This window comes from Lissotriton helveticus, chromosome 11, assembly GCF_964261635.1.
Source record: "Lissotriton helveticus chromosome 11, aLisHel1.1, whole genome shotgun sequence".
Lineage (NCBI taxonomy): Eukaryota > Metazoa > Chordata > Amphibia > Caudata > Salamandridae > Lissotriton > Lissotriton helveticus.
In genome coordinates this window covers 237,436,736-237,725,093 of record NC_136072.1, presented here as the reverse complement: position 1 = coordinate 237,725,093, position 288,358 = coordinate 237,436,736, and the positions used below count along the sequence as shown (strand labels likewise).

The following is a 288,358-nucleotide window of genomic DNA, read 5'->3' as shown; positions in this document are numbered from 1 at the left end:
GGCCAGTTGGCCTGGTGAACGTTCTTGTCTAATGTACCTGTGATTCCTGAAGAGTTATTCTGTGTTGCACCTCTACAAGTGCTCCTGTTAGGTTATGTGCTTGTCCTTCCTTCCCTTCTAAGTATCCTAGGTCTCAGGTATATGACTTCTGGTTCGAGTGAGTTCTACTGCTAGTTCTATTGTGTTCCAGGTTGTCATGTGTTCTAAATGCTAGCTCCTGGTTGTGATGTGTTCTGGTACTAGTTCTAGGAAGCTCCCAGTTGTTATGTGTCTTAAATGCCATTTCCATCATGTGCATATTCCTGGCAGTGGTCCCCTGGCCCTGTCCTGTATATATTCCCGTGTAAACCCTGCCCGTGCCCCTGGCACCTTGTAAATTGTGTATTTACCCTTAAGTGTGTCCTAATACAAAGACTATTTTCATATATACTTGGTGTGGAGTTCCTTTTGTGGGAGGCCTGGGATGTTGCTGTTGGTGGGTGCGTGCGCAAATGCTTCACACATGTCCTCCGAGATAGGCCTGGCTGCCCGCGCCGCGTTACCTAGAGGGCGAGCAGGGGTCGACTTTATATAGGGGTGGCGGTCTCTGACTGGCTGTGGCGCAAGCCTTGGCCGGCCGGGGGTCCCATTTCCTACAGACCAGAGTGAGGATGGCGAGATAGCGACTCCATAGGGTGGCTCTGCTGTGAGGTTCCCCGTTCCCGGTGCAATACACCACTGTAATATGTAACGACGGAGATCTTGGGGGTTCGGGTCCCCCGTTGAGGTGCACTACCTACCTCCTCCCCTCGACTGGGTTGGGGAAGTGACTGTCTGTTGTTTATCAGCTATTAAGAGAGTCGAAGCTGGCGCACTGACCAGGGGGGTGGGATCCGGGGAGGGGGCGGTAACGGGATTGTTATTGTTAATGGCATCTGATCAAGAAAAGTGCAGTTCTCCTGTGTCATCGGATGTTTCTGCATATATTACTCATTGTGTTGCACTGATTTGAACTGGTATGCCAATAAAAATTGTTTTTACAAAAAAAAATAGGTTTGGATATGGAAGGGCAGACAGACAAAAGGGTGAAAAACTGAATGATGGATGAAAAACTGAATAGACAACAGAATGTAAATGTTAAATGGTGGACATCAGAAGGTAAATGATAGGGTGAAAGGATGAATGAATAGATCAATGGAAGAGATAAGAGATCTCTTTTGGGGGAGGGTTGTGATGATATGCTTCATTTGCTTGGTGCCATAAGAGCTTTGGTTCAAAGCGGGAGTATTTTCATTTTCTGACTACTCCCATGCTCAAAAATATATAATATTTTGCCAAACAACAGCAATTAACAGTATGGCATTCAGAAGATGCAACTAGTACAAAACAAGGAAATGTTACCATATCATCACGTTTGGCTTTCATTTTGTGTAATGAGTTTTGATTATATAAACACATTTCATGCATTTTGGTATGTGCTGCAACTATTACAGAAGTCATTAGGTATCATCATGTCTTGACTTTAGCCCTGCCCACTCGCCACACCTCTAGCTCATTTTAATGAGTACTTGCATTCATTTGTCCCACTTAATGCACTGCCTGCCGCCAAAGCCTTTCTTATAGGTTTGGGGGTCTGAAATAGTCCAAATTGTCACACTTGTAGGAGTGTAAGGGTTAGTAGTTGTGTTGTTACCATCATTGGCAGCATGGAAAGGGCAATGTATGGTGCAAGCTGCAGTGAGTGGCATCCTGACGAGAGCCCTGGCCTTATTTATTCTTTGACACAAATTAAGCACATTGGGGTAGATTTACAATTCCTGGCGCTTACCTGCAAATCAGCAGGGATGAGCCAGGAAACTTGCGACACGCATTACAATCCGTGCCCCATTTGCAATGCGGCATGCCATGTCGTAAGGAAATGCAGATGCGTGTTGCATCTGCCGGCGTAAGGTTGGTGCAGTGCATGAGTTATGTCGCGTGCGCTACCGAACTCCAGCACTGTTCCAAACCAGCCAATCTGCAACATGGTGCGTCATGCCTTACGGCTGCTTCAAGCAGGTGTAAGGTTTTGAACCAGCAGGTTCGGAAAAATGACTCAGTGAAATCTTGTAGATTTCACTGCGTCACTTATTTAAGGCGTTCCTGTGCCGGAACGCCCACCCTGCGACGGAACACCCTGTGGCGCAGGGATTTACAACGTGACACATCTCCCTAGATGCGTCACGTTGTAATTCTGTCGCAGCATGGTGCTAGCTTTACGCCACCGATACGTCACAGAAGTGATGCAACGGTGGCGCAAAAGTCGCGCAAGGGGCTTGTAAATCTGCCCCTCTGTGAGAAGTACAAGCAGCCAATGCGGATTGAGTGCGCAGAGGTGGCCGGATTCTCTTGCAGATCAGCAGCGACAAATCCAGAGCCCAGACAACGAAACACCCACGTTCTGAAATACCAGGAAGAAATGCTCAAGACCACGAGCAGCCTGACGATAAACTACTCCTCCCAATAGCCTCCAAACCAGAAGCGCCGCGAAGGCAACGCTGTCTTCAATGCGCCACACCTGAGACCTCTAGACATGTTTCTCCATGGCCATTCTCTACAGCCGTCGGGCGAGCGCCAGGCTGCAGCACCTGTCCTCGCTCCTCTTGGGGTGATCGCTGACTGAGAGGGCACGAAGGGTCACACCTGAGCCAGCCGCAGCTCTTCCGCGCCCGCTCTTCTAATGCTGTCAGTTCCCTTCTCCATTCCACACACAGGTACACCGGAGCTCCGACCCCCCATGCAACACTGTGCGGTTAAATTAAGACTTTTTTTTTTTACACTACTGAACTGGAGGCTTCAACAATAAGAACCTTCTTTATTTTATTTTCTCCACACGAAAATACACTTTCTTTGCTCTTCAGTGTTCATTACAAAAAAAATACATGTAAATGCAAAATGCAGAGCGTTCATCCAAAATCGCAGACATTCATTAACTTAGTATGTCTTTATTGCATTGGGCCTAAAACAAAGGGGGACATTTTCATACCTTTTGCGCAGGTTTAGCGCCACAAAAGTGAGGCAAACTAGCGAACATTTGTTTTTCTCCTATTTTCTTTGCAGCTGGAAAGTACCCTGTAAGTAGCGCAAGGCAGCGCAGAGCACTGCTTTGTGTTACTTTGCCCCGAGGGGACGTTACATGGGCGTTCCCATGCAACCACAGATGCCTTTTGAACCATATTTACAAAGATTTGTTAACATGGTTTTGCGCCAAAAGTTAACGCCCCTTCAAAGGAGGCGCTACCAGGAGAAATGCATTAATTTCTCCGTGCTTTCCCCACTTTCCATGCGTGCTGCAATGTGAAGCATGTATGCAAAGTGGGAAAACCTTTGCATCGTGAAGAGTACCCTTCCTGTACAAAACCTTATGCTACACTCATGCACACACCCTAGCGCTGCAGCGCTAAGGTGTGTGCGCGGCACTAAGGTGTGTGCATGGCGCACGGCAGCTGAAATCGGTGCCGGCGCAAGGGAAAGGGGAGGAGAGAGCCACATCTCTGAGATAGTGCGCTCTCCTCCTCCCTCCCTGTCGCGCAACGCAGCGCAGCATTGGGGGGGAGGGGGGCTGCGCTGCGTGTCTTTTTAAAAAATCTGCCCCCCAGATGTGTAACTGTTTCAGTAAAAATAGGAATTGTTTTGTCATAATGGAACTGCACTTTCCTTTCAGCGTAAAATGACGAATACAGTATTTGTAAGGAGAGAGCACCATCAAGTGGATTATGGACACACTGCAGTACATGATTCCTGTGAAATAAATGTTTGATTTTGGAAGTGGTGTATTTCGTCTTCCTACATATAGTAACGCAGTGGCGTCGTCAACACCCCGCTTTGGCAGCTACAGCGGGGACGGGGTGGGGGGTGGGGGTTTGATGGCCTTCTGCCTGCGGTGCGGGCAGACAAAGGCTCACAATTATCGCGAAGGGAAAGTTGGAAATGTGAGTGAGTGAAAGGATGATTTGTGGATGGGTGGCTGATTGAAGGGGTAGATGAATAAGAATAGATGCATGGATGAATGAGTGAAAGGGAGGAAGAATATGTAGCTGTGTGAAAGGGTGGATGGATGAGTGAGTGAATGGGTGGATGATGAGTAAAAGAGCAAATGGATGGTGGATGAGTGGATGGATCGATGGATGATGGTTGGATGGAGTGAAAGGCTGGATGAATGGACGGATTAAAAGGGTTGATGGATGGATGAATGATTGAAAGGATGGATGGATCAATGGATGAGTGAAAGGATGGATGTAAGGACGAATGAGTGAAAGGGAGGATAGATGATGGCTGGATGAAAGAGTGGATAGATGGATGACTGACTGATAAACGTGTAAAGTGCGCAATTGCCAAGACGTCTTGGTGCTGAGGTGAGTAGATACCGATGCCCAGGCTCGCCAACCTAATAGCTCAGGGGAAAAGCCAGGTCTTTACCAGTTTCCTAAAAAGAGACCTATTCGGTTGTAGCCTAGTCGTGGTCGGGAGGGAATTCCATAGTTTGGCTGCTCGGTGGAGAAGCTCTTACCACCCCATCTGGCGTTTTTTATCTTAGGGACGATTAGCAGTCCTGTGTTGGTGGACCTAAGACTGCGACGCGGCGTATACCAGGAAAATAAGTATTGAATGTCCGTGGCTCTCCCTCCATATAGAGCCTTATGTACTAGACAAAGGGCTTTGAAGTCCACTCGCTGCCGGACTGGGAGCCAATGAAGCTGTTTGATACTGGCAGACGTGATGAGAGAAAGGGTGAATGGATGGATGTGTGAGAGCATGGTGGATGGGTAGGTGAGTGAAAACATGGGTGAGTGAAAGAGTGGGTGGATAGATGCATGGATGAATGTTTGAAAGAATGAATGGAATAATGGATTACTGAAAGGGAGGAAGGATGTTTGGATGAATGAAAGGCTGAATAGAAGGATGAGTGAAAGGGTGGATGATGAGTGAAAGGATGGATGAGTGAGTGAAAGGATGGATCGATGAGTGAAAGGGTAAATGGATGGATGGATCCATGGATGGATGAATGGACTGATCTACTGAGTGAAAGGGTGGATGGATGAGTGAAAGGATGGATGTAAGGATAGATGAGGGAAAGAATGAATGGACGAGTGTAAGGGATGGTAGATGGATGGCTGGATGAAAGGTAAATTAGTTAATCTTCCCATGCCTAACAAAACAAGCATTTACAATGCAACGGTTTCGCTTTTGCCAAAGTTAGAGCTATTGGCATTGTAAATGACAACATTTTTATTTATGTGTTGGGTTTGAAAACAGATAAATACATGGCATTGTCATTTACAATGCCAATAGCTTAATCTCTTGCAAATGCGAGACCTATTGCATTTGCACCCACACACACAGACTCACACACACATAGACTCACACACAGAGAGACCCCCCCACACAGAGCCACACACACACAGCGCCCCCACACACACACACACAGCGCCCCCACACACACACAGAGCGCCCCCCCACACACAGAGCCCCCCCACACACACGCACAGAGAGCCCCCCCACACACACACACAGAGAGCCCCCCACACACACATACACACACAGAGCCCCACACACACACACTGAGACTACTCCATCACACCAATAAAATTCAATCTTGGCAGCTATGTGTACTACTACTGTTAAGAATGAAATAGTACAGTGACATCATATAGCATTTGAAAGACGTGCTCCCGAATTGTGGGAGCCATCAGCCCAGCTGTTTGCTCATGCTCAGTCATGTGCAGTCTTTTCTCCTCGACTGGATGTGATGAGATTGAACATTTTAGTTCATGCAATATTTATTACAGGCTTGTAAATTTTGCTTTAGTGCCTGCTTGGCTGCCCTTTGCTTTCCTTTAAATTGTCTGCAGCGTGCAACACAGCCTTTTTTGTGGTTTTGTACACTGTATGAAAAGGAGGTTTTTGATGTCTTGTTGGCATTCTTTGATCACACAGAGAACAGTCTCAGAACTGCACCATCCCTGTAGCTCTGAGTGTGAATGACAGGCGCAGAAACCTGAGTCTTCAGAAAACGGCAGGTTCTTGTTTTTGTAATACCGGAGTCCCAACTAGTAGGATTAATCCTGGCGCGTCTGCAGTAAGCATGCTTGTTATTACTCTAGCATTTTGAATTTGCTTTATTGCATCTCAGTGCAGCTTCCTCGCACTCACTTCAAGCAATTGTGAGTTAAGCAGAAGCTAATCAAATCTAAAACAAGGGCAAAGGGCTATTTTAGCAAAGGATAATTGGTTTAGAGGTGACATTTCATCCAAGCAGAGTGAAAAATGAGATAACAAGATGTATTAAAGGGGGAGGGGAGAGGCAGCCAGAGACTGCCACAGAGCAGCGAATCCTCAAAGCAAGAATGGAAGGAACCGGGATTTAAACGTGTTGAAATCAGCGAGCTGGCAGTTGAAGGGGTCAGACAAGAGACAAAACAGATTAACAGTGTTGAATGCAAGTGAAGGTCCAACAGCCAGGAAATGGGGTTATGTAATCACGGGGTGAATGCCCAGGCAACCTCGGAGCACAATATACGTCAACAGAAGTAATTATACGGCCGTGGGGTGCCGGTAGGAGAGGGGGGCAGGGGGGCAGAGGATCGGGTGCAAGCGAGCTCTGCACTGCTGCACTCACCACAGAAGTCCCCGGTCACCGCCGTGCTCTGCCGACGCTCTGATGCGGCAACTCCTCTCTGTTGGCGACCTCCCGCCACTCCGGCCCAGAGGCCCGCACAGCCGCCGGAGGAGCTGCATGACCCCCCTTCCCCTCCGGCGGACACCAGCCCAAATACGGCCGTGGGGTGCCGGTAGGAGAGGGGGGGTGCAGACTTACCGCGATAGCAGCAAAGGCCAGCAATGTCCCGACGGCCGATTTTGATGCTGTGGAGACTCTGGTGTTCCGCGGCTGTGTGGTTTGTGCCTCTCAGCAGGAAGAAGCGAGCCGTAAGGATGCCGCCGAAGACAGTTTCCTGGGGAGAACAGAACGGAACATCTCGAGCATCCGCTCAGCCCCAGCTCCATGAAAAAATGGCGGCCGCAAATATGAGGCAAAAAAAATAAAGTATACACCCACAATGGGTCCACCTCTTCGTGACGGCAAAAAAAGGGGCGTGTTAGACCTGACACCTTTGGCGTGGTTCTTCCCCCATCTTTTTGCCTCTGACTCATGTGTTTTGATGCTGTGCTGGATTTCGTTTTTGCTGATTTAGATGCTTTGGACACTCTGCCATAGCTGATCAGTGTCAGAGTGTAAGTGCTCCCTCTGTAAATTGCCATATTAATTGAATATACCTGATTGGCATATTTGTATCACCATGGAGTCCCTAGTAAAGTGCACTGTGTGTGCCAGGGCTGGTGATGACAGATGCTACTAGTGGGCCTGCAGCGCAGATTGCGCCACCCACATGAGTAGCCCTAAAAAGGACTCAGGCCTGCCAGCGCAGGGCCTGTGTGCAGTCAGTGGACTGCCCTGCCCCCTGGCCAGTGTCTCCACTGGCTGGGCCTAACCCTTCCCTGTCTGTGCACCTCAGTCACCCCTATGGAAGGCTCAAGGTACCCCCTGGGCAGGGTGCAGTGTATAGATAAGGTAGAGCATGTACTAGTGCAGGTCACATGTTCTGGTAGTGGGCAGCAGCCATTTTATGTGCTCACTGCTGTAAGGCTCTCTTGCTCCATAGAGTAACATGGAGGAGACTGGCCCCATGTGATGCCAGCCTATCTCCCCATAGGAACAAGATGGGACATAAGTGAAAGATATCCCTGAACTCAGAATTTAATGACACATCTTTTAGTGAAAGGTGTTTTTAAATCCTGTGTTGGATAATAGCACTTTTAGACAGTGGCTGTTCTCTTGTCTAAACCTTTCTGTGTGCCTGGGTTTGTGGAATGCCTGTCTGGTCTGGATGTGACAGGGGGGCTGCAGAGCCCCTGGAGGAGAGGGTCGGAGCCAGCCCGGGGATGAAAGGGCACACCTACTGCCCGGGAGGTGGGAGGAAGAAACGCCTGATAAGTGCTGGGCTGTGCCTGCCTGACCACCATGCTCCTGCCGGCCCACTGACACCTCTGACCCTGAAACTGACAGGAAGAAGAAAACCAGAAACACCTCAGTGCTCCGCAACCCCCAGAACTGGTTTAGACTGGACCCAGGGCCCCCTTGCACAAAGACTTCAAAGGACTTCAAAGACATTGAGGGGTATAAGGAAAGGACCCCTGACTACAGAAGTTTAGATTCTAAGATCCTACAAGCAAGAAGGAACCTCTGCTGGAAGGAGGACGGCTGGAGAACTAAAGGAAGATTGCCTTGCTGTGTGCTCTAAGGGCTGACCTGTTCTGCTGTCTAACTGAAAGCTGAGGAGGAGAAAGGGACTTTGCTGTGTGCTGTGACCCTGCCTGCTTGAAACTGCCAAGACTTTGCTGTGTGCTGTGTCTGCAACTTGAATCTCCAAGGGCCTGAGAAGAGCTGGCCCCCTGTCTGCAACCCAGGGACATAAAGGTTGCCCAAGGACTACAAGACCCTGCTGTGCCCTCTGAAGCTGCTGTGTGGCGAGGAGATCGTGAAGCCCTGTAGTTTGCCTGCTTAGCGCACGGGCTGCTCTCTAATCTACTTGAGAGCGCCGCGCTGACCCAGCCTGCTGCGTGGCCAAGATCGACGTGTTCATCGACACGTGTGTGTGGCAGACCGGAAACTTGTGGGCCTTCCCAGTGCAAGACGCCCTGAAAACAACTGTGAGCGGTGTCACCGCCGCTGCCCGGGGGCCCGGAATACCCCCCCAAGATCGCCGAGCGTTGGGGAGCTGAAGCGGCGAAGAACGAAGCCGCCGCACTCCCATTGGTTGAGGGAGCCGAGCCCCCTCACTAACGCCGCGACGGGATTGGCCCGTGCGGCGCAGCGTCATCCGTGGTGTTGGGCTGTGATTGGCCGAAGGAGCGGAGCGTCATTGTTTTCCTGACCCGGGAGCCGATCTGCCATTGGCTGACTCCCGGGTGCTGCTGGAGGCTCGCCCCATTTGCCGCGACATGATTGGTTGGTCCTAGCGAGGAGAGAAGAAGGAGAGGAGACCACCTCGCGGAGGGAATTTGAGCCGTCCTGCACCCCTGGCCAGCCGTCCCCACCAGGTGAGCCGCACCGCCTCCCCTGCCGCTCGTTGGATTGTCGAGAGCGGGCGGGAGAGGACAGGGGACCGGCCGGGGTGGGGACGCGGGCGCTCTGCACGGCCCGGGGCGCCTGAGGCTCAGGAAGGAGCAAGGCGGCACCTGGGGAAAAGAAAGAGTCCCCGAGCCTCGCGCCGAAGCGCATTGACAGCGCTTGGAGCCCCTAGGTGGAATCACAAGGGGGCATGGTGTTTACTGCTCGTTTTTAGAGCTTACCTCACAGAAATCAGTATCCCTCGTTTTTGGGTATTGAGAAAGCCAGAGACTTGAGACTGTTTTGTTTACCAGAACTTCCTATTCACAAGTACCATTCTAACAATTAAGTGCAACCATTAATATTAAGTGATACACCTTTCTAACGAAGTGCTTATCGTGTAACTGCTTGATTTACTTGCTGAAACTAGATAAAGTTATATATTTTTATAAAATATACTTACCTGTGTGGTCTCAGTTTGTGGTGGATTGGGGATTATTGTTGTGTTAAGTGCAAATGTTATCCACATTGCCTCTGTTTAGCCTAGACTGCTCGCGCCATGCTACCTAGAGGGTGAGCAGGGGTTATCTCAGAGGGTTATTCCTTCACCCTGACTAGAAGCAAGGGTCCCTACTTGGTCTAAGGTACTTCCTCTGCCAATTAGAGACCCCCGGTTCTAACATTGTTGGACAGCGGTGCGGATTTTGTACTAATAATTGCACTTGACCTGCAGTGATTTCTTGTACATCACTAGTCTAGTTTAGCAGAACAGGTAGCGCAAGATTTTTTTTCTCTCTTTTTTGGTGAAACCTTTTTAGTTGAAAAGGTTAGGAAGCATCATGTTTTGGAAAGCGCCAAGCGTGAATGGAGAAGGGGAAGTGGAATTTGAAATCCAGGAGTTGTTCACCTATAACAAGGCGCAACTGAGAAACTTCTGCAAACGACTTGAATGCCCAGTAAGGGGCGGCGCAAACAAGGAAGAGCTACGGAAAGCTCTGAGGGGCTGGTGGGAGGCCAAACATGGTGTTCCAGAAGCTGCTATTGGAGAGGTAGGCACACAGGAGAATGGGTTTTTGTCCAGTGAATTGCCAGTGGCGAAGCCAGCGTCTAGGTCCGGCAGCAACCACTCCGGTAGGGTTATTTCTCCAGAGGAAATAGAGGAGAATCAGAGAGCTAGGGCCCATGAAATTGAGCTTTTTAAGCTCAAAGCGCAAGCAGAGGCGGAGGAGAGAAGAACCGCTCTCGCTTTGGAGGAGAGGAAACTCCAATTGGCTCATGAGTTGAGCATGAAGGAGTTGGACATCAAATTTAAAGAGAGGGTGTCCAGTTCTAATGGTGGCAGCGCACAACCGGTACAGGCGGGTAAGGTATACATACCAAAGGATCTGGTACAGAATTATCAAAGGGGTGAGGATATTTATGCGTGGTTCAGAGCGTATGAACTTGCCTTAAAGATGAATGAAGTGCCTGAGAAGAATTGGGGGACAGGATTGTGGAAGCATTTTGAGGCCTCTGGGAGGGATGTTTTGGCACCCTTAGAAGCAGAGGATGCTTTATCCTACCACGCAATGAAGGAGGCTTTGTGCCTCAGGTATGGGCTCACTGCAGAACAGTACCGCCAGAAGTTTAGGAACTTCAAGAAGCTTGATTCAAGTACTTGGGTGGAGTGTGTGAGTATGTACACGCGTGCACTGGAAGGTTGGATAAAGGGCAGCAAAGTTACTGATTATGTGGGGTTGTGTCACTTGATTAGTAGGGAGCACTTAAGTAGTTTGTGTGTCCCAGAGCTGCGCCAGCATCTGTTGGATAGCAAGTTCACTGATCCCAGTGAGCTTGCTAAAGAGGCGGACCAGTGGACTAGCACCAGGGTCCACAAGGGGGTGGTAAGTACCCCAGCCAAAGGTGGACAGGGTCCCCAGCAGAAGAGTGGGGGGGACATGGGTAATCACAAGGAGTCTTCTAAAGGGCCCCAAAATGGTTCCCAGGAGAAGGTGTCTCAACCCCCCCAGCCTAAGAAGTCCTGGCCCCCTAAGGGCACGCAGGACAGAAGGGCCCCACTTACTTGCTATTCATGTAGGGAGGTGGGGCACATTGCCCCCAAATGTCCAAAGAAGAAAATAGCACCCACTGGGGCTCCAGCTCCAGCTCCGGCGTTAGCCAGTGTAGCTTTGGGAGGAGATTTGATTTCTAGTGGGGAGAAGGGGTTAGCATTGCTGACCCTTGTCTCTCTAGGAGACCAAGAGATGGCCCCGGAAACCTTGCTGCCCCAAAACACTAAGAAATACGGGCAGAAGGTGACCATCAATGGACAGGAGGTGGAGGCTCTGAGAGACACAGGGGCCAGCGTGACATCTGTCAGGTGTCGGTGGGTGACTGAAGAGCAAATTGTTCCCAAGGTACTCCGGCCTGTGGTGTCATCTGACAGTTCAGTGCGCTACTGCAAGTTGGCAAAGGTTCCATTTGAATGGGGAGGAGTCTCCGGTATTTTGGAAATTGTTATAAGTGATGCCTTGTCTGTAGATTGTCTATTAGGTAATGACCTGGAGAGCTCCCCATGGAAAGAGGTGGAGCACCGGACTCACTTGGAGATGTTGGGGTTGCCGGCGTGGATCTGTGTGTCCACCCGGGCAATGACAGCCAGAGAGGGCGGTCTAGCAGAACTGGAGCCTGGAACCATGGCCCAGGAACCTGCCAAGAGAAGACTGGGTAGAGGGCGTGGGAAACCGGCCCCCACTGTTCCCACGGTCCAGGAGGAAGCAGACCCGGAAGGGGATGCCCTGGAACCTACAGGGGAGCAGGTGGCCGAACTAGGGGAATTGCCTGAGCTGTCCCAGTGGCAGCAAGAGGGTGGTCCCTCCAGGGAGGAATTCTGCCAGGCTCAAAAGGAGTGCCCTTCTCTCATTGGTGTGCGGCAGCAGGCTGCAGACCAGGCAGCAGGCCTGGGGTCCAAGGAGCATTTGATCTACTGGGAGGATGACTTACTTTATAGTGAGCCTAAGTTCGCTGAGCCCGGTGCAGCCCGTGTGCTGGTAGTACCGGAGCGCTTCAGGAACTTCCTACTGGGTCTGGCTCATGACGTGCCTCTCGCAGGACATCTGGGGCAAGACAAGACCTATCACAGGCTTGTCACCCATTTCTACTGGCCCCAGATGAAGACGCACGTCTCTGCCTTTTGTAAATCTTGCCAGACTTGTCAGGCCAGTGGCAAGAGCGGAGGGAAGCGCGTGGCCCCCCTCCAACCCTTTCCCATGGTGAGCACCCCTTTTGAGCGGGTGGGCATTGACATCGTGGGGCCCCTGGATCCCAAGACAGCCCTAGGCAACAGGTTTATCCTGGTCTTGGTGGACCATGCCACTCGGTACCCGGAAGCCATCCCGCTCAGGACAGTCACCGCCCCAGTGGTGGGCCGTGCCCTGATGGGGATCTTTTCCCGTGTGGGATTTCCCAGGGAGGTGGTCTCAGACAGAGGGACAAACTTCATTTCTAGGTATATGAAGTCCCTGTGGAGTGAGTGTGGGGTGACATACAAATTCATCACTCCTTACCACCCTCAAGGAAATGGGTTGGTTGAGAGATTCAACCGCACATTGAAGGGCATGATTATGGGCCTGGAAGAGCCCATGAGGCGGAAATGGGACGTCTTGTTACCATGCCTGCTGTTTGCCTACAGGGAGGTGCCTCAGAAATCCTTAGGGTTCAGTCCCTTTGAGTTGCTGTATGGCCACCCTGTCAGAGGGCCTCTTACTCTGGTGAAGGAGGGGTGGGAGAAATCCCGTGGGAAAACCCCTCAGGATGTGTTCAGCTATGTGCTGGCCATTCGCAACCAGACCAAGCGTTTCAGGAAGCTCGCTCAAGAGAACCTGGAGGCTAGCCAGGAGGAAATGAAGAGGTGGTATGACCAGAACACTTCTCTGGTTGAGTTCCACCCTGGTCAGAAAGTGTGGGTGATGGCGCCAGTGGAGCCTTGTGCGCTCCGTGACAAGTGGTCTGGGCCATATGAGGTGGTGGAGCGCAAGAGCGAGGTTACCTATTTGGTTAACCTGAAGACTCCCAGGCAGCCCCTGAGAGTGCTACATGTGAACCGCCTCAAACCCCACTTTGAGAGGACTGAAGTGACTATGCTTATGGCTACAGATGCTGGAGGGGAGGAGGATAGTGATCCTCTCCCTGACCTCCTGGCAGTCAAGGAGCAAGATGGGTCAGTGGATGGTGTGGTCCTCTACCCCACCCTGACTCCAGAGCAGCAGGATGACTGTCGCCAAGTCTTGGGTCAGTTCGCCCCCCTGTTCTCCCTGACCCCAGGTGTCGCCAAGTGGTGCGTGCACGACGTGGACACTGGAGGCAGTCTGCCTGTGAAACAGAAGATTTACAGATTGGCTGACAAGGCCAGAAGAAGTTTCCAAGATGTTGGCGCTAGGGGTTATTGAGCCCTCCAGCAGCCCCTGGGCTAGCCCAGTGGTCTTAGTGCCTAAGAAAGCTGCTACCCCCGGTGGCACCCCAGAACTTCGGTTCTGCGTGGACTACCGTGTGCTCAATGCGGTCACCAAGACTGACGTGCACCCCATCCCCAGAGCTGATGAGCTGGTGGATCGGTTGGGAGCTGCCCAGTACCTGAGTACTTTTGATTTGACTTCAGGGTACTGGCAGATTGCCCTAACTGAAGGGGCAAAGGAGAGGTCAGCATTTTCAACACCAGAGGGGCACTTCCAGTTCCGTGTCATGCCCTTCGGGTTGAAAAATGCCCCCGCCACATTTCAGAGATTGGTCAACCAGGTACTGGCGGGGCTGGAGCAATTCAGTGCAGCCTACCTGGACGACATTGCTGTGTTCAGCTCCACTTGGGAGGAACACCTGCAACACCTCACTGAAGTGTTGAAGGCTCTGCAGAAGGCAGGCCTCACTATCAAGGCCAGTAAATGCCAGATAGGGCAGGGATCGGTGGTGTACTTGGGACACCAGGTGGGGAGCGGCCAGGTGGCGCCCCTACAGGCAAAGATTGATACCATTCTGGCTTGGGAGCCCCCCAAGACCCAGACTGAGGTGAGAGCCTTTCTAGGTCTCACCAGGTATTACAGACGGTTTGTCAAAGGTTATGGCACCATTGTGGCCCCTTTGACAGAGCTGACATCTAGAAATCAGCCCAGGAAAGTGAATTGGACTGAGGCCTGTCAAACTGCTTTTGACACCCTCAAAGCTGCCATGTGCACAGCACCGGTGCTTAAGGCACCTGACTTTTCCAGTGAGTTCATTGTGCAAACTGACGCTTCAGAGCAAGGCGTGGGAGCAGTACTCTCACAGATCAATGAGGAGGGAGGAGATCAACCCGTGGCTTTCATTAGCCAGAGGCTAATCCCCAGGGAACAGAAATGGAGTGCCATTGAAAGAGAAGCTTTCGCTGTGGTCTGGGCTCTGAAGAAGCTGAGGCCCTACCTGTGTGGGACTCACTTCCGTGTTCAGACCGACCACAGGCCCCTCAGATGGTTAATGCAGATGAGGGGTGAGAATCCGAAATTGTTGAGGTGGTCCATTTCCCTGCAGGGGATGGACTTTATGGTGGAGCACCGCCCTGGTCCAGAACACGCCAATGCTGACGGTCTGTCCAGATTCTTCCGCCTTAGTGATGAGGACTCCCAAGAGGTTGGGTAGTTCTCCCCACTTTCAGCTGGAGGGGACACGTGTTAGACCTGACACCTTTGGCGTGGTTCTTCCCCCATCTTTTTGCCTCTGACTCATGTGTTTTGATGCTGTGCTGGATTTCGTTTTTGCTGATTTAGATGCTTTGGACACTCTGCCACTGCTGATCAGTGTCAGAGTGTAAGTGCCCCCTCTGTAAATTGCCATATTAATTTAATATACCCGATTGGCATATTTGTATCACCATGGAGTCCCTAGTAAAGTGCACTGTGTGTGCCAGGGCTGGTGATGACAGATGCTACTAGTGGGCCTGCAGCGCAGATTGCGCCACCCACATGAGTAGCCCTAAAAAGGACTCGGGCCTGCCAGCGCAGGGCCTGTGTGCAGTCAGTGGACTGCCCTGTCCCCCTGGCCAGTGTCTCCACTGGCTGGGCCTAACCCTTCCCTGTCTGTGCACCTCAGTCACCCCTATGGAAGGCTCAAGGTACCCCCCTGGGCAGGGTGCAGTGTATAGATACGGTAGAGCATGTACTAGTGCAGGTCACATGCTCTGGTAGTGGGCAGCAGCCATTTTATGTGCTCACTGCTGTAAGGCTCTCTTGCTCCATAGAGTAACATGGAGGAGACTGGCCCCATGTGATGCCAGCCTATCTCCCCATAGGAACAAGATGGGACATAAGTGAAAGATATCCCTGAACTCAGAATTTAATGACACATCTTTTAGTGAAGGGTGTTTTTAAATCCTGTGTTGGAGAATAGCACTTTTAGAAAGTGGCTGTTCTCTTGTCTAAACCTTTCTGTGTGCCTGGGTTTGTGGAATGCCTGTCTGGTCTGGATGTGACAGGGGGGCTGCAGAGCCCCCGGAGGAGAGGGTCGGAGCCAGCCCGGGGATGAAAGGGCACATCTGCTGCCCGGGAGGTGGGAGGAAGAAACGCCTGATAAGTGCTGGGCTGTGCCTGCCTGACCACCATGCTCCTGCCGGCCCACTGACACCTCTGACCCTGAAGCTGACAGGAAGAAGAAAACCAGAAACACCTCAGTGCTCCGCAACCCCCAGAACTGGTTTAGACTGGACCCAGGGCCCCCTTGCACAAAGACTTCAAAGGACTTCAAAGACATTGAGGGGTATAAGGAAAGGACCCCTGACTACAGAAGTTTAGATTCTAAGATCCTACAAGCAAGAAGGAACCTCTGCTGGAAGGAGGACGGCTGGAGAACTAAAGGAAGATTGCCTTGCTGTGTGCTCTAAGGGCTGACTTGTTCTGCTGTCTAACTGAAAGCTGAGGAGGAGAAAGGGACTTTGCTGTGTGCTGTGACCCTGCCTGCTTGAAACTGCCAAGACTTTGCTGTGTGCTGTGTCTGCAACTTGAATCTCCAAGGGCCTGAGAAGAGCTGGCCCCCTGTCTGCAACCCAGGGACATAAAGGTTGCCCAAGGACTACAAGACCCTGCTGTGCCCTCTGAAGCTGCTGTGTGGCGAGGAGATCGTGAAACCCTGTAGTTTGCCTGCTTAGCGCACGGGCTGCTCTCTAATCTGCTTGAGAGCGCCGCGCTGACCCAGCCTGCTGCGTGGCCAAGATCAACGTGTTCATCGACACGTGTGTGTGGCAGACCGGAGACTTGTGGGCCTTCCCAGTGCAAGACGCACTGAAAACAACTGTGAGCGGTGTCACCGCCGCTGCCCGGGGGCCCGGAATACCCCCCCAAGATCGCCGAGCGTTGGGGAGCTGAAGCGGTGAAGAACGAAGCCGCCGTGCTCCCATTGGTTGAGGGAGCCGAGCCCCCTCACTAACGCCGCGACGGGATTGGCCCGTGCGGCGCAGCGTCATCCGTGGTGTCGGGCCGTGATTGGCCGAAGGAGCGGAGCGTCATTGTTTGCCTGACCCGGGAGCCGCTCTGCCATTGGCTGACTCCCGGGTGCTGCTGGAGGCTCGCCCCATTTGCCGCGACGGGATTGGTTGGTCCCAGCGAGGAGAGAAGAAGGAGAGGAGACGCCCCGTCCGCGGGAGCCGACCTCGCCGAGGGAGTTTGAGCCATCCTGCACCCCTGGCCAGCCGTCCCCCACCAGGTGAGCCGCACCGCCTCCCCCGCCGCTCGTTGGATTGTCGAGAGCGGGCGGGAGAGGACAGGGGACCGGCCGGGGTGGGGACGCGGGCGCTCTGCACGGCCCGGGGCGCCTGAGGCTCAGGAAGGAGCAAGGCGGCACCTGGGGAAAAGAAAGAGTCCCCGAGCCTTGCGCCGAAGCGCATTGACAGCGCTTGGAGCCCCTAGGTGGAATCACAAGGGGGCATGGTGTTTACTGCTCGTTTTTAGAGCTTACCTAGCAGAAATCAGTATCCCTCGTTTTTGGGTATTGAGAAAGCCAGAGACTTGAGACTGTTTTGTTTACCAGAACTTCCTATTCACAAGTACCATCCTAACAATTAAGTGCAACCATTAATATTAAGTGATACACCTTTCTAACGAAGTGCTTATCGTGTAACTGCTTGATTTACTTGCTGAAACTAGATAAAGTTATATATTTTTATAAAATATACTTACCTGTGTGGTCTCAGTTTGTGGTGGATTGGGGATTATTGTTGTGTTAAGTGCAAATGTTATCCACATTGCCTCTGTTTAGCCTAGACTGCTCGCGCCATGCTACCTAGAGGGTGAGCAGGGGTTATCTCAGAGGGTTATTCCTTCACCCTGACTAGAAGCAAGGGTCCCTACTTGGTTTAAGGTACTTACCTCTGCCAATTAGAGACCCCCGGTTCTAACAGGGCGGGATGATTAAAAATCGCCGGAACGCCCACGAATCTGCTCCGGCAATGACTGACAGATCTCTCTTCCAATGGCTAGCCGCCATTTATGGAGCTAGCCAATGGAAGAGAAGGCGGGACAAAGGTCCATACTGGTAAAAACATAAGATTTCGCCTGCGCGAACGCTGCTGCGCAGCGGATCGCCAGGCGAAACCTAAAAAAGAATGTGTTATCATGTAAGGAAACTGTTGCTCATGTAAAGCGCTCCGATACCCGATGTCTCAGGTCAAGTTTGCGCTATATAAAACTCTAAAAAAACAAAAAAAAATGTTGACGGATGGATGAGTGAAAGGGTGAATGGATGGACAAATAAGTGAAAGTGTGGATTGATGGATGGATGGATGGAAGGATGAGTGAGTGGAAGTAGTATGAAAGAGTAAATGGATGGAGGAGTGGATGGATGGGTCAAAATGTGGATAGATGACTGAAAGGATGGATGGCTTAGTGAAAGGATGGATAGATGGACGTATGAGTGAAAGGATGTATGTATGATTGAAAGGATGGATGTGTGAAAGGGTGGGTGGATGAGGGAAAGAATGGAAGCTGGATGGCTCAAAGGATAGATGGATGAAAGGGGGAAGGATAAACGAAAGGATCGATACTGAGTGAAAAAGATGGATATGTTGGATGGATAGGTTTGACAATAGATGAATAGGTTTGGATATGGATGGGCGGACGGATGGACTGAATGATGACAGACTGAATGTTGGATGACAGACTGAATGGATGACAGAATTTAAAGGTGAAATGGTGATTATCAGCAGGTGGATGAAAGGTTGAAAAGATGAATTGATAGATGCCTTGATGGAAGAGACAAGCAAACGCTTCTGGGGAGGGTTGTGATGACTTTCTTCATTTGATTGGTGTCTAAGAGATTTGATTCAAAGTTCGGGCATTTTAATTGTGTGGCTACTCCCTTGGAGTTATGTCCTGATCCAGAGTATGGTGATAAAGGAAAAGCTTCTAATTTCTGGAGAGAGTGCTAAGAGGAGGAGAACCCACTGGTTTTATTTCTTCCACAATAGGAGAACATTTCACTTCTGCTTTCTCCTGTGGATTTAGCACTCCTTTGGACAGTTTTCGATTATCACCCAACTTAAATCAGTCCATATCTCATCAAGTGTTGGAGGCTTGCATCCTCTGCTTATTCTGTGACACTGGTCTTTTAATGACAGGTCATTTATATGTCAATATCACCAGCCCTATCCTTCTGCCAAACAATACAGCCTACACAAATTTCTGCACCAGACTCACTGGTTCTTCACTATTCGCAGTGCCTGAAATATCCATTGCTACGTTTGGGACTCAGTTCACCAGCAACTTTTGTTCCTTCCAACATTCTTCACTCACCAACAGTTCAGCCTTGCAGTACCTGACCTAATCCTGCTCGTCAACCAAAACGACTTGTACCATGGACAACATTCGATTCATAAAAACAGAATCATAAAAGTATGACATAGCATATTACACAATTTAAAAGAATCATGCAGTTATCTCTAAACATTATTATATTGTCATTACATGATTTACAGATAAATATAAAAGAAATCACATATATTAAAAGAAGAAACAATTTAACAATACAAATACAATAGATATTGGTGCCAAACTCTAAACTATTCGCATATGTAGGAGACAGCAATCCATAACAATAATCAATATCGGTTTCTGATACTGAGTGCTACTCTAATAAAACTAAGCACAGCATTGCATATTGCTGGGGTTGATAGTGAGAGTAAATGTTCATATCCCTCTTTATAACAGCGAGATCCAAAAGATAACAGAATTGGTCTAATAAACCTACTTCTTGGATCTTTATACAGGGAACAAAAAAGTACAAGATGAAGAGTGTTTTGGGAGACTTTGTTGTTACAAGCACACAAGGGTAAACTCTCACACCAGCCCACTTGCTGTGGAAAAGCAAATAAAAAATGCAGTGTGTTAAGACGAATCCTGGTTAGATAAAAGCGCCATTGTGTCTGCCCTATATATGAAAGGTAAGGTTGGTGCTACAACCTTCCCCTATGGTAGACCGCACTCTCACTACTTCTCAACACACCTAGTTTGGAGCGATAAGCCTCTTTAATTAATTGCTTTGTCTCAGTACCAATAGTCTCGACATTCGTGAAAATGGACAATATATATATGTTCCAGAGGCAGCAGCTGGATTTCTCCTAAAAGACCCATGTCACTGCCTTTGATAGCACTTTCTTTAGCTCCCAGTTTGACATTACATTTTTAGAATGGCAAAATAAATGAATGCAGAAGTGCAATGTGCATTCTTTAAAATACATCATGTAGTGGAAAAAAACACATTTTATAAACTTGTTGCCATGTTTAATTATTCTGAATACATGAAAAATTATGTTTATATAGAACCTTCACCTCTGTGCTTCACACTTGTGCTGAACATATGCTCCATTTAAACTTGGACCATTTAAACTAGGACAGCTCCGATCAAGTTCTTGTGATGTCACTTCCTGGGATTCAGATTAAAAGACCACAGATGTCACTTACTGTGGCTTCATTGAGGTCATAGGGTGTGTGATGTCACTTCTGCTGCCCCTGGCATCTAGGCGAATCAACATCCATGACTTCTCTTAACAGGTATTTGACAGTGAATCAAGGTGACTTTTTAACATGCAGTGATACAGGTGATGTGAAATGGAGCTCAGCTTCCACAGGGCTTCTAGTCGATTATTAGCTGCTAATAGGCTCAGTTGTCAGAGCCTTGAGCTGTAGCCAGATCTGCTGCAGCCATCACAGTTGTGTAGGAAATCCACTGGAGAGTTACCTACCACCTACTGGGATGGTCAGAAAGGTGTCAGCTGCATAAACCTGACTGCAAACCTGAATATGCAATCATTTTCTGTTGTTTGGTCAGGGAAATATAAAAAAAAGAAGAAAAGGCAGACCCTGCTCGGACCCCACATAACAGTGCTGCAGAAGCGGAACCTTAAGGTCGCTCACAAGGTCATTCGGAGAAGTATAAACACAACCATTCCAGGGGAGACTCAATCAATCAATCAAAATTAGCTTTATTCGAGATGTACTCATAAAAGCATAAATAAACATTCCATAGTTTTTACAAATATTAGGACAATAAGAATTTGTAAATCACAAACATATGGATAAAAACACTCATAAAACAATGATATAGTAAAATTCATCTCGATTGCTATATACAAGGAGTCAATTACAACTAATTACAATAAAACGTCTTGCACGGTCAGGCTGGGCAAATTTTCCTTAAAAAGAAACACAATAGACACACCATCAATAGTCAAAGCCTAAAATTTCTGCCTTAGCACCCACGCCCATCCTAGATATTTAGCAGTTGATATTGAAATGAACGGTAAAGTGCTGGTGCGTATAAGTCTTAGTGCTTCTGCACTACTGCTCGTACCCAAAGACTTGCACATTGGGGTTAACCAAACGCGCCTTGGGATTACATATACAGGACAAACAAAGAGAAAATGAGCAATGGATTCCTTATCACCCCCACATGCAGGGCAGATATTACTGCTTGCATTAGCTCACCTATCGGTTAAAGACTTGAGGCGCAGAGATCCTGCTCTGAGCTGGAAATAAAGCTTCCTATCCCCAGGCTTAGTGATGACATCCCAATATGGCTCTAACCTGGGGATAAGCTTTGCCTCTAAAAAAACCCCAGCCATAGTTGAAGAACTAGTGCCACTCCAGATTCCGTACGCAACCTGCTCCCAATAGATCTCCTTTAAACCATTTTTTGATGGGAAAGTAACTGTCGCCGGATTTTCCCACAGCATTTGCATGCCCAAGCCCACCTGAGTGTTTCTAAGTTCCTTTAACCAACTGATCTTGTGGAAGACATCGGATTTTATAACATCCATAAATCCTTCAGCATAATGCGAGAGCTCCGGTGTAGCCCAAAGCCTACGCCAATATAAGATAGGGCGGAGCCTTGCTACATCCGCAATGGCCTTCCTACCAAGATCATACCTGAGTGGCTGTAATGGGGTGCTCTGGGGAAGTCCGGTAATGCTGCGGAAGAATTTGTTTTCTGAAAGTGTCAATGGCCTCAGTTTCTCAAACCCCCATATTTCCGCGCCATAAAGCGCAGAGCTAAGAGCTTTGGCTTCATAAACTTGGAGTACAGACTTTATCGGTTTTGTCAATAATTTTTTATGCTCCAAGTTTAAAGACCCTGCATGCTGCCTATGCCTGAGTGCAGCTATGTCTATATGTTGGTCCCATTTAACATCTTTCGCCACATGAATGCCTAAATAAGTAAAAGCCTTGACCATTTCCAACGGTTGACCATTCATAAAAAAATTTCCTCCAAAACTATGATGCGGATTAAAAACCATAAGCTTAGTTTTTGCCACATTAACTTCCAAACCATGGTCCAAACAAACTCCTCGAAAATTAATAGGGCGCGCTGTAAGCCACTCGGGGTTTTGGATAAAATCAGCGTATCATCCGCAAACATTAAAATCGGTTTCTTCACGCCAGCTAGATTGGGAGCATCTATGTTTACTGATGACATGCGGGCGACTACTCCATTAATATACAATGTAAAAAGTGTGGGGGCCATTGAGCAGCCTTGGCGCACACCACGCTCCACCGGGAATTCAGAGGTAACTCTACCCTGTCCTCCCCACTGTATCTTTGCGTAGTTTGCCTCGTGCAGCCTCATCAATAATGTTAGAATTTCCTCGGATAGATCTAGTTTTTTTTAAACTGCCCATAGTTGTGACCGGGGACTAAATCAAAGGCTGCACGTAGGTCAACAAAGGCAGCATAAAGGCTGCCTTTGCCTAGTACCACAGTCTTCCATTGTAATAGGGTAAAGCGGAATACCTGGTCAATTGTACTTGTGAGTTTGCGGAACTCCGCTTGGAAAGAGGACAATATACTATTTTCCTCAACCCAGTCAAGTACCTTATTCAAAATCATCCTCCCGATCACCTTTTGGATAGTATCTATCAGGCTAATAGGCCTATAATTTGCTGGCTGCGTTTTGTCACCTTTCTTATATACTGGTATTATCACCGTTCCCTTCCATGATACCGGGACCGGTGCACCCTGGGCCACAGCATTAGCCAATAGCATGATGTACTTGTCCCAGCGTTCTTTGTCATAAAGAAAGATGTCCGCTGGGACCCCATCTGGTCCCGGCGCTCTACCGCTGGCCACCGTATTAAGAGCCACTAAGACATCGTTACCATTAAAAAGTTCATGCTTGTAAAAAACAGGTCTAAAATCATCCATCATATTATCCAAATGGTTACGTGCATATTGTGGTCTAAAGTAATTTACCCAACCTTCCTGCGAAACATAATTTTCCAGAGGGTCAGACTGGCGCCCCCTCCCCCACTTGACAATGTTCCAAAATAATCTACAATCCTTACTATCGCTTGCCTCCTTTAATTCCTACCAGTGGAGTTCATCCCACATATTCTTGGCATTACGTATGCACCTTTTGTACTCTTGTCTAGCTAAGCGGACAGTGTCCAAATCCCGCCCCCTAATAGCAGTACCTAATACAATTCTAGCACGCCTACAGTCATTGTTATACCACTTAAGCGGTTTGGGGGTGGTTGCCTTATTATTTTTGATTGGTTTAAGAAAGTGGTCCCTGATGCCCACAAAGAGACTATTGTGAAGTTTAGTTACATCACACAGTTCTTCATCAGATTTATTTATTTGCTCAAGGTCCAGTATGGCTTTGTCAACCTCCTTGCTGATATAGACCATGACCTTTTGATTGGTCATGACATGCGACCATTTAAGCCTGCGCATGTCATTTGTAGGGACGCTTTCAGGAGTACAATACGCAGCCGTATCCAGCTCTGGTTGTTCTGACTTCCACCTTTGATGGACTACATACAGGGGGTTGTGATCACTTTCTATTCGCGGCTTGACCTCCATATCCACTATCAATTGCCAAAAATTCATACTACAGAGGACATAGTCAATCCTACTTTTATGACGCCCGCTATCAAATGTGTTAGCCCCTACCATGTCACTCCGAGTTCTCCCGTTAAACGCCCTTACTCCCTTCTCATAGCAAATCGCATTAATATGAATGATATCCTCCGTCCACCTTGCTACGGGTCTAAGATCCAATTTAGGCACCCCCCATTGACTATCTTCCTCTTCCCCAGGATACAAGTCATAAGCAACCAGGGGTTCGAAGGTTAGGTTTAGATCTCCTGCGACAACTACGCTATTCTTCGCTGAATTATATTCCAAGAGGAAGTGCAAGGTCGCTATAACATGGGACCTCCATCCCCTAGTTCCCCTAACATAGACATTATAAATATCCAAACAACCCAGAAGGCCCAAGTCTACTCTGATGAGCTGGGTGTCATTACTCTTAGTCGATAACTCCTTGATGGTAAAAGATACATTTTGGCGCACCCAAATAGCTAAACCACCCATCGGGCGCCCTTTGGGCCCTTTGATCGTTGGGACAAAATAATTCAAATAACCCTGGGCAAAATGTGGCTCGCATGACCAGGTCTCCTGGAAGACACATGCATCAAAATCATTGACGAATATGAGCCATTCCGGAGATTGTAATCTGGGTCCCAAACCTGCTATATTCCAGGAGATTAATTTACCACCGCCAGAACTTCTACCATTAGATGGAGGAGTGTTTGCACCACTTATCGACATTATACTAGATTGCCTCTTTTGCCCCAAGTTAATACCTGTGTTTGGGAGGGTTGTAGGGTAAGCCTCGCTCTCCATGTTCCTAGTGGCACTCATAATATCATGTTGATCCACGCCACTATAGATGCTTCTATACCTCTTCTCAGTGCCAGTCTTTCCCTCACTATGGTTACTACCTACATCAATGAATGGTCTTGTAATCAAGTCCAGAGGGAGTCAATCAATATTCTCTAACCCAGAACCATCAAACCTACTCCAGTTACTTTGTATGGGGACAAAAGGGGTCTGGAGTGAGGGACAGAACTTCCTTAACTGGATTGGCGAGTGTGTTGGCGGACTAGTTCTAAATTAGAGGGCGAATAGATTTTCAGCCAATAGCTCTGTATGTAGCGTCAATTCGATGGAGTCTTATTCTTCCGAGGGAAGACTTAGCCTTCTTGCCTTAGAGACGTCCTCTCTAATTACCGAGCGACATCCTCTAACATGTCGCAACCAATGGATTGCTTTATTGGTTAGAGAATCAGCACTCTCGCTTTTACCATTATGCCCCAAACCTAACTTAGGGAGGTTAGTCATGTAAATTTTGTTTGGGCTATGAGCTTCGTTCGCATACACATTCCCCCTTCTAATGTGTGTATTAATTTTTGTTGTTGCCATATTGGCCGGCACCCTGTTTGTGCTACTCCCCTTGGTGTCAGCGGCCCGGGATTCCCGATCTAGTTTTCAATTTAAGCCCTTCGGCCTATTAGTTGGTGTTATTAAAGTTAATTTATCTTGAATTTCCAGGGGTGCCAAGGATCTACTTGCCCTGACTACTTCGGCAAGTGAAGGAATTGTTTCACCCCCCCTAACCCCTGCCGGGCCCGGGACCGTCTTATTTTCTATACAGGATTTCAGGGGGAAAGAATTACCATTAGTTGTATTAATATTAGACAGGGTATGCGGCCCCCCCTCAAATGTCGATCCAACCGCAGCAGTTAGGTTTATAATTTTTCATGGACTCAATTTCATCTCTTAGGAGGGAGACTAAGTTTGTTAGGTCGCTAATTTCTTGTGGGACAATTTTTCCCCTGGTACTATCGTAATCTAGAACCTGACTTGGTAAAAAATTTAGCATGGGGGCAGGGCCTAATCCAGTAGTTTGTGATATGTGCAAAGCAGAGGCCTCTTCATGTATGTTTGCCAGAACTGAAAATCTATTAGAGCAAGGTATTAATGAGCCAGACACAGGTGAGTTGTTATCAATTGTTACAATGGACTTGTCAGCGTCCCTGAGATCACTGATCTTGCTCATTAGAGAAGCTGGGCCCATACCATCCGTTTTACTACCCTCTATCACTTTTTGTTTTGTACGGAACAAGGCAGGGATAGCAGGGATAACAGGTGACGGGTTAAACTCAGTTTCTGCCCCTGAGGCTCCCCTGTTCTGTTGGATGGAACCCTCGCCCATGTTTGTGTTTTGACTAGCAGCAAGGATCTCCTCGCATTCTTCAACAAGACAATCGATACGATCAAGAACACAATTAGAAGCAGCATGATTGGGCGTTTTTTTTACCTTCTTCCCCTTCCTATGTTTGGATGGGTTAGAAGTCTCTGCCCCCACCCCACCCCCTTCCATTGACTTGCGTTTGCCCATACCCGCGATGACCCTCACTTGCTAGTACTTTGGGGCGTCGCGGAATAACAATTATCACAATTAGTCCCCAAATAGTCAATGATCAACACCAAGGGTATTTTAAGGGGAATCCTCAACAAGCAGACAGTACCTTTTACTCCTTGACGAGCCCCTGATTCATTTAAATACTCCTGCGATGTAAATATGGAGATTTTCGGGGGGTGGCCCAGCCCAGCCTCTCTTGGCCTCGGACGGCCGCAGATGGCCCCACCCTTGTCCCGGGCTTCTCCTGGCGCCGCCCGCGCACGTCCCGCGTTGCGTGGGGGAAGGCGGCGCTTTAAGCGCGATGGCAGCGCCTCCCCCAGCAGCAGCAGCTGTGTCAGATTGGGCTCGAGCGGCAGGAAGGGCAGTGAGGTGCACCCTGGGACCACGAGTCCCACCAGGGCAGCAGGCACACAGAAGGTCAAAACAGGCATCTTCCTCCACACCTCTGCACAGCAGCAGGTCAGCTAGGAAGGTCCACAGGTCCGCGAGACACAGGGAAACAGTTTAAAAGGGCCCCGCGCTGCGTGGGGGAAGGCGGCGCTTTATGCGCGATGGCAACGCCTCCCCCAGCAGCAGCAGCTGTGTCAGATTGGACTCGAGCGGCAGGAAGGGCAGTGAGGTGCACCCTGGGACCACGAGTCCCACCAGGGCAGCAGGCACACAGAAGATCAGAACAGGCGTCTTCCTCCACACCTCGGCACAGCAGCAGGTCAGCTACGAAAGTCCACAGGTACGCGAGACACGGGAAACAGTTTAAAAGGGCCCGCGCTGCGTGGGGGAAGGCGACGCTTTAAGCGCGATGACAGCGCCTCCCCCAGCAGCAGCAGCTGTGTCAGATTGGGCTCGAGCGGCAGGAAGAGCAGTGAGGTGCACTCTGGGACTAAGAGTCCCACCAGGGCAGCAGGCACACAGAAGGTCAGAACAGGCATCTTCCTCCACACCTCGGCACAGCAGCAGGTCAGCTACAAAGGTCCGCGAGACACAGGGAAACAGTACTCTTTTAAATGTTCTTGGGTATCTTTGTGATATGTCCCCAAAACACAGAGAAAAACGTAGGTGCCCCGACTGTCCAGATTTTACGGAAGACGCTGTGGCGAACAGCAAATCTTGGTCGATGCCTAAACTTTAGGGGCAGACCATGTACTCTATAGTAGTGTGGGGTGGTTCACAATTTCAATGGAGGTAGGCAAGTTTAACACCAGCGAGTGACTTTTGGGGATGTCTTTTCTGGGAATACACTCTGAATCACTGTTTTAAATGGGTCGGTACTCGCCTGTACTGAGTACGGGCCCTTCTTATTTTTATCACTCTAAGTACCGCCATTTCTCTATTGCCGAGGAAAATACCGGTACTCATGAAAGGCAGGCTCATTGGCTGCAACTGCTGGTGACCAGCAGTGGCCTGTCTCTGACAGCCAAAGTGCTTCTGTAGCCCTGAGCTGATCCCCAGCTGAACTATTCAGGGAGAGCTCTTTTGCATAATGTACAGGTGTTTACCATCATGCAGGGTCCATTCGAGGCCCTGTGCTGTCAATCACATTGACACTATTATGTGCATTTGTGCAAACAAATGAATTGAGCTAGCTTACTAATAGCATTTTATAAGAATAAATGGGGTTGACCCTGTGTCCCTCAGAACCTGGGTAGTTAATGGTTAATTATACAATGGTTCTGTCGGGTAGCAACGCAACTGATTTGTAAATTCAAATACATGTAACAAAAGAAAACAACCAACCTCTGACAAAAACACAAAACACAAAACAGGTTCTTGCAATCAATGAAAGGGAAACCTGTAAATTATTTGTTGTGCTTTTATATTTATCAAAATTTCATTCAAAGCAATTCACAAATGACTGTCAATATATTAATAACAAGTGCGAACAGTGAAGATAGTGAATAGTGATCACATGACAAGAACAATATGTACAATAAAGACAATCTATACAAATATATACAAGTTCTAATTACAAGGAAGGCCAACAATTGCTTTAAGTTTTTACAGAATCCTAATCGTTTCATCGATATGCTAGGGTTCTGAAAATTCCAAGGCCTAAGGTGAAAATGTCGACGTTTCGACCCTTAAGGCGCCAATCTTTGTGGTCGCGACGGGTCTTTCTCAAGACAAGTATAGGGCACGACAGTCCTGGGATCCAAGTGCATGTAGGTCACCTAGAACGGATTGGTACAAAGTCCTTCAATCGGGCAATTTTTCATTAGTATCCCTCTGCGTGTACAGCGTCTCGATCATCGGCTGCTGGATGCTGAGTGCAGGGTTGTAAAATTGGGCTTTTCTCTTGAAAAAGTTTTGAGTCATATATATTGATTGTATATATTATGCACCAAGTTGGACTGCGACGTTTACGAAGTGTGGCTCAATGGTTAGAGCGGCAGACCCTGATGCAGAGGTCTAGCCCGGGACCAGGGTTCAATTCCCCGCCTCGGCGGGTCTTGGGCTCAAAATTCCACGGACCTGATAATTCTCGCCTCGGTGCCTATTCCAATCATGGAGTCCCACTCTGCAACTCTGGGCAATAGCTTGCTTAATCTCCACAACGGCTCCCACAATGCTAAGGATGCCTGGCCTCCACCTTGGGGGTGCCCAGGAGTGGACACCTCACAGGGAAAGCCAGGATGGGTTCCACAGCGGTATTCGTACAAGCCCCTTGAGACCCTTGCGGGCGAGTAGTGCGATATACAAGTATCAATTTACATTTTACATTACGAAGCGGAAGTAGCTGCGGTGGTTGATGAGAATGAAGAGGATGTATATTATTATGAAGATCCTATGGACGCTATCACTGAAAAGAAACTTGATTCCAAATTGGATAAGGTCCTCTCCTCCGCTCTGTTGCTTATCTCTCAATGCTTAGAGCAACTAGTGGGGAATCTCCTGCTCCTTCTGACTTTCAGACCCCTGCCCCCTTCCTGAACCTGAGCCACCCGGAATTCCCTGGCCTCATGTCAAAGTCTATTCCAAATTGCACACTTCCAAAGATCAAGCCTTAGGAGACCTGACCCCCCCCCCATCTCGCACTCATACCTTTTCTATTCCTCCCACTACTGCCACGGATATGGACTCTAACTCCTCCCAGGAATCACGTCCCCGTAAACGTGCCAGGAAGCGCAAACACACCTCCCCTCCCGCCCAACCTTCCCCTTTCTCGTTTGACCCCTCAGACATTGTCCACCCCCGTTCCTCAGATTGGGCTCCAGTCCCTGCAGTGGCGGAAAATATGCAATTACGCCTGCGTAAGAGTTTTGACAAAGACGTTACGGACTGCCTAAAATCCGAATGCCCCCGTCCCGATTTAGCTCACAAGGTGGTTGTTACTCCTGACATCGACTCATCCATGACAACTTTCCTGAAAAAATACAAGAAACACCCTAAGAAGGGCATTGATCATGCCCTCAGAGCGTGTCAGGATAAATTACTGGACGTCACTGGGCCCCTGGCAATAATCCTTGAATTGACTCGGCAAGCGCAAGAGACTGGGGCGGCTATTCACCCCGAGGTCCTGGCGGGATGGACCCAAAGGGTGATTTGTCTCCTGGGAAATGCTAATTGCGCCCTCTCATCCGAACGGCACAAGTCTGCCCTTTTGTGTATCGATCCGCAACTGGTGGAGTTGGCTGCTGCCGAATCAGGCCCTCTAGCGGAAGGGCAGCTTTTTGGGGAGAAGTTTGTCAAGGATATTGCCAAGTTCGTCAGTACCTTTGCATCTTTAGACAAGTCACAATCATCGCTCAAAAAAGTCTTCCACCCGGTCTCTGACAGGGCCGGTCACGGCAGGGGGTGATCGACCGGCAGATATTCCAATCCGAGTCCCCAACAAGGTTTCGCACGCAGGCGCAGAGGGTATACCTAGGATCCAGAACAGGCAGGCTTCTACCCTTCCAGGTCCAGAGGGTTCCGTGGCCGATTCAACAAAAGCGTCAACAGGGGCTACAAGAACTTTAACGCTCAATATTCAGGTATGTCCACCTCCCTTTCCATCGCTTCCACTAGGGGGCAGATTGTTATATTTTGTGATGAACTGGACACAATTGACCACGGATGCCTGGGTCATCCACACTGTTCAAGGTTATCAGACAGAGCTAATAGAATTACAGTCCCAAGTGGTCCTCCCTCGACCCCTCCTTTTTCCCCTACAAGAACAAATTTTTATAGACTCCCAACTGAAGAGTTTAGGCCAAGCAAGCCATTGCCGGCTGATCCTTCATCCCTGGAGGATTTTGCAACAACTTTTCCTGGTGCAAAAGAAGGGAGCAGGTCAGAGGTTGGTTTTAAACCTCAGAGAGTTCAATCCGTTTGTGGTGTACAGACACTTCAAGATGGAGGGCATCCATCTGTTGAGAGATCTTCTCTTAGAAAACGATTGGATGGTACGGCTAGACCAAAAGGATGCATACCTCACAGTCCCCATTTGCCCTTCCTATCAGAAATTTCTCCAGTTCTCCTGGAAAGGGCAATGGTACAGGTACCTATCCCTTCTTTTCGGGCTGCCGTCCGCCCCTTGGGTTTTTACCAAACTGCTGAAGCCGGTGGTCACTCGGCTACGGGAGATAGGGGTTCGCTTAATCATCTATCTCGATGACATGTTAATTCTGGCACAGGATCGGACCCTTCTTCTCACTCACTTGAAGTAGACGACCTCTCTCCTCCAAGACTTAGGCTTTGTGATAAATCTAAAAAAATCCATGACCGTCCCGAATCAGCAGATGGATTTTCTTGGGTTTCAGATAAATTCGGTCAGCGCGCAATTACTCATACCCATGACCAAGATCAAATCATTATAAAGAGAGATATGTGCCAACCTGTCGAAGGAACTAATATCGTTGAGAGTTTTGGCGTGGATTGTGGGCTTGCTAGCCTCCTCCATTCAAGCCATCTTTCCAGGTCCCCTTCACTATTGGGCCCTGCAACGACTCAAAATTTACTATCTTTAGAAACGTTACTCATATGATCACCTTATTCCCCTGTTGCCGGAAGCTCAGGAGGAGCTCCAATGGTGGCTAGATCACATGGAGGCATGAAATGGCAAGGCCATTTTCGGCGCCTCTCCGGACGTCATCATAGAGTCCGACGCCAGCCGATAGGGCTGGGGCGCAAGGTGTGGAGACTTTGTAATCGCTGACGAACTAAAATTACACATCAATTGTTTGGAGCTGTTAGCGGGGACCTTTGCCATTCGGTCGATTTCCTCTCCGAAGATCAATTGCTGCATCCTTCTCAGGATGGACAATGTGTCGGCAGTGCGTTATTATCAAACGCCTGGGAGGGACAAAATCCCGTCTCTTGGCGAACATTGTTAGAGATTTTTGGTATTTTGCCTGGATCAGAAGATAAGTGTTGTGGTGGAGTATCTGCCCGGCAAGTTGAATCTAGTTGCGGATTGGAACTCCAGGTTCCTCCGGAACTTCAGCAATTGGAGGCTTCATCCCTTGATTTTTACGGAGATCATGACTATGCAAGGTCCTTGCAGGATGGACCTCTTTGCCTCTCACCTCAACACTCACCTCAGACTTTTCTTCAGCTGGAGGCCGGACCCGATGGCGATGGGAACGGACACTTTCTTACACCATTGGGGGTCTCAGAGGAATTATGCATTTCCACCTTTTGCTCTGATTCCGAGGGTGGCGGCCCAGGTCTGTTGACAGAGAACTTCCTTAGTGCTAGTAACACCTTTGTGGAAAACTCAGACATGGTTTCCGACGCTATTGGAATTGTCAGTGAATCTGCCCTTCCAGCTTCCTGTGTTTCCGTTGCTTCTCCAAGACCCAGTAGGATCACCTCATCCTCGGGTTCCACAGAACCAACTATCCCTCATGGTGTGGATGATCTCGGGAGACACGACAGAATTGAGGGCCTTTCATCGGCGGCTGCTGACTTTATACACCAAGCTAGGGCTCCATCCACCTGTAAACGATATTCAGCTTCATGGAAACGATGGGTGGGTTGGTGCCTTCAACGACAGGTGGATCCCGATGGGATCAGATGTAAGGAAGTATTACATTTTCTATCTGAATGCGCAGAATTTAGTCTTGCATACAGGTCTGTTAATAATTTTAGGTCAGACCTCTCAGCTGGACATAATCACATTGATGGTAAGCCAGTGGGAATGCATCTCCTTGTGTGTAAATTGTTGAAAGGTATCAGAGTGGCTTGTCCAAGATACACTACGTTGTGGGATGTAAATAAAGTTTTGTTTTTATTGGAATTATGGCCTCAAAATAAGGATTTATCTTTGAAACAATTGTACGCTAAACTCACTATGCTACTGTGTTTAATCTCTTGTAGAAGAGTGTCTGATGTACGTGCCTTAGATTTGGCAGGTAGGATGTTTTCTCCGCAGGGCTTATCTTTCATCATCTCTAGGAGGACTAAGACCATGTCACGTTCGGTTGAGTATCCAGCCTTTCCACACAATGACAAATTATGTGTTTTGCAATGTTTAAAGGTTTATGAAGAATGCACCTTGGCTCATAGGACTGATCCTTTAGCCAATTATTGTTAGCAATTCAGAAGCCCTTTCAACTGGTTTCTGTGGCCACCTTGGCGCGCTGAGTCAGATGGGTTATGTCTGAATCAAGTATTGAGGTTTCTGTGTATAGTGCGCACTCTGCTAGAGGAGCTTTGGCTTCTAAGGCATATGTTCTGGGATCCCTCTTGGAGGATATTCCTAATGCGGCAAACTGGTCTTCGGACTCAATGTTTAAAGTGTTCTATTATAAACCTATTTCGCGTGTTTCTTCTGTGGTTGTTGGTCAGCTTTGAACCAGCATAGTCTGAAGCCTCCAGTCCTGCCATAGAATACAACATTTTCCAGCTATTGCAACAAGAATTTTGTATTCTATTAAGGACACAGAGGCGAGGATTATCCCACCCGTTGGGACAGGTAAAACGTCAACTGTCATGTTGCAAGATTATAACCATGCAATGTATTTATTCCCACCTTGAAATTTTAGAACCTCTTGGGTTCCATTTTTTCAAACTTGTTTCTGTTTCAGGAACTGATTCCAAACAACCTTGAATCTATGATGATCGTGAGATGGACCCCCTCATCGCTGGAGGATAGCTGTCGCATCCAAGATGTGGGTCGTGCTCTCCGTTGAGAGTTGGATTTTGGTTATTGCTCTCCATTGACAGCCAGGACTGTTTGCACTCTTCGGACATTTATAGACTCGTTTTGCAAAGAAAGAGGAAGCCAAGATGGTGCCTTATTATTTTATATGTTAACCTCTCACGTTATTGGTTGAATAAGGAGGCGTAGTTCAAAGCCTCATGGGAAATATAGTTTTGTGAAATGTTTACTTTTTTGTTATTGGCTGCTGTTGAGTAGTAAAGAAACTGAGAAAGCATAATCCTCGCCTCCGTGTCCTTAATAGAATCAAAAATTCTTGATGCAATAGTTGGATACTGGTGGTCACAGAGCGGCCCTGTCACTTGAGATAGTTACTCTTAACAACAGTTAGAAACTTGAGCAGGCACAAAAAGGATTATATAGATTATAAGCCCCTTCCCAGTAGTAATCAAGGGTTTTCGATATGTTTCTCATATTGGGGATATCCAAATGGTGCTTGCCACACTCATTCTTGTAAGCAAAAAACTTTTATAGTGTTTTTTTCATGTTGTACAGCCAACATGGCTTAAAGTTTTTTTTAAAGTGCAATGACGCAGCCAGCATTGACTGCGCCATAGCGATTTTTTTGTTTTAGGTCGAGCCTGGGCAGCGCATGCACTCCTGCGAGGCATGCAGTATTGGAGTATGGCTTTGAAGCCCTGCCCACTCTACCCCCATATTTTTAATTGGCCTGTGTCATTGTCCTTTCTAAACAGTGGCTTCTGAGTCATCATTAGGCTTCTTAGTCCCTTCTTGGTACCTCTTGTCTTCATTTGTTACCTCTCATAACGACTGGACTTTTTACTTGTCTTGTTATACAGCCTGCTTTGTCTTGGATGAAAGCACTATTTTGTTTAACAATTTGCCCCTATTCCAGCCTCTGCTTCGAAGCACGCTGTCTGCTTTTATTTTACTTACTAATGACGGTCCGCTTTAACTATAGCAGGCGTGTTTCTATCTTTATTTTAGCAGCACGGTTCGCTTTAAGTATAGCGGCCGCACTTACTTGTTTACTTCTTTTTTTGTTTGTTTACTAGCGCCCATGCGGCGCTTGCACATTCATGGAGGCCGCGCCCCTTTAGACAAGCCGTGTTTAAAGAAGGCTACATAGCTGCTATTAAAGTAAAAGTGGGGCATGGGCGTTTTTACAAAAGAAAATCTGTTTGTCAACTTAACCTCTGTGGTGACGGTCTAGTTGTTCTTAGACCGGAACCGGAAGGGGGCTGGCAGAAGCGGAAGGCGGCCGTTCAGTTAGGCGCCTACCGCAGCTTGTAGAGCGGTGTTTCCCGGCGCTCCGGGTTTGCAATAAAGAAGTTACCACTACAAGCGGTGAGAGAGTCTAATTTAATGCAGGCTTCTACAATGGCGACGAGGATGGGATGTTTCACGGCGGCTGTTAATGTGAAGCGCAGCCCACCGGGTCACTGAACAGCACGCGACGGACATTCCCGCTTCAGCGAGGGACGCCCAATCACCCGGAGCGCGGCAGAGGACGGCGTGCAGAGACTGCGGAGCTAGCGCTTAGTCCAGCAGTGCCTACAGACGGCAGGGACCGTCTGGAAACGGACGAAACGAAAAAAAAAGGAAGGAACAATAAAATAGAAAAAAAAAGAATACAGTAAGAACTTGACACCAGTGATCGAGACAGGGGCATGCCACTACGCACAGGCGCGTCGTGCCCCATATAAACGGATGATTGTGGGCAATAACGTGGCCAGAATTCCAGATTCGACACAAGACCTGCACAATCGGCTTCAGAGCGCCGAGAATACAGCGCCAGCCGTGGCTGCACACGTGGAGAGCCAGGTGGACAAGCTAATTGAAGGTTAGCGGGCAGGGGCACGCTACCACGTGGCACAGCACTCAGTGCAAGCTGGCGGAGCAATTGGTCCAGAGTGGACGGTTGGAGGTAGACAGTGGAGCTGGGCAACGTCCCCTGCAAAGCACAGCCGCAGCGCCTGGCAGCGCGACCACCAGTGGAGATAGAGGGGCGGACATGGACACAAGGCAAGCCCCGGGCAGCCCTCCCAACCGTGACACCCCAGCGCCGGCAAACCCAGCCTTGGTTAGGAAAATGGCGGCGCAATCCACTTCTCTCACGCAGATGGTGCCGTTTCTTCCTTCCAGAGGAGAGCCAGCGATGCCCTGGGAAGACTGGAAAAGGTATTTCCAGAACTATTTGGAGGCGCTAGAAGAGGAAAGCGGAGCGGCATATTCAAGTAAGCGGCGGTTGAAGATACTGCTACACAATTTGGGGCCGGAAGGCATCAGGGTGTTCGACACCATTGTGAAGGGGCTAAGAGACAATGATGATGATGATGTCTTCAGCCACGCTATTTCAGACCTGGATGCGCACTACAGACCCGTGGTGTGCTTGGCCATTGACAGACACAGTTTCTACCACAGGAAGCAGGCAGGAGGTGAGACTGTGGATGAATACGTGGCGGCACTTCAGAAACTGGCCCTCACATGCAAATTTGGTCCCCTCCATGATGAGCTCATCCGTGATCAAATCATTATGCACACGACGAGCACGCACGTCCAAGAGAAGTTGTGGGTGAATGGTGATGCGTCACTGAAGGAGGTTTGGGCCTTGGTGAAGAAAGCGGAGATGTCCAAAAGGTGTGCGCAAGCGGCTAGAAAAGACACGGTGGGCGCACAGACTGTTTGCAGGATCATGGCGAACTATAGAGGAGAGAACACCAAGCAGAGAGACACGACGAAGAGTCAAGACAATAAGAGAGTGTCACGGTTGTGGCTCCTCAGGATCGGAGAGATGCTCTATAGGGGTCCACCTCCAGACTTCCCTGCACTCTGATGTCTACCCGATACAGAGTGCAAGATAGTCAGGCGAGGGAAAAAGTCGGGGCTAAAGAACCCCTGGGAGTCAGGTCCTGCAACAACAAAGAAAAGAACACGTATAAGAACACGTCCTTTCTCACTGTACAATAAATGACAGGTAACATACAGGAAGGTACCTGAGATGTTTCCAGGAGATGACCCCTTCCCGTTCCAGCTCTGACAGTGCGGAGAGAAGGATCCTTCAACAAAAGTGGAAGAGCAACCTCCGCTGAAAACGGGAAATATGACTGACTCCCTAGTTCCAAGGAAAATAATAAGAAAGGAAACGAAAACCCCCCCTAAACAGTAACGGAAGGTACACGAGTTCCAAGAGGGTGCAAATCCAGCGTCTCTTGACTCAACCGAAAGGAATCCAACTGCAAGGGGTACGCACTCAGCCGAGCGCTCAAGTTCACCACCCAGAAGGAGTGAGGGTGCGGAGGGGGCAATCCTGCGTCTCCCACACCACTCCCAAAAGCAAATGAGCGACGATGCCAGCCGGCACCACCGCAAGCACTCGAACCTCCCTAGGGCGACCACGGAGGGGGCAATCCAGCGTCTCCCACGTCGCGCCCAGAGACCAAGAACAGTGCCACAATACCAGCCGATATTGTTCTCCAACCAAGTTGAATCCAAAGGTCGCGCTGAGGGGGCAATCCTGCGTCTCACGCGCAACCTCACCCAAAGCAACAGAACCAGCCGGTAACTGCTGCGGCCGCTGAACTAGGGCAAGACAGGATAACTGGTAAGAGCGCTGAGGGGGCAATCCTGCGTCTCACGCGCCTCACACAAGCCTAGTAACCAACAGACAACACCAGCCGGTGTTGTCAGAAGCTTCGCACACAGGTGAGCGAGCAGAGGGTGCAATCCGGCGTCTCCCGCCTCACTCACCGCTCTAAGGTCGGCAGCCCAGCCGGTACCTGCCGCAAACAAATGTCCGTGGTTCAGCCGAACCACGAGAAAAGGATCTTGTTCCACAACCACGGAACAAGTGCAAGAACTCCGCCAACTCCGCGGGGACAGGGCGTCCGCAAACAGCTCAACCCAAAGGACAAATCACGAGCACCGGTGTTTGGTTCCCACGATGCTTATGCTTTCTCGGGCCCTGCCCACCTCCCTAAGTCTTCTGGGAGATGTAGTCCTACTGTTTAGGCAGGCACCCAGGTCGGATCCTGACAGTACGCCCCCCGTCCCGGTGCCTCCTAGCGCCAGGCTTCCGCGGGTGACGGGCGTAGAAAAGCCGGACTAGACGCGGTGCATGCACCTCCGTGCTTGGCTCCCAGGAGTCGTCCTCCGACCCGTACCCCTTCCAGGAGACCAGGAACCACAGTTTCCCCTGCCGGAACCTGGCATCCACAATGCGACGTACCTCGTATTCGATCTGTCCGTCTCGCAGAAGAGGAGGCGTCGCCTTCCGTCTGACTGAACCAGCCGGTTTCAGTAGGCTGCTGTGGAACACCGGATGGATTCTCATGGAAGCCGGCAGTTTAAGCTTGTACGCCACAGGGTTGACTTGGCGAAGAACAGCGTACGGTCCTATGAACCTGGGGTGAAAGATGCTCCGGTAACGAAACCGGATGTTCTTCGTTGAGAGCCACACTTTATCACCCACCTTGTACTGAGGTCCTTCCTGACGGTGTACGTCCGCCCATTTTTTGTATTTAGTCTTGGCTTGAGCCAAAGTCTTCTGTATTTGTCGGTGTGTGGACAACAGTGCTTTTACATGGGAGGCCACCGAAGGATGGTTCTGGACTTCTCCGGGTATGGTCAAAGGCAAAGTGTTAGCATGAAATCCCGTGTTGGCCTTGAACGGGGTCTCTCCTATCGAACCATGCCAAGCATTATTGTATGAGAGCTCCGCCAGCCATAATAAAGAGACCCAGGACTGGTGGGCCTCTTCGGAGTAACATCTGAGATACTGCTTGAGTGTCTGATTTAGTCGCTCCGTTTGGCCGTCGGACTGCGGGTGGAAGCTGGTGGAAAGGGCGTCTTCCACTCGCAGGGCCTTACACCACATGTGCCAGAAGCGCGCTACGAATTGGGGCCCTCTGTCAGAAATGATCACTCGTGGTATGCCATGAAGACGTACTACATTGGATAACAGCAGCTGAGCGGTCTGACCGGCTGTGGGCAAGTTCTTACAGGGGATGAAGTGTCCCATCTTGGTCAAGCTATCTACCACGACCATGATCGCGTTGTAACCCTGATCCATGGGAAGACCCACTATGTAATCAACGCTAATGGTATGCCAAGGACGCGAAGGGGTTGGTAGTGGCATGAGCTTCCCTCGGCTCAGGGTGTGGTCCCCCTTAGCCCTGGCGCAGGTATCACACTGTTTGATCCACCCCTTGACGTCGGAGTGCAGGGTCTCCCACCAGAAGTGACGTTTCAGCAGGTGGATGGTTTTGGTGTTCCCTGGATGACCGGCCAACACATCATTGTGACACCAGTTAAATGCCTTTATCCGCAAAGCATGAGTAGGCAAAAAGAGTTTGCCAGCATGTAAAGGAATTCCATGTTTTAGTGTTCTCAACGTGCTTCGACCCGCCCATTCCTGCCACTGCTTCAGACTCCGATCGTTTTGTACCTGTTCTATGAAATGGTCTGCTTGAACAATGCACACCACCTTCTCAGGGGATATGATGGCTCTCGGAACCTCTGGTGCCGAGACGGCTTCCCCCCCTTGTCGGGATAGCGAATCTGCCTTTTTGTTTTCTGCCCCTGGGCGAAAAGTTACCACGAAATTATACTCCGCGAAAAACAGCATCCACCTCATTTGCCGTTGGGAGAGATGGCGTGCCGTTTTCATGAATTGCAAGTTCCTATGATCGGAGTATACTGTTATAGGATGCTGCGTTCCCCAAAGATAGTGTCTCCACTCTTGAAAGGCTCTTTTGATGGCCAGCAGTTCTTTCTCCGACACCGTGTAGTTTGTCTCGGCCGCGTTGAGTTTCTTTGACAAGAAGGCAACAGGGTGTAACTGACCGGTTTCTTTGTCTCTCTGAGACAACACAGCCCCCACTGCCTCATCCGAGGCATCCGCCTCTACAATGAACGGTAGTTCTAACTGCGGATGTTGTAGGATGGGTGCTGTGCTGAACGCCTTTTTCAGGTGATCGAATGCTTCTGTGGCTTCGGGGGTCCATCGGAAAACAACACCCTTCCTCAGCAAACGGGTTATAGGAGAGGCTAGCAAAGAAAACTGGGATATGAATCGCCGATAGTAATTGGCGAAGCCAAGGAAGCATTGCACTTCTCTTACGTTGGTGGGCACTGGCCACTTCCGCACTGCTTCCACCTTTCGCTCCGCCATCCGGAATCCTTTTGGGGTCAGAATAACTCCCAGGAACTCAACTACCTCCACATCGAACTCACACTTACTGAGCTTACAAAACAGTCCATTCTCCAACAGCCTTTGTAAGATCAGGAGAACATGACTGGCGTGTTGGGCCTGAGTTGCCGAGTATACCAGGATGTCGTCGATGTATACTACGACGAAATGGTCTATGTAGTCCCTCAGCACATCATTGAGGAAGTACTGGAATGCCGCCGGGGCGTTGCACAACCCGAACGGCATTACCAGGTACTCGAACAACCCGTATCGGGTTTTAAATGCTGTCTTCCATTCATCTCCCCTCCGTATGCGGACCAGGTGGTAAGCACCCCGAAGATCCAACCGGGTATAGATCACTGCGTTCCTCACCTGGTCCAACAATACGGGAATGAGAGGAAGCGGATAGCGATTCCGAACGGTTTGTTTATTCAACTGGCGGTAGTCAATACACGTGCGCAACTCGCCGTTGGCTTTTGAAGTGAAAAACAAAGGGGATGCCGCAGGAGATCTAGATGGTCTAATGAACCCTATTTTCAAGAAATGCTGTAGGTATTCCTGCAAGTGTTGGGTCTCGGGTTCCGACAGAGCGTACACTCGGCAGGACGGTATGATGGCTCCTTCCACCAGGTCAATCCGACAGTCGTACTCCCGATGTGGTGGGAGTACTTCAGCCTTGGCCTCACTGAACACCTCTTTGAACTTCTCGTAAGCAACGGGCAATACTGTGTCTTTTTCTGCTGCCGTGGCTACGTGCCACACCTGTGCCAACGCCACCGTGTGAGCATTTGACACCTTCATGCAGTTTGCTACACAGGTCTCTGATACGAAACTCACTGTTTTTTCCCGCCAGTCTATGGATGGGTTGTGTTGTTCCAACCAAGGAATACCAAGAATGATCTCATACTGGGGTGCCTCTATAATGTTCAACATGATCCTCTCTTCATGTTTGACGGATTCATTCTCGAGTACCAACACCACCTCTTCTGTATGTTCTTTGATGGGACCTGACTTCAACGGAGTACCGTCTATGGCCAACACTGCCTCAGGCTTGACATAGGGGACTCGTCCCAATCCTAACCGGCGAACCAATCCCTCATCTACGAAGTTCCCGGTAGCCCCGGAGTCTATCATGCTCCATACGGCATGACATCGATTATTATCCTGCAACACCGTGGATAAAGAAAGGTGAGCAGCAGGCTTTCTATTCTCGGTTGATGCCAAGGTGGTGAGTCTCCATTCCTTGACCTCGGATTCTTTTCGGGTTGCCCCACTGTCTGCAGAAGTCACTGTCTCTACTGTGGTTAGGGCCACCTTCTTTCCTTGAAAGAACGGCCGGGATTTCTTTGGTTTGTGGGGACATTCCCGGACATAATGGCCTTTTTTGCCGCAATACATGCATAATCCCAGCGCACGACGGTTTTCTTTTTCCGCCTTAGTTAACGGTGCGCGAATTGCTCCTACATCCATGGGTTCTGGGGTGATGTCCCCCGGCTTCTGAACAGGGTGTGAGACCTGTCCCATGCCACCATATGAACGGTCGTGCCTCTTGCGTTCGCCTCCCCTTTCTCCCAACCTATGGTCTAACCGCAGGGTTAGATTAATCAGATCTACACAGGTGGTCGGTTGGGGATCGATTTGGGCTATCACGTCTTTGAGATCTTCCGAAAGGCCCTGGTAGTATAAGGCCATCCGTTTTTCCTCGGGCCACCCAGTTTCGGCCACCAGCCGATTAAACGTGGTCATATAAGTGACTAAGTCGTTCTTCCCTTGGCGAAGCTGCAAGAGTTCCCGGTCTGCGCTGAGAGTGGTCGCTCTGCGGTCAAACACTCTCTCAAACTCTTTTCGAAACGCAGACCAGTCTGACAAAATAGGATCATCATTCTTCACATACGGAACCGCCCAATTGGCGGCATCACCCGATAGGTAGGAGATAGCGAAAGCCACCCTAGATAAGTTCGAGGGAAACGAGGCCGGACGGCACGAAAAATGAAGGGTGATCTGCGTTAGGAAGGCCTGTATTTTCTGGGGATCTCCCGAAAACCGTTCGGGACTGGCCAATGGGATTGGAGGAGGGACGGTTACCTGAATCGACCGTGCCCCTGATACATCAAACGGGTTTCCCTGTTGGCGGTCTAACCTTTCCTTTAAGGCGGTGGTCTCAGCCTTGGATGCTGCCAGTTCCTGCTGTACCAACAGCAGGGCCTGAAGCACGTCATCCATGTCAGCCATGATAGAAGACCTTTCCGACCAGGAGGAGTAATATGCCGTGGGCTCGTGATTCTGTCACGGTTGTGGCTCCTCAGGATCGGAGAGATGCTCTATAGGGGTCCACCTCCAGACTTCCCTGCACTCTGATGTCTACCCGATACAGAGTGCAAGATAGTCAGGCGAGGGAAAAAGTCGGGGCTAAAGAACCCCTGGGAGTCAGGTCCTGCAACAACAATGAAAAGAACACGTATAAGAACATGTCCTTTCTCACTGTACAATAAATGACAGGTAACATACAGGAAGGTACCTGAGATGTTTCCAGGAGATGACCCCTTCCCGTTCCAGCTCTGACAGTGCGGAGAGAAGGATCCTTCAACAAAAGTGGAAGAGCAACCTCCGCTGAAAACGGGAAATATGACTGACTCCCTAGTTCCAAGGAAAATAATAAGAAAGGAAACGAAAACCCCCCCTAAACAGTAACGGAAGGTACACGAGTTCCAAGAGGGTGCAAATCCAGCGTCTCTTGACTCAACCGAAAGGAATCCAACTGCAAGGGGTACGCACTCAGCCGAGCGCTCAAGTTCACCACCCAGAAGGAGTGAGGGTGCGGAGGGGGCAATCCTGCGTCTCCCACACCACTCCCAAAAGCAAATGAGCGACGATGCCAGCCGGCACCACCGCAAGCACTCGAACCTCCCTAGGGCGACCACGGAGGGGGCAATCCAGCGTCTCCCACGTCGCGCCCAGAGACCAAGAACAGTGCCACAATACCAGCCGATATTGTTCTCCAACCAAGTTGAATCCAAAGGTCGCGCTGAGGGGGCAATCCTGCGTCTCACGCGCAACCTCACCCAAAGCAACAGAACCAGCCGGTAACTGCTGCGGCCGCTGAACTAGGGCAAGACAGGATAACTGGTAAGAGCGCTGAGGGGGCAATCCTGCGTCTCACGCGCCTCACACAAGCCTAGTAACCAACAGACAACACCAGCCGGTGTTGTCAGAAGCTTCGCACACAGGTGAGCGAGCAGAGGGTGCAATCCGGCGTCTCCCGCCTCACTCACCGCTCTAAGGTCGGCAGCCCAGCCGGTACCTGCCGCAAACAAATGTCCGTGGTTCAGCCGAACCACGAGAAAAGGATCTTGTTCCACAACCACGGAACAAGTGCAAGAACTCCGCCAACTCCGCGGGGACAGGGCGTCCGCAAACAGCTCAACCCAAAGGACAAATCACGAGCACCGGTGTTTGGTTCCCACGATGCTTATGCTTTCTCGGGCCCTGCCCACCTCCCTAAGTCTTCTGGGAGATGTAGTCCTACTGTTTAGGCAGGCACCCAGGTCGGATCCTGACAGAGAGGCCCACAACCGACCGGAGGTACAGGCCAGAAAGCAGGCAGAGGGAGTAAGCCAAGTTGTTACCGTTGTGGGAGCACAGCGCACTTGGGTAACGACAAGGTATGTCCTGCGTTCAGGGCGAAATGCGCATACTGCAGTACTTTCGGACACTACGAGAAGGTGTGCCGTTGTAAGCCTAGAGGAACAACAGTCAGATATGTGGACCAGGAACAACATGAGGAAGAGGCGAGCCGAACTGAGGAGGAAGACCAGCAAGAGTTTCTATACATCGATACCCAAATATTGGACGTAGGAGGTGCTGAATCGGAAAAACCAAAGCTGGACATGCACATAGGAGGAGTGCCTATAGAAATGATAGCGTACAGCGGAGCACCCATCACAATAATACAAAGACAAGTGTGGGACAGAGAATTCGTGACGAAGGTGAAGGAGGAACTACGTCCAATGGATCTACGACCAGTCACGTACACGGGGCAGAGGATACCCATGTTGGGATACTGCCCTTTGCTGTTTGAGTTCAGGGGTTGACAAGCCATGTGCAAGCTGTACGTGGCTGAGAAAGGACCGTCTGTGCTCAGTTGGAAAGACCAGGGAGCGTTAGGGATACAACTCAATCCTGGAGGAGTGGAGAAGATTCTGTTGATGGACATGGATTAAAAAGGCGACACCGAAGCATGGCGCAGGGAGTACCCCAAGGTATTTGAGGGACAGATACGAGAACTGGCCAAATACCAACACCTCATCAAGTTGAAGGAGGGAGCAACACCCGTGGTGCACAAAGTAAGGAACATCCCGCTCAGATGTCGGGAGGCGGTCCAAGCGGAACTGGACCGACTGGAGAAAAGCGGGGTGATACAAGCCATAGAGAGCTCGGAGTGGCTCTCGCCCTTGGTGGTGGCCCAGAAGCCGAACGGGAAGGTGAGGCTATGCATCGATCTTAGGGAATTGAACAAAAACATCTTACTCGACAAATTCCCTCTGCCCCGCATCAACGAGATGTTAGCAAGAACGAAAGGCATTAAGTGGTTCTCCACGTTGGACTTATCCTCGGCCTACCACCAAGTGAAACTTCATCCCTCTTGCAGCCACCTCACATCTTTCATCACCCCCTTTGGTTGCTACAAATTCGTCAGAATGCCATTTGGGTTGGCATCGGCAGCTGCTGTGTTCCAAAACCTCATGCATAGACTCTTCAGGAAAATAGAGGGTGTCCAGTTCTTCCAGGATGACATCCTGATCCTGGGAGCGTCCAAACAGGACCACAATGAGAAGCTGCATCAGGTACTACGCACATTACAGACAAACGGATTGACGGCGGAGTGGTCAAAGTGCAAACTCGGAGTGCCGTCAGTGACTTATCTCGGACATGAGGTGAGCGAGAGAGGAATAGAGCCAAAGAGGGCCAACGTGCAAGCCATCTTGGACGCGCCACCCCCAGAGAAGAAGGAGGATGTCAGATCGTTCCTGGGGATGGCAGAGTACTATAGCAAATGTATTCCCTACTTTGCCACAAAAACACACTGCATGCGCCAACTGCTCAAGGAAAAGAACGGTTTCCAATGGAAGGAGGAGGAGCAGGAAGAATTCACCAAGCTGAAGCAGGAACTCAGCACAACGATACCGTTGACAGGGTTTGATCCCGATGCGATCTCCGTCCTCACCACCGACGCAAGTGAAAAAGGTCTGGGAGCAGTGCTGATGCAGAAGTCGGAAAGGGGTGAGATGTCTACCATCAGTTTCGCATCGAGATCCTTGGCACCGAATGAAGAAAAGTTCAGCGTCATTGAAAAAGAGATGCTGGCAGTAGTGTGGGGAATGGAGAGATTCCGGCAGTATCTGTGGGGCTCAAAATTCCTAGTGAGGACTGATCACAAACCTTTAGTAAAAGTATTGACTTCATGTGGCCATGCCCACGCCACCCCCAGAATTGCCAAAATGACGCTGAGACTTTTGGATTTTGTGTATGATGTGGAGCACATTCCAGGGCCACAAAACAAGGTGGCTGACTTCCTGAGTCGAGCAGCAGCAAAGGAAGGGGCCGATGTGCAAGTGACACCGAACTGGGATGGTTATGTGGTGGCCACCATTCAGGACATGGAATGTGTAATAAGCGCCCAAGAGTGGGAAGAAGCGTACAAATTGGACGAAGACTTGGAAGCCGTCAAAGGGTATGTTGTCCATGGATGGCCGGAGAAGAGACATCTCAAGGAAACGCTACGGAGGTATTGGGAAGGGGTGATAGACCACTTACTGGCATTATTGCATGAAGGACACCAAGGAATCACCAAGACCAAAGCCCTGGCGAGGCAGAGGTACTGGTGGCCAGCCATTGACTCTCAGGTGGAGAGATATGTAAGACAATGCGAGTCATACGCCAAGGCAGACAAATCCCAGAGTTTAATGAGACCTCGATTGGGACGATTCCCCATACCAGAAGGACCATGGGAGATGGTGTCCGTAGACATCATGGGACCCATTCTAGACACGGAAGGACTACAAAAATATGTGGTAGTATTGATTGACAAGTACTCCAAGTGGCCGGAGATTGATGTGAAGGAAACTATGGACACGGAGGCCGTGATATCCTTCTTAAGAAATGCGTTTCTCAAGGAAGGAATTCCGAAAGTGATCATCTGTGACAATGGACCGCAATTTACATCTGTGAAATGGGAAGCGTTTGTGTCAAAAATGGCATAGAAGTCAAACACACGCCCATATATCATCCCTCCGGGAATGGACAAGTTGAACGTTTCAACAGGGTGATTATGGGCTCCATTCAGGCGGCCATAAGTGATGGATTGGACTGGGAGAAAGAGTTACCCAAAATGCTATGGGCCTACAGGATCACACCAGGTAGCACCGGTTACAGCCCATTCAAGGTGCTACGGGGAAGAGAACCCTTCACAAAGGAAAATGCTGTGTGGAGGAAGATGGTTGTACAGAGCAAGTGGTCCCCAGCGGTGGTCAAGAGAAACTTGGAAAGAGCGCAGGAAACATACACTGAACATTTCAACAAACGGAATGGTGTCCAAGGAGTGACATTAGACAGAGGCGATTGGGTGAGAGTGAAAGTACCCACGCTAAAAAGAAAGGGGGAAAGCAAGTTCACCCCACCCCTACAAGTACTTGAACCGTATGCCAGATCTGCACTGCTCAGTGTTGGTAAAGTGTGGTCGCAGGACAGGATGGCTAAGTGTAGCAAGATATTGAATTGGGGAACAGACGGAGAAGGAAGGAAGGAAAATGCGGAGACGAGTGAGGATGGAAGTGATGGACAGATATATGAGCAAGTAGAAGAAGGCAGACTGCAAGTGGAAGGTGGAATGGGAAAGGAGAACGAGGAGGTCCGAGGACCTAAGGAAGAGGAAGGCGAGGACAGAGGAGATAAAGGAAATGGGGAGATCAGAGTGAAAGCAAGGACCGAGGGACAGAGGTCAGAAGGACAAGGAAGAGCACAAGGCGAAGGTGCGAGAACGACGAGAGCTGGGAGAAGTGTGAGGATGCCGGAGAAGTACAAGGACTTTGAGATGGACTAACAGTAAGATGTACATACAAGTAAATGTTGCATAAAGGGGGGAGATATGTGGTGACGGTCTAGTTGTTCTTAGACCGGAACCGGAAGGGGGCTGGCGGAAGCGGAAGGCGGCCGTTCAGTTAGGCGCCTACCGCAGCTTGTAGAGCGGTGTTTCCCGCGCTCCGGGTTTGCAATAAAGAAGTTAACACTACAAACGGTGAGAGAGTCTAATTTAATGCAGGCTTCTACAACCTCTTTGACGCGGCGCAATTTCCACCGCAATGCGGCAGAATTTGCCGCGAGCGCAGATCGGACGCACACACCCACCGTGACATCGGACGGCCAGGGGCCATCTGACGCATCTAAGAGGCTAACAGAGGCATCTTTTTTGAAATAGGCCCCATGCCACTGTTTAGCTTTAATGTCGATCACGCCCCTTACTTTAGACACGGCTTGTCCAAAGAAAGGGGCGCGGCCTCCATGAATTTGAAAGCTCTAGTAAACAAAAAATATTTCCAATGCAATAGGTCTCGCATTTGCGAGTTTAAGCTATTGCATTGCCAATAGCTCAATGCGATTCCTATTGCATTGCAAATGCTTGTTTACTTTAAAACATCTTGAACAGCAGCTCGCGCTCCTGTGCAACATGTAAAAAATAGATCCCGTATGGACGAATTCTATTGGCTTTGCCACTGCTTAGGTCTTTTTTCTTCTTCTAAATATGAGCAAAGGCTGAGGTGCTGTTATGGTCACGTGGGCAGGGCGTAAACTTGTTTTTCCCCCTTTAAGCTTTTTTGACAAAATAGCGTAATTTCGATCAACATGAAGTAAGGCTGCAAAATGTACAAATACAGCCTCAAACATTTTCAAAAGAATGCACCTAGAAAGCGTAACACACAGACACGCACAGTGAGTCTATAACAACAACATCCACGAAATTCTCACTTAAGGACACGGCAGCACCATCGGTGTTTAACGATCCCTGAAGGTTTTAGAAGCAGTTTCTGTGCCGGATTTTTTACTGGTGAGAAGGCGCTTCTGGAGAGACCAGATCCTCCCCGAGGAACTGTTAACTCTTTTATTAGCGCGGGGAAAAGGACGGCACCCTAACTGGCGCTTGAGTGACATTGAACATAATCTTTCGGCGGTTCTGTTATCAGTCGTGTAAACAAACACCTCTTTTTTTGCTTAGACGGGCGCGTGCATCGTCCGCCAGGGGGCGCCCGTGCACTCCCCTACAGGACCCAGGCTGATGGGCGGGAGACTTTCTTAATGAGACCAAATAAGGGCTGGAATAAAACCGACCCCGAAAATATTGCAGTCTCAGCCCATGTGCACTGGGGTGTGGGGGGGGGGGAGGAAAACAAAAACAAAGGTATCATGTCTCGTGCATCTCGTAGATTTCTTACTTCAGCTTGCTTTTTAATTTTTTTTTATTTGAGTGAAATCAGGTTTATCCAGTTAGTTACTGGGTGTTTTAAAAGTTCTGCTTTCATCTCTCCGCTTTTGCTCCTCGGAATCTCATGGGTGTTCCAATTTAATTGGCACTGACGCACACCAGAGAGCCTCCTTCAAATACCGAGAATTTGACCAGGCTGGCTTTTTTTTTATTTTTAATAGAAATTACTTCCTGTTTGAACAAGTCGATGCCAGTAGTGCTGCGAACAATTTTCACAGTGGGGGTGCTGCAATGCGTATCATATGACTAGGGGCGCAACGAGGCCCGAACTTCAGGGTGAGGGGGGGTGTTAAGACTCCCACCCAGGGGCTGGTCCTAGTACTGGTCCCGCACAGTGCAACAGTCTTTTTTGGTGCCCCTCCCCCATTACCTCCTCCATCAATTCCCTCACTACCACTCCAACAAGGCACCACTTCTTTCTATAGCCCCTTTCTGACAAACATTTCATTTTTAGGTCGTGCCTACTCGCTCTGCGAGGAATGCTGTATTGGGGTATGCAGTGGAAGCTCCGCCCATATTTATCATTGGTTTTTGTCATTGTTCTTCATAAATGTTGGCGTCTGTTTCGTAAGTAGGCTTGTTAGTCCCTCCTTGGTACCTCCTTGTCTGCAATTGTTACCTCCCATAACGACTGGACCTTTTACTTGGCTTCTTTCACGGTCTGCGTTATATGTGGGTGAGCACTATGTTGTTTATTGACTAATCGGGACAAACAATGGCCGCTGCTGTTTTGTATTTGCAGCGTGCCCACCGCTTTCGTATAGAGCGCTATGTCGCTCCAACTTTGAAAGCAGCTGCACCCTACCCTCACAGCACTACGGCAAAGCGATTTAATTTTTTTTATAATTACTTTGTAGAAGAACGCGGCGTCCACTTCAGAGACCCCGCAAGTTCTCTCACCTTTTTTTATTTTATTTATTTTGCATGCTGAGCGTGGCGCCCGGTTAGGGACACCACGCTCAGTTTCATTAAAAAAAAAATATATATTAAATGTTGATGTGGCACCTGCTTCAGGGACACCACCCTCTGTTTCTTTTTTTCTTTTTTTCCCCTTTAATGGTGAGCGCAGTGCCCGCTTCACAGACACCGCGCTCTACATACAATACAATAGGTCTTCCTTTTGCTAAACTTTGAGCTCTTGGTGTTGTAAATGACATTGCCTTTTCATATTATAAAAGGTATTGCCATTTACAATGTCAGTAGCTCAAAATCTCGCTATTGCGAGACCTATTGCATTGTAAATGCGTGTTTATAGGGCTACTGGTAGTTTACTCACACTCAGTTCTGTGATCTGCATGGTACACGTTCTTTGTAGCAGGTACATTAACCCTCTGCACTGTGTGGGTGACAGGAGTGCTCACGTGAGTGAACGGTGCATGATGCAACAGTGTGAGAGTAGGGTGAGAGGAGTGACTGCAGGGTGAGTGAGGTGACCATATGAATTTTGGTGCTGATGTAAGTGCAGATTTGGATGAATGAATGTATGGTTAGTGATAGGCTTGTTTGAGTGGGATTGCAGAGTGAGGGGGACAGGTGAGTAAAGTGTCACATGAGTGCAGGGCGAGTAGTGTGCTTGTGTGACTTCAGAGTGAGGTACAGGGTGAACAGCGCAAGTGCATTGTCATTGTAAGTGCAGAGTGATCACTGTGAGTGCAGAGTGAGCAGTGTGCTCAGTTGCCCGCAGGGTAAGTGGAGGGAGAACAATGTAAGTTCATGACGAGTGACATAAGTGCAGTGTGGTCACTGTGAGTGCAGGGTGAATGGTGTGAGTGCATGGTGATCAGTGTGAGTTCATTGTGATCGCTGTGAGTGCAGGGTGATTGGTGTGAGTGCATGGTGATCAGTGTGAGTGCATGGTGATCAGTGTGAGTGCACTGTGATCACTGTGAATGCAGGGTGAGTGTGAAAGTGAAGGGCGAGTGTTAGACCAGACACCTTTTGGCGTGGTTCTTCCCCCATCTTTTTGCCTCTGACTCATGTGTTTTGATGCTGTGCTGGATTTCGTTTTTGCTGATTTAGATGCTTTGGACACTCTGCCACTGCTGATCAGTGCCAGAGTGTAAGTGCTCCCTCTGTGAATTGTGATATTGATTGAATATACCTGATTGGCATATTTGTATCACCACGAAGTCCCTAGGAAAGTGCACTGTGTGTGCCAGGGCTGGTGATGACAGATGCTACTAGTGGGCCTGCAGCGCAGATTGCGCCACCCACATGAGTAGCTTTAAAATAGTGACTCAGGCCTGCCAGCGCAGGGCCTGTGTGCAGTCAGTGGACTGCCCTGTCCCCCTGGCCAGTGTCTCCACTGGCTGGGCCTAACCCTTCCCTGTCTGTGCACATCAGCCACCCCTATGGAAGGCTCAAGGTACCCCCCTGGGCAGGGTGCAGTGTATGGATAAGGTAGAGCATGTACTAGTGCAGGTCAAATGCTCTAGTAGTGGGCTGCAGCCATTTTATGTGCTCACTGCTGTAAGGCTATCTTGCTCCATAGAGTAACATGGAGGAGGCTGGGCCCATGTGATACCAGCCTATCTTCCCATAGGAACAAGATGGGACATAAGTGAAAGATATCCCTGAACTCAGAATTTAATGACACATCTTTTAGTGAAGGGTGTTTTTAAATCCTGTGTTGCAGAATGGCCCTTTTAGAAAGTGGCTGTTCTCTTGTCTAACCCTTTCTGTGTGCCTGGGTTTGTGGAATGCTTGGGTGTGACAGGGGGGCTGCAGAGCCCCCGGAGGAGAGGGTCGGAGCCAGCCCGGGGATGAAAGGGCACATCTGCCTGCCTGGGAGGTGGGAGAAAGGAATGCCTGATAAGTACTGGGCTGTGCCGGCCACCTCCCCCATGCTAGCTCCCTCCTGATGGTCAACTGACACCTCTGGCTCTGAAGCTGACAGGGAGAAGAAAACCAGAGACACCTCAGTGCTCCGCAACCCCCAGAACTGGTTTAGACTGGACCCAGGGCCTCCATGCACAAAGACTTCAAAGGACTTCAAAGACATTGAGAGGTATAAGGAAAGGACCCCTGACTACAGAAGATTAGATTCCGAAATTCTGCAAGCAAGAAGGAACCTTTGCTGGAAGGAGGACAGCTAGAGAACTAAAGGAAGACTGCCTTGCTGTGTGCTCTAAGGGTTGACCTGTTCTACTGTCCAACTGGAAGCTAAGGAGGAGAAAGGGACTTTGCTGTGTGCTGTGACCCTGCCTACTTGAAACTGCCAAGACTCTGCTGTGTGCTGTGTCTACAACTGAATCTCCAAGGGCCTGAGAAGAGCTGGCCTCCTGTTGGGAACCCAGGGCTAAAGGTTCCTAAAACTGTCCCAGAAAACAGCTGAAAGATCGCGCTGTGGTGACCTTGGACGAGTGGCACTCGACCGGGGAGCGTGAGGAGGGGATCGGTGTGCTCATCGGCACATTCCCAGCGAGGGTTGGAGGCTTGTGGTGCCTCCCCTCGTGAAATCCGCTCCCAAGGGGTTGTGAGCCGAGAGGGGGTCTCCTCGTGACCAGCGCCCTCGAAAACCCTTTGCCGCCAAATCCCCATCGCGGCCCGGGGCCAGGAATACCCCCCAGAAGGTCGCCGATCGTTGGGGAGCTGAAGCGGCGAAGAATGAAGCCACCGCGCTCCCATTGGCTGAGGGAGCCGAGCCCCCTCACTAACGCCACGATGGGATTGGCCCGTGCGGCGCAGCGTCATCAGTGGTGGAGGGCCGTGATTGGCCGAAGGAGCGGAGCGTCATCGTTGGCCTGTCCCGGGAGCCGCACTGCCATTGGCTGACTCCCGGGTGCTGCGGGAGGCTCGACCCAACGCCGCGACGGGATTGGTTGGTCCCGGCGTGGAGAGGAGGAGGAGAGGAGACGACCCCTCAGCGAGAGTCGACCTCGCCGAGGGAATCTGAAGCGTCCCGCACCCCTGGCCAGCCGTCCCCCACCAGGTGAGCAGCACCGCCTCCCCCGCCGCTCGTTGGATTGTCGAGAGCGGGCGGGAGAGGACAGGGGACCGGCCAGGGCGGGGACGCGTGCGAACTGCACGGCCTGGGGCGTGTGAGGCCCAAGAAGGCGCGAGGCTGCACCTGGGGAGGGAAAGAGTCCCCGAGCCTCGCGTAAAAGCGCATTTGCAGCGCTGGAAGCCCCCACGTAGCCTGGCATGTGGGCAGTAGCGTTAATGTTCGTTTTTAGAGCTAAGTGAACATAAATCCGTGGCATTATTTCTCACGACTGATTAAAGAGACTTGAGACATTATTTTTTTCCATAAGAACTTCCTATTTACAAGTACCATCCTAAAGATTAAGTGCAACCCGTAAGATTGAATGCAACATTTTTCTAAAGAAGTGATTATCATGCAACTGCTTTAATTACTTGCTGAAACTAGATAAAGCTATATATTTTTATAAAATATACTTACCTGTGTGGTCTCAGTTTGTGGTGGATTGGGGATTATTGTTGTGTTAAGTGCAAATGTTATCCACATTGCCTCTGTTTAGCCTAGACTGCTCGCGCCATGCTACCTAGAGGGTGAGCAGGGGTTATCTCAGAGGGTTATTCCGTCGCCCTGACTGGAAGCAAGGGTCCCTACTTGGTCTAAGATACTTACCTCTGCCAACCAGAGACCCCGGGTTCTAACATTGGTGGCTCGCGGTGCGGATTTTTGAACTAATAATTGCACTTGACCGGCAGTGATCTCTTGTACATCACTAGTCTAGTTTAGCGGCACAGGTTGCACAAGATTTTTTTTCTTTTTGGTGAAACCTTTTTAGTTGAAAAGGTTAGGAAGCATCATGTCTCGGAAAGCGCCAAGCGTGAATGGAGAAGCGGAAGTGGAATTTGAAATCCAGGAGTTGTTAAACTATAACAAGGAGCAACTGAGAAAAGTCTGCAGACAGCTTGAATGCCCAGTAAGGGGTGGCGCAAATAAGGAAGAGCTACGGACAGCTCTGAGGGCCTGGTGGGAGGCCAAACATGGTGACCCAGAGGTTACTACTGGAGAGGGAGACACACAGGAGAATGGGTTTTTGCCCAGTGAATTGCCAGTGAGGAAGCCAGGGTCTAGGACCGGCAGCGACCACTCCAGTAGGGTTATGTCTCCAGAGGAAATAGAGGAGAATCAGCGAGTTAGGGCCCATGAGATTGAGCTTTTGAAGCTCAGAGCGGAAGCCGATGAGAAGAGACTGCGCCTGGAAGTTGAGAAAGAGGCGCAGGAGAGAGCGGCACAGGAGAGAAGACATACTCTCGCTTTGGAGGAAAAGAAGCTCCAATTGGCTCATGAGAGGAGCATGAAGGAGTTGGACTTCAAATATAAAGAGAGGGTGTCCAGTTCTAATGGTGGCAGCGCACAACCAGTACAGGCGGGTAAGGTATACATACCAAAGGATCTGGTACAGAATTATCAGAGGGGTGAGGATATTTATGCGTGGTTCAGAGCGTATGAACTTGCCTTAAAGATGAATGAGGTGCCTGAGAAGAATTGGGAGCAGGATTGTGGAAGCATTTTGAGGCCTCTGGGAGGGATGTTTTGGCACCCTTAGAAGCAAAGGATGCTTTGTCCTACTCCGCCATGAAGGAGGCTTTGTGCCTCAGGTATGGGCTCACTGCTGAACAGTACCGCCAGAGGTTTAGGAACTTCAAGAAGCTTGATTCAAGTACTTGGGTGGAGTGTGTGAGTATGTACACGCGTGCACTGGAAGGTTGGATGAAGGGCAGCAAAGTTACTGATTATGTGGGGTTGTGTCACTTGATTAGTAGGGAGCACTTAAGTAGTTTATGTGTCCCAGAGCTGCGCCAGCATCTGTTGGATAGCAAGTTAACTGATCCCAGTGAGCTTGCTAAAGAGGCGGACCGGTGGACGAGCACCAGGGTCCACAAGGGGGTGGTAAGTACCCCAGCCAAAGGTGGACAGGGTCCCCAGCAGAAGAGTGGGGGGGACACGGGTAATCAAAAGGAGTCTTCTAAAGGGCCCCAAAGTAGTTCCCAGGAGAAGGTGTCTCAACCCCCCAAGCCTAAGAAGTCCTGGCCCCATAAGGGCCCGCAGGACAAAAAGACCCTTACTTGCTATTCATGCAGGGAGGTGGGGCACATTGCTCCAAACTGTCCAAAGAAGAAATCAGCACCCACTGGTGCTCCAGCTCCGGCGTTGGCCAGTGTAGCTTTGGGAGGGGATTTGATTTCTAGTGGGGAGGAGGGGTTAGCATTGATGACCCTTGTCTCTCTAGGAGACCAAGAGATGGTCCAGGAAACCTTGCTGCTCCAAAATACTAAGAAATACGGGCAGAAGGTGACCATCAATTGACAGGTGGTGGAGGCTCTGAGAGACACAGGGGCCAGCGTGACATCTGTTAGGTGTCGGTGGGTGTCTGAAGAGCAAATTGTTCCCCAGGTACTCCGGCCTGTGGTGGCAGCTGGCAGTTCAGTGCGCTACTGCAAGTTGGCGAAAGTTCCATTCGAATGGGGAGGAGTCTCCGGTATTCTGGAGATTGTTGTAAGTGATGCCTTGCCTGTATATTGTCTATTAGGTAATGACCTGGAGAGCTCCCCATGGAAAGAGGTGGAGCACAGGACTCACTTGGAGATGTTGGGTTTGCCTGCGTGGATCTGTGTGTCCACCCGTGCAATGACAGCCAGAGAGGGCGGTCTAGCAGAACTGGAGCCTGGAACAATGGCCCAGGGACCTGCCAAGAGAGGAAGGGGTAGAGGGCACGGGAAACCGGCCCCCACTGTTCCCACGGTCCAGGAGGAAGCAGACCCGGAAGGGGATGCCCTGGAACCTACAGGGGAGCAGGTGGCCGAACTTGGGGAATTGCCTGAGCTGTCCCAGTGGCAGCAAGAGGGTGGTCCCTCCAGGGAGGAATTCTGCCAGGCTCAGAAGGAGTGCCCTTCTCTCATTGGTGTACGGCAGCAGGCCGCCGACCAGGCCGCAGGCCTGGGGTCCAAGGAGCATTTGATCTACTGGGAGGATGACTTACTTTATAGTGAGCCTAAGTTCGCTGAGCCCGGTGCAGCCCGTGTGCTGGTAGTACCGGAGCACTTCAGGAACTTCCTACTGGGTCTGGCTCATGACGTGCCTCTCGCAGGACATCTGGGGCAAGACAAGACCTATCACAGGCTTGTCACCCATTTCTACTGGCCCCAGATGAAGACACACGTCTCTGCCTTTTGTAAATCTTGCCAGACTTGTCAGGCCAGTGGCAAGAGTGGAGGGAAGCGCGTGGCCCCCCTCCAACCCTTTCCCGTGGTGAGCACCCCTTTTGAGCGGGTGGGCATTGACATCGTGGGACCCCTGGATCCCAAGACAGCCCTAGGCAACAGGTTTATCCTGATCTTGGTGGACCATGCCACTCGGTACCCGGAAGCCCTCCCGCTCAGGACAGTCACTGCCCCAGTGGTGGGCCGTGCCCTGATGGGGATCTTTTCCCGGGTGGGATTTCCCAGGGAGGTCGTCTCAGACCGCGGGACAAACTTCATTTCTAAGTATATGAAGTCCCTGTGGAGTGAGTGTGGGGTGACATACAAATTCACCACTCCTTACCACCCTCAAGGAAATGGTTTGGTTGAGAGATTCAACCGCACATTGAAGGGCATGATTATGGGCCTGGAAGAGCCCATGAGGCGGAAATGGGATGTCTTGTTGCCATGCCTGTTGTTTGCCTACAGGGAGGTGCCTCAGAAATCCTTAGGGTTCAGTCCCTTTGAGTTGCTGTATGGCCACCCTGTCAGAGGGCCTCTGACTCTGGTGAAAGAGGGGTGGGAGAAATCCCGTGGGAAAACCCCTCAGGATGTGTTCAGCTATGTGCTGGCCATTCGCAACCAGACCAAGCGCTTCAGGAAGCTCGCTCAAGAGAACCTGGAGGCTAGCCAGGAGGAAATGAAGAGGTGGTATGACCAGAACACTTCTCTGGTTGAGTTCCAACCTGGTCAGAAAGTGTGGGTGATGGCGCCAGTGGAGCCTTGTGCGCTCCGTGACAAGTGGTCTGGGCCATATGAGGTGGTGGAGCGCAAGAGCGAGGTTACCTATTTGGTTAACCTGAAGACTCCCAGGCAGCCCCTGAGGGTGCTGCATGTGAACCGCCTCAAACCCCACTTTGAGAGGACTGAAGTAACTATGCTCATGGCTACAGATGCTGGAGGGGAGGAGGATAGTGATCCTCTCCCTGACCTCCTGGCAGTCAAGGAGCAAGATGGGTCAGTGGATGGTGTGGTCCTCTCCCCCACCCTGACTCCAGAGCAGCAGGAGGACTGTCGCCAAGTCTTGGGTCAGTTCGCCTCCCTGTTCTCCCTGACCCCAGGTGTCACCAAGTGGTGCGTCCACGACATGGACACTGGAGACAGTCTGCCTGTGAAACAGAAATTTTACAGAGTGGCTGACAAGGTCAGAGCCAGCATTAAGGAGGAAGTTTCCAAGATGTTGACGCTAGGGGTTATTGAACCCTCCAGCAGCCCCTGGGCTAGCCCAGTGGTCTTAGTGCCTAAGAAAGCTGCTACCCCCGGTGGTACCCCAGAACTTCGGTTCTGCGTGGACTACCGTGGGCTCAATGCGGTCACCAAGACTGACGCGCACCCCATCCCCAGAGCGGATGAACTGGTGGATCGGTTGGGAGCTGCCCAGTACCTGAGTACTTTTGATTTGACTTCAGGGTACTGGCAGATTGCCTTAACTGACGGGGCAAAGGAGAGGTCAGCATTTTCGACACCAGAGGGGCACTTCCAGTTCTGTGTCATGCCTTTTGGGTTGAAAAATGCTCCCGCCACATTTCAGAGATTGGTCAACCAGGTACTGGCAGGGCTGGAGCAATTCAGGGCAGCCTACCTGGATGACATTGCTGTGTTCAGCTCCACTTGGGAGGAACACCTGCGACACCTCACTGAAGTGTTGAAGGCTCTGCAGAAGGCAGGCCTCACTATCAAGGCCAGTAAATGCCAGATAGGGCAGGGATCGGTGGTGTACTTGGGACACCAGGTGGGGAGCGGCAAGGTGGCGCCCCTACAGGCAAAAATTGATACCATTCTGGCTTGGGAACCCCCCAAGACCCAGACTGAGGTGAGAGCCTTTTTAGGTCTCACAGGGTATTACAGACGGTTTGTCAAAGGCTATGGCACCATCGTGGCCCCGTTGACAGAGCTGACATCTAGAAATCAGCCCAGGAAAGTGAATTGGACGTAGGCCTGTCAAACTGCTTTTGACACCCTCAAAACTGCCATGTGCACAGCACCGGTGCTTAAGGCACCTGACTTTTCCAGTGAGTTCATTGTGCAAACTGACGCTTCAGAGCAAGGCGTGGGAGCAGTGCTCTCACAGATCAATGAGGAGGGAGGAGATCAACCAGTGGCTTTCATTAGCCGGAGGCTAATCCCCAGAGAACAGAAATGGAGTGCCATTGAAAGAGAAGCTTTCGCCGTGGTCTGGGCTCTGAAGAAGCTGAGGCCCTACCTGTTTGGGACTCACTTCCGTGTTCAGACCGACCACAGGCCCCTCCGATGGTTAATGCAGATGAGGGGTGAGAATCCAAAATTGTTGAGGTGGTCCATTTCCCTACAGGGGATGGACTTTACGGTGGAGCACCGCCCTGGTACAGAACACGCCAATGCCGACGGTCTGTCCAGATTCTTCCGCCTTAGTGATGAGGACTCCCAAGAGGTTGGGTAGTTCTCCCCACTTTCAGCTGGAGGGGACACGTGTTAGACCTGACACCTTTTGGCGTGGTTCTTCCCCCATCTTTTTGCCTCCGACTCATGTGTTTTGATGCTGTGCTGGATTTCGTTTTTGCTGATTTAGATGCTTTGGACACTCTGCCACTGCTGATCAGTGCCAGAGTGTAAGTGCTCCCTCTGTGAATTGTGATATTGATTGAATATACCTGATTGGCATATTTGTATCACCACGAAGTCCCAAGGAAAATGCACGGTGTGTGCCAGGGCTGGTGATGACAGATGCTACTAGTGGGCCTGCAGCGCAGATTGCGCCACCCACATGAGTAGCTTTAAAATAGTGACTCAGGCCTGCCAGCGCAGGGCCTGTGTGCAGTCAGTGGACTGCCCTGTCCCCCTGGCCAGTGTCTCCACTGGCTGGGCCTAACCCTTCCCTGTCTGTGCACATCAGCCACCCCTATGGAAGGCTCAAGGTACCCCCCTGGGCAGGGTGCAGTGTATGGATAAGGTAGAGCATGTACTAGTGCAGGTCACATGCTCTAGTAGTGGGCTGCAGCCATTTTATGTGCTCACTGCTGTAAGGCTATCTTGCTTCATAGAGTAACATGGAGGAGGCTGGGCCCATGTGATACCAGCCTATCTTCCCATAGGAACAAGATGGGACATAAGTGAAAGATATCCCTGAACTCAGAATTTAATGACACATCTTTTAGTGAAGGGTGTTTTTAAATCCTGTGTTGGAGAATGGCCCTTTTAGAAAGTGGCTGTTCTCTTGTCTAACCCTTTCTGTGTGCCTGGGTTTGTGGAATGCTTGGGTGTGACAGGGGGGCTGCAGAGCCCCCGGAGGAGAGGGTCGGAGCCAGCCCGGGGATGAAAGGGCACATCTGCCTGCCTGGGAGGTGGGAGAAAGGAATGCCTGATAAGTACTGGGCTGTGCCGGCCACCTCCCCCATGCTAGCTCCCTCCTGATGGTCAACTGACACCTCTGGCCCTGAAGCTGACAGGGAGAAGAAAACCAGAGACAGCTCAGTGCTCCGCAACCCCCAGAACTGGTTTAGACTGGACCCAGGGCCTCCATGCACAAAGACTTCAAAGGACTTCAAAGACATTGAGGGGTATAAGGAAAGGACCCCTGACTACAGAAGATTAGATTCCGAAATTCTGCAAGCAAGAAGGAACCTTTGCTGGAAGGAGGACAGCTAGAGAACTAAAGGAAGACTGCCTTTCTGTGTGCTCTAAGGGTTGACCTGTTCTACTGTCCAACTGGAAGCTAAGGAGGAGAAAGGGACTTTGCTGTGTGCTGTGACCCTGCCTACTTGAAACTGCCAAGACTCTGCTGTGTGCTGTGTCTACAACTGAATCTCCAAGGGCCTGAGAAGAGCTGGCCTCCTGTTGGGAACCCAGGGCTAAAGGTTCCTAAAACTGTCCCAGAAAACAGCTGAAAGATCGCGCTGTGGTGACCTTGGACGAGTGGCACTCGACCGGGGAGCGTGAGGAGGGGATCGGTGTGCTCATCGGCACATTCCCAGCGAGGGTTGGAGGCTTGTGGTGCCTCCCCTCGTGAAATCCGCTCCCAAGGGGTTGTGAGCCGAGAGGGGGGTCTCCTCGTGACCAGCGCCCTCGAAAACCCTTTGCCGCCAAATCCCCATCGCGGCCCGGGGCCAGGAATACCCCCCAGAAGGTCGCCGATCGTTGGGGAGCTGAAGCGGCGAAGAACGAAGCTGCCGCGCTCCCATTGGCTGAGGGAGCCGAGCCCCCTTACTAACGCCGCGACGGGATTGGCCCGTGCGGCGCAGCGTCATCAGTGGTGGAGGGCCGTGATTGGCCGAAGGAGCGGAGCGTCATCGTTGGCCTGTCCCGGGAGCCGCACTGCCATTGGCTGACTCCCGGGTGCTGCGGGAGGCTCGACCCAACGCCGCGACGGGATTGGTTGGTCCCGGCGTGGAGAGGAGGAGGAGAGGAGACGACCCCTCAGCGAGAGCCGACCTCGCCGAGGGAATCTGAAGCGTCCCGCACCCCTGGCCAGCCGTCCCCCACCAGGTGAGCAGCACCGCCTCCCCCGCCGCTCGTTGGATTGTCGAGAGCGGGCGGGAGAGGACAGGGGACCGGCCGGGGCGGGGACACGTGCGAACTGCACGGCCTGGGGCGTGTGAGGCCCAAGAAGGCGCGAGGCTGCACCTGGGGAGGGAAAGAGTCCCCGAGCCTCGCGTAAAAGCGCATTTGCAGCGCTGGAAGCCCCCACGTAGCCTGGCACGTGGGCAGTAGCGTTAATGTTCGTTTTTAGAGCTAAGTGAACATAAATCCGTGGCATTATTTCTCACGACTGATTAAAGAGACTTGAGACATTATTTTTTTCCATAAGAACTTCCTATTTACAAGTACCATCCTAAAGATTAAGTGCAACCCGTAAGATTGAATGCAACATTTTTCTAAAGAAGTGATTATCATGCAACTGCTTTAATTACTTGCTGAAACTAGATAAAGCTATATATTTTTATAAAATATACTTACCTGTGTGGTCTCAGTTTGTGGTGGATTGGGGATTATTGTTGTGTTAAGTGCAAATGTTATCCACATTGCCTCTGTTTAGCCTAGACTGCTCGCGCCATGCTACCTACAGGGTGAGCAGGGGTTATCTCAGAGGGTTATTCCGTCGCCCTGACTGGAAGCAAGGGTCCCTACTTGGTCTAAGGTACTTACCTCTGCCAACCAGAGACCCCGGGTTCTAACAGCGAGAATGAGGAGTGAGTTGTCTGAATGCAGGGTGCATTCCCAGACACTTGAAGTAACTCAGCATGTTATTGAGGGCTGGCGTAGGGTTTCAGATATAAGTTAAACTATTGCTATTATGGCATTATTCAGGGTCAGGGCCAGACTGGCCATAGCAGGCATCGGGCGTTTTCTCGGTGGGCCGGAAGGGTGGGGGCCTGTTTTGCTACAGGGGGCCAGTTTTGCAGCAGTGCTGCCATATCGGTCCCCTGTACCAAAAGCTGCTGGAGTGTTTTCCATGACACCCCCACCCCCTGAGCCCCCCTTCCGCCCCCCCACGTGGCCAGTCCGACTCAATTGCCAAGGCCGGTTTGCATTCCCAGTTCAAGCCCTGTTTAGGAATTGAGGGTGGAGGAAATAAATAAATATTGCGCTCATCCTGCAACAAACGTCCAGTCTTGTGATTAGGGTTGCCAGCTCTTTATATTGATGACCCAGGCTGTACAAGAACGGTGATGGATTAATCCCAGATCTGTTGACTGGGTGTGAGTGTTTGATTGGTTCGTATGCTCCGTCCATCACCACCCCCTTTTGTACCGGTACAAAAATAAGCAGTCACCTAAAGCCTATTTTCAGCACTTACCTGTGGATACTTGGAACTGCAAATATAAATAGAAAGCATTTTTAATTGTGTTCTAGGGCTGCCTGAATGATCCATGACTGATAATTAAAGGGACCAAAGACAGAAAATTCACTTTACAAATGAATACATACTATTTTTTTATAACCCTATCATTGTCAAGATGAGGCCTTTTCCGTCTCTTTAAACAACAAATTGATGGTATTGTTCTTTTGGCAACCCTACGTTATATTCCTTTTCATGAACTGTATTCTCACACTATGGCTTTAAAAGTTAAATAGAAATGTAACAATAGGTAGAGTGGGGGCCCAGGGGGTACTGGAACCAGAAAAACTTGGGCGTGCCGGAGATAAGACTCCAGACACTGCCCAGCCGAGCCCACAGCAGGTCAAGCTGCAGCAGCCTGGGCTGAGGCACACGACGGGGGAGGGAGGGCTGAAGCCCTTTTAGCCCTATGGGTGTTGCGCACCTGCATATGACTGAAATCCTAGGGATTGTGAAAAATCCAGGCGTCACGCCCATTCAGCAGGAGAGTGGTTAGGGTGTGGTATGTAGCCAATGGTCTTTTTTGGAGCACTGGTGTGTTAACGCACTGTCATTCATTGACAGCACATCCTCCATGGAAGCTGCCACAAAATTTGAATAAACACATAGTTTTATTGGTAAAACTGTATAGCGCACAAATGAAAATACTTGCAAATCAGGTTTCAGTGAATATTTATCATTTGCACGTCACCAAGTAAACTGTCATGATTTATTTTGATCCTATTAAAATCTTTGGGGTAGTTTTAGATTTCAGCAGATGGGTTACTCCGTCACAACGCTGACGGATATCACATCCGCCGAAATATAAATCCCATAATATCCTATGGGATTTATATTTCAGCAGATGAGATATCCATCACCATTAACGTGACGGAGTAACCCATCTGCCGAAATCTAAATCAGGCCAAAAGATTTTGATTGGATCAAAACAAATCAAGACCTAAATCAGGCCCTATGCTTCCATCACACTTCAAATCTATAAACAAATGTGCTTCATTTGTGTTTTCCTTTTCGCAGATATATTTTGAAATATGCCTGTCATTCATTTCTCGGTATTTAAATGTTGTTGCGTATTAGAAAAATAGGAGATGACTGGACCTAGGGAGTTGAAGAAGTGGTCTCAAGCAGCGGTATATTAAAGCAGGGTCTGCTGTGGACATGTGGGCTGATTAGTTCTTTGCTTTTTCCTCCTCCTGTGACCAATAGATTAGATCCTGCTGGTAGTGAGCACAGTAGAATCTAGTTGCTGTTATCTCTCTTATCTGTCAAAAGAAGATATGAAAATCAGGGGGCAGGAAGGAAATGTGTCCAGTGGAGGCTGGCACAGATCCGGGTGGGAGGGCTTGAGGGGGAGAGAGGGGGAAAAGAAGAAAAAAACGTATCCTATTGCCACTCTCTCCACATCGTCTCCGGAACAGGAACACAGAGCAGCACCCAGGCTCCCCAGAGCCAATCACAACACTGCAATGCAGTGTTGTGATTGGTCTGAGCACCGTGGATCGGCACTCAGACGCGAACTGGGGGCCTGGGACTGTTCTACATGCAGGTTGTAATGCAGACTGCATAGAGAACATGTAAAGTACGCATGGCTGTTTAGCCAGCCCTAGATGGCCGGCCAAACATTCATGCACACTATAGGAGGGCAAATCGCTCCTCTCCTCCCCTGCTCTGTCAGGAGAACAGCCCCGCACGCAAAGCTGCCGCAGCAAGGAAAAAATAAAATGATAATAACTTAGAGTTACAATCATTTTATTTTTCCTTTATCTATACTGCTTTAATAGAAGTGGGCGACACTCTTCCCCCTTAGCAGAGGAGCCGCCTTATCCTACCTCTTCCCTCCAGAAACCCCGCCTCGCTGGGTTGATGAGAAAGGAGTGAGGGCAGAGCCTAAAGCACAGGTTTCCAAACTTTTCATGTTGGTGACGCACCTTTTTGTGAATTTTTTTTAGGGACACGGTAATGCGAGCGAGCGCAGCGAGCTAGCCCGAACCACCCACAACCCCACACACAACCCACACACACACAACCCCACACACACACACACACACACAACCCACCCCACCCCCACAACACCTCACACCCCTCCACACACACACAACTCCACACACACATCCCCACACACAACCCCACACACAACCCCACATACACATAACCCCACACACCCCCACACACATCCACCCCCAGATAATGTGCGTATGTTTGTATGGATCTGAAGAAAACACACATGGTTGGTAACAGAGCATGAACAGAAGATTTGCACATTTGTGATATTACATTTTATATATTTACAATCACGTTACATTCCACACATACTTACAATTTTATGCACAGTGAGGTCAACTAATTTGCCCAGAATCACACATTTTAAAGTCAAGTGCCAGAGCTGGAATTAAAACCAAAAGTTCCAGATCACTAGGTCACCAGTTTCCGCACTAGACTAAATCTCTGTGGTCTAGAATCCCAAAATGTTGCATGTTCTTGGAGGAATTCTGTCTCGTAAAACTCTGCTCTTCATGGCCACACTTTTGATCTAGTATCCTGGCTTCAACTGGGTCTGCTTTTCCACACAACACGTAAGCCTATTCTTGCCACCCAGTGGCCTAATGAGCTGTTGCATCTCGTGTTTCTGTACTTTGCCGAAAGTGGACACCATCGGTTTTGCAACAGTTAATTTATTAGTGCTAGTGGACGGGTACAAAAGTTTGTTGTGACCCCTGAAGGTCGTTCGGTGGCTGCATTAGTTTGGTCCCCGTAACCTTTCTAGATTTGAAAGCCGGGGTTCAGGCATCACACACCCCATGGCGCTTAAATAGCAGATCTAGCGTAGTTGGAGGAAAGCGGTCTCTGGAATCGTCCAGTGTGCTTTTATGTGTTGACACTGTTTGCAGAAAACTGCAATGCACGTGCTTAGTTAGCTGCGTTAGGAGCAATCCCACATGAGAGTCAATAAATCCTGAAATATTAGCGATGCTACTTTTTAGGACTGCCCCCAAACTTTCATAAATAAGCACATTTTTTCACCGCAATTTTCTACTTCTTTTTGCCGGTGAGACACGGTCTGTGAACACACCCCGGACAGGATTCCTAAGAGACCCGACCTTCACTCATGTTTTTTTGTTTTGTTCTTTTAACCCGGCGTATTGCAATGACAACCTTCCACCACTTTCCCCACCAAAGAAATGCTTTTTACCTTTGGGGCACCGTTTACTGAGACCGCCGCTGAGACTCTGACAATGCCCCCACTGATACGGTGACCAGATTCTCAAAACAAAAAACAGGGACGGGTCATAGACATAGACGTAGGACTACAGTTTGCAGTAACAATCGACAAAGAAGTAGGACTATTTGACTGTCATAGACATAGAAGTAGGATTACGGTTTGCACTAACCATCGACATAAATGTAGGACTATTCGACAGCTGTCAGACATAGAAATCTGTGAGACAGTGGTTATAGAGACTTAAGGGGCACTGTTAAAGGGTACTAGTGAGGGAATCAGTGGCGGAGGTGGCCTTTCCCTTCATCTGTCTCCCTCCGACTGTCTCCCTCCCTCCCTCCCTCCCTCCCTCTCTGTCTCACTCCCTCTCTGTCTACCTGCCTGCCTGTCTTCCTCCCTCTGTCTCACTCCCTCTCCCTGTGACTGTCTCTCTCCCTCTGTCTCCCTCCCTCCCTCTCTGTCTCACTCCCTCTCCCTCTGACTGTCTCCCTGCGTCTCACTCTCTCTTTCTCCGTCTCCCTCCCTGTCTCACTCCCTCCCTCTCCCCTGACCAACATATTCTGTGGGTTCCATAAGGGTCTGTGACAAAGAGGAAAAAATGTTGCTTTCATTCTTAAATCATTTTAATATTTTCCCAATAATCCACCGTATTCACCCATTGAAGGGCCCTTTGCCAAATGGACTATCCACAAATGAATCCCTCCCCCCCCCCCCCGCCCCCCTCCGTCGTGTGTGTCACTTCACAGGTCTTTAAAAGACCATTTAACGTGCTAATAAGGCTTTGTTGTTATTCATATTAGAGCCCCTGCAGCGCCACTCTGCCTGCTGCTGGAAGGCCCGCGGGGGTGATCTAAACAGCATGCTAAAACCGGGACATTTGGATGTTTTACCCGGACGCTGTTGTAAAACCCGGACATTTCTCTACTTTGGAGAAAAGTGTCGGGACACTTCGCCAAAAACGGGGACCGTCCAGGCAAAACCCGGACGTCTGGTCACCCTACCCACTGAGCCTCGGTATAGCGAATGGAGCTCCTGACCACAAGGCTCCGCTGCTACTCCGCCTTGCACGACGTAAACACTGAGCAAGGCTGGAGTCGCATTCCCCTATATCTGCCGCCCCTGTGATCGCACGACACACCTACGCATGGGGCACGACACAGTAATGTGTTGCGTCACACAGTTTGGAAAGCTGTGGCCTAAAGGCACACCTTTCCCTCCAGGCCTTTTATTTCCAGTGCCATTTTTAACCATTGAACCCGGTATCCGGTGGTTGAGAGGGGCGGACTTCAAGCCCCAGAGAATCCCGCAGCAGCCGCCGCTTTCTCACAGCTGTTCCTGAACCCAGAGGCGCTTAAAGGATCTTCAGGCTCCCACTGTGAGGGACAGGTATCTGGTGGTTGAGAGGGGCGGACTTCAAGCCCCAGAGCATCCCACGGCAGCCACCGCTTTCTCACAGCTGTTCCTGCGCCTGGAGGTGTTTAACGGACCACAATAACAACACGATGGTGAAATGGGACCCAGGGGAATATTTAAAGACCAACCTCTGGGAACGTCCCCAACAGTTACATAACAACAAAAGAGTAACAGAGGGTTTAGAAGGAAAACAATGGGTTTGTGGTGTGTGAAGCCAAACAACAGTAACCCTTTCAACTGACCTATAGAGAAAGGTATTCAATGACACCCTGATAGATGGTCAGAGATACCCATCAGTCACCATTCGGAAGCGCCCTTCATCATTTGGGATTCTCCCAAAACCATCTACTCAGATGTATTGTTCTCAAAACGAAGGAGATCAAGTTGTTAATAGATCCCTTCAGTTGAGAAAACAGGTAGTATGGTGTACCACTTCTCAAGGTTAGTAAGTGGTGGAGTGTGGGATGACTGGTGGAGTGCAGTGCAATAAACTGGGTGAAAATAATAACATAAAGAGTGTGTTTAAAATTGGATGAGGGAGTACAGAACAAAATTTATTCCGGTGATACTCATTCCGCCAACATTAAAAAATTTGTTAAGACAGTTGAAGAAATAAACTGTCTAGAAATAGAACCAGGTCAACATGTTTCAGCAATTAACGGACAGGGTTGTCCTTGTTTTTTTCAGGACCTTACAACAAATTTGTGCTACTGCAAAATGTAAAAGAAATAATCAGTGACAATAAGAAATAGATTTCAAAGACAAGTACTGAGGTCACCTGCAATCTCTAGGTGAAGAGTCTTGTCTTGTTTCTTACAGGTTATGTCGTTCACTGGGAAAAGGTCAGAACAAGAAGGGTTAAATGTCAGGAAAGCTAAAATCACACACAAACACACAGTCACACACAGGATCGCTAGGTCTAATGAGTGTAGACCTTCAGCTCAGTCAGACTACCAGTGCTGACTATAGTCACTCATATACGTAGTGTAGTTAATTTAACATTTCAGGATATATAAATTATATGCCAAATGAGAGAATGACTCTTACCATAACTCGTAAGAAGTGAAGACCTCACCCCACCTGGTAGTGGCTCAGGAGTAGAGTGAAGCACCGCTCTAAAGGGACAAGTAAACAACAATTCGAGAACTTGTCTCACCTCAGTAAACAAATACCCACTTACTGAAAATCCCCACTGTGAGTAATTAAGGTAAAGAAAGAGAGACTGAGTCAGCGTTCCAATTTAAGATGCAAGCTAATCAAAATCTCATTATTTAACTCAGCGTTAGTATTGAGAGTGTCTCGATGTTTGTTTAAGCCTTGGCGTATGGAGAAACCCACAAATATATGACTGGGCAGCATGTCCGTCTAGCGAGACACAATTATATTTAACGTTTAAAAGCTGCCGAACGAACGCCACACTAAATCGCAAAGTGGCCGTGACGTGCTTACCTATCTGTCGGTACTACGAAGCCGGCGTCTGAACCGACTGGGGAGACACCAGCGGGTAGGGTCGCGTCATATTATAAAGACCATTCCGATTGGATGAAGGAATCACGTGGTTTTCTATGGCGCTCTGTAATTCGCTTCCTGCCTTGGGGAGATGCAAAGGAGCCTGCCATTGGTAGCATACACGCACCTAGGTAACCGGTGTTTGTTGACAAGCTATTTGTCGGGTAAACGCGAACTAACGTGAGTGGACTCTTTGACAAGCAGTTGTATTAATCACAACTCGATCGTTAGTTTGTGAGTGCCTCGAAACATAAAGTCATTTAGCAGAATGACACCCAGATGTTAAGAGGGGCCATATTCTAGCGGGTATTTGAGCAAATGGAACATCCAGGCCTTGGAAACAAATTAAATTCACAAATTGCAACAGTGAACGACTAGTTTACCTCATTACGTGCCCCTGTGGGTACAAATATGTGGGAATGACGACACGGAAAATACGTATTAGGATATCTGAGCACAAAAGTACTATCCGTTGCAAGAGGCAGGCCACCAAGCTCACTACACATTTCCTAGAAGCCAATCATCCTTCCACTGCATTCCATTGGACTGTGTTAGAACAACCGTTCATTCCTTCTCACACCACGGACGTGGCAAAATTTCTTCTTTTGAAAGAACAGAAATGGGTCCTGAAACTTGACACTCATCGGAGTGGGCTTAATGATGAGATTCCATGGTCCACCTTTTAAATACATTAATAGCAGCTGTCCTTTTCTTGACACTTCAATCTCTAGAAACAGCATTTTTGCTGTTAAGGTTACTGCCATGGGATGTGAGTAGAGACGGTTACAGTTATTTACATTTATATGTACACTCGCTACTAATACATGATCTGATCTAGCAGTGTTTATTCACATTTGCTCAAATACCCGCTAGAATATGGCCCCTCTTAACATCTGGTTGTACCATGTTTTACCATGCAGACTTCTCTATATGAAAATTGGAGAGGTAATGACTGATTATGCTGTTCGATGTGCTTTCTGCTAAATGACTTTATGTTTCGAGGCACTCACAAACTAACGATCGAGTTGTGATTAATACAACTGCTTGTCAAAGAGTCCACTCACGTTAGTTCGCGTTTACCCGACAAATAGCTTGTCAACAAACACCGGTTACCTAGGTGCGTGTATGCTACCAATGGCAGGCTCCTTTGCATCTCCCCAAGGCAGGGAGCGAATTACAGAGCGCCATAGAAAACCACGTGATTCCTTCATCCAATCGGAATGGTCTTTATAATATGACGCGACCCTACCCGCCGGTGCCTCCCCAGTCGGTTCAGACGCCGGCTTCGTAGTACCGACGGATAGGTAAGCACGTCACGGCCACTTTGTGATTTAGTGTGGCGTTCGCTCGGCAGCTTTTAAACGTTAAATATCATTTGTCTCGCTAGACGGACATGCTGCCCAGTCATATATTTGTGGGTGTCTCCATACGCCAAGGCTTAAACAAACATCGAGGCACTCTCAATACTACCTGAGTTAAATAATGAGATTTTGATTAGCTTGCATCTTACATTGGAATGTTGACTCAGTCTCTCTTTCTTTACCTTAATTACTCACAGTGGGGATTTTCAGTAAGTGGGTGTTTGTTTACTGAGGTGAGACAAGTTCTCGAATTGTTGTTTACTTGTCCCTTTAGAGCGGTGCTTCACTCTACTCCTGAGCCACTGCCAGGTGGGGTGAGGTCTTCACTTCTTACGAGTTATGGTAAGAGTAATTCTCTCATTTGGCATATAATTTATATATCCTGAAATGTTAAATTAACTACACTACGTATATGAGTGTCTATAGTCAGCACTGGTAGTCTGACTGAGCTGAAGGTCTACACTCATTAGACCTAGCGATCCTGTGTGTGACTGTGTGTGATTTTAGCTTTCCTGACATTTAACCCTTCTTGTTCTGACCTTTTCCCAGTGAACGACATAACCTGTAAGGAACAAGACAAGACTCTTCACCTAGAGATTGCAGGTGACCTCAGTACTTGTCTTTGAAATCTATTTCTTATTGTCAGTTATTATTTCTTTTACATTTTGCAGTAGCACAAATTTGTTGTAAGGTCCTGAAGAAAGCAAGGACAAACCTGTCCGTTAATTGCTGAAACATGTTGACCTGGTTCTATTTCTAGACAGTTTATTTCTTCAACTGTCTTAACAAAAATGTTTAATGTTGGCGGAGTGAGTATCACCCAAATAAATTTTGTTCTGTACTCCCTCATCCAATTTTAAACACACTCTTTATATTATTATTTTCACCCAGTTTATTGTACTGCACTCCACCAGTCATCCCACACTCCACCACTTACTAACCTTGAGAAGTGGTACACCATACTACCTGTTTTCTCAACTGAAGGGATCTATTAACAACTTGATCTCCTTCTTTTTGAGAACAATACATCTGAGTAGATGGTTTTGGAAGAATCCCAAATGATGAAGGGCGCTTCCGAATGGTGACTGATGGGTATCTCTGACCATCTATCAGGGTGTCATTGAATACCTTTCTCTATAGGTCAGTTGAAAGGGTTACTGTTGTTTGGCTTCACACACCACAAACCCATTGTTTTCCTTCTAGACCCTCTGGTACTCTTTTGTTGTTAGGTGTTTAAAGGACCTTCAGGCTCCCGCTGCCAGGACACGCGCATGATGCGCTTGGGCACGCCAAGACGGGCCCGGCTTTCGCCGTCATAGACTGAAAGAGGCTAGGCTGGGCTCTTTGTTCTGTTCATCCATAGTTTTGTGTCCATGTACTCTGAATATGGGGAAAGGAAAGGCGGAAACAACTAATGGGGGTGACAAGAGACAGCACAACAATCATGTCCTTCTTGAACAAGGCTGTGGAAGGATTATCTAAGGAGATTACTGATGCTGAAATAGAGCTGGCTGGGAACCACCAAGTTACATCCCCAGAGAATCAAGTGGCAGACATTTTGACTGGGGGACGGGTTGATCCAAATCACTTGATAACCAGTCCACCTCATGTCCCCCCCCCCCCCCCATTGCCCTTGACCCCTCAGCTAGCTCCTCCAAAGCACTGGATCAGCTGCCCACACCTAAGGACCCTACGTTGAAATGTCCCACCAAAATATGCAAACTGGGAACTAGACGCAAAAATTCCACCCCAGGGTTGCCTGTATCTACCAAGTCGAGCCGGAAGATTATTCCTGAGCATGTGAATGCTCCATCTACTCCCGTAGTGGACTATCCGGTAGCCACGGGGAAGGATATTCCAGCTGATAGTCTTTTAGCGTCCTTTAAAGACTTTGAAATGAAGATCACCTCAGCCCTAAATGCGTTTGATACACAGATTTCCGCACTTGAGCAAATAGTCGGATCATTGAAGGGGTCAGTGGACACTCTATATTCAAGTATAAGCAGCCAAGTCTGATTTTAAGCACATGTTTCTAAATGCAGGTCCGAGAACTATCCCCCGTGATGCCATTGCCAGCACAAGGGTGGGAGCAACACCCCAGGCTGCTCAAGCTCAGGCCTAGGTCCTACCGGCAGCCCCATTGAAACCGTCTTTGCGCACCTATACTTCCAATTTAACCGAAGTCCCTAGCATAATGGAGGCTAACTCTGGCCGGCAAGTGCCTGGTATGGCTCATCCAATACAGCAGGGAAGTCTGATTAACACAGATTTGTCCTTCCCTGCCACATCTCAAAACTCACAGTCGGCCTACTGCCCTTTCAATACCACTATTCAGCTGCCCCCAGCGGCCACACCTTACGTCATTGTGCTGGTGGATGTGCCCCCTCTGCGGATGGGGGCGGAGGAAAACTTCGTTCAACTCCAAAACAAGACTGTTCACTGGCTGAGACTGTTCACTGGCTGGCAACCAGGACAAAAGCTTCTTACCCCCACGCAGATGCTGGCAGAGAAAATTATAATGGTCCGTAGGGTGGGTTGGATAGGCCAAACCCAAAAAACGGCGCTGGGAGATTGCATAATAATGAATTTTAATAATCCCCTGGAGGGGGGTTTAATTTTTCGCGCCTTAGGTTCGATGGGCACACCTTCAGACCGTATAACAGCTCTCGCACTGGGCTTCTTCTACACCCCCAACAATCCTGATGGTAGGACACAAGACATTTGACTCTGCCACAGAGAAAGCCACAATATGGTGTAAATTTCCAAGTTTCATTTAACACCACTTCCCAGTCTTTGAGCAACCGTTTTCTCCTATTGAGTGAGCTTGATGATCCAGATTGCCTGGACTCTGCTCCCATCACAGACTCTGAGACTTATGAAATCCCAACCAAGGAGCCCGTGATTATGACTCAAGACTCTTTTAAGGTCATCTGTTGGAATATAGCTGGGGTAAAGAGCAAACTATCTGATGGCAGTTGGCTGGTTATGCTGAAGAACTTTGGTCTTATCTGTTTACAGGAAAAATGGGGTACCAAGGTTTGCTTGTATCTTGATGGTTATTTTTCTCATTCTGTTTCAGCTATCCCCTCCTCTAATGGGCGGGCTAGTGGTGGCCTCACGACTCTAATGAAATTAGAGTATAACTGTAAAGTCCAAGTGATAAATTCGAAATGTAAAACAATCTTGGGCACCGTTTTAATATTCCCAAACAAACGTAGACTGCTCCTTGTTAATTTTTATAGTGCAGTTTCATCGAAAGATGAAAAGGAAGCTATGGTTAGTCTTAAATGTTTTTTGGATGATTTCTTTCAGTCAAAACCCCCTTTTACTCTAATCATGCTGGTGGGAGATTTTAAGGGAAGGAAGTCCTGAGCTGCACGTCACCAGTTTCCGAAGCAGCCTTTAAAGAAGAAAGCAAGACTTTCGAAACGCGTCAGGCTTATGCCAAGGAGCGGCTGTCATACTGTATCTGCAGCCAACAGCGCGATCATACCCTGAATAAAGGCTGATTACCTTACACTCGTGTTGAGTGTGGCTCATTGTTTGGTTGGGATCTTGTTCGCGCTATATAAAACTTTATAAATAAATAAACCTGCACCCATGTCACTCCTGTTTTAACAATAAGGAATCAGATTTTGAGGGTCTATTTGTAATCCAGGCACATTTTAAACACACACACTAAGGGGAAGCGGCAAACAGCCTTATCTCTGAGTTTAATCTGGTGAATTTATTGGTGAGCAACCATGATCCCGTGGAGGCTTGCACGCCCACCCTTAATGGTGGGGGGCACTGTAGTGTGATTGATTATATATTTTTTTCTGGTTGCCTGTTTGCCACACTCTTAGACTTTGAGGTTCTAAAACATCATTTGAGCGACCACAACCCATTGACAGCATCAATTTATTGGGATTATAAAGCACTGAGCTGTACACCTGTTTACAAGGTGCCCAACACACTGGCTGATCAGGGTCGAAGTATAAAGTGGGATAGCATTGTTCCAACGGCCTTTGCTCAAAATGTGATTGTTCCGTGGCATGCTGATTGCCAAACTTGTCCGTCAGATGTAGAGCCACCACAGAGAATCTTGGTGTAATTTACTGATATCTGCAGGTTTATTAAGTCGTCACTCCTTAAAATCGTTGCTTCGCCGGCCTCGAGCCCACAAGGACCTCTGGAATCCCTTGCATGCTAAACCCCGTTGTCAAGAAAAAGTTAAGAAGGCCAGGACGACCTTTAAGAAAGCCTGTAAGGATTGGAAAGCCCAAATCAAAGTAGAGACTTGGGACAAGTTGGTGATGGCTAGTCAGCAGCACAATAGCGCTGCCTTCTGGAGTGTCATCAACTTGTCCCTTTTTCATGAAGATCATCTTACCAAGCAGGCATGTACCATCCCATTTCAGGCCTGAGTGGATTATTTTAGGGACATTTATAGCCTCAAAGCAGAGCCAGAGCCTGTAGAAAGCCCCCTGACAGAGTGTAAGTTAACTTTTGGCCTGTCGGAGGTCAGAGCTGCTATTTCCCAGTTGTCTTTAAGCAAGGCACCAGGGCCTTATGGGGTACCGGGTGACCTAATCAAGGATTGCATAGACTTGTGCGGCCCGATACTGACACTGCACTTAAACTCTGCTGTATCTCGTCATCTTCTCTTAACTTCCCTTAACTTGGTCCCAGTCTATAATAGTCCCCGTTTTTAAAAAGGGCAATAGATCAGACCTGGCCTGTTTTAGACCCATTTCTCTCATAGACTCGGAGGTGAAAATTATCGCAGGATCTTATTAAATCACCTCACGGATTGGGCTGAGGAGCTAGGCTTTTTGTCTGACCTTCAGTACAGATTTGGCCCTGGTCGGGGAACAATAAATCAGACCTTGAATCTCTATCTTTTAACCTGCAAGTTTACTAAGGCCAAGAAGGGGGCCATCCACCTGGCCTTCGTGGACCTCAGCTCGGCCTTTGATAGAGTTAACCACTCTAAGCTTTGGTCGATAATGGAACAGATGGATGTTGATATCGTTTTAATTAATTTTCTGTGTGATTTGTACAACAGTCTCTCCGCCAGCGTTAGGTTTGGCCCCAATGGGGAATGCACTGAGCACTTTAAACTTCAGGGAGGGGTACGGCAGGGTTGCATTTTAGCTCCTTTTTTTATATTTTATATCAACAGCATAGAGCAGGTCCTGACTGTCGCGGGTGTTGATGTCCCCAGAGTAGGATGGCGTCCCATTCCTGCCTTACTATATGCTGACGATACAGTTTTAATGGCCCGTACTGCTAAAAGCCTGAATAAGCTTCTTACTCTTTTTATTAATTTTATGAGGAGTCTTGACCTATCCATTAATTTTTCTTAATCACATCTCATGAACTTTGGCTCATCAAAAACGAAAACAATGAAATATTTAATAGATGGCCAACATATTAGAAGGGTGGATAAGTTCAAGTACCTGGGGATACAACTGGATTCTGAGCTCAATTGGCATTCGCTCATCAATCAGAATGTCTGAAGTTCTACTCCTCTCCAACAGAGACGAAACCCCCCCAAATCGAAGAATGGCTTAAAGCCGTCGATGCCCTCAATGGCACCCTCATGCCAACGGACAAAATAAAGTCCCTAGGTATCAACCTAGACCCCAAACTAGACATGAAAAAACACATCTCTAGATCCGCCAAAAGCGCGTTTCTCAATCTGAAACTTCTTTACAAAGTAAAACCCTTCCTTCCTCCGAAAGACCTTCAACAGGCCACTCAAGCACTGGTGCTCTCCAGAATTGACTATGGAATTGCAGCCCTGACCGGATCAGCCAAATCTCACCTAGGCCCCCTAAAAACCACCCTCAATGCCGCAGCTAGAATGGTCACAGGAACCAAGAAATTCGATCACATTTCTCCTGCATTCAAGGAGCTGAAATGGCTCCCAATTGAACAACTAGCCTACTTCCGAACAGCATGTCTTAGGCACAAAGCCCTTCACACAGGCAAACCAGAATACCTGGCCGCTAAACTCAAAAGGGCCGGCCAGTCCAGGAATCTCAGAAGCTCCAACACGCTCCTGCTCATTCCATTGAAATCTCGGAAACGCAAAACCACAAGTAAATCCTTTGCAGGAAACGCACCCAAGATCTGGAACTCCATCCCCCCCCACATTAGAACGACCACCTATTTCCCAAAATTCAAGACCCTACTCAAAGACCTCTTCCTAGAGCGCACCTGAACTTAACGGGAAGAACACATGACACTCTGATAAAGTTCGACAACACACCACAACCTTGTTGTGGTCGAAAGATCAGTCATCTCAGAATTATAATCACCGGGATCCTCATCCACACCTCGCCCTACTTGATAGACACCCCTCCCGCTATCAGCAAATGAGCTCCTCTGTTTCAAACCCCTCAGCCCGACCCTCCCGTTTGACCACAAGAACTGTATGGTAATTTTGTATGCAATGCTCGTAAGTTTACAAGCTGTGGATTCTGCCTATGCCGGTAAGGCGCACAATTGTACCTGCTGTGAAGCGCTCTAATACCCTCGGGTCCAACTAGCGCTATACAAAATTTATAAATAAATAAAATAAATAAATAAATGTTTCCTCTTTTAACAAGGCGATATTTGATGTTAGGGATTTTTCCTGCCAATTGGGTCGCAATCACACCCAATCGGTCCTGGAAATTTACAGGGCTAAATGCATCCCCATAGTGTTATGGTAGCTGTATCTGGTGATACGGACAGGTTGCACCACTCCAAGTCACAGAAAATACGGTTTTAAGGAGTCTCCTGGGAGTTTGCCAAAGCACCCCGTATGAAATCATCCACGAAGAATTAGGCATGGATTATTTAACTGATCGGCTTCGCCTCAATCCATTAAAACTCTGGAATTCAATCTGGACAAAGGAGGAGGTGGGTTTTAGTAGACTGATCTTGCAAGACAGCTTACAATTAGACAAGCCCCTACAGATTCCATAGCTGGTGTATGTGGCACGTGGCTTGCGGGCTGTAGGGAGGTCAGATATGTTTGTTAACACACAAGCATAACTCGTGCTGATGGGAAATGGGTTGAATCCGCTCTCATGGACAAGCTGAGATCAGAAAGCGAGGATGTTGCTCTAACTAAACACTCTATGTGACACGCCCTATCAGTGAAAACAGTTTGTAATATTTGAACTTTATCTGAATCGGGACATACCCCGCCACCAATGCCGATTGTTGACCTATTTTAGATCAAATTTATTTTACCTACTGGTCCCTTTTAATTGTAGTTGTTTTAAATACTCAGATTTGTCCCCCCTGCAACTGCGATAATACATCGATTAACGACACATTACATGTGGTTATGCTTTGCCCAAAATATAGTTCCCTGAAACACAAATTCATACGCCCAATTTTATTACAGCTCAATTTTAACCAAGTTAGGCCAGCCTTATTTTTTTGCAGCTGCTGAATTCACCTTTTTACCTGCTTTTTTCTTGTACGCTTTCTGGTGGGAGATTTAAAATATGAATGACTATGACACTGATATTCTGTATGTCGTGTTTAAATGACCTGTCTTTTGTGATTTTATCTATAAATCGAAAAAGGAACGGGGGGGGTTGACTGGTGTGGGACCCAAGAGGAATCCCTCTTTGAAGCTTGTGGTTCAACCTAATCCTCTAAAGGGGTTGCGGATGTGTAGGTTCAATGTACCTTACGGGCCTTATTTTACCCTGCAGTGTGCCTTATGCTCCCCTGTCTCCAGTTGTGTGGCTGTAAACAATCGTCACAATGTGATTGATTCTGCTACCAATGTATTGTTTTGGTGTGATTTAAACTCAATAAAACTGATTATCAAGAAAAAATCGAATAAAGAGCCAAGATTCAAGAATCAGTGCCATCTTAAGGGTTTCTGGGACCCCGGGCAAGATCTATTTTGAGAGCTCCTGTTCAGAAAAGCTGTGATTTTTTTGTCCATTTTTCAGTGAACGTATGCCCTAGTGATGTCAAACAACACTGAATTAAATGTTATCCTTTTATAAACGGGAGCCTGCGAAAACAGACCAAAGCTGAAGCTGCCCAGCATCTGCCAGCCAAATTGTACAAAAATTATGCTTAAATAAGCATTGATAAAACCATTTTTTTTGCAGTTGGATCTAAATATTTTCTCATGCAAAACCATATTTTGCGTACAAATCAGTGTTTAATCAGCCGGTTCCTCCCATTCTAGGAAAAACACAGTAAGGGTGACTTGGTAGATTCTTAGTGGACCAGTGCATAATATCAAAACATGCACATGGTGCTTCAGATTGTAGCTTTTATTGATGAATATTGGTAATCACAAATACATCTCTCTTTACCACTGTCCCTCTTGCTGCAACAGTTAAAATCAAAGCAGTACTTTGAGGATTTTCGCCTTTGTATTGAATGAATAAAAGTATACTTAATTCTCTTCCCCTGTCTTGTCCCTCCTTTCTTTCTCTGACTCGATAGTGAGCTCTATCTCAGCAGAGTAGGCAAAATTTGAAAGGATATTGAGGTGATGAGAATGCCACAGCGAGGTATAAAGCAGAGGGAGAAGCGAGGTGGAGACGGAGATGATGTAGAGAGATAGGAGAGATAATGGCACACAGGTAGAAAGAGAACTATTAGGAGGCCAGACAGAAAGATATGGGAAGGTAGGAATAGGTAGATAGAAAAATGGATGTGAGAGAGAAGATTTTGGTGTGGAGTAGAGAGGAAGATACATAGAGAGAGCTCAGGATAATGAAATGTAAATAGAGTGGTAGGGTACACCGAGGGCCAAAATAGGGGGAAAGGTGAGGTAGGGGAGAAGAGTGGAAATTGAGACAGCGGAAGAGTGAACGTATGAAGAAGAGCAAGAGAGGTGAAGTAAAGGGATGTAAAAGGAAAGAGGCAGCGCTGTGAGGCAGAAAAGGTGTGTTGAAAGAAGGGCCAGAGAGAGAAAGATGAAAGATAGAGAGAAAGGGCAATGAGAGTTTAAAAAGAGGGCTAAGAGTAGAGAAAGAACAAGCAATAAATGAGTATGGTTATGAGAAAATTCACATAGAAGGAATAGAGCCAGTAAGAAGTCGAGAGGTGAGACGCTGATCAAATGATGGGGGAAGAGAGTGGTGAGGGAGAGAGATGTGCGAGAAAGGCACAGAGAGGTGATGAATAGAGATGAAGTGGGAGGTAAAGAAAAATATGAGGTTGAGAGAGAGAGGTAAGGTAGATGGAGGAGATAGGCAGTGCAGTAAGATTAAAAGAACTGCCAGGTGCTGAGGAAGAGGAGAGCGAGGCTGTATTTGTAAATTTTGCAGCCTTACTTCATGTTGATCGAAAATACGCTATGTTGTCAAAAAAGCTTAAAGGGGGGAAAAAAGTTTACGCCCTGCCCACGTGACCATAACAGCACCTCAGCCTTTGCTCATATTTAGAAGAAGAAAAAAAAGACCCAAGCAGTGGCAAAGCCAATAGAATTCGTCCATGCGGGATCTACTTTTTTACATGCTGCACAGTAGCACGAGCTGCTGTTCAAGATGTTTTGAATTAAACAAGCATTTGCAATGCAATAGGAATCGCATCGAGCTATTGGCAATGCAATAGCTTAAACTCGCAAATGCGAGACCTATTGCATTGGAAATATTTTTTGTTTACTAGCGCTTTCAAATTCATGGAGGCCGGGCCCCTTTCTTTGGGCAAGCCGTGTCTAAAGAAAGGGGCGTGATCGACATTAAAGTGAAACCGTGGCATGGGGGCCTATGACAAACAAGCATTTGCAATGCAATAGGTCTCGCATTAGGAAAGTTTGAGCTATTGGTATTGTAATAGACAATTTTTTTATTTATGTGTTGGTTTTGAAAATAGCGAAATTAATAGCTTTGTCATTTTCAATGCCAATAGTTTTAACTTTCGCAAATGTGACATCTATAGCATTTGTAATACAATATGTGTTGTATTTACGTGACTTAGATGTATTGATATTATAACAATGGCTTTTAATTTCTTTTAATAATTAATACTTAAATAAAAGTTATTGTAATTTATAATGGCAATATCTTAAACTTTTGTAAATAACTTTTGTGAAGATTATGTTCAGTGTATTTTATTGTGACGAAAATCCAAGAACAGAAGTGGAAAAATAACATATTTTTGTGACATTTGTAATAAAGCTTGAAACATTGAGAGAACATATTTGAACCAGTTGTTGTTGAATGGTTGCACAGATTGATGCTGTGGTGGCGCTGAGTGATGTGGTGGCGACAAGTGATGGTGTGGTACCTGGAGAGGTGGAGGCAGGGTAGGGAGGAAGAGATGTGGAGGTAGACGCAGAGAGTAGGGGACAGAGAGAGGTAGAGACTGCTGGGACACAGTGAGATGTATTTGGGATAGAGAGGACAGGTAGACAGGAAAGGGCTTAAATGGAGATTAGGGGTGGGAGCAGGTTGTACGATAGAGGCACGCAAGGCTCAACCACGTGTGCCTCTACCACTCAGCCACACATGCATTTACCACGCAATGGTAAAGGCATGAATGTTAAGGGTGTGTACGTGGCTACGTTTGCCACTACTCTGACCCCCTCCCCATCCCTAAACCCTAAATTACTAAACACCCACCTGCCCCCGCCCTTAGCCCTAAATTACAAGCACCCTACCTGCGCTCCACTCTAAGCCCTAAATTACAAAGCCCTACCTAGCTCACACAAGCCCCAAACTACTACCCCAAACCCGCCCTTAAAGCTACCCCGACCCCCTCCTTCTGCCCTGAGCCCTATAAACTTGCCCTCCTTAAAAGTACCCTGACACCCTCCCCGAGCCCTAAAAACTTGCCACTGACCCCCCCGAAAGTGACCCCAGACCCAAGCCCTAAAAACTTGCCATCCAGCCCTAAATTACAAACCCCCTACCTGCCCCCCGCACTGAGCCCTAAAAATGGCCCATTCCTTAACTACTCCCCCCAAACCCAGCCCTTAAAGCTGCCCCAACCCCCCCCCCCAAAAGTGACCCCCTGACCCGGCCCCAGCCCCACTTACCTGTCCGAGTCCGCTTCCTGTTTCAAATCCTCTCCCATCCCAAACACTAGAGCACCTTTGAGTTGTTCTGGCAAGCGTGGTTACCAATTCAAAGACGTTATTTCGGTCAGAATGACCTAGAAAGTACAGCACACAGCAAACATTTACATGACAAGAAATAAAATGCATCATGCTGACAATCATGATTATCGTGATTATCGTGATTAAAAAAAATAAAAAAACAATGGTAATTATCCACATGATTTCATATTAAAGTACATTAGATTTTTGGGGTATGAGAATAGGCAAGACTTACAAAACTATTTCCGGAAAGTGCGGAGTGCAATAATTACATAAATTAGCTAAAAAAGGCAAATATAAAAAAGCAGAAGCTAATGGATTAAAAACTATACAAGATATGCAAGTTAACTAGAGAGTTGTTTCTACTGTCATTAGTACTTCAAAGCAGGGCTGTCGGTGCAACATTTCTGGTGCTCAAATAAACCCTTCTAGTGCACCACATTGAGAACAGGAAACCTGCAACCGAATATACTATTGGAATATTCGAATCGGTTTTCAGTATCCTAAATACTTCGAGGCAGCGCCTATTGCCCAGATTCCTGCACATCTGGACCAACCAACGTTTCCTTGCTCTCTTATAGCCTGGGTAGCTAAAGAAAACATGGAGCTCAGTTTCTTCAGGGTGGTCACATGCCGGGCACTGGATCATTTGCTGTTCTCTCCACTTAGATGTAAAACAGTGGAGTGGAAGCACCCCATATCTGTATTGCAAGTAGAGCTTCCTAGCAGCTGGTGGATTTATGAGATTAATTGCCGGCTCGAAGCAAGGACTGTCTTTTATTTCCAGAAACCCACTAGAAAGTTTCTCAGTTCTGGTAAGGGTGTGAAGTTGAGACAGTCTATACACTTTGTAGCGTGCCTTCACATAGTCCTTAGATATTAGCAAACAGGCTGACTCAGGATCGGACCAGCAATCCCCTGAACTCAATACTGACTAGTAAGGATTTAATATGTGCGAACCACAGAATCTTTACAGCGCCTCGTGTCCTCATTACCTCTAATAGTTCCTCCCTGTACGATGTAAGTTCAGGGGTTGTCCACAGGCGACGCCAGTACAATATGGTTTTGAAACTCGCTACTTCAGCTATTGGGGATATGCCCATGTCGAGGCATAGCGGGATCAGCGGGGTGCTACGTGGCAGTCTAAATAGCTGTCTTAGATATTGGTTTTCCACCTGTGTTAGCTTCTTCAAATTTAGGTGGCCCCAAAGCTCTGCGCCATATAAAGCCCCACCTCTCGCCTGCGCCCTATAGATTTCAATTGCTGGGCTAATGGTTCTTTTACTAGACGTGTTAAAAACCCTCATGATGCCACCTGAAGATTGTGCTAGTTCTAACGTAGATTTTGTGATGTGCTGCCCCCATTCCATAGATTCGGAGATTGTAATGCCTAAGTACACAAAAGATGACACTCTCTCAAGGGGTTTGCCATTAAGGGACCGGTTAGGGCATGTGCTTTTTGGGCAATTGAATGCCATAAATTTTGTTTTCTGTAGGTTTATTTCTAAGCCTCTATCTCTACAGAACTTCTCAAATGTATCCAAAACCCTTTGTATTCCCATAGGCGATTTAGCAACCAGTAGGGTGTCATCGGCAAACATCATTGCTGAGATTCTACGGGAGGCTAACTTGGGGGCTTCAAGATCTTTTTCTGCTAGCAGGGCATCAATCCAGCCATTAATTTAGAGGCTGAATAAAGTTGGCGCGAGCACGCACCCCTGGCGTACGCCGCGGTTGATGGGTATAGGTGCTGTGAGATTGCCGTCCTTGCCATACCTAACTTGCGCATAGTTGCATTCATGTAAACGTTTAAAAAGTCGGATTAAATATTCGGGGACCCCATCTCACCCAATACTAGCCATAATTTCTCCCTGGGGACTAGATCGAATGCAGATCTCAAATCTACAAAAATCAAGAAGAGGCTGCCGCCCTGCATGCTTACGATCTTCCAGTACAGCAGTTGTAATCTCAGTACTTGGTCCAGGGTCGACAGTTTTTCCCTGAACCCAGCCTGAAGGGCCGACAGAACCTTCTTCTCTTCCATCCAAGACTGCATTCTATAGAGTAGGACCAGTGAAAAAACTTTCTGAGAAATATCTATTAAACTTATGGGTCTATAGTTAGTTGGGAGGAGTGGAGAGCCCTTTTTAAAAATCTGAATTATTTCCGCACCAAGCCAGCTTGGAGGGATCTTCATACCCTGCATAATTGCACTAAAAAGCATCCACAAATATGGGTCCCAGATGGCAGGTTCTGACCTAAAGAGATCTCCAGGGATCTTGTCCAGACCTGGAGCTTTGCCTGGGGCTATTCTTGCTATTGCGGCCTCTTCTTCTTTAAAGCTTAAACTCTGGGCCGCATCTCCGACAGTCTGGGGAAATGAGTCCCGAATAACTACAGGACTGACGTCTAGTGAGTCACAGCCATAGACGGGTCCATCTCCAGATTCCTTAGCATAGAGTGTCTCGAAGTGCTTTCGCCAGACCTGTTCATCTAGGTTTGGTTCGACAGCGCTTCGAGGAGATGTTTTACCGGAATTAGCAAGTCCCCAAAACGTCCTCATGTCTCTGTCCCCTAGTGAAGTTTTCAGTGTGACCCAATTTTCGTCTTCCCACCTTCCCTTGGCTTCTTTCATGGTAACTTTATAATTTGCTCTTGCCGGCTGTAGTAAATGCTTCTGAGACTCTAGTGCAGTGCAATAAGTTTATTGCGAAGTTCAACAGCAAGACATCTTCATAAGGAGCTGGCCAGGCACACACTTGACTCTACCTAGAATCCCAGGAAGAGTTCAGAGCCACACGTTCTGGAACACAATGAGGTAAAGGAATAATGGAAACAGAGATAGGAATAATGTACAACACATCTTCTCTCATAAAATAGGGAACGCACCTCGGTTCTTCAACAAAACACATCAATCACAACAGTAATCATTTAGATACAAGGGCGGTCTACGAGAATTTGGACACCTTGAGGGTGGTTGAGAGAATTCATGAGTTGGAGAAAGAACAGACTGGTTTGAAACTCCACTACTGGATTGAACATCAGGAGCATCAGGAGCATCACCACCACCATCCCTCCTATTTAAACCTCCCACAGAACTGGAGGAAGAGGGGACATGAGAAGGTATGAACATGTAACCAGAGGAATCACTACTACAATGTTGAACCTGAGGAGGAATAGAATTAGAAATCTGAGAACTGGCAGCAGAAGAAGTTTTCTGATATAGAGCCACCCTTCTCAAATTCCATTTCTCTCCATTGGAAAGTACCACATAGTGAGGGAAAACCATCTTCACAGAAAAGGGACCTCTAAATTTAGATAAACCACCTGAAACCCTACCAGACTTTATTTTTACAAGATCACCCTTAGAAATCTTATTGGAAACTGGCTTCGTCAACTTACTAGCAGAAATAGACCCGGACGCAAGAGCACTCTTTGTTAAGTCTGACTGAGAAACTAAATCTTTAAGCCAAGAGGGAGTCAATTTTGTGCTGGGAACCCTGCCCCTCATAATCTCAAAGGGAGACTTGTTCTGAGAACCATGAAGAGTAGTGCAATAGGCATAAACCATTTCACGAACCATACTAGAAACCGAGGAACCTTTAGAAACTGCCATCTGGATAGTTCCCTTGACTAATCTGTTTAAGCGCTCACAAAGGCCATTCCCTTGGGGATTGTAGAGTGACGTTCTGTGGTGAGAGATACCAGAAACTGCTAGAAATGAGCGCATCTCATGAGAAACTAACTGTGTCCCGTTGTCAGTAATGATGACATTTGGAAAACCTTCCATGAAAAACAAAGACCTCAAATATCTTATGGTCGTATCAGTAGTGATGTCCTTCAAAAATTCTACCGACAACCACTTTGAAAAACAATCCACTACAACAATGGCAAACCTCTGAGACATAGGTAACTCATTCATTGGACCTATAAAGTCCAGACAAATAGTATGCCACGGTTCTTCAGGAAATTTTAACTCCCCAACTTGAGACCCCACAGAAATTTTCAATCTTTTCTCACCTACTTTACAGGTAGGACAATCTTCAACCCAGGAAGATATAGATGAGTCCATACCGGGCCACCAAAAGTTCAACTTGAGTCTTTGCTGTGTCAACGTCTGACCTAAATGCCCCTCATGTGCTATAGCAATTAGCTTGGATCTTAAATCAGCAGGAGGAACAAATTTGTCTCCACGCATTATGACATTATCCTCACATACAGATAATTCATCAATAATCTTTAAGAAAGGACGAACAGAAACATAAACACAGCTTTCTCTCCGTGAACCCAATTTGATTAGTTGAATAACTTCTTGCATAACACAATCCTTAGACATAGCTTCCAACCAATCCATACGCGAAAAAGAACTCGCACCAAGAGAAACAACGTCATTAATCCATGCAATATTCTCCTCAGTACTCTCAAGACTGAACATCTCACTAGACTGAGACTTAGTTGGTATCGCCAACCTAGACAAACAATCAGCTTGAAAGTTTTTCCAACCCTGTATGTGAGATATATCGAAGTGATATTCTTGGAGCTTGGAAGCTAATCTCGCTAACCTTGGGGAACTACAAGCTGCACCACCAGGGGAGAGTATTCTAATAAGTGGCTTATGGTCGGTTTTAAGGTTGAAACGTGTGCCCCACAAATAGGTGCGAAAATGGTGTGCACCCCATGCGGCAGCCAAAGCTTCTTTCTCGATGACCGAGTAATTCTGTTCACATTGAGAAAGAGTGCGGGAAGCAAAAGCAACGGGCCTCTCACCATCTTTATGTGACTGCACCAGAACAGCGCCAAGACCACAAGCACTCGCATCAACCAACAAAGTAGAGACTTTTTTAGTATCAAAAGGCGCCAGGACCTTTGCACTGCAAATGGCGTCCTTGATGTTGTTAAAGCATATCTCCAGTTCATGTCCCCATACAAACTTGCAGCCCTTTTTGAGCAAGGCTCTCAATGGTAGTGTTTTCTCTGAAAAATTTTCTATAAATTTAGAATAGTATTCAATCAATCCCATGAAGGAACGTAACTGGTCCTTATCAGCAGGACGAGGAGCAGAACGTATAGCCTCTAAGAGATCTTTTTTTTGCTTCACCCCACTAGCGGATATCTCATGGCCCAGATATTCAATGTCTTGAATGAGAATGGAACACTTCTTCTTCCGTAAGGTAAGTCCAGTGTCCCAAATTCTATGCAGAACATTCTTCAGGACATGATTGTGTTCAGCAACAGATTCACCAAATATCAAGATGTCGTCCTGGAAGAATACTACATTTTTCAACCCCTTGAAAATCTCAGTGACTAATCTTTGGAACACACTCGCCGCCGATATCAAACCAAAGGGAAGACGGGTGAATTGGAAAATACCATCCGGAGTGATAAAGGCAGTGAGATGTTTCGAAGACTTGTGAAGCTTAACCTGATGGTAGGCACTCTTCAGGTCTAGCTTTGAGAAGTATTTTGCACCCTGAAGAGTAGACACCATCTCTGAAATATTAGGTAAGGGGAAGGTGTCTGCAACAACACATTTATTCAAAGCCCTGAGGTCCACACAGAACCTAAGTTTGCCATCAGCTTTTTTAGAGATAACCACTGGGGAAACCCAGGCTGATGCTTCTGTTGGTTCTATGACTCCAGACTGAAGCATTTCCTCTATCAACGCACTCACATCCTCACGGATAGAAATGGGAATCCTTCTGACCCGGTGTTGTATGGGTAAGCTATTCTTCTTCAGCTTGATGAGGTGAGAGTAACCTCTCAACTCACCAAGTTCAGCTTTGAACACCAAACTAAATTCATCAAGAATGGATTCGATAGAGTCATCATCCACTACCATGATCTGATTCTTGGCACGTGGATTGATTACAATGTACAAATCGTACTGATGAATCCAACCAAGGATGGGAGGACCATCAATAGAAACGTACACTTTCCCCCAGGTAGATCTCTTCTCAAAGCAGATGTCAGATTCAAAGAAACCAAGAATTTCTATCTTCTGGCCATTGAAACCTTTAGGTGATATGTCACGCTCATTCAAGTTCACCCCTTCCCAGAAGGTGTCAAAGATAACTCTGGGAATGATGGTATGACGTGACCCTGTGTCTACCATCAATAACACTTCATGAGAGTCAATCTTGAAAATAGCTTTTGGTCTGTTCTGTCTAGGATCCTCTCCAACGACATCAATTTCATCTATCACTAAAAGTCTCTCAGCTTCACTCTCACATAGGTAATCCTCAACAGTAGCAACTCTTTGCTTAGGTTTTGCTTTGCACATCTTTGAGAAGTGTCCCATTCTGCCACACTTGAGACATTCTTTGTTTGCTGCAAAGCAAAATTTTGCGTCTGAAGAATGACTACTGCTTCCGCATCTATTGCATGGTTTGTTGGTAGCGAAGCTTTTCTTTTGTGGAAACTTCGGTTTATACTTTACTACAGCAACGCTGTCACTTCCACAATGTTCACATTCAGTAAGACTTTTCTTATCGGAAACTACTGATACTTCTTGTTGAGGGCTCACTTTGTGGGAATCGAGAACTTTCATACACTTGCTAGATTCCTCAATGACCTTTGCTAAGTCAATGGCATCCTTCAGTGAGGGATTCTTTGCTGCCCATAGTCTCTCCTGAATCTTCTTATTAGAACATTGTACAATAAGTTGATCTCTAATGAGTTCGTCGGTCATGACACCAAATTTACATTTAATAGACAACTCTCTGAGTCGAGCCACAAAATCATCTATGGATTCAGATTCTTTTTGTCTCTGAGTGTAAAATTTGTAACGGTTCATGACCAGATTCTCCTCCTTCGAGAATCTAACTTCCAACCTTGCTACAGCTTCTTTGAACTCATCATCCATATCTTGCCCATTAGCTCTTAAAGCTATAGGTAAAAATCTGAAGACTCTCTGCCCTTCTTTGCCAAGCGTGCTCAAAAGGATGGCCTTTTTCCTTTTTGCTGAGAATTCTTGACCATCTAGCGCTTCAAGATAGTTGTCGAACATAATATACCAATCTTCCCATGGTATCTCTGGTGTGCCTGGTTCAGGCAAAAATTGCGGTGGTAAGGTAACTAGGATTTGTTGTGTCATGTTTATTAATTCTAATTAATTATAGTCAGAGATAACAATTAAAAAAAAATTTTTTTGAAGAGGTATATAAGTAGGTATTTGTTCACAAGTATAAATTTCCTTTATGACATACCTTCATTTGTATTTTGCGCATGGGGAGATACTGTTTTGATTAACTGTTTATAACTTGTGGAGAAAATTTCAGACTTCACGATCGATTCACGATGAAAAACAGCAAACGCGGTTTCAAATGAAGTAAACACACATTAAAATGGCCGCCGCTTTAGTTTGAGGCTTGGAGCGCATAGAAATGAGGCTTGGAACGCATGGATGTTTAGCGCGAAGCTGTCCTTGTTTGCGCGCATGCGTGTAATGTCTGAGTCGCTTTTCCGTAGGCTTCAACTAACGCGGTGACGTCAATCACTGTGCGCCTAGCAACAGCATCGGTTGCAGACGCGCTCGCGCAAGGATCGAAGATTTACTTACAGTTCCTGAATGATCGTCCTAAAATTATCACATGCTGACGGAGGGCAAAAATCGAAGCTGCACGCGTCGGGTTCTTTCCTTTTGAAGATTTTCGTTTGCTATTCAGTTAGCACCATTCCAATAACGATCCAAATCTTTATGGACCGCCGAAGATCACCAGAGGCATTCCTGACCAGCTACAAATCGTCGGCAAAATTGTAGTAAATGCTTCTGAGACTCTAGTGCAGTGCAATAAGTTTATTGCGCAGTTCAACAGCAAGACATCTTCATAAGGAGCTGGCCAGGCACAAACTGACTCTAACTAGAATCCCAGGAAGAGTTCAGAGCCACACGTTCTGGAACACAATGAGGTAAGGGAATAATGGAAACAGAGATAGGAATAATGTACAACACTGGCCTAATGGAAAGGCAATCTTTGGTTCTGGTGGCTAATACCAGTGCCTTTGTTGCCGCACGGCAAGAGATATTGTACCAGGGGTGGTAGGGCAACTTGTCCTTTTTCGAAGTTTTTTTATTTGGATAAAAAAAACTCGAATGTGACTTCTCCTAGTTTGACATGGGTCAATTGAGCTTGTTGTAGGTCTATGCCCTCCTGACTCGGGCTACATAGATTGGACGCGTCTGTAAGAACCGGCAACAAGGCATCATACAGACTACCCAATCTATCATCCGATCGGCGAAATTTGACCATTTCACTTTCCTCCTGCAGTTCGAGACCACCACCCTAGAATCAATAGGGTAATCTGTAAAAGGCAGACTACCCGTACTCAGAGCTTTGAGTTCTACTACTAGTGCAGAGTGGTCACTGTCTAGGCGGGGGATTATTTTAAAGTCCATCATCCTATCCCAGGAGTGTGAGTTGATGAAGATGTAATCTAATATGAACCCACGGTTTTTGCTGTGGAATGTAGAGCCATGTGATGATTCGGATGAGGACCTCCCATTGCGTGGTTAGCCTTGTGAACTTCCGGAACTTGTGGCTCTGGTCGCGTAGTTCCGAATGTTCACGTGGGAGCATAAAGGTAAAAAAAAGGGATGAGGTAGAAGAGCTGGGGACAAGCAAGGGGAGATATCCGAGACAGAACGATAGGTGAGGCAGAGAAGGCCAGGTAGAGATTAATAATAAAGATGACAAAGGTAGGCAGAGAGAGGGTAGATAGATATGGGCAGTGATTTAGTGATCGGTGAGGTTGAAAGAAAAGGGGCAAAAAAAATAGAAAAAAGAGGTAATCGCAATGGGTGAAGTACAAAGAGAAGGAAGAGGCAGAGAGAGGTGAGGTGACTAGAGAGCGGTGGGGAGAGGTCATATGTAGGACACTGCTGGACTCCTACAGAGATGTGAGGGGTGATAATAGCTCTTCACATCTGGGTTCCAGCGAGGCAGCTCTTCCTACATAGCCATCCCTCACCACGATCAATCTGCACTTATTATGCGGCTGCTGCCGGCCCAGGCATGTCCCACACACTACTCAGCAAGGGAAGGGTAGGGACTCTGCCATCTCCCCTCTGGGAATGAGGAGGTGGCCGCCTGTCCCTGTTGCAGGCGTTCAGAGGGCACCTAGACCCCCCTGACCACTGGCGATGCTGGACAACTTAGCTCAATCCCAAACCATTGAAAACGGGCATAATTGAATAATAAACCGATTTTGGCCAACACATGAACCTCTTTCACTGGCCCACCATCCACTGACTAGTTGTAGAAAAGTGCTATTTTTTGACAAAGTCACCCCCAGCTTTCCTCTCTGCTACTGATATTGTTGATTGGTAGTGGACTGGGTCCCTGATAACCTGGCCCCAGTGCCAGTGTTCTTGCCCCTAAAACCAGACAAACGCTCAATTGTAATCCAATTGGCAAATACTTTAGCATCCCTGCAAGTCCCTAGTAACTGGTACCTCTGGTACCCAGGGAATGGTTACTAAATAGGCTCCCTAAGGGCTGCAGCATGTATTATGCCACCTTAAGGAACCCACTGTGGAAGGGCTGGATGGTAAAATAGGTGAGGAAGCTGAATATACTTCTTAATGGTGAAATATCTTAATGGGATGGAAATTATAACAAGGCATTTCTCTATTAATTAAGTGTGTCTTTCTGAAACTACTTCTTTACTACCTTCTTTTCCAGCACATCCACTTCTACCAAGAGGGGGCCACCCAGAGGCTCAATAGGGGAAAGAGCACATAGGAGTTCTTTCTTCAATATATCAAAAATTAGAAGCTGTCACCACACCCAATAATTTGTGGTTCTGTGGTCGGAACAATAACTCTTAGTGAAGGAGTACATGCATTCTAGTCTGCCCTTAGTGTTTTGTTTTCCATGGGTCATTTGCTAGATCCACCTCTATCCACCTATGGAGGGGAACACTGTCTCTTGATGGCTATTTCCCTCTCCTACCCTTCCCTCTTCCTAGTGACCTCAAGAAGAAGTATGAGGGATTCTGAACTTAGGATACACTCTGTTTTGCTAGAGCGGAGACTCTTTGAACTCGAAGAGTCCTTTAATAAATAAAAAAATAACAGTAACAAAAGTTGGGGGGGGGGGGGGGGGGTGATTCGAACAGGATATTGGCTAAGGAACAAAGGCAAGGAAAAGAAACCACAACACCAACACCCAGCTGTGCGTACCCACCTGTATACCCGTACCATCCCAACCACCCCTAAAACTGTCCAGCCCTTACTCGCTTTCATGTACCTATGTCTGCCGCAACTCTCTTGAGTATCGGCCCCTTGTCAGCTCCCACCGTGGGGGCCCACCATTCTTCACTCAACGAGTCTGGGGCCTTGTTGGAGTCGGCATTGTCCGACACCCGTTCGGCAATGTCCACTGGCGTTACGCTCCCAGGTCCGTCCTCTCTCTCTGTACGCTCGTCTTCTTCCTGATGACCCCACCCCCTTCCTGCAATGACTGCCTTTTCTCCGTCCTTCCAGCTCCGGGATAGGTTTGTCTGGCTTTGGTCTCCTCCCGTCTGTTAGAGACAATGGTAGTCCCATTTTAGTATCAGTGTTCTTCTATTTCTCATAGTCTTTCTTTATTTTCACAGATCAAGCATGGGAGATGGGAAGATGGCGAGGAAGGCATCGGAGGAACATAGGATAAGTAAGGGGGGTTAAGCGGGGTCAGGAAGCATCTCCTGACACCCACGCACAAACTGCATGCAGGATGTGTGTAATGGTGCAAGGCATTCCTTAACACAACATGGCCCACGGATGTACACTACATTTACTATATGTAGGTCACCCCTACAGCAGGTCTCAGAGCCCTACGGAAGGATGTATTATGTTTAGGGCTCCCATTTTTCAGTTTTTACTGATTTTTACAGATAAATACAGACAGAAAACAATTGCTTCCTGTCCATATTTATTTCTAAAAGCGATAAAATACAGAAAATTGTGATTCTTGTGACTCTCCATGCTGTCTTTCATGAACTCCAGACAAAGCAGATAGACAGCATAGCGAGTTAAAAAACAGATTGGGATGTCCTTAAATACAGATATATGTTATCATATATTTGGAATATAATGCTAATATGTACCTGTGGGTTTAGTTTTATGTTAAATGTGGCTTCTTTATTTGCAAAAACGTGACAGGCATCTACGTAAGAGGGCATGTGTAAGAGTTAAGTAAATGTGGAAATATACAATTTTGTGACTTCATTTATCCTCAAAACACAAAATAAATATGGATAAATACCAATAAGAGGGCCAGAAAATAAATATGGAGAAATACAGACGGAACTGTCAAAAAAATAAATACCATAAAATCGGGAGCCCTAATTATGTTACATGTGAAGACATATCTGTATGAGCAGATTTGTCCCTGTAATGCCTAGCTCCATTGCTAGACATTGCAAGTGATCAGAAATCCATCTTAAGGACATGTACTGGGCACTGGTCATTATGAGTTACCCAGCTACACGATGGCTTCACTGAAAGTGATGGTATTTGGTAGCAAACACCTTGACTTAATACATTTATACTTACGCCAGTATCGGATTTATTATGACATGCACCCAGAGGGCCCTTAGAGGTGCATTCTGAAAACCTACTAGTCACATATTGTGCTGCCTGACTGGTATCTTCCATCCAGCCACCACAGATGAGTTTCTGACCCCCTTCAAGATGAAACCTGGCTTCACCTCAGAACTGGGGAATGCCACCCCTGCCCTGAGGGCCATTTGGCACCAGAGCAGGTGGGAAATTAGATAGTCAGAAAAAGTGTCACACTTACAGGCTAGGCACACCCCTGAGAAGGGCCACCTGAAGCGGATAGTCGAAGAAGGGTTTAACCATCTTAGTTTTGGTGAAACTATGAACTCTAGGTCATGATTATTCCCACTCCTCACAGGAAGTTGAGAAAAACACATATAGGGGGTTTAGATACCTCAGGGGTAGGTAGACCTTTGGCTGCTGCCCTACACTCCCTGAAAGGCCTCCAAATTCAGTATTAGTGGTCCACGACAGCAGAGAGACAGATTTGTCTCACTGGAATCAGAAGAAGGACAAAGAAGAGCCATCATTGCAAGAACGGAGGACCTACACTGAACTTGGCAACAATCCCTGCCTGGCTCCTGGTACCTCGACAATTGCAAACACCCAACATTTCCAAAAGCTGTGCATCCTCCTCAACACTGGGAGGACTATCCAGCACTAACGCCAACCATCTAGCATCTCCCTTTGGGTGGAGGAGTCACCTCCCTGCTTCCGTAGAGACGGACTGCACTTGTCAGGTAAACCGTTTTGCTGGCCATCAAGCCCACTAAGGAAGTATCACACCAGAATGTCATCCCGTCTCTCTACTGAGTTTTGTGATGCTAGACCCTCCAGGAGCCCCCTACACCAATACCCTAGGTACCAGAGCAAGTACAGCAGGATAGGCTTCATAAGTGTCAAGTCCAGACAGTACAGTGCAGGCGTCAAAGCCGACCTGCATGATGAGGGACTTCAGGACTGACAAGGTTCATATTAAGAGTGGGCCTGCTGCCTTTTTATCCTTCCTCTGTACAGGTCAAACCAAGAACTGTGAGATCCTCCAATGCAAGTGGCCAGCCAACCAAACCCCTCTGCCCAGCTTGGGTTCACGACAACTACCTGCACCCCCTTGTTCTAAAGACCCATAGGAGCTGAGCCCCCCTTGGGTTCTGCCAGACTTGTCCCCCATTCCCCCTCGCAGCCTTTGTTTTCAGGTGCCCATTGACTTCAACGATTTAGCGCTTGAGGCTACCAACACGTCCAGCACCTCTGCACTCGGACATGCCAGGCAGGTAAACTAAAACTCCTGGTGGTTCTTTGGACCTTGACCCGCTAACACCTTAAGTTCCAAAAGGCATCCCCGAACATCGACTACAACTATATGTTTGCACTATATGTCTCTCCTCCCATAGGATAACATTACCGTATTCTAGGCTCATACTACAAAAACAGTTATTTGTGTATTTTACTGTTTTCTTGTAAAATCCATAACTCCAAAAGTACTTTGGTGTCTAATATTACATAAAAATCTGTGTTCTTTATATAACTTGGTCTCGGATTTCTTCTTGAGTGTGTCTATCATTTATTGACTCTGTGTGTGCAACAAATGCTTAACCTCTCATCTGATAAGCCTAAACTGCTCAACCATAATAACACAAATACAGCACTTTGGATTAAGTACCCCATGTAAACCGATAAGGGTCATCTGGACGTTTTGCATGGTGCGCCTTACATTGGTCCACTGTATAAAAAGACAGCTTCCTACACTGGTTTGCCATTCCGACTCTGGTGCAAGGTGTCTGTTTGCAAAAAGATCTATTGCCAGCTTAAAGATTTCTTAGAGCCGACCAACTACTTAGCATTGGTTGACTTTATTGTTACTCTTATTTGCTTACTTCTTCTTTGTCAGCTTGTGTGGGCCTCCTTCCCTCTTCTTGTATTTGTCACTTCCCTGGAGCAACTCCTCATTAGATGTGTCCTTCCACTGCTTGATTTTCAGTCACTACTTTTTGGTTAGTTCATGTGTTTCCTAGCTGTCTCTATTTTTGCTTCTCTTCCCCACTCTGCTGCACTCTGTGTTGCTCTCTTTTGCATGTGCATTTCTTCCCTGTGCCCTCTGTGTTGCCCTCACCCTCCTATGCTGCTTCTACCCCGCATTGCTTTTTAGCCTATGTGCTTCTCCACGCCCAGCTCCACATTGCTCTCTTGCCAGAGGGCTCTTCCACCCCACACTGCATGTTCCTCACCCCTTCCCTTCCCCCTATTTCCAACAGTGTTGCTTTCCCCACCCGCTGTCTGTATTGCTTTCTTCAACTTATTTTTTTTTAAAGAATTGTGTACTACTTAAAAAAAACTATCTAAGTTGGATCCTTAACTAAAATGAATAACATGCATTTACAATGCAATGGTCTCGTCATTATTAAAGGTAGAGCTATTGGCATTGCTCATGACATTTTTTTTCATATATATTTTTTTTAAACATAAATAAATGGTATTGTCATTTACAATGGCAATAGGTGAGCATTAGAGAGTAGTAGAGAGTATTCGCGGACACAGAGCCACACACACACAGAGAGCCATACACACACACAGAGCCCCACACACACACACATAGAGCCCCACTAAAACCCTGGCATTTTGGATTAGAGTCCGGGTTCACACTCCCGAGCCTCCCGGCCACCTCCTGTCTCATAACCTGACAATACTGCTGTGTCCCTTCTATACACCGAGACCCCAACACTTTACTCCTGCTCCCCTGCCTGTGTCACGTACAGAACACAGGCATCTCCCTCCAGCACGTGCATGGACAAGTTACTCACGACCCCTTCCACAGCGCTCATTAGCTGATCTTACTGATGTGTGCCCCTATACACCGAGACCCCATCACCTTGCTCCTGCACCACTGTCTGTGACGTACAACACCGAGACAGCTCTCTGCAGCACGTGCATGGACCCAGGGAGTCGACTGGCAGCTTGTTATTAAAAAGAACATTTGCAACCATTAATGACAAATGCAGTGTGTTTTTCAGTCACTTTATTTGCGTTCCTTTCAGTGCTACATTTTGGGTCATTTCTGCCTCCCACGAGGAAAAGACTTAAAAAAGCACACTCGAAAGGAGGCGGGGCAGTTTGGGGCCGGGGGAGGTGAATTCATCAGAGAGGCGCTATGTGGGCCAGAGGAACTACAGGCACGTGTGTACACTGTGTTTGGTGGTTGTTCATCCGATGCGGAGGGGGGGCGGGTACCCGTTTCCGAGACATGACCTCACCCCACCATGACGCTGCCCAGATACGAGGAGGCCACGGGATTTTTGAGGGCTTGAAAGGCGCCAGAGTACTCCAACCCACCCCGTGTAAACCTGAATACTTGGTCCTGGCGGGCAAGCTGTACGGAGTCAGCACTGCAGCTGAACTCAGACACAAAAGGAAGAGAAGGGAAGGCTCCAAGAAGAAGGTCCGTCATGGTACCAAAATACTGTGGGCCGCACGGGCATGCCCTGCACTCGTGCAGTACACACAGGGCCCTAACGAACTGTTAATGCCCTCGGCTACCTTGACATTTGTCCCAGACACACCTAATTACGCACCGGGAGGAGGCATTGTTGCTGTGCGCAGACTACAAGCCCTACAAGGCCTTACTTACCATGGGCAGAATAAGCGCTGTATAAATTACTACAACATAACAAACTTACAGTATTTTATTCAATGATCTGTGCACATATGACTTGATCACTGCAAACAGGAACGGGATAAGGACCTGGGGACGGTGCAGGGCCACCTGAGGCTTTCAGCACTGACTACTTACTCCAGCCCAAGCTGCACTTAAATCTTTTATCCACTAAAGCAATTTTTAATCAGAATTAATATAATAAAAACTATATTTAAACATCGGAGCTTATCACCCAAGGCAAGGGTCATCGTGATGTGGCCGCCGCACTGATGAAAGGCGGAGTGGGCCTCAGACACGTGACACACAGATCTCCGCGGCAGGGGGTGCACCCTCCTTATGCACCTTCCGTGTTCCCACCTCACAGTCTTCTATCAACAAGATGGCGCCTGGCAGAAGGCTCGAATTAGTAAGGGTGACCTAATTAATGGCTGCTAGGTGAAAGGAGCTTTTCATAGCGCCTACTAGAAATCGAGTTGCGTGTGTAGGCGCGTTGAAGGATTTACACTGTGGAACTGGCTAAGGTTAGGGTGGCAGGCCTCGAGCGTTCCACATGGGAATGCGTTCTCCCGCCGCCTTCGGTGTGCCTCGAATCCACAGAGGCGCTAAACTACGATCCCATTGGCTCTATCTTCTCCCCAAGGTAACATTGTGAGCCTGGACCAGAAAAGCCAAGGGTCACCAGCAGGGCCTTCAGATGTGTCAGCTTGAGTCAGGCCTCACTCGTGGTAGCAGCTGACTGCCTTCGGCTGTGTGAGGCCCAAGATCCCCCCACCCCACCCACCCCTTTCCGCACACACACACACACAATCCAGAGCCTTTTTTTCACACAAAACAACAACAACAAAAAAGAACCAAGATGAGGCAGAGGCACCGTTTTAGTGTTGCACGGCGCGCTGAAAGTTTAAAGACAAACACTCAGCTGGGGCGGAGGACTCAGTGACTTCTTCTGGCGGCAGTCTGAGGGGAAATGGCAGAACAAAAGCGCTGCCATTTTCGCGATTCGGGGCGTGTATTTAGCAGTTGAGTGACAGATGACGTCACGGCTTAAAAACTGCAAAAAAACACGCCCCGAATTGCAAAAAGACGGGGCTTGAACCGAGTGACGCCCCTCTCCTCCAATGGCTGGCCAGCATTTACGAGGCCAGCCAATGGAGAAGAGGGGCAGGTTCAAGCCCCACTGTAGCCAAAACATAAAATCTCGGACTTCGCCCACTGCTTACGCAGTGCGACGAGGCCTCGACCTAAAAAGCACCTACGTCATTTTATAGGCATGAGCACACATGGTGTGCACACCTACAAAATGACGTGGCAGGTCTTGTCATAGGCAGTTTTTTTACATAGTCTTTCGCCGTGCTACACAGCATCGCTAAGCACCATTGGCAAAGTCAATAGGTCTCAAAGGAAAGACGTACTGGCTTTGCCAGTGCTTGTTTTTTATTCAAACACCCCTCCCCAGCAACTCTGCTGCTCTTCAACTCCCTGCTGTTCCTTGTCCCAACTGCTCAGTAATATTTGCTTTTATCCTCTCCCCTTGACCGCTTTAGGCTTTGCTCCCCACCTCCCCAGTATTCTTTTGTTTATTCATTTTAATCCAAATGACGCACTTTTGCACACTTTTTATATGTTTTTTAATTTACTGCTACAAGATTAGCAACAGACAGCTTCGAATAGTAAAAGCAAAAAGAAAAAGATGGCGGAGTTGTGCCATGATACACAAGTGCATGCACACATATGCACCATTACTCCAGGCCGATGTGGTGTCATCATGGATATGGGGTGGTGTCTTGATACATAGGTGCATGCACGCATATTCATCATCACGGTGGGACTACCTTCTTTTTGCCAATACAATTCAGAATTGGCATGAATCTTTTTTTTCCATTGTTGTACAGCGTTGGCAGAAATATTGGCAAAACCAAAAAGAGAGACCTTTTCGCTTTGTCAGATCTTGTTACTAAGGTGGAGGACAGAAATGACTGTCAGCCCCTAAAATTAGGGTATTTTAGGGTTACAATAGTCTGCTTTTGAAACAGGGTGAGAAACTGTGTTTATGTGAGGGATACCTACGCTATCTATTTTTTTCTGTTTCTGTGTTTAATTTAACAACAAATAAATAAAAGAAGCATAATGGCCCAAAGTTTTTCTTAGGAGTCTACCACCAGTGAAGGTGAATGTTTTTATTGCTGAATACAAGGGCTGCCTGGTTCTGATTCCATACCGTGCTTTTCTTCCTCCACCATACACTATGTGGGACAAATCATACATCAAAACACAGGCAACACATTATTGTGTTGGGAAGAACTGCTGCAAGGTAATTGATCTCAGCAATTCACATCTAGGATTGACTTACAGGTGATCCGGGTGTTCAGGGCTGTCTTGAGGAAATAGAGTTACTAAGTAACAACAAGAGAGAGAGGAAGACAAGACGCTCCTATACCCCCGGGATAATATTAAAGAACAACAAAGGAGCGTCAAACACTAGTTCAAGGGATGACTACCAATGTAAGCAACAAGAAGCCATTACACTCTGTTGTTTGAAAAGAAAAAAACAGTAGTTTTTTTTAGAAGGCCCTCACTCACCGACCTAGTCGGTGACATGCTTCATCATTGGACCCCACCAGGAATGGCCTTATGCCATCCCGGTGTGCTTCAACGCCAGTGTTACTGCGGAGCTGGTTTTGTGATTGTGCAGTGAAGAATTTAAAATGGCCAATTTGATCGAAAAAAACTTTATTAGTTTCGCCAAATGGACAGATAAAAAATCTGAAGGATAACGGACACAAATTAAAGGTCCAATGTTACCCCAAGTGAAAAAACGGTCAACATGTTTCAGCCTATGTGATAGGGTCTATCAGGCATTCGTCAGGACCAGGTGAGTGTGAATATATTTACAGTGCTGTGTGTAAAGCCTCGATGGTATGGACGCGCTAAGGCCCACCCAACCAAAGGACTGTTATGTTAAAAATACAAAAATTATATATTGGATTCCATGGGGATTGGAACCGAGTTTATTCTGTTTGTGGTGCAAAACATACAAAACATATGAAAACAGAACAAGAAGACAAACAAACAGAAAAAGAGAATGACAAAAATTAGGATGGCATCCTCAGTACGTAGCAATTCGTCAATATACTATGTGAAAAAGTGCTTCTATAAAAGTTGCTCGTGGTAGAACCGTGTAGCACCCTCCGTACACATTACCATTCACATTAATTATCTTCGAGAAATAGGTGCTTTCATACAAAGACTTCATGCTACCGGTGAATTAAGATTAATGGTCGTGCGGAGGCCTCTAAATGAGGGACTCAATATTATATGGATCTGAACAGGGGAGTGATAGACGTAAGCCTGCATCTACGAGCTAAACACCCACACACAACTATGGTGTCTGGATACACATGAACCAACGGTGGTAGCTCGTAGGCGAGTCACTCTCATGCGTCTGAGAATTCGGGGCAAAGAAAACGCCGTAATCCTTACAAAAGTGCACAGTTACGGCACTTCATGGGTCACGGGAGGGGGGTGATAGCTATTCGTCACACCCTATGCAAAAAAACGTAAAAGAGAAAGTAATTAGGAAATGGTCCGCTTTTTCTACCGGTATGTGAGAGGCGGCATTGTTGGATCGCAAGGCGCGATGTACTCACGCCCTGGAAGCTAGGCACCCACTTGGTACCTATAGTTTCCTCGTTAGACCGGACCCCGAAGATCTATGCTGGAGGGGTAAGTCCGAAATAAATAGGAACAGTAAAGTTAATCGCCATTGTTGGCAAAGCGGGCTGTGGTTGGTCCATTGAAAAACCAACGGTGGTGATGGACGGAGCGTTGACAATACAAACACTCACCCCCAGTCAACTGATCTGGGTTTAATCCATCACCGTTCTTTAGCTCACTCCGCCACCCCAGTTCAGACATGGCCATATGCAAATCAGTCTGACCCTGTGCCTCATGGGAACAGTCCAGCCCGAACTGCCAAGCCATGTCTTCCCTGGACCGGAATCAAGCTTCCCAGGACCGGTTTCTGGCATTACAGCCGTCTTCAGCCGGGCTTGCTTGACTCCAGTGGCAAAGTGAGCAAGGGACTCACGCTGAGCATACCCTGCCAACTTAGGGCGAACAAAGAAAAAACAAAGGTGGTGATGGACGGAGCGTTGACAATACAAACACTCACCCCCAGTCAACTGATCTGGGTTTAATCCATCACCGTTCTTGGTTGGTCCATTGCCATCCACGTGAGCGCTCCCTGCCCAATCCTGTAAGTTCTTTCTGGTGAGCCGGTTGCTGACGGCCCCGAATTCTCACACGCATGAGAGTGACTCGCCTACGAGCTACCACCATTGGTTCATGTGTATCCAGACACCATAGTTGTGTGTGGGTGTTTAGCTCGTAGATGCAGGCTTACGTCTATCACTCCCCTGTTCTGACCATATAATATTGAGTCCCTCATTTAGAGGCCTCCGCACGACCATTAATCTTAATTCACCGGTAGCATGAAGTCTTTGTATGAAAGCACCTATTTCTCGAAGATAATTAATGTGAATGGTAATGTGTACAGAGGGTGCTACACGGTTCTACCACGAGCAACTTTTATAGAAGCACTTTTTCACATAGTATATCGACGAATTGCTATGTACTGACGATGCCATCCTAATTTTTGTCGTTCTCTTTTTCTGTTTGTTTGTCTTCTTGTTCTGTTTTCATAAGTTTTGTATGTTTTGCACCACAAACAGAATAAACTCGGTTCCAATCCCCATGGAATCCAATACATAATTTTTGCATTTTTAACATAACAGTCCTTTGGTTGGGTGGGCCTTAGCGCGTCCATACCACGAGGCTTTACACACAGCACTGTAAATATATTCACACTCACCTGGTCCTGACGAATGCCTGATAGACCCTATCACATAGGCTGAAACATGTTGACCGTTTTTTCACTTGGGGTAACATTGGACCTTTAATTTGTGTCCGTTATCCTTCAGATTTTTTATCTGTCCATTTGGCGAAACTAATAAAGTTTTTTTCGATCAAATTGGCCATTTTAAATTCTTCACTGCACAATCACAAAACCAGCTCCACAGTAACACTGGCGTTGAAGCACACCGGGATGGCATTAGGCCATTCCTGGTGGGGCCAAATGATGAAGCATGTCACCGACTAGGTCGGTGAGTGAGGACCTTCTAAAAAAACTACTGTTTTTTTCTTTTCAAACAACAGAGTGTAATGGCTTCTTGTTGCTTACATCGGTAGTCATCCCTTGAACTAGTGTTTGACGCTCCTTTGTTGTTCTTTAAAATTGGGGAAATAGAGGACACCCATCCAGAAAACCAATCCAGAGCCACCAGGAATCACTGTAACTTGTAGTATTTCAACAGCCGGTGTTGGTCATTTGACATGGTAGTGTATCCCCATGCAATTCTTAGGGTACTGCATCTGTGTCAATGCAGAGCGAATTAAAGCCAACCCCCAGTTGTCAGGATACCAACTGTCCTTTTTGTGCTAAAGGGGTCACTGCTTCGTTCCTCTGATGGATCCTTAAGGCCTGAGGAGATCAAGTTTGTGATCCCATACCCGATTCCTGGCGCAAGTGTGTACTTTGTGAGTTAGGGGCACCCTGTAACCCCACCTAGCTTCAAGTGGCATCTTGCGACTCTGAGCCCCCCCCCACTTGTACAGCTTTAGGGCAAGTTTAGCTACATCCTAATGACCTTTAGCCCAAATAATATTTTGTATGAATACTTCATTGCCCTGGACCGCCAAATGGACCGCATATTGTGCGAAGAAGCCTGTGTCCTGGCACTAATCAGGCCATTTATGAAGCAAACGCCCAAGTTCTTTGTGAACTATTTCACTGCATATTTCACCCATCTTGATGCTTTGATGACAGAGTGGGCCCTGGCAACCCGCCTTTCGCCCAAGGGAGTTATTGTAAACGTCCAAGTTGGCACTCAACCTGACAATCGAGGTTCTCATCTCATGGACCAGATGACCTCTGCTAGGTGCCGTTACATAATTCCCCCCTGGTGTATCACCAGTATGTTGGGCGTTTTCTCGCCTGCCCTCAATAGGTGGTTTCTCTTTAGCTTCCAACATTGGCCATGTCATGTCTGCATGGCGATCCAGGTCATTTATGCGCTCTGGCTTTTGCTTCTATTTGTCGATCTTGCTGCGAAAGAGTGCCTGGTAACCCAGGCTCTTGTATCTGTGTAGAAGGAGAAAATACACACTTTTGAATGCTTTGTGGCACCTACTCTCTTGTCATGAACAACACCATGCTTGTAAAGAGTTTATTCTGTAATATCACACAATGATAGAGCTACAATCAAACCACCACACTTAGGCTGTGCTGCAAATATATGCCCGGCTTCATACACACTGAAGTATAGCATTTTTTACATGCAGCAGTAATTCTCTTAAAAAGGTTATTGTTTGTCACACCAACCAGCCCGCCTACACCTAGGGATGCGATAGCACACCAGCAGTCAGGCTAATGAGCCACAGTAATGTGCAGTGTTTGATTCCATCCAGTGAAGCAAGTGTGAAAGTGGCCCCTATACACTATTGATCCGTTTCAGAAGTTCTTAATGAAATGGCCATGCAAATTTCTCCCATTTGAATATGCTGAATGGCGAAGCTTTCGAGCTACTACCCTCTTTAGAGCAGACCACCAAGTCACTACATCTGAAGGCACAAAAGGCGGCCAATGATAGTGCTGTCTTAAATAATGATTCCTCATCTTATGAAGAACAAATCTTGCACAAAACACCTAAAATGCGTATAAGTCCACTGAATTTGATTAGCAATCTACAATTAGATGCCTTATGTTTGTCTTGCATCCCACCCTTTAAGGCAGTAGATAGCGGGATGTTGTGGGTTGAATCAGCCTGGCCAGACAGCTTTGTGAACTTGAACAGGACATTTCCTCTTGCAGCTGGCCGATAGCACAAACTACAGTCCCCCCCAGAGCATGAAATGGAAATATAGAAGTGCAGATACTCACTACTTCAGAGTACCTGTTTACCGCTGAGAAGTGCAGGTAAACTCATTAGATGTATTGCACAAATCCTGGGAAGTGCTTGTACTCTTCCTTTCTAATTAAAGAAGTGCAGGTACTCAGTACCTGAGAGTACCTGCCCATTTAAAGCACTGGTTTGGTTCCCTACTTTTTGTGAAAAGACAACAGCCCCAGGAATGTTCACTCTGAGAGTTGAAATGCTTCAGTGGCAGTTTAAGGCATGGAGTCTCCTTTGTTGTGAAAACTAAGAGAGGGGCAGACAGTCAAACAAACCTTCTTGCTAGGGTGCCTGCATGCCTATCTGAAATGTAAATTTAGCCAACTGTCTAATCTGCATATGTAAAGGGTGCTTGGAAGCCGATATTGGCTTTAATTGATGGAATTATTTGAAGTTTCCTGATGACAATTGTTTTTGTTTTTTTTTGTATTGAAAGGGAGTTGCCAGCTGAGATGTGAAGAGGGTGCTTTTAAAGGACAGTTATAAAAAATTGCACTAAGTACAGTCTGGGTATTACTAAAATCTATATTTAGAAGCACTTTTTTATCTTAAAACTTTCTGGGCATTGTGTAGCTGTTAAGACCTGGCTTTTCCAGCAGGTTTATCCCCTGATTTTTGGTCTCCTGTTTTTTACCATATTTTACTTGTTTTTATGACTCTGGGCACTTTAACAGTGCTGATCAGTGCATATGTTCTCTGTGTAAATTGTTATGATGGATTAGAGCTTCCAAGATTGGTTTATTTGGTTTACTGTTAAGTCCCTAGTACTGTGCACTGTCAGTGCGAAGGCCTGTAAACCAAATGCTACTACTGCGCTTATAGCACTGATTGTGCCACCCACACAAGCAGCCTTGCAAAGAGGTCTCAGGCCTGCCATTACAGTGCCTGTGTGTAGTCTAGTACTGCCATGTCGACCTCGCAAGTGCACCCATTTGCCAGGCCCTAAACTTCAATTTTCTTACATGTAAGACACCCCTAAGGCAGGCCCAAGGTAGCCCCATGGGCAGGGTGCAGAGTATGTGAACGGTAAGACACGTGCCTGAGAGGTGCTCAGTGCTTGCATATGGAGTGGGGGAGCAGGCCCATTTTGGCCCAGTGATTTCTGGAAGAGCGGAAAGTGAAGAGGGACGCCTAGAGCACCTAGGGACACCTCGGGAGATCTTGTGTCCTTTCAAGAACTAATGGGAGTCTGACCCTTCCCTCCCTACAAAGCTCTATTGTATTCGGCACACTCGCGGTTTGGAAAAGGGTCCCAGGATGCCTGACCTAAACATGGCCGACAATGGTAACTTCTTCCCCCTTGCTGAACTTTTACTTACTCAACCCTTCCAGGACAGTGCCCTTTCTCCCTGTCTCGCCCACCCTCCCCCTCATCGTATTTCTGTCATTCTGCTTTTGTTTTGTCTCCTTTCTATCCACCTGTTTGAGTGATACCCGTTGGAGCTTCCTTGAGAGCTATAGTGGACACTGGCCTTGGACTACCTCCCTGGCCGTCACCTACCCATTCGGTCTTTGGGCTGACTTTACCTCTGTCTCTTATTCTGTCTTCCCCCTCGTCCTCTCCCTTCTCACTTCCCTCTTCCCTCTCTACTGGTCTCTCCTTATCTCCCGTTAATGTGTCATTTTTTTGATGTAACGTGTAATTGTTATTATTGTTGTAACTTTGCTGATCATATGTAAAGTGCTCTGATTCCTATGGGTCTAGCCAGCGCTATATAAAACTCTTTAAATAAATAAACATGTACTGAGGTGTGCGACATGTCCTGATAGTGAAATACTGTGTATTTCGTTTTTCACTATTGAAAGGCTATCTGTCCCATAAGATAGAGTCAGAGTTTATTTATAACATCTTATATAAATATCTTCCCATTGGGACAAGCTAAAAAGATGGAGTATCTCAACATCCGTTGCTCGTCATTTCACATTGGACTGTGCAATTCTTAGGGTGCTGCATCTGTGTCAATGCAGAGCTATTTAAAGCCAACCCCCGTTGTCAGGATACCAACTGTCCTTTTTGTGATAAAGGGGTCACTGCTTCGTTCCTCTGATGGCTCCTTAAGGCCTGAGGAGATCAAGTTTGTGAATATAAAAATCATCTTTTATAAAAGATGATTTTTATATTGTGTGTTTGAAAATACCACTTTTAGAAAGTGGGTATTTTCTTGCTTAGTCATCCTTTGTGCCTCTGCTGGTTTGTGGATTGATTGTCTGGCTTTGAAGTGGCTGGGGATGTGCATTCTTTCAGACAGCCACCAGGAGGGGGGTGGTTGATGTGCGTCTTGCCTTTCATGAATGAGTCAGGGCTGGGTTGAATAGACCTGGACTGCATTCAGAATAAGGGAGGAGATTTATTGCACACCTGAATGGGCCTGGTCTGCCTGGGACAATGCTGTCTCCACCTCCTGCCGGGCAGCTGCACCAGCGAAGACAGAACTGGTTTTGGCTGGGCAAAGAGCTTCTCTGCCACCAGAGAACCAATGAATTTGTGCTATAAAAAAAGGGACCCAGCCCCCTAAACGTTAGATCACTTTTGGACTTCAAGAAGAACCTCTGCCAAGGAGAAGAGCTGGAAGAAACTGGAGGAGTACTGCCCCATTGCTGTGTGCTGTCTGGGGTTGGCCTGCAGTAGTTGTTTCTACCAAGGAGAGGAACTGTGTGTGTATGCAGCTTGAGAGAGTATTTCCAAGGGCTTGGAAGTAGAGCTTGCCCCCTGTTCAAGAAGTCTCAGAAACAGCAAAGGCTTCACCATCCTTTTGACAACCGTCTCTGGACCCGCTGGGTTCAGTCGCCGCAGAAGCAAAGAGCAGCTGACTCTGTCACTGAGTCCATCGCTGGTTCCGTGTCCTGAAGGCACCGCTGTAGGCACTGCCGCAATTCGCACCAAATCCTTGGTCTCACTGACACCACTGGGCGACCGCCACCAAGCTGTTGCTTGCACCGCGTCCTGTGGGTACCGCACTCTGAACTGCCTTGCTTCACTCTGCCCGAATGTCACCAACACAGTCACTGCCCGACCCGAACACCAACCGGCTCCGTCGCCTGCTTCGTGACCTGCCAGCACCGCATCGAGCAAAGCCTCACTCCACATCGCAAGCCTTGGCCTCACCTACACCGTTGGATGACCAACACCGAGCCGCTGCCTGCACGGCACCATGAGGGCACCGCTCCACTTCCCCGCAACGCAACAGTTGCCCTGACCGACCCATACCACCATGTCAGCCACAACCAGAAAGGTACTGTCTATGAGTCTGTCGACGCTTTAGCTGGCCCGTACCGACACGGTAAGCTGGAAATGTTAGGCTCTGTTATTTCAGCATCGCAGTAGCCCCGGACTGAGCTGCTGACTCAGACCTGTGTTTTGCAGCTATTTTTGCATTTTAAAGGTTATCTTGCAAAGTAACTAGTTTTACAGTATTGTATGCTAGATTTTTGTCGTATTTAGTCTTGTTGGTTTAGATAAAGTTTTGCTTATTTTTCTAAACTGGTGTGGTGTCAATTTGTAGTGTTTTCACTGTGTTACTGTATGCATGCACAAATGCTTTACACACTGCCTCTGAGATAAGCCTGTCTGCTTGTGCCAAGCTACCAAGGGGGTGAGCATGGGTTATTGTAGAAGTGTACCCCCCCCCCCTACCCTGACTAGGAAGAAGGGTCCCTACTTGGACAAAGGTGCAAACCATTGCCAACTAGAAACCCCCATTTCTAACCTAACAGTAGCAGTCTTTCTAATATTGTGTGCAATGCACGTTTAAAATAATGATTCATATATTCACACTGCTTTCTGTCACAGACTATGACCTAGGAACACTAGGGGGGAGGGGTAAGGGGGGGAGGGGGGCCACGCGCGGTGCCGCTGTGCTGGTGACGAGCTCGGCTCGTCATGAGGCACAGTGGAGCTGCCCTCATGACGAGTTGAGCTCATCACAGCCACACCCGTTTTGGAACGTACAGCACAGCGGGGAAATTATCCCCGCGTGCGAATGTTCCAATTGCTGTGACGAGCTCAGCTCGTCATGAGGGCAGCTCAACCGTCCCTCATGACGAGCTGAGCTTGTCACTAGCACACAAGGGGTTAAAATGAGCCACTAATCAAGGTACTACACAATTCATTTAAAGACTTCAATAATCTGACAGTTCTATCAAAACAAAAATTCTAATACACATTTAAAAACATTTCCTGTTGTACATATTATATCTGAACTAGATGAGAAGTCTACTCAATACTAGTGTTGTATCACATATGCATTCAAAAATGAAAAAAATCAATTAAAATCAAACATTTGCAAAATAGTTCAACAGTAAAAAAATTATTTTAATAACGAAATTATAAAAATTTGATAGGGAGGCCCTATTGTACTGTAGAGAAAGATACTATTACAGAGTCTGATCCAACAGATTACGTAGAAATCATAACTTTGTTGCTGTCCATCATTATTTTTGCAGCATCTTTTCTCATGGTTGGATTCAGTAATAAAAACACAGTGTCAACTTGTTTCGGTGGTCTTGGCACTATAAGCCCCACCTTCCTCAGGACCAAAACGTTTCTAGTTTACCAGATGGAGAGATATTATCACATAGTCTTATTTATTTTTTGTGTTCAATAAGTTTATTAGTTTTTAAGAAGCATATAAATAGTTAAATACAATAAAAAGTGATACAAGTGATGGAAAGTCAAGAAGAATAATATATCATTTGGTCTAGTCACAAATAAGTCTTCTTAAATATTATATAAGTATAATATGAAAGAAATAAGCGTAATGCAAAGGAACTATAATAACCATCAAAAGCATCATCATGATATAAGAAAAAATATATGTAGAGAGAGAAAAGAAACAGGAAAAGAGAAAGAGCGCGAAAAACAAGACAGTGAGAGAAAGAACATGAGAAGATAGAAAAGAATACAAGGGGGATGGAGAAAAAAGAGGGAAGGGAAAGAAGGATCTTCTGCAGTGCTACATGTACACAACAATTACAACAATCAACTAGACGATACAAAGGGATACTGATCAACCAACCCTTTCGAAGCCAAATCCATATATGTATCCAAAGCTCTCCAAAACACCACTAGAGATAGTAGGGGAAAGATGCGCCTCATCCACCGAAGTGTGTGCTCTTCTTAAAAAAGAGACCCATGCCCACCAAGTATGGTATGATATGGAACAAAAAGACTTCAATTCCATAAGAATCACTTTAACAGCTACAGTCAATAAAAGATCCAGTAATTGTAACTCTAAGGAGTCCAAGGGCAGAGGTACTCGGGAAGCCAATTGGCCCAACATAATCATGGGAAAGGAAATCTGGAATTGAGATTGAAAAATTAACATAAGATGTTTATGTATTTGATCCCAAAAGGGTTGTAAAAGTGAACACTCAAAAAACATATGTGGCTAATCACCAGTAGTCAGACCACAACTCCAACAAAGATCATCGTCCTTCAGATTCAGAGAGTGTAGGCGCACTGGAGTCCAATGAAGAAGATTGATAGAGAAGAATTTAGATTGAATTAAAGAAGGGGCAATTTTATTACGAAGAGAAAGCTTCCCAATCAACTGCCAAGACTCTGGAGATATATGATCAGTGAGTTCCTGATCAAAATGATGTAACCATTTTTGTTGGGTAACAGTAATCAAGGCAGAGGAAGTGGAAGACAGAAATTTATAAATTTTTGAAGCCACGTGCCCAGATCTAAGCCACAACTGGAACAACGCAATAGTAGGAGAATTTGGATCCAGACGCAGTTTAGCAAGAGCAGCTTTTTTTTTCAGAAAGGTGTAAAAGTCTAAGTGAGTGAGAGAGAATTGTTGAGCTAAGGAGGAAAAGGGTAACTGATCATTATTGGAATCATAGAGATGACGAACCGGCGTAATCCCCTTAGAAGCCCAAAAGGTTATCAATGTGGGATCAATAATAAGTTTAATTCTAGGATTACGCCATAATGAAGACCACCTCGATTTATGAATCGGGGTAGCAACTTTCTTATCAATTGACCTAACTGCTGCAATGGTGTCTAAGATGATCGTACGGGAGAACGGAATAGATAAGGTGGATGTGGTTAGAAACTCCCCTCTCCTTATCTCTGGTTGAGTGGCCACTCTACCACCCGGAGGGTTCTTGGTGCCTCGATGGCGGGCTCGCTGGGGCCGTGGCCGCGGCTGGTCCGGGACCACGTGTCTGTGACGTGATGGGCCCAAGATGGCGTCGGGCCTGGAATGAGGGTCCGGGGTGGGCACCGGACCGGTAATGCTGGGGCGGCCCGAGTGTGCCGAGTCAGTGGTTGTGGGCCGCCGGGTGGCGGATCTGGTGGTTTGGAGGGCGTGCAGAGGTGTGCCCGAGGCCGACCCGGGCTGGATGGAGGGCCGATGTCGTCCGGGGCCCGCCATGCGGGATGGGTAGGACCACGCCACGAGGCCGGGTCCAACACACGTCCCCTCCAGCTGAAGGCAGGGGAGAGTCACCCATCTTCTTGGGGATTCTCCTTGCCAAGGCGGAAGAATCTGGAGAGGCCGTCAGCGTTGGCGTGGTCGTTGCCAGGGCGATGCTCCACGGTGAAGTTCATCCCTTGGAGGGAGATGGACCAACGTAGCAACTTCGGGTTCTCGCCCCGCATCTGCATCAACCACCGCAGGGGCCGGTGGTCGGTCTGTACTCGGAAGTGGGTGCCGAAGAGGTAGGGCCGGAGCTTCTTTAGGGCCCATACGACGGCGAATGCTTCCCTCTCGATGGTGCTCCATCGTTGTTCTCGGGCCAGCAGGCGCCGGCTGATGAAGGCCACAGGAAAGTCAACTCCGTCAGAGTTCATTTGGGACAGTACGGCCCCAATGCCGTGTTCCGAGGTGTCAGTTTGGACGATGAACTCTCGGCTGTAGTCGGGGGCCTGGAGCACCGGGGCGGTGCACATGGCAGTCTTTAGTGTCTCAAAGGCTACTTGGCACTCGGGGGCCCAGTGCACCTTCGGGGGTAGTCTCTTGGAGGTTAGTTCTGTGAGGGGCCCCACAATGCTCCCATAGTCCTTTATGAACCGCCGATAGTATCCAGTGAGCCCCAGGAAGGCTCGGACGGCGGTCTGGGTGACGGGGGGCTCCCAGGCCTGGATGGCGTCGATCTTGGGTTGAAGGGGAGCCACTTGGCCGCTCCCCACTTGGTGTCCCAGATAGGTCACGGACCCTTGACCGATCTGGCACTTGCTGGCTTTTATTGTTAGTCCGGCCTGTTGGAGGGCCGTCAGGACCTTCCAGAGGTGGGTCAGGTGCTCGTCCCAACAGAGGCTGTACACCGCAATATCGTCCAGATAGGCGGCACTGAACTCTTCCAGCCCTGCCAGCACCCGATTCACTAGTCTCTGGAAGGTGGCCGAAGCATTCTTCATGCCGAAGGGCATCACGTTGTAGTGGAAGTGGCCATCGGGGGTCGAGAAAGCGGATCGTTCTTGGGCCCCTGGCTTGAGGCCGATTTGCCAGTATCCGGCCGTGAGGTCGAAGGTGCTGAGGTACCTGGCGGCTCCCAGGCGATCAATCAGTTCATCCGCTCGGGGAATGGGATGGGCGTTGGTCCTGGTGATGGCATTCAGTCCCCGGTAGTCGACACAGGACCGCAGCTCCGGGGGCACCCCGGGGGCGGCGGCCTTAGGGACCAGGACGACGGTTCTGGCCCATGGACTGTCTGAGGGCTCGACTACCCCTAGGGCTAGCATCTTGGAAACTTCGGCTTGGATGCAGGCCGGGACTCGGTCGGGGACTCGGTAGGCTCGGTGCCGCACGGGCGGCCTGTCCCCGGTGTCGAAGTCGTGAACACACCACTGGGTGACTCCGGAGGTGAGGGAAAATAAGTTCGCAAATTGACCCAGCAGTTTCTGGCAGTCCTGGCGCTGTTTGGGTGTCAGCGCGGGAGAGAGGGAGACTCCCTCGACAGAGCCATCTTTCTCGGAGGTGCTCAGGAGGTCTGCTAGAGGCTCGGAGTCGTCCTCTGCTCCGTCATCGGTAGCCAACAACAGGCTCAGTTCGGTGCGGACAAAGTGGGGCTTGAGCCGATTGGCGTGTAGGACCCGGAGGGGGTTCCGGGGGGACTCCATGTCCACTAGGTAGGTGACGGGGCTCTTGCGCTCCACCACGTTGAAGGGCCCCGTCCATTTGTCCTGGAGGGCGCCGGGGACATGACCCAGACCTGCTGGCCCGGCTTGAATTTAATGGACGAGGCATTTTCATCATACCAGCGCTTCATCTCCTCTTGACTGGCCTTCAGGTTGGTTTCGGCCAGTTCCCGGAACTTCCGAGTCTGGTTGCGGAGAGTCAAGAGGTATCGGAAAACATCGGGCGGAGTATCGGAGGCGGCCAGCTCCCAGCCTTCCTTGACCAGGCTGAGGGGGCCTCGCACCGGGTGTCCATATAATAGTTCAAAGGGGCTGAACCCCAGGGACTTCTGGGGTACCTCCCGGTAGGCGAACAGGAGGCATGGCAGCAGAATGTCCCATTTGCGCCGGAGGGGCTCTTCTAGGCCCTTGATCATTCCTTTCAGGGTCCTATTAAATCGCTGCACTAGTCCATTCCCTTGAGGGTGATACGGGGTGGTGAACTTATACGCGACCCCGCACTGTTGCCACAGGGACTGCATATATTTCGATATAAAGTTTGTGCCCCGATCACTGACGACCTCTCGGGGGAAGCCGACTCTGGAGAAGATCCCCATTAGCGCCCGACCCACTACGGGGGCTGTGATAGTCCGGAGGGGGATAGCTTCTGGGTAGCGGGTGGCATGGTCCACCAGGACGAGGATGAAGCGGTGCCCCTGAGAGGTTGGAGGATCCAGGGGCCCCACGATGTCGATCCCTACTCGCTCGAAGGGAGTGGTCACCACAGGAAACGGTTGGAGTGGGGCCTTGATTTTCCCCCCACTCTTTCCGCTGGCTTGGCAGGTCAGACAGGTTCGGCAGTGGTTGTACACATCGCGGCGCATCTTCGGCCAATAAAAGTGGGTCACCAGGCGGCTGTAGGTTTTGTCCTGCCCCAGGTGCCCGGCGAGGGGCACATCATGTGCCAGGTTTAAGAGAAAGTCTCTGAAGTGGAGGGGGACGACTAGCACTCGGCCGGCCCCCAGCTCGGCGATCTTTTGTTCACTGTACAGGAGGTCCTGGTCCCAATAGATCCAGTGGGACCCAGAGGAGTCTCCTGTGGCTTGCATGGCGGCTTGTTGTCGGAATCCCTCAAGGGAAGGACATGTCTTTTGTTCCCGACGGAACTGCTCGCGGGTGGGGCCCCCTTCTTGGCGCCACTGGGCTAGTTCGGGAAGGGGCCCGAGCTCGGGAAGTTCTTCATGGCTGGGGCCCTGCGGCCCCAGTTCGGGTTCGGCCGTGGCAGTGGCGGAGGTACCGGCCATTCAGGTTCTTCGGGCAGATTGTCTTCGGTTGGGACGGCGTCCCGGGTGGACATGGATCGGGTCGTTACGCAAACCCATTCAGGAAGGCCTAGCATCCCCAGATGATCTCTTCGCTCGATCTGTGCCCAGGGGGAACTTTCAAGGTCGTTCCCTAGGAGGCAGTCCACCGGGGCATCGTCTCGGACGGTGACTTTCAGCATGCCGGACACTCCTCCCCACTCGAAGGGGATGCGAGCCATCTGGCACAGGCTTTCGGAATTGTCCGCTGACCGGACAGGGCACAGAACGTGGGGCAAGATTTGTTCTGGGATCACCAGATGGCAGCGGACGGCGGTTATGCTGGCCCCCGTGTCACGGAGAGCCTTGGCCCGGCGTCCGTTGATGGTGACCCACTGGCGGTACTTCTGGGTGTTGATCGGAATCTGGTCTCGGGGGATCATGTCTTTGTCGCCCAGGGAGGCGAGGCACATGGCCGCGGACTCCCATTCTTCTGGTTCCATAGGGACCTCTTCTTCTTCATCCTTTTCTTCGCTCAGAGCAGCTGCAGTGATTCGTCGACCGGGGGGCCCGGTGGTGCCGGGCCGCTGGTTCATGGGGCAGAGAGGATCATTGGCATAGTGACCCAGCCGCTGGCATCTGTGGCACGTAACGTTGGGGCGTGGCCCCAGTCGGGCTGGATGGGCCCCCCTCGGGCTGGAGGCTGGTGTAGAGGAGGCGGGCGAAGACCCCGGCGGGAGGTCTCGGCCTCGGCTGATGCCAGACCCGCCGCCTCGCGGCCGGTGGTTCCCCGGGGACCCTCGTCCGTATTCTCCTGTGGTGTTCCGGTGGACGCGGTTGCTCGCCCACCGATCTGCTTCGACCGCTAGCTTTCGCGGCTCGGTCAACTTGCTGTCGAGGAGGTGCTGTCGTAGTTCAATGAAGCAGTTGTTGGAGAGGTGCTCCCATAACATCAGGTCGACCAACTGCTGGTAGGTAGTGACCTGACTGCCTTTGACCCACCCCTCGAAGGCTCTGCTAAAAAAGTTCACATATTCTACCCAAGTGGTACCGGGGATTTTTTTACAGTCTCGGAACCTCTGCCGGTACATTTCGGGGGTGAGTCCGTAGCGCGTGAGTAGGGCCGTTTTCATGTGTTCATAGGAGGTCATTTCGGTGTCAGGGAGTTCCAGCAGGGCGTCCCTCCCTTCGTTGATGAACTTTCCCCACAGGCCGGCGCCCCAATCCTTCAGGGGCACCCGATGGGCGGTCATGGCCACCTCGTAGGCTTTGAACCATTGTTGGATATCATCGTTCTTGTAGTATTCTTTGACTACATCTTTCGGTAGGTGAACCTTGGTGTCCACGGGAGGGGCCGAGGTCTTGGCCCCGGCCGCGCTATCTTCGTTGATCTTGGCCTTGATTTCTAGTTCTCTCAGGCCTCGTTCGTGTTCATATGCTAGTCGTTTTTCTTCGAGGTCACGTTGTCTCCGTTTCTCTTCTAGATCCCCCTCCAGCCGTAGTTGCTCGAGGGCTATCTTTTTCTCCGCTAGCTGGAGTTCTCCGTCTAGCCGGAGTCGTGCAAGCTCCACTTCGTGTAGCCGGTTGCGCTCTCGTTCTCGAGCGTCTTCATAGATGAGGTCCGCGTTTAGTGTTGCGGTTCTTTCCCCCGTCGGGGGTGCGCTGGTTTCCTGTTGCCCGTTCGGGCCATTCTCCTCTTGGGGTGGTCTGTCTCGGGTTTCCACCCAGGCTTGTAGGGCCGATTTGAAGTCCTCTTTTGTGCTCAGGCCAGTGGTAGCGATACCCATGTCTTTACAGAATTGTTTTAGTTCTTTGTGGCTGTATTCTTCTATCTTCTCTTTCTGGAATTCGGCAGGTAGGTTGGTTCCTTGGGTCGTCATGGTCTCTGTGTGTTTTTCCGTCGTAGCGGGTAGATCACTCTCTGTACGATTTTGCGTTGGCTCGGATCGCAGCGCTTGCCACCAATGTTAGAAAGGCGAACACGGGGGAGGCAGAAGGTGTCTGACTGACCACCCCTAGGTCTACCCCTCCTTCAGAGAAGGGACCGAGCGATGTCGAGAGGCCTCCGACGGGAGGGCCCTCTCCTAGAATCGTACAGCAGAGTAACCACACCACTACAAATATACACCACTCGTAGATAGAGTTTTCAATCTTTATCGGGCAATAAGTATCGTTTCAATATATACAGCAGATCCAGAGATCTGGAAAGTCTCGTGGCAAGGGGCAAGGTAGCGGGACAGTCTTATAGATGGTCGGTTGCAAGGAGACCCTACGCACAGCTCTCAATCCTCGAGCTGGGGGGTTCAGGAAGGTTGGGCCGCGGCAGCGCCAGCAGGCTCCAAGATGGTTCAGCGAGTGTGGACCGCGGCAGCGCCAGCAGGTTCCAAGATGATTCAGCGAGTGTGGACCGCGGCAGCGCCAGCAGGTTCCAAGAGGATTCAGCGAGTGTGGACCGCGGCAGCGCCAGCAGGTTCCAAGATGGTTCAGCGAGTGTGGACCGCGGCAGCGCCAGCAGGCTCCAAGATGGTTACAGCAAAGATGGACCGCGGCAGCGCCAGCAGGCTCCAAGGTGGTTACAGCGAAGATGGACCGCGGCAGCGCCAGCAGGCTCCAAGGTGGTTACAGCAAAGATAGACCGCGGCAGCGCCAGCAGGCTCCAAGGTGGTTACAGCGAAGATGGACCGCGGCAGCGCCAGCAGGCTCCAAGGTGGTTACAGCGAAGAGGGACCGCGGCAGCGCCAGCAGGTTCTAGGTAGAGCAGCAAGGGGAGTTCGTCTCAGGGTCAGCCGCGACAGCGTCAGCAGGGCTTCTCGACTCCGGGATACAACTGCCTTCCTACTCCGGGGCTGGCCCAGATATAGGTCTGGAGTCCTTTGATGTCCGGACCCTCTCGCCTGGGGGTCAGAGGGGCCGGGATGATGGTGTCCAGACACCCAGCAGGGGGTGGGGCCAGCGCTCAGGGAGGCCGGAGGTCGATCGAAACCAGGCATCCGGGGACGGTTGGAGAGCCATCGAAACTCCCCTCTCCTTGTCTCTGGTTGAGTGGCCACTCTACCACCCGGAGGGTTCTTGGTGCCTCGATGGCGGGCTCGCTGGGGCCGTGGCCGCGGCTGGTCCGGGACCACGTGTCTGTGACGTGATGGGCCCAAGATGGCGTCAGGCCTGGAATGAGGGTCCGGGGTGGGCACCGGACCGGTAATGCTGGGGCGGCCCGAGTGTGCCGTGTCAGTGGTTGTGGGCCGCCGGGTGGCAGATCTGGTGGTTTGGAGGGCGTGCAGAGGTGTGCCCGAGGCCGACCCGGGCTGGATGGAGGGCCGATGTCATCCGGGGCCCGCCATGCGGGAGGGGTAGGACCACGCCACGAGGCCGGGTCCAACAGGAGACAACATTCAAACCAGGTATAATCCTACAAAAATATTAAATCCAAAAAACATTGATCATAAAGGAAACAATACAAAAACCAAGGCAGCCATCCAAAGACCCACAATAAACACCACAAAAGGGAAGCACCAACAGGAGATCCAGGAAAAGAAAGAAAAAGAGAGAAAAGAAAGAGTAGAAAGAAGAAAGAGGAAAGAGAAAAGCAAAAAGAGGAATAGAGAGACAAAAAGAAAAAGACCCACCAGGGGAGCTCTATAAGGGACCAAATTCATACCAGGGGGGGACATGGAGGGACAAGCAAGGGGACCGCCAGGAAGGACAGAGTAATAGATCCAAAAACCCCAGATTAGATGATAATATAAATAAAAAGGCATAAAGGGTAATAAAAGATATGTGCCAATATACATTTTAATGCATAGGAGAGAGAAAGACTAGAAGAAAAAGCATAAGCTAACCAAACAGGGCTTATATCATAATAAAGAAGTTCTCTATACATATTAGCTAGCTAGAAAGAGGGTAAAATTGCAATATATAGTATAATAAAAAACATCGTGAATAAATACGAACAAGAAACATCAATAAATACAATTGTATCACAAAGAATAAAATACTCAACAAGATATATATTATATAAGTATGAACCGTATATCTAACACTCATAATAATTAAAAAGAATTAATTAGACAAGCAGGATAAATATATAAATACGAAAACAAAATACATCAGTCTCAAATATCTTTCATCATATTATTCATTCCTATATCCAGAAGAAAAGATCTGACTAGTGAACAACAAACAGAAAGAAGCGTGTAATCCATAACAAATAAGCTAGACATAGATTGAAATGAAATAATATAATCATATCGATATGTAAGAGAACAAAACTAAGGAAGTGAACACATATAATAAAACATAAATATATATAAATAAGTGTAATCAATAACACCAAACATAAACAATCAATAAGAACAGACTAAAGAATATAAAACAGAACAGCTAAATACGAAAGAAAGGAAAAATACAAGCGTAAGAAAAATCGCAACACAAAAAGAAGAGGAACAATCATTGTACACCTAAAAAGAACAACCAAAAACAGCCACCAAGAACATGAATGGTATAAGAGGAATAAACAGAGAAACACGAAAATAAAGAAAGAAGAAAAAACAATACATAAAAAGGAAAACACGAAGAGAGGGAACAAATATGAAACCTGAAATAAAAATGAAAACAGGTTAAATAGAATAGAAGAGGTAAGAAAATCAAGAGGAAAGACAAAAACAAAAGAAAAACAATTACCTCAACAACAGCTTACAGCATGTTAACTGGAAATCTAATGAAAACCTTCTCTATAACTAGAAGAGAAAAATCTTAGCATGCATAACTGAAACATATTGCACATCTAGACATAATGAAGTAAAACTCCATAGAAACAAAAAGAAATCAAGATCCAGAAGGACCAGGGGCAGGAGAAGAGTCCATCTGAGATTCAGTCTGATTATCCAGAAAGGAGGAAAGATCAGAAGGTTCATCAAAAATTTGTGAACGGCCCTTAAAGGTGATACGAAATTTCGAAGGACCAGCAAAGGAAAAGGGGATGTTCATGTCTAGGAGACGTTTCCCCAAGTTAAGAAAACCTTTCCGGCGAATGACATGGTCTCTGGCAAAGTCTTGCGATATAGCAATCCGATGACCTTCCCAATTCACCACCTTGATCTTCCTCATGTGAGCCAAAATTTGCTCCGAATGTTGATGACGGAGCGGTTTAAAAATTACCGCCCTAGGATGTGATGAGGACTTGGGTCTAAAAGTCGGCACACAAGGAGCCCATTCAATTTCAAAATCCTTCTGAAATGAAATTTGAAAGGTAGATGGAAGCCATTGGTACAGGAAGTCCATCATCGAGGAGGCTGATTTTTCCACATCTTCAGGTAGACCAAAAATCCGCAGATTGCTCCTAGGATTGCGATCTTCCTGTTCCGTGAGGTCTCTACTCAACGCCGCCATTGAGCGTTCCATCTGTTGTAGAGACTACTGTTGCGCAGTGTCCTCCACACCATTAATACGTGTCTCCACATTCGTAACACGAATAGATAGTGCTTTGAAATCATTCCTGATAGCCGCCACCTCAACTTGTAATAAGTCAGTATTGGTCTTAGTAGATTGCGCAATATCACGTACATCATTTAAACGTGACAAAATTGTATCCAATGTGGAACTAGTATCTTTTTGAGAGGACTCCGGAGTAGGGGAGGTTTGTTTGGACCTCTTCAGAGCACCTTTTGAGTCTTTAGTATTGGGAGAAGGACCCATGGTGTCAGCCATAAGGTATAAACACAAGAAAAACCCAATAATCACACCAGAAAATCTGTGCGAAAACAATCAGTACTAAGAGGGCCAAAAAAAAATGACAAAGAATAAATAGTAGCGCACAAAGTCTCAGTAAATCCTTTAGATAATCTGTAAATGGAGAGCAATGTCAATAGATTGTAGCATTAGGACACAAAATGGCGGTCGTTTACAAGTAGGGAAAAGAAAACCATAGTAAATGCTGAAGAAGCGTTGAAAAAATAACTGATCAAGCCCACAATGGTAGATATATCAGGCTAATCAGCTCATTATACAGTCTTGGGCAAGATTCTTTGAAGTGACGTCGAGGTGAGGCCAAAGATATCAGCCATGCAGACAAAGAATCTAAAAGGTCCCATAATATTGCCTTAGAGCATGGGTACTCACAAACTTTCTCTAAGGGGGCCAAATTTACAGTGTGATTTGCGGCCGAGGGCCGCACCGGTGGGGGCGGGGTCAGAGGGGGAGGGGGCGGGGCAAAAGCAAAAAAAAATGTGTGACCATGAGGTTAAACACAGGTCCCTGCAGCAGACACCTTCGTCCACTGAGCCACCAGACCCAGCATACACACATATTTCTCTCTCTCCCTCCTTCTCTCCCTCTCTCTCTCCGTCTCTCTCTCTCCCTCCTTCTCTCTCTCCCTCTCTCTCCCTCCCTCTCTCTCCCTCTGTGTCTCCCTCCCTCTCTCTCCCTGTGTCTCCTTCCCTCTCTCTCCCTCCCTCTGCATCTCCCTCCCTCTGCGTCTCCCTTCCTCTGTCTCTCTCCATCCTTCCCTCTGTGCCTCCCTCTGTGTCTCCCTCCCTCTCTGTCTCCCACCCTCCCTGTGTGTCTCCCTACCTTTCTCCCACTCTTCCTCTGTGTCTCCCTCACTGTCTCCCACTCTCCCTCTGTCTCCCACCCTCTCTCCCACTCTCCCTCTGTCTCCCGCCCTCTCTCCCACTCTCCCTCTGTCTCCCTCCCTGTCTCCCACTCTCCCTCTGTCTCCCTCCCTGTCTCCCACTCTCCCTCTGTCTCTCCCTCCCTGTCTCCCTCCCTGTCTCCCACTCTCCCTCTGTCTCCCTCCCTGTCTCCCACTCTCCCTCTGTCTCTCCCTCCCTGTCTCCCTCCCTGTCCCCCACTCTCCCCCTGTGTCTCCCTCCCTCCCTCTGTCTACCTCCTTCCCTCTGTGTCTCCCTCCCTGTCTCCCACTCTCTTTTTCCCTCCCTTCCTCTGTCTCCCTCCCTCCCTCTGTCTCCCTCCCTGTCTCCCACTCTCTGTTTCCCTCCCTCCCTGTCTCCCTCCCTCCCTGTCTCCCTCCCTCTATGTCTCCCTCCCTGTCTCCCACTCTCTCTCTGTATCTCCCTCCCTGTCTCCCTCTGTGTCTCTCCCTCCCTCTGTGTCGCCCTCCCTGTCTCCCACTCCCTGTTTCCCTCCCTCCCTCTGTGTCTCCCTTCCTCCCTCTGTCTCCCTCCCTCCCTCTGTGTCTCCGTCCCTCTGTCTCCCTCCCTCTGTGTCTCCCTCCCTCTGTGTCTCCCTTCCTCCCTCTGTGTCTCCCTCCCTCCCTCTGTGTCTCCGTCCCTGTGTCTCCCTCCCTCTATGTCTCCCTCCCTCTGTCTCCCTCCCTGTCTCCCACTCTCTCTCTGTATCTCCCTCCCTGTCTCCCTCTGTGTCTCTCCCTCCCTCTGTCGCCCTCCCTGTCTCCCACTCTGTTTCCCTCCCTCTGTGTCTCCCTTCCTCCCTCTGTGTCTCCCTCCCTCCCTCTGTGTCTCCCTCCCTCCCTCTGTGTCTCCCTCCCTGTCTCCCACTCTCTGTTTCCCACTCTCCCTCTGTGTCTCCCTCCCTCTGTGTCTCCCTCCCTCCCTCCCTCTGTGTCTCCCTCTCTCTGTCTGCGTCTCCCTCCCTCCCTATGTGTCGCCCTCCCTGTCTCCCACTCTCCCTCTGTGTCTCCCTCCCTCTGTGTCTCCCTCCCTCTGTGCTCCCTCGCTCTGTCTGCGTCTCCCTCCCTCCCTATGTGTCGCCCTCCCTGTCTCCCTCCCTCCCTCTGTGTCTCCCTCCCTCCCTCTGTGTCTCCTTCTGTGTCTCCCTCGCTCTGTCTGTCTCCCTCCCTCCCTCTGTGTCGCCCTCCCTGTCTCCCAGTCTCTCTCTGTGTCTCCCTCCCTGTCTCTCCCTGTCTCCCAGTCTCTCTCTGTGTCTCCCTCCCTGTCTCCCACTCTCCCTCTGTGTCTCCCTCCCTCCCTCTGTGTCTCCCTCGCTGTCTGTGTCTCCCTCCCTCCGTCTCCCTCCCTGTCTCCCAGTCTCTCTGTGTCTCCCTCCCTGTCTCCCACTCTCTGTTTCCCTCCCTCCCTCTGTGTCTCTCTCCCACTCTCTCCGTTTCCCTCCCTCCCTCTCACCTGTGTGCCCTCAGCCCACTCTCCCTCTGTGTCTCCCTCCCTCCCTCTGTGCTCCCTCGCTCTGTCTGCGTCTCCCTCCCTCCCTATGTGTCGCCCTCCCTGTCTCCCACTCTCCCTCTGTGTCTCCCTCCCTCCCTCTGTGTCTCCCTCTGTGTCTCCCTCGCTCTGTCTGTGTCTCCCTCCCTCCCTCTGTGTCGCCCTCCCTGTCTCCCACTCTCCCTCTGTGTCTCCCTCCCTGTCTCCCAGTCTCTCTCTGTGTCTTCCTCCCTGTCTCTCCCTGTCTCCCAGTCTCTCTCTGTGTCTCCCTCCCTGTCTCCCACTCTCCCTCTGTGTCTCCCTCCCTCCCTCTGTGTCTCCCTCGCTGTCTGTGTCTCCCTCCCTCCGTCTCCCTCCCTGTCTCCCAGTCTCCCAGTCTCTCTGTGTCTCCCTCCCTGTCTCCCACTCTCTGTTTCCCTCCCTCCCTCTGTGTCTCTCTCCCACTCTCTCCGTTTCCCTCCCTCCCTCTCACCTGTGTGCCCTCAGCCCGGGTAGCGGCAGGTTCCACAGCTCCTGCACACACAGCCGCACCAAGTACTTCACGGGTCTTTCACGGGTCTTTAAAAGACCATTTAGATGTTAATAAGGCTTTGTTGAATTTCACCTCTTAGGCCCCTGCAGCTCCCCTCTGACAATACTGGAATCCCCCGGCCCCCACAGAGCAGACTCTGAGTCCGCGCTGCTGCGGCTGTATTTGCAAACACTTTTGTTTTTTTTTTAAAACACATGTGTCTGCAAGGTCCGCGGGCCGCCCAGGAAGGCTTGCCGGGCCGCCACCGGCCCGCGGGCCGTACTATGAGTACCCCTGCCTTAGAGCAAGCTAATGCATCTTTGAAGCATAGAAATAGACAAATATGGTAAATAACACCTTATTCCCAACGTGAAACGCAGGTTCCGGTGAGCTGTCGTAATTTCTGAGGAGAAACGCGAGCGACGCCACCAAAAAACAAAATGGCGGCCGCTCGCGAAATCCAATGAGCAGAGCTTCAAAACGCTGAAAAGACAGGTTCCTGCCGTCGCTGAGGAAAAATAAGACCGTCAAGATGCTCACGGCATAATCAAACGCCGAAAATGCCGGTTCCAGGAAGAAAACGCCATCTATGGGGATCCGAAAATCGTCCCGACAGCCTCTGTTGCCCCGGAGCTCAAGCGCGATCCGCCATCTCACAGCGGCGCGCAAGCCACACCCCATTATCACATACTCTTATTATCACCTCCTATGACTAGCTAAGTTCTGCACATAGAAATTCAATGTTGACTAAGTGGTGCCGCCTTCACCAGTCAGCAGGCAACTGCTGGAGAATGGAACACCACAGCAACCTTCCATAATGGAACACTGAGCACATAGGATGCTTTTGAGCGATAACAATGCTGCAAAGGCATGTAAATACATGATAACGCTTTGCAAGAGCAAAAAGAGTAAGGAAGTGTCAGGATGTAAAAGGAAATGTGTCCCAATGCCTCTGTGGTAGCTCAGTGAGCAGATTTATGGGCTTCCAGGAAAAGTGTCATGGTCATGCTAAGTACACCTTCTGCCTCAGACTTCAGATGGGTGAATGCAGCAGATAGCCCTTTCCCCAGTGGCATAAAAGTCTTTGTGTGCCGACGCTTGAGCTTTTATGCAAAATATGGACTACATGAGATGAAACAAAAACAATCATTAAAGCCTGCCTCTTGAGCCATACCCTAACAAAACTGTCACTGGTACTGTGCTTTTATAGACATGCCAGGAGCGGTGTGGAGAACCACAGCATGGGAGAAGGGTGTTTGGAGAGGGGGAAGCAGCACACAAGGGAGAGAGCTAGAAAACACATGCACTCTCATAGACTGCTGAATGACAAAGAATAAAGTAGTCCCTTAAATGTGAGCATGAGTGTACACGACAGCTAATGAAAAGGAAGTGATTAGGCTATGCTCCAGAGGAAGGAAAAACACAGGAAGACGAAGGGTAGACATTGAAAAAGAAGAAAGCAAATGAGATTGACAATAAAGCCATAGATAAGCAATGGGCGGGCTGTAAGCCCACTGAAAGTTCACAATTGGTCTTTCAAACCCAGACAGCTTGAGCTGCCTTGGTAGGCGAGACTTAAAAAGAGATGGTGAGCAGGACTATGATTGCTCATAGCTGGATGGCAACTAAAAACAAGCATTTGCAATGCAATCGGTCTCGCCTTTAGGACCTTATATGTATTTAGCTATGCAGCACATAAGCCTGGGTTCTGAAACATCTACTGTTCTTTAACATGGAGGGAAAGTAAGCACCAAACTGCGTGACATGGCAGGTATGGGAGCATATTTAGAGAAATATTGCCTTTCAGCTGGAAATGGTATAGTCCAAAGCTCTGTTTTTAATATAAAATCAGGGCCTTCGGTGGTCATATCACTGAAAATACAAGATTTGAAAAAAATATTATTGTCTACGGATGCTCGTGGAAGACAATTTCTATGGACTGAAATCTAGAGAATGCTAAAGTGATTCTGGTATTTTACTGACCTCTGCTGGTCGTTTTCTATCAAGAAAGTTAATTAGGGGCAGTTGCCAGATAATAAAAAAAGAAAGTCCCTCAGCAGACAGCAATTCTGGTATTTTACTGACCTCTACTGGTCATTTTCTATCAAGACAGTTAAATTGAGGCAACTGAACAGAAAAAAAAGTCCCTAAGCGGAAGCAGACAAGTCCTAGGGCTGATCTCCAGAGCCCATAAAGTACATACACATACAAGTATGTACTAAAGTATATACAAGAGGTCTCAAATGCTCTACCTAAAAATACTAGATTTTCCATGCCAGAGCACACACTCAAGTCTGAGTGCTCCGGATAAAATCCAGAGCGGTGGCCCCTCCGTGTACATTGCAGGTGGCCCCTTAAACTTTTGTTACACCACTGAGAGGATGTCCATACAAAGTCACCCCGAGGGTGACATGTGTTGTGTCCTGCTGGACACAGTCTAGTGGTTCTGCCAGCCACTCCCCCGAGGGCTGGCCCACGCACACACACCCTCACCCATCTAACACGGGCGTCACCAGTCAGGTGACCCCGCAAATAAAAGAGCCCGAGTGCACATGCTCTGGGCTAGTTCACAGTCTCATATCCTGTGTCCGTGTCGTCCTTTCTACACCATGTGGGCCTAGGGCCCACAACTTAACCCTGGCGACGAAGGGCGGGATTTACCCACTTGTGCAGCAGCCGCTTGTGAAGGTGGCGTGAAGGGAATGTGCTGCCTGTGTCTAGGGCACCCTAACTTAACACCATGGACACAGGGTTGCTTCTTCTCAATCTCCGAGGTTCTTTTTCATCACTTCTTTCTCCCTTTGTCAATGTTTTGCTATCTTTTCTTATCCCTTCTGTCACCCTTTTCTGCCTTTCTCACTTTTGCTCAGGTTCAGAGCCTGATGAGGACAAATAAGTTCCGGTCTACAAAAATGAGTGCCGTGCCAGCAACAGCAACCACCGCCACAAATTAAGGGCCGATAGCAAGTTGCTCATGGCATGCCTTGCGAGATGACTTTTAGTGGTAGATCTAACACAGGGGTCGCTTTCTGGTCGTAAAATCTAAAGGGGGGCTTGCGTGGGTGAATTCTTACAGGGTAATGGAACCAAAGTATCAGTTTTAAGTACACGTGCAGAAAGGTGGCCGCCAGGCCTTGAAATGAGGGCACTTGAGGCCTGCGAGTCCACACCTGCGGCACGCAGCCAAGGCCTGGGAGTGTCAGTGATACTCGCGCCCCCCCCATCTCGCTCTTGTGTGTGTGCGACAGCCCGGGCAGAGCTTGTTTCTAGTGCACAGAAATCGGACACTGCGGGCCTAGGGGCACGGGGGCGCCCTCCGCCTCCTCAGCTTTCAGTGCCGACGTCACTGAGCCGCAGTTTCTGATTAAGACCCTTTCCCCCCCACCTCCCGTGTAAATCAGAGCTGGGCCCACAGCCTGGGGCGGGCGGGGGGAGGAGGAACGCGCTCTTCAAAACACTCGCAAAGTTGTGCACAAGTGCTCCCGCCCCCGGGCCCTCAGGTTCCAGGTCTGCCCCTGTGAGGGGCGGGATCGGACAAGGGGCAGGCAGACAGTAAGTCTGGTTCTCCCCTCACCCCTCCTGTCCCAGGCGCAGCTCATGAATATACAAGAGAGGCCAACTTTCTGCCAAAGAGCGGCGCCCTAGCGCTCTGCCCTCCCCTTCCTGTGGACTGGCTGCCTGCTTCCCGAAGTTTGCTCGGGGCAGAGCTGGGATGCGGTAGGAGCCCGTCCGGGACAGTGGGAGCGGCAGAACCTTCCCCGGTGACGTCACGCGACAGAACCCTGGCCGTGCGGGATCCGGACCTTGTACCGTGCGGGACAGAAGCGTCCCGGGTGCGCGGTCACCGTTCAGAACCACCACAGGTCTGGTCCGAAAAACGACCACTGCGCGGCGGGTCATAACTGTTCCTGTCTTCTGAAGTATTTTTAGTTTACATTTGTTTTTGTACTTTATCGAACTTTTGCGGACTTTTGTTCTCTTTTTTGGAACTTCTGCCAGTGTTCTCCTAAGTGGATCTGAACTTCCCTTGCCGCGGAGAGTTTCACTGTGTGTGCATCACAACTTTTCCTGACATTGCACAGTGCGGATCTGAACTGTGTTGTGTGTCCGCAACACTGCAGTGTGGCTTGGTCTGGGCATTTATTGGCCGTCTGAGGTTTCTCGCGTGGATCTGAACTTCCAGCAGTGTTTGTTTGGAAACAGTGTTCATTTTTTTGTGGGGGTCCGACTCCAGTTAGGCCCCGCAGGACAATCCCTTCTGGTTGTGCACGGCCTCCCTCGGACTGAAGATGAACCAGGGTCCTGGTGTGCCCCCTCCGGGGCAGCAGGTGATTCACGTCACGCAGGACCTGGACACGGACCTCGAGGCGCTCTTCAACTCCGTGATGAACCCCAAGCCCAGCTCGTGGAGGAAGAAGATCCTGCCCGAGTCCTTCTTCATGGAGCCGGACTCGGGCTCCCACTCGAGGCAGTCCAGCACGGACTCCGGGGGCCTTCCCCAGGTGCCCCGAGGCCTGCCCCCGGGCCTGGTGCAGCACGTCCGCTCGCACTCCTCCCCGGCCTCGCTGCAGCTGGGGGGCGCCGGGGGCCCGGCCTCGGCCGCCCCGCCGCAGCAGCAGCACGCGCACCTCCGCCAGCAGAGCTACGACGTGACGGACGAGCTGCCCCTGCCCCCCGGCTGGGAGATGGCCATCACCCACACCGGCCAGCGCTACTTCCTCAAGTAAGTGGACCGTGACAGCTGGGGTCAGAGCGGGGGCTGGGGGGCAGAGGAAAGGAAGGTGCAGCCGAACATTGACCTTCGACCTTTCGGTGCGGAGTCTGCGTCGGAAGCACCTTGAGGCGTAAAGTGCACGCACAGGTCAAAGATGCGCCATGACGTCAGGGGAGAAGTGTAGCCCCCGGCAGAGGTCAGAGTGGGGTCAGGGAGCAAGGCCGGGGCAGGTGATCGCCCCTGTAGAGTCTAGAAGTGATTTCTCTGATAAGTGTGGAATGGTTGCTTGTAGTAGAGGTACACTTTGAAAACACCCACCCCTCCGAAAATACATTTTCTCAAGAGACCAGGCTCTACCCACTCATGGGTGGGAAATATATGATCATTCCCAACCCCTCACTGGAACAGAGTTCTGACAGTGAGGCCCAGTGGTAGCTCTGGTGACACAGCCACGCACTCTTCTTGCCTTTTGCCACTGATACTTCTTCCCGTAAATACTGCCCCTCATCCTCGTGGTTAAGCTGCAGTATCTTTTTTGACGATGGGGGCGCTGGTATCCGAAGCTGGGACTGCTAACCCACTCTACCAGTGGCCAGAGATGTGTGTTGTGGAGTTTTGTTGTCCCCAAGAAAGCTTGTTGTCCATGTCACGCACTGCCCCAAGAGATGCCTCTGAGTTATTTGAACATTAACAGTCTGGGACAGAGGTACTGACAGTAGCGGGCAGGAGTACAATTCTAGGCCTGGTGACAGTTGCACTTAGTGCGCAGAAGGATACTTTTAGTGCGCAGAGGTATATCCCTCCGCGCGTGAGTGCCAGCTGACAGCCTCCAGGCAGACAATTTCGACAGCTCTGGGGTCCGAGGCCGAAGTCATTTACGATAGTTAAGGAGGGGACTTATTCATGAGAGGCGTTGGGACTGAAAACATGTATTGGGGAGGGGCTGCCGCACATCCCAGAGAGAACTCTCCTGAGTGTTTAGGGAGGTATTTCGAGTCCCCTGGACGTGTCATTAGCCCATCATATAAAGTGGCAAATCTGTACTTGCTAACCAGGCCTCCGTGCGGATGGTACACAGCCCATGTCTGCAGGAGGGTCAGATTGTCGCAAACAGTGACTGGAGGGACACAAGCAGGAAGAGATGGCCCCCAACCACACTGGAAACCTCTGTCCTCCACACTCGGTAGACAACGCACCACATGCTGACCAGAGATGTGTCATGGGCAGGGAGCCTTAAGGTTCTTGACATATGATCGAAGTCGCCGGTACAGCAGTATGACCTTTGCCCACACCAGTCGAGTATAATTCCTCAAATAGATGCCCGGTGACGACATCGGGACACAGCATCGGAAGCAATTTGGTCTCTTTAAGAATGGGAGAATATTGTTGCCTGCTCCAACCTGAGAAGTGATTGTGTATGGCCTGGCATGTTGGGCACAGGCATGTTGAGAACAGCATAAACCTCATTGCCCTGTGATACCAAGTTAATTATTTTACACTCTCTCACCCTCATACGCACACAGAGGGCTATTCACGAAACAAAGTTACACTTGTCAGGAAATACTTGAAGCTTTCACTTTCGATTGATTTGACTTCTTTTGGTCTATTCACAAAATCCAAGGGTAAGGTTACTCAAAGTGTGGATTTACACACCACCCCCCCCCCCTGAAAAAGTTGGTGAAGCCAAATGTACAAGTGTGAGTTACTTCCATAAAGAAACTATAGTAAGTCCAGCACCTCACATGTCCAGCCAATGGTACAGAAAGCCCTCCCAAAGAAAAGTATGCAGGTAGGGACTTAAAATAAAACCCTATAGAGAATAATGTTACATTAAATGATTTAAAATAGCTAAAAAGATAGAAAAATATAATTCAATGATACATAAACCCTAAAAATAAAGCATTTATATAATTATAAACTATTGTACCCTGTTTTGAATATAAACATTGATGTAAAAGTTTTTTTTATTGAAATATAACTAAATTACTTTAAATATTCTATATATCTCTTCAAATAGTAATGCATTTATATCTATATCTTGTTTTTTACTTTGAGTGAGAATTTCGTTTCTCTAGGAGGGTGTTGCATCAGCAGTGTTTGGTTATGTGTGGCGTTGGACTTAGCTCTGAGCTGTAGTAATCTACTACTGTTTTTGGGGACCTCTGACTGTAGTAACTTAGAAAGAGCAGTTTGTGAATAGGAATGGGCTTACTCTTTTGTGGGTGGGTGGGTGGTTGGGTGGACGTCCGTCTGTAAACCCCCTCCCTAATACTCTCTTTACTCCTTCCTTATCCACTCCCTTTAGTCGGAAGCATCCCCCATTTTACAGCGACTTCCATATTCACTACTAAAACCTAACCATACAGTTATGGAGGCACCGCAGTCGGGGCGGAGATCTCTGCACAGAAAAGGATGAGAGGTTCAGGTGTGACCTCGCACATACGTTTGGTGAATAGTATTTTGTGGTATGTTAGTAATACTACTAACGTACAACAGAATGCCGTTTGTGAATACGCCCACTCTCTTTATGTTCTTCTTATCCCTTTAATAGCCTTCAATTGCCACTTTTTTGAGTGGCAGACATAGTTTTAAGTGATCATACCCCCCACACCCTCGAAGCATTGCTTGGGGGCTGTCAGAGGCCAATTCTTTGAGGAGAGAGTTGGGGAAAAGTGTGTGGCTTGACCAAGAAGTGAGGTCAGATTTTTGAGAGTGCATCACAAGCACCTGGACTGGAGATGGGGTTCACAGACATGAGCCCCCGCTAGACAGGTAAGAGCCCAGTGCAGGGGTGGGGGCGAGCTATGGGACAGGACTTGGGGTCTTGGACATTGGGCAGTAACCCCAGTTTATACTGGCCCAGAGACGCTTCCTCCAGGGCCCAGTGCTTGAGGTGCAAGGCTGTGCCGAAGGGTCTGAGGTCCCTGGCGTGGGATGGCGACCATCACTCATGCATGCCGTGATATTTCATTAGATGGCCGCAGGACATTTGACCTCCTCTGGTTAAATGTTCCAAGGAGGGTCAAGCAAGTTAAAATGGGCCTTGTCCATGCTCCTCACAGCCTCAGTGGTCAGGGCAGAGAGGGCTGGTAGCCCCAAAGGTGTCTTCTGGAACATAAAGGCAGTTGTATGAAGCAGATGAACACACGGACAGGTTTTCCGGATGTTAACGGGTCACCTCTGTCATAAAGAGCAATGTCCATTGTTTGCGAGTTAAAACCGTCCACCTGTTTGATTTTCCACACTTTTCCCTCTTTTTATTGTGTTTTTTTAAGCAAGGCGCATCCTTAAGTCAGTAGTTCACGCTTGAAACACAGATGAAAGACGTGTAAGACTACTTCCAGGAATTCTCTTTAAGTATCAGGAAAGAATATGTTCCTTTAAAAGGGACACCAACCTTTAGAAAACATTGCTAACACGTTCCAACTTCCCGTTGAAGCCCATGGGATGTACCAGGGATTGCAGTGAGTAGAAAATTTAATTCTCGTGTGGGAAGTCTGCATTTAAGAGTTTGCGTTTTTGGCAAATAATTAAACTGAAAATAGGAGTAAAAGTGATTTGCACAGAATCACCCGTTTGGTCAAGTGTGGAAGGAAAACTCAGTTATTGGTGATTGTTAGAGATGCCAGACTGATTAAAGAGGGCTGGTTGTTTTCTTTCTTTCCACTGTGCGGCCCCTTTAAGACCCCTTTCTGCAAGGATACCCTCCTCCCGGGTAGACCAGCGGCTTGAGCGCCTCTAGTAGAGTGTAACCAGCAGTACGATTTGACGTCACTGCTAGTAAATGAATTGTCTTAGAATTCTTGGACCCTGAAAGGACATTAAGCGCTGGTGGCGTCATCGTTTGTCTCTTTGCTTTGGGTTCCTGCCTAAAAGTAATGTCAGCAACCAGGCAGCATGTTTTGGTAAGTAAATGCCTTTTGAATGGTACATTTTAGTTCCATTGGCCGTGCCCTCCAATAGCCAATGGGCTTTATTTGAAGTGTGGAAGTATTAAAGGTCTTAAAGATCTTTTTGGGGACATCTTCTGTGACTAACAATTGACAGATGATATTGGAGGGCCCCAGAAAAAGTGTAAACGCAGACAGCTACATTTTGCAGTACATTTGCTGTTTTTCACGCTCAGAGACCGAATATCTAAAGTTCCCAATTACAGATCTCACCTGGAACAGTGCTATTTCTTATTCAAGCCATTCCAACTGTCCGGTGAATCCTAGCAGAAAATTGGCTCCATCATACCCTCCACAAGGTTGACTGGGCGCATCACAGAGCAGGTGCTAGAACATACCCGCCCTAGAACCTGGTTTCCTTGGTAGTGCGATGCTCAGACATCTGTACAGGTTGAGGGCAGTATGGACTGGTATGCTTCCTAAACCGATCTACCCAGTTGGATAAAACATGTTATTGGAATTATTGAGATTAAGATATCTCAAGCTACCCACGACTTCCCAGCCTCTTCCAAGCATGCTGTAGGGGACCCCCTCACAAACCTGTTTGTTTATATTAAGCATCAGAGTATTGCTCCAGCCCGTTTGCCCTGCAGGGAAAAAAGTTTTTTTGAGTGTCCGGAATACTGTTAATGGCTCGAGCAGGATGCTATACTGTTTTTCACAGTCATTGCATATAGGTCACTCTGCAGGGAAGTATATTTTTTTGTTAGCCCAACTTGATGCACGTGTGATGTTTCATAGGGTGGAGTGACAGGCTGATTGGATGGCATTTTCCATGTTGAGCTATGTCCAGTGTACTCACAAGGGCTGTGTGGTGCTAGCAGTATCTTTTTGCCTTCTAGGACTATTAGAAAAGCAGACCTGGCATCACCCGTAGCTCAGCTTTTGATGATATTCCAGTGCAGATGGAGGCCCAGTGACTTAACTACCTTCTGAATGCACCACCATGTTTTTAAATTTATTTAAGTCTTCCACAGTGTTCCTGCATCATGAAATGAAATGAAATGAAAAATTATATTTATATAGCGCGCACATACCCTAAGGCCTCGCAGCGCTTGAACTGAATAGTGTGGTGAGCAGATAGCAAGGTTAACACATTTTGGCGAACAGGTACGTTTTTAATGTCTTCCTAAAGACCATCAGATTGCTGATTTCCCGCATATTTGGCGGGAGCGAATTCCACATCTTAGCTGCTAAGTGTGAAAACGCCCGGCCTCCCCAGCGAGCCTTATTGACTTTAGTTGTCATGGCAAGATGAAGGGCGCTGGAACGAAGGGTTCTCGATGGAACGTAAGGTACGACCAGAGGGCGCAGAATGGCTGGGCCTGTTCGGTGAAAAGCTTTGTGCACAATGCACATAGCTTTAAAATGCATTCTGGCAGCTATTGGGAGCCAGTGGAGTTCTTTTAAAGCCTTCCTTGCTGATTGGCCACGGGGGATGCCAAACAAGAGTCGAGCAGCACAGTTCTGTGTAACTTGAAGTCTGTTGATCACTGCTACCGGGGCACCCAAATATAATGCATTTCCATAATCCAGGCGGGAGAGTATCAAGGCCTGAACCATGATTCTCCTCGCCTGGAAAGGAAGCAATGGGAGAATCTTCCGGAGCATTCTCAACAGACTAATCATGGGGATTAGGGTGCATTCCACTACTCATTTTCTCCACTGGCACATTAAAACTTACCAAACATAACTCCAAGGGTAAATTACAAAACGGTTAGCATTCTGGAAGAAACATGGAAAGAACAATTTATAAGCAAAACATCATTTTGTACATCAATACTAAACTTACCAGGATAATTCAGGACAAAGCTGCAAAGGAGACAATTTAGGGCAAATGTGAATTTATACCGTCTAAATATATTTGTGTAATTCCCTATGCATTGACTGAAGTGCTCCCATGAGGGCGCCGCTCAAGGCAAATACTAAGATTATCATTGGGCAAGCTGCAGTATAGAGAAGACGCAATCTTGGTTTGTGTAAAGGAAGACCCCACTTCCTGAAGAACAGGAGTTCTTGGTGGAAGCCCAGAAGAAATCTTGGTGTCAGCACAGCTTATCAGCAAAACCCCAGCCCAAGTCAGCAAGTAAAACCTAATGGTGACCGCATCTTTAGAGCCTGTCCTATCACTCACAGGAGTACACCTGCAAACCAGAGGCACCACCTTCGACTGAACCCCACGAAACAGCAGTGAGAGACCTAGCGATCACCTCAGCAACAGCCATTCTTTAGGATGTGGACCATGAGAACATGTCCACTTGGAGAGCCAAATGTCAGCACCTTCAACACAAGGAGATGATGGACAGAGCGCTGAAACTTTTCAGACACTCACCCCCAGTCACATATCTGGGTTGAATCCATCATCGTTCTTTAGCTCACTGCACCACCCCAGTTCAGACACAGGTATATGCAAATCAGTCTTGACCCTGTGCCTCATGGGAACAGTCCCACCCGAATTGCCAAGCCAGGTCTTCCCTGGACCGCAAACAGGCATCCTGGGACCGGTTTCGGGTTAACAGCCCTCATCAGCCAGGCTAGCTTGAATCCAGTGGCAAAGTGAGCAAGCGACCCACGTCTGGGCATACCCTGCCAACTTTGGCCGTGTGAGGACTACACCCACGTGTGCATGTCTCCACCGTGAAACTAGGAAATGGGCAAGCACCCAAGTTCGCCTTTTATGTACGGTTAAACCACTGTACCCATCTTTTCTTGGTTATGTTCTGGAGGGTGAGGCTGAGAAGTGAGTGACGCTTCAAGGGATCACCCACTCAGCACCTCAGCAGAAAAGAAACTGGAAATGCCAGTGTGCTCACGTGTCACGTTTACCATCAGACGTTTTGCACATGCTGGTTTTTCCTGCTCCAACACACAGGTTTTGTCCAGCCCAGGTGTTCTCGGTGTAGAAAGCTCAGAGTGAAATGAGGACAGGGTGGCGCCTGGTGACTGCTGCTACGGGCAGGGCAGGCCGTGAAAACTAGGTTAGGAGTTTCACCCTGAGGGCGGGCTCAGTGCTGCCCAACTATTAAAAGTCTGGCTTCCAAAAAACATGTTCATGCCCAGTTTCTATTTCACTGGTGCCCTCGTGTGACTCGAATGCATTTCATTGAAATACATTTAGGAATGTTCTAATGAGAAAATATCCTATCCTAAAAGTACGAGGTCAAATTCAGCATCCCCCCTCCACCACCAGGCTCTACGCTGCACAGCCCACCACAGCTATATGTTCTGCTTAGTAGATGCTCTAAAGTCCTTGTGGATAATGTTATTGTAAATGCAAGGTAAGTTCTAGTGAAGTTAAAGTTTAGACACGTTGAATCATTTTGTGATCTTGGGCGACTGCATCTCTCCCGCACTAAGTACATTCCACACTTGTCTTGAAGTGTAAAAGGCAATTTATTAGGACAGGCTGTCAACATAACTTTAACCAAACATCAATTAACTTAAACAATCCTCCAATACCAACCTTTCATTCACCTCGTCCATTCTGCCCTCACCGTTTCCGTTCACTACTCATTCCACTCTGTCCCTCTTCCCAGTCACCATTCACCTCCTTCCTTATCTTTCAACCTCCTCTCCTGTATCTCCCGTCAACGCACTCTTGCATCCTGCACCCCCATCATTCACCTGTTTCTCCCCCACACCCCTGAAAGGGTGGGTGTGCCCGTCCAAGACTCCCCACCCCTCCAAAATACTGCTAAACGCTAGGCCTAAACAACCCGTCCTAAACTGGCACGCCATACCTACCCAGCCCCATTGCCCTCAAAATTGTAGGGTGGGTGGGTGGTCCACAAATTCCTTCCCTCCCCAGTGGTGTTGGGGGCTGGAAGAGAAAGCATTATCCTCTCCTGGCCCTTATAATCTTTCCTAACCCCACCCCTTGACCCTGACCTAATGTGTCCTTCCTTGCATGCTTGAAAACCCCAGGGAAAGACTGGTCTGCGACCTGACTCCCCCGGGGGACGTATTTTCAGTCCAATTGCCAGCATACGCGCAGCATGATTTTCACCAGACTGGGCATCTTTGGGCTCAGCCCAATTAGAAGTGGCTTCAGGCTGACGAGGTCCTTGACGCCCGCCTCGGTGAGCTACAACCCCGCTGACTCCGAGTAAGACACTGGCATTCCCACACGTTGGCGTCAGGTCACATGTTCCCTTCTTCCCTGGCCAGGGTCGTGCGCGTGGTTCACGCAGAGCTCCGACCTCGTGCCCGTGTGTTTATATTCACACCATAAACACTGCGTCACAGAAAGGGACTCCTTTGTCACCGGGCCTCGGGTGTCCTCGGCCTGTGGAAGTGCAAATATTCGCAGCTGTAGCTGTGTTTGTGTCAGGCTGACAGTCGGTGAGAGTGCCCGCACACCTCCAGTGGGAACCCTACATCTATTGGGGCGCCCCCTGACTCTTAAATCAGGGTACTATTAACCACCAGTGGCTCTTGGGAAGTTTACACACACGAATCCCTTTCAGCCCTTATTCATTATTTGTTACATCCGACAGAAGTTTGTTCTATCTGTTGTATACTCTCACAACGAAGAGCAGTTTATAAGAAATATCTTCTACATGTGGAACGCTTGCTCTATTTACTCTGAATGAGGTTTCTAGGCACTATTTTGGCTGTCATTCACCTAAGTATAAGGAATAAATGCCTCTGCTGCATGCCAGCCACACCTCTGCGTCACTGCTAAAATGCAAGCTACTTGTGAGTCATGTGGCACTAGAGCAGGGGCAGCCGTAGGCATGTGCAAGCTGTGCACTTTCACAGGGCCACCAAACCCCAGGGGCCGCCACGCCAATATATATCCTTTATATAATAATCCTCTGAGGATGGATACATATTTGCGTGGTGGCCCCTGCGAGGGCTCTGTTCCACTTCCAAACACCCTGAACCACCCCGCCCCGCCCGGACCCCCTCTTCCGGGGCCCCCTACCTTCCCTTCCTGCCCAGGGCCGCCATGAGCCTAGAGCCGCCCCTGACTAGGGGGTCCGTGTAGATGTGTCTGTAGAATGGCACCCTGCACTGCTCATTGCATAGTGCCTCGTGGAGCCTGTGGGATACCATGCCCGCTTCGTTTGACATCGGTTCTTCACCTTTTGACTGCTGTGGAACACCACTGAATCCTAACTGGAATCCGTGGACCTCCACTAAGTTATTATGAGAAACCGGAGATCCCCAGCCTAAGCAATTTCTATGATTTGAATCTCAGAACAATACACAAAAATGCAGAAACAATTATACACCAAATAAAAGCTAAAATAGTGAAATATTTTATTTAATTCACAATCAAATGCAGAAAAGGTTTTTACATTTTTAATTGATGTAGCAGGGGACTCGGAGCATCTCGGGAGAACTGCTCTTGGGTTGTTGTGAGGCATCACCTGATGAAACTGCGGAGTACAGGCTCTTGAGGCCTAAAGTGCACCTCCCAGAACAAGCTGTGTTCCTGTGGTAGCTATTGTGTTTTTTTTAATGCTTATTTTTTAAAGTGCGAAGAAGGCCCCAAGGTGGTCACAAATTATGTACGAAAAGAATACATATAATACAGTACCGTATATTGTTTCAGAAGTGAGCATGTGGTAAATAGTTCAGGGAGCAGTGTGAGCTGCTTTCTGATTACAAGAAGTAGGATCATGATCACAAAAGACAGATAAACTGTCAGCTAGCTAGGTTTGAATCATTTGAAGAGAAAATATTTGCTAAGTTTTGAATTTACATTTTTCAGAGGTATTTATTTATTTATTCAAAGTTTTATATAGCGCGAACATGATCCTTACAGATATCAGAGCGCTTCACAAAGACAGGGAAGGGGCAGTAGGAGTAAACAGAGATAATGGGAACAGTATAATAGTCAATAACATGGTAATAACATGGATAATAAAAACATACATAAAACCAATCCATATACAATCAGGTAGGGAAGTAATATAGAACAGCACAAGTCATTGATCCCACTACAACGGTGTACAGGTGGATCAGTAAACCAACGTGTATCATATCTTGGTCGGTAGTAAGAGAGTATCATAGTAGTGCCCCCAACAAGTCGAGTATAGTGCCAGGGGATAGGCTGAGCAGTGGTACAAAGCAATGCAGAGTCTCTGAACCAACATCTGTAGCGATCAGGAGATCTTGGCCAGAAGGATTGTTTTCACCTCTTTCTTGAAGAGTGCAGTGGAGGAGATTAGCCTTGTTTCAGGAGGGAGCGCATTCCAGATCCTGGGTGCCATTCCTGAGAAGGAGCGTTTGTAAGTTTTCACTTTCCGGAATCTACGAGGTTTCAGGAGTAGATTTTTTGTACTCCTATTGGATCTCGAACCTCCTGATATAGACAGCTTTTGAGCGAGGTAGTTGGGTGCCTTGTGGTGCACGGCCGCGTGTGTCATAGTTGCAATTTTTAGCTGTATTCTGGCTTCAAAAGGCAGCCATTTTAGAGACTTTAAGTCTGGGGATATGTGCGAATGCTTTCTAGAGCCAGTAATGAGTCTCGCGGCAGCGTTCAGGGAGGCTCTTAAGGGTGCTGTTGTGGATAGTGGGAGACCGCTGAGGGTCGCAATTCCGTAGTCTATTCGAGGGATGACTAAAGCTTGTACAGCAGTTTGGAAGTCTTTGGCCGGGAGGAAGGGTTTAATTTTCCTCAGCGTGTTAATTTGGAAATTAGCTGCTTTTGTGGCTTTGCTGACGTGCTGCTGCATGTCGAGCTTGGCGTCGAGTGTGATGCCTAGGGATTTCGCCGAGTCCACGATGGTAGGTTGGACATTGAGTGCTGTTAGGTTGTTGAGCCAGGTTTGGGTGGTGGAGATTTTCGCCGGGGGTGAGATGAGTAGGAACTCAGTTTTCAGAGCATTTAGTTTGAGGTGATTATCGGCCAGCCAAGATTGGGTGTTAATAAGCGTGGAATTCAGATGTTTGATATCTTCCGGGGATTGTAACTTTAGGTAGAGTTGTGTGTCATCAGCGTACATATGGAATTGGACATTGGATGCTTGAAGCAAGGTGGCGAGGGGTTCCATAACGAGGTTGAACAGTGTAGGGGAGAGGGTGGATCCTTGTGGAACCCCTAGATCTGCAGGCACCGGTGTAGATAGTACATTGTCGATCTTGAACCTCTGAGACCGGTTGTGAAGGAAAGACGAAAACCATTTGAGAACAGTTCCCGATAGCCCCATTCTAGTACTTAGCAGCTCCAGCAAGTTCTCATGTTTGACCGTGTCAAATGCTGACGAGAGATCAAGAAGGATGAGGAGGCAGGACTCATTGCGATCCAGAATTTGGAGGGCGTCATCAATTATGTGTGTCATAGCTGTTTCCGTGCTATGTTTCGCTCTGAAGCCTGATTGATGAGGGTTGAGGAGGTCAAATTGATCAATGTGTTTTGTTAGTTGGAGTTGGACACATTTCTCCAGCAATTTGGCCAGGGTGGGGATATTGGTGATGGGCCGATAGTTGTTTAGGTCAGACGGATCAGCTGTAGGTTTCTTGAGTATAGGCGTGACTTGCCCCACCTTAAGGGAGTCTGGAATGTGTCCTTGTTGCAAAGAGCTGTTGATGATCTTGGTCCAGAGAGGGAGGAGCAAGGGGATAAAGTCTTTTGCAGCATTAGCAGGTAGAGGGTCTGTGAGGTGATTAGAGGGCTTCAAGGTGCAGAGCAGTTTGTGTATAGCTTCTTCCGAATAGGTATCGAAGTGCTGCCAGGATGCCTTGTTTTTAGGTTGAGTGTCTGCCATTCTGGTGTAGTTGGAGTATCGGTTTACATCCATGATGAGGTCACTTCTTATGTTGTCAGTCTTATGTTTAAAGAAAGCAGAGAAGGCTTCACAGTGTGGGGTGTCATTTGTTGTGCTATTTGATTGTGTGGGTTGTGCCTTTGTTTGGGTCTTGATTAGCTCGAACAGCTTTCTTGGCCTATTCTTCGCTTGGTCCAACTGGCGGCTGAAGAAGTCTGACTTTGTGCGCTTTATTTTCCTAAAGTAGGCATTTCTCTTGTTCTTAAGCTTTTTGAGATGCAGTGCTGAAGGGTCCGATCTCCAGGTGCGCTCTGCCATTCGCATATTACGCCTTTCGTCATTGAGTCTGTCATCATACCAGGGGTTAGAAATTTTGGTGGAGACTCTCTTCAGTTGCAGAGGGGCGACTTCATTGACTATTGTATTCATAGAGTCAAGGTAGTGGTTAGACAGTGATTGAACATCTGAGGCACCTGAAGGGGGAAGGAGGAGGTTGCAGATGTGGGGAGGTAGGGTGGAGGGGTATGCTAGAGGGACTGCAGTTGCATCAATAGTCAAGAAGTAAGAATAGGTTCAATTTCAAGGAGTGCTTCCAAAAAGAGTTTTGTAATAGTTGAGCTGTCTTGAGTCATACTCTCTGGGAGTTCCTCATCTTTGATGCATGCCCAGAGAAGGGCCAGGCAGTGGACGACTTTCTCTTAAAGGGGATGCTCTGTAGGTCATTGAAAGTTATGCTTCTCTCTGAGCGAGAGCCCCCTGCCCCATCTGAAATGAGGTTCTGGAGCACCTGGTAGTTTTATCGATTAGTTTGAGAAGTGCTTCTTTCTCAGTTGGGAGCCACTTTGTAAGGAGGCAGGGTGATTTGAACATATTTGCTGGAGTTTAACACAAGTCTGCCGGCAGCATGCAGAAACAGCCTTTAATGGACTTGTACTGTTATTTTGGCATTTCTGTTAGAAGCGCATTGCCATAGTCCAGGCCAGAGATAACAAAGGCTCTCAACAGCATGTATCTGGTCATTTAGTGGTAGGAAGGTTTAGCAACTGTTAAGAAGTCTGGGTGGGGAAAAAATGCTCCTATGGCTAGATTCCTGATGTGAATTTCAAGTTAAGGTTCCTGTCCAGTGTGAGTCCTGAGTATTTTGCAGAAATAACAATTTTGTTCTCTAAAACCCCCAGATTGAATTGCATTTCTCCAGCTTTTAATAGAGGGGGAAGTTTGGTCTGGGTGAGAGGAGAAGGAATTGTTTTTATAGCTCACCTAGGGCCCGTATTTAGATATCAGCAGACTGGTTACTCCGTCAGAATGGGGACGAATATCCTGGCCGCTGAAATAAAAGTCCCATAATATCCTATAGGATTTATATTTCATTGGGCGGGATATCCGTCACCGCTGTGACTGAGTAACACGTCTGCTGATATCTAAATCGGGCCCTTAGTTTTCAGTGTCAACCTGTTAGCCATTTTGGATGTTTTGTTAAGTTGGAGGATAGTACTTAATCGGAATTTGCAGTGACTCAATGGTATAAATGGGTATCATCAGGCTAGTAACTTTGCAAAATAAATAGGTAAATTGGTAATTTCAAACCAATTTGCGGTTAAAATGTAAATAATTTTTTGGGGTGGTTGGTGGGGTTGGATTGGCTGTCTTGCATGAGGTTTTTGGTTTGATTTATTTTTATTTTTCCTTCTGGAGTTTATTTTTGCTAGGCAGTTGTTGTTTCACTTGTAAGCTGTTACATTTTATTAATTAATAACACTTACTCAGTAGGAAATATAGCCAACCCCCTTACCCGTACGGTACAACCTACTTTCCCTAGTCCATGAGTCAGTTTATTGTTTCTTTTTTCAAGGAACTGGATACTCTTTGAAAGGTGCTTTTAACCTCTTTAAAGCCTAGCATAAGCGGTAGATTAAAGTCTCTTCTATAGAAATAAAGAGTCTTGATAATAGTAAGTATTCCGCTATTTTGATGGGGAGTTTAGTTTTTAGTGTTTTGTTCGTGCAGGTGGTTGTCGGTAGTGGGATCGGGCTCTTATTTTTGAGGACCATTTCAAAATTTTCTTCTTTGGATTTTGACCCAGAACAAGAGAGAGAAAGGAAGAATGATAGAAAGAAGAAGAAGAAAAAGAAAGGAAAACAATAATGTTAAAATACATCCTCCCTACTTTTTCCAAAGAATTTCGTTCCATACCAAAAAAAAAAAGTAATTCTCTATGGTTATCAGCAAAACATAGAGCCAGCTGCCACCCTTTTCTCCTTTCGGGGATTTCAAACCGAAATCGAGGCACCAGCCGAAGTTTGGGGTACACACTTCTCCTTTTCAGTGATTTCCACTTTAAAATTACAATGACAGGCACAAAGACAAATTCTTGAAAGAAGTTCAGCAGTCGTAGATACATTTGCGATTTTGGTTGCTCGTCGGTATGATGTAGTTAACACACCTGAAGTATTAATTTGTCTTTTTTTGGCAGGTTTTCCTGCTCCTTCGAAACGTGCTCTGCCATTGTGCACCGCCTCTGCTGTGTACGCTTGCCATTTCTCACCTTTCCTGCTGGTCTTGTGTTTTGAGTCATTGCACTCTGGCGCCTACCAGCATCGCCTGCATGGCTTGTGCTGTACTTCAATGTATCCGCTTCCGGTTCCCGGGCTGACCATCCTGTCTTGTTAATCGCTGCTGCCTCTTATCTCTGCCTCTTTCTGTTTTCCCTGTCTCGCGCTCCCTTTCCTCTGTCTCGAGCTCCCCTGCTGCATTGCCTTCTCAACATCTTCAGTAATGCTTGAGTGAGCATGAAACTGACTAATTTCCACTTGACTTGGAGGTGTTTTAGGGCAAGTAAATCTTCTCAGAAGCAATGAATCTAATTGGAAAGAAATGTGCTTTTGTTATATCCTCTTTTGCATGGATAGATATGTTTCTTTCACCGCAACATGCCCTGTGTGGTCTTGGTCCCCGGTTGCACTGCATGCGTTTCTGCTTCCAAATAATGTTGATATAGCACACGTATAACATGTGCACCGGATTCAAATTTCCAAAGTAAACATTATTTTAATGGTGTATATAATACAGTTTCCTTTAAGCAGTTGTGCTGTGGCACCGACTGATGTTGGTTAACGCTGCTGCCCATATTGTTTTAGGGTGAAGGGTGGCATTGTCCGCGACTGTTTTTTTTTTTAATGATCCCATCACAGCACTGAGGATCTACTCTTGCATGACTCTCTGATCAAGAAACTTCATGGTCTTACCCAATACGTCTCAAATAGTACCCCAAGCAATTGGCACTCACAATGGCAGAAATATGGTGCATCCATTTCCTTATTGGAGAGTTAGAGATTTAATGTGGTTGGTTGGACCCAGGTCCCCTTAATCCACCCATCCTACAAGATTTCTCACACAACTTACCCCATAATATTTTTGCTTTTACCTCTGGAAACACCATCTCAGTGGAACCATTAGGTCAATGGCTGTCGTTGCCCAGTCTTGACTCCTTTTCCCCTTTCCTTTCCTTAACCTAATTTTATTATTATTTTATTTGTTGCTTACCTTCTCGCTCCGCTCTTTGCCCCCCCTGACTTTCTTACATGATTATCCTTGGTGGCCAGTCTGCCCCAACATGCCCACATTCTCCTAGCGCTCCTGTTGAGGACTGAGTTCCTGCGTAAGGTGGAATATAATACATGCCTGAAAAGGTTTACACCTTGTGTTATAATTATACCTTTCTTCATCTCTCTATCTCTCTCACTCTCTCTCTCTCGCCCACTCCCCCCCCCCCCAAGACACGAGGCTTTGTTTGTGCTTAAAAAAAAGGCAAAAATAAAAGAAACTAAATGGTTTTCTTTGGCATGTCGAATAGACCCCTGAAATCAGACACTTTATTATTTTTTTACTTCTGATTTGTTATCTATTTGTTTTGATGTATTTATAAATACCACAATGTATTTAACCGCTTCCGTGCGGCGCGTTAGCCGCGCCCTGTGCTGGACATTCCAGAACAGGGCGGGGTCGTGACGGAACCGTTCCGTCATCAGCACAGCTCAGCCGTAACTGATGACGGAACGGTTCCGTCACCAGCATCGAAGGGGTTAAAAATACCAAGTCTCAACATGGTAAATCCATGCTGCCTTCGGTAAACCCGCCAATTTTCTCACCTTTATCACAGGAGGTATTGATAATTATTTTAATTAAAGCTTTCCTCATTTAAGTAGCAACTTCCGTCTGCGCAATTACCCTTTTTGTATCGACAATTTTAAGATCATCCAACACAAAAGGGAAGGCTTGTTCAATTGAGTTGTTTTTGTGGCCACTAAGAGCCTCATGTTGTGGGTTTGCCCCTTCCTCCATCTCATTATTAGGCCATTAAAGCTGAGGCTGACTACGCTTACCTGTAAAGCCAAACAAGACCGTGTGTACTAGCCGTAGGGTAAGCGGTGACCACTGTCTGTCACTGTTGATATGAGTCCCCAATCCAAGGCATACCCAACACTCCGGTCTTTCTATGCAACTCTTGCAGACCGTGTGAGGGATTATGTCCCAGAGTATTGTGTTCTTTTTTTCCATTAATGTGTCCTCCATCTTCTTTAGAAACTCTTCAATGTTGTGACATTGCTGCCTCCACTTGTAATATTGCAAATTGTTTTTGACTTATAGTGCCCACAACTCTCAACACATACCAGTTCACAAGTGTCGAATGGTTTCGGAACCACTGTACTGACCATAATATGTCTGCAAAAGCTGTTTAGAGATTCGAGGGGATGAATTGTAGGTGAAATAATTGGGGTGTAGTAAGTGAAAGAAAGAGGCCTTGATGAGCAGTCAAGAAAAGTATGTGAGGGCTATTCACAGATGTTCTCTTAGAGGAATTGCTGTCATGTGATGTATATCCTTACTCTGAAATGAATAGAACCATTTTCAATCCCTTTTGATGTGCAACTGAAACCTAAGACCAGCTCTTCAGGTTGCACGGGTCTAGGTTGATTTTTCACTGCTGAATTGAAAATGCTGGTAATTTACTGAGCTATTCAGATGATTGTTTGATTCGAAGCGCGTTGTGATATAAGTAGAAGAAAATAACTGGGCAACACATTGAATGAGGAGCTTAGGTCCGTCAACAAAATGATTCATAAAAAGTGATTCAAAATACTTTTGGACTCTGTAGAAAGTAGTTGGACTCTGGCTATTGTTGAAGCTTACATGCCAGATGAGGTAAATATCTTTCACAGTTACCCCTTAAATGGTGTAAGATCCAGCTTGCATAGTCCAGTATTCTTCTGTGTTCTACTAACAACAATAAGAACGTCTCTGCTCTGAAATTTGTGATGGCGGGCTTCTGGTATATAGAATATTTCCACTGCCTCTCAGCAACTTTACCACAGTTTTAAAGTGTAGGTCTACCTACACAGTGATTCTTTTTCTTATGTGTTCCTCCACAGGATGCGGCCTACATTTCTACGCGGAACTTGAATAAAGCTCTCATCTTGTGTACAAGATTTAGTACACACGTTATGATCTCCCTCGCCTGTAGAAATAGTAGAATAGCTTGTAGAATATCATCTATTGTAAGATTTCCTTTGCTGGCTGACACAAGAGAAGAGTTTTTATCCATTGTGACATAAGAGGGTACACAATATATATGTAATATGTTGTAGCTATTAATGTTGAAAAGTGTGCCAACTTTACCAATCAAAAATCCATTCTGTTTCTCTTATTGTTAGTCTTTTGTAATCCTTTTTCTTACTTAGGGTGTCCTCCACTATATAAGCTGCTTTCACTGGATGAAATAGGAAATGGATCAGAGAGGAGTACAGGAAGTGCACTATAAGTAACTATTGCAGCATAACTGTACAAAAAGATGTATTTTTACGTTCCATCCACAAAACATGCAACCTTTGTCTTGCATTTTTGAGGCTGCATTTCTCACCTTCATCTGAGATCATTGCCTGTTTGCAGGTAGTGATATCAGGGAATGATTGCAAACTACAGCTTGATGGAGAAGAACATGCTTTCAACTGGAGTTAAGAAATAAGATACTTGGGGATGTAGTTGTCTACTCTAGCAGAAATAAATGAATCCATAGTAAGGACCACATATTTCATTTTTGCAAAAAGACACGTGCCACTGGGTTTTGTCAAATTTTGCAAACAACACAGTGGGTTAATGTTGACAACCATGGTGTGTATCACTCGTCTTAATAGACCAATTGTTCTTTCTTTGCTAACCACATAGTACAGTATTTGATACAAACCGAATTTCTTCAGGGTTTTGTCAGTCTAGCTGCAAACAGTCCTATTGCTAACAGTATTTATTGAGTGGACTTTAGGTCCACCCCTTCCAATCATTGGCTTTCTTCGATCAGCTTCTTTAAGCCATTGGCTTGAGACATTGTCAATCGCTTCTTGGGTCAGGTCAAAGGAGTATTCATCTTTATACCCAGAGCTGTTGGCTGTGCCCTTCCATTCTCCTCAAGTGATTGCATTGAACTGCTCGAGCGACTTCTTAGAACTGTGGCCCACTCTGTTCGCTCCCGCGTCTTCCTTCTGTGTGTCTCGCTCTGATGTGCTTTATGGAAGAATTGTGTACGTATGGGAAAGTAACAACTGTGTAGCAATTTATTTTGTAATTCAAGACACGATCTTTATCTCAGAAAATATACTATATATTGTTCATTTTTTGACATGGTGTTGACAGTTTGGCCCAATGCCATTGTACCTTAAAATCTAAAGCAACAGCGAATTGATCCATATGCAGAGCGTGAGATTGATAGTTTTTGGAATTATGTGTCTTGGTGAAGTTGGCACTTTTCTTGTAGCTAGAGTCTAGGGATCTAGATTTACACCCTCGAAGGAGACTAAGGATGAAATAAAAGAGTTCACCACACGTTCAGTCTCTGTCTCTTCCCTGTTGTTCTAGGTAGGAAGGCAGTGCCTTGCAGTTCTCCCAACACAGATGCTTAGTTGCAGAAAACTGGGTCAAGGTAACCAACCCTATAATGATGTTTAACTTTTAAGTTGGAGAATCCTGTTTTAGGGTTAAGAGATTGATTGTTATGTTTTTACCTGTCTCTTCCATAAAAGCATTGAGTCATCACTAAACTTAGCCCAGGACATTTTTAATTTTGTGTTGTATGTCATTATAATTAATAGCTGCCCCGAATCCACCCTTCCTATGTGAATTGTAAAGTTTATAATGTGACCTTGTAGGGTATTTGGGATATCTGACTCAGTTCATCAAATGTAAGTGAGACGTTTGTGCATGTGCGACCTTGGCTCTGGAGTTCAGTGTGGTGAGGTGCTGCTGCTGCTATGATAATATGTCTTGGAGGCAACCATCCGTGCTTTTAGAAATGTGAAACATAAGCCTACCAATTTGATGCAGAGAGAGGGAGTGAGGGCAGTCTGTTGGTATGGGGCAGACAGTGTTGGTCTGGTGCAGAGAGAGGTTGAAAAAAGTCAGTCTCTTAGTACAGTGCAGAGATTGAGCACATTCATCTTTTGGAGATTGTGAGTGAGTGAGGTCAGATTAGTGTTATTGAGTGAGAGTAAAATCAGTCAGTGTGGTGCACAGAGTGGACACGGTCAGTCTCTTGGTCTGGTGCAGAGACTGAGTGAGGTCAGTCTTCTACCATGGTGAAGATGGAGTTAACAAGCTCAGAAGGAGGACAGTCCCTTGGTACGGTTCAGAGAGAATACATGAGGTAAGTCCATTGGCATAGGGCAGAGAGGGTGATAGATCTCAGCCTATTATTACAGTGCAGAGTGAGTGAGCGAGGGCAGAAGGGTCAGGTATCTCAGCCTATTACAGTGCAGCAAGAGTGAGCGAGGTAGAGAGGGATCTCAGCCTATTATTCCGATGCAGCGAGAGTGAGCGAGGTAGAGAGGGATAGCAGCCTATTACAGTGCAGAGAGTGAACGAGGTAGAGAGGTTGGTGGATCTCAGCCTATCATTGCAGTGCAGCGAGAGTGAGCGAGGTAGAGAAGGTGAGGGATGTGAGCCTATCATTGCAGTGTAGAGCGAGTGAGCAAGGTAGGGAGGGTGAGGGATCTCAGCCTATTACTTTGCAGAGAGAGTGAGCGAGGTAGAGAGGGTGAGGGTTCTCAGCCTATCATTACAGTGCAGAGAGAGTGAGCGAGGTAGAGTGTGTGAGAGGTCTCGGCCTATTGTTACACCGCAGAGAGAGTAAGCAATGTAGAGAGGGTGAGGGATCTCAGTCTATCATTGCAATGAGAGTGAGCGAGGTAAAGAGGGTGGTGGATCTCAGCCTATCATTGTGCAGAGAGAGTGAGTGAGGTAGGAAGAGTGAGGGATCTCAGCCTATCATTACAGTGCAGAGAGAGTGAGTGATGTAAAGCGGGTGAGGGATGTGAGCCTATCATTACAGTGTAGAGAGAGAGTGAGCGAGGTAGAGAGGGTGAGGGATATCAGCCTATTATTATAGTGCAGAGAGTGAGCGAGGTGGAGAGGGTGAGGGGTCTCAGCCTATTATTACAGCGCAGAGAGAGTGAGCGAGATAAAGAGTATGAGGGATCTCAGCCTATCATTGTGCAGAGAGTGAGCGAGGTCAGTCTGTTGGCATAGTGCAGAGGGTGAGCTGGCTGAGTCTATTGGTACAATAGAGAGTGTAATAAATGTGTGTCTTCTGTTTGTTTGTATGGTGCAGGAAGCGTGCTTATGGTCAACCTGTTGGTATGGTTCATAGAGAGTGGGCGAGGTAGGCCAGAGAGATTGCGCACGGTCTGTCTTAGTATTGTTCGAAGATAGTGAACGAGATCAGTGAGTGAACCGGGTTAATCTATATGGGGCGGTGAGAGTGGGCGAGGTCAGTCTAGCCAATTCTCTAGAAGAGTTCAGTTCACTACTTTCACCAGTGAAGTCACTAACCCATGGTATCAAATTTGCAGCCAGTGTAAGCCAGCTCTTGCTTGTGGTCTCTGCTCAGCCAGGATGTTCCAAGCATGCTCTGAAGTTCACTCTATAGGCCCTCCAACACAGCCCACCTAAGAGCTTCCTTGGGATTCATTCTAATGTGGAAAGGCAGGCTGGCTGATTGCATGTTTTGTCAGCATCCCTGTGGGGATTGTGTCTGTGGTCAAAACATAATTTCAGAGTGAACGTTTTGCGTTGTGATCCACAGTGCCTATCCTTCTACAAGGATCTCTGCGTCTTTGGATCTGGTATTGATCTCAGAGTGGCTCCTATCAACAAAGAAAACCCTTGCTTCCCTTCACTACAGAACTGCAGGAAGAAAGAGCCAGGCTCTGTGGATAAGGTGGCACTGTTCAAGATGTCCACATACCTCTCTGGTTTACCTTGGGGCATATTCACTCTAGATTCAGGTTTGGGGTCTGAGGGTGACAAAGAGACACTCTCACGGACTGGACGAACAGAGAATTTGTGAGGTGGATGTTTTGCTAGGCTGCCAGTGGAGTCCAGAGGGGTCAAGTCAACTCTTTGTGTAAATGTGTTAAACATTACCAGAGTGGCTTAGAGGTGAGAAATCCAAACATAAAACAGCCAGATCTTTGCGGGAACTGACCACACAAGACCTTTGAGACAACATGGACATGAAGTTTCTGTAAACATCATGTTTCATATTTCTGTTGCTTTCAATAAATTAATAACTAATTCATGGTGTATTTGAAGGTGAGCCTTCCATGCATTTTAGCCGAGATAAATATGTCATCAGCAAGTTTTCAATCTCGTCCCTGTTCGGTGTGTTCCTATTAGAAGCTGGATATGATTTGAAGTAGTCTTTCTGTAGGCCTCGTCAGTCCCGCGCAGAAGAGCAACTTTTCCAAAGTAATGAAATAGGGGTTTAACATTCTGTTGGTCGTGTGTCTGCTACAGCATGGCTATAGCAAGTGTATGGAACATTGTGCTGGAACAAAGCCTCTGTCACTACTGCAGCCCCTGAACTGGTTACAGTTTTAATGACATGGCCGGTAAGATTATCTCTCATGGTATTGGAGGTACTTCTGTTCAAGGAAAGTCAACATGATATTTTTATCATGAAATGCCAAATGTGGAGATCTAAAGAGCCATCATCTAGTCATTGTGGAACATGCTTGACATATCACAGTGAGGAACAACCCCCTTTTCACCAAATGCACTCTCTCCATACCCAGCGTGTAGTTTATCTATATCCCCCTTCAGCTTGGCACTCCATTCAAGAGAGTGGATCTCTGAGGAACATGGGAGAATTGCCTAACCCAGCAAAGGTGGGTCTGCCCCTCATCCAGAGTGTTTTCGGACATACTGCCCCTGTGGACTTCCAGCCGTATTGATCCAAGTTTTTTTTCTGAGTGTAAGTACTTACCTTAGAGCTGTAGCTGCAGCCTGTGATGATTTTAATGCCATGCTAGGTTGGGTATGGGTGAGTATTCGCTATATCGCTTTTTCAAAGTGTGTAAGCTCTCTGCTAATGAAGGCAATTGCAGGGTCTATAGAAGACATATAGTATGGAGAGAAGTCACTACCTGGCTTTTCGTCGCTCTTTTGGGGGGGGGGAAATGCATTTGGAAATTGGAATGTTTCAAGTTTCTTATGCGAGGGCATGCTTCTCTGTTCACTTTTTTAGGTTTGGCCTACATCTACATTGAGCTGCCCACTCTGGAGGACCTATTGTGGAAAAATACCAATACTTACAGTAGGCTTTGCTCTAGCCCATCGTTCACCATTGGTTGGCATTTGTGTGACTCTCTTTGGCTTGCGTCTTATTCAATGGCTTTCCTTCTTCTTGAGTTTGTCCCCCCTGAAACATAGCTTCTTTATTGTCATAGTGATGGGATGAATTGTATCCCTCCATTGCTGACATTTATTCTGCCTTTAGTACCCCATGGTAGTGCATGTTTTATCTTACCCTGTCCTCCCGTGTGCAGCTTTCCACTCCTGATCCATTCCTCCCACATGTAGGCATCAGCAAAAGGCATTGGCTAAGCCATTGGTTCTGCAAAGACAGTCAAAAGTGTTGACCTAAGCCTCTGCTTATATAATATATAATATATATATAATACAGTCGAAACGCGTCTGGGCTGTTGCATTGGAATTAAAGAAATCTTACTTTGAGATTATTCAAGGAGTCAGCGCCTTCTTTGTATGGAAAGTTTGGACTGGTTTTGATATATATATATATATATATATATATATATATATATATATATATATATGTGTGTGTATATATATATATGTTTTATGTGGGGATTGGGCACTCTTAAATTGACTTATGCCATTTTTAATATCTGATTCTTGTATTTATACAATTATCGTGGCTGTTGTTATGGACCATTTGGTTTGAAGTGCTAAACATTTATGTTATCTATTTGCGCTTCTATAATCATCTATATCTATGATTGGGCGGCTCCATTGTAGTAACCAATCATGTAACAATTTTATTAGAGCACGGGCACTTTACAAACCGTATGCTTGTTCAGTTGCATTGTGTGATCAAGGCCTCTGGGAAGTCCGAAACGTTATGCTGCTGGCGGATGAAATAAATAATTACATTTCTCACCTGCAACCTGGGTCAGCTCTCGTCTCTTGCTCCAGTGGATTCCCGAGGACTGTGGGATCGATGGAGTGTTGGTTCGAGTTTCTCCGGGGAAAAAAATAATAAAATATATATATATATATATATATATATATATATATATATTTCTCTCTCCTCCGAATTCACGAAAGTAATGGGCGCACACGCGCTGCCTTTCCACAATTAAATCAACGCGTTTCAGTGCTCCTGGCACCTTGCTCACGTGCCAGGAGCACTGAAACGCGTTGATCGTTTTGTTTGTTTCCATGCTGGAATAATTTAATAATAAATTTAATTGTGGAAAGGCAGCGCGTGTGCGCCCATTACTTTCGTGAATTCGGAGGAGAGAGAAATATTGAACGGCGAGGTTCCGCTGGGAAACGCACCCACATTGAGCGCTCGCAGGGCTGGGAAACCAGGAACCGGCGTGTGAAGATATATATATATATATATATATATATATATATATATATATATATATATATATATATATATTATTTACCAAACCAATCTTCTGATTAAAGAAGGCGCTGACTCCGTGAGTTTCAATTCAAACGTATTTATTCCTTTTCAGTTTCTGCTTAGACGCGTTTCGACGGGCTCCTGCCGCCTTGATCACTAACTAATATATATATATAAACATAAATTTGAGACCACTTCGGATTTTGTGGGACATTTAGGCACCTCTTGTAATCAGAGTTCTCTCTCTGTAGCCATAGTGTACAGAAAGGACAGTGACAGATGGCGGCATGGAAATATGATTACCACTAACACAACCAACGCACTCCTGCTCCTGAGGGAGGCACACATGGCTGGCACAGTTGCCATCATTTCACGACCTCAGGTCTACTGTGCGGTATCACTGTGAGCGGAATGCACTGGACTGACCTTTGACACAGCAGATGTCTGCCCCATAAGTGGCAGCAAATGTTATTGCAAATGATCTCCCAGGAGTAGTTCTTGTCTCATGGAGGAAACTGCCAAAGGTTGCTGTTATTGTATTGGCTTCATAATTCCTTATAAATGTTATAGGGGATTCGTTTTTTTCACACTGTTGATGTGGTGCTGGAAGGGAGTACATCGGCAGCAAGTGAATTACCCTCCTGTGCTTTCTCACTGTGATAAGAACTTGTGTCCTGCAGGTCACTCAAAGGAGAGCATAAACGCTCTGTGGTATAACATGATAGACCAAACAAATTATGCTCACTATTGCCTGAGCCGCCCTAAGTAAATTGTGGTTACTTGGAACTGCACCATGATTGAAAAGTGTCCACTATGACATTGCACCTTGCAGTCACTGCTGACATGACTGTACAGTGTAGTTTACCAGATTATGCTCTAGTTGCCCTGATTGCTTTTAACGAAAACCGCAATTCCGTGGGTGTTTTATGCCTCTGGAAAAGGGTATCATTTTGTGTAGAAAATCATGATTTTTTACACACAAAGAAAAATGTATTACAATTATTATTTATAATTATATATATATATATATATATATATGTTAATTTTTTTACATTGTGTACATTTTTCCTATTTTTGTGTGTGTTTATGTTTATATATATATATATATATATATAATGCAAAATAGGAATCAGAGAACTTTGGATAGTTCCCAAATTTAGGTGGAGAGCAGCTCCTATATAGAACACCCTGCAACACCACCAACACTCTGAATCTGCTCACCTCAAATGTCTGCTTTTCTAGCAAAGCTTTTAAGCATAGGATTAGCACAGTGCCATCCATGCCGAGCTAGAAAGGGACAAAGTATTTTGCCATTTATACAGCAAAATCTTTAAGCAATGGATTAGCACAGTGCCATCCACACCTAGCTGGAAAGGGACAAAGCCTTTTGCCATTTATAACGCAAAAACTTTAAGCACTCCAGGGATTCAACACGTTAAGGCATTTATTTCATGAACAAACAGCCTTGTCTCATGAAATTTTATGAAATAAATGTATTGATGTGCTGAATCCCTGGAGGCTAATGATCAGAAATATATATATATATATATTTCTTTCCAACAATGATACGCAGCACTCTAGGGATTTAACACTCAAGGCATTTATTCCACAAAATTTAATGAGAAGCAGCTATTTGTTCGTGAAATAAATATATAAAATATGGATCCCACATTATGCAGAGCCAAAGGATGTACTCAGTGGAGGTAGGCTGCCTGGGGAGGGTTCAGCACAGCAACGGAGGATGGCCGCTTAAAGCGGGTTGGGTACAGCGCCTTGCTTCAGGCCAGGCTCTGCGGCCGTCCCCGCTGCACATGACCAAAGCCAACCGCAGCAGGACTTGGGAGGCTGCAGCTAGTTGGGTGCAAGGCTTGGCTGCAGGCTCTGCAGCCAGTTCTGTTGTGCATGGCTAAATGCAGTGTGTTGCAGTGTAGCTGTTCAGGAGAGGGCAAACCGCCGCTGTGCATGGCCAGAGTCAATGCGCAAGCTGTGTGACCAGTGCCTAGTCTGCAAGGCTAAAGTCCTGCACAGTGGGTGTTGGGGAAAAAAAAGTGTATTATAAAAACCCAAGGAAAGTCGCAGTTAATAACTGAGTATTAGTTCTGGTTCAAAATATGCAGTCACTCTAATGCATGAACTCACCTGCCATCGGCTGCACGATACTATGAACTCACGGCGCCAGTCTTTGACTCCGCGTTCGCGCTACACTCCTGTGACGCATTCTACTTCGTGTAAACGAGATAGCATTCCAAATGAGAATTCAAGTCCCCTGAAGAAGGGCCCAGCCCGAAATGCATTGGGCATAAAAATGTGAATTGTCAAAGATTAAGAGAAATACTATGAACGCAATAGTATGAAATGTAATCAAAATAAATGAACCAATGATTAAACCAAAGACAAGGCTCTTATAAATATTATTGAACGTTTGTAAAAGGTGTGCCATATTGGGGACGTTACTCCTTCAGGAGTCAATGCTTGTTCCAGTTTGTGCTTCACATACCATAACTGGTAAATTTCAGTGGGTTTGCATGTTTGAGTCATCATAACTGCGTTTTAAATGTAGCTTTTTCAATAAAAAAAAAGTGAGTGTGTGTGTGCATATGTATGTGTGTGTATATAGATAGGGAGAAAAACTGGATTGTGTAATGTACTAGCACATTTCTCTCTTTTTGTTCCATATTGGTGTGCAAGAAAGAGCTTTTTAATATTTTTAAATTTTGTTCATGCATTAAGAAAGTAGTAGTTTGCCATGTTGTTCATGCATTAAGAAAGTAGTAAGTTTGCCGTGTTGTTCATGCATTAAGAAAGTAGTAGTTTGCCAAAATAAACATTAACGGTGAGTGTTTAGGTTTGCTTGTGGTCGTTTCACACACTTTTGTCTGTCTGCTTCACCTGCCTTTGGAAGAGCACGTGCCCCCCGTCTGTCTCACCCCCCCACGTGCTGTCAGGGGTGCATTCTAGCCACCCACAGCAGTGGCAACTGTTGCCTGACAGAATCCTCAGGGGGTGCCGAGGCGTCGCTGGCCGCTGCAGAGGGCATGCCAGGCCTGGCTGTCACTGCACTGTCTGTGGCAACTCCAGGGCACTGAGTTCATGGAATAATTGAATCAAGGGCCGCAGTGGACACCGTGCCATCACAGCAGGCAGCAAAGCTCATATTACGTCACCAGGCCTAATTCTCTGAAGCACTGTTAAACGGTTTGTGGGCTGTTAACGCGTTGTGACGTAGTGTGCTTTAAAGGGGCACATATGTTCTAAGCATTGCTGCCAGGCCACATGTTCTAAGCATTGCTGCCAGGCGTCCGCGCTCCGGTGACTAATGTTAAGCCAGAGGCACGAGCCATAACTTTTCAGGATAGCACTCGACATAAAGTTACCGAGCTGTTTACTTCGGTAACACAAGTATGTTTATTGAGGCACAACCCTGAAAGGCTGTCCAAAACCTGACATCAAATGTTCAGCTAATATGGAATTGTTTAGTTCGTTTTGCTTTGTATTTTGTTACTTGCAGTTTTAATTTTCCCAGAAGTGGCAGAACTGTACTAAGTGAGCTAAAAGTGACAATTAGCAGAACATCTCAACCCTGATCTGGGACATTCCTACATCTCTGTGGATTAGCCTGTGAAAAAGGTGCAAATCAAAATAACATGAAATTATATGTTCTAATTTTTTTGTCTAGTTCACTGCCCGATTTTTTTCCCTATAACTGGATCGCATTATCTAGTTGATTTTGTGCTGATCTGTGCCTTAAAAACAGCATGGTGTGTGGTACATTTAGGCCTAGAGTTTTTATTTATTTATGGCATTAATGCACTCGGCCCTGACAGGAAGCCAATGATTTGCTCACAGAAACTGGTTTAAGAGAATAATTGACGTTTCAGGAACATGTTCGTGCAGGGTAAGTCTTGCAGCGGCGTGCACGGGCCGCTATTGTTCTTTGTCTGTTTCTTACACTTTAACGATAATTGAACGGCTGGCGATGATTAACCGAGATTATGTTTAACGTTCAGAGCAGAAGTAAAGGGACAGGGTCATTGGGGCGGTGTCATGTGCTGCCCATTGGTGCCAGGAAGAGGCACCATTTCAATTTTGTTTTGCAAATTTCAAAATTATAACCAACATAGAATCTTTCTTTAGGGAGTATGCAGCACCAGAAACTGGCATACATCTAGAATCCTTCCTATCCAGTGCAGATACTATTAGTCTATTACTGCCTTTATACACTATCAAAGCCTTAATGAATATCAGGGCTCTGAAGCGTCCACATGCATGCTTAAATTGCACATCCAGTTCCAGTTTTCGATTTGCATTCTGGGACTTGTAGTCGTGATCTTAGAAAGGCAGAGAAATTAAAGCGAAACCTGGACTGTGTGAGCAATTCACGTTGGAGCTGGGAAAGTTGGAAGCTCTATGAACATATGTGTCAGGAGCAAAGTTTTGAATGCTGCAGTAGCTTCCTAGTTCTGCCCTTCCAAGTGTTCCAGGTCCCTGTGTGATATGCTGCCATTGTCCAATTTTTTTTTTTAATTCTGGGACTTGTAGTCTTGTTTATTCCATTATAAAACAGGACTACAAGCCCTAGAATGCAAATGAAAAAATCTAGACTGGAACCTGAAAGCTGACTTGGGGAACTTGGCAGCCATGCTATGCTAGTTGCCATGTCATAATACACACTCGCCCTTGGAACGTTGTTCTCTTTTTTATCCTTAACCTTTTTTGTTATTTACAGGCATTACAAGCTACCCATTCAGCTAAACTTGAAACTTTGTTACTAAGATGTAGTTAAGAGAAACTGTTTATAGCTTATTCCCTCTTGGTTCTCTTTTAGTTCTATTGGTCTATCAGACAGGTCTCTTTTAGTTTTAACAACCGATTTAGATTTTAAATGTATCCCATTGTGATAAACCTCAATTTCTTTGAAAAGCAAGTTAACTACTCTGTATGTATGATACTTGTTGTAACAAAAAAATAAGTACCTTAACTGTAATATTGCATTTCTCCTTTTCTAAGCAATTAGGGTGTTAAGTCCCCTATCAGTATGACATACACATCGTTTAAATCTCAGAATCCGGTCCACATCCAATCATTTGTGCCCACCAACCTCCCATTGTGCGGTTGGCCCATCTCTTAATCTTTGGTGCCATTTCTCTTCACTTGAGTGTTTTTTGTGTTCACTTGTTTTCTCCTGTGGGAAGGAGATTTAAAAATATTGTTATCAAAGCTTTCCAGTTTCTCTATTTTTTCTTTGTCTCATCAAAACCACTTCAACCTTCTATTTAGCTGTTCTTGAACCACAAGAAACTCTGGGGCATGTTCTCAATGGCTTATTGCAGATTTATCGGCACTTTAGCGCGGCAAAAGTGGAGATAGATTCATCGCCCTATTCTCAAGCTGGTGACAACTGCCAATATTGCCTGTTTTCCTGCAATAGCTGCCGCAAAAAACATCGCCACGGATGAGAGCGACAACTAACGCTAATGATATGCAGAGTAGGCGTTCTCGTGCAAAAGCACACGTAAACAACACTACGTGATATTCTCAACGATCAGCCAGATCGGCGATGCGGTCCAAAAACAGGCGATAAGGCGTGTTAGCAGCAGGGATTTAACACCTGCCTTCTGGTGTTAAGCAGGACGACAACCTGCATTATAAAAGGGAGCCCAGCCGAGAGCCACATCTGAAAACCAACTCATGTCATGGAGCTTCTGATCATGCAGCTCGGAGACCCAAGAGGGCCACAACACCTAAGTTATCAGGATCCTGTTTTCCTACGGACTGAACCGAGTCTTCCTCTTCTTCTTGCCCTTCCCTGACCTGAGGTCCCAGGCTGGTCCTCCGTGGGGTTCTGGCTGTCCTCTGTACTTGCTCCGGCTAAGTCCATTGTGCTCCGCAGTTGTTTTGGTTTTGTTTGTGGTTTTGTTTTCTGCTTTTATAGTGATTTTTCCCGCCTGACGTGTGTGAATTGCAGGCCTGGCTCAGCTTATAACTGATTTTTTTTATCGCGATTGGGCCCATCGCAACTTTTTTCACATTCGGCTTTGGATTTTTATCGCCGTCACAGTGATTTAACGCGGACATTTGATGCATTATCGGGAGAATATCGCATGTTACCGCCGTGTTGTGAATACGACGTTAACATAGAGTTCTTTTCCTGCGATATGAAAATTTGCGTTCACCAATTTTGGCGATGATTATTGCACGTTTTTGAGAATATCCCCCTCTGATTTTTAGCAGGCGGGAGAAGGCATGTACTTGCTTCCTTTGGAAATTATGATCTGAACCCAAACTTCTGCCACCATACTCATTTCATCTATTCTGCTGAACAAATGCACCCCCACTACTGTGCCGACCCACAAACACTTGTCTCACTGTAGGTTTCTGACCCCACCTTAATCCAGGCTTTGCTTTTATTTCAGTAGCGCGTTGCATGCTGGGAGTCAAGGGTAGACACTTGTAGTGGAAAAGCAAACCTGCAGGCTCCAGCATACAGTGAACATTTGGCTGAAACGCAAGGACCGTATAGCTGGTTATTATGATGTGACTATTGGCAACTTTAGATTGTTGGTCAGACTTAAAGACTGCTTTAGCTATTTCACCAGTCCTACATTTGCCATTTATGGGTTCTGGTAACATTATGAACTATGAGGCCAAAAGCAGTGGCTAAAAAAAAATATTTGTTTGATAACAAAAAGGGCACGTTGGTATAAAACTTCCTGGCACTGAAGGGAACTACTTTGTGAGCGGATCTGCTCTCTGGCTAAATTTACTGTGAGTGAATGAATGTATTCTTTTCTTGCACAATCACTAAAGTTGAATGACCATTGCCCGATCCTCAAAGATTTAGTGGGCACAAGAAAAATGTGAATGTCACAGTCGCAAGTCAGTAGATGAAGAGGGCTAGCCGAAAGCCTCCATAAGCATTTTCTACATATTCTTTTAGTAAAATCAAAGTGCATTGGCTAACACCAGACCTAAAACAAAACAATCCATCATCCAGACTTGATCCTGCTAAACCTACTGGGTTTACTGATGCTTGTTTTTATTAAATATAATATTTAATTTTAAATGGTGCCAAGTATTAACTTTTACCCAAGGGCTCTATTTCTGATTTCTCTCTACAGCCTGCACGTTTCTTCCCTCATTTATAAAGTGATAATATCAACCTGTCTTTAAGGGGAGCACAGATCATACACCACCAACTGAGGTGCTTTTCAGTTATGTGGGGAGGCATTCTGGGTAATGTCTCAAACTCTTTTTAGGTCTTGATTTTACTAAAATGATATATAACATACTTTCAGTGAGACCCCTCTTCATCCATTGTTCTGATGTTTCATTCACATTTTCCTTCAGCTCACTACAGCATACAGCCTGGGGTAGTGGGTCTGTCAATGCTGCCCTTGGCTAACAGAACTCTGAGTGATGGCGTTTTGTTCTTTTAGAATGTACACATCTACATACAAAGTAGTAGTAGGGATTTCTATGGCAACCTATTTTTTAGACCAGAAACTATCCTTTCTTTTAGCCAATATTATTTTGTGTGTAATATATATTGATCCGGAAGTATGGCCAGCAATAAACTTTTACAAAAACGAGGAAACAAAAAAATAATTTATTGACAGCCAAAAAGGATGACAGCCAACGCCTGATCTATTCATTGGCTTCGCAGAGCTGTTATCTCTTCGGTTTGTACACTTTCTCCTTCCTTTTCTGAGGCCGAAGTGCTGGAGGGAGTTTTTCAGGCCTTTCAAGTGGCCTGTCATGACGTGGGCTTAGCTGAGGTTTCAGGCCAGTGTCTCCCTGCGGGATATGCATGTGAGATATATTATATGGAAAATGGCTGAATAAAGAAGATAAAATCCGCGTTGTTCTGCGGTGCCTTTGATTTCCTGAGCTCTCGCATCCCGAGCCAGTGGCGGGGATTGACTCATTTCCTTGGATAGAGCGAGCGGGGCCCTGTTTCTGTCTGGCTGGGCCTCCCCTTCCCCGCGCTCTGCGCCTACCGAGGTTATTATAGGACAAGCGGCGCTTTGTAACCGAGCATGCAATACCCCAGGCCCAAGCGTGACTACAAGACATGAAATGTATGTGATCGGATAAAGTACAACAAAATATTACGTGGCTTCTTGCAGGCGCGTGGCATTGATTACTTTCCTTTACGATTTTTTTCCCCCGATCTAGTTGTTTTGGCCATGTGGTTATGTCGATGTATGTCGTGTGCCAGATGTACCGACTGCTGAGTGATTTATTGCATTAATTCGCCTAGAATTGGCCTTACGGGTGTTAAATCTTATTTAAACGCTGACTTTTTTCAAGGTAAAGTGTAGGTCGGGCAGCAGTGGGGAAACCTTTTTCCTCCTCTATTCTTCTGCTATCATTCCAAATCCAAATAACTGACTAACCTATCCACCACTTAAAATGTACTTGCATGTTTCACTATACTAATTCAACACTAATCCTCTATGGGTCCCGGAGTAGCGTGTTACTCGCCGAAAAAGCGCGTTGACGCCTCGTCAGGGGTAATAAGCGCTATATATTATTATTATTTAAATTTATAGGGCGCGCAGCTACCCAGAGGTTTCCCGGCACCAAGGACACAACCATCAGGAGTCAGAATTACTGGTTAAATAGCCAGGTTTTAAGGCTTTTACGGAAACTGGAGTGGTTCAATTCATGATATAAATGCAATTACAATACAATACAATATAGAAAGCTGCAGAAACGCAGGCGGCGCGAGCTGCGTCACTTGGTTTTCTTTCGCCGCCTGAGCACATATCGCGTTCTTTCAGCCGGTAATTGGGTGCCGGGTCCCAAGCCAATGAGCGAGGCGGGATTTTGTGTGGGTGGGCCTCACAAAGCGAGATTGTTTCTGTGGGAATTAGAGGTCCGTTTTGTTGTAATTATTCTTGACATTTCATCCATAATGCATCGAGCTACTTCAGAAGGGCGCGCTGCTGCCAGCTTACCTCAAAACAAGGAAGCATGCATAGGAATGAAATGCTTTTTTGTTCGGGGCTTGGACGATAATTAAACTTTTTTTGGCTGAGTATGGAAATAAAAGTGGCGAGACCAAGCAACAGGCTGAACCGAGTCGGACAGAGAAGTGTTGAAATGGGCAACATACGTGGGAACACTTTTTAAAAACTCTGTCTGCCATATTTAGTCGCCAAGTTTGACTCTGTTTACATTTTATGTAATCTTAATTTTTTTACCATGAAATATAGAACTAGAACACTCAAATTCAGAGCAAATGTTATTTTTGATATATGTATCAAAGAGATTGAACTGGAATGGCGTGGAACACACAACACACCCTGCATAACTTCTACATCAGGGGTTGTAATCAGTTGCGATGTGGTAGTATCTTTCTGTGATTTTTGGATGTTAGATACTTAAGATTGTGCTTGGTTAATAAAATTGGTTGTGTTTGATTACATTTCTTATTTCTATATGTTGGGTGACCATATAACTCCATGTCATCGGCACAGTGCATTTTACCTTATGGTCTTTCCTTTTATAAATCGAAATTGCCAGGTAGGACAGTGACACACCACAAAAGGTTACAAGAAGCATTCAGGGGGAAAAATAGGCATTGAGAAAGGGAAAAAAAATACATGTTTTGAGAATTCTATCACAATCCAAAGATTTTTCCAGCTGGTCTCCCCACACATTGTGGTCCTTATGTAATTGAATGGAACGGTATTGCTTTTACAATGTGGATTGTAAGTCTTCTGTAAAACCTCACATTGCCTAAACGCTTTAGTGAGTTCAAAGGCATCATCGTAATCATTAAAATACGGGTTAGTGCTCCGTCCCCATAAGACTTTCCAATCCAGAGTAGAAAGTAAACTAATTTGAAATACGTTCTTTCAACAAATATATTTCACAAGAGAAACTTAATTGTGCCAATAACAGTGAAATTGGAGCGTTTAAAAATGTTTATACTTACAGATGTACATTGTGCCGCACAAAAAATGACGTCCCTTTCAGAACTAACAACCCTCAGAACAATGAGATTTCTTTTTATATGATGATGTGGTTACTAAAGATTTTTAAACTGCTTTGTAATATCATAGTCCATATCTATCATTTTCTGTTTTGTACAATAATTGTAGAGGCATCTCTCTAATTTACTTTTTAATGACCTCTCGGCTGATAGATTTAATTTCAATTTTTTGGGGCAGCTTGATAAATTTGCTTGCTTCCCATCGACATTGGCTTCCTGTCAGTGATATATAACTTCATTCTGGGCCTTCGTTTGTGTCATATGCTGTCTACTCCAAAACACCATATCCCAATTGGTGTCGAGGCTTGAAATGCCTGTACTGTTTTTTTCCATCACCATCTTTACAAATACGTAGGACCTGTTGAAACTGACAAAAATGCGTATAAAATAGAACAGCTGTGGCAAAGGCAAGCAAATAGCCATTTTAATGCCCACCCTCAAGAAATGTTGCATCTTCATGTGTAGTTACCTGGATAAACAAGGCCTTGTTATTCTAGTACTGATAATCAGCATAAAGTATGCACAACTAACCAATATACTGTCAATCAATCACCCCTCATGATGCTTCTACTATTTCTGTAGTGCTGTCAATCAACTCCTCATGAAGCACCCAGGCCCATTACTCACGCTGTCAAACCATTTTAAGAATCACCCACCACTTTAGTTAGTTCTTTCATCAAAACAGTCATTAAGGTTTGTGTGGAGTCCATTTGGGCAGAATCGCTGGCACCTTCGTGCAAAGGATTGTGTTTGAGGGGAAATAAAGCTTTTGCAGCCTCTGGCTACATCTGCCTATCAATGCAAGTTAATTTGCTGTTTAAATTAGGGAGTGGTGGGGAAGGGTTAACTCCAGAACCCGAATATATTATTATGTGGACCATTTGTCACCGGTTGCTTCATGTTCTCTACACCGCAAATATGAATGGGTTTCACTCATTCCTATAGTGACAAGCATTGGCAAAGCCAAAAGGTGGCACTTTGAAAAAGTTGACCTATTGCCTCGACCAATCGTTTTTGGCACTGACATGAGGAGATGTATGAGTCAAGGCACATGCACTCGCATGGCTGCCAATCTTGGAAAAAGGAGGCGAGAGCAAAGAAACACATGCAGTACTATGGAGTCCTCACTAACAAATGGTAAAAGGTACCCTCAAGTATGCGGTGGGAGGATACAACTGACCCAGTCAGAACACTGTAAGACCAAAATCCGCCTAGGTGGGACAAAAAAAAGATTAGGGTGGAAAATCATCAGCAAACAACTGAGATAGCCAAAAGGTCATCCAATTATGAGCAAGGCACTAACCCAAAACTCACTCAAAATGTATGTTATGTATTGGAAACAATCAGTGCCTACAGGCTACCTGTAACCGAGATCTAAAGTGGGTGCAATATGATGGATTTGCCAGGTTGTATTAACCCTGTTTTATTTATTTAGAATTTCTAAATGGAGTGAACAAGACCAAAGGTACAGAGTGCTGTTTTAAGGGCTTTTTAACAAAATGTGAAATAAATGGTGCATAATCCACGATACATCATGTTGTATGAGAGTTGAACATAAAGATACATTAACAAAGTAGAAAGCTGGTGGAACAAGAAAATGTTCAATAATTGGCATTCCAAATACAAGTGAATAAGCAAAAGCTTTCAGTCAGCCCCAAAGAGATCATTCTAATATCTGGCAGTAGAGTATTCTAGAGAGCAGTGACGGCGCCTGTGGACAATTAAGGGGCTATTGTTAAAAAATACATTGCACCTCATAACGTAAATGGCTGTACAGATGGCAAAGATAGGTTGTTGTTGTTGGTCACTGGGGTAATCACTGCGTCACCAGACTACAGTTGCATCAAGCCTCTTTGGTCCCGTAAACACATCCAGCAGAGCAAGGCTCAGCAAAAACCTAACTGAGACCCCAAAGACTATTCGGGTTTGGTACAAGCGCTGCGAGGCCTCAGGGCAGTTATGCGCTATACAAATGCAATTTTTCATTTCATTTCATTTCATTTCACTTCTAGAAGACCGCAGTTCTCGAGAAACTTAGTGGTTTGGGCGTCCGACACCACAGGCATCAAGTGCCTATATACTTGCAGGAGCTTGCCACTAGACTCACTCGTAGAGTGGCTTGATTTACCGATCAGCTCCCGAGCATCCGGCGTTGTACACTACAGCAATCGTAAAGCAGGCTGTAGGTCCAATGTTAGTATTGGACCCAAAGATGAGGGATTCCTTTCAGTCGTCCCTCTATTGCACTGTATTTTCTGTATCAAGGTCTCTTGAGTCTCCTGTTGCTGGATGGCAAGGTTCTGGGTAGAAATGTAACCATCTAGCTACTAAATATGGAGGGTTGCATAAGATGTAAAGCCTTGTGAGAGAGAGAAGATAATTATTTTGAATTTTCTGTTGCGCATGTTTGGCACGTGACCTAAATTAACTTGGTGTTGGACAGGGTGTCATCAAAGTTCTTATTCAATGACACCCTTGTGCGTACATAGAAACTCCAGTCACATTTTCAGAGATAAGATCTCAAATAGGTTTTGCGTAGAGTTGCATAAAATAAAACAAAATGGAGACTTCCACCTATCGTTTGCATTGGGTTGTGGTACACAGTATGCAGGCTAGGCAATTTTTTTATAAAAAATTGGGTACGGTCCTAGAAAGCCCTCTGCCTTGCTGTGTTTGGATAATTGTTACTTATTATCTATTAACGTACAGGCAAGTCAGTAGATACAATTTAGCTAGGAGTGGCACAGAAATGTAACCCAACACTCTTAGAGTCTCGTAGAGATTTCCGAGTCAGCATAGTGGGTTCATTTACAGTAGTGATTTCATCCAGAACCTTTATGGTTTCTTTGTTTGACTGGTATTTCTGGACACTTGTTAGGGTTTTTGTTGTGCCCACCGCTGCATTACTTGTATCGCTGTTCCCCGCTTGTGGCAGTCGGCTGGACAAAAAACTGCAGGATCTTAAAACACATCAGCTGTGGTTGGAAAAGTCTTTCACCAAAGGCTCCTCATTGATTAGGGATCCAGTGTGACCTTGCGTTCCCTTAAGTGCCATATAGAGGTCAAGGTTGCCTTCTGCTAGATGTTGATGCCTTGGTCGGCGAGGGGGAGAAAGGCACCGAAGTGCAGGCCTGTGAACACAAACGATGCCACAGTGTGCCACACGATATCTACTCTCTTCCCATGATCACCTGTTGACGAGAGGATGTCATGTGGTCCAACACAAGGTGAGCTGGAAGCCCCTGCAAAGAGTAGGTTTCCAGCTTTGGTGTGGTGGTGCTGCACAGCCTTTGTTGAGCAGCTGCAACCTCATAAGCATTTCTTTGTGTTTTGCGGAATGGTAGGCGTAGGTCTCAGTAAGTGCGCAATGTGAAAACGCGCCCCCTTCCCTTAATTCTCACACACTGAAAAATATTTTGAAGCTATCCGGCCTGAAAATTTCTTTATGTCTTCAGACAGTCTAACAGGAAAAGGAGGTCAGAGCTGGCAAGAACTTAATTAGACAGCAAATAAAAGTGATGGATGCAAAGACTTGTACTAATCTGTGTTTTCTGTGGTCACTGCTTGAGCGGATCAATGTTAGGGAAATTAGCCCTGGCCCTTTTCCAATAAGAACTGCCAAGCCCAAACTGCTAGGCCGCGTCCTGCTGAATGGGAGTCCAAGTAACTACAGAAGTTTTCAACCTTGTTTGGCCTCATCAGTATGGTGCATTACGAGTCCCTAAGTCACAACCAGCATGGGACCCATGTCAGGGCCTACCCACACAATTTAGGCAGCAAAAAAGGTCTGATGGAAGAAGGCTTGAATAAGTACTGTAGGTGTATTCCTGATTTTCATTTTTAGCTACTCATCAAGACAAGGATGTGTGCAGTGGGACAGGAGTGACTGGGCTCCAAGACTGTCAATCAGTCAACGATTTGTAGAGCGTTGCTTATCACCTTTGAGGGTATCCAGACACTGTAGGAACAATAAATGAACATGTTGGAGCTGTTGAAGCCTCCCATGAGGTTACAGATGTGGGAAGAGTTTCCAGGTGTTTGGGTTTATTTGGCTCAGATTTGGGGCCTTCTGTTTTGCTCGACTGGCAGGATATTGACTCATTCACATTTCCTTTTTTGTCAGCTTGGCCTGCAGAAGACCGCTATTGTCCTACAGTTTGTCTTTATCTCCCATAAACACAGAATCCCGCTTCGTTTAGCTTCAAAAACAGGATACCATAAAGTATCTCTAGTGCGAGTTACGGGAATTAAAATATTTCAGGAGCGTCTGCACTATTACATGTGTATTTTACAGAAAAATAGCATCCTTTTCCACCTAGTGCTGTATTTTTGTACTCAGTAAAAACATACACACAGTGCTGGAACACAGTCACATAGTTCTTTAGCATAACACATTTGTTAATTATGACAATGCTTTGTGTGTTAGTATGTCATTTGTTCCTCTTGTTTGGCGACCAATTATTTATTAAGTAAATTATAATGCTAAAGCAAACACCAGAAAAGAGTAGCTAGCAGATCTTTTGGGGAGTCTGATCATAGTGGTGGGACTGAGTGGCCGGTGTTGTGTATGCGGTAATGTCCTTCAAGGTCACTGTAGTTGTGTCCCATGATTTATTGGCGGTGATCTCGGGCATACATTTATTGGCCTTAATGATGGTGAGTGTAAAGTAAAGTAAAGTCCACATTTGTAAAGCGCACAATCACCCATAAGGGTCTCTAGGCGCTGGGGGCCGTCGGGAAGATTAAGCGAGCTATTGCCCAGAGTCACATGGTGCTGGGCTAATCTGCCGCCGGAGCCGGGGATCGAACCATGATCCCCAGATTCCAGCGTCAGTCGCCCTGGCCGCGGCGCCACACCTCTCCCCTATATATTTATTGACCTTTCACCTTTTATGGAGGGTAGCTTGTCAATGAATCTGTTGAACTTACTGGCGGTGAACCTGGGCATACAGTTATTAACCTTAATGCTGGTGACCTCGGCCATAATGCTGTTCGAAGTGAGCTTGATCCTAATTCTGTTGAGCTTAAATCTGCTGAATTTAGCAGTAGTGATCTCAGCACTACATTTATTGATGTTAGTGGTGGTAAGCTTGGCAATAAAGCTGTTGACTTTACTGGCTGTAAGCTTTGGACATACATTTTTTTTACCTTGGTGGTGGTACGTACAGCCTAATTTTTGAAAACTTGTTGGTGATTACCGCTGCCCAAATTGTGTTCACCTTAATTGTGGTGAGGTCACCCCTAATCCTGTTGACCTTAGTGGTGTTGAGCTTGCCATACATTTGAGCTGAGCAATTAATCTATTCTTCTTAGTGGTGGGGAGCTCAGCAATAAATCTCTTGACCTTCATGGTGAAGAGCTGGGACCTACATATACTTAAGTGGTGGTAAGTTCAGCATATTTATTTACTGTAATGGTGGTGAGCGATGCCCTACATTTATTGGGTGTAATGTTCATGACTTCTGACATAATTTTATTGAGCTTAATGGACAGAGCTCAGCCATAATTCTGTGACCTTAATGTTGGTGACCTCTGAGAGCCGTAGCTTTTCCATTGTTTGTGATTGCGGTCCACTCTTCATTTATGTGCAGTTTTTGTAAAATGCTCACTGACATTTTTTGCCACTTCTGAGTATTTTAAAGGTTTCATGGATGTAGCCTCTGAAGAGAGGCAGCCAGTCTAGATCAGGATTAGACTGGCTCTTTTTGTTGTTTTTGACTCATTGTGCAGCCTCGAAATTTAACGTTGCATGGGGACGCTCTAATTTGGACCTGTATGCAGCAAAGGAGGAGGGAACGGGCATTTCTTATATGCTGAGTCTTAGGAAGTCTTTCAACTCTTAAGTGTCGTTAGAAAGCAATGTGTAGTCTCCCAGCATGTAATGACCGCCTTCCAAAGCATTTGTACCTGGTTCTGTGGATGGAAAGGATGGAGAAGGCAAAATACTATAGGCGATTGAGCCATTTATAATTAGGGCTCCCGGTTTTATGGTGTTAATATTTTGGCTATTTCTGCTTGTATTTATCCATATTTATTTTTTGCACATTTTACTTGTTTTTATCCTTATTTATTTTACGTTTTGTGAAAAAATGAAGCTGAAGTGTGTATATTTCTGCATTTATTTAACCAGTCACTGTGCACCCGTGCCTCAACGCCTGACAGGTTTCAATGATATATATACAGTCAGATGGTAAAATATGCGTCGGCAATTAGAGGTCTTAAGTGTGGGTCGAAGTAGTTTCGGAGACTAACATATGAGAAGGGGCGGCATGATATTAGGTACTCTGGAGCTTGTATAAAGTCTTAAGCATAAACCGTTGACCTCACCACTTAAAGCATCACCTGCTTGGTGGTGTGTTGCTTGGGCAGAAGATTAAAGGAACACATTTTGTGCTGACTCTCTTCACTTGAAGTGTGTAGGAGAGGTACCCATCGACTAGCACCCACATGTCTGTAGCGCGATTATCCTACATGTGTCGGTCCCTTGATAGAGATTAATCATTGACTGATCTAGCAATAGGATTTTCATCCATATTTCACACTGAGGATGAGTAAGGACTATGGTGAAAAAGTCAGACACGACTTTTTACTAGTATGTTGTCTAAAAGTTACTTCATCAATGGAAGATAGATCTATGTGGAACTACAAATGTGTCCTTTCTCCCAAAAGGGAATTTATATTTAGATTTTTTTGCTAGCTTCCCTTGGCTAAGGCCACATTTGTCTAATTAACAATAACTCCAATTTGTTGTTTTAAGTCCAATACCAATATTAGGCTCTTTCCGTCCCTGTAACGCCATCTGTAAAATTAACATGGGATCTCGCACTGTTTGTCTTCGGATCAAGGCTCTATGCTTTATACTCCGCTGTGGCATGTGAAGCCCGATTGTGATGGAGTCCCCTCTGATTGTCAGGTCTCACCTTAGTTATAGTGCCCACCTCATCCTTTATTTATCAGTCAGTCTTGTAAATCACTGCCTTCCATCCTGACCCTCATTATAGAAGAGCAAAGGGACTCTTGCTTTCCCCTATAGAAGCTTGCGTGGACATTGGCAGTTCCCTTTCCACTATCAGATCTAATTTACATTGGGGTATCGGTAGTGCCATATAAATCAGTTTTATTCCCCCCATCTTGTGCCATTGATATTTTCTGAGTTATTTGAACTGTCCCCCTCCCCCCCACACACACACACCCTAAAAGAAAGATTAGCCATTTGCTTGTCCCTTGAGTGGATTCTACAGAATGCATTGAAAGGTCTCTTCACCCTCCCAATTCTCCCACCCTCAAATTTGCCTCTACCAGACAACCTCCCCGGAGGCACCACACTGCCTCCTTTCCACCTGACAGTGAGAGTTCCTCTTGCCTGCATGGAGAGCAATTTATTGTGCAGTTTTCTTTACTAGTGGGAAAAGAGATCTCGCCCATTCGGGCCTCTTTAAAAAAAAAAAAAAAAAAAAATGTTATGTGGAGCAGTGCATCCAGTACAGTTTTGAGAAAGGTATTTTTTTATTAAGAAAAGTAAACTCGACCAAACATTTCTGTTGATTGTATCTCTCCCCTTTCAAACAGCATTGGCTGGGATTCTCCTGTGTGATATGTTATGTTCATAGATCTGCAGAGATTTGAGTAAACAACGAGAAGCCTTCTTGTTTCAGTTCAGGATGCTCTGTCTCAAAATTTGTTTCAGGTCTCCCACAGGCGATTCTATCGATATTTTGCCTGCATCTCATCCGTTGCTTGTTGGCTTATCACTAGGTAGATTTCAGGGTGAGGCCTGGGTATAGGGGAAGGCTTCCAGGTCCACAGCTAGAACGGCTGGGAGGGTAGAGGTCACCATCTCACATCCCTGTGGCCAGAGTAAATCAGTTCAGAGCCCAGCAAGTAATTAGCTGGAGTGCTTTCTCGCACTCATCTAAAAATGTAGTTGTGGGTCTAATGCTTTCTTTGCTTTTGGCTTGGTTCTCATTTGCGTCCTGCCGTGAAGTGATTTTGCTTGGTGATACGACGTAGCGCAGAAGCAAGGGTTCTAGTGGTCAAAGTTTCACATCGGCCTGTTGGCTATGGTGTCGCTGCCACAATATCCATTTACTGCACTTTAGTTTGTGAGACCCTTTGCAGTTATATAGGGATCATTACCTCACGAAATCCTTGTTGGCCTTTAGACATTCGCTAAATATGGGAAATGCATTTTCAAGTTGCATTACTGCCATTTTTTGGGGGAGTTTTAAATAGCGCAAACTTGACCTGAACGTGTGGGAGCCCCTTTACATGACCACCTGTTGCGTTAGAGAGACACACATTCATTTAGGTAGGCACAGGGAGGTTAAGTGATTTGCCCAGAATCACAGGATTTTGAGTGTTCCTTCCGAGACTTGAACCTGGTTTCTCAGCTTCGAGGTTGACCGCTCTAGCTGTTAGGCCACATCCTCTCCCCAATAAATCAATATTGGCCATATTTATAGAGCCCAGCACCGCTTCACAAGATGGAGCAAGCATTGGCAGAACCTAAACGTTTGGCTTCATTTTGAGTCAAAAGTGCCCGCCGCAGTGAATGGAAACAAAAATGGATTGCTTTCTTGGTAGACGTGATATGCTTCTATGAGATAAAGAATGTAATGTATGATTACTAAGAGCACTTTAGAGATGTAAAATAGTCACTCATGAATTGCAATGCAAGCACCCAATAGGAGGCAGAATGACACACGTACGCCAATAGCCTGAGGCGAGAGAGAAATACTCCTCTGGGTGGAGCCAAAGTCCAGTCTATGTTTATTTCAAAGAATTGGTAACCATAGCTGTGAAGTCAAGTCAGACCCATAAAATATTAGAAGCACTGGTTACTTTCAGTGAGGCTCTTTTGATTGACCCGCGACCTTTTAAGCTAATAGCACCTTGAATGTTGGGACGCGTGGGATGATAGTCACTCATGAATTGCAATGCAAGCACCCAATAGGAGGCAGAATGACACACGTACGCCAATAGCCTGAGGCGAGAGAGAAATACTCCTCTGGGTGGAGCCAAAGTCCAGTCTATGTTTATTTCAAAGAATTGGTAACCATAGCTGTGAAGTCAAGTCAGACCCATAAAATATTAGAAGCACTGGTTACTTTCAGTGAGGCTCTTTTGATTGACCCGCGACCTTTTAAGCTAATAGCACCTTGAATGTTGGGACGCGTGGGATGATCCTATACTGGTGGGAAAAGCAAAACTGCATGCACCAGAAGCTAACAAACTAAGGCTGGAGAGGGTTCCACAAATAATTAACCACCACTTGGCAGCAGCACTCTAGCCCTCTCACCTGACTGTCTGTCTTGCACTGTATAGGGAGTGGATGTATTTAAGAAATCTCAATGAAATTGGGGTAGTGGTTTCAACAGAGATTTCGTAACCCTCTAAGATGTCTGGCTGAGTATGGGCAGGGCAGAGGGCGCTGGAGCTGGATTGTAAAGTGTGTGTGTGGGGGTGGGTGGGGGTAATAAGCAAATCAGGTTGACTTATGCCAGTCAGAACTTTAACCAAGGTTGTCTCTCTGAAGCTCATTCTTCGCCCATGTGTTTATCCTTTCTTCCTGCAGTCTGCATTTGATTTGTGAAGCAAGTCTGTGATCTAGTCTCGCCTGTGACTTTCTGTCCCCCCTTAGTTTGTTTTTCCTTCAATGTGTGCTCTTAGACAGAGGGGTCTCAGGCCCCTTAAGTGCCATGCCACTAAGTAAATATTGTCAGAGCATTGTTTACTCTGAAAATATTGTAAAAATATAGCCCCACACACCCATTCAATTCTTGTTGTTCATGAGGGTTGGGGTGGAGCTCTCTGCCTAAAGCCTGCTTATGGGCAGTTCTACATTACTATCTACGACGGCTAAGGTCGCCAAAAGGCAGCTGCTGTCCAAATATAAGTGTTCGTGAATGGAAAGTGATTCTTCATATTGGCACTTGAAGTAGGGGTGTTGGCGGAGGAACCCCCAAAATAATCATGCTAGAGTTCAAAATGTGAATGAGCAAAACATCTTGTCACATTTGCAGTGCGTTAGAAGACGGAGGTCAGTTGTCAGGCAATGACTTCTTACAAATGATGTTTATTCTTTTAACATGAACATTGGTGTTTCCTTTCTCTGACTGCAAGCTGAGAGGATTTTGTGCTGTGAAGTGTGACAGTGTTGCTGTGGTACAGGGAATATGAATGGATTTGTTGTAGGGTGTAATTTTTTTCTAACATAGAACATTTGCATACTTGTAAATGAAGTGCTCAAATATAAAAAAAATATCGACAGCTAGGTAAGTGCAAACGAGACGCATTGTTTTTTTGTAATTCTGATGTGTGATGGAAACAAAGATTTTAACAGGATCAAACAAATCAAGACACTTTACTTGTGTAGTATACAAATGGTAAATATTTGCTAAAAATCGAATGCAACACATTATCGTTTGAGCACCATATAGGTTAATCAGTAAAACCTGACGTCCAAGAAAACTTATGGGCCATATCATTGGAAAACGTACATCTGTAAATGACTTTGCACTACCACACCGTGTTTTAAGTCATATATTTGTGACCGTGTGCCCTAGAACACACCACTGGCCTCATAATGCACCCTTTCCACCCTGCTGTTAAATAAGTGTGGCTCATTAGCTTCCCTTGTTCTTTGTGACACTTGGATCTTTTCATAATCCTTTTGACCAGTTATGTGACATTGATGGCAGCACCCGACTCTGAAACTTGTCCCAGCTCGACTGTTTGGTGCTCGTTCCAAATTTCAGTGCCTTCAAAAGCAAAGAAGATTCTGCTTGGTGTGTGTTCAAGGGACATTCCCCTTGAAAGATGTATGGTTGGATAGTGATGTCTTTGTATTCTGATGGACTGAACGAGGAGACAAATGTTTCACATATGTGCTTTGTCGGATAAACCAGGACTTGTACCCTATTTCACCTGGCGTGCTGGCGCCCAATAAGGTATAGCGAAGCAAACACTGCACGGTATCTGGGACATGAAATTCACACAACCCACATTACCTTAAAGCAGAAAATTTGATAAATGTGCCTCTTTTGTTATGGTTGAAAACGAAAGGAATGCAACAAAACATATTGTTTTTTAGAATCTTAGGAATGTCTCTGTCACTTTAAGACAATTCATGCTACCCTTTGCCTATTTCAAGGTTCATGTGCCTTGAAGGCGGCATTCAGGGGACACACAAAGCTGTGGAATGGCCACATTCAGCAGTTATAGTTTTAATGCCTAGAGAGGAAAGATTTCTGAAGTGTTGCCCCAGAGACATCAGAAATCCCATTTCTTTGTAATGACATCTTTATACCATGTGTTGTGAAGTCACAAACGTTAATGCCTAGAACCAAATAATAAAATAGTTAATGTTTAAGTTTTGAACTGAGACAAAGGCTTAGTGTTGAGTAACTCATCAAGAAAGAATCTATTTTTAAGTTAAGTTTTTACTAATGTTATTTTGCTCACGTTCTACCAGTTACGGTCTTTAAATATAGCTTCTTTTTTTTAGTCTGAACATACTAATCCACTTGTGAAGTACGCTTAAATACATTCCTTTGAACAATTAAGTGTGAAATGTTTTTATTTACTGTCACTATTTCCTCGCAAGGGCTAACTACGGCTGCAAAAGTTTTGTGCTTTTTTTCTCATGGGTTAAATTGTAAACCGTTCTCCCAGCGACTTGGGAACTAATTGACTGTTGGCATTTTTTTTTACCTCGAAACAACTTAGAAATAACTTGTGGGAAAATGTCCAAATTTCAGCCTGAAAACCCACCTGTAGAAAACTTCTGAACTACAGCTATTAATCCTATTTTGTGGAATAATGACAGTTTGTGGAAGGAAGTCTTTGTATCCTCTAAAAACGTGTGCAGCACAGACTGCAGTTCCAGAGTGATTTCCAGTTGTGCTGTTATTTCAGATCGGTCTGTTGGTGTTGAAACAGCTAGCTGTCCAGTTTGGAGTTTACCTTCTTTGCTAAGACTTATTCATTACAGCTTCAAGTGGACCCATCCTGCAAGATTTTACATAAATATCAGACCTCCAGAACAGCGAAAATGCGCACATTTATGAGGGCAGGTTTCGTGCATTATAACGATTAATAAATAATTTTAAACAACTCTCACATATACAATGTGAGAACTTACCTCCCTCCCACCCTTAAGTACTCCCAACTCATACATTTCACAGCGATTCCTTGCGACAGCCAAATCCCAAGGGAATCACCAACCTCCCAAAACTATTCCCACCCATACCTGCTCCAACTCTCCAAACTTCTACCCCAGCCCATCACCTGTGCCCCTCCCCGAGGAGTGGATTTGCCCACTCGGGAATCACCAGCCCAACAACTACTGTCTTTAGATGCTAAAAAATCAACACCTGTCCAAGTGGAGTTGGTCAAAGAGACAGAAACCTGACCCCGCTACTAATAAACCTACATAGATCCCTTCCTTCCTAGGTGGTCTAACCTATTCAAGAACCTAAGGTCAGTTGGCAGTGCCACTCACCCGAGCAAACCCGGGCCTTTCTCCTTCTGGCACACATTTGTCCCAAACCTCTGCTTCGAATGGGTAGAACGGGCGATATGGAAGGCACGGCGGGGATGCAACCTGGAGGGTTAGCGGGTGGCAGCCCCCTTTGGTCTGGCCGCGCCACCTTGCATCCAGTGCCTGTGTCACGTTATCGGGGCTGGGCACCCACAAGGGGAAGAAGGGACAGAAGGCTAGGCACAGTCTCTTTGTGCTTGCCTCTCACCTCACAGTGCCCCCCCCGCCTTCAGCCCTGCGATCCTCAACCCCTCCAGCAGCTAATCGGAGAGATTTTCTGCTTTTGGCTTTTTTTTTCCTCTGCAGGTCATATTGACTGGGTAGCAGTGAGAGTGGGAGGTGGTATCCAGTGTGGGAACAGCATTTATAACGCAGGCTTAACCACGCATGCTGTTTCAACGCAAGTGGAACGATTGCCTCAACCACGCAGGGTGGGGGGGGGGGTTGGGGTAGTTTTTAGGTCTGGGGGCTGATTTTAGGGTCATCACACAAAAGGTATCCAGGGGTCGAGACAAAAAGTGACAATCAGCTGAACAAAATCAGGACCACAATATGACAAACATGAATGAAATTAATAAATCATTATTAGATGTGGCGGAAGAACCCAAAGCGTTGTAGTTTATACAGCTCTACCCAATTTTAAATTCACTTACACTTTTTTTGCACTGCTTATTCAGTAGCCACTACTATTAAGGTTCTGCACCATTCACCAAAATAATTACACTATGGTGATACCACAGTCTAGAAAACATGCATAGGCTGTGAACTTTGTCTCCTGGGAAAGGAGAACCCATATGATGTCAAGGGCGGTACAGAACAGCTACTGATGGGAAATTTTCACCCACGCTTTCGAGCCTGAGTTCACTCAATACTTGTCACATACAGGTGCTCGCTTTGGGTTCTTCTGCCACATCTAATTATGATTTATTCATTTCATTCATGTTTGTCATATCGTGGTCCTGATTTTGTTCAGCTGATTGTCACTTTTTGTCTCCACCCCTGGATACCTTTTGTGTGATGAGTTCAATACATGGGGGTATGTATCTAGAGGGTCGTTAAACTTACCCTCGGGTCCTCCTTTGTTGTTTTGGGTGATTTTAGGGCACAAGGCGGGTGGGCCGGGGTCGGGATAGTGTTTGGGGCTGGTGCTGGGGCTGAGTTTTAAAGCAGAGGGCGAAGGGAGGAAAGGGGCAGTTTTCAGGGCTGGGGGCAGTTTTAGGACTCTGGGCGGAATGGCTGGGTCGTAGTCGTTTTTTGGGCTGGGGGCAGGGTCTTAGGGCTCAGGGCAGGGAGGCTGGGGTGTGATCTTTACCACACATATACCTTTACCAATCATGCCTTTACAACAAACTAAGTTGTAAAGGCACGCGTGATGAAGACGCAGTCGCTATTAAGACCGCATTGTTAAGGCATCTGTGGTTTAGGGAGTTGTTGTTCCGTCATACAACCATCCAGTGCAGGTGGCATGCAGTTTACCTGGCGGCATGATGATTGGTGGGCCTGTTCTCCAACTACAAACTGCCACCCGCGACCGGGTGGCAGTGGTGAATTGGGCCTTCTGCCTGGGAGGCAAGCAGGAATTCTCAAGCACAATGGATCTGCCCATGAGAGCCCTATTTTGGCCTGTCCGATGGGTCCCTGGGGGCCACGCTGCCCATGTTATACATGCTTTATCTACAAACCCGGAGGAGAATGGCCCTCAGCCCTTGCTCCCTGGACACCTCACTCTAAAATGCAAGAACCCTGTGCTGAGCACAGCAGTCTGGCCGCCCCCTCTGCTCGTTCGAGGTTCACTTACAGTTAGCACTAGCAGACACTGTTTCTTTATTTTGGAAAGGTTTAACTTGGGGAAAAGACACGCTGTTAAGTAGATCCTGGTTTTCGCCTTGTTTTTGATGGCAAGCGACCATACTTTCCAGCCATTGGCAAACAGAACCCGTCTGGCAGGATTTCCTGGACACAGCAGAGCTCGAGATTTCTGAAGACTGGCTTTCTGAGAGTTTAACCGGCAGCCCTTCCTCGCAGGGCAAGCTAAGGAGTTTGTCACTTCAAGTTCAGCAAAAGTTCAAGAAAAAAGCGTTTAAGAATGGCTAAAGTTATGACGATTAAGGCCAGCACCTTTAAAATTATGGGACATATTTAGACTACAATACCTGACTGTGTGTTTTACAGACAGTATTACTCTAGCAGTGTGAAGTCTTTTCTTTAAAGTTTTTTTTAGATACTTCCTTACTATGCTGTGATATTGTCCCTGTTGCAGAAAAATGTCACAAATAATGAACAATGTTACCAAGTGCAACATCCGTTTGTTGATAGGAAAGTGTTACTCTAAACAATGATTGGGCTATGTTATTCCTCCACCATATTGCATGTCCGTATTATCACATCCACTACATCGCCTACCTCGGTATCGTCAGAGTAAATAGATATGTATACAATAAGAATAGTACAGTTCTTGATGGTGTAGTGCTAGGAGATAGAGTGGATGTTCCATTGTAGTCAGCAGATACTTTCGACCTCAAAATAGACATACAACCTCATCCTCACAAGGCCTTTAATAAATATGCCATCTGTTTTATTGAACAATTTATCAGCCAATAGCTAGATCATTTCTGCAGTAAGCAACATACAAAAGCCATGACAGTTTTGATTATGGCATCACAGAGAAAGATCCTCCAATGAAGTGCAGTGCAGGCCTGGTTTTGCTTCTGCTATGATTTCAAATAATATTATGTAGTGCCCTCCATTTTCACCACATTAGCTGCCAAACTAGTTTTCAATCCGTTTCCTTGTCACTGTTGATTTTCTGGTTGTGTTGAACATTCCTGATCGACTCTGGCTGTCCATAAACCCTCAGCGCACACATTTTCAGGTAGAAGACGGTACATCTAACTCGAACACACTGTGGGTAGTAAAAAAATAATAATAATATAAATAAATATATATATATATATGAAATATGCATTAACATGAATTACGTAAACAAAGAATTTCTTCTGCTTTTATAACACATGCGTATAACTTGTTTAAACCTTTATGTCTCTGATTTTAAAAATCACACGTATGTAAATATCCCAGAAATGGCGTTTCTTTGTTGTGTCTAAGGCCGGACGGAGTATGTGGTGCCCAAAGCTCTACTCTGAAACCAGCGGATGGGGCAATTAAATGTCGTCACACCGCATAGCAATGCAGTGTAGTCTTAAATCCACCTCATGCCTCTTAACCCACCACTAGGCACTCATTGCCCCTTTATGACATTTCTTTTTCGTCTTTCTCTTCCTCAGTCTGATGCATAAAAATAAATGCCGTGGCCCTCACCTGCTCAAATTAAGCATGTTGTTTCAGTTGTGGAAAGCGCAGTCTCTAATGTCACATTGATAGTGATGGTGGTTTTTTGTGATTTCTTCCATAGACAACACTATGGTGTTCTTTGCATTAAAAGTGACCGGCATGCCTCCTGGCGACTTGGATGCTCTACACCCCTTAAATGGCCCTGTCCAAAGAGAAATATACTGCTCATGGTACTTTACTTCCTTTCAGTTAAAGGCTCAGGTTCAAGATACGATTCCCTGGTATTGCAAGATATTCTCCATTATGTGCCCAGAGAGTTGACTGCCTTACTCAATCAATCAGTCAATCAAGTGACTTGTAAAGCGCGACTACTCACCCGTAAGGGTCTCAAGGCACTTAATCAGAGTGGACTTGTTCTACAATCTGCAGCACAGAATTTGTCTGCATTCTGTATCCCTCTTCTGCAAGTAGCACTTATCGGGATCAGGCACTCTGTAAACCTGTTACAGATAAAATATGTTTAATACTGAATATTGTCTGAGTTCATGCTCGCCTTGTTTCGACTTTTTTCTTAACATAGTGATGTTTCGTTTTGTTTGGTGGTTGACAAGGGTTTCACACTAGAAGGTGTGTGCTTCTAATTAGGGGCCAGAATCGCAATCCCTTCATCAAACACTAAAAAGCCAAGGAACTGTGTGGACAACCCATTACTGATCCTTTGACCTGGTAGTTGACAGTTTTCACCCAAGTGGAAACCTACCAGAATTTTAAAGATTCCATATACGACCACAGAGTACAGGGAAGTGGAAGCCACCCCCACTCCTCGGCGTTGCCTCAAAACCCTCCTCCCGAATGGCCGAGGCTCAGAATTTGTTGGTGGTGGAGGTACAGCAGTGCGCTTTACTAGAGGGAAGGCACATGCTGGTTCTAGCAACCAATGTCTAAGGTTACTCTCTCAGCAGGCCTGCAGCACCTGCTAATGGTCAGTCAGTGCCCTCGCCTGATATCCTCACCTCAGACAACAGTCCCTGCAGAGCAGCTGCACCATCAACAAAGGGAGAATGAGCTGGTGCTGCTTAAGTGGAATGGAAGTTCTTCCACACAGACTGCAAAAGGACTCCATTCAAGGTAACTTGTTACAGAACAGATAAATGAAATAAACTTCTGTATCTGGTGATTTGAGAGCAGCGGACACGCATAGCAAAGTTCAAGATGGCCTCCCTGAGCAAGAGTTTTGTGTTTTTAAAAAAACAGTGTGTTTTTGTGAACCAAGACCAATTCAGATAACTAAGGAAGGGCATCAGATTTTCGTTGCTTGGTCAGCTATGACCTTTCCATCAATAAGCCAATGGTTGTTCCCTACCATGGACTGCAGATCATTGTATCTTGAACACATAGGGGTCAAAGGCCTACTCACAGTTTTCTTTTTTTAAGTTCAATACATTAAAGTAGAATTTCAAACATGCATCCCCAGGTTGCATTACTTTTGTTGCTCTTCATTCCAGGACATTTAATTGAATTGCTACTGTGGGAAGTACCGGCTCTTGGCCACCTCCTTCCACAATTATAGGTCTGCGCCACAAGTGAACACCCACAAAGAGGAGGCAAATAACTAAAGACCATTATTGCCTACAGCAAATGGCGGTATGGCCATTCACATCTGCCATACCTCACCTGTCTCACCACCAAACTGCCCTCCCACCAGCCCTTTTCTGCACCTGTCTTAGCTGTGCCAGGACACATGGCCCATACACAGCCCTACTTGCCCTTCCACATCACCTGCAGCTGTGTACTTTGGGAGAAACTTACTGGGCAGAAAAAAAATTAAGCCAAATTCCCCTCACAAATATCAATAGTGGAGCTCAGAAGGCTTAGAAAGCTGTATCAACGATGGTAAAATGAAAAAAAGACTGCCCGGCTCTCACGAATATGGAAAGTTGCGAGGCACAATGGCACACCGCAGGAACTGTGGCTAGCAGGGATAAAATAGTCCATGGGCGGGCCTGTACCAGTAGTTAAAACGTTAGCAACGAGCATCATCCATTCGGTTACTATGTGTTCTTTTGTGTTTCCAATTGGCAGAGAAACCTGCCCATGCAGGAACCTGGGCGTATTGTGTTTGCAGCAAGACTCCGGTTCATAGGTATATACATTTATATATGTTTGTCAAGTTGCTCTATAGAATTGCGAATGGTATGGTTGGTCTCCGTGCATACTGCGAAGCCTGCGGTTTCTGGTGGTGAAGTAAAGGTAGCCAATGTTCAACCCTCTGCTCAGGAAAGGCCTGAACCACCTAGTGCCCAGAATCAGGAGTATGGCACACACAGAATGTAGGGTTGCCCCCAAGCCGGTTTTATTATTTGACTAGTCTACATTGTAATATCCTTTCCAGTAAAAAAAAAATGGAAAAAGCATTGAAATCCGTTGTTGAAATCAAACTTTAAAAAAAGGAAAACGTGAAGAAGTCACTTCAAAAGTGTTTGAGAGCAGCAGGTTAAATGATATCTAAACACTTATTAAACACAGAGGGATAATTGCCTTGGTAAACAAGGATACTAAGAATTTTGCATATTTTTTTTCACCCACCAGCACTTAAATCTTTAATTATAGCAAAATGTAAACAAATGGCTGGTATTTTTGTGAGAGAACGGGCAACCTCAACACTATGCACGCGAATACGGGCACCATTTTGGAAAGCTCTTCAAAACGGTTTTGCATCCTCCTCCCATTGTGTGCTATTCTTTTTCTGTATGTTCTTGAAAAAAAGATGCACGGAACTACTAGTTTACCAAAATATAGTTCGGTTATGTCATATATGTTGTTTGTGAAGCGCTTAAACTAGCTTGAGGCCAATTTGGAGCGCTTGGAGGAGAGGAAACGAGCTCAGGAGAGCAAAAGATGGGTGCGCCTTCGGACTAGAATTTTGTTCCCTAAAATACTCGTCCTCCTCGGCTGGTGGCGCTGTAGGGTATTCTGGGTAGCCAACCATAGGCGTCCGGTCGACTAGCCAGGAAGGAACAATTTGTCCTTTAATCTTCAGGCCAACAGGACATTATCATCCTGTTTTGGGTGATTAAGACTCTTCGGGAGGTGTTTCAGGTTCTTTCTTTCCCCGTGCACAAACAAGCATCTGTGGCACTGACTATGTCCCGGATGGATCATTGGAACGTGCTTTACCTTGACATTAATAAAACTGTCATCGACAAGGTGCAGTTTGTCCAGAATGCTGCAGCAAGACTCGTTTTGGACCTTCCTAAATATCATTCAGTCTCTGCTGCGGTTCGGAAATTGCATTGGCTCCCTGCCGCTAAACGGATTGCCTACAAGGCCTTATTCATTGGTCATAAGGCTCTTCACTATTTAGGCCCTTAGGGAGTTAGGCATCACTTTCAACGGTATATCCCTTATAAATTGTAAATTGATACTTGTATAGCGCATTACTCACCCGCAAGGGTCTCAAGGCGCTTGTACGAATACCGCTGTGGAACCCATCCTGGCTTTCCCTGTGAGGTGTCCACTCCTGGGCACCCCCAAGGTGGAGGCCAGGCATCCTTAGCGTTGTGGGGGCCGTTGTGGCGATTAAGCAAGCTATTCCACAGAGTTGCAGAGTGGGACTCCATGATTGGAATAGGCACCGAGGCGAGAATTATCAGGTCCGTGGAATTTTGAGCCCAAGACCGGCCGAGGCGGGGAATTGAACGCTGGTCCCGGGCTAGACCTCTGCATCAGGGTCTGCCGCTCTAACCATTGAGCCACACTTCTCCATAGACAGTTGTGTTCTACTGGAAAAAAATCTGAAGACATGGCTTTTCGACTCTTAACCTTTTCCATGCTCATGACAGCTCCACGCCGTCATGAGCCACGGGCGGCGTGTGCTCATGACGGTGTGCAGCCGTCATCAACTGCCCCTCCGCCCACCCGGCACTAATTCCCCGCCTGTGCGGGTGAATTAGTGAGTGGGCGGGGTCAGCTCCACGTCGTCATGAGCACACGCCGCCCTTGACTCAAGACGGCGTGGACCTGTCATGAGGGAGGGAGCGCCAATCCCATCCCCTAGCCCTGCCTGCGCTGCGGCCGAATTTGCGCCGCGTCAAAGGGGTTAATGCTACTTTAGTTTAGGGATGATGCTCTTGACAACCATCAGACTAATAACATCAGCGCCTTGACACGTTTGGGCATTTGTTTGCGCTTTATAAATTGCCAAATCATTCAAAAGGCAAGATGGAGGTGCTGAATGCAAGAAGGGGGCCAAAGAGCCAAGAAGTTGAGTCGAAGATGGAAACTGAGGCAAGATGGGGCGGTGCCAGATTGTGGAATCGGCGGTGGGGCAAGAGGCAAGTCAGGCCCTGGTTAAGCGAGAGAATTGCAGGTGGAGTGACAGGTGTAAGGGGCCAGTATGTGGTGTGGGCATGGGTGGGTGGTTGGTTGGTTGGTGATGAGCCATAAGAAACACTGTGCCCGCCTTGTATTTAATATTATCTGGAAAATGCATTGGGGTGCTCGGTTACTTAATAGATGCGATTTGGGTAGTACCTGGAATTGTGTAGTGTTTTCCTAAAAGGGTAAAAACAACGCTTCACAGCTGGGAAATCTTGGCACACTGCCTGCCAGATGTTGGAGTGAAAAAGACTATAGCAGGGCTAGCCAAGAAAACAGTGTAATAAATGCCAGAGTAAGTGAATTCCGATTTCTGATGCTTTCGCAGATGCAAGCTATCAGGGCTCCTTCGTTTTTTCCGACCCATCTGCGTTCCATAAAGGCTGAGAAAAGCGGCTTGAACCAATTACTTTGATCCCAAGACCGAGCTGTTCTTTCATTAAATGCAGTTAAATCCAGTTAATGGCGACATCGCTCTCAGAAATCACAGAAATCCTCTCAAATCATCGGGTTGATGGCTATGAGTTTTCACTGTTATAAAAATCAGACTTTGTCAGCCCCCAGAGTATGGTCTCTGACATCACATTGTTGTGACCTAATAGCCAGGCCTCTGGAGTTGTACCAATTTGCGGCAGCAGCGTTTTCCACATAATTTACCATCAACCGTATAATTTATACATGTCAACCAAAAAAATGATTCTAGCTCAAACTCATCAAAAGTTACTAAAAATCAAAAGTTGCACATGTTGCACCTCACTGTGACAGACTATCGCCAAGGTTATCCCTCAGCTTTAAGTTGGCGATAGCTGTAATCAAGATTTAAACTGAAACTGAGGTGAAACCTTTGCCCAGAAACTATTATTTTGTTCTAAAATGTCAAAATAGTGAAATTGTATTTCCACAGAACTTAATACATTATGCAGCATAAAGTTCCCCATAGCAGGAGGAATCCGTGCTTTGAGCCATACAGTCCACAATCTGTGGCGGTATTTGCTGGTGTGTGTATGTATGGAACAAGTTTGACATAAAATTCCAAAATGAACTGAGATGTAAAGGAAATACCCCAATCCAAACACCGACTGTCTTGCTCCTGCATGTTCTTCATCCCCAAATGTTCAGAATATTCCCTTGGGTGATTGATTGCTTGGCTGCTGGATTTCTGTGTGTCCCAAAGGCGGTCCATTAATATGAAGATGAACCTGAACCTACCCCCGGCTCTACTAGGAGCAGATCTCAGGACTTTGCTAGGTGGATCATAGTTATGCGTTGAAGTTGTTAAAGGACCTTCAAGCAGTAAGGGTCATTCATGGAAGACGTGCAAAGATGATTGGGTGCCCTGCTCTTTTCGACTAGAGGCTGCTGCAGAGTCTTCTGGTGGGTTTTGATGGCATCTTTCAGAAATCCTCATTTCTCAAATGTGCAAAGCTGCAGGATCTCCCTATCCTTTTAGCACCAGTGTAGGATAAACTCTCCTACTTCCCATGGAGATGTCTCGGTGTGAAATGCCACAGTCCCAAACCTTGATGCATCCTTTGCTTTGTTTAAGTATACTCAGTAGACAAGCAGTAGGTTCTGACCTTCGTATCACTCCCCCCATTTTCTGTAACGTCTCAACCACCTGGCCCCAGTAAATGTTTACTGCAGGACATTCCCAAGCTAGGTGTAGAAATGTTGCTGGAGCTGTTTGGCATCGTGGGCATGCATTCGATTTCGTGGGGTCTATACGGTGTAGCAGCACCGGAGTGACATACGTACAGTGTAGAAAATTGAAGTGGGCTTGTTTAAATTGCACATTACGTGAGCCCTAAATTGCACATTACGTGAGCCCTATTTTACTAGTTTGAAGGCTTCTTTCCACCCTGTGTCCATCTTTACTGTTCCCAGGTCTTCGTTCCCAGGCCACTCTCGCTCTTGTTCGCAGTCTGGGTGTGTCCATAATCATGGCATTGTACAAGTGGGATAGCAAGTGTCTTCCTCCTCCAAACTTCAGTAGCGTCCTGAACAGGGATGAGGATTCTGGGGCAGCCGGGCACGTAGGCCAGATGTCCCGGACTATATTACCAATGCTTGTATAGAGAAGGAATCGACCCTGTCCCACCCCAAAAGTTTCCTGTGCTGCCTCGAAGGAGATCAGTGTGTCATCTGGGAAAAGGGGAAAAGGTCTGCTAAAATCAGGCATCCCCCCTCTTTCCAGCCAGTTACATCCACCTCCAACGCCAGGTGAAGAAACGCTGGGAGGTCCCAAAACATGAACTCTCTAGCAAAGTAGGCGCGTCTCAGAACCACCCGCACAGCTCTTTCCCAGCGTACCGCTGTATGTTTAATCAAGTAAGGGCCCTCTCCCTGACTCCTCCCTCCCCCATGTAATAGCTGGGGCAAGGTTTTTCCCTTGTGTCATCCATCAGGAGTTCCTTCTCCCAATTGTTCTCCTCAGTCAGCCAGTGTGCTGCATATTGGAACTGGGATGCTATGTAATAGTGTTCCATATTAGGAAGCGCCAACCTTCCCTCTTCCTGTTGCAATTGCAGCACCTCTCTGCGTACTTTGTTTCTGCCGTCCGCCAACACCAACTTTATTAGCAAATAATGAAGCCTTTTAAACACTGACCGTGGGAGCGGGTCCAGTGAATGCTGAAGGGTGTAAAGGCATGGGGGCAGAAAAACCATTTTGGCCACTGCTACAACTCAGGTTTGTCTTTGATTACAGGTATGGCTTTAGTTTGCAACTCCACTTTCGGCAAAGATGATTTTTTTATTTTTTTTTACAGTTCTATTGCACTCTGGCAGTTCAGCATCTTCTCTTTAGCACAATAATTTGAATGTGTTTGCATAAATGTTGGGTGCGAGGGGAGTTTTTATGCCAACCAAGCTGATGGTCTGGGCCACTGTACCCTTGTGTTGCTGTCTGCAGAACCAATCTGTATCAGCATTCACATGCTCTTTCTCAGATCAGAGTTTTTAAGATCACTTTAAGTATATTTTTTGTAAACTTATCAGTTGAGTGTCTTGCAAACTGAAAGGGGCCCTAATATGGCCTTACCAAAGTGGCATGGTTTTCTGCACACAGATGTACGTGACACTAACTTTCCAGAGCGTGTGGTCTGCCAAGGATAGGTTTTAATGCCTGAAAGTCTTTCATGATATCTACCAGAAACTTTGACTAGAACAGAGAGACTAAACTCTCTTTGGAGGAATCATAAGGCAACTGTTACTACACTGACATTTAAAACCCACATAATGATTGGACCTTGATTGCATGATAAGGTTGAGCATGAATCGTGCATTCAATTATTTAAGTCAAATCGACCAGACAATCCAACCTGTCTAGATGCAAAGGACCTATTGTGAGGTTATCAAGAATTTACAGGGAGTTTACAGCCTGACCATTTCTTACCACTGGTTGGGTTTATTGACACTCTTGTTTGCTTTCTTCATATTCAATGGTGTTCCTTGTCCCAACTTGTCCATCTGGTGTTTGTCCCGCCCCTGGAGCACAACCTCTTTACCATTTCTCTGGCTTCTGACCTTCTACATCTCACTTTTCGGGAACTTTTCATTTCTTTTTGGTTAAGCACTTCGTGTGACTCTGTATCTCTCTCTCTGTATGTCTCTCTCTGTATCTCTCTCTCTCTCTCTCTCTCTCTCTCGTCACTCATTTCAAGACAAGGTGCCCTTTTTATTCGATCTGGCATAGAGACTTGTTTAGTTGTGGCATCATCGTAATTTTTTCCCAAAGAAATTCATAACAAAAATAAATGCATATAAACACATATAAAGGGCTTTTCAGTCAGTGAACTTTACCAGTTACTCTCTTAACCCCTTGCATGCTCGTGACGGAACCATTCCGTCACGAGCCACGGTGGTGCTGTGCTGGTGACCTGGCCGCCGCGCCTGCGCTGAGCATTCTATTAGGCGGGCGGGGCCGTGACGGAACCATTCCGTCACAAGCACAGCGCCACCGCGGCTCGTGACGGAGTGGTTCCGTCACAAGCATGGCGGCGCCGCGCGGCCCCCCCTCCCCCCTCCCCCCTAGCGCCGCGGCAGAATTACCGGAGCGGCCAAGGGGTTAAAGTATACTTCACGTTTGGTTTGCCCTCCACACACAGGGAATGGGGTATGCACACTTTATACATTTATGCCTTGTAAGTGATGCAGAGCTGGTGTCTGGACCAATAAGCTACACCTTTATTTCTTGTTTTTTCGTTGCGGGAAAATGTTTTGCTTATGGTTAGAAATAAATTATTGCACGTTTGCCAATGCCAGACCTACGTATTTACATAAAGTAACCTGCGCTGTGTGCAGTCCAAGACACTGAGGCCCTCAGTACTAGTTGAGACTGCACATTTACCACATGGTTTGCAGCGGTAAAGCCACTCCGCACAATTACAAATGTTACCATGGTGGGATTACCACATTTGATGGCAATGTCATACACGTTATTCCCACTTGCTTTTTCATTCTAGACCAGAAAGAGTTTGGAATGCCGGAAAACATTCCGTAGAATACCCAGTAATACCCAGTCTCCTCGTTATTCCCCCATTTCAGGCCTCTTACTTGTAATGGCCAGAAAATGGGGTGGTAATTCATCTGCTACATGTAGTACTAGGCCTGGTATTGCATCCCGTTTACCTGCATACTGCCTCTGCAGTGGGTGTAGGACTGCACAAGGCACATGCCGCTTTCCTGGAAGGCAGGCTGAGTGGGGAGCTGGGTGGGGTCCATATTTAGAGCTTGGTTCCTTGTGGGGCCTCTGTGAGTAAGTACAGGCAGTGCAAAGGCCACCTTCCTTGGAAGTACATAATGTCGTACTGGAGTGTGTGTGGGGCTGCTCAGGGCGGAGCATAGTTTCATCGGAGGCACGGGGTGTTGCTCTCCTGTGTGTCAACCAGCAGAGTGCAAAGGCCGTGCAGGGGTGTGTGTGGGAACTCTCAGAGGGTGCGGCTTCCCTGGAACCTATAAAACCAGTTACTGTTCGTAAATGGCAAAAACGGTACAGAAAAGGCCGAAGCCCTACTACCTCTTTAAACTGAAACCCATCATGTCTACCTTTTGTAGCCGAGCACCACCCCCTCCATCTTGAGTTATTTGGTACAGTCTAGCTTGGTGTTGTAGGCGTCGATGTCTGAGTATAGTGTGGGAGACGTCACCTATGACTGGGAATGAGATGCAGGGGGTGAGTGCTTGCAATGTTCAACACTCCGTCCATCATCCCCTTTGGTTTTGCTTTGTTCGCCCTAAGTTGGCAGGGTATGCCCAGACGTGGGTCCCTTTCTCACTTTGCCACTGGATTCAAGCTAGCCTGGCTGATGACGGCTGATTATCCAGAAACCGGTCCCAGGGTGCTTGTTTCCGGTCCAGGGAAGACCTGGCTTGGCAGTTCGGGCTGCATTGTTCTCATGAGGCACAGGGTCAGACTGATTTGCAGATGGCCATGTCTTAACTGGGGTGGCGGAGTGAGCTAAAGAATGATGATGGATGAAACCAAGATCAGTTGACTGATGGTGAGTGCTTGCAATGTTCAACACTCCGTCCATCATCCCCTTTGATTTAGCTTTGAACTCTCAGTCATAGCAGACTAAATGTTACACCTGCTGGGAAGGTCTATAACGTGAGGCCTGAATGCACCTCTATTCAGAGCGCTCTCTGCTTTGTGCAGACGGCTTCTGGGAGCTGCAGAACCTTCAGGCAGCAACACCGCCCCTAGGGGCGGCCTCGGACGCACTCGAGTACTGCTTCACAGCTTTTGACAGCCATTCATCTACCGTAGTGAGGTTTCGTGTTTGAATTCATTTTACCCTCATTTTAATTATTGTTGAATTTATTTGTCCGCTTCTCTATGTCGAAGCTGTCGAGACTTCACGTTTATGATATCATCAGATATGCTAATAAATTCTCGCGCCTACATTTTTTTTAAACTTGAGCTTTCTGTGGTATGGTAAATGTACGTTTTGCCCTGAGGCGCCGTGGGCGTCCGCGCGCTGCTGCCCCGCTCGGTCAGAGGGATCCATTTAGCGGCCTCAGTGACTTGCTAAAGTTAGACTCTGGGATCCGACAGCTGCGTTTGGCGCCTGGTGCCGGGTCACAGCAGTTGTTTCAAGGGTTCTGAGTGGAGCCACCCATAGTGCTTTGCAGCAGCTGTACATCTGAGCAGCAGAAGAACGAGTTTGCTGGGAGTGCCAGCAAAGTATTTTAAGAGCGCGCTAAGAATAGACGCAAACGTGCTTTAAAAGGAGGGCACGAGTGTTGCATGTGGGCAGCGATCCCTGCTTTTCTGTTCCCAGTGAAAACAAACACAAGGAAGTGTTTTAACTTTTTATTTTTACCCTCTTAAACATATTTTAGTTTTGCTCAAAACAGATTGTTGCAACATCTTTTTCACTATACAGTGTTGGCAGTGGCTTGGTTACACCAGTGGGCATTATGTATTCAGCTTCCATTTCCCCGAAGCGGAATACAAAAATTGAGCTTTTTAGTATGTTAAAGATGCATACCACCGTCTCTACCTGTGTCAGTATGTCTGTCCCTCGAATCCTCTACCTGATTCTCTCCTTAATTGTTTACCTTCTTGCCCTGCTGCTGTCGCCTCCGTTTTGCTTCATTCTGGCTGTATCCCTGTTTGTGTGTATGCTGTTATTCCTGGTACATGACCCACATATAGGATGGCCTGATTTAAAAAAAAACCAAAAAAAAAAAAACCATACCGGAACATGGACAAAAAGCAGGACTCCAAAATTGTAGTGACTTCCAGGCATGGACTCACTTAGCTGATATCTTTGTCCAAAAAAGAAATCCGACAAAACATGTAAAATTAAATGCAATTTTAACAAACAGTCATTTCAACTGTTTTCTAATGAGTTGCTTTACCAACCCTGCACATGTACTCGTGATGACCCTTCTCAATCTGTGTTCAGACCAGCCTCCTTGATTAAACGGGCATGTAGCGTGTTGAAATACATTTTCTAGCACAGACCATGGAAACAAGAATTCCCATCAAATTTGGGACGTCTGGTCACTCTCCGCCATGTATGAAATGAAACTTCTTGATATTGTACAATAAAATTAAGAATTTTTTTCTCTCCATCTGTTACATAGATTTGAACTTTTGAGGGACCCTAAAACCTTTCACATCTGCTCCCCTCTGCGCACACCTTACTTTTACTTTAGGCCATTCACTGAAATCCTTTGCGTTGTTTTACAGGGTGGTACTGTTTTGAATTGATGCTGTCCTATGATTATAGCCCAGTTTTAGACCCCGTCCTTCCTTTGTGTTGGCTGGCATCCAACAGGAACAAGATCGTGTTATTACCTGTAGAGTTTTCGACCTGAGAAGGCACATTTTGTACCCTCCCTCTATCATTTTGGAGGGAGGCCATATCTTTGTGTACAGAACGGTTTATTGTTATGCTTGTTACAGGTGGCTTGAAGACTGCGCACCTGAACTAATAGTTTCCTGTTTTTGGATTCGTTTCTGGGAATGTTAATAATATGTAGTGGTTCTATGCCATTTAATTTGTGTAACACTGTTGTTTTTGAAAATGACCAGACTTGGTTGGAAAGTTGAAACCCAATGTCTTGATTTGCCTTCAGATGGGATTGTGCACAGAAGCATAGGTTTGCGTACAGATATCTTTGTGCTACGAGCTATATTTTTGCATAGGGGACTGGCTTCACCTTACCGTATATCAGTTTTTTTTAATTTCAGTTTCCGACAGGACTGCAATATAAAGTTTGGACTTGAGCAAATTTGGTCTTCTGTTCCATTTGAGGGGAGTTTTGATCCATTTTGCGTCTCCATTTTTCCATTACTCAATTACAATGAATTTGTTTAGTGTTGGATTACACCGCGACAGGTTGAGGCACTTTGCTTTTTGCTAACAAGGCATGTTGAATATTTATTCGAATTCTTAATTTTTATTAGTGGTACGTGTGCACAGGAGGGGAGTATCTAATCTGTAGCAATTCGTAATCAAATATTGTCTAGGCTCTTGCCTTGGGATGCTTACGTTCATGAGTGTGCAACGTTTATGATGGTCGAAGTCTTTCTGGGCTCAGTTGGGAGAGTTTGAGGCTGTGCTCTTGGATGGTCACTTGTTTTGTCCTCACCACCTGTGCCTTTTAGCATCCGCTTGGAGGTACAACAAATCAATTTTCAGGGTCATAACATGCAAAGGATTCCCACTCGCCATCTAATTTCCTGATAGATCAGAACTGATTCCAAATACTCCCTTTTCCAGGTTTTTAGAAGAAAAGGTTGGAATAGGGCGTGTTGGCTGGTAAGTGGGTAAATCATGTTGATACCAGCAGCTTGTGAATGGTGGCAGCTGCATCTTCTTGACGAGCGGTAACCTGCAGCAATGGCCTCTTGTTACAAGAAGTACACCTGTAAATGTGAACTATCAAAATGTATATGTAAATTGTGAAAGTGCTGAATATTTACATTTCACATTTGTTTAGAGGTCGTTTTGAGATTTACTTCTCTCTTTATTTGGTAGTCAGTCTAATGATGTGATCCATTCCGGCAGTGTCCTGTACCCTAACCCTGTATGTAACACACATGTGCCCTTCCACTGTATAAAAGAATAAATTGTAGCATGACATATTTTTGAAACTGTTATTTCATCGCAGAGATTATAATAATTGTGACTTAAGTGGAACACTTGGAAGATTACCCTCCCCTTTCCATGATAAGGTGAGAAAACGTAGTCTGACCATACCACTTTTTCCTATCCGCAGGGTAACTGGTGGAATGCTGTTCTCAGAGCTCACTCTGTGATACTCAAGATTAGACCAACACTGGACTTGAAACTGGTGGGATTGAGCTTGTAATGTTCCCTACCATTAAGCAGTGCAGTTTGGTATGTTCTGGAGCGGTCTCACAGTTTTTATGACGCCAGAATCTGCAATCTAAATAAAGAAATCAGAATGGTGGGGGAAAAAAAACACCCAGACTACTGTAGAGTACTGGTACTCTTTTTGCCCTTCTTTGAGATGCAAGTTATAACTAACTGTACGTAATTCTGTAGTGGCATACACTCTGGAGTGAACAATGTCCAGGTGCTTTATGCAGGGCTCGGCGACACAGACCTCAATTGTCAAATGCAGAAAAGTGGATCTTTCTAGCAGATATTTTGGTTGCAGGTGTTTAAACTGCAGCAAATAGTTTTGTATCTTTGTCAGAGAATCTGGTGTGTTTGAGGCCTTTGGGACTTGAAAACCTGGCAAGCTGGTTTAGGGACAGGTTTGTACAGCCAGATTGTTAGGTGAATGGTCAGTTTGTGGACTGGATAAGTTGTTTAAAAAGAGGACCTGCATTGTATGCGTAACAACCCAAGTTGTTGACTAGATGTGTGTCCTGCCCAGTAATTAAGTTGTGCTTGGAATTTGGGACATTGAATCTTGATGTTATTCCACTAAACAGCACGGGGGTGTGGACCAGGGCACTTTAGCTATTGGCTACCATGCACTCAGTGACGGAATTCTGTTTAATCCCATGTAGCCACCTAAAAATGTGTGCATTCACGTGGGCTGCTGGGCTACTCCTTTATATATGTTTGCCTTTTTTGTACACGAATACATAAAAATGGCAGGCTTGCCAGGGCCAGAATGTTTGGTTTTGCCAAGGCTTGTATTTTTTGGGTGACCCTGATGTTGATCCATTAAAATAAGCCTTATTCAGCTGTTGTTTATTGAACGTTCAGTGAGTTGGAAGCATGAAAAGAGACTGCCCTACAGCGATGCCTGTAATTCTCATGTCGACGTGTATTTTGAGGGAGCGCCTGAATGCTTAGTTCTCAATGTTTAGTAAGTAGTCGAGAGTTGAAAATTGTCCAATTCATAACATGCTCCAGCAGGTTTAGATCCTGCTTTGCAGTAGGAGAATGCTGTTGCAGACCTGATGCTTATTCTTTCCTTAGACTTACCACAAATATTGGCACTAATTGGGGCCAATCATTGATTTGCTTTCATTGCGTGCTTCCATCATTGATCTAGATTGGGTCCAATCCTTGAATCTAGAACGAAGCACACTACATAGCCTTTTGTCAATCTAGTTTTGTTGATCTGTTCACCTTCCAATACTTCTTCTAGGTGCCAAGTTAGAAGTCTGTGTATGCTTCCTCTTATGCCGATGCTTGGACCACTGAATGAAATTTTGTTGCGTATCTGTTGTAATATGGGGTTTACGGGTCTTTTTATTTAGTTTTTTGTTCTGCCTTGAAATAACAACATCAAAAAGCACAACAACTTTTGTAAAAGCTGCTTTTTTGAATTGCGCACAAAAAATAGCCACAAATGTCCACGATAAGCACTTCAATTGAATGCTTTGAGGTGCCCTCCTGTGATCTCACGCAGTGTAACGAAAGCGGTGTCTAGGTTTGCCTTACAGTAGCAACACATCGTCAGAACAAGAGTTGCAAAGCCGCGTGACCTGCGTTTCTTTGAATTATCTTGTGGAAGTAGATAAAGCCACTTCAGGACTCAATTGTTTGTGCTCCTTGTCACCTGTATGGTCATGCCAGAACAGGATGGACTGGGCCCATGTCAGAAGACATGTGCATCCACCTTAGCCCATCAGAAACTGGAAAATCCCTGGCAGGAAGTTGGGCGTATTCATGCTGGCTCAAACAGCCACGACCTGTCGGAGTTGCTTAGGTTGAACCAGAAGCAAGCTTATCAATTCATAATCTTTTAGGTAAAGTAGCAGCATAATCAATGGAGCAAAACTGCATCACTTGTAATCTCATCTACTAGTTTGCTGTGTGCAGTCAGGAAGTTTGTCCTCCGCTCATGGTTCTGCTTTTTGATTTCACATCAGAGTTTTTGTTGGATGTGTCTAGCTTTTCAAGATGAAAAGGTAGTAATACAATTTACTATGTGACAGCGGCCACGTGCAGGCATTGTGAAGGCTGATACATATGGACTGTGGCAATTAAAACCATGGTTGAGTGAGTTTTTTTCCAGTTGGCCCTGTGCAAATACAAACTGCCATATTAGACACAGTATGGAACACAGACAAACACATATTACAGCTTAGTACAAGGTAATGAGTTGGCAGTCAGCATTATTGTGAAAAAGGTCCAGTTAATCAGTAGTTATTTATTTGTTATGCTGTCAGATGATTGTCTAGCTATGAATTACAAGACAATTTTTGTGATATTACGCATCATGACCACAACTAAAGACTATTTACCATCAATGTTTATGTCTGGCTTATCCTCCATTGAATAGCCTGAAATTATATTATTTGATGACTGGTAGATCTGTAAAAGTAGGCTATTGTTCACAAACGACCTACGTGATCAATACTGGCTTTGGCTAAGATTTGATTTTAAAAATACAGCAGATTGTTTTCCTTTTGCCTGCTTTCACGTGCTTGTAGATTTTGGGCATTTTGGGGTACATTCATCGGCCATGAATGAATTTGTCTGGGTAAGGTCAGAACTGTTTATCATGTAGAGAACATTTCAGTGGTGAAAAAGAAAACTCAAAATGTAAGTGTAGTTTTTTTTCCTACAATATAATCTTTCCTTTTTTATTAAGGTGCAACTTTGATGCTACTTAACTCTAATACCAATTAAAAACTAGTGTTGCGATAGGAAAATATCACCTATGTTATCTTGGATACATTTCTTTGAAGAAACAGTTGCATGAAAATGACAAAAACGGGGTTTTGTAGATAAAATGTCCTGTGAAACCTAGCTAAATTTCTCCCGTAAAAACATTATTGTGGGAAAACTATGCACCAGCAGAAATCTGGGAAACGTACAATAACTTTACACGGTTCTGTACTTTGAAGAGGAAATTATAACTTCACACACTGTTATTAAAACACAATGCAAAATCCATGTACTATTTCTATATCTGGAAATCCCCTTTTGCTATAGTTAACTTTTGGCTCCCTTGTAGGGCTGACTCATTTGCCGAACGTTTGCAAAGGACCAACTTTAGGTCTAATCGGACCCAGTCACTGAACCATTACATATGCAAATCATCAATCACACACGCCCATCACTTAATGAGAGTGACTGAAAAGCAGTCTCTCCCATTCATCCCAGGATCCATGCACTTCTTATGCTGCCTAGCAACAAGAGACAACATTTAGTGTAATTGAAGACTAGGGCTGTGTTTGTACTGTAGGACAGGTATAAGTTATGGGAAGTAGGTCACTGGACAGCCTTTGCAAGGGTGGAGCTCTATCCAGTGATGTTTGTGTTGTGAAAGCATGAGAATGCAGCTTGGTGCAGTTTCCTTAAACTTGTCTACTGCTGTTGAACTCTTTGGTCGAAGTGCAACTGGAGTGTTGTTGAGTCCTGGATGAAGAGAGTACCCGACAAAAGTCACAAGTGAGGAAGCTTGGGCAGATATTGATGTTTTCAGAGGAAATGGGAAATAATTTTTATATTAATTTTTCATTACCAGATTTGTTTAATAGAAGTTGTTTCCTTACTGGCAATGCAAGTGCTGCAATCCCCTACTCTGGTTCCCAGGTTAATGTTTCCAGTTTCTTAGAGCCAGATCGGTGGATTTAAAAAAAAAAAAATCCTAATGGTACTGCATGCATCTGGATTGATATGTTTTTTTTTTATCCCGCATTTGGTCTTCAGTTTAACTTAAGACCAAAATTTAAGTTTAACTGAGACAAAATCCTAACATTACGACTTTTGGTATTCACAAAGGGCATTTAGGAGAAGTAAAGTTAGGATTCTTAACTTTACTACTCCTAAATGCCCTTTGTGAATACTGAAAGTCGTAAAGTTCGGATTTTGTCTCAAAATACTTTTGTGAATCGGGCCCAGTGTCTATTTGTTCCTGTCCCCTCTCCCCTGTTTGGATGTTCTTCTGCCCATCAGTATTATGAGTTCATCAATATGACTTTTTATGTAGCTAATACACATTGTGAGAAACGCACATAGGCAACATGTTTCATCCATCTGACAGACAAATAGTCAACAAGGCATGTTTTAAGGCTCGTTAGGGTGTAATGTATATAACATGAAAAATAATAGTCTGTGTTTGCAGAGCCTTCCTCCAAACCTTATTTTTCATATATATGAAGGGGCCTGAGTAAAACCTTTAAAACAATTTACGCTTGAACCACTTGCACAGTGTCTCATGAAAAGTATGTTCAATCAGTCTGACTCGTACCCATGACAGAAGTATCTCATGGGCACTATGCAGGCAGCAGCCTAAGTCTCTTTTGGCAATATAGTTCTAGTTTTCTAACTTAATTACACACTCACTTGTGTTTTGAGTAGGCGGGGTCTAATTTGCTGTATTAAAAAACTACCTCTCAAATATAAGCATGTCAATATTCACATGTTCTACCACCAGGTAGTCTAAAAAACATCATATTTTTAGGTCATTTTCAGTGTGTCGTAAGTCTCATATTACCTACGTTTTTTTCCCCAGGTGGTGACATTTTTTACCGAGTATAATTTTTTTCAATTTTGGACTGATTGGAAGTATTTGGATTCAAACGTGGATCCACCCCCTCCCCCCCCCCCCCCCCTCCCCCCACACCTTTTCTTTCTTTAAGGAAATATCAATATTCTTTCAAAGCCATTCTTTGACGTGTCTACGGCCTGTACATAAGAGGAAAGCACACTTATAAAACTGAAGTCTTTCCTGAATGAACTGTGTGACTTGACTAGGGCCAACTTGAGGAAGTTAGGACAAAGTAGAGGAAGTTAGTTATACCTCATTATCACAAAACGATGACCAGCTGGTGCAAACACCAATCATTATTTGTAAGGTTGGTTTGTTAAAAATATCTTCTTATGATCTATGAAAACGTTTTGCACTTGTTGAGACGTTTAAAAAAAACTAGTGCTAAAATTTGGTAACTTTACAAAACGTAGCCCACAGTCAATTTTTTCATACGAAGGTTAAAGCCCAAAATATTTTTGGGGATTACATCCCTCTCCCACTAAAACTGGGTGTTTGTTTTCTTTCTGCAAAATTCTACATTTGCATATTTTTTTCTCGGCCACTATATTATTTGATGTCTTTATAAAGTTTTCACGGGAAAGGCTTTACATTTACGTATGTGCCTAATTACAGGAGCCAGGTAATTACTGGGTTTGACTGTCCATATGTGAAGGAAAAAACATCTGGATCTTCTGCTCCTTTCCTTCATTAAAGGATAAACCGGTTTCAAAACCTAAAACTGGCCTTCCCGATTTCTTTTCTTTTTTTTTTTTCTTTCTAAATGCGATCATAGCTTTGATATCACGTTGAAGGAGAAAAAGAATTGAAGACCCAGAGTAAAACGGCTTGCTCACTAGATTATTACATATCAATTAGCTCATTTCTCCTTTGTGTGAGTCAGAAAATTAATAAATAACAGACGTACTCCTGTAGTGTGACTTCAGAGTGTGGGACACCTCTTCACAATATCGACCATTAGGCTCGGGCTCAGGAGTAGTTCACCCCCAATAACTCAGTCTATACGTAATTCCCTATCATACTCACTTGGTATATCCCTCTATTTTCCGTTCTTTTACAGTCCATCATGCATGCGTCTCCCTCCAACATCAGAGGGTCATTATATCTAGCATCAGTTATCTTCCTCAATTTACACAAGTACTCCCAATGCTCCATTACAGCTCTTAGAAAGGACGGTTTCATCAGTTTGTTTTCTTCTTTTTTATGGTGGAAGAAAGTTTAATCATAGTCGATTTACTCTTCGTGGTTGATTATGATCTTGGTGCTGGTGTGATTTCTATCCTTCCATGACCGCTTGCACCCAGCAATTACTATGTGTTAGGTGCCACAAAGAGCTTTATTACTATATTTTGACCATTCAGTCTGATGCAAAGGTACTGACCAGAAATATCAGCAGGGTCTGTCACACATATCTGTCCCTGCCTATCAGTGAACCTCTGGTCAGATTTTTCTGGCAAAGGTAGACGCTGCTGGGCTTCTCACATCTTACTCTGTGTCCGACAAGGTCCAATTGTGGACTGAGAAGTTCAGCAAAGTAGTACTGTCAACTCTTGTGGACCTATTGTAAGTTGATGAAAACTTGGGCTTTTCAGCTACAGGCAGTGATGGCTCTGTGAAAGTGAAAGGACTTTGGCATCTGGATTTGCAGACATCATTAAGGTGATGTTACTGGTGGTTGCGTGTCATCTTCAGTGTTCTTTGAACGTTAGCAATTTGTGCCTTGATTTTCTGTCTCTAAAAGTGTTAAACATGTTGAAATTGATAATTGTAAATAACCTTCAAAATTGTTTCCACATTCATTTTAAATTGCAATATCGTTTTTAGGTCTCGGCTAAAGACGCGCGGAAGCGCGTCTCCGCCGAGATCTTATGTCACCGAGCGTGCTTCCCAGGAGACACTCCTGGCCGCGCGCAGGCGAATCTAAACTGGCACGCGCATTAGTACGAGCGCTGCGCGAGGCTCCCACACAACACACGCATACATAGAAACAGAAGCGCTCACGTACGCACATACATACAGAACCCCCCCACTCATATACACACACACACACACACACACACACACACACGCGCGCGCACCGGCCCCCCCTCTCCCCTTTAACTTACTGCGGTAATCTGGGGGACTCCGCTCTCCGCACCGGCAGGGAGAGTTGACGCTGCGGCTCCTATCCCGGGACTCCCTCTTGGTCAAGGGAGCCCCGCAACACGCGTGCAACGTCCTGTTGTCGGCCCCGGGGCTCTCCACGCTCGCAGGAGCCCCGGGCCGCTCCACGCATTTCCTCCGCCTGCCTCCTCTTCCGGTCCGGACGCGGCTCCGCCCCCGTCACAGGCGACCTTGCCTGACTTCCGGTGCGGCCGCGGCGGAATTCCGGGGGCAGTAAGAGTTATTGTATATTTGGCTGCTAAATGAAAGCGTGTCCATCTGCCACTGACATTTCTTTCAAAGTCCAAGTGTCTTAGCTTTTGATGCTCTGAGAGTGTTCTTAATTTCTCTGAAACAGATCTCCAGCATTTGTTTTCGGTAATGAAATATGTTTGATAATTCGATACATTATTGTAAAAAGGCATATGGAGTCTATGGTTGTCATCCCCATTACAGTTTCTGCGCAACCTACATTATTTACGTTCCCTGGACTTTAAACTGTATTATGCTGTAGAAAGATTTCTAAGGCAATGCATTGCTTAAAAGTAGAGCTCTCTGCCCCAAAATCAGTACAGGGAGAGGAACTGCGTGCCCACCTCATTGGTTGACTGCCTTTTGGGGTTTGGCTGTGCGCAGTGTGGGGTTCACTGCATGTGTGAGGTTGGCTGTATGCGGGGAGCTAGCTGCAGGCCTTTGCCTACGGCCCGGCTTGTGGCCAACCTCCTGCTGCTCTGCGTAGAGGTTGGCTGCTTGTGCTGGGTTGGCCACATGACCAGGCCGGCGGCCAGGACATACACCTACCACCCCCCCTGCGCATGGCCTGTGGAGTGCATGGAGGCAGTTGGATTAACGTATTGTAATTAAATATTACTTTACGTTAAAAAAAAACTAGAAATTCACTGAAAAAAATAAAGGTTATCGGAACGTTATAGTTGGGAAATAGCATTAAAAAACAAAGAAATTCCCTGAGAAATCAAAGGCACATTATAGTTGGTAAATAGAATTAAAAAACCTTAGAAATACGCTAAAAAAGCAAAGGTTACAGTGACATTAAGTTAGGTTCAGATTTTACACACACAAAACCATAGAAATTCAGCAGTTACTATAAGTCGTGCCCTAAGGTAACAGTAACTCGCCCCCTCACCTTGCACTGCTAATTACCCCACATATTACATCACTCATGGTATCTAGTATAACATCTTTAATATCACTGCAACATTTTTTGTAAAATCTGTGCTAGGTGGGGCGCGAGTTCTAGTTACTTAAGATAACTATAACTGTTGAATTTTTCTAGTTTTCTGCGTGTAAAATCCGAATTTACCTATAATGTATTTGTAACCTTTGCTTTTTTATTGAAAATATATTTTTGTATATGTGTGTTACAATCCCTGCAGTCCTGCCAATCTTTCGACTGCATCCACTAAACGAGGTCGGTGCTGGGTAAGTGGGCGCATGACCCACTCCAGATGTGAAACACACTTGCGCCGCTACGCAAGTAAAGGTCAGCACTCCACGGAGAATAATCCACAGAAAGTTTATTGCAACGGCTGATGCGTTTCGACCAGTCTATGTCAAAGCTACAAAACAGCCCTAATTCCTTAGGAAATTAAGGAATTCCCAACAAATTAACATAGTGAAAAGACTCCCAAGAACCTGTCCTCAATTTGTGTATAGGTATAATATATATATTATTTTGTTATTAAAATACTGAGGTCATGGGTTACACCTGACCTCAAAATGTTCTTGTACAAGGAGAGTCTCGCCCTCTCTAGCTCCGACGTTTCTGCCCATGATGCTTCGCGATTCCTCAGACTAACATAAATTTCAGTTGACGTCATTGGGAGTGTATTTTGAGCAATTGTCTAAACATTTACCAGACTATTGTGTCGGATTCACTATACTGCTGTACAGAGGAGCTGCATTCAGTAGTTGCAATAACGTGTGACCTACATGGTGGACGAGTCTTACTCCAGAAAGTTAAATGCTTCATGTTTGTCCCAGCACAGCATGAACAATTGAGGAATAATTACTATTTATGGATGTAATATGGTAACTCGCGCGTCTCTACCACTGTATACCCTCCTCAAGAAAAGCCACATTTCTTGTTACATCATCAAGTACTTTCCAAACATCTCCGCTATATCTGTCATATCTGAGTCACGACTCCTTTGGAGCCTGTTTCATGGTTTTCCAAGAATCTTTATTTTCATTTGAGGAGTTCTCTCTCTTCCATTGGGGGCTATAGTGTTCTGTGTTGGCTCATCTTCCTTCAGTGAGCCAAATCTTTCTAACCAGGGACTCTCTTTGCTCATCCTCTAGATTTCTCCTTCTGCAGAGGGTTACTTCACTATCAAAAATACCAAAGAACACTTGAAGCGGCAAGAAAACGTAATGACATTGTAGCGAATGATGGGAGATTTTGCTACTGCTTTTATTTATTGAAGTCCCTGTCAAACGTCCGATTTGATAATGTAATTTCACCTGCATTTCCGAGACTCATGGCACCATATCCTGTGTAGGTGCTGTGCTTTTACATGGAAACATGAACACATATGTGTTCAATGGGACTAATTCCAGTTGTGTAAACCAGCGGCCATTGTTGTTCAGGCTTGAATTCTTACGGTCTGATTATATGAGATTATTACAAATGGTAATATAGCTTTTGGGGCAGGCACATAGAATAACCACTGCCCTTTTTGGAATGAAAAACTATAATGCATTTATTGTGTTATAGTGGAATATTCTTTTTTTTATTTTTTTTACTTTTATTGAGCAATCAAATAAAGGTTACAAGGATGGGCCTACAACCACACGGGCTGGCCGCTAAAATCAAGGCACAATGTAAGATCATACGATCGCTTCCGTGGTCAGGCACAAATCAGATACCAAATGTTACTCGAAGTATAGAACAGGACACAACAATTTTCTGTTATATACATACAAAAAAACAACAAACCACAAAAAGGCGAATGCATACTAATCAAAGTCAGCCCAGAAGGAGGAGGGGAAACTCACTAATCAGGAAGACGGAATCACAATCGATAGGACTCGGCAAGGCGGGGGGGGGGGAACAGCGGGGAGGAAAGGCAAATCATAAAACAGCATAAGAAATCTCGGGAACACCAGCCTAGGGAGATAGGGTAACATCGGGTGTGTCGACCAAGGGAGGAGTACAAATATTCCCACGATATTCGTTCCACTGACCCCAAATCTTCGTCCACGCCCTGGGTCTGCCCCGTGCTATATAGACGGTCCTCTCGCGGAACATGGACCAGTCCATGTTGTCCTCCCACACCGAGACGTCGGGAGGTCTAGATGTGCCCCAGAGTTGCGCAATGTCTCGCTTTGCAACCATGTATCCCAAGGTCGCCCATCTGGTCTGGGCCACAGAATAGTCGGTGGGTTCCCACACATTCAACAGGCATCGTCGGGCCTCAGGCCGTAAGGCAATCCCAGTCACAACTTCCATCACCGCAAGTACTTCAGTCCAGTAGGCCGCCACCCCCGGGCACTCCCAAATAATATGTAGAAACGTCGCACTCATTCCACATCCACGTTTGCATAGACCATCCGGGGAAAAACCCATCACAACCAGACGCGGACCAGTAACATACACCCGGTGGAGGATCTTAAGCTGAACCAAACGGAGACGGGCAGGGATGGCGACCTCTTTCGGAGAAGAGAGTGCCGATTGCCAATCTTAGTCATCTAATTCCAGCCCGTCGCCGACCCAAACCTCCCTAAGTCGGACAAGTAAGTCATTGCGATTATTGATCAGCTTCTTGTAAATCAGGGAGATAGTGCTATCGGGAAGGTGGCCATCCAGAATGCGATCCTCGAGGGGAGAGGACTCTGGGAGGGCCACATCAGGAGTCAAAACAGAGGCCAGGGCATGTCGGACCTGCAGATAACGAAAAAATTCCCTATCACTCAAGTCATATTCGGCCCGAAGGGCCTCAAAGGACTTCATTCTACCATTCACACAGACATCACCCACTCTACATATTCCAATCATATCCCAGCGGTCAAAGCCCTTAGTAGACCAGAGACATCCCAAACGCTCGGAAGCATAAAGCGGCGTCGCCAGTGTCAGACGATTCTCCCATCCCAGACTCACATTCGCGGCTCGCCACACACTGACTGCAATCTTGGACGGGCCCATAAGATGGCGCCCAGCCGACCTGGAACAAAGCGCTCTATTAAAATCCCCTCCCGGCAGCTGGAGTCTGTCCATCTCAAAGGCCGGATCCCGACCTGGGGAATACATTGCATGGTTAATGGCCGACAGCTGGGTAGCCCAGTAATATCTCTTGATATCAGGGAGCGCTATGCCCCCGTCAAACCAAGGGATGGTAAGTTTCGCAAGGGCGATACGTGGACGCCCGTCCCAAATCAGCTGCCTTTGGAGACTCTCAATCTCTCGGAAATAGGTAGCGGGAACGTCATCATAGGAATTCTGAAGTGCGTATAGGAAGCGTGGCAAAGACATCATTTTGAAAAGGGCAGCTCTGCCCAGAGGGGACAAGGGCAACTTACGCCAGCGAGCCACATCCAGTCGCAGTCTAAGAAGCGGGGGGAGGAGATTACGTTCAAACCGGAGTGAGGAGTCTAGTGTAATAAAGATCCCCAGATATTTGAAGCCAGACTGGACAACCTGGATAGGGAATCTATCCGGCAACGGAGGCAGAGCACCCGAAAGAACATATACACAGGACTTAGCCCAATTAATAACCAAACCAGAGTTAGCGCCAAACGAAGTAAGAACGTCAAATAGAACATTTAAAGATTTGCGCGGGGAAGTAAGGTAAAGAAGAATGTCATCCGCGTAAAGCGAGACGCGGTCTTCAAAATCCGGTGACCAACGGATCCCTTTGAGTGAAGGTTCCCATCGAAGCCACGCAGCTAATGGCTCCAAGGCAAGAGCAAAAAGTAGCGGAGACAAGGGGCACCCCTGTCTGGTCCCCCTACCAAGGCAAAAGGGAACAGAAACTCGACCGTTGACCACAACCTGCGCCAGGGGTTCGGCGTATAGTAACTTCACCCAACCAATAAATCCAGGGCCGAAACCAAATTTCTCAAGAGCTGCCCAAAGATAGGGCCACTCTATCGTATCAAAGGCCATCGAGGCATCAAGCGAAGCCAAAATGGCCGGCTCCGTCAGAAGCCCCGCCCTCGCAATGACTCCATGGAGACGACGCAGATTAAGAGCCGTGTTACGATGCGGGATAAAACCGGACTGGTCCGGATGAATCAAGCCGCTAATAACCGTCAGGAGGCGGGTAGCCAGGAGCTTAGCCAGAACCTTGGGCTCAACATTCAACAGGGAAATGGGCCTGTAAGACGAACAAAGGTCCCGGGGTTTACCTTCTTTAGGAATAACAACGATCGTAGCCAGCCGCTGATCGTATGGGAGAATACCCCGTTCCCGGGACTCCAAAAACATGGTACGAAGATAGGGCGCCACCCTATCAGGACGTAGCTTGTACAACTCAATTGGCAATCCATTCGGGCCCAAAGCCTTGCCCGAACGGAGTGAGCGAATGGCAGTCGCTATCTCGTCCGTGGAGAAAGGAGACTCCAAAGAGACTCGGTCTAAATCGGAGACACAGGGCAGAGCTATATCACGCAACAAGTGGTGAGAGTCATCCACATCCCGTTCAGACACAGGGGAATAAACCACAAGAAAATAGTCTGCAAAACATTCCACTATTTCAACCGGGTCAGTCACTCTCACACCATTCAAAGTCTGAATCACCGGTACCACACGATTCGCCCTCTCCTTCTTGTCCAACCACGCCAGCAATTTACCCGCTTTGTCCCCCACATCATACAAACGACCCTGTTGTTCCCGAAACATCATTTTAGCCGCGTCCGTAACCAGAGACCTATAAGCAAATTGTTTCAGACCCAGGGCGTGAAGTTTATCAGGAGTAACAGTCAATTCCAAGTCAGCCTCTATCCCAACAATCTCCCCCTCGAGTTCCACCACCTCCCGATTCCTCGCCTTTTTGGATTCAGCAATAAGGGAAAGGGCCTGCCCGCGGATCACTGTCTTAAAGGCCTCCCATAGGGACACCGCAGAGGAGACGGACCCCTCGTTGTCTAGAAAATAATTGTCCAACGACTTAATCAAGAGACCACGGGTCTCGGGGGCGGTTAGATACCATGGATTGATAGGAGCCACCCGGCCCGCCGCCTCCACCCCCATCTCAAAACAAAGCCAAAGCGGAGAATGGTCAGAGATGCCCCGGGGGAGGTGTCTAATCTCCCGAACAGCCGACGACTGCGCCGCAGGCATCAGGAAATAATCCAGTCTAGACAGACTCCCATGGGCCCCGGAATGGAAAGTGTATTGAAGCTGAGTAGGGTGCATGAGTCTCCAACAATCCACCAACCCAAAAGAATCCAGAAACCCACCCAGCCATTGTTGGACCGAAGGAGTGTCCCTAGGGGGGTGACGATCATGTAGACCGGAGAACACAGAGTTAAAGTCACCCGCCATGAAAAGAGTACTATCTGGGAGGCTCAACAACACTCGGCCCAAATCGGAAAAGGTAGAGGTCTGTAGACCGGGGGGCACATAAACGGCAAACAGGGAAAGGGTCTGACCCTCATAGCGCCCCACGAGGACGGCGTAACGCCCCCGATCATCAAGGATCACATCATCAATCGCCAGGGGGAGGGAAGCCCGGACGAGGATGCCCACCCCCCTGGAACCCGTGGTAAACCCCGAATGTGCGACGAGGCGATAGCCCCACCTGTTCATTGCGCGACAAGTATTGCCCACTAGATGAGTCTCCTGCAGAAAGACAATATCAGGAGACAAACGTCGTAGACATTGCAACACCACACCCCGCTTTATACGATCCCCCAGACCATTGACATTCCACGAAATAAACCTCAACCCGCTACCACCCATCCCACATAGTGATGCCGGACCCCTCCCCCAATGAGCATGACATCGAAAATACCATTAGCAAAATAGAATCGCCTTGAAAAAACAAAACACAAACATCAAACTTCCCAACAACCCACCCCCCAACGACCAAGAAAACACCCCCCACCCTGCACCCCTGCAAGAAGCTAAAAAGCCACCCCAGACGGAGAGAGGTAGTTCTGTATCAGGTCCTCGACCAGGAGATCAACAGAATGCGGGTCCGGATTTTCCGGAACGCCAACCACACGCACGTTACAACGACGTGCTCTGTTTTCAAAGTCCTCCAAGCGCCGGGTCATGAAATCGTTCACCCTTCGGAGGTTGCCAATCTCCGTCTGTATCTCCGAGACGTCGGCCGTGAGGCTGGATGACTTGAGATCCAATGACTTCACCTTCTCGTTGGTTTTAGATAGGTCGGCCCGGATCAAGTTCACGTCAATGGCCACGGTGTCAATTTTGTGGGCCAAAGCTTCATACTGTTGGCCTAATGTTTCCTTCATGCCAGAAATGGCGCCCATGATGTCCTGCAAGGAAGGCTCCGTCGACTCTTCCACAGTGTGGCCAACTGCACTCGGGCCAGGCAAGGCGGCTCCAGGGGACCCCTTCGAATGGGTGTACCGGTCCATGACATTAGACTGGACCGGGCCCCCGCGAAGGGGCGTTTTGGTCTTCCGTGTCTCTCGGTCCCCTCTGCCCGCCATGTTGGAGACCGCGTCCCAGAGGACTCACTCGACCCGGTGAAAATGGCCACAGGAGAGCAGGGCGTTGTAGCCGAAAGGCAGCGGCGAGGGTATCTCTAGGTGTGAGCCAGCCCGGAAGGACAATAAGCTAGCCAAAGGCACAACAGCAGTCTCGTGCCGCCGGACCCAGCAAGGGCCAGACTCCTTTGCCAGATGCACAGTCTGAGGCAGAATCGAAACCGAAACTTAAGAGGGGGACCCACCAGTCGAATCCCCCTGCCGTTGTTGTTCAACTCAGACACGGCCACTGTGCCTCACCCAGACCCGGGCGCACCTCCAGGGCGGACCCCGAAAGTTCGAGACGTCGTATCTTCGGTGTCCCTGGTCCAAATCAAAATTCAAAAACCACAGGAAGATCAGCCCAGTGTCCTCTACACAAATCCTCGGGAAGAATCAGGATATGTTCAGGATATTATGCCGGGAGTGGCGGGGGTCCGGAGAGCTCTGTGCTCACGCGGCCATCACGGATGCCCGCCAAGCTCCTCCTCTCATAGTGGAATATTCTTGAGAAAAAACGTTTAAGAAGACAGTGGAGGACTATAGAGGGTTTCACATGTCCCAGGCATACTGGAAAAAGAATTTCGATACAAAAACTTCAGCAGAGACTAGGTAAATTGTGGGTGTTTGCCCCGGATCCTCATCCGAAAGTACAGGAGGAGAGGGACTTACATTAGTGCATATATGGGTGGTGCTTGTGTACAGTTCTTAAGTCTTTTGGGGGGTTGGCTGAAGCAGGCACAGAATCACACAGTGCCACCTGGAGGCATGCTACAGCAATACTGAGAAAATCTCTGGATCCAGTCTGGCACCAAGGGGTTTATCCAGCAGAAATAGCATTACAGAAGGTAAGTAACTTGTTTATTTTTTTATGTGGCTATGACTCCCAGCAATTTGGCTTTGCCAGTGCTTGTTTTGTTTCATCACTGCTTTTGCCAGACTTCATTGTTGGAGGAGCTGCTGAACCCTCACAATATTTAAAAAAAAAGGTCTAAAAGGAAAACAAATGTGATGTCTGCATTTGTTTCCATAGTAGCCTAGCAGTAACAGAACTGCTTTGGGGCTGATTCTGATGCAGGTTGGAAATGCTTCCTGACCGAATCGGGTTGGAAATGGTTGCCGACCCACTTGGATCGGGAGAGTCCGACCAACGGAGTACGATGTATCCGGATGCTTCCTGAGGCGATTTGGTTGGACTCCCATTGACTTCAATGGGAGCATATGTTCCTAACCACATCATAATTGGGCCCTGGGTCGCTCCAGATCCTATTTGGAAGGAGCAAATGCCATTAGGAGGCCTTTCTAACCGCATCAGAATCAGGCCCTGGGTGGGAATGCTTTCCTTACCGTATCAGAATCAGGCCCTGAGTGTGCAGATGTGCTCCTTGTGAAGGGAGAATGTCGTCCCCCACAGTGAAGTTTGCCAGTGGCTGAAGTGGGCCGACCAATTGTTCCATGTTGTAGTATGCAGAAGAAAATTGTTCCAGGCCTAAATAATCCCACTTATTGATAAATACCTATAATTCTGTCTTCAGTAGGCCAACTAGAATGGATTTGCAGAGGCCTACCCATTGGACATAGGATGCTATTGTGTGGAACCTCCCTGAATATTTCCCAAGTAAAGTAGAAAATATTTTAGGCCTCTTTGGTACCAAGGTGTGTAAATGGGAATGTGCTTTCCAGCTGAATCGAGCAAAGTGGTGGGCCCTGATTCCTGAACATTTATCGTAAATTATTTGGTCAGTTTAGGATTCCGTTCTTTTATATTTGGCAATTTTTTTTGTATATCTTCGTATTGCTGTTCTACAAATATTTTTTGGTCGTAGGGATTTTCTCTACATTGTGTTGGGCCTTGAGGAAAGTCCAAAAAGACTAGCCGCAGCTTTGCCTCTTATCGCTTTATTTATACTGTAGAACAACAGAATCCTGTGAAGGATCAATTTTTTTGATTAAGGGAATAATACGCACAGCAGGCACTAGCATTCTTGATATTTCTTAATCCGAACTGAAGACCATGTACTGAAAATCTCTGACGTAAAATCGATAAATATTTGAAGAAATGTAAGAACTGCAATACGAAGACATTATTTTACAAAAAACATAATATTAATGGATGGAATATAGTACTGACTATATCGATTATGTTAATTGTTAATGCATCCTGCCCTTTGCATGCCTATAGGTTGCCTTGTTACGCTATGTCCCTCTCAGTGGAAAATTAAAGGCTACTGTCAGCATACAGGATATAACGAGCATTGGCAAAGCTGATATGTCTCGCCGTTTTAATCTATTGGCTTTGCATATGCAACATCTGCGAAAAGCACTTTTTTGTTGATGTGCACCTTTCGACAATAATAAAAAAAAAAAGGTACAATGGCGTCTGCGGGCCGTGTCATTTTGTAGGCGTGCGCATGTGCGACATGCTTCTTCATACATGCAAGTGCCTGTGAAATGAGGCGTGCACAATTTTCCTGAATTTTTTGATCCGAGATGGATCGGTAAATTAATAAAAATGAAATGTATTTGGTGCAAATTATTATTGCATTTGTTTTAAACAAGCGGACGAAGGAGCCTACTAAGGTCATTGGTTACAACCCAAGACTACAGCCCCCAGAATGCATTTGATTATAAAAATGAAATGTATTTGGTGCAAATTATTATTGCATTTGTTTTAAACAAGCGGACGAAGGAGCCTACTAAGGTCATTGGTTACAACCCAAGACTACAGCCCCCAGAATGCATTTGATTATAAAATCCCATGGGTGAGGTGACCACCGAGTTTATTTGTGGGTCTGCAAGTTCCAGGGTATATATGCTTGTAGGGTAAAAAAAAAAGAATCGTCACCTACGGAATGGCCCGAAAGTGACTGATAACACAGCCAGTACTGTATAATTAACTCAGGAAGTGCGGGCCAGTTTTTGTTTCTTAAACGGCTCATCACTCATGTCCTGTCACCTCTCCGCCCCCGCGGAGAATCTGCCCACACATCTTAACATAAAGCGACGCTGCCAGTTTCTCTGCGTGAAGGAGACAGGCAGGCTGGCCGAGGGAGCCGCCCTCCCCACCGAGAGGAATTGTAGGTCGCCCTCCTGCTGATCGGAGTTGTTCATAATTGAATTAACGTGTTTGTGGTCGCACGGCAAAACGTGAATACTCCTGCCTGATAATATGGGGGGGCTCGTAAATGAGGCCAGTTCAGGGTATTCACACGACGTGATAATTATCTGTAAACACATACATTGTTATACAAACTAATGACCGCGTGATTGGTCTCTGGACGGGATTCTGATGTTTATCTCTAGCCGGGCAGTGTGAAGAGCAGTTTGGCCAAGATAGGAATCTGGTGGGCCTGTACACTCACAACCCTTGAATTTCCCCTACCTAAAATACAATTCATTGCAATATGTTCTGTGAGTTCCTCAGGTTTGTGATTAAATAGTTTTAAGGTGCAAGCGGACTTTTGTCCATTGTTGCAGTTTATTAATTGCCCAAACACCCACCCACTTCATTTTTGGGTACATTAGAAGCCACTTCTGGGATTTTCTCCGTTGGAATACCATACCGGTACCTTTACTGAGCTGCGTCACCATTCCCATAATACACAACTTGGGCACAATTTAACATTTGCTATCCAGTGGCCTGGTTCTGCCACTCAGCGCGAACACTTCCCGCTTGCAGCCCGCCTTCCTGCTGGTGAGTTCAATCTGGGCGGCATGTGGCGCGTTGGGTCTCACGGGATTAACTCCCCATCACTGGCAGAGACAAGACAACATGAATGAATGGCTGCCTTTCCCATGCAAATCGGCTGTCAGGTAAGATAAAGCGAGCCGCCGGGCCAGCAGAGCTGCTACCGCTTCGACGCCATTATCGCGGCTTTGTCGCTTTACGAGAATAGTGGGTTTAGCGGCGGCAGCCTCTTCAAAGGGAGCCCGCCTCGGGGCCACACACTGGCCGCTGGTGACTCACTCCCTGCTCTCCTCACCCCGACAGCTCACACACACTGCGCGGGAAAACACAGCCTCTCGCTTCCGACTGCACCTCGGGCGCGAGGCCGCGGGAGAGCACCAGAGCGCGCGCGCAACTCGAGCCGCGCGGTGACGCACACACACAAACACTGAGCGGGAAAGGCCCACGTGCACCAGGGGAGGTGGACTTGTATTTTGAACATGAATAAACTGCGGCCTGTGAAACTCCAGCACATGTATACGGCTGTACAATGTGTACATCCCTAAAGGAAAGCATTAGTAGTCTTGGCAGAGTTGCCCGCGTGCCGTTATTACAGTGTATTTATGGTGAGCCAAAGTTAGAGACCTACATCAGGGCTTTAGTCAGTGAGATAAAGAAACTAGGGGCTGTAAAAGGGGCGTGGCGTGCCACCCGACTGGTATTTTGTTTTTTTCTGTCATTGCATTCAGATATGTGATACAACAAAACATTACACTTACAACAAGCCCGGACTATTGGCTTTGTCAGTGGTTGTTAGCTGCTTAAGATAAATAAGCAAAAACTATGGTTTTGTTGTATATAATATTAAAAATGCTCCAGTTCTGAAATGATGAGACTGTGAAAGAATTAAAACGAGTCTCTTTGAAGTTACATCAAAGGTTTTGAGCACAGGTACTGCTGCAGAGTAGATTTTTTCACTTTGAGGGCAAAAATGGAGAGCACGATAGGGACCCTTCTCAGCACCTGCTTTTAAGCTGAGCACCGGCAGGATCCGGCCCCCTTAAAGCCCTGACCTACATCATAGTTTGGGTTCAAGTGACCACAGGTTTATAGGTCAGAAAGGCTGATTCAGCCTTTCCTATTCACAAGATGGTAAAAGGAGTATTGTGAGAAGTAATAGCACCTGTTTGTGGATTTAGGGATGGGCAAGCCTCACACATACTGGCTAATTGCACACAAGAAAGTGGTAGGTAACAGTAACAATACTGACCACTTTATTAGCAAGCAAGATAACTCAGTGAGTTGGAATTCTCACTGCTGACATTCTCTATAATATGCAGGTCCCACATTTTAATACCCGCAAGTCCAGCTCCGTCTTCCACCCTTCCAAGATCAGTAAAAAAGTACCATTAAAATAGTCAGTAGCTTTTTTGATTTAGTACACTTAAATGGCTTGTATAGTGAGCTAGGCCGAACAGATTGAGAAAAAATCTCCCCAAATGCTTTAACCTTCCACTCAGATTCAACAACACTGCACATAATCTGGGAGTTGTAGGGTTGTATGAGAGTCCTACTTGACCTTTGTCACCCATATAGTTGTTGAGGCAATTGTAGCTTATTTCTATTGTACATAGTTTAAAGACATCCTGAATGCATAGTTGGTTCGACGATAAATTGAAAACTTTACTATACCAGTGCTATACATAGAGGCCACAGTAAATGCCAAATTGAACAACTACTGAACTTACAGAGTATGGCAGCCTGTCTGTTCCTGAAAAAAGATGTAATATTTTGGGAATTGCCATGCCTCTCTTCACTGCCTCTCGTTGTGTAAACAAATTGCATTCAGAGTGGTTGGTGTGGTTTCAGATGCAGCAAAGGGACAGGACAGATCCTACATATTTATGGGGAAAACCCCTTGCACTAGCTCCCAACAACTAGATCAGACAATCACATTTTGTTGCCCACCCAAGGTACAGACTCATTAGGAAAAAGGCTTTGCAGATTTTCAGTGCTGGGGCCAAAAATCTGGGCTCACTGCACGAAGACACTAAAATCGCCCACCTTTCTGAGGTTTATGAGGATGATTAAAATTAAAGTCTTTCTATGTAAGCTTTAAGTTGCCACAGGATGGGCTAAATTGGTGATCGGCGCAGCAACCATGTACACTGTCTGCAGATTCATTTTTTTAGTCTGTTTAGTCTGGAAATAATTCATTTTCTGGATCTTTCTTCATAAGCACAATACAAAGATAAAACCTAGTCAATGCATCAACAGCTCCAACCATAGCCAGAGGAGAAAAGTGAGTAGAAAAAAGTTCCTTTGTAAGTTGATGTGTTCGTTTTAGCTATGACAAAAGATGATGCTAAACAGATATTCTCTTTTCAACTATTACTCCTTCAGAGCTCTGTTTTTTTCCATACAACACTAAATTGTGTCCAGGCCCACTTGTCAGAAATAAACAATATGGTCTACAAGGTGATTGATAGTTTTCTTTCTGGTTTGTTTGGCCTAATGTAATGGATGTGAAATGCAGGTGGTGCTCGATTTGTGTCAGTGTTTTCAGGTGATGGGAATCTTCACTCATTTTTGGGGACTTCATACCTCTCCACTTTGGAAAAACAAGCTTTGGCTAGGTTTGCCAATATAAACTAAAAGAACCTTGCTGAAACCCAGACCTTTTGGCTTTGTCAATGCTTGTTTTGTCCTTGCTGTGACGCAAAGTCGGACTTTGCAGCATTTCCTTTAGAATAAAGTTGAGAAATGTAGGTGCCTATGTTGTGACTGTGTAGTCACTAATTGTAGAGGGTCATTGTGCTATGTAACCTTGCTGCTTAATAGAATGGGACACTTCATTGCCCAAGCTGTGGGCCTACTAACAGAGAGCAGGTAATTACGAGTGGTTATTGCCTTGCAGTTTGGGGAAATACATATATTACCATGATCTGCTCCCTTCCTGCGCAGGGCCCCCGTCCCAAAAGATGGACACTCTGCTGGGCAGCAGGATCAAAGAAATGCCTGCCTGATAGAATAAGTGCTGGAAGTCAGGGTGCCTTGATGCAGCACCATCAAAACAACAATGCTGGAGTTCTGAAGGCGAATTAGCATTATTGATGACTTTAAATTTTGTTTTTATCTTCTAAATAACGTGTATTTGTAAAGCGCACGTTCACCCGAAGAGTATCTTGACGCTGAATAACAGATGATTGATACCCAACTCAGTGGTACTTATTTCTTCGACCTCAAAAGGATGACAGTCTGAGTGGACCTTGTCATATTTGCTGTGTGATTTTGGACAGAGGACAAATGTCAGTCTAGTCTGTTGACAGATTGCCGCTTATTCTTTGAACCTGGAAACTGGTGTTTACTTTTCTTTATTTTACTACAAAGGGTGAGAATTTTGTAAAGACAAAAATATGACAATTGTGCTGTGTGAATGGAAAGGCTGTAGGGTGTTTTCTTCTGACACATACAAATATTCAAATATCTACAATTGAAATGTACAAATATTTCAAAATAAATAAACCATTAGAAGCCCAAATAAAACAATTTTTTCCAAATTCTGAAGTGTGATTAGATCCAAGATTTTAATTGGATGAAAACAAACCAAGACACTTTACTTAGTGATGCAGAAATGGCAAATATTGCTGAATACCGATCTCCACACATTATCATTTGTGCTCAATATAGTTTTATCAGTAAAACGGAATGTCTGTGTAAATTTAGAGGCCATTTCAATGGAATGTACAGTCTGTAAATGACCGTGCACTAGCACACAATGCTTTAGTAATATATTTGGGACAGTGTGCTCCTAAATGCAATACCAGCCTAGTACTATACCCTTACACACCCCTCCATTGCTGAATGGGTGTGGCTCATCTGTGGCACTTGGGTTCTTTTGTGATGCTTGACATTTCTCAATCCCTATGAATTCAGTGATATAACATTGATGGCATCGCCTCCAGTCTGAAAGTATTCCAACACCACTACCTGCCAGCCTGCTTGCTCTTGCCACCTCTCTCTCTTTGATTTAAGACACATAGCCTATTCACAGCCTTCACACTCCCTCCCAGTGACCACTTCCTTCGTGAAAAACTCATTATGTTCCCCTATAAAGCTGAGATTGGTTGAAGCATGTTCTCTCTGCAGCCACTGTGCTCTGCTCCTCTGCTCAGTCCTTTAAGGTTCTGTGATGAAGCACGGAGATGAGAACTTGAAAAAAGCGTTGTCTGTTTTTGATGCAAGCTTTGGCAAAGCCAATAGGTCTCGGTTTAATCGGCTAGCACATGCTGCATCAGCACATTATAGATACACTGGAGGGAGCCAGCAGGAGTGGACAGATAGGGCTATAGTTGTAAAGTAGTCCCTCGTGCTGTTCAGAGCAAGCACTCCCCTATAGAGCAAGGTTATGTTCAAACAGCCAAAAGCATTAGGTGAGAGGTGAATAGTCACGTGGGCTGAGTCAAGACATGATTGACAAAGCCTCAAGCCAATGGCTTAAGAAGGCTGACCGAAGAAAGCTGACTTTGATATGGGCAGATCCCAAGTCAGCACTCTTTATATTGTTAGCAGTAGGTCAGTTTCACAGCTGTTCTGGCAAATCTCAGGTTTACAAAAACCTGGGAAGATGTTGAAAGAGGGACTGTAGACGTGGGGCAGGATAAGGAACAAAAAGACACACCAGCCAACACAGAAATTGACTGAACAGACTGATGATAGTTGTAAGCATTCTGAGAGGCTGGCCAGATCCTAGCATTCTATAGTAGGTGCTAATAGCATGCAAGTTGCTGGGGCGGTGGAATTTGGCAGAATGGCTGCAGGTATCAGTGCATGGACATCCACACCATTTTATTACAATGCATTAACGTTATTATAATGAATCCCATCCCCTTTATAATACGACCCTGGAATCTTTCCATGTGCAGAACATTTGGAGAGTGCTGCGCTTTGGATGTAAGGGAGGCCACAGTCAACGAAAAATTGTCCATGCATTGTCAATCGTGTGAACTTCGGACTAAGCATATCAAGCTGTCTGCAAATTTGTCAAAGGTTTCCAAATTTTTCTGATGACACACCAATCCTTATGTCAATGTACAGCAAGGATGGTAAGTGTAAGCCTTGTCAATTCTATAGCAATCCACACTTGACATGCCACACTCGTTACCTATATTAGTGAACCTTAAAGCACCAACTTCCTACTACAGTTTTGGCCACACCTTGCAATTGTTAACAACATTTTCTGAATTGAGTCTTTGTCCTGAATAATAGGGTAAAACTAGTCTGACTTGCCAAGCTGGAAGATTCGGTTACTCAACCTGCCGCTGGTTTGACACCATTCGCACTGGTGCCAAAAATAGAAGCAGTTTCATTTCTAGAAAACATGTCGCCGTTGTAATCCCACCGCTGGAAAGATTGTGAAGGTGAACGCAGCAGAGAGTGGATGCCTTGTATGTCCACTCAGAGCTCTGACTACATGGACCTCAAGAGTTTGTATTAGTTCAAATAATGCAGTGGCACAGCAAGGAGACCACAAATTGTGTTGCTGTTCATTCAAACAACTGACTGTCAGATTTCCCAGGACTTCTCGCACTTCAAGGAAACGTGCTTCTTTATGTTAGTACAGTGGTGTCCGACATAAGTCAAGGCGGGTCCAAACCATACCAGATTTTCTAGATAACCATTGACAAAAAGGTAAGCTCCATTTAGATTAATTCAATATGCATTTTACATTTGTGGATAACCTGAAATCTGGCCTGGACCTAGGCCCCCGCTTCCACATTAAACACAACTGTAGTTGTCCTCTTTTTGGGTCAATTTAACCGTAAGCCATTAACCCTACTGCGGTTTTGAGTGAGCTATTCAGATAAGTTAAGATGGACTTTAATGTAACTCGCAGATATCGGATATGACTGTTCCCTCTTCATTTATCTCCCAAACTCAAGGCTCCCCAAGAACGGCTTATCGGGAATTTGTTTTATAGTGTGCATTTAATCAGTATATAATTTTACACACCACTGCTTGGTGAGCAGAATCTATTTTATTTTAGAAAATTGATGTCTCAGTTTGCCTGGGATGTCACTTTCACAAGAGGTACAAGGAAGTTCGAAATTTGTCTATCATGCATGTGACCGTGACTTGCATAGACTCTACATAAGGTAATACAGCTACGCGGCCATGCCAGTGCCATCTGTGCTATAAAATGAACGGTGATCGTCCTGTATGCAGAAAACGCACGTGCCGCGGGCTTTGGAACTCCACCAACATTAGTGTCGATTAGAGATGGGCTCACTGAGCCAATGAACATTAAAATGTGGTTATAGATTCCGAATGACCATTGAATTTGGAAATTCTTCCGCAGACATTTATTACATGTACATTTTTCTCTTACATATTTACTGTGGATATCCATAAATTATGACTGGATTTTGCACCTTGATGGACAGATGATCCCGGCCATACTCTGTCTGATTCATAATGATTTTGCTGTGTCTTACTCTTGTAGTACCCCGGAACTCCAGTCACACCTACTCTTCAAAATGTTTGTTTTAATGTAGATTGAAGATACCAGGAGAAGCAAGTTCGTGTTGCGCTTACTGCGCTGTATTGTGTTCAATAATGCCCTTTTCTACTGGAGGATGAAAAAATTCTACAGAAAAATAGTTACATAAAAATGTGCTTGTTCTGTTGAACATTTTTATTTACTGATAGAAACAACACAGATATATTAGTATGAGTTTGTTGCATGTTCATGGTAGTTGACAAGCATCCAATATACATGCAACAGTCATGGTTGATGAACGGACATATGATTATGGCAGCAGGTGCTGAGAGAAGTTGATGGTAGCTCCTTCTGCAAAGAACTAAAAGTTTGGGTGTATACACTCATTTTTGCAAAATTTTATGAAAACGATTGGGTTATATTTCCCAAAGTGTTCTTTCTCGTATGCCTCAGGAAAATTGACGGTAATGGCACACTTTATGTTCAAAAGTTACATGACCTACTAAGCGAGACTGGTAAAACAAGAAAAGGTCTTCTGCAAGACATTTAGCAAACTTTGCTCCTGCAAAAAACGCAAGATTTTGCAGGTGGAAAAAAGTTTTGTCCAAGACCAAACATAAACTGGTAATAAATGTCTCAATGCAACTAGATATCTTACCCGGTGGGAGCCACAACCTCTCTTACATTGGCTAGTTATCCAGTGATAACACAATGAAGCAAAACCGTTTGCTGAACTATTGCTTGTAATTATTCCGCTTTGCTCCATTTAAACACCTAAAACCTCCTTTTTAATTGACTAGTGCTTAAAAAGTGGGTGCACAACAATGTCAAAGCCATTCCTTTGCACTTAAATCAAAAGCCCCGGTGCTTTCCATAAGTTACCCACCATTTGCTCAGAATGTGCTCCTTGCACAAGGAGCCTGGTCAATGAAGAAACCCATGGAGCGAACTTGTGATGCCAAGTCTGTGGGTGTGCTGTAAAGTGAGCTTGAGATATGATGCCTGTAATCTGGGCTGGTGACAATTGAGGTGCCTATATTTAGAGTTTATTCTAGAGAAAACGACAGGATCTACAGGTCTTTAGAGACAAAGGCCCGCGCTGAAGTGGGTGGACACCAGCATCAGTTAATCCCTAGAACATAGATGCTCACAAGCGTAAACCCTGTCCCCAGTAACAGAATAAAAACGTGTATGGTCATGTCTTGTTTCTCAACCTTTCTAAACAGCTTGCCGGATATGTGCTTTGTTCTTGCAAGTCTGGACATGCCATAGTTGAGATTGCAGGCTCCTTGGGCAGACTGTGGGAATTCAGCCAGAGTGCTCGTTCCGGCGAGCGGTCTACTGGGAGGCAGTGGATCGATGATGATGTCATGGCACCATTGTGCTGTGATTGTATATTCCCTCCCTCTTTGATGTGGCTGGCCAGTGCATGAGACCTGCATCCAGAACAGAGAATGGACGCGGTCGTTTGTAGTCCGTGCGGATCTTCTTTGCGGGTCGGTGATGGATGACAACGTGGAATAGTTTCTAGCCATTCCATATGTCAACTCACCCTCATTGGCCGGTGTCTGCCTCTTCTTAACAATATTCACCATCCTAAATAGCAACATGGATTCACTGACGTGTGTATATATATATATATATATATATATATATATATATATATATATATATATATATATATATATATATATTCAATCAATCATACTCCAGTCCATTCAATCCTTGGACAGTATGAGGCACGAACGCAAAATAGCGTGTTTAAAGACGCTATTTTGCGTTCGTGCTTCATACTGTCCAAGGATTGAATGGACTGGAGTATGATTGATTGAATTGTTGGGCTCGCTGCCCGGCACGAACCACTGTTGCTGCGGGAGGGTCCAAGCGAAGTACGGCTTTCAGCTGTGCAGTTTCTTGATATATATATATATGTATATATATACCCCCTCTCTGCAAATGTGCCTCCCCTCTAAATTGGTTTTATTCCATTGACTTTAATGGGATCGCCCTGGTACACATCTGGCTTTTGAGTTCCAGCTGGTCGACAGGTATGCGTTTGGATTTATTACTGGTCGCCAGTTAAGTTTGGGGTACGGGTATATGTTTAAAGCTTAGTGATCTTTTAGCATCATATTTTGTGTATCAGATTTTAATGCAGATGTATGGAATCTGTTTGGTGGATATTTTATTTTAGCATAAATTTACGAAAGATTTCCTGTATGCAACTGCCTTTAAGAAAGATGTGTTTGTGTTTTCAACTTAATCAAGTTTTGCAGAGGGCTCTAGCTACCCATATTGCTTCCATATTTTATTTCATTCTGGGCATAAATAATCCATTAGTACTTTTTTCTTTTTTCAAAATTATTTTATTGAAGAAAAAAAAAGAAGATTTTACAAGTATAATACAATACAGTACAGTAGTGTTGCGGGGGCATAGACATATGATCTCAAGGCAATTGTTGTATGTAGTTACATTTGGTACTGATTGTTGATCTGTGTGGCAGGTGTTACGTTTGCCCCTAAGTTCTCTTGGCTGAGAGAGAAAGAAGAAAGAAGAGAGATGGGGGGGCGCGGTTGAGCCCTGGCCTTTGTTGGCCTGAGGGGGTTTATAGGTCTAAGGGGGTTTGTATGCTCTAAGGTATGAGTCTAGGGCTTCCCACATTTCCCCTCTGGCTATATCCACTAATCCTCTGTGGGTCCCGGAGTAGCGTGCTACCCGCCGAAAAAGCGCTTTGACGCCTCGTCAGGGGTAGTAAGCGCTATATAAATGCAATTACAATACAATACAATACAATATGGTTCGCTGAGTGTTTCGCGGTGATGTTGTCGGCGCCTCTCAGGAAGGTTACCCAGTTAAACCACCTCTTAAATGTTGCTTTGCTAGTGTTTTTCCAGTTCGCTAATATTGTCTTAATGGCCGCTGTGAGTAGAAGGTCCACAGGTTCCCTGTCTCCCCTAGATACTAGGTCTGGGGCCAAAAACGCTGTGGTAATTCCTTCTAGGCCTTGTTGAATGTTCCCCCCTACTATTGTGTTGATGAGGATATACACTTTGCTCCAAAAGTTGTTGACTTTAGGGCATTCGTAGATAATGTGGGTCAGATCTCCTTTCTCTTTATGGCAGTTCCAACATATGTCGGTTTCTGTGGCGCCTACTGCCGCTAATCGGGCTGGCGTCCAGAACATTCTGTGCAGTAGCCAGAACTTTGTTTGCGCTAGTTGTGGGGATACTTTGTTCTTGGAGGCTGAGACCCAGAGCTTGGATTTCTCATCTTCGCTGAATGTTCTGTTGTGTTTTGTTTCCCAGACCGACATGGTTTTGGTGCTTAACGTCGACGTGCATGGGCATATGAGTTTGTATAGATGGGCGGTTTGGTGACCTAACCTGTTGAGGTTTTGCGCGTATTCTATGATGGAGGGATTCCCTTTGGATAGGTTTGCCTTAGCAATGGCAGCTTTGATCTTAAGAAATTCGTAGAATTCAATGTTGGGTAGGTTGAGGGACTTTTTCAGCGTCTCAAATGTGAGCGGAGTGCCCTCTTTCTCTAATTGGGCAGGAGTTGTGATCCCTCTCTCATACCACTCTTTGTTTGCCAGTGTTTTGCCCCTGTAGGTTATTCTCGAGTTGTGCCAGATCGACTCCCATTTTGACCTTTTGATGCTGCGTTCCATTTCTTTGTCTACTCTCAAGAGTGCTATCCTAGTATTTTTGAGCACGGAATTGTTAGCCTCTGGGTGCCTTGTTCCTACTCCAGAATACACAACAGTCTGGCTCGATCTAGAGAGAGACATCCTGGGGGGGGCAACCCAGTAGCACTACTCACAGCATTAGCATATTTTGACACCTCTTTACACCTGAGACGCTCAAGTTGATTCACCGGGACAAAAAATATGCTTTGAGGGTGGGGGGAGGAGCAAAGAGGACCGGGTGGGGGAAGTGGAAAAGCAGTACATGAGGGTGTGGGAGAGAGAAATGTTGGAGAGCTTGTGGGAAGAACCTGGAGGCCGGGGGAGGGAAAGGAACACTCAAGAGACAGTGGCACACAAGAATGACAGCAATACAGAGTGGGAGAGTAGTGTGTGAGGGAGAAAACAACACACGATGGGGAGTGGTACATGAAAGAAAAAAACTTGAGTGTAGTACATGAGAGTAAGAACTGGAAAACACATGCAATGTCATGGAGTGCTTAATCAAAAAGAAAACAAATGAGTTGCCTAAAATTGAACAGTGGAAGGATACATATCAGATAATTCAAGATGATGGTAAAGAGGCTGTGCTCTATGGGAGGGACACACAAAATAGATAAGGCAAACTATCAAATAGGAAGCAAGGAAATGAAAGTCAATTAAGTCAGCCAATTGTAAGCAAGTCAGCCAATTGTAAGCAATTGGTGGGCTTGAAGCCCATTGTGTGTTCTTGGCAACCCCACGGCAGATCTTTTTTTGCCAGACAGCTAAATTCGATCTAAAAATGCTATTTTGGAAAATTTGAGGCAATGGGGGATTTAGCTGTCCCAGAAAAAAAGAACTAGAATCTATAAGGGTCATGAAGAGGATGATACTTTAAAGTGTCCTGAAAAAAAAGGCGATCATAGCCAATTTTTTTTATAAAGAAACGCTGAGGCAGTAAATATACAAAACAAAAAAATATTGCTTTCGTAAAACAGTGCATCTATGAGATAAAGACATTTATGCGACATGATTTAGCGTACTATTGAAATATAAAACAGTCCCTCATGCACAGCAATGCAAGAACTCCATAGAAGGCAGAAAGATAACCGAACAGCCAGTAGCATGAAATATGAGAACAATACCCATTCTTGGCGGAGCCAAATCCTACTCTGTTTATTTTAAAGAGCTAATAACAATTGATCTTGTAGCCAGCTGCTAAAAGTGGCAGTTTAGTTCTACATAAAGAGTATGTGCGATTCTCCACGGAGTGCACAGCTGGTGCTGTGTTTTAGCTTTGCCTCACTCGGTGCTGTCAATTCAATGCAATAAAATAATGTTATGTTTAGTATCATTGCCTTTAAGGGCGAAATAACGGGGTTGTGGGGCGGATTGGGGGTGTGATGTTGACTGCTAGTGGGTCGTGCATAATACATTCTTTTATGTTCTGCAGGACTAGCCATGTTTTTCTGGCATGGTCTGAAGAGACAGATAAACAATTTCCGTGCTTTTCTCGGTGCCAAGGGGCAGAGATGTGCTGAATGTATCCTGTACTCGCACAGAGGCCGGCTCACATTCACGCTGTGCTTTCCCTAAAATGGCCGTCACTGGCGCACACAGCGGGCCTGTTCACGGCGCTCCCCTGCGTAGGCCTTCAATGCATCCCTGTGTTGGCTGCTTTAAGCATCTGTTCCCATAGGTCTAAATTAAACCTCATTTTAGTAGCATTTGAACACACAGGACTGCACAGAAATGCGGCAGTTGGACTGGATTCAATGTACTCCATGGTTTATTGTATGTGAGTTTTTCTGGGTGAAGGTTTGCAGGGCAGTATTCCTCAGCAGTGGTGCAGGCATGGCGGTGCAGCCATTCAGCAGCAGCCCTGCATTTATCTGCCAAGGATTTAGGCATTGTACGATAAATGCATTTATTGTCTGCTCATTTATATAGCTTCGAAATCCAAATCTTGCAGATTGTTTTTGTGTATTTTAGAGCGCCTCATTTAGTCTTTTAGTTTTACACCCACGTGATTGACTATTAAGTAAAACTAGGCAGACGAAGGGGCAGATTTACAATAACTGGCGCATCCCTGCATATCAGCAGGGATGCGCCAGTTATTGTGCGCCATGCCTCCGCCACCATGGATGCGCTGCATTTACAATGCGGCGCACCATGGGGCAAAAACGGCACAGATGCGTGACTCATCTGTGCCGTAAAAGCGGCGGATTGCTGGAGTTGCATCGCAAGAGCGACGCAACTTCAGCAATGCTCGGGGAGGCCCTATTCTTACAATGCTGCATCAATCCTTACGCCTACTTCAAGCAGGCGCAGGGTTTTGTTGCAGCATGGGCCCAAAAGTGACTGAGTGAAATCTTGTAGATTTCACTCAGCCACTTTTAGGAGGCATTCCTGCGCCGGAAAGCGCCCCCTCCCCCGTGCAGGAACGCCTCCTTCTGGCGCAGGGCTTTAAAACGGGACGCATCTCCCAGATGCGTCAAGTTGTAAGTACCCCGCACCATGGCATATCTTTTGCGCTGCCGCTGCGTCACAAAAGTGACGCAACAGCGGCATAAAAGGGGTGCAAGCGGCTTGTAAATCTGCCCCGAAATTTCTTCCGCTTTTTAATTCTATTTACCACTTAAAAGTCCAGTGCGGCTACTGTGACTTTCCAAGCTAGAAACCCTGCTTGAAACCTTTCACTGTTCTACGGAGTGGTGGCCTCACTGGTGCCTGGATGTCTTTTGTCATATGACGGTGACTGTCCCAACTCTTTAAACAATGGTCAGTTATAACTAGCAGTGATTGTTTGCAAGAAGCAGTAAGCCTGGCATCTGGTGCCACTGAAGAGATATTCTTTACCTGGACACCAAATGAGTGCTTGCGACCGATCTCGGTGTTGAGCAGATGTGTGCCTTTTCTTACCTACATGACTACCTGCTCGGAGACCATCTTAGTGCAGGAGAATCACTCCCTTCGGCTGCTTTTGAGGACATTGACTGTCCCTTTAACGGTTACTTGTGATCTGTCTCCTAGGATGTAGTGAAACAGTGCCGGTCCAGTGTTTACTTGTCTCAAGAGATTGTTGGCCAACAATCACTGTAGTAGATGGAACATCTGTGCATTGGTCCTCCGAAAGGGACTTATGATTCTGAAGTGTAGTAGGGCATAAAGAACTGTGCATGGTAAAGTGTGGAAAACTGAGAGTTTTTACCCAGGGCATCAGGACAAGGATTGGGAAGCTCAAGTTGTCTGTAATTTGGGAAACCAATGGGAGTGAAGCATCTTTCTGCTGATTCATATGCACAAACAGTTTTATGTTGTTTGCCCCTTGTGCTCCTCACCACCCACATCTTCTCTTGCCCTTTCTTCCCCACCACCTGTAGTCCACAGAGAGGTGAGTAGAGTTGCTGCTAGCAGCCACACATATCATAAAATGCCTGGTCACTCCAATCTGGTGTTAGCTTAAAGCACAGGATCTAATTCCTGTCCTGTGTGTACTCTACAATATTGCCATAAACTCATTCCAGTTCAGGGGCTGCAACTCATGCTACGGTTTGAAGAACCACACACCAAACACTTGGCAATATTGAGTGTCTGTGGCACACAGCGCAATAGCCAGGCGCCCATAACTTCATCAGACCGGAATTGAAAACATTAAAGCCATCTCCAGGTTGCACCCTCCGAGCAACACGGAGGAGAGCTAATAAGACATTCTTTATCCCACCCACACTGGACTTTACCGTTACCTTTCGATCATGATTACTGTACACAGTCTCTTATTGTATGACGGGGCTCTGTTACTTGCTAGCAAAGCTTCTCCATTCCATGCACACATACAAGAGTGTTAGACCCAAGGGTGTGGATCCTCAATATAGACTGCAGAATAACGCGGGACCCTAACATCATGGACCGAACATCAAGTGGCAAAATATCGAAAGGAAAGTATGTGTAGCTTTTCCATAGCTAACTCCATATCTAGATCCAAATCTTCATGGTACATAGATGTGAGGTTAGAAAGAGTAAATCTAAACCTCCCTGTATTGCCTAATTGGCATGATATCAAGCGAAAAAAATATGCAATACGATATACCTCCCTGTATGCACTTACCTTTCCATAGTTTGCCTCTCAATATGTGCCATGATGTTCTTGTACTCCGTATTCCAGAGTACAATCAACCTATGCAGCTTTCTCGTAGCCCTTAGCCCAGACACAGTGAATGCATCGATCATTCCATCAATTCCCCAACCGTTGAGCCGCATTTCGCCGTGTTCGCCTGTACGCACTGTCTTTGACACGTTATTCTGTTAAACGGGGTTGTGGTTGGGGTTGGGAGAAGAGTGTGCAGTGTTGCCAGAAGAAAGTGGCATTGAGGCGCTAAATTTTTCAGAAGTGGTTTCGCGTATATGGTGTATGTTCAAACGTTTGATGAGCAGGGTGCCCTCAAAGAGCAACAGGTTGGATCAAGTGTAGAAATACCTCCCTTGTGGTCAGAGCGCACCAGAAAGTGTTTCCTTTAAAGGAAAGGAAAATCATCCCTAGAAAAAAAACTATAACTTTGGCACAGCTTAAGCTGCACCTAGTAGCAGATTTCTGTCTATTGCAAGGAATCTCTGCTCGGATCCTATAAAGGTATTTTACATTTTCTGTACTTTAAGAATACAACCGTTTTGGTTCACTAATGTAAATAACGAACTTTAGCACTTGTATGCAACAATAATTCATACTTTAATTACCAGACCCATATTGAAAGCAGCAGCTTGCAGAGAGAACCCTTTATTCCGTGAAGAAATGAGATCCTCCTGTAGAATTTGTACAGGCGAACCTTCAATTTTACGTTGGCGTGAAACCTCAGGGATACACGCAGGCTTTGGCGTGAGATGGAGCCCCAGGAGGCGGGAGTCTCCCCTGCATCACACAGGTGTGCAGTTACACACCTGATTTCATAGATAGGGTCTCCATGCTGGAACCAATGGTTCTGAGGTCGCTCCACACACTGAGTGACTGTGCCCGAAGAAGAAGAAAGTCTGTCTGTGCGTCTGTCCTTGGGTGAACCCGGGCATTGGTTTGTGTCCAGTATGAGTGTTGGGTATTCTCATTTCTGTAAAATGTTATGAATAGCTAGAAGCAGTGATTGATCTTGTGCGAGTGAAATCCACCTTCAGTAGGTACATAATGAATTTGTTCCATGTGCTCCTTCGTCACTGTGGCAGTTTTCCACCGTCCATTGATACTTATGTAGCTTTATTGAATTCAGCGTGTGCCGGTCCAGTGGGGTTTGGACAACCTTGTGTCTTTAAGACTAAGTTCTTAAAATAACAGATGTGGTTAGGCGCTACGCCAGACCCTCTTTCAGCAGTTTTCTGTTCTTTTCTTGGTTTTTCATCTCTCCTTACTCTGTCCGTTTTCGAGTACCATTCTCTTTCCTGTGTCTGTACTGGCTGCATTTCTTGCCGAATTGCATGTGGTGTTCTGGGTGCACATTGCTTCGTCTGTTCGTGGCTATGGCTAATGCCCAGTTTGGAACCCTACTTCTTCTTCCTCCCTCGACTGAATTCTTTGCCTATTCATATGAAGAGATCTATTTCCTAAAAGCAGATCTAACCCTGGTCACCCTTTTAATTATACTGGCTTAATTTGTGAATGGGCCTTTTATTTTAGCCCTCATGTTCTTGCACCCCGCTCCCTTTCTCTTCTTCCTTCTTGCACTGGTCCTCTCTTTCTTCTTGTGTTCTGCTTTTACCTCTCATCGCCTTCCCTCTCCACTATTCTCTATCCGGTCTCAACCCTTCCATGATGACTCTCTTCTATTTCCTTTCTGCCTTTCCCTGTTTTCTGCTTCCGTCTTCTGATTCCTCGTTCCCCATACCCTCTTTCCTCAAAGTTCCATTGTTCTGATCTTCCTGTTCTCCCGCCACTTCTATTGTTCCATCTGTTATTTCCTCCACCTCTTATGCCTATTCTTCTCCCTCCCTGCCTTGTTACCATCATCACTCACTTCTGTTCACTTCTCTCCCCTGTCACCTACTAAACTTTCAACCTTTCTCTCATACTCTCGTCCGTTCCCTCATATTTACTCTTGTTTGCTCTTATGCCCTCCCGTTTCATCATCCCATCTCCTATGTGCTTATCCCACTTCCTTTCGCTTCCTCTCGGTTTCCAGTTTTTCTCCATATCCACTTTTTGTTCCCTCACTTTTTCTCCTTTCCCTTATATGTTCTCTTACACCGTCATTTCCATTCCGTTACCTTTCATTCATCGCTTTTTCTGTATTCATTTCCAGATTTTTTTCCCATTCTTTTAGTGTTGTCTTTTTCTGTCTCCTCTTACTACCTTTCCTCTCTCCTGGTCCTTTCTTTACTCCCTTCTGGCCTCCAACCCCAATCAGTTCCCCAATGTCCTCAGTCCTGTTGGCCCTGTCAGTTAGAGACTTCCTTAGGATACCATGAGTGACTGTATAAAACACAGTTTCCACTCACCACAGAGCCTCTGCCTTTCGGATGTCTCTCCTCTTCAAGGTCACTCTTCTACCTCCATACACCAAGGATCCAGAGATGAACAATTTGCTGAGAGGCTTGCTCGACCCGCTTTCTGGCCCAATCTTTACTGGTGGGGCTTCTGTCTTCTCCATCGTATTATATTGTCCTGGGGCAATTGCATAGCGCTTCATGTCCCTAACGAGGCCACAAAGTGCTCTCTTTTTCATCAGTTCCATAGTGATCCTTTTGGAGGGGTTTTGGCGGCCGTATGTCCTATGTAGGAGATACTGGTTGAGACATGTAAGGTTCAAAGACGGTGCAGTGTACATCGCAGTGCACCTGGATGGAGTGTTTCAGTGTGTGTGCAAGTGGAGTTGTGGACGTACACATCAACATACCTGTGTGTTAGAATCAAAGTAATTAATTTGTCACCACTTCTTATTTGCACAGGCTTGAGTTTCAGACATGGTCTGTTTAGACATAGGAGCTTCTCTGAATGTTATAACCGAATCTTTACTGAAACTTTGATAGCTTATTTACGCTTTTCCTCCTGAACTTTTTGTTCAATCCATTCTTGCCATACACAAAAGCAAATCTGTAAACAAAGAAATACCCTTGTTTTTGTGCGATTGGCATTCTCATATGTGCTAGTGGGGATATATTGGAGGTGGGCGATATACTCCACTCGCCGTTGGCAGAGTTTTGGCCACTCCATGTTACGCTAGGAACGCGGAGTTCTGGCCGAATTCTGCCAACCGACGTGTGGTAGAGTTATTTCTCGCGCTTGGCTAACCCACTGTAAGTTGGAAGTTGAGATTTGGTGTCCCCTATTGTGTTTTTCGGTAGCTAAGAGGACAACAGGCGAGATTTCTCCTACATGGGCAGTCGCTGGAGGTTACGACCGTTCGCAGTCAGAAAGCTGCTACTTGAGTAGAACATCAACTCTAGAAGCTGCGCCTTCTGGCGCGCCACGTGGTGCTGTTCGCGCTGAATTTTCAGTACCGAACCAGCTCCCGTCGCTAACTTACAGCACAAGCAGCGTGATGTGCCTTCTTCCGTCCATTCGTGGAATTCTGTGGAAGCTCGTGCCGGTTCTTTGTAACTCCATGGAGTTTCGTGGAGTTAAACTATGCGATTTCCACCCAGGCCTATAAGATATATTAAACAATGCGCTTGCCCCAGCTATCATTTAAGTGCATTGCAATGTTCTTTAGCAGCTGTTCAGTGCTTTAGGGACCAATAAACAGAAAGATGTCAACACCACCGGTGCTTCTTATTAATAGTTCTACTATTTTTTTTCCTTAGCCCTTTTCACCACAATTGTGCAGATTCATAGCAATGTAAATAGCTTGTTACTCTTACACAGCTCTCTGGTACTCCGTTTCCTTGTAAGTATGCAAGGCTTGGTCTGGGCAATCGGATGCAAGCTTGTGATCTGACCTCTGATACAGTTGCTTTAACTCCTTCGATGCTCATGACGAGCTCAGCTCGTCATGAGGTACACCTCTCGTACGCTCATGACGAGCTGAGCTCGTCATGAACCGCGTTTTTTTTAAAAATGCAGCGCACAGCGGGAAAATGCGCCGCACGGATGGTGTTAACCTACATAGCTGTCTTACCAGTGTGGCAAACATTCACGCTATGCCAGACTGACAGTTATGCTGAGACAATGGAAGGAGCTTTAAAAACAATTTCATATTTCTTTGTTTTTGTGTAAATTGTAAAAAAACAAAATCTTTTTTTTTTTATTAGATGTAGCTTTTTCTGTAAAATATGGAACTTCAGGACATCCCTTTGTGGTAGCATTGCAGGCTGTACTTTGCTCCTCTTTATGTGTATAACTGATCGCTGAACACATTTCTTTGTGATTTCGACCTTAATGTAGTCTTGCGATTGGTGCGCAGCCGTGAAGTGACCTAACCTCCTCCTGCTTCTTTTTTTGCAGCCATATTGAAAAGATCACGACATGGCAGGACCCACGGAAGACAATGACCCAGCAACCCATGACCCTGATGACGCACCACCCTCCTGCCCCTTCAACGACTATGTCACAGAGATCGCTGGCTATGTCGCAGCCCAATCTTGGTAAGCCATTTCGATTTATGATGTAATATCATTCTTTTCCAGATAGGTGGCACTAAGCGTCTGCTTTCAAATACATTTAGCTTTACTGACTTGGTTAAATGTAGAGATGGCTTTTGCTGTTGAAGCTACTACACCACTACACTGCTATAGGTTTATAGTTTTGAGATTTGACCATTCTCTTTATCTCTTTTGGTCTGTCTGTTCTCGCGAGTGTATGAAGTGACAATAAAGTCACTTTTGATAGGAACAGCCCTCCTATGAAACTTTATGGGCTGGATCAGAGAGGCAAAAGCAGAATTTGGAAACTGTAGAGTTATAATTCTGCGATTTTGAATGCTGTCCCAGGACATGAATCTGCCATGTTGGTCGACTTACCTCACAGGCACTTTGTAAAAAGTCTAAATGCTATTTCAATCTATTGAGCCTATAATCCAACTCCAAAACCATTACAAAAGGCTTAATAGTTTAAACCATTGTATATCCATAGTTGGATGCTGGGTATGTACTTCCGTCACCGATCACAGAATTATAATAGTAGAAAATGAAAGTAAATCTGAGTTTGATGGCCCAATATATTTCTTCTGAGTGTAAGAGGAAGAATATGTTGTTTTTAATTAATATATTTGATTGAACAGCTGAAGGTTTGCTACCGTGGGATTCATGTATTGCAGAGGGTGGGGACATGCCATGTAAGGGCTAGTGCATACATCTGGCTGTAACTGACCAGAGTTGGCATGAGGAAGAGCTGGTCAACTTTTGTGTCCAACACTCTTTGAATGCACTTTCCAAATTCTGCTTGCTCAATTCTCTGAAAATGCCAGGCGTGTGTTATCTACAGTGGCGTGAAGATTGGATTGCTTGATCCATGGGTTCTTGTTCTAGGTTATGGAACCCTTGCTGCACTGACAGATAGCATCCCCAAAATGAACATTCTTTGTTTGTATTGCGAGAAGGAAGGCTCTGAAAGAACATTTCTCCTGCCTCCCTCCCAGTCTTCGGCCTTGTTAAGCCCACTCTTGCATATACGGGTGAACCGTTTGGGGAGCTTCGATAGCTGCATAATGTAACCCTGCCTGGTGAGTTGCCTTAAGCCTTGCACAACACCCTTTTAGGATCTGTACCCCATATTCTACTCCCTCAACAGAACACTATGCCCTGTTGACAATTGTCACACCAACCTCCACAGTATTCCCTTCTTACACTTTCAACTTTGTCAGGATTAGATACTGTAGCAAAGATGTTTGACTGAATTTTGCCCATTTGGTATTTCTGTGATACTCGGTTTCTTGAGACTGGTGGCATTTAAAGCCCTTTGAAAATAATCTTTTAATGGGGTGGCACCCCTATTGTGAAGTGCTGTGAGGATACATTTGTGGGTTAAAAGCACACAAAGAATAGATGCCTCCTAGGTAGGACTTTGGAAACTGATCTATTACCCTTCTCTGATATTTAAAATGGCGACCCATCCAAGCACAGATTAATATCTTCATTAGTGAGAGCTGCACCACAAAGAGGTCTGGATTGAAGGGCAGTAGGCAGTCCCATTGGATCAGACCGGAAGCTTACCACAATAGATTAGTGTTCTGCCCTCTGGCGCTTAGTTTAGATATGCTTGAGTGCAGCGGAAGAGTGATTATGCTCTTGTGTCATAAACTTCTAGGGCGCCTTGGTTAGTGTGAGTAGGCCGACACTCTAAAAAGCCTTCAGGGAAGGGCCGGTCTCCTGACCGGTTGGGTATCACATGAGTTTTGCACACTGTGAATGGGACTCAAGCACAGATTTGTAGAAATGTTCAGTGCATATCAAACATGGATCGAGAGTGTTTTGAAGGACGTGTGTATCCTGCGTACTGACTTTTCAGCTTGTTCACAGCAAGTCTTCCGAAAGTGTTAGACGTCCGCTTGTTCTCTCCTCAGTCATCAACGGGTTCTTGTATGCAGATGGTCTGAACATTTTAGATTGGACACCACTGGATCTGGAGGGGCAGCTGAACTCTTCTACTCACTACTGTCGGGGAAACAAATTGATGGCTACGAGTTGATTGTGGTGGATCTTACAGGATCTTAGATATGTAATTTAATCTACTTAGTCGCAGAGATGTACTGGTGTTTGATAGCTTGATATGGTTCAATAGAGCTTCAGGAAATACCCTTGTTTCCACTGAAGTAGAAATATGAGGACACCCTCATTCTTTGATGGCTCTCCAGTGTAAACCCTTGACTGGACCTTTAAATATTTTGTAGAGAGAAATGTTGGAGAACTTAGAACTACATTATTGCTTCCACAGTAGTTTGTGCCCCATGCACGGAATGGGTTCTCTGCTTGTTAGCTGCATTTGCTGAGCTGACTAATATGAATTATTGTAAAGTGAACAAAACTGGTGTATAAGTTTCAGGAAGTAAAATTGAAGTAATTTGGAAAGATGGCTGTAGTTTGAACGCTTATACAGTGCCTAACTTAATCTTGAACAGAGCGACGAAGAGTATGGGACTATCGCTCTTTAAAGAAGTGGATACGGCATATTCATGCATATCTGTTCTATCTCTGATTTTGTAAAATGATTTTGTATCCTATTGAGACTGAGGGTATTAATCATATCCTTACGGAATCTGCCTGATGCGTGGGGCAATCTGCATGATGATGAAAAGCCACATCAACGTGACATAGATGAGATAGAAAAATTGACGTGTGTTTATTGATGTTCTCATTGCTCACTGCTGCAAGGAGGGTGTATTTGTGTCTGTTCTTCCTGAAGCAGCATTTCCATGCTGTGGATAATGGTTTGTAGTTTGTACAAAACATTGAAACTATTGAAGTATCAATTGCTTTAGTTAGAGTCATGAAGATACTGATGGAGTGAAAAGCTAGGAAGCATTAAATCTTCAACTGCTTTATTTTACATGGAAGTGGATAAACCTCTCTAGAGAAGTATCCAGTGTCAATTTGTAATTGATGCCTGTTATCCAGGTATAAGGAAGAAGAATGCATGGACTGTAAGTATTGTGTAACAGTGAGTGTCTGACAGTGTTCGGGGGGGGGGGGGGCATTTGGCAGACTGGGTAATTGAACCCCGACGACTGAGGTGATTTGCTGCTGATGTCCTGTGGCCTGTCCAATTATGGCTTAGCAAAGAGGGCCAAGTCCAGCCCTTTGCGCACTTGAGCCTCAGGCTAGCGTGAAGGCAAAGGTTCCTCGGGTGGGAGTGTGGGAGACAAACAGTCACCCTACAGACATAATAACATAATGCCCAAACCAGTGATTATTTTTTATGTAAAAAGAAAGTTCATTAATCACACATCAGAACTAGTGCTGCACAGTTCAGATGAAATAGCAATTACATACAGGGTTGTAAATCTGATGCCAATCTCCAGTAAGCGTTACACCCCACTTTACCATACTCCCTTGTGCTGTCTATTCAAATGGTCATAGTCCCTAGTATACCGCCGGTAGAGACATGAATTGGGCATAGGTTACTTTATTTTTACCCCCACTGGTTGAATACACAACTCAATTTTGTAGTTCTCAGCCTAAGTTTTAGCTGGGGCAAAGAGTCTCAACTCCTCACACCAGTTTCCTCGGTGCACTCACTCATTCTGTTTCCAGACTAAGCCCAGATTTCACCTGCCCTCTGGTGTTGCAGATCGTGTTGTGGGGTATGCGCCTCCCATCTCCCTGCCCTTCAAAGCAGCAGCACTTCGCTACAGGGACCTCAGCAGCTTCTTCCTTTTGGAACACGTATGCGAACAGCATGGCAAATCGGATGCCATAGCATGACATCTTCAGAAGTTGTTGCTCTCCATGGCCGAATAAAGATGGGTACCCAGGAGAGTTATTTCCAGCCTTCGGGCCAATTAGCCAGCTGTAGTATGTTTTTGGCTGTTGTAGTCTCCCAAGGCTATCTGGCTCCCAATTCAGCAGTGACGTGACTGCTCATATCCCATGTGGGCACTCGCAGCACCAGCTTGCAGTCCAAACATGCCTGCCAACTGACTCTATAGTACTTTGTGCTTTAAATTCTTCTGGAGACCCCTTTCAGCACTGAATGCACCTGGCTTGGCTCTGCCTGGGTGTTCTGGATGCCAGGAACACGAGGAGCATGCTCACTTCTGAGAGACTGGCTGTCGGGCAGACACCACGCCAGGTGACATATCAGACCTCTTTGGAGCACCCCGTTCCTTGCCCAGGAACAATTTGGAACTTGAACAAGTGGGGTAGTTTGGATCTCACTTTTCAATCAATCAATCAGGCGTTTATAAAGCGCAGCTACTCACCAGAAGGGTCTCATGGCGCTAGGGGGTGCGCAGCTTCTGGATGTTCACTGGGATTCATCGAAAAAACTGGTTTTGAGGTACTTTTATATACATTTCTATACATTGTCCACACAGAGAATGTGGAGCCACTAGCTAAAGTTTCAGGGCCGGTTTGCGGTGTTTTCCTTTCAGATGTCATTTTCGATCTGTTCTCTACAGACACAGCCTTTGCGCAAAGTGATATTTCTCACAACAGGTATCAATGGGGCTATCTCCAAGCAGGAGTGTTAAAACATGGGCACAGTGAAGTGAGAGTTCTCAGCACCTGGCTGCCATCACCTTCTTAAAGCAGTAATCTGACACAGGCAAAAGGGCAGGCACTGCCTTGAAACCTCCTCACCTTGTACAACAGAAAAAAAGTCTCCCCCCTTACCATGACCATCTACCAAATAGCAGAGCCCAGGGATAACTAATTAGCCTTTTGCTAAAAAAAGGACTCCTGGACTTTTTAAGGGACCCTCCTCACTTCAGTGCCTTTGTCTCAACACTCCTGCCACAGAAATGCGGACAGTACACTTCAACTTTCTTGGGGGAATCTGCTCTCATCATCCATCTTATGCTAAGCTTAACCAGGGGCATCCAAAATGGATCACACTTGTCCCAGTGTAGAGAGAGAGAGAGACACCCCACACACCACACACCCTCCCAAATTGTGTGTCACGAACAGATTCTTGGGGGGGCGTGAAAGTCTAAGCATTAAATAAAGCTGCCAAAGACCGAGGTCAAATGGGGATGGGTGTTCACACGACAATTTTCTTGCGGTACGTAGAGTGTGGACGGAAAGACTGTCGGATGTCAGCAACAAACAGCAAACTGTAAATTAACTGTAGACATTGAGCTGTTGGAAAAGCAAAAATGAAGCACAATTTTTGTAATTATGAAGTGTGATAGAAGCAACAATTTTAAAAAGATCAAAACAAATCAAGACACGTTGCTTGGTGATGCGCAAATTATAAATATTCACTAAAACCCGATTTCCACACACAATCATTTGTGTTCAGTACAGTTTTATCAGTGGAACTGTACGTCTGAACAACTTTTATGGCCTTTTCAATGGAAAATGTGCTGCCTGTAAATGAGTGTGCTGCTGCGCAATGCTTTACTTACTTTAAAACACTGCCCACCTCAACGCCATTAAAGCTAGATGGGTCGTGAAAATGTGGTGTTCTGAAAAATAGTTTGCGGTTCTAAAAAGTCTGAGGACTGACTGTCCTCAAGCCCGGACTGGCAGGCCCGGACTGGCCGTTGCGGGCACCGGGCAATTCCCCGGTCGGCCGCTTGGGTGGGGGCCGTTTTTGGCCCCCTGGGGGCCGTTTTTGTGACGGGCCGTTTTTGCAGCAAAGCTGCAAAATCGGCCCTGTAACAAATTCGGCGGAAAAGCGGCCCTGGTAAAGAGCTTGGTGGCATCCCCCCTCTCCCCCAGGGGGAGGAGGGGGGCCGGCCGAGCACTTTGCCAGGGCTGGTTTTGGTTCCCAGTCCGGCCCTGCGGACTGGCCGTTGCGGGCACCGGGCAATCCCCCGATCGGCCGCATGGGTGGGGGCCGGTTTTAGGCCCCAGTGGGCCGGTTTTGTTACAGGGCCGTTTTACAGCCCTGTTACAAAATCGGCCAAAAACCGGCCCTAGCAAAGAGTGCGGTCGCACCCCCAACCCCCCGGGGGGAGGTGGGGCCGGCCGAGCACTTTGCCAGGGCCGGTTTCGGTTCCTAGTCCGGCCCTGACTGTCCTACACACATACTGCACATACACACACAGTAGACATGTAAACTGGATGTCTGAGACAAGGATTGAGTTTCACATTACAGCTGAACTTGAGATGAGTGGGATCAGTAGACCACCCTCACACTGGCATAGGAAAAAGGTATGGTCTCAGCATAGATTGAAATTTTACCACCACCACCCATTGTGATACATCCAGTGCATGCGCTTTTCTTGGATGTTCTTGTTTGAATGTGAATGTGTGTACTGGCATGGGTATGAGTTTGGTCTGATTGGAAGAGTGAGTGAATTGTGTGCCAATTTTTTATGCCTTTTTTTTGTCCTAAGGCTGTTGTCACAATACTTTTTGTACATGTTTTCTATGAATACTTTAAACAAAATTATGATAAAGAAATGTATTGTGTATTAATTAATCTTCTTGAACTGATATATTTTTCTACGTCAATAAAAAGAAATATTTGATATTATTCGGCTGGTGCTTTTTCGGCTTTTCCTGTAGAGTTGGGAATCTTCCCCTTTACCTTTGGGAACTCCCCTTCCATGTTTTTTTCACATACATCCAGTGCATGGACAATAGCCCACTACTGACTATGAAGACCAGCTTGATGGGCTACTCCGGATCACAGGGCAGGTACCTGGCCTTGCACCGTCGTGCGTTCTAGTTTAGCGTGTCACCAGGGCCAAAATAAATATCAGGATACGGGTTTCACGTGCAGTTGGCACGCAGGGCAAAGGTACACGCCCCTCTACCATGCAATGGACTTTCCTTTCACAACACTGAGCATGTGAAAATATCATGTTACATATCATGTAAATGGATATTTCTGGACCCAAATAAACGTAGTAGTATTAGTGTGAAAGCAATTGTTATGAATAATGGTAAATGAAACGCAACTAAAAGAAAGAAAATAATTATATGCGGACTATGTCCTCCTAAATGTGGCAGACCCAAATCAGACAGTTTCCAGAATGCTTCAAATATGTATTTGCTCAGAGCCTTATACATGGATGCTGCTCAAAAGTGCGATTGTAGGGAAAATAAGCGCTTAAATAAATATCAGGTGGTGGGAGATGCAATTTTGTATAGATACCTGACGCCGGCATTCAGACTCAGACTATTGTAATAGGTGAGGGTTGTTTTCAAAGGGAACGAAGGAATAGTTCTGATGTTGGATTAGAATGTATTAGATCAGTTAGTGGAAGCCATCAACCAATTGATGACATTTGGTGAATTTGGAAGCCTTGCTAGTATCACATTCTACTGACCACTACCAGCTTGAGAAAACTGAGGAGGAGGAGCTGATCCTATGACCCCCCACATTCAGGTCCCTGCATCCATGTAGGTGAATCGGTGTCCAGGTGTTGACGTATTAAGATATAGACATTGGCCAAGGAGAGACAGGAGCACCCCTACTGCACAGCCTCAAGTGTAGGACCAATCCTTAAGGTTCTGCGTGATGTTAAAGAAGCCCAGCCGAGACTGGAGCTGGTCCAATAACTCCCCAATATCTCGTTTTGTTTTTCCGTGCAGGGTAATCCATGCCTGAAGCTAGACGTATCAGTATGTATGACATTACAACGCATGCCTTTACGACGCAAGTTTTACAACGCAAGTCGTTACAATGACTTGCGTTGGGGGGGCGCTGGATAGTGAATAGTTTAATTTACTATTCCAACTCCAGTCCCCGTAGATAGTAGGGAAGGTGTTGGAAACTATGCCCTATCCTAGAGCGCCCCCCAGTGCAATTTGTTGTAAAAGTTGCGTTGTAATAGTTGCGTCGTAAAGGTACTTCGTTGTAACAGTTGCGTTGTAAAGGATGTTCCCCAGTATGTACATTGGCCAAGGCAAGGGGAGATATGATTGACCTGGCTGCAGCGCCTCGTGAGGCATTAGGTGGCTAGCTGAAACCAATGCCTGAGATTCTGTGTGATGTTGAAGAAGCCCGGGCTGGATTCCAGTACTTTAGGCTAGCACAGGACGAACAACTGCGGTTCCACCAGTCCCCTTGCGTCCACATCTGCATTAAGTTGTGACGTGTAAATGTAAGGGTTAATGCTAATATCTGGAAGTAGCCCTACGGCACAGGATAGCGTGAACAGTGATTTCTGGAAATGAGGAGATTTAACTTTTTGACCTGTGTTTGTGTGTGATGCTTCACATTTCTATATATTACAAATTACATGTATGCTTCTCTGGCGAAGGCTTGCTGGAGAGCTATTGTGTAATCCCTCGTTGTTCTTGCCTGTGCTGTTGGCTGACAGCCTTTTGGCAGCAGTCTGGAGATGTGAAGAACAATGCATCCTTTTAACAGTAACCGAGAGTGTAAACAGGCAAACCACTAGAAATCTGTGCATTCATGACCTTGGAGTCACAAAAATGGATGCCAAGTGCCTGGCCTTCACACTGGGAGGTTAGACACCACTCAGTATGTAGCAGCGCTGTTGCTGTTAATGCTGGAGTGGTTTAAACTGTTATGCTGGCTTGTTTTGTTATGTTTTTGTTCCACAGCCACATTTGCATTGGTTGCCTTGCTGAACATTCTTGCCGTTCCCATTCGGCAACAATATTCAGACATGTAACATTTTTTTTGAAGTTTGTTTAGAACAAGTTTTATGACGTAGCTGAAATTTTCAAACAAACAAAAACATCAATATGTCTGAAACGTTTTAAAATAAAGAAAATGCGTAGACAGCCTGATGGGTGGAGAAATGTACATGGAACTTGGAGTCACTTATCATTCTACCTTTTTGGAGTATGGCTGTATGGTTTAATTTTGAAAACCACGCAACATGCCAATTAAGGACTGCCTTGGGACATAGGGGTTTACCAGTAAGAGTCAGTCAACGAATTAGTTCATAAGGAAACAGTGTCACAGATAAAACGTGAATTGCTGTAGACATTTGTGGAAAAGAAAAAGAAATAATAAAAAACATTAGAAAAATAGGAAAATAAAAATGTTAAACAATGATCGCTCAGGTAGGATTGGCTTCATATGAGAACCCACACCATCTGGGTTGTCATTGGATGAAAGTGATGTGTAGGTGGATTCAAGTCTCTTTTTTCTTTACACAGTTTTTTATTGACTTTCAGTTGACAGATGCATATACATATTCAGTAAGATATTTAGCACATGACATAGCAGCGTCCCAATGCAGTAGTACATAAGGGTATATCTGGCACTGTGCACACAGAGCCATCGGAGCAATAAGTGAAACTCAGGTTTTCTCTTTAATTGAACCACATATTCTAAAAAAACTTAACAAAAAGCAAAACGAATTAAAAAGAGGAAAAAATCCACGCAACAAGCCCCCCCCCCTTCCCTGGTCCATAGGTCCACACAATACAGTAGGGTTTAGGAAAAAAGTTGTGTTCACGTCTCAATTGTAAACAAAGGAAGCAGACTCCAGCTGGTGGAGTAAGCAATAACATACATCCCTGGGCATCAACAATAAATTATAACAGATTTTTACTCAGTTCCAAGCGAATCAGCCATAGGGGAAGGGGGGGGTTGCGGGTGATGTGGGCACAGTTGGCGACACGGGGGTCTGAGTGAATCAAGGGCTTTAAGTGTCTCTAACATTTCATCCCAATGCATAGAAATGGGGGTTTTGCGGTGGCCTGGGTAGGTGGATTAAAGTCTCTTAATCACCAATCCGGTCCTGGACTCTAGAATGTATCACCTGTCCGCTTAGCGTTAATGGTTGAGGAAACATGTCATACAGCATAGACAATAGGGAAATAAAAGTGAGGGAACAAAGAAGAGGTTGACAACCCAGACATAGTTAGCCCCTTCGCTGCGGGGGTCATTTTCCCGCTGTGTTGGGGGGAGGGGGCGCGCACAGCGCCCGCATGCTCATGACGAGCTGAGCTCGTCATGAGGCACGGCGCTCCTGTGCTCATGACGAGTTCAGCTCGTCACAGGTGCATTACCTGCCGTGGAACGCTCAGCACAGCAGAGGAATTATCCCTGCATGCGAGCGTTCCACGGCTCATGACGAGCTGAGCTCGTCATGAGCACCGGAGTGCCGTGGCTCATGACGAGCTCAGCTCGTCATGAGCATGGAAGAGGTTAAAGAGCTGCAACAAGTGGGATGCAGGTGTCCAGCACCACTCCATATTTTTCGTGCAACTCCTTGGTTCATTTTAATGTAAACTTTCGAGCCCTCATTATTATGAATAAATAACACCCAAAGGTTAAGCAAAATTCAGATTCTGGGCACAACAGCAAGGTCCGGTTGCTTCCCTTCAATGCACTTGATGATGTTTGGATCTCAACAACAGATTTGAAAGTTATGGCAGAGTTGGAAAATTTAGCAAGCAAAAAACAGCTCCACAGCAGAGAAAATAATTGTGCTCTAAGGGGCACTATCATCAATTTTCTCCAGACTTGGCACTCTATTTAGGAGATCAAATATCTCAAGATTTGTTGCCACAATACCACCATACATGCATTGTTCTCTTTGTGCTTACATCAACCACCGGCCATCACACGCTTTTCAAAACCTGGCAATCACCCATTCTGGCTCCATGTTCAATCAGGAGGTCTCTGGTCACAGGGAGCTATTTAAAAAACCCATGACTTTAACACACGATCATGGTTAAAACTGATCAACCCCGATACGAGCTGCATGCACACACAAAACCCACCTGCAACTCAAGGGTACATGTATGTATCTAAACTCATGCACACATAATACCCTACTCCAACTCAAGGGTACGTGTATGCACCTAAACTCATGCTCGCACAATACCCACCTCCAACTCAAGAGTAGGTGTATGTATCTAAACTCATGCACGCACAATACCCACCTCTAACTCAAGGGTACGTGTATGCATCTAAACCCATGAACGCACAATACCCACCTCCAACTCAAGGGTACGTGTATGCATCTAAACCCATGCACGCACAATACCCACCTCCAACTCAAGGGTACGTGCATACATCTAAACCCATGCACGCGCAATACCCATCTCCAACTCAAGGGTACGTGTATGCATCTAAACTCATGCACACACAATACCCACCTCCAACTCAAGGGTACGTGTATGCATCTAAACTCATGCACACACAATACCCACCTCAAACTCAAGGGTACGTGTATACATCTAAACTCATGCACACACAATACCCACCTCCAACTCAAGGGTACGTGTATGCATCTAAACCCATGCACGCACAATGCCCACCTCCAACTCAAGGGTACGTGTATACATCTAAACTCATGCACACACAATACCCACCTCCAACTCAAGGGTACGTGTATGCATCTAAACCCATGCACGCACAATGCCCACCTCCAACTCAAGGGTACGTGTATGCATCTAAACCCATGCACGCACAATGCCCACCTCCAACTCAAGAGTAGGTGTATGTATCTAAACTCATGCACGCACAATACCCACCTCCAACTCAAGGGTATGTGTATGCATCTAAACTCATGCACGCACAATACCCACCTCCAACTCAAGGGTATGTGTATGCATCTAAACTCATGCACACACAATACCCACCTCCAACTCAAGGGTACGTGTATGCATCTAAACCCATGCACGCACAATGCCCACCTCCAACTCAAGAGTAGGTGTATGTATCTAAACTCATGCACGCACAATACCCACCTCCAACTCAAGGGTATGTGTATGCATCTAAACTCATGCACGCACAATACCCACCTCCAACTCAAGGGTACGTGTATACATCTAAACTCATGCACACACAATACCCACCTCCAACTCAAGGGTACGTGTATGCATCTAAACCCATGCACACACAATGCCCACCTCCAACTCAAGGGTACGTGTATGCATCTAAACCCATGCTCGCACAATACCCACCTCCAACTCAAGAGTAGGTGTATGTATCTAAACTCATGCACGCACAATACCCACCTCCAACTCAAGGGTACGTGTATACATCTAAACTCATGCACACACAATACCCACCTCCAACTCAAGGGTACGTGTATACATCTAAACTCATGCACACACAATACCCACCTCCAACTCAAGGGTACGTGTATGCATCTAAACCCATGCACGCACAATACCCACCTCCAACTCAAGGGTACGTGTATGCATCTAAACCCATGCACGCACAATGCCCACCTCCAACTCAAGAGTAGGTGTATGTATCTAAACTCATGCACGCACAATACCCACCTCCAACTCAAGGGTATGTGTATGCATCTAAACTCATGCACGCACAATACCCACCTCCAACTCAAGGGTACGTGTATACATCTAAACTCATGCACACACAATACCCACCTCCAACTCAAGGGTACGTGTATGCATCTAAACCCATGCACACACAATGCCCACCTCCAACTCAAGGGTACGTGTATGCATCTAAACCCATGCTCGCACAATACCCACCTCCAACTCAAGAGTAGGTGTATGTATCTAAACTCATGCACGCACAATACCCACCTCCAACTCAAGGGTACGTGTATACATCTAAACTCATGCACACACAATACCCACCTCCAACTCAAGGGTACGTGTATGCATCTAAACCCATGCACGCACAATGCCCACCTCCAACTCAAGGGTACGTGTATGCATCTAAACCCATGCACGCACAATGCCCACCTCCAACTCAAGAGTAGGTGTATGTATCTAAACTCATGCACGCACAATACCCACCTCCAACTCAAGGGTATGTGTATGCATCTAAACTCATGCACGCACAATACCCACCTCCAACTCAAGGGTACGTGTATACATCTAAACTCATGCACACACAATACCCACCTCCAACTCAAGGGTACGTGTATGCATCTAAACCCATGCACGCACAATGCCCACCTCCAACTCAAGGGTACGTGTATGCATCTAAACCCATGCACGCACAATGCCCACCTCCAACTCAAGGGTACGTGTATGCATCTAAACTCATGCTCGCACAATACCCACCTCCAACTCAAGAGTAGGTGTATGCATCTAAACCCATGCACGCACAATACCCACCTCCAACTCAAGGGTATGTGTATGCATCTAAACTCATGCACGCACAATACCCACCTCCAACTCAAGGGTATGTGTATGCATCTAAACCCATGCACGCACAATGCCCACCTCCAACTCAAGGGTACGTGTATGCATCTAAACCCATGCACGCACAATACCCACCTCCAACTCAAGGGTACGTGTATACATCTAAACTCATGCACACACAATACCCACCTCCAACTCAAGGGTACGTGTATGCATCTAAACCCATGCACGCACAATGCCCACCTCCAACTCAAGGGTACGTGTATGCATCTAAACCCATGCACGCACAATGCCCACCTCCAACTCAAGGGTACGTGTATGCATCTAAACTCATGCTCGCACAATACCCACCTCCAACTCAAGAGTAGGTGTATCTATCTAAACCCATGCACGCTCAATGCCCACCTCCAACTCAAGGGTACGTGTATGCATCTAAACCCATGCACACACAATACCCGCCTCCAACTTAAGGGTACGTGTATGCATCTAAACTCATGCACACACAATACCCACCTCAAACTCAAGGGTATGTATAAGCATCTAAACTCATGCACACACAATACCCACCTCCAACTCAAGGGTACGTGTATGTTTCTAAACTCCAGAAAGAACTAAGTAGATTGTAGGAAGATACAGCAATTAAGATTTACAGTTAAAGGCTCTTGGGATCCTGCTGTGGGTAAGTGTACCTTTCTCTCCTCGAGTTCTGCCCAAGATCAGAATGAATGAATGAATCACTAGGGGGGAAAAGCCTCAAACTACAAACTGAGAAGGCAAAATCCATGTTCAGACCTCAGCTCGTCCGGTGGAAACGTTTCCCCTTGGTCAGGCAGTATACTTCCTTCACCAACATAAACCAGAATGTCTTTTGAATCTAATGCTAAACTGAGAGGAACCTCACGGAGCCATGAACCGGAAGATGAATTCCTGTAATTCCGAGAAAAGGGGCCTGTGAAGTGAATTGTCAATAAATGAAGGGCTCTGTGTGTTTTATCACAACAGAAGAATCAAAACAGTTTCATACAGTAAGTGAAACCAGGCATCAAGGGAAATGGGGATACAAATAAACAAGCACACATTTACAAAAACCGAATACAAGACAAGTATGGAAAGAAAATGAAGAAAAAAATAAGAAAGTGCACGAACAAGACCAGGATGAATAAAAGAAAAGTTGTGAATAAAGAAAGAACAAGTGAGAATTACGGAAAAAGTTGAAAATAATAAAGTAGATCTAACAGAGACATGATAAACTATTTTGAGAGATGAGAATCCGGAGTTGATGATGAAAATAAGAAATGAAATAAATAAAGGAAGTGATCGCTCAGACACATTATACACGATACAGAGATTAACTTCCGGTCCATAAAAAATGTGTAAGCTGCAGATGCCGAATCCTACAGGTGTACATTTTGACGGAACGAGCTCGCTTGGTGGTGCCAGCGTGGTTGCAGTGACTTCCATAGCTTCAGTGCCAGGAGCGTCTGGGCACATCTGTGGATCGTTTTTCCGGCAGTCTGCGCTTGAATTCACGTGAACTGGCCAACTTTAGAAGTCACGCAACCCCGTCTGATACAAAACACATGCCGCCGAGGCGGAGGGGAAGGCCGGCCTTCGAGGGCTGCACTCCGAGCCTAGCTCAGACAACACGACGACGTGAAAAAACACAGCCTCTCCCCCCTCACAGGCGCTGCCAACAAAGGGCTGTCTGTTTTCCGCATTTCCGAGAAACCTTCCCCTAGGCTAGCAAAAATGATGCCTTTCAGTTGTAGTGAAATTTCCTCCGCAAAAACTGTGAAGAACTTTTTTTCCCCAGCTCGGTCAAACTCCCATGCACTATGGATGGCAAGGTGGACCGTTCCCTTTGCAGCACCACCACTTGGAAACCGTCACAGTGAGGAGGGGGATGGTGAGAGGGAAGAGAACCGAAATGATGACGAGGCACGAAACACAATTTAAAATAAAAAGGATGTGGGCAAAGAAAAAAGAAGTGGCAAGCAGAATGATTTCTTGAAAAAGGCAAACATCCCAGTATAAAAATCTGGTGCTGGGATGTAAAAAGACACATTCAAAAGCTCTAACATTTCCTAAACAAGTAGATGTGGTGAGTCATTTAAGTTTCTAGTCCACATAATTTTTTTTTGCATTTCTTAAATAATTTTCAATAAGTTTAAAAAGAGCCAGTCTTTTTTCTCTGTCTACTGCAATGCAGACAGGAAGTATAATATATTGGAGCAGAGAGGAAGAAAAGGAGAGACAGGATATATAACTAGCATTTGCAATGCAATACGTATTGTATTGCAAATGGTAGGCATCTCGGACAACAGGGAGGGCGGGCAGGCGGGGGTGAAGACACGGAAAACGGGAGGGAGGGCGGGGGGGAGAAGGCATGGACAACATAGGGCGAGACGGCACAGACAACATAGGGCGAGACGGCACAGACAACGGGCGGGCGGGGGTTAGAAGGCACAGATAACAGGAGGACAGGCATGGGGGGGTAAGGCACGGGCAGCGGGGGAGGGTGGGGGGATGGAAGGCACCAAAGCATGTCGTGCCTGCAGTAGGAGAACCTTTTTAACCACTTCCAAGCTCATGACGAGCTGGCTCATGACGAGCTCAGCTCGTCATGCAGTACACTGCTTGTGTGCTCATGACGAGCTGAGCTCGTCATGAACAATGGGAATCTAGGATCTGCAGCACAGAGGGGGAATTGCTGTAGCATTCATGTGGTTAAAGAAAATAGTGCTCACCGTCTAAATAGCACGTACCGTGTAACAACCGAAGTAAAGGGGCCAGTCGCCATAAGAGGTGACAAATGAAGAGGAGGCGGTGCTAAGAGAGACTAACAAGCTTATTGGCGAATCAGAAACCAGCATTAAGGACGGACAATGACACAGGCCAATGGCAAATATGGGGGGGGGGGGGAGAGTGGGCGAGGCTTCTATTCCTTACTCCTGTACAATAAGTCTTGCAGAGCAGCGCATGCGGGCTGGCTCTAGATTCGACCTAAAAAGTGCAAGTTTAGACAGAAACTTTTGAAACGGCTCAGCATGTGAATTTGGGGTGTAATAGGAGCATTTTGCAAACAACATTAATAAAGTGAGAGAGGACAAGGGGCTACACAGCAGACTTGGAAGGGGAGTGAGAAAGAGTGCCCACCCCACCTACAGGCCAACAAGCTAACTATTGGGAGAGAAGGAAGACAACTGGAGATGCAGAGAGAAGAGATGTTGAAAAGGACCGCTGGAATATGGGGAGGGGAAATGGGGGGGGAAGTATGGCGTGGGTTGACCTTGTTTCAATATTTTAAAAAAAAGTGTGGAGTAGAGATATTAAAAAAAGAGCATAAGGGAATTAAAAAATGCACTCGAAAAACATTTACTCAGAACATAATTCACTGTTTAGGAATAATCTGCCTGGAGGATGCCATGCATATTGAAAATGTTCAGTATTCCGTTTCAGGCAAAAATTCCACAAGCAACGTTTCCTCTAAACTTTTTTTTGTCCGCAACACACAATCATTATAATTAGGATTCTTCTGATACTGGAACATAATTAGGTAGTTTGTCAGAATACAGCTTTTCTCCAACCAACAAGACCCCATGCCAGTGGTAAAAATTAAATTGTTATCGCACTTCCACACCAAGTGAAAACAATTACAGAATTTCTCATATTAAATGTTTATGATAGGAGTTGTGTTACCCCACATAGCACTATGATACAAAGAGGGTTAGTTACGTGTTTATCCAACAGAAATATTACATTCCACAGAAGCACTCTCAGAAGTTAACGTTTAAACAATTAGCAAAATATTGATCAGTTGGATTTTGCATTTATTTCTTGGCATAAGTAGCTGTTAATTTACGTTATTGGTATCGCTAACAGCCCACAAAATGTTTACAACAGCATGATAATCTAGTGCATGGTTATAGCCAGAATGTGAGGTGCAGGCACTTGAAATGGGTCGCAATCATGACCGTGGTTATGGGTCACTTTTTTAATGAGATCATTTAGCGTTCCAGAAGTGGCCTGCATCATTTGGTCCATGAACCTGTCCGTCTGTCCTCTTACCGGTCTCCCGAGTGACTTTTGAATGTTTGGTACGCCCTTGAATTCAATTATCATTGGAGATGCAACAACATTTTGATTTGGGTTCTGCATAATTTTTTCAGAAAATTCCGGAAAAAAAGGAAATTTAGCACATGCCTACCTATACATGACCCCTCCCCACCATGAGAAATTATATTTAGTAAGTAAATATGTGGGATGTTTTCAGGGCCGGCTTTAGCGCTGGTGGCGCCCAGTGTGACCATCACTTTTGGCGACCCAACGTCTCCCTACCACCTGCAAAAGTGCCCCTTATCTCTCCTATCATAAGATATTACTAAACACAGCACCCCTATGAGGTCACAGTGCCCCTCCACAGGTCAGCGCCAAGTGCGGCCGCACCAGTCGCACCGCCCTAAAGCCGGCCCTGGCCATATTTCATTTCCATAAGCAAAGTATGTAGGCAACAGAGGTCACACCACACCAGTGCTCATTCCCTGCATCCGGAGGGTCCGATATTATTAAAGTGAGCGCATGAACTTCCCACCCTGACTGTCCGGTCCAACTGCGGGGTTTACACAGCAGCAGCTTTTCCTGTAGCCTTCTGTGCTCATGGAACCAAAACTCATTCCATTCACCGCAGACAAAGGAAAGGCTCAGGCCGCTGCATTGCAGGATGTGGAAAGTATGGCTTATTATGTGTTTGTGACTCCTGGGCGCGAATGCTGCGCCTATTGTTAGGGGTTTCCTGCTTGATTGAAACAAACGATAGCGCGTGCAGGACAGCAGAGCGCGTGCCAGTCGCTGTACCGTCTCCACAACAAACTGGAGCTGCGTGGAAATCAGGGCTCTGTACCTCCACTGCCCATTTAAATGCTGGTCTCAAACTGTGCATCAAGAGTTCATGCTTCGTATAGACTTTTAGTACTATAAAGGACCTCCCTTCCATGGGTGTTATCTGTTTAACCTTCTAAAGTAAGAGTGTGGGTGTTTATGGGGCCAGGACATAGATGTTTGTTATGAAGGAAGACACCCTCAAGGCGCCAATAGGGAGGTTTTTCCAAATAACCTTTATTGCAGGCACAACCTGGTGTCAGTCCAATCCAAGGTGTCAGTAGCAACTGACTTTTATGGAATGCCCTCCGCCTTACAATCTAAGGCAGAACCAGGCAATAGAACTTATGCAAATATAAGAATGTACAATATCATAACAATATTTTCCCATAAAAATGTAAATATAAAGAAAGACAACCTATTTCCATTTGCTACCTGAAAGACACCGTCTGGTGGAAAGAGAATGGTTTCCAGGCCACACACGTTATTAGTCCAACTTTGGCAAAAATGTAAATAACGAAGATATTTTCCATCTTAGACAAGTCAAGCTTCGCTCTTAACGATAATTCTATATATTGTAAATATGGCACAGTATAACGCAAAATGATGCACTCACTCATCATGGTATCCTTGAAAACAAACCGTGGGTAAAGATGGCATCATGGGACAATAGAAGAAAAGTTTGAAATAGACACCTTCAGCATAGCATGGGTAGGCATTGGGAGATCCTTTATCGCCATTGTCTCCACTGCAGATGAAAGTACAGGTCAGGAAGCAAGGGGAGAAAACAATAGTAAACACAAGGAGATAATAGACGTAACGCTGAAACTTTTCAGACCCCCCCCCCCCCCCAGTCACAGATCTGGGTTGAATCCATTATCGTTTTTTAGCTCACTTCGCCACCCCAGTTCAGACACATCTATATGCAAGTCAGTCTTGACCCTGTGCCTCATGGGAACAGTCCAGCCCGAACTGCCAAGCCATGTCTTCCCTGGACCGGAAACAAGCATCCTGGGACCGGTTTCAGGCTAGCAGCCCTCATCTGCCAGGCTAGCTTGAATCCAGTGCCATACTCTTCATTCTGACCTCTTCTAATCTAGGTACATGTCAGAGAAAGCATGTTGACTACAGGAGCATGTCTTGGATTTCTGTCTGACTTCTACTCTTACAGGGACAGTCAAGAAGCAAGGCAATGGGTGTGGACTTACATCTGATCTTACTGCTAGAACCGGGAGTCAGGAAGCATGGTAGTGACTTGAAAATCATTCTTACCCATACTCATTTAAGTGGACAGAGAAGTTCAGTCTCTCGTCCATTGAATTAAGTCTAGGCCTGGAAGCATGGGTGGTGCAGGGATTGGCTTAGACGTCAAACTGACCAATATTTGTGTAGGCGGAGGTTAGGGGAGCCATAAAACAGTGTTAACGTCCCACGTTTATGTGTAAGCTGGGAAGTGGATATGGGTTCGGAGTGGCTCTGATGTCATTGTCGCCTCTATTGAGTTAAATGCACACTAAAGCCTCAATAGGGAGCATGAGGAGTTCCTCACACTGCAGTCTCTCTTTCCTGATTTAAGTCTAAGGGAGGAAGCATGGCAAAGCAGGGGAATGGCTTAGGCTTATTTTGATGCAACATAGATGCAAGGCAAGAAGCAAGGACGATGCAGGTGAATATCTGAAAGTCACCTGCACGTCTGCTGGTGCTAAGTGCAGACCAGATCACGTGGCTTTTAGTGATGAGATCGAAGACTGAAACTATAGAGCTTAAGAGGGCGGAAAGAGCCTGTGACGTGAGCAGACCACAGATGGTTGTAAAATAAACCATATTCTCCGGATTACAGTCAAACACGCGTTTCTGTTCATTGAGCATCGCTGCTTCATAGAACTCCACAAGGTTGTTTGTGTTGCATACCCTGCTAAGTAGTAGGATGTGGTAAGTCTCTTAGGTACATTTGTTTTTTTTTCATAATATTTTACAGCCCTTTATTACTTTCACTGAAACAAATCCCGCAATCTATATGTTCATATTTATTTTATGGAACACCATTGCACCTAGAATGGTGCACAGCCTCAGGCACGGCTTGCCTCTATAAGGGAGAAAAGATTCCTCCTTGTTTTGCATTTTTTATTTGGAAGATTAAAAAAACTGGTGGTTGCAGACAAAGATGTAGGTTTGGTTTGTAAAAAGAGGTTTAACATTCTAGCCAGTGATTTTCTGCCAGCACCTGCGTCTTCAAAATGGCTGCCACTCAGTGTAGCTGCAGCCCAACGCCCTGACTATCAACATGACATAAGCACCAAGCACAAGACTTTGGAATAATAAAGGGCGATGGGGGGTGATGAACAAGAAGATGATCCAGCCCCTTCCTTCACTCAGAAGTTGCAATATTGGAATATTGACAGATCACTGAAAACAATCCATTGGCTTCTGGACTGAATGTCTCTGCACATTGGATACATATTGTTCTTTTTGCAGAGAGCTGCAAGCAGTTGTTCTAGGTTGTGCTGTAATTATACTAAGGACAGAGTGTCAACACAGGGCCACTGCTTTTCAGTTCTTATAAAGTAGGCATTAACTTGCAAAACCATCCTATACTCATCAACTTGCCTAACTTGACAAAGAGTGCTTCTCCCTCCTATGACTAAAATCCATCCCTGGTGACTAAACCATACACTTTCCGCGACCCAAGTGCTTTCCTGTGGAACTAATGGTCTTCCTTTTCAGAACCCACTCTTCTGATGCAAAGGTTTCACGACTCGCTCCCTAAAAAAATCCTTCTCTCTTGACCTCACAGTCCTATCTCTGGGCCTAAGGGACCAATTATTCTGGGCTTCAGGGTAACATGCCCGCTCGAAGGAATGGCTGCGGAATTCCACCCACTGTACCACAAATTGTACCACCTAATGAACCAAATGTTATCTCTGCTAAAATACTGCCAGTATTCCTAGATAATCAGCCACAGACATGACAAGCAAGACTTTTTTCACAATAAAATACAATTTAGTATTTAAATCCATGGTTTGTTACATCACAATTATGTTTAAACTGTCTTATCCAGCAAACAAACGTATTACTCACTCCTTCACCAGTTTCCAGAACCCAGTCGGGCACCCGCAAGCCAACTGATAAGAAATCGCATGAAATTGCAACATGCATCATCCTTGTCTCAAGCCTTCCAAGCCAGAAAGTCTAAAACGCCAACTAATAGAATGATTTAACCCACCGACCCTCAAAAACAACTCAATCATGGACTAACTCCAAGGAAAAAGATGCCCCAAATTGTAGAAGGGGGAGAAAATTCATACTTGAGGATTACAAACTTAACAGAACACAAGAATCAACCTATAATGGCATCATCTTTTCAGCAAGCAAGTCCTGAACAGCCCATGTATCCAAAGCTGCTCCAATGAAGGACACATTGTCAAAGATATCCTGTATGCTTGGAACAAAATTGGAGCAAAGATGGCCTCCTACCTCTACAAGATGTATAGTGCCAACCCACTAGACAGAGCAGAGCAAGGCAGACTTTAGCAAGAGATAGTTTAACCTGCAATGCTTCTTTAAGAACAAGCTCTCCCTAGAAGCCTCCTTTAAACAAGCATTTGCAATGCAATAGGTCTCGCATGTATACGAGTTTAAGCTATTGGCATTGTAAATGACAATGCCTTCTATTTATGCTTTAAATACCAAAACATAAATAAAAGACATTCTCGTTTACAATGCCAATAGCTCAAAGTAGCGTAAATGCGAGACCTATTGTATTACAAATGCTTCTTTTCACTTCTTAGGAATGGCCCATAGCCCCACAGCCTCATGCGAGGGAGGGAGGGTGCCAATAGAGGAGGCGAGCGCAAACTTGCTGAGGGGAGGGAGTGTGCAGCGAAGAAGCCGAAACATGTTGATAGCAGCAGCTGTTCCTGGTTCAGCGGGGTGTCCCTGAAGCGGGTACTGCGCTTATTATCAAAGTTTCAAAACAAAAAAAAGAGCGCTACGCCCGGTTTAGGGACACCACGCTCAGTATTAAAGTTAAAAAAAAAGATGAAACTGAGCACGGTGTCCCTGAAGCGGGCCCCACGCTCAGTATAAAGTACAAAAATAAAAAATGCGCGCTCTATCTCTAAAGCGGGCGCCACGCTCTGAATGCAAATGCAAAAAAAAAGCAGCCAGCATTGTCTCCAGTGTCAATAAACAAAATAGTGCTCACCCACTTATAACGCAGACCGTGAAACAAGCCAAGTAAAAGGTCCAGTCATTATGGGCGGTAACAAATGCAGACAAGGAGGAACCATGGAGGGACTGACAAGCCTTTTTACGAATCAAAAGCCAGCATTTAAGAAGTACAATGACACAAGCCAATGACAAAAATGGGCGGAGAGTGGGCAGGGCTTCCACTGTATACTTAATTACAGCATGCCTCGCAGAGCGCGCAGTACATGCACGCTGCCCCTAGGCTCGACCTAAAAAGAGTGTGGCCTTACTTCTGTAATGTGGCATGCAACGGTAAGCAACATTGAACATGAAGTTTCACGGTGGGAAAGGCACCCAGGTGACCCATCCTCAGGTGCTGAACATTTCAAAGAAAACCATGAATGTGGATTGATAAAGGATACTAGAGACATGACTGAATTTATAGGACGTTCACCCACCACCATGCAAAGCTGTTTCTACATTCAGCACTTAGAGTAGTGACAAGCATATTTTACCTGGACGTTTTGTTACAGTTAGCATCTTAAGTTGTTATTCTCATCCTTAATGGAGTCTGGTATCTTTCTGTCCTGTTCGCAGGGATTCTGTCCTAAACTGGTGTTTCGGTTTATGAGTTGTAATTTGTACTTGTGTTGTATTTGTGTCTTGTCAGTGTGTGGTTGAGGCTTTTGTTGTTAAAGTGTTACAGGTCTGCTCTGTGTTCCTGTAAGACTTTGGAAAATGGCTTACCCATTGCCCATAAATTGATTTTTGAGTACCCTAACTAAAAGTGTTAGGTGATATTGGTGGTCTAGATCAGTCGCAGCCAGTGCGGGGAGGGGGGGGGGGGGGGGGGGGGGGGGGGGAATTTCGATGGAAGATGGCGAGGGGAAAATTAAATAAATAATTTTCCCTTGTCATCGTCCGTCGAAATACCCCCCACACGGCCCCACCACGCTTACCTGCACGGGCCGCGGCTGGTCTAGATATCAATTCAGAAGCCTATGAAGATATTGTCTCCAATTTTACTTGCTAGAAATGTCAAAGGACGGCTGTGAATCAAAAATACAAAAAGACAGATGTGGTTGACACCATTCTAACATTCTAGTAACTTTTTTTAGAAGTTTAAGTGAAAATGAGTTTCTCTGTGACCGCGCTCAGCTTCTGCACAGTGTTCGCTCTACTGGCCAAGAATTTGTCTGTGCTCCAGCCAGGGAGTGGTTTTAAAAAACATTTCTGCTTAAAATCTGAACACTCCCAAAGATAAGGTTTCAGACAGAAATATAAACTGTTGAACAGGATCTAGTTACTCTCTGGCTGTGGATTAACCCTCGAAGACGCGCCCCACGTGGAATCCAGGTGGCCTGAAACATCAACAGTCCTCTTGCACAACGCTTTCTTCAAGAAGTGTGTCTTTGTCATCCTAAGCCCCACTGTAAGTTCAGGATCTAGACAGCTTTGTGTTTGCAAAATCATTTTACCACACAGAGACTCATTTCCTCCGTATTACGAATGCTGGAGGCTTTTTCTCGGTGTACAAGCTGGTGCTTTGAACAGCACATCAATGTTGGTATAGTTTGTGATGGGTTTCATTTTAATTTTTTTCCTCACCAATGCTTGTATTTTATTTATAATTCACGGCCCAGAATGTTGTTCCCAGAATTAGCCAACATGCATCTTGCTGGTCTCTGCAGACAACAGTGGAAGTAAAAGAATTGACCGTGACGTAGAATGCATTTCTTCCCTATAGTTTGATGAAATCCCCAAAGTTCTGCGAAACGTGTTTCAAACATATTCGCTCTAGCTGCAATCTGGTTACAGTTCTGCCCCTTGTTAGAATTTTTCGAGGGCATTATTCTGAACCTCGATACACACAAAAAGGCCTGCGGAGATTTAGAGACCGGCAGCGGGCGACTCTCCTCGTATCAATATGGCACCACACACAAGCCACTCTGGTTCAAAATTGCAACAACGGAGTGCAGGGGAGTCCCTTTTTAAAGGACGAATTACCTCACCCACCCGAAAGTGGCATGCTTCATCATCGGGTGCCTCCTCGCTTGCGAACCTAGTCGCAGTGTAGGCTACAACGCCCTCCTTGTAAGGGAGGAGGTCAGGGATGTTTTAATGAAGTAGTTGTGAGGTATACTAAAACCTTCAGATGAGCCAGGCTTGGAGGGAGTAAGTGAGGAAGGTGTAGGTGAAGTTAAAACGAACTACCTGGTATGCTAAAGATACATTTTAATGGGACATCCTGGGGTCAGGATTAAAAAGGTGTGTGGGCCACAGCAGGAAGATTCAACTTGTCAGGGTGGCATGTGTGCGGTGCCATTAATCTGAACCACCCATTATTCTAGGGAATGTTTTTAATTTAATTTTGGGGGGCGGCAGGATGAGGGGGAGGTGTTGTAAAACCTAGACATGGTTTCTGAGGGCAGTTGTGCGCCCTGCACTGTAAATGGGGTGAGTCAGACTCTATATTGTTCAAAGCTAGTTGAGTCTTTGTGACATAGAATAGAACTATTACTGAGAATTGTTGACTTACTATCGTGCACCAGAGACCATGTGAGTCCCATTGTGGTGGCATCTATCAATCTTACGCCATAATTACCCTTTTGCCTGAGGAAAACTTAGGAACAGGCAGCTCCCATATCTAAATCGATTGCAGACACCAAGCCAGATTAGATTATTGGAAATTCCTAAGATTTGGCCCGCATTAAGTGCTCATCAACAATAATGACTGGTAGGTGCAACAGAAAATATGCTTTGCATGCTCCAATCAAAACAATGAGAAGTTGCTTGACACCCTCCTTGAGAAGAGGACATAGTTTTTTTTTCTTTCTAAGGCTGGCGTCTCCGAGAAAGTGACATAGTTGCAGGTTTAATATCTTTACTGTGCCATGTAAAGCTCTATCCAGTGAATCACCATTGAGGCTGAGACTCCATGTTCCTGGCTGAATTCTCTGCTCCAGCAGTAGTTGGCGTTAAGAAGGGCTAGAAAGATGATACAGACCAGGAGACCAGTGCCAATGTTTTATTTCATTGCAACTGAAGCCTGGAATGTTGTCCATAAGACATGAAGAACACACCCGTTCTTGATAACTTTTTAGGACTAAAATGTTATTTAGCCTCAAGAGGGATATGAATGCAAACCACATTTAGTTAAGCTCGGGGTCATTTAAAGGTGGGTGTGAGTGGGACAAACCCTAAAAACTGCAGCTGTGCCATTTGCCCACGTTGGGGTCTCCGCCACTTATAAGTGTGTGTGGAAGGTGGTGTTCCTGATGACAGAGCCACAGGTTCCTCAACCATCAGGGTCTGCCGCTTGGTGGCTCTGACACCACTTGAAATGGAGGGGCCACCGCTTAGAAGTGGGATCTGCTATGTTATTTCCTTTAACAGACCTTCCTTCTGGGACTTCATGAAACCATGGTGGTCATGGACTGAAAAACGTGTGAATGTCCTGCGTGTTCTGGAAAATAACCATCTGGACATATGGACAGTAGCCCCTGTTGAACCATTCTGTGTAGCAGTCTTAAAAGCTTTAAGCCTTAAAAATAACTTATACGCTAGCCCTCTTTTTCTTCAAATCTAACTTCAAACTGGAACAAATTGCCTTCTCTCCCACCCTATCCAGACCCATATACCGCTTTGTCCAAGCCAATCTGCGAGCAACAACTCTCATTACGTTCTTCTGGCCATCTTTGAGGTTGGGATAGATGATTCTGGTACATGCTATTTTACATTGAGGATGTTTCAGTTCTGCTGTTTCTAAGGTAATTGGGTTATGGCACCCAAACTTCAATTCCTCCTTCAATGTTCCTCAGCTCTCAGAATGTCTTCGTTTTATAAGAGAGATTTTCTGTGCATGGTTTTGAAACTATATTCGTAAGGGCTTTGCCGAGCAGAGATGGACTTACGCTACTTATGCTTTGAAGTTATTGTACTTGGGACCTCAAGTTGGTCCATTCTCCTAAGATGGAAGATTCGGTGTAGTAAGTTAAAAGGTGTGAATATCTAGAAGGTTCCAAGATAAGGAGTGATGGATTGGAATATTCCCACCAAGCGTCGGTAGCCATTTTCACAGCACCAGGATGAGCAAGATTGAACAAATACTTATATTCCATTTAACTTTAACCGTGTAACTTCAGGTAGGGAATTGGCGTGGCCTGAGGGAATCAACTGGAGTGATGCCATTCTTGTGTCTGTGTGTTGCACCTCCTCATGTGGTCCCAGTAGGGCTAGGCGAGTCTTGAAAAAACTTCGGTTGGACCGGGGAAAATTATGAATAACATTAGACATATTTTCAGAACCGAAAGCCAACTACTGATTGAGGTCATTTTGTGATGTCACAGATAGTTTGTTGACTTACTCCTTCATCTATGTATGAATGGTGCAACTTTGCTAACCCTTTTCCTTCTTTCGATGTCCTTCACTTCTCCTTGGCATTAAATGCTGCTCTTCGCCAGTCACTATTTTACTTCTGACAGAGAGCAAAGACTGGGGAGATAATATTATTCAAAATGAAACACTGAGATGGAACCGCATGCACCGGTCCTTACAAGAGACATCAACAAGTAGAGCATAATATCAGCGCAGCAATGGAGACTACTCCTGGACAGGAGAGCGGCAGATTGAATAAGAAGGAGAGGATGAAGAATAGGGAAGGTTGATGAGGTGAGAGCTGGTTTTGGCTTTGGCGGGAATAGAGAGCTACAGGCGTTTTATTTGTTATCGCTAATGGTGGAATTAGTGTGATAAACTCGTATATAGCAAGGTTAAGAATTCCAAATTGAAGTAGCAAACTCATAGAAGCACTTGCTGAATGCTTCCCATTTACTATGTATGTCCAAAAAAAAATGTTTGGTCTACTTGGGCCTGAGGGGCCAGAAGAGATTTTAAGCTTTTGTGCTACGTATGTACAGGTTTTCGTGTAGACTCCTTGAAATCAAGGCATGCTGTTCTTAATTAAATGATTGCTCGCACTAGAAGCTCAATGCATGGATTGAAGAAGTTGTAGTGATTGAATCAGCTGGATTCCATCAGTAGCCAGTCTGGCACTTACACCAACTAGGGATTTTGCAGCCCGGCTGATGGCTAGTTGGCCAAGTAGTACACAGTGCCGACTTTAGTGTCTAATGATACCATTAGATATAATAGTTCCTATTGAGGAAGGGTCAAGACTGATTTGCATATAGCTGGGTCCAAACTGAGGTGGCATGGTGTGCAAAATAACTATTGATTGGGATGCAGCCCGAGTTATGACCAGTGGCTGAGATTAATTCAAGCATCCATCACTGTTTTGTATACATATTGTTGGGCTCAGCTCCATCTCTCCTGTTGTAATTTCAGTTGGTCCTTTACTCTCAAGTATTTTCTTCTGCCTAATGAGCTCTAAACACCAGAAACAGGTTAAACATAGCAGAAAATTAACAGCGGCAATTACAAGGAAGAGCTCTGCATTGGGTCAGGAAGCTTTTACCATTTTGTCCTGCATATTATTCTTTTTTTTTTAGCTTAGTTAAGAGCAGTACAATACATCTAAATAACTCAAATGGAAGTTGGCCAACTAATAAGTGCAATTTATTTGTGTACGTTAACATACACATCATCAAAAGTAATTCCTCATTGCAATTTTTCTATCCTATAGTGATGAACCACCAGCATCAGCCTCAAATGTCCTCCAGTCCCGCTATGTCGCAACAGAACCACCCCACCCAGAATGCACAAGCAGGTCTGATGTCCCTGTCCAACGCCTTGACCAGCCAGCAACAGCAACAGCAGCAACAGAAGCTGAGGCTGCAGAGGATCCAGATGGAGCGGGAAAGAATCCGGATGCGCCAAGAAGAGCTCTAAGACAGGTACAAATCTGCAAACAATGTGGCAACACAATGGAAACTTTGACTGACGAAATGTTGCACCTAACCTTACAGCACAAACACCCCATTTGTAATGCAGAACTTCTAGAGCGCAGTTTGAAAGGGGCGTCACCTGCCTCTTTTCCAGGATATTTGTGGCTATTGGGGCCTAGAGGAGATGATAGAAGGTTCTTCCCTTCCACTCTTTTTCTGTCTGCAAAGAAGACCTATGCCCATTGTAGAGTTACTGGCTTTGGGACATAGTATGTTTTATTTAACTCCAGATACCACCTCTTCATTCTCAAAAGGAAAGTGCGAAAGTACTGCCTAGAAATCACTAATTTGTTAGTTGAGTTAACCATCTCCAGATTGGCTCTGGACATCATCACTAAGGGTGCACTTGAACCACTCAATTGCCTGAGTTGGTTACACTTTTGAAAATTATTATTTTGGGAATTACTTCAAACAGGAGAACTAGTGAAGTGAAAATGCTGTGCACTGCCCAGCAGGAAGACGGCCACACACTATTTTAAGTCCTCTACCTTTTCGCTTTATTTCTCTAGACCACATACTCTACAGTCATGAACCATCCTGTTGGTAGGCTGAGTGACGTCACGGAGTCCAGCAGGTCACAACTATTGATGTTCCAGAGACTTTCTCTTGGTTTATTTGGCTCATTGAGTGGTGGGTGCTGCCGGGGTTCACGCACAATGGGATAGGACCCAATTTGTAATATGCACATGCCTAACTGGTGGCTTCACCCAAGAACCACCGAATTGAGGAAAATTGATCGGAACATACAATAGGTTTGTGCCTTTTAAATGTCTGTAAAATCCTGGGGTAATAAATCCTGAAATCCGATGTATGTTTTCAATAAGATATTCTGTATTTATTGCCAGAAATAAACCAAAGAAAAAAGGAGAACAACCGACACGTGTTTCGACCATGTGGCCAGTAAGCCAAGGCCTTTTTCAAGGCTGGTTTAGGGAAGGATGGTATAGTGATGTTTATTGGCTTGTAGCTGGCAGTCATTTATCATAATTCGTTTGGTAAGTCCAGCCGGAACACACTGCAATCTACTTGAATTTGAGTACCACCACTATGGTGGCATAGCAGAGTTATCTGTCTCGGATGGCAGTGTGGAGAGGTGTTTTCTCGCCACACTTCTCCAAGTATGATACCAAGTTTGAGGGGGTTGCTTTTAAGTTGTTCCTCTTCAACTCTTCTCTCTGGTTTTACTGACTTATTGGAATTAGACTGATGTCTCTTGATTGTGTGTGCAGCCAGGGGGATCTCAAAAGAGACAACAAACTCCATATCAATTAACCCTACTTATTGCCTTGAATAGTGTTTACCATAGGCCCTGCCACACCAACACCTGATTCTTGAGAGAAGACAAAACAGCAGGGCTGTGTTGGTTTTCTTCAAATAAACCCTGTTCTACTGAAACAGTTGCTCTGATTTTTTTTATTTGTTTTGCTTCGCAAACGTAATCTCCTTAGATTGTAAAGATTTAAAAGAAACTTCAGTTAGCTGTAGAGGAAAAAGCTTTTTGTAGCTTCGATTATGATGTGAACTAGAAAATCAATATTTGTTTTTGGGAGAGGCAGGATTAACAAGGATTTTGGCATGAGCACCCAGGACTGGAAATATCTTACTGCTGTATTTTAGAAGTTAGTCAAGAGCACTACAAGAGGTACGTCACAGCAAAGTCTTTGTGAAACCGGTCCAAGGAGTTTTTGAAGGCACGTGCCTCCCTGTAATAGACAATCTATTTTAATCAAATGTTGAAGTGTGCCAAGACAAAGTATTTATCTGGCTTGACCTGTGCCTACTTGCCTACATTATGACTTTACAATGTATATTTTATATTGAGTCGAGGGGGCTGGGTGACGGGGAGTTTGCTGGGTGCCTTCACAGTGTTGTGACTAAAATCCAGCAGCTAGCCCAGCAGTGTCAAGATCCCAAAATAGTTGTGTATCAAAACTAGATTGGGCATGAACTGCTTTGTCCGCTCCACCTTGGATGGCTCCTTTCATTTAACAAGGGCCCCTGGCACTTTAGCTGAATAATAAGGTAATTGCAGTGGCTGGTCGCCCGGGAACTCGCCTCATAATTAGGTGTATGTATGATGGAAACTGGGTCAGGATGTAAATAAGAGCTAATTGTAAGGGCTGGAATGGAGGCTACACCCGCAACCACTCCTAGGAGTTTCCTACTAATCTGAGGAAGAACCTCAGTGAGGTACAGTGAAAATGGGCATTGGGGAAGAGCATGAAAAGCGACATCGAGTGGAAAACCCAAGTATGCATTGAACCGGGCAGCAGGTGACTCTTTCATAACATAAATAAAAAATGACGACATTCTTTCACGTGGTACAACTCACGGTTGGCTGTTAGTGGTGTTCAGCTAAGGGTGAGAAAGGGACTCTCACGCTCTCTCTCTCTCCCTCCCTCCCTCTCTTCCTTCAACAATCTTGTGAAGTATTGTTATTGAACAGCAGACCACTTCCGGGTGCTACCAGAGCCAAGATGGCGGCATCCATGTGTAGTTAGTAAAGGCATACTGGATCTTTTGGAGGGGGGTCTAAATAGTTTTTTATGAAGTTTAGCTGATATGCTAAAGCTATGGCTTGGAGTTACAACATTTTTGGTGCGTTGAACTACAAAGCACCTCACTCAGGTTTTTAGCTGTTGGGCAGGGGGGCGTGCTCTGAGTGAGGACTGGAGGACGATGCCAGTAACCAACTAATAAGATAGGCAATTAATTAGTAATGGTTTGTTAAAAAACTGGGGGTCTCCCAAAGTGGCGTGGCCGATGTAATTAAGGGCGTGGCTTAAAAACAGGCAAGCTGAAAAACTGTGCTTAGCTTAGTGGGCCGACGACTGGCATTTTGCCACTTCTGTCATTGCATCCAGATATATAATACAAATGGTAACATTACGCCTACAACAAGCCAGTACTATTGACTTTGTCAATGCTTGTTCGTTGCATAAGATAAATAAGCAACAATTATGGCTACGTAGTATAGCATATTGAAAATGCTTCCATTCTACAATGGTGAGACTGTGAAAGAACTTTAGCGAGTCCCTGTAAAGGTACATCAAAGGCAATGAAGGGTGGTACTGCTGCAGTTAAGATATATCTTTTTTTCCACCCTGAGGACAAAAATGGAGAGCTCGATAGGGACCCGTCTCAGCACCTGCTTTTTAGACCTGCTGGTGCGCCGACAGGACCCGGCCTACTTAAAGCCCTGGGATAGCCCAATGGTCGTCAAATCAGGAGCAGTGTCAGATAGCGGGCACGATATGAGCAAGTTGTTGTAATTCATTTGTAGAGTTATATAGCGCGGCTTATCACCCGTGAGGGTATCCATGCGCTGATCATCGGCACGGGACGATTAGGTGATTTGCCCAGAATCACTGGAGGTTGAGCTGACGCCGAGACACAAACCTGGATCTCCAGCTCCTGAGGCGGCAGCTGTGGCCACTGCGCCATATCCTCACCCCTTGTTGGTGTGAAAAGTCTCTCCCTCTGTTCAGACGTGAGACCAATCAACAGTGTTGCATTGATTGTTTAATTCTGAATTAATCTAAATTGTCCTGCCTGGAGCTAATTAGATACTTTAACTGTTGTAAGTTAAGCGAGAAGTTTGCAGTTTTTGCCTCCTCGGTGTGCTCAAGCAGTATATGTCAGGCATGCAGTCGTCCGTGATCAGAAACCTCCATTTAACTAGGCCATGGTTTTCCGTTGCTAGACTTGGCTTTTACAGATCATTTTCAGTTGTGTTGGTCCACCTGGTTCAATTAAAACCGAATAAGACTACAACTCCCAGAATGCACTTTCCTGCTATAGCCAAACCCGCAACAGAATTTTTTTTTGTCCCGGTAACATGGAGTCAACAAGTCACCTTAGCAGTGTGCCTATTTCGTTTCCCTAGCAAGCAACGTAACCAGAGCCAGCTTTGGCCAACCCTTGTCAGACTTGTCTCTTGTAACAGCCACCGTCACTTCCTGTGGGTGGGAGTGTGCTGCTGGAGGAATCCATATTGGTTTTTCACATTTCCAGCTGTTCATCTTTGCTTCTTTCTCTTGCTTTATTGATACAAACTCCCTCTTGAAAATCACTGACTAAATTCTGGTTGCTAGGCAACATGAATGAGGTGAAAAGTGCTTCGGGTGAAGGGGAGTGGCGCTATTTTGTCAAGCTTCTTGTTACCTTTTCAACCTCACCTGCAGCTGCTGGTTTTGCAGTCAGCTCTGCTAGCTACAGGCACTCCTTCCAGGGCAAGAACGCCGGTCCTGGAGTGTGTCTGCTTGGGATTACGTTTTGCAAGTTTATTTGAACGCTGTTTTTGCTGTGTGGCGGAGGGTGAGGAGAACTGCACTTTACTTGGTAGATTCACCAAAAGATTTACACATAGAAGTGAATGTGGTAGGGTTAGGGGATTTCCCTGTTCAGTTCGCGAGGAGATTATCAATTTCAGATATTGTTTTGTTTTACATTATGGGATTTGTAGTTCTCTGTGTCTCGTTCTAAAACCACAACTACAAGTCCCAGAAGGGAAAGTAAAAACCTGGACTGTGTAGATTACTCATGTAACTGAGAACCTTGAAATCTCTGAAGTGGCAGTCCACGAGAAGGCACGCGTAGCTTGCTTGACTTGAAACTTGTAATTTGGGTAGTTATGTTTTATATTACTTAATATTAAAATGTTGCCTTTTCATGAAGTTTTTATAGCCAATAACCAGTATGTCCACTCAGGAAATCATAGCATTTTTTTGAAATTTTTGTTAGCACACAATTGCCAGTTTTTGTTATTCTCAGAAAGCACAACATTGCAGCATTCCTATTTATTGCAACACAGGGGTATGTAATTTAATAAAATATCTACTTGTCTATAGCAGCAATCTCATAATATAAGAGCTTGGATATATACTCCTGATTATGCCAGGGCTTATACCTTAGTAGTGTATGAATACTTGCAATCCCCTTACGTTGCCACGTTTCCGCAGATCTACATACTGGGGCTGAAGGTAGTGGTAAGCAATAATTCCAGGGTTAGAATGCCCTTTTTAAGAAAAAAATCTTTTTATTGTTATATAAAAAAAAAACACAAAACAATAAGAGCGTATCAAGTGCAATGCAGTCCAACACATACAAGGAATCGAACAATTGAAAGGTCGCAATATCGGCAGTCGTTAAAGCAGGACACTGAGATTCTAACACACGTTTGACGAATCAGGATTATAAAACTAGCGGAGTTAGCCGTTATCAATGCGTGCCGTCCGCAGGCCCCTCCACCCACAAAATTAGGATATCAAGGATCATTGCGCCCCTCGATACTAAGATCGTAAACAGGATAAAGTACGGCCATTTGTATGCAAAAACGGACAAATCAAAATAATAGAGCTCGCATCAGCACCTTAATACTAAGAACAGAGTCAAGATATCCAATAAATAAAGAAAGAAAATAAAATAAAAAACGCAACATGCGCAACACCCCACCCTGCACCCCTGCATGTAGCTTACGCCAATCCCCAACTAGCAGTGTGCCTGTCGCACCATCTAATCTACAAATACTAAAAAAAGTATGTGGAGGAGGGCCTTCGTACAGGCTCCCGGCCTCTCCCCCGCCGCCAGTTCTAAGCCTCCCCTATTACGGATATATTATCATTTCACTATCAAGCGAAAATCGGGGGATACATTACTCGCCTACACTGCCTCCCGGTACCAACATTAGAAAGTGAATCCTGCACTACCACCATTTAAATAAAAGTCTTGAAACGATAGGCCGTTCTCAGCCCTGACCCGTTTGATCAGATACACAAATGTTCTTAAACCGTACATCCGCCATCTTGAAAAATTCGAAAAAACAGTAGCAAGCCGGAAACAGCTGGGCTTGCTCAGTCTCATTGTCACTGGGTCCCATCAGTGTCGATAAGAACCACGGATGTTGTTTAAAGTCCAGGTGCACTGAGTTCGGAAAGGGAGGAAGGGCCACCCTGTCGAGCCACTCCTGAGTCGTCGCATGAGTCATCCTATACATTGCCTGGTGCGATTTGCCCTCAGTCGATAACAATATTGTGAGCACTGACATAACCGGGACCTCCAATACACGGGGCGTAGCTGATTTGCAATCCAGGGTCTCCCGCATCGCTCGTTTTATGGGATTTTTGGCCGCCATTAGTCCGGGTAGTTTGAATGTCGTTAATTCCGCAGTGGCATTGAATTGAACAAAAGCTATGTCACTATGTCCCAGTCCAAAAGCCACTGCATCAAATTTGTGCTCCAAGGCTTGGGCTTTCCAGTTCAGAGAGAGATGAAGACCCTCGATCGCCGCCTTTATAGCCCCAAGCGTAGGTTCAACCCTGGTCGGCACTAGTTGGCCCCCCTCGATAGGGAAATTCTGGTCCGGCCTCGGAAATCCCTTAGATAGGATATGTTGTCCCAGGTCATCCGTTCGAATTTTCCCAGACCTCTTGGAGGATCGGGTCCGATTCGCACGAAGGTCGATATTGAGCGCCATTTCGCGCGTTTCGTTCACGGTCCACCCCTGGGCCCTCGGTATAGACCAGTGGAATTAGAAGCAAAGACACACGTTCCAACCCCTCTGCATGCAAGGATATTGCGGAGCTGTCTTCAGGATATGCCCGGAACCATCGGGTCGCAGTTTAGACGGCACCAAGCCGATTATATTCCAGGCTTCGACAACCAATTATTAAGCTCTGATCCGCAGTGTCATTGAGTTGCCCCATTTCGGCGCTAATCCATACAGATCTTTGATGTTAAGATTGGACAAAATATGCTTCCATTCCGGTGGACCGGCTCCTCCCGAACTCTTATGGCCGATGTTGTTCAACTAGAAGCCGGCTGCACTCCTACTCGAGGCCCCGGCTTCAATGCTGATGTAGGCCGCAAACTTCAAGGTGACGTTTCTCCGTTTACGAAGCAGGTGGAACTTTCGGGGTCACTCGGTGTAGCATTATTTCGTTTCATCTACCCGGGAGAGTTGCTTAGGCACAGGATAACTGGCAGGATCTTGTAGCAGGAGGAGGAGGTCTGCGGAGCCGGGAGCCTAAGCGGCCATCTTGGTCGCCAGCTTGGCTCCTCCCTAGAATGCCCTTTTGAGTCTGTGCAAACCTACTAACTTGCATGTTTTAAGGGTTTTTAACAATTCTTATCTAATCTTTTCCCATGCTGAGAAATTTTGGAAATTTATTCCTGACAATGGCAAATGTAAACCTTCTTCCAGAGTTGTGAAAACAGTGGTTGGAGGGAAAGTGAACTTGCAAATCTACACATGCGCTTTTGCTAAAATGCAGTTCAGAAATATTTTCTAGGAGTACTATTTCTTGTCCTATTTCTGTAAATTCTTGCAAATTCATGAAAGCCGTGTAGCTGCACTTACTGCAAGAAGATATATACCATGGGTACACTTTTGAAACTTTCTTTAATAATTGGGCCCCTAATTAGGTCTGGCGTTGACCATGACCTTTTGCGTTTATTACATTTCTGTCTCTCTCTCTCTCTATATCGGCTGGCTTAACTGTGAGTGAGAGCATGCTGCTCTTTCACAAGGAGTATATCGACACACAAAGTAGTTTTGTTCAGTGCCATTAACTACTGTGGCAGTGTATGCTTTTTGAGAACAAAAACAATTTTTGCTTTTGCTAATGTTTGTTATAATGAGGAGGACCTGGCAGCGCCCACACCAATAAGGTTTTACAAAAACCATGCCAAAAGACAAAACTAAAAAGCTGACCATCAATTTCAGACCAACTGGCTTTGCCAATGCTTGTTTATATTTGTTTCCCATAATCTCTTTGAAACTGGTTACAATGATTTTCCATTATGAATATTTTTGGGAAATACTAGCATGCATCAACACATGTTACTGAATGATGCTGCAAAGAAATAGTACCTGACATTTTACAGTAGTTTAGCTAAATGTTTTTTTCCTGCTTTCATTTTTTTATGAACGTTTATTTTGAAAGCAAAGAATCATCAATCTTGCTTTCAAGCTTCTGCAAATATTTGCATCAAACCAGAGAGCATTCTGGGAGCATTATACGTAGCCTCATATTGCCAAACTTTAAAAACGTGGGTTCACATTTTTATACTGGATCCACTGTCAGCGGTGCAGTCAGAGCTTACAATAGTTACTTAGAGCACTCACCCTAATAATAAAGGCGTTCAATTAATGAACCATCAATACAAGTTTGAACAGCATTAACATAGGGACAAAAATATTACCTTAACTGCAGACAGTGCTCTTTCCTGATCCATAATGTGGGACTGCAAACTGGCAGTGAAAGGGTTTGTGTTGCAGGGGGTTGAACCTACTTGTCACATGGACAAAATACACACGAAAACTTGTTGCCGGTGGCCCCAAACAAGATGTCTTGGGCGTCAGGCTATAGGAATTTCACATCCCTGCATCATATCTAGTTACCAGTAGTTCTCAATGGCTAGTTTCCATTAGCCTCATTCAACATTACGTAACCGGTTCCCATTATACCTAGTTGACAAATTCTGACCACTTTGCATAGTGTCATGTTACCGCATCATGATCACTTGCCACTTTGCGCTGTTAGCATACTATGGCTAGCTTCCATTATAGGCAGTGAGAAGAACTTCCACAGGGCCGAGCTAGCACTTCCTACTATAGGTCCAATGGGCACACCATGATCTGTTTCCATTAGGCCAACTTAACATATATCAGTCAATCAATAATAAACTTTATTCATTTTATGAATAAAACCATAAAAGTCATACAAACATCAATAAAACAACTTCCATGTTACAGATTGACAAATAAGATATGTCCCAGATAATCTAAACACAAGTTAACAAGTACATAAGTTGCAATACAAAGATTAATCACAGCTTGCCCCAAGTTTGATGGCAACCCATGTAAAAAGTATCGTAAGAGAGGAGTTGTAAAAAAATAAAAGCTGGTCTCACCCTCCTAAAACCCACTTTTTTAAGAATGGGAATAATGAATAACTTTCTAGGAACAGCATAAAAAGTACAAAACATTAAAAAACGCATCATGTCCTGAGAAGACTCTCCGTCGCAGCCACAGGGCATGAGGCACTGACGTCTGTGTGAGCCACAGGGGTGTGGTAAAAGATAGTGAAAAAGATCGAGCCGAAGCATATATCAGTCATTACCCCACGGGCTCTACTTTTATTCTCCCTGGGCTGTGGTGACCACTGTCTTCACCATTTCTTCCTTGTGCAGCCCGTAGTTTCATGTTTTCCATCCTGTACCTGCTGTCCTACCTCACTGGGTGCCATTGTACTTCCTCCCTGACTTCTCCTGGTCCCTGTCTCCTCTCCCACCTTTTCCTCTGAGAGGTGTTGTGTGTCCCCCAGGCCCTGCTCTGCATCACATTACCCTGCTGTCCTCTCCCCTGTGAGATCACCTTCTGAGCCAGCTTTCCTTCCACAGAGCCTGCTGTTCATCTCCTGGGGCTAGTCACGGCTGGCAGCACTAGAGAGTGGTGGGGCGGGCAAATGGGTGGGGGGGGGGCACATTAAATAAAGAAAAAAAACTCACTCACCTGCACAAACGTCCTGCTCGCTCCTGTCTGGTTTCCATCTTCTCGTCTTCTCTTCCAGCGCCAGACCCATAACAACTCTCCTAACCAATCCTGTCATTGCTCTCATGCAGCCCCAGGATTGGATGGAGCTACCTCTCTCACCGCTCCCGAGGACACTGGAGCCATACACTTGCTCTAACCCAGCTGTCTTAAGATAGCTGGGTTAGAGCTTTCAAAGTGTGCATGTCTGGATGGCAGTCTCAAGACGGCCTGCTACACGGACATGCACTCTTTGAAAAGTGCACACGCAGCCAGCCCGCCCCCTCCCTGATGCTACCACGCAACAAGCCCCACCATGTCCTGACACTCGGTTCGGGGTGGGGAAGATGAAAAATGGTATGAAATCAACTTTATTACCATTTTATTTTTCATCTCTGGTGCTTTTTTGGGGCATTTTGGACTTGGTTAGTGGGCCGACGCTCTTCGGCTCAAAAGGAGGAGCCGCCATTGCCTGGGGGCCGCGACTTTCCTTTCGGCTTTGCTGAAAAACTCAACACATACTACTCCAGAGTCCTCTATCCTGGGGCCACTGTCATTCCCTTGTCTCCCCCACTGTACCACACTGTCCTTCCAGCCCTCCTTGATCCTCCTTCTGTCATTATGTTCTAGGTCTGTCATCCTTTTGTGCCTGTTGCCCTTAAAAAGCCCCTGTGCCTCCTGGTCCTGCCTCCAACGTTGGCTCAGCCGTGCTGAGTAAAGAGCCAAGACCCTTGTGTGTTTTTTGGTTCCAACTCCTTTAAAGCTGTACTACACTGAATGATGCTCCTGACGCGCAGGACTCTCACCTGGGCCCCGTTGTTTTATCTCCTGGGTCCTGCTCTCACCTCTCCAAGCCTTGCTATCATACAGTGGATCATCTCCCCTCACTCCTGGATCCCCTGCCCCGCGATACCCCACCTTCCCCTTCAACCACGTAGAAACTCTTGATCTAGACCAAGGTTACTCGCCAACAGTTACTAGGGGCCCCCAAAGTACTGTTTGTGGCATGCCCAAGGGCCGCACCGATGCCAACAATGGGAGGAAAGGGTGATGAAAGGTGAGCGTAGGGGGACCCGAAGCAGATGCATGGTGTGGACAACAAACCGAGCCGTCATGTGACTTCTGTCTGCCACCTATGCTCTATTCTCATTCATAAAGAATTTAAGTTAAAGCATTAACTTACAATGTACAACATGAGAGGGAAAAAATACTCATCTGGTGGCTAAATTGCAAAATGTATCACTCCTTGTTTCCCTCACTTGATGAAATTGTGTGATCCTAGGCAATTTGTTAATTTCACTTTGCCTATTATTTCCTCATTAACACATATGAGAGCCCCTTAAAATACACGAGTTCGGGAATAAAAAATGTATGGTACAAAACCTTCTCTTGTTTTATTTAATAAACTATAATGGTGTTCCAATTATATACCAAGACTACACACAAGGTGCACCTGACAAATGACTTCCCTCTTGGTTCACTAATAGCATTCTTCCCAGAATGGGGGAGCCATGAACGTTTCCAAGATCACGTTTGAAAACTGGCACCTGCTAATAAATGCCTCTCAGTGCAGTGACAATCTGATTTACTAAGATAATACTCTCATGCATGTTAATAAAATACACTTGTTTGCAGAGAGTTTAAAACTAAACGTGTTCCTAAACATAAGTTGTCTAGGGAACTTTCTTTTCTTCCTTATGGTTACTTTAGCTAATGTGTAAATGATGTAAATAAAATATGCCAGTTTGTTTTGCAGCTTTCTTCATTTTTCTGCTCTGTTAAGTAAACAGCAGCACAGTGCTTCTGTTCACCAGGGGCCGCAAGTAAAGGCCAGGAGGGCCACATGCGCCCCCCGGGCCGTATTTTGAGTATCCCTGATCTAGACCCCGCTGTCTGCTCCCTGGGGTCCTGCTGTCTTCTCTGTCTCTGCAACATTGTCCACACTTCCTGTGCCCCTGTCCACCCACCCACCTCCTCATCCGGGCCTGCTTGCTGGTGTCTTCCCTCCCGCCCTCTTCTCTCCGAAGCGCAATTTAACAAAAAAATCTGACTTTTGATAGATGCCACAGACTGAACAATCAGTAACTAGTAAAACCGGAGTAGAGGCGAAAAATCTGTGCTCTGGGTTAAAGTGGCTTTGCAGATGTGTTACAGGAGGCCAGTAAATTAGGTCCTTATCTTAGGCACACAGCTTTCAGGAAAATTGGAAGTTTGGGTGCTACATTAAGGGCATTTCTAATCTTTTTCAACAAATTATTTTTTTTATTTTTTTATTTCTTAATTTTTTAATTTCTAATCTTTTTAAAGAAATGTGATCGATATTCATTTCAAAGAGACTTTGGGTTCATTTGTTATCACAAAAATTATTTGTTATGACAATAACATTTATAATGCACTCTATGACCCAAAAAGTTGACTCTCTGATCTATGGAGAAGACTGGGGCAGCAGAAAAAGGCTAATCAGTTAAAAAAAAATTGGTGTAGCGGGTATTATCAGATGTTCGGCGGGACCCTCTAACCTTCACGGCATGGTGTGCAGGTGACTGGCAAGGATTGCCAAATGACTACATATGAGGCAGGGCACCATGTTTCTAGTCCTGAGATTTCATTTAACAAATCAAAGCTTTGTTTGCAGTCTAGTCGTAGTTTGCTTTAATTGACCAATTGGACTAATGCACCTCCTGTGCACGGAAAGCACATGACTGTAGCGATGTGGCAACCGTGACAGCTCACCCGCCTTCTCTACGTAGTCTGGCAGAGGCTAGTCCCGCCATGGTTGAAAGCCAGGTACAGAAAGAACTTGCTTGCATAAGAACACACTTAGTTTCTTGTTTGACTTCAAATGTTTGCTCCTGCAGAAATCAAAAGATGAATCGTATCCTCGCTCCCATACATCTATATTTGGTCCCCAACGTTTTTACTTCACGGGCCAAGCTTCAGTGGCATGCCTTGATTGGCCCTATGAACAGAGCGTGTGTTAGTTTTATGAATGCAGTCTTAGCTGGAACCCTGTGCACAGACATGACCTCAGATCTTTGTTCTTAAAGTAGGAGTGCCCGGAAAAAGTTCTTTAGGCCGGGATCCATGTCAGATTTTTAGGATAAGTACGGACTATGTTAATGAGTGCTCTTTATGTTCCTTAAATATGCTATACGGCTGTTATATCCCTTGAAGAGGTCCTAAGGGGCTTTCTAGTTAGTCAAGTAAGTAGTTACTCCAGTTGAAGTGCATGGTTGGAGAAGGTTGATGGTTGAAGTGTCATCAAGAAGTGGTGTGTTTTGGTGTCGTGATGAAGACTCGCAGATTGTTATCCAGGTTTGGCGTGGTGGTAGATGAGGGAGTAGCATATGATGAGTGTGAGGAATAGATTTGCATGCTGCCCATGCTGTTTTTTGTAAATTGAATATACCTATCCTGAAGTTTCCACTTTTGCTCTAAAGCTTGATTTGATTTTTTTTATTCGATTTGTTCCGTCACATGGACTAATTTGGGTGTATGTATGCACAGGGTTTTGATGGATATTTCTCTTGCGACTGATAACCAGTGTAGGTCTTGCAGGCCCGGGGTAATGTCATTTCGCGCACTCAGGTTTAGGACTTGTGTCTGTGCAGCATCCTCACTGGGTTGTAGATTGGCGATTATGTGTCAAGGGTGTCTGACTTGGAGCCCATTGGCGTTATCTAGATATGACCACACAAGAGCTACTGTTGGCCTGCATCTTGTGTTACAGCCATAAGAATGGCAGATAAGTTGTGATGTTATCATTGTGAAATTTTGACACAGATCCTTCCGTCCTGGACCTGCGATTGGCACCCTACCATCAAGTAAGTGCAACAGGGGATGGATTACCTGTCTGCTTTATTCACTTTAATTATCCTTTGATCTAGAAGGAAAGTATTACTGGAGGCGGTGTGCTGTATTAGTTTGGATAGGACACAACCACAGTGAGCCCTACCTCCCTTATCAATGTTCCTGACGAAATGTGTCCTAAGACTATGAGGAATACTTTCAAAGAGCAATCTGTAAGCAGGATAGTCAGCATCAGGCAAGCTTCACAGGCTTACAGGAACCTTTCTTGTTCAGATGGTTCCCAGGAGGCTTGTTTCCGGTCCATTGAGAACCTGGACTGGCAGTTCGGGCTGGACTGTTCCCTTGGGGAACAGTGTCAAGACTAATTTGCAAATGACTGGGTTTAAACTGGAATGGCATGGGGAGCAAGAAAACAATGGATTTAGACCCAGATCGCTGTACTGGGGTGAATGTTTGACATTGTTCTGCATTCTGTCCATCAATTGTTATTTTTACATTTGTCACCCCGAGTGGAACAGGTATACCCAGACGTGGGTCCTGTGCTCTCCATACCACTGGAGTCAAGCTAGCCTGGTTGATGAGGGGTGATGCCCTGAAACTAGTCCCATGATACTTGTTTACAGTCCAGGGAGTACCTGGCCTGGCAGTTCAGACTGGACTGTTCCCATGAGGAACAGGGTCAAGACAAATTGAATATGGCTGGGTTTAAACTGGAATGGCTTTGAAACCAAAAAACGATGGGTTTGGGCCCAGATCGCTGTACTGGGGTGAATGTTTGACATGATCAGCATTCTTTCCATCAATTGTTCTTTTTGCATTTGTTCAGATGGTAGGCCGTGACTTCATCACGCTCTGGATCACTCTTCTACAGTAAGTGTGTGGTGCACTGATCCGCGCCAGCTCTGGTAGAACCAGGACTATCCTGGTGTGTGCTATTTTTCAGGGTATTGGGACCAGGATGGGCCCGCGGTAACGAGAAGGATGCAGCTAGGCACCTCTGCAGCATTTACACTCCCACACAGCCTAGTATGGTTCTTGCTCACACTGACATTGAGATAGATATGACTCTGAGGAAGTACCATGCACCCAGAGCCTTTGTCATGGATCACCAATGACGCTCTCTAATCACATCTAACTTACGTACAGAAACAGTGCACTCTGACCTGCCCTGAGTCTGCATTACAGGGGATAGAACCTTGTACTGCCACTGGGGCACTTAATGACATTAATCAATATTTTTTCCAACCTGATTTAATATATGCGTGTGCAGTGAATACTAAATAGGAGGCATGGGGAGGGTTTTCAAGTTGCCTTATTTTAATGTTTTATAGAAACAGTAATAATTGCAACGCTGTTTTCTACTTTACGTGTTTTCTGCAGCCATAATTTGAATAGTGGTATGCAGGATATGGATGTGTGCATTGTTTTTGCATGGTTACCCATTCAAAGTGCGATAAATGGGAGATCAGTGCAATTATTTATAAATATCTGTTTCCTACAGAGAAATGCTGAGCCTGTCCCATTTAAGAGATCAAATTCCTGTAACGCTTCGGGTAATGCCCAAGTATTAGTACTTTACTCTTGCTGAGAGGTGTTGGAAGTGTTGTTTGCAAGTACGGCAGGATTGCTTCGAAGCACCAATTCAGATCATTTAGTTTGGCAGACCTGCTGAGAAGTACTCGTGCTTCCCATGACTAGTGTGGCAGCCCTGTTGAGAAGTACTCGTACTGCCCATTGCTAGTGTGGCAGCCCTGCTGAGAAGTACTCGTGCTTCCCATGACTAGTGTCTCAGCTCTGCTGAGAATTACTCATTCTTCCCGTTAGTAGTGTGGCAGCCCTGCTGAGAAGTACTTATTCTTCTGCTTACTAGTGTGGCAGCTCTGCTGAGAAGTACTCATTCTTCCCATTACTAGTGTGGCAGCTCTGCTGAGAAGTACTCATTCTTCTCATTACTAGTGTGGCAGACCTGCTGAGAAGTACTCATTCTTCCCATTACTAGTGTGGCAGCCCTGCTGAGAAGTACTAATTCTTCCCATTACTAGTGTGGCAGCTCTGCTGAGAAGTACTAATTCTTCCCATTACTAGTGTGGCAGCCCTGCTGAGAAGTACTAATTCTTCCCATTACTAGTGTGGCAGCTCTGCTGAGAAGTACTCATTCTTCCCATTACTAGTGTGGCAGCTCTGCTGAGAAGTACTCATTCTTCCCATTAATAGTGTGGCAGCCCTGCTGAAAAGTACCCATTCTTCCCATTAATAGTGTGGCAGCTATGATGAGTAGCACTCATTCGTCCTATTAGTAGTGTGACACCCTCCTGAGAAGTACTCATTCGTCCCATTACTAGTGTGGCCGCCCTCCTGAGTACTTGTGCTTCCCATTACTAGTGTGGCAGCCCAGCTGAGAAGTACCGGTACAGCCCCTTACTAGTGTGGCATCCCTGCTGAGAAGTACTTGTGCTTCCCATTACTAGTGTGGCAGCCTTGCTGAGAAGTACTCTTACTGCCCATTACTAGTGTGGCAGCCCTGCTGAGAAGTACTCGTGCTTCCCATTACTAGTGTGGCAGCCCAGCTGAGAAGTACCGGTACAGCCCCTTACTAGTGTGGCCGCCCTGCTGAGAAGTACTTGTGCTTCCCATTACTAGTGTGGCAGCTCTGCTGAGAAGTACTCATGGCAGCTCTGCTGAGAAGTACTCATGGCAGCCCTGCTGAGAAGTATCGGTACAGCCCCTTACTAGTGTGGCAGCCCTGCTGAGAAGTACTCCTGCTTCCTATTACTAGTGTGGCAGCCCTGCTGAGAAGTACTCATGCTTCCCATTACTAGTGTGGCCGCCCTGCTGAGAAGTACTCATGTTTCCCAATACTAGTGTGGCAGCCCTGCTGAGAAGTACTCGTGCTTCCCATTACTAGTGTGGCAGCCCTGCTGAGAAGTACTTGTGCTTCCCATTACTAGTGTGGCAGCCCTGCTGAGAAGTACCGGTACAGCCCCTTACTAGTGTGGCAGCCCTGCTGAGAAGTACTCGTGCTTCCCATTACTAGTGTGGCAGCTCTGCTGAGAAGTACTCATGGCAGCCCTGCTGAGAAGTACTTGTGCTTCCCATTACTAGTGTGGCAGCTCTGCTGAGAAGTACTCATGGCAGCTCTGCTGAGAAGTACTCATGGCAGCCCTGCTGAGAAGTATCGGTACAGCCCCTTACTAGTGTGGCAGCCCTGCTGAGAAGTACTCCAGCTTCCTATTACTAGTGTGGCCGCCCTGCTGAGAAGTACTCATGCTTCCCATTACTAGTGTGGCCGCCCTGCTGAGAAGTACTCATGCTTCCCAATACTAGTGTGGCAGCCCTGCTGAGAAGTACTCGTGCTTCCCATTACTAGTGTGGCAGCCCTGCTGAGAAGTACTTGTGCTTCCCTTTACTAGTGTGGCAGCCCTGCTGAGAAGTACCGGTACAGCCCCTTACTAGTGTGGCAGCCCTGCTGAGAAGTACTCGTGCTTCCCATTACTAGTGTGGCAGCCCTGCTGAGAAGTAATCGTACTGCCCATTACCATTGTGGCAGCTCTGATGAGTAGCACTCATTCGTCCTATTGTGTGGAAGTCCTCCTGAGAACTACTTATTCTTCTCATTGCTAGTGTGACAGCCCTGCTCTGAAGTACTAATTCTTCCCATTACTAGTGTGGCAGCTCTGCTGAGAAGTACTCATTCTTCCTGTTACTAGTGTGGCAGCTCTGCTGAGAAGTACTCATTCTTCCCATTACTAGTGTGGCCGCCCTGCTGAGAAGTACTCATGCTTCCCAATACTAGTGTGGCAGCCCTGCTGAGAAGTACTCGTGCATCCCATTACTAGTGTGGCAGCCCTGCTGAGAAGTACTTGTGCTTCCCATTACTAGTGTGGCAGCCCTGCTGAGAAGTACCGGTACAGCCCCTTACTAGTGTGGCAGCCCTGCTGAGAAGTAATCGTACTGCCCATTACCATTGTGGCAGCTCTGATGAGTAGCACTCATTCGTCCTATTGTGTGGAAGTCCTCCTGAGAACTACTTATTCTTCTCATTACTAGTGTGACAGCCCTGCTCTGAAGTACTAATTCTTCCCATTACTAGTGTGGCAGCTCTGCTGAGAAGTACTCTTGCTTCTCATTACTAGTGTGGCAGCTCTGCTGAGAAGTACTCATTCTTCCCATTACTAGTGTGGCAGCTCTGCTGAGAAGTACTCATTTTTCCTGTTACTAGTGTGGCAGCTCTGCTGAGAAGTACTCATTCTTCCCATTACTAGTGTGGCAGCTCTGCTGAGAAGTACTCATTCTTCTCATTACTAGTGTGACAGCCCTGCTGAGAAGTACTCATTCTTCCCATTACTAGTATGGCAGCCCTGCTGAGAAGTACTAATTATTCCCATTACTAGTGTGGCAGCTCTGCTGAGAAGTACTCATTCTTCCCATTACTAGTGTGGCAGCCCTGCTGAGAAGTACTCATTCTTCCCATTACTAGTGTGGCAGCTCTGCTGATAAGTACTCATTCTTCCCATTAATAGTGTGGCAGCCCTGCTGAGAAGTACTCATTCTTCCCATTAATAGTGTGGCAGCCCTGCTGAGAAGTACTCATTCTTCCCATTAATAGTGTGGCAGCTATGATGAGTAGCACTCATTCGTCCTATTAGTAGTGTGACACCCTCCTGAGAAGTACTCATTCGTCCCATTACTAGTGTGGCCGCCCTCCTGAGTACTTGTGCTTCCCATTACTAGTGTGGCAGCCCAGCTGAGAAGTACCGGTACAGCCCCTTACTAGTGTGGCAGCCCTGCTGAGAAGTACTCGTGCTTCCCATTACTAGTGTGGCAGCCCTGCTGAGAAGTACTCGTACTGCCCATTACTAGTGTGGCAGCCCTGCTGAGAAGTACTCGTGCTTCCCATTACTAGTGTGGCAGCCCTGCTGAGAAGTACCGGTACAGCCCCTTACTAGTGTGGCCGCCCTGCTGAGAAGTACTCGTGCTTCCCATTACTAGTGTGGCAGCTCTGCTGAGAAGTACTCATGGCAGCCCTGCTGAGAAGTACTTGTGCTTCCCATTACTAGTATGGCCGCCCTGCTGAGAAGTACTGGTACAGCCCCTTACTAGTGTGGCAGCCCTGCTGAGAAGTACTCGTGCTTCCCATTACTAGTGTGGCAGCTCTGCTGAGAAGTACTCATGGCAGCCCTGCTGAGAAGTACTTGTGCTTCCCATTACTAGTGTGGCAGCTCTGCTGAGAAGTACTGGTACAGCCCCTTACTAGTGTGGCAGCCCTGCTGAGAAGTACTCGTGCTTTCCATTACTAGTATGGCCGCCCTGCTGAGAAGTACTTGTGCTTCCCATTACTAGTGTGGCAGCCCAGCTGAGAAGTACTCATTCTTCCTATTACTTGTGTGACATCCTCCTGAGAAGTGCTGGTTCTGTAATTTAAAAGCATACCAGGAAGAGGTGTGGCGCAGTGGCCATGGTGCCAGTCTCCGGACCACAGGGTTCATGGTTCGATCCCCGGCTCCGGGACAGGTAAGCCCAGCACCATGTGACTCTGGGCAATAGCTTGCTTACTCTTCCCGACGGCCCCCAGCGCCGGGACACCTCCATTGGAGGTAGCTGTGCACTTTATACATGCTGGCATTTACATTTACATTTGTACAACCTAATATTTCTATCATATAAAAGTAAAGCAGCCCTGGTGAGAAGTGCCAGCACTGCCCATTACAAGCACAGCACCATGCTGAGTAGGGCTGGTACTGGTCCACACATAGTACAGTAGTAGCTCTGCTAAGGTGTGGTGGGTGGTACAGTTCATTCAGAGTACAGCAGCCCGTATGAGTAGTGCTTGTAATTTAACATCAGAAGTATGGTGGACCTGCAACAGCACTAATCTGTTGATGGCATGATGGGTACTTCCCACCTCTGCACACTAGTTGTGGCCTGTCAGTCACAGGTGGCCTATCAGCTGTCTGTCACCCGCATGTAGTAACCTCTCTCGCGACTCGTGTCGCCAGCGCCACTTATGACCGCCTCCCCCTGGAAGGAGTTTTGCCAGAGTAAGTGCTTCCATTTCCAGCACTTCTTGTTCTCCCCACTACAAATTCTTAAACAAAACAACGTTCTTGGCGCTATGAAAAGAAAGCCCTGCATTTATCTTTTACTGACTGGACGTGCAAGGACCGTGAAATAAAAAATCCGCGTAAATCCGCAGAGGCCCCGTGACCTGTGACTCTAACAATAAAAAAATAGTCCTGGTCAGGGCTCTTCCGGCGGAAGCAGACTACAGCGGCACCGCGGCGGGTGCGAGTGTAAACACTCTCCATCAGATGGCGCAGTTTGACAGCACGGATCCGCACCAGGGCATGGCGAGGGAGGTGTTTGTGCCAGCTGGGTTCCAGGAACCGGCCCAGCGAGTAACTAGCAACATTTAGTCCTTGGGAGCAGGAAGGGGCTCTGGAGAGGATGAATTATCCAGCTCGCAAAGCCAAAGTTGTCGCGTTGAGGCTAAACGAGCAGCGAAGGGCTCCCTGTCGTTTACATTTATAGAGTTTCTGGCTGGGCGGACACACGGGTTAGGCTTATACATTACTCCGAGGGGCTCCACATTTTCTCTTAAAAATGCCTATTTTTAGCTCTAGATTTTTTGCAAAGCAAATACGCAGAATGTTGTCATTCTCGAAATGCAGTTTTGCTTTAATTGGGACTTTGTCCCTTTTGGTTTTTTTAATATATTTTTTTAAATCATAGGTGCCTCATCGTTACCTTGGGCCTGTCATTGTAAGGTAGGTAACGTGCTTTGAGTTCAGGACCCAACTTCAAAGGTTTCTGCTCCTTTATAATTTAAGTGCACTGGGTCAGGATGGCATTCTGAGGTCCTGTCCAGTGGTTATTGGTGGCACTGTGCCACAGGGGAGGAGGTGGCATACTGGGAGAGGTCATCGGAGTTGTGCTAAGGGTTTAGGCTGCTAGTGTGAACCCTGCTGTCTTCTTTCCTCCTCTCTCCCACTCTAAACGATTCCCAGAGCTGCGAGGGCCCGTGCTACCTTGGCAAAAGCCCACCATGTCCTGCTCAACAGGCAGGCGGCAGGCCTTGGGAGGGGCACCCATTTGCCCTGTGTGGAGTTGAAGGGCCCTGTGTGGAGTTGAAAGTGGACGCTTCATGCTTAACCCATGCACAGTCAAAACTTCCTTGTTCAGAATACTGACACCGCATTGATTCAAATGTGAAATATACCCTGATAAGGTTTCAGCATGTTACTGATGTGAAACCCACAGCTTTAAGTGGGCCGGGGCATGCCGGTGCTCAGGTTAAAAGTAGGTGTTGAGACTGCTCTCCATTTTGTCATCACCCTCAGGGTGAAAAAAAAATATTAACTGCAGCAGTACCACAGCTCAAAGCCTTTGATATAACTTCAAAGAGACTCGTTTTAGTTCTTTCACAGTCTCATTATTTCAGCACTGAAGCATTTTCAATATTGTACTCAACAAAGCCATAGTTGGTGCTTATTTATCTTATGCAACTAACAACCATTGACTAAGCCAATAGCCCTGGCTTGTTGTAGGTATAATGTTACTTGTTGTATCATATATCCGAATGAGGTGACAGAACCAGAAAAATACCAGTCGGGCGGCACACTAGGCTAAGCACAGATTTTTATGTTAAGTGTTGTTAAGCGTTGTCCTTAAGTGCATCGGCCACACCCCTTTGAGCGAACCCCAGTTTTTTTTTATCCCACTTAAAGCCCTGGTGAAACCACCACTGATGAGCTGCACAGACCAGCAAATTTCCAATAAGCTGGTCTAGCATAGCGGCTCGAGTGCTGTTTATCAGCAGGAGCCTAATCAAGGGCTTTACCTTAATAAGCCTTAAAAATCAGGTGTTCGGCTTGTGAAACACGTGTCGGCGGTGTCACTTTTGTGGTAACATTTGGGCAGAATTGAACTGGATTTATTTGCCAAAGGAACTACTCAGTTTTTATCTGAATGAACTATGCATAAATATAGCTTGTTGGACCTATAAGGTGTCCAAATATAAGGACTCATTAGACTTGAAATTTTAAGTTTGAGTTAATCTTACTTCAAGATATTTGAATGCTGAACAAATTGGATGCTCCTGATATAGGTTTTTTTAATAGCCCCGTCAAAACATTCATCTGAAACATGCATTTCAAGTATACTAGTTCTTACCATACAGTATCCACAACATGATGATATACAGCCGGCGCAATCTTGCAAAGCCATGAAGAGCTGTCTGAGGGTGCAGCAAGGTCAAGGGTTTATTTCAGAGGACATCAGCTGCCCCTTGTGGGCTAGCATCAAAGCCAGACCAGGGCCTCGATAGAGCATATGTGCGGACAGTTGGTGCTGCAGCTGGGAATGAACACAGGGCCAAGGAGCTGAATGAAGACCGCAAAAACTGACAGTCGCTGACAAAAAAAAAAAAGTCCAGCCCTCTTTCTTATTCCAGATCATGCTGAAATAATAGTTTAGAAACACCCCTAAATGTACCACAGGGCAACTAGTTGCTTACAGCAGTTCAGGGACAACAGCTAGATGACGATTACCTTCACCAACAGCCTTAGTGCTTGGTGATAGGGGTGGGCAGAATTTGCGTAATCGCGCTACGCAAATCTTTGCAAAACGGTAAAAAATCTCTATGAACCCGCAGAAATTCCACGAAAACGCGGAATTGCTTGTTCGCGATGCTTTTTTACTGTTCGCAATCGCTGTTTGCATGCTCGGGGGGAAATATATCGCGAACACGCATTTGAGAACGCGAACAAGCAAAAAATTTCGCGAAGTCGCGGAATGCAGAATTGTGGGCAATTTCGCGTTCTCCGCGGAACGCGAAATTACCCAAATTCCGCGAACGGAATTGAGTTTACTGCCCAGGCCTACTTGGTGACACTATTTCCGACTTCTTTTGTGTATAAATTATTTTTCTTCCAAGACAAGTTGAAAACGATCAAAACCAGGTTGGAAAGATGAATTAGGTAGCATATTTCAAGTGTGCATGTATGAACTGTTCTCAGGGTAGGGCAGTGCTTATTCCACATAATATTAATAATTAATATTAGTGCACAGGTCAGAGCTTTTCTTCGGAGTTCTTAGCTGCTGAATACAAGGTTTGCCAAATGCCACAGCTGACCCTTTTGATTCCACCTCGTGCATTCATCTACCAGGACCCTACACTTTCTGTCTCTTCATTACATTCTTGCAGATTCCTTTTCATCCCTGCTTTCATCCTTTGTCGCTGATTTTCTAACCGTTTCACTCTTCTTCAGCTGGTGTTTAGGTGGTGTTCGTACTAGGGCTAACACTCCAGACTTGTACTCCAAATGCTGAAATTGCTAGCCTCGATATGAACATGTCAGTCAAGCTCCTAAAAACATACACTCCCACATAAACATACACCAAATTTGGGCTACATTAAAATCACGCTCTTCCTTATCTGTTGGTCTTCAGGCGGTCGTGGGTTGCTTGAAATATATGCACAAAGCATTCTGGTTTATCTCAAGTCTTTGATCCTACTGAATTCCAAATATGATTACTAAGTAACGTGTTTTTGTTAATTTAACTCTCGCATCGGTAGCAAGGGAGAGCAGTCAAAGTTTACTCTAGAAGGTTGTATGAAGTTTGGAGCTCTAATACAGTATGACAAAGTAATATCTTGAAAAAACTTAGTATCTTGTGAGATCTGTATCCTATTTAAAATACATATCTCTTTATTTACACATATGAAAACTGTTAAATTGATCAAATGTAGAGGTTCTTGTTCCTTCTGTGGCAGTAATATTACTCCAAACAGTTTAATATCACTTGCAGGATAGGGCCATACGCTTCAAATAACAATAATGTCCGACAGTAGTGTAAAGTCTGTGGGCGAAGATTGGTGGTTCTGGGCTTTCTTCTCAAGCTTATGGGTCTCCTCGGTTCATTTACCAATGCTATGTTTCTTAAGGGGCGATGGTTGAGGCAGGATGCTACAAAGGTACCAAGTGTGGTCTTCTGGTTTGTTGATGATCTTCATGCAAGTAGTACAACTTGGTGGTTCTGGGCTTTCTTCTCAAGCTGTGGGGTCTCCTCGGTTCATTTACCAATGCTGTGTTTCTTAAGGGGCGATGGTCGAGGCAGGATGCTACAAAGGTACCAAGTAGGTACAACTTGGTGGTTGTGAGCTAGGCAGCTCAGAATCTGCACAATATTTTCCTAAGCCCCCTAAAATGTATAAACAACCAAAAATCCACACACAAATTATACTGAATGAATGATGCACAAAATGTCTACTACACCTAATTAGTTAGGAGGGTGTTTAGGGCAGTTCTACACTAGCGCATCTTAACAAAATTTCTAAATACATCTTACTGCACTGGGAAAGGAAATCTTAGATATGATCAAATCTTTCTGCATTGGTAAACTCTTTACTTATGCAATTAATGTTAAGTAATCACAAAACTTGGAGCTTTGCTTTGAGACTTTCTTAGTAGAGGTTTGCCTTTGTTGATTGTATGCAGTTTCTTTCATTTTTAATAGTTATGTGGCGCCTACTGCTAATTGTGTCGCCCCTGGTGCCGCACGACTACAGAGTGAAAGAGTACAAATGTAAACTGAGTGGCAATGATGAGGTCTGAATGGTTTCCAAGAGCTAGAAACTGAATGTGCAATCGGAGTTGTGAAATCCATGTTTTGTGATGGTATAAACATTACTGTGAGTCTACATCAATATTTAGGAATCATGGCTCCTTCGTTCTACTAAGGAAGAGCTCACCACATGCTTCTCTCTGTAGTCTCAAGCCTTCTGTTCACTTTACTTTAGAAACAGCATTTGTCCAGTGTAGTCTGTCTGAACAAGGCCAACTTGGATATATTCAGATTCAAGCTGAATGTGTTTTGTGTAAATTTGAGGATCGGTACAGTTACTATCAGGCCAGGGTGAAGACACCAACGAAGAAACTGAAGAATTTCCTGGTGGTTGGGGAGCGGCCTTCAGTGCTGCAGGGGCTGTCTGTCCAGCCTGCTCTAAGGCTGCACATCAGATTACCCCGTATATCCCCAGATTTAGACCTAGAACAGCTTAAATGTTTTTACATGTGAGTTTGAGATTAAATATCTCTTAACTTTCCCATTTGCATGACCTTCTGTTGTACTTCTTCCAAAATTGTTGTTATATTTCTCTACTCTTTACTGTTGTCACTTGCATCCAATTTGATTATTATTTAATTTGAAGTTGACATTACAACAAAATGGCTACAGGCCTTGGTTTCCCTATCGGCCCAAAGATAATCTAGTGATAGAAAAGGCGAGTGCAAATTGGATTAAGGGAAGTTAGAAAAGTAACGCTTGACTCCTTACTGAATGGGGAATTTAACATTTGGACTTTTGTACAGAGCTATTAGTCAAATTAAAAGCAATCTTGATATTGGCCAGATAGCTGCAATAAATTTTACTATTGGAGTTGTGAAGAGACCAAAGATTTTTTGCACCTTCTGGCAGATGTAACTCACAAGGGTGTACTAGTTTGGAAACTCCCTCAAATCTTTAAGTCCATCCATCCATCCATCTTTTGAGATGTCAAAGACCGCTTTTATCCTAAACCATACAAGATGCATGGCTCTTATAGTAAAACTTTATTATAAGCAGCCATTAGAAATTTTAACAGATGGTAAATACTGCACATTTAGTCACAGGCTAAAAAGAGCCTTCATTTGAGTTTCTTTAATTCTGCTAGAAATATAAAATGTCCAATCCCCTCATACCATTCCTTATCTCAACAGCGATTAACCATGACCCCTTCCCTAATACTGGTACAGTTTCCCCTGGAATGGCCAAAAATGCCCTCTAAAGGACTGGAACCCAGGGTTTTGTATATACTGTTTCCTACTAGTAAAGAAAATTGTCCTTCTCACTTTCATCAGAGGACATCAGGCCACTGCATGAGAAGGTATGCTTGCCTGAGGCAACAAGAAAAATGGTGCAGGGACTGTATATGTTGCAAAGCAAAGTTGCAGACTTTCACAAAATGATGGTGAATACAGACTGTGGCAGATGGTAATGAAATTAACTTACATTCATAAAAGCAATTCAAAGGCATCATGAATCAACAAAAACGTTCACAGTACAATTCAATACAAAACCATTTCATGTTACCCACCAGGTGAGCAGGGGTCGCAGTTAATGAATGGTAATTGATGACAAAGGAAGCCAGAACCCCCCAAAATATTACTTTACAAAGCTGAAAAGAATGATGAAGGTGGAAAGACCTAGATGAGGTTTAGCACATGGGTGGTGTAGGGAAAGGCTGACCTAGTACATATTGCCGTTGTCATTTTGTACAACTTTCTCATATAGCTTTTCAATACAGCAAGTTCCTCTTGGATAACCACCATATTCAAAAATATTTCAGTTCTGTCACATGGAATCCTTAACACCCTATCATTTAAAAAAAAAAAAAAACTTTTAAAAACATGATGGCCCCTAACGACGGGCCTTCATTTTGAGAGGCATTAAAGAGAGTTATGAGAACACCTAACACTTGTGTACACCACAGTGCTTAATATCAGGAATGCAGACCAAACAACTTTGAAAAGTTTTTCACCACGCGAGCGGAGGAAAAGGGCCCTTGGAGGGGGTGTGGTCTGAAGAGAATCCCATTATTGTCTAAACTCTCCTGGAGGGCTTCTGATGGTTGCGGGGTCATGGAGAGGAGGCGGTCATGCGTGCAGAACACTGCCCAAGAGCCACTTATACACTCTTTCCTTTCCAAAAGCAAAGGTTTTAAGGTTCCGCCTATTTCTGCCTGAGGTGGCAAAACCTGAGATGGACTTCAGCTGTGCAGGACCTCTACACGCGAGCTGGACATCCTCTCTAGCATAACTTTTCCAGCTAGCCTTTTTTCCCATTGTGTGATATTGGCTTTTCACCGGGTGTCCCTATGAAGGTATCTGATATAGTGTGACACCTGTGATAGCGTGGTAGTTGGCCGATCTGGATGTGCTATCATTAAGTGCAGCCAAAATTGTCCTTTGCAGGCCTAGGTGAAAATATTGGAGCCTGAAATTGCAGGAAGCTGCAATTTCAGTGTTTAAATGTTGTCTGTTCACTTTGTAAAAATGTAAATTTTTGTGGTCTACGGTTTTACTCCCTCTAATCACACCTTGAGCGGAATTTAAAGAAAACCACCTTCTGATATTACATCTTTGTTAGAATTTAAAGTGTACAGCAGGTTACTACCCTGACTAGATAGATCGATAGAAATCTTTATTGTTATATTATTTTTAACCTTTCAATACTCTGCCAATTATTTAATACATAAAAATTGATTGATACCGCTGGGTTTAAAATCACCGTGAAAATTTCAATTTCCTCAAAAGTGCATTGTCTAAAATTAAAAGTAGCAAGCAAGTGCAAACAGCATACATTGCCTTGTAACCATTCAGAGTCCATCACAGCAATAGTGTCCTTAATATTGAGTGGGACCATTTTTATCTACCGAGTTAGTTCCTAACTTTGGATTTAAGTGGAGATGCTCTTGTGCAGTTCCAGGTTTTTTCCGCCAGTTTAAAAAACTTTTTATAACTGCTGTTCAGCAGGGTATCCGATGACTTAAAGCATGCTATTACTGCTTGCCGGCACTTATGCACTCCCTGCTGCTTAAAGAGTGGTTGTGCAGTCTCTTCCTTTCTTCTAATAGTTCTGGGCAGATACAAGTCAGATGAATAATGTTTTCTTCCCCTATTTTACATAATCTACAGTGAGTACTTTTTATGTCTTGGATCCAAGGTTGTGCATGGGAGAGGCCAGGAAGGACGTCCAATCGCAACCTCGTGAAATCGAGTTTTAGGTGTCTGGCCCATCGTGTCTCTTAATAGGGCAGCGGATTAAGAATTTTATATTCATTGAGTATCGCCCAAGCATAAGATCTTTATGCAGGGACCTCTTTATCTTGCAACAGTGAAATTTTTGTTCGTCCAGCCTTTGATCGCTTTTTTAACGGCCCCCAGAGGCAAGGACATTTCCCCTAATGGCGAACCGCCAGATCGTCACTCTCCGCTAATAAATGCTACCGTAATGGGGCATTTGTGTTTATTTGTAAATCTTTCCAGAGAGCTTGGCATAATTGATTTGATTCTGGGGAGGCATGCGGTAAGGTGGGTATAGTGGAAGTGAAGCATATACATCTAGTGGCTGAATTGCACTATGTGGAACCATAAAACCTGCGATTAATCCCAGCTATCCCACTTTACCAAATTGTGTGATCCTATGCAATTGTTTTGTTTCACTTTCCTTCCTTTATCTTTTATTATCACACATAAGAGGACCACAAATGACTTCAGGATGTGCGCTGCACAAAACCTTCTCCTCTGTTTTTAATAAACTAGAATGTTGTTCATGTATAATAGAAGGCCACCCTAAGAGTGCACATAACTGACTTACCTCTTACTTCACTATTGGCATTGTTGTTATTGTGGGGAAGTATGTCTGTTTCTAAATTCATATTTGTAAACTATCTCTTCAAAAAAAGACTTCTCGATGCTCTGATCTAATCTGATATATTAAAGGGAAATGGTTCTACATGTTAATGAAATACACTTTTTGAACTTTTTGAAGAAACCTTATATTTTTACACTTTTGCTGCAAGATTACTTTGAAAATAAGTGTTAAAGTTAACTGGTGAATGACACCTATTTACTTCCTTTATTTAACTTCAATCAACTTTTAAATAAAGGCTTGCCTGTATATTTAACATCGTTTTAATGTTAGTACTGAGTTGAGTGAACAGCACCACAATGCTATCGTTGATGGAGGGGGGGAGCAGGGAGGGGTGCGCATGTAAAGGTCAGTAGGGTCGCATACGATCTCTGGGCCCTACTTTGAGTATCACTGTCTTAGCTGTTCAGCACTAACCTTGGGCGTAGTTTGCGCAGTAGCGCTACGCATAGCTACGTGAAGTTTACTACGCGTAGCTACGCGGAGTGCACTGTGCAAAATGCTGTTCGCACTGATTGCACAGAGCCGGATGCTTGTCCGCACTGTGCAATCAGTGCAAACCGCATCTTGCACAGTGCAAGCGGTCATTTTCTGCCGCTCGAGTAGATTTCTACTTGAGCTGCAGCTTTCTCAACGCGAACTGGTAGTTCCTCATCGCGAGTGGTCGCGATACGCGACCACTCGCAATGAGAAACCTGACCTCCCCGTGTTGAGAATCTCACCGGGAGGTTTATTTTCCATGCTCGCGATCGGCAACTTGATGTTGCTGATCGCGAACGAGGAAAAAGTCTTGCCGGGAAGTCATTTTGCTCATCTTGACGTTGAGGACCACGAGCAAGCAAAAAATGACTGCTACGCTACGCGTGTTTGCGCTGTGCTACGTGCAATTCGCGTAGTGCGAAGTACCGCAAACTTCGCAACCTACGCGAGCGTAGCACTTCGCCCAGGGTTATTCAGCACAGGTCCAAAATATTTGTAACCAAAATATTTGATGATGTAACTGCACCCAGTAGAAACCATTAGCAACTGGTCAACTGGAATTTTCTGCAGAGAACGAATGTCTAACATTTAGTCTTGAGATAAAAGGAAGGTTTAGATTAGAATATGTTTCGTTTTTGAAGGGAAAGTTGTTCAGTAACAGGTCGTTCGGGTTGCTTTGTAAATGTCCCCAGGATGTGACCCTTCCCTATTGCAAAACATAGGGAGCAGTTCATGCCAATTATGTCTTGCATCACAACGTCTGACACAAATGCGTCATCGACAATCTTGATGAGAAGTCCTGAATTCAACATCCTTGCTACAGCCATCAATCAGCAGGTGTTCTGTTCTGATTTTCTTTGTTATGCACAGTCGGCCACAATTTTCGGTCTGTTCATGTGTCTTCAAGCAGACTGCTTTGAAACAAATGTCATAAGATTTTGAACCGTTTCGGTACCGCCTGCATTTTTCAAATCGATTATTTGTTGGTATGGCAAACCACGCTCATGCCAGCGTTAGTGGCATTGTGAACACTGGATAAATGCTGCATTTTTCAGCTTTAGTTAGATTGTTTTCCCAGTGACTTACTTTCGGTTCCCCCCACCGATAGTTTATCTCAGATAGTTTATCACTTCATTATTGGACTGCAGTGACATCTGGTGGTATAAATGGGTAACTACAGAATCCAACAAACACTTCACTAGAACAGATTTGCTCAAATATATCTAGGGAAACTGCTTGACCGGAAGTGTTATGAACCAAATCAAGAGTGTAAGCAATACACAATTTCTGGGACGTGGGGTTACGCACATCCCTGGTGGCAGCCGAACTAGGGGTTTGGCTTTCCTCTAAGTGCCAAAGTAAGAGCTGAGTCATTAAAAGAAGTAATTCAGGCAACACATTCATTGAAAAAAATATGATAACTTTAAAATCAAACATGTGTTTTTCAAGTTTTCAGTTTCTCAAGTTTATATAAGATTATATCAAGGAATTGAGTGACGTTTATTGAAATAATATTTTGTTGAACATGAAACGTTCTTGAATAGCCCCATGCCTTGGTGACGTTGCCACAAGTTACCCAAAATGTGTAATTTCTCTGTTTGTCATGTACTCTGTTTACAGAGTCTGGGGTCCCCTGCTCCTGTGATTACAGTATTAGCTAACACGATGAAATGGCTGCCGTAATCAAGCCTCGGCTTCAGTAAATACTCATTTCCGAACAGCTTAGCTTGCATTCCATTTAGCACTCAAAGAGCAACTGCCTAAAAAACGGATTTTCTACTGCGTGCACATACTTTATTGAGAAACAGGAGAGCAACAGGTTGGGTTAAAGCACTTTGTGTGGCAAACTAATAATCACTCCCGCCCGCCTATTCTTTCGCTCAGGAGTAACACTTTCTCTATTATTGTAATTCAAACTTCTCAAGAATGTCGGTATGCATTTGCAAAGTTCGGAAAATATGCAGTAGTAGTCCCATTAAAATGTTTTTAGAAAGCTCATTTTGAATGTGATCAGCGTGTGTTGAAGATTTGTGTTCATTCTCTTTGTAGCTAGTCCTTCTGACTACGATAATACGTGTGATTCTGCCCATATCTTGTGTGATTAGCTCATCCTGATTTCCCATTTTTCCCTTGGTATTCTGGGAGTTGTAGTGCATCATTTACAAACATAGAAACACACTTACAGGTCCTAGAATGGACAGAATAAAACCAGGACTGGATAAGGTACTGTACTAACGCCTGCTATCGAACTCCTTACTAATACTGCCAGTCAGACATGCTTATAGCCAATAGGTCTCGCATTTGGGACCTTATAAGTATTAAGTTATGCAGCACAATATCCTTGGTGCAACAACATCAACCGTTCCATGGCTACACACTTATAAGTTCCCAAAAGCGAGACCTATTTGGCTATGCCAATGCTTGTTTATTTGGGTGCGTTTGGGAGACTGGTCCTGCTCTAGGCCCATTCTCAAACATGTGCCACCTCAGAGTGTGACTTTTGATGCTGGCTGCACAGGAAGTGGTTGAATAACCTTGCCTTTTCCTTTGCTATATTTGCTCCATATAGGAAGCAGCCTTATGTCGACAACTTCCCATGGAGTCTGAGAACATGGCACCTGTGCAGACCGCTGTGAACACACCTGCCCTGCCACAGGACTTGAGGACAATATCAAACAACGGATCAGACCCTTTCCTGAACAGGTAATATTAACATTTCAAACCTTGTTATATGTTGTGCTGTGGAAAGGAAATAACAACAATATGATTTCCTTTTATTCTACAAACAGGAAAACGCACTGAATGATAACATTTTTTAACTCCATTTGTTTCGGAGGAGCCGTCCCTGCACACACACATTTTTCCATCTTACGTAACGCCCTCCAGTGGACTGTGCTCACTGGTATTCATTGGCTCGCATTAATCAGTCACTTCCATTATACTCTAATCCCTGTTGTCCATAGGTTCTTCATCGTGCGTACAGACTGTTTACGGTGAATTGTGTAGCTTCACTGAAATACGAATTCACAATTGTCCTTATGCAGTGATCTATTGCCCCAGTCGATTAGTCGGCTTTGCCAGGCATGACTTTTGTCACGTCATGTCTCTAACTCCCAAGTTTCAAGAAAGATTAGTGGGGTTTTGCGTTTTGAGAGGGAATCCTCTAACTTTTGCTACCAGGTGGCATGGATTGGTGAGGATTCCTCTCACCCCCACTCACAAATGAATTGAATGGGATAATGTCTGTCTTCCTCCTCTTCTGGAGATTCTGCCTCTTCATCCTGATTAAGTTGCTGTAAATGCTTCCACCCTCACCTTTAGATCTTTGTATGTCACGACACAAGTATTGAAGTACAGCAGTGTTGGTCGTCTGATGCAGCAACTGCCAATTACAATCCTGGTTTGCATGCGTGTTCTCTTTGTATTGAGGATTGACTGATAAATATGAAATATTCTGTAGGTCCTATAAACTTTCTCTTATGCCTCTAGATTTGTGAGGATAATTATGATTGATAAAACTGGTGGTCATGTTGTCTAAAATGCTGGATGTTTTGCTGGAAAAGCCACTGTCCGAAGCAGCAGTGTGACAAAATTCCCAGCCTAATCTATTTTGCTCTTTTTTTGATGCTTGGGTGATCTGACTTCAGAATCCATTTTGTTTGCAGTGGGCCATACCATTCGCGGGAGCAGAGCACAGACAGCGGCCTGGGCCTCGGATGCTACAGCATACCGACCACTCCAGAAGATTTCCTCAGCAACGTGGATGAAATGGACACAGGTAGGGTGTGACTGATACTATAGCTTCATGTTTTTATCCCTGTTGCACATTGCTGGTGCTGTTGGCATTACTCTGGGTAGGGTTGGTTTGTCTCAGTTGCAGTCATTTAGGTCTGGTGTGAGAGCAGAGCTGGATACTGGTAACAGTTCTTTAAAAGGTGTATAGAGTGGGCTTTCGCCCTACCCAGAGTTTCTCTGTCGCCACATACCATTTGCAGTTTGGTGGATCAATCAGTGTCCAGTGGATTGCTTGCATTGCAATCCATGAAGGACTATTTTACGTTTTAAAAGTACATCTTTACATCATACGTTACTTTCCTTATTTCATACAGTCATCGTGTACAAAAAATAGTCAAATTTTGTATTTTCACTGCAGCACGATTTGTAGAATGTTTTAATCAGGACTCATTTTGCTTTCTGGAGCGCTTCGTGTATTCTGATTAACTCTGATGAAGCTTATAGATCTAGCCTTAATATGCCACAAAGGCATGCAAACATGCTCTTTGTTTACTTTTGTAGATAGCCAAACCTATTGACTGTGCTAATTCTTGACTCCAAGTTGGAAGTCAAACCCCTTTAGACACTTGAGCGTGCTAATCATAAGTAGGTCCTGGCTTCAAATGGGATTCCATATGCACCATCCTTCAGCCAATCTCAACCATAGATGTCTGGGCGGCATAAACCTATTTTTCTGGAATCTGGTTTACCCATGTGCAAGTAATCTTACACAGAATCCCAGCTGTAGATCTCATGAGGAGGTGAATCCAGGCACAAATATAACTGTCATTGAGCCATGGATGTCACAAGTAAGTCAACGCACCATAGACGGAGAGCAGAAGTAAGTCCCCAAGATATAGGCAGAGAGAGAGAATGTATCCGGGGCACACAGGACGAGCGGAAGTGAGTCAGCGAGGAGGAAGTGAATCAGCAAGCTATAGGTGGCATGGGAAAGTGTGGTACATATGGAGAGGAAGTGAGTTAGTGGGGCATAGATAGGCAGAGGAAGTATGTCGGAGGCAAGGATGTTGACCGGAAGTGAGTCAGCCAGCTATAGATGGGGTGAGGAAGTTAGTCCGCGATATATATATATATGGCTGTAGAGAGGAAGTGAGTAAGCAAGTCATCGGTAGAGAGACGTAATATGTCACTAAGATTTGCTGGTGAGATTGTTTTAAAAAGGCTTTTAATGTAGATGCCATATGGTCTCTGAATATTGCGTGTCAACGGAAGATACTGCGCAGAGTGAACCCTATGCTTGATGTAAGGAAGACTGTCATCCATTTTAAAGTGGACTTCATGGCTTTTTACTTGTATACAAGTGGGCGCATACTCCCCCTGCACAGCATGTGGATAGATGTTTGCTTCCGCGATCCGAGTAGGGATGCCTTCTCACTTCCGCCGAAGTTTGTGTTGATCCCATGATTTGCTACTTGCCCATATGTCCATTCAGACAGACCTTGCTATGCTCCCAGTCATCCCTCTTTTTTTAGGCTTTGGTTCTAAGATAGGCACTGTATGAACAAGTATAAAGAGTCTCCTGCTGAACTTCATCCACCTCATATGATCCATTCTCCCTGAGAGCGTATCGGTGGTATTGGCTTACCAAGACACATAATCGACCCTGTGGCCTGCAGAATCACTAACATTGATATTTTTTGTTTTCTAGGTGAAAACCTTGGCCCACCAGCCCTGAACCTAAATCCCCAGAGCCGCTTCCCTGATTTCCTTGATTCTCTCCCAGGAACGAATGTCGATCTGGGGACACTGGAGTCGGAAGACCTGATACCAATTCTGACAGACGTGGAGTCGGTGCTGAACAAGACCGAGCCATTCCTCACCTGGCTGTAACAAGTCAATATGCATCAATCCCCAGAATACAACATTTCCTTCTTCAGCGTGGAACCGAGTATGGTCATGAAAAAGAAACCTACAACAACCAACTTGCTTGCTTAGCGACTCATAACATAATATAACTTAATTGCAATTTTGCGGTTTAGGATTGAATCTGGCGCAAGAGTAAAGCATACTATAACACCGCCTATCAGATTTGTTATGGGGATAGTTGGAGAACAGCACCCACAGGCTTGAAACTAGTTTCCCTTGCAGTTCACGTAGATTTAGCACCACTCTTTCCGTTTCTTTTAGATGCCTAAAGTTGTGGGTTTTCATGAGGTTTCGAAACTCCTGATGAACAGCATGGGCAGTTTTAGCCCATGTAAGGCAGGAGGCTTATAATGGGTGAAAAAGCATGCAATCAAACTCACAGTTCAATATTTGTATTTATGACAATTGTACCAAATGCTTTTTTATTCTTTTTTTTTTTTTTTTTTACTTATTTAACTCGAGCTTTATTCTTCTTTGTATTAGTAGGTTGTACTGCAATAGGGAGTAAGGCGTAGTTTTAAATCAAATGCAACAAGATTGTTAATTATGTGTTTGCACAGGCACAAGCAGTACTTTTTGTAGTTTATTGTTCAGTATATTACTGTATTGCTTCCAGGAAATTAAAACTTCCAATTTTAATGTAGGGGTATGTTTGTTAACACTTACACACTACAATATTGTAAAATAGACCCGATTGGTACTAACTACCATCATTTTTATAAGCAATGTGATTGTTTTGTAATGTTTTTTTATGCATCTTTATTGTTTTTGTTGAATTTTATTAAGCACTACTAAGTTTTGTAACTACAATGAACTCAGCAAATGCCGACACTTACGCTAGGCAGTTGTATCTTGACATGCTCAGAAATGAAGTGTGGGTTTTCTTACAAAATGAAAATATGGTGTGCAGTGAAAATGTCATGATTTTGTTGGAGTAGTGTTTTACCTGACCACAAAGTCAGGACTGTGCATATCAATTGAAGAATGTGATCTTGAATCCCCACAGCATCAGACCATAACCAGAAAGATTGTGGAAGACACAAAAAATAAGTGGTTCTTTGTGCCGCGGGCTTGTCACTTAAAATATGCTAATTTTGCCGCCTGCTACAGTTGGTAGTAGGCGCACTCTATGCTGCCATGTGTACTCATAGCTGTATTATGTCCTATGAAGAGGTAGCTTGGACTGAGAAAGCATCAAGGACACAGAGCGCGCAGTTCTCTGATATGCAGATGAAGTCCTGGTATTATTGAGTATTTTAAAGGGGTATTTATAATCAAAGTTATTAAGCTTTTAAATTAAAAAAACATACTTTAAAAATAAATGAAATAAAAGGCATTATGAATGCGAGTCTTTGAGCTTTGTCTGGGTTGTTCACGACAAGCAAAGACTGCATTGGGCAGTGTGTATCGGTTAAGCACAGTCACTCAGACCCTATATTGCGCTCCGAGCACCGGCAGCGCAAACCCTTTACTGTTTTTTGGTGGGAAAAGGCATTTGGAGGTCCGTGCTGAGCTTGCAAGGAAGTAGGGCAGGTGTCGCTTTAGCAATGGACAGTGTGTGAAGCGGTATTAGCAACAGCAAATGCGGCACAAGTATTAGGGCGGTGGCTCTGAGAATCTGGTCGGTTGAGGCAGCCGACGAATTATGCATGACATAGGTAGATTGACCTGCATACTGGGCTGTAGTTGGGATGTGGACGCATTTGACTACTTCTTAGAGGTTCGAAACCACTCTGCTTTTGCGTGAAACAAAATATTCCTACTTTTTTCAGAGTTGGGTATTTTCAGTTCATATGCCTTTTTGTAAGTGTATTAATTGGAGGGAGAGAATTAATCTTGAAGGTTCTCCCTAGAATGAATAGCAGTGACCTGGCCTGTTGTCACTGTGCTAGGGGCAGAGACTTATTACTCCTGGTTTGTTTTTCCTTTGAGCGTTGATTTGATTTTCTGAGGAAATCGGTCTTGTTCTTCATTTACCAGGAACCCTAGCCAAAGGCGGCTTCACAGTTTAGCCGCAGCAGTGTTGTTTCTATTTCCCCCTCTTGTATTCTCTTTCCTCTACTGCACTTCGTTGTTAATACTATTGCATGCGGTATTTTATTCTCCATGCTTCACTTCAGTGGTAGGTCGACCTCAAATGTGTTGTGGAGGTGATAGCCGTTTTTGGGAAGGAGGTGGTTCTAGTATACAAACTTATGCACACCACACTAACACTGCCAAAGTATAGCTGGATGGTTTCCATTCCTGAAGGCCTTGTCAAGATGTGTTTTTTTGGGGCTGATGGTAATGTGACCTCTCCAAGGTCAAATGGTCACACCGTTCTCAGGCTGGCTTGTAAAATACATAACGTTTCATCAGCATAATTCTTTTTATTGATACCAGATCAAGTAATGTAAACAAGTGAATGGGAGGAGGGGCAAGTTTTATATTTTACAGACTTAAGAGAAGGCTGGATTTGGGGCTGGAAGTTCAGTATTAAACTGCTGGAACATGCCTGTAGGTGGACAGGTTCTTCTGCCTGTTTACTTTGATTCGATTGGATACATCACAGCAAAGGCGATGATGGCTGTGCAGTGGCTTGAGCAAAGCAGATGGTTATGCAAAGGCTTTCAAAGCAGAATGTTGTCGATTGGCACACATTTTAGGTGGGAATGATTCTTGCATATTTTTCTCCACA

General features: G+C 46.0%; 1 protein-coding gene across 1 annotated transcript; it reads left to right on the top strand.

Annotated features, from left to right (window-relative positions):
- Positions 1-123,033: 123,033 nt before the first annotated feature.
- WWTR1 (WW domain containing transcription regulator 1) lies at positions 123,034-285,783 on the top strand. The gene is given in 6 exon segments (XM_078668026.1): positions 123,034-124,232; positions 223,595-223,734; positions 251,468-251,697; positions 282,590-282,723; positions 283,686-283,798; positions 285,464-285,783. Coding segments are annotated over 6 exon segments (1,233 nt in total). The 5' UTR covers positions 123,034-123,798; the 3' UTR covers positions 285,646-285,783.
- The last annotated feature ends 2,575 nt before the right edge of the window (positions 285,784-288,358 follow it).